This window comes from Neofelis nebulosa, chromosome 12, assembly GCF_028018385.1.
Source record: "Neofelis nebulosa isolate mNeoNeb1 chromosome 12, mNeoNeb1.pri, whole genome shotgun sequence".
NCBI lineage: Eukaryota > Metazoa > Chordata > Mammalia > Carnivora > Felidae > Neofelis > Neofelis nebulosa.
The window spans coordinates 68496177-68784534 of NC_080793.1; the positions used below are offsets into that span (position 1 = coordinate 68496177).

General features: G+C 41.5%; 2 protein-coding genes, 2 long non-coding RNA genes and 2 pseudogenes across 7 annotated transcripts; 3 read left to right on the top strand and 3 right to left on the bottom strand.

Moving 5' to 3' along the window:
* The first annotated feature begins 14144 nt into the window (after positions 1-14144).
* LOC131491990 (uncharacterized) lies at positions 14145-66173 on the top strand. Its single transcript, XR_009251762.1, has 3 exons — positions 14145-14264; positions 21210-21353; positions 66041-66173. It is a non-coding gene; the product is annotated as an uncharacterized LOC131491990 (long non-coding RNA).
* LOC131491989 (uncharacterized) lies at positions 64254-69113 on the bottom strand. Its single transcript, XR_009251761.1, has 2 exons — positions 68920-69113; positions 64254-67987 (listed from the first exon to the last, which is right to left on the bottom strand). It is a non-coding gene; the product is annotated as an uncharacterized LOC131491989 (long non-coding RNA).
* Positions 69114-69248: 135 nt separating this feature from the next.
* Positions 69249-126398, top strand: GOLM1 (golgi membrane protein 1). Of its 2 annotated transcripts, none has more exons than XM_058695557.1 (10): positions 69249-69267; positions 81101-81249; positions 83059-83238; positions 99193-99247; positions 102564-102666; positions 110052-110181; positions 114556-114715; positions 115406-115678; positions 117191-117304; positions 124167-126398. In XM_058695557.1, exons 2-10 carry the CDS (start codon positions 81121-81123, stop codon positions 124241-124243), a joined length of 1221 nt encoding a protein of 406 aa, XP_058551540.1. In that variant the 5' UTR covers positions 69249-69267; positions 81101-81120; the 3' UTR covers positions 124244-126398. The 2 variants fall into 2 exon arrangements, with proteins under 2 accessions (XP_058551540.1, XP_058551539.1); XM_058695556.1 differs by lacking the exon at positions 69249-69267 and adding an exon at positions 69663-69800.
* Positions 78776-78849, top strand: LOC131492305 (U4 spliceosomal RNA; annotated as a pseudogene).
* A 1258-nt stretch (positions 126399-127656) lies between the features above and the next one.
* NAA35 (N-alpha-acetyltransferase 35, NatC auxiliary subunit) lies at positions 127657-223830 on the bottom strand. 3 transcript variants are annotated; one of them, XM_058695553.1, is made up of 23 exons: positions 223704-223830; positions 222723-222851; positions 211753-211786; positions 207283-207397; positions 206159-206233; positions 205407-205574; positions 186469-186535; positions 186346-186389; positions 185059-185109; positions 184099-184182; positions 183024-183138; positions 157765-157943; positions 153634-153693; positions 148970-149076; positions 140684-140750; positions 138717-138815; positions 137719-137897; positions 134628-134764; positions 133696-133763; positions 132617-132757; positions 132104-132226; positions 128719-128799; positions 127657-127991 (listed from the first exon to the last, which is right to left on the bottom strand). In XM_058695553.1, the coding sequence occupies exons 2-23, from the start codon at positions 222844-222846 to the stop codon at positions 127932-127934; spliced, it is 2178 nt and encodes a 725-aa protein (XP_058551536.1). In that variant the 5' UTR covers positions 222847-222851; positions 223704-223830; the 3' UTR covers positions 127657-127931. The 3 variants fall into 3 exon arrangements, with proteins under 3 accessions (XP_058551536.1, XP_058551537.1, XP_058551538.1); XM_058695554.1 differs by having other exon boundaries at positions 223573-223802; XM_058695555.1 differs by lacking the exon at positions 223704-223830 and adding an exon at positions 223255-223355.
* On the bottom strand, positions 163707-174761 carry LOC131491988 (mitochondrial intermembrane space import and assembly protein 40-like; annotated as a pseudogene).
* Positions 223831-288358: the final 64528 nt, after the last annotated feature.

Genomic DNA, 288358 nt, shown 5'->3' on the forward strand with positions numbered 1-288358 from the left:
AGAAGGCAGCTGACTGCAACCTAGTGGGAGACCCTGAGCCAGGGGCACCCAGTTAAGCCAGGCCCAGATTCCAGATTTATTTTGTGTTTCAAAAATGAATGTTTACTTATTTTTGAGATAGAGGAAGAGAGAGGGGGACAGAGGACTCAACGCGGGCTCTGTGCTGACAGCAGAGAGCCCAACTTGGGGTTTGAACTCACAACCCAGGAGATCATGACCTGTGACGACACCAGACACTCAATCTACCGAACCACCCAGGTGCCCCAGTGACATGTTTGTTTTAAGCTGCTACATTTTGAGGTAATCTGTTGTTAGCAATAAGTAACTACTAGAGTGATCTTTGCCTGGATTATTTTCACGAAGGTTTATTGATTGATAATTTTCTAATTCCGTTGTTAATTCTACATTTATTAATCAGAAATAATTTGTAAAGAAGACCTTTCCCTCATCAAGTCGGGCTATTTGAGTTACACTGAAGTACAGTCTGTACAAGAAAGGAAGTTTCCCTCGTTAGTGTCCAATTTTCCAACCTTAAGGTGTTATTCTTTTAGTTACTTCCAAAGGCCACCAACAAAGTGTTTCTCTCTCTCTCTTTTTGAATAACATTGTGGACTCATTGGTGTTTGTTTTGTTTTTAATAAGCTTTTTAAAACTTATAGTGTCATACACAAAACCACAAGTTTGGTGAATTACAGCAAACTGAAAATGTCCACAGAACCACCGCAGGTCATGAGCTAGAACACTGCCCACAAGCCCCTCGCCTGTCCTCCCCTAATCATTACTCCATCCCTCCCCTCCGAGGGTGACCAGCATGTACCTTAGATTCGTTTTGTCTATTTTTGCACTGTTTTATACAAATGTAAACATACATTTGTACATGTATACAATGGATTCTCTTGTACCTGGCTTCTTTCAGCATTATGTTTGTAAGATTCATCTATGTTCTGTATGTAGGAGTAGTCATTTTCATTGCTGTTCAGTATTCAACTGTATGAATGTAGCCTCACTTATTTATCCAGTCTGCTGTTGATGAACATTTGGGTCATTTATTACAAATAATGCTATTGAGATACCAGTGGCAGTTAAGCAAGGTTTGATTGCTAGAAAAGACTCACAGGACCCAAAGTCTGAATGCTTGTAAGTCTCCAAGTTATTATACTAAAAATATTTATGATGGCAAAGCATTAAAATAAGGATATGCATCACAGATAACAGCAGGGGGTCCAGAGGGACCAGACCCAGGCTCTAGTTGTCTTCCCTCTATAAGGACCATACTCTTTTTCTCCAATCAGGAATCAATGTGTGCATGGAACATTTTCGAATCAGAGAGCATGAATTAGAGTCTCAATTACTTTTCACATTTTGTTGGCCAAGTAGGCATTTGCCTGTTCCATAACCAGCCTCTGATAATCTCATCAAACCAGGTGAGAATCATCCATTTCATCAATAAACAATGTCGAAAAGTATACAAACCATCCCAAAGCTTCTTAGACCTATAGTTACAAAGCAACACTGTGTATGAATCAGTAAGCTTCTTGCTTGGCCAAAGGACATTGCAATGCACCTGTAGCAGAACGGCTCAGGCTAATTCCAGGCCTGCTGGAATTAACCCTATAGCACTGTTGTTATGCAGTCATGTTCCTGTCTTTTGATACATGTGCACACACTCCTCTTGGGTGGAATTGTAGGTTACAGGGTCTGAAGTTATGTAACTCTAGTAGATAATGCAAAACATTTTTCCAAAGTTGATTGGAGTTTAGAGTTCTACCAGCAGAGTATATGGATTCTCGGTACTCTCTAAGACTATATTGTTGTTCCTTTAAGTTTTAGTCATTCTGGTAGGTGTAGTGATATTTCATTGTATTTTTATTAGAATATCCCTGCTTACTTGTGAGACGATCTCCCTTTTCATGTGTTTACCAGCCAAGTAGAACTACTCTTGTGCAATATGCTATTCCGATTTCATTCCTATTTTGCTATTGTGTTGCCCTTATTTTCCTAACTGATTTGTCAAAAATCCTTATTCTGATATGAATTCTTTGGTATATGTATTTCAAATACCTTCTCTGGTTCCGCACATTGTCTTTTAATTTTCTTAATGGTGTCCTTTGATAAACAAATTCTTAATTCTAATGTAGTATAATTTATCAGTCTTTTCCTTTGTGGCTAAAGCTCTGAGTGTTCTGTTTAGGAATTCTTCACTGAGAATTCTTTACTGAGCCTGGGTGGCTCAGTCAGTGAGGCGTTCGACTTCGGCTCAGGTCAGGATCTCATGGTTGGTGGGTTTGAGACCCGCACTGGGCTCGGTGCTGACAGCTCAGAGCCTAGAGCCTGCTTTGGATTCTGTCTCTTTCTCTCTCTCAAAAATAAATAAAAACCTTAAAAAAATTAAAGAATTCTTTACTTTGGGGCGCCTGGGTGGCTCAGTTGGTTGAGTGTCTGGCCCTTGGTTTCAGCTCAGGTTGTGATCTCACGGTTGATGAGATCACCTTTTCCAAAGTAAAAACTTCAGAATCAATCCCTGAATAATCTGTAGGCTTCCCTATTGAAAAATGAAAGCCATGAAGTCACTCCTATTCAGGCAGGAAATAGATGAGTTTTCTTGGCACTGGATCTTAAAGATAAAATCATCTCTCTCACTAAGATCTCAGTTATATATTGCCATTGCTGTCATTTGAACTTTTCCCACTTGTAATAAATTGCCTCCAGATTTAATGCATCATACAATTGAGGACCTGTTGTGTGCCAATTTTGTTTCTGATCTCCCTGTAATTTGTATCTGTTTCTAAATGGTAATAAAATCAACCTAAATCATATTTTAAAAAATAGGATTAGGGCCTGCAGAAATATATGGTGTTTCGTTAAAAGAGCATGTAATATAATCAGGATTCTGAAATAATTAAAATATAATCAGGATTCTGAAATAATTAAAATATAATCATCTGCAGAATTACTGTGGGAAAATTAATGCTTGAATGATACAATCATATGATGAAAATGAGCACAATAATTCTGAATTCATGTAGCTCTCTATTAAGAAATTATTAACGGGAAATGGACCAATTAAAAAGGAACTGTTCTTACCAGGTCCAGAAACAGAATAATTGAATGACTGTCAAGTCTGAAAATAGAAATAGACATTGTGATATTAAGAAAGGGAATTATTATTTTTTAAGTGTTTATTCTGAGAGAAAGAGAGAGGGAGGGAGAGAGGCAGAGAGAGAGAGAGAGAGGGAGAGAGGCAAAGAGAGAGAGAGAGAGAGAGAGGGAGGCAAAGAGAGAGAGAGAGAGAGAGAGAGAGAGAGAGAATCCCAAGCAGGATCAATTTCCTGAACCGTGAGATCATGACCTGAGCCAAAATCAAGAGTCAACACTCAACCGACTGAGATACCCAGGTGCCCCGGAAGGGAATTATTTTTCATGTCGCCAGAGGCATAGGGTGATAATAAACCAGATCCTTCGGCGACACTAATCAAAGCATTTGGGATATGCATGAATAGAAGGAAGAAAGGAAAATAAGCAAAACCTATCGTGCTGAGCTAAGCCTCAAATCGAGACAGAGCCACCCTGTACCTTCAGGTTTAGATTTAGGATATAATGTTTATTTAGATGCCCCCTTCTTGCCCAAATAATACCTAGGCACTTACTTACTGATTGACTGATTGATAGACTTTGTTTTTAAGAAATTTCTATACCCAACCTGGGGCTTGAACTCACAACCCCAAAATCGAGGGTTGTGTGCTCCACCGACTGAACCAGCCGGACGCCCCTGCCTAGACACTTAATTTAGCCCCAGTTGACAGCATGCCCTTTTCTGATGCACTTTTGTGGTCTCTGAGCTATAGAGAGGATGATGATTATTTGTTCAGAGTTCTACCATTTATAAAGCATAATCTCAATTTCCTCTCCCACCTAAGGGTAATTCAGACAGCATTACTGTTTATTCAAACAAATACACTAAGGGATGAACATAATATGTTAGTCACTTATATTTTCCACTCACCACCTAGTGACTCTGCTCAGAGCAAAAAAAAAAAAGAAAAGAAAAAGAAAAAACGTACTTCAAGTTGAATTTTTGACTTCAATAAGCAGAGAAACATCTGATAGATGGTTTCACCTTACAAAGAAAGGAAGAAATTTAATTCTACAATACCAAATATTCCATGAAATTCAAAAAGTCTATTTTCTTTTTTGTTGCTTTTAAAAATGCTTTATTTTTGAGAGAGAGAGAGAAAGAGAGAGAATCTGAAGCAGGCTCTAGGCTCTGAGCTGTCAGCACAGATGTGGGGCTCGAACCCACAAACTGTGAGATCATGCTCTGAGCCAAAGTCAGATGCTTAACCGACTGAGCCACCCAGGTGCCCCTCATTTTTTTTTTTTTAATATTATATGGTCGAAAGCACTAGAAGTGGAAGCATAACTTAACAGCTTTCTGGAGGCCAAGTTTGCAACAAGTGTGGAAGTCTGTCAGAATGCACATACTCGGAAGATGTCTCTCCAGCAGTATGAAAATACGCGTGTAAGCACAAGAGATTGGTTCAATACTCACACACACATTACGTGGAGAAGTACACAGCTACAAAAAAGAATGGGGAAGATCTCTATGTACTGATATGTCGTGATTTCTCGGAGATACTGTTAACGGAGAAAAGCAAAGTGCAAAAGAGCATATGTGGAAAGCTACATTCTGCTTGAGGAAAAATAAGAAAACATACGCATATCTGCTTATTTCGAAAAAGGAAACATAGGGGATCAACCTGGAAACAATGAAGTTGATTGCCAACAAGGGGTGAGGAGGTACAGGATTAAAGGGAGAGGGGAGAGAATGGCATTTTCCATATAAAAGGGCATTTAGTTCTGGCTTTTGGAAACATGTAAGTAATCACGTGAGCAAAAATGGGCAAAATGCTGAGTCATTATTTTACCACTCCCCCTTGCCCCTCCCCACTCCTCTCCCCGCCCCTCCTTGCTCCCAACTCCCCCAGGGCTGAGCACAGGATCTGGCTGGAATGTTTGACAGTTGAATAGAATAGGAATCAGACCTCCTGACATCCACCTTGCTGTCCGGACTCTTCAGAACTGGAAAGAACCATACAGATGTGGCCCAATCCTCGTCTCTTAACAGATGAGAAACCCAAACCCAGCAGGGTAAGCAAAGTCAAGGGTCAAAACTGGTACTTCTGCATCCAAGGTCCAACACTTTTTTTTTTCCCCTGCAACTATGCTGCCTCTAACTTGAGTTGAACAAAATGTGCTTTGTGTACCTCAGTAAATGTTTACTGATTATTATTTTCAATCTCTTATTAAACAATAACTGATGAACATTCTTGTTCTTTCCTTCTCTTTTCTTTTCCTCCTTTCTTTTTCTCTTTCATCCTTATGATCACTTTGACCCCAAAAGGATTTTAGACCGAAACACTACTACCACAAGAGAGGCATTCTAATGGATGCTGGGATGCAAAGTGCAGGTCCCCTGCCCTCAGCGGGGGACAGCTGGACACAAACAGGTGCAGGGCAGTGTAAATGCAGTCATTGAACTGGAGCCAGTATAAATGCCTTCCCTGAAGTCCTCTTGGTTTGGACGGATCATGAGCAGCTTCCCAGAGGCAGAGATGTTTAAGTCTCATCTCAAAAAAGTAAATGGGAGCTTTTCAAGTTATTTGGAGCCCCAGGAAGGAGGGTGTCCCCAGCAGAGGCAGAGCAGATGTGACATAGCAGAGGCAGTAAGCTTTAGTCCTTGCTATGCTCTTTAGACTTTAAAAAAAAGTTGGGGGGGTGGCTCAGTCGGTTCCTGGGTTTGAGCTTCCACGTTGGGCTCTCTCTCTCCCCCTTTCTCTGACTCTCCCCCCCCCAAAATAAGTAACTTAAAAAACTTACAAAAAACCCTCTGACTTAATCAGTTCGTCAGTTGTAATACCACATCTCGCATTCTGCCGTTCTGCTAACTGCTGATGCTTTTTACTGATGCCCTTTCAAAAAGGAGTAATTGATTTGGCCCCTCCTACGTTGAATCCGCTCCATTTCACAAGTTGGCTACAAGGTTTTAAGTACTCAGTACACTGCCCGTGGGAACCCTCATCCCCCGCCCCCCCCTCCCCCCCCCCCCCCCCCCCACTCCACAAAGCTGTGTCGATTATCACGCGCTGAGGCCTGAGCTAGGTGCTGCTGCAGAATCACAGGTGAGAACAGGGATGGCAGGGGGCTGGCCTGGGGAAGAGAGGAGGTATCATTGCTCATCCACTGGGAAAAGTCCCTCCGTAGACTAATTTCAGCTGTCGTTGTATTGGTTTAAAACAATTTTTTAAATGTTTATTTTTGAGAGGGGGGGAGGGGCACAGTGAGAGGGAGATACAGAATATGAAGCAGGCTTCAGGCTCTGAGCTGTCAGCACCGAGCCCGACGTGAGGCTTGAACCCACGAACCGCGTATTGTACTGGTTTAACTACTGCCCCTTCCTTGAAAGCAGGAACCATGCCTGAAAGTGCCTGGAGGTCACTCCTGACTCTCCTCCTCACACATCCTCCATATCTATCACCGAGTCCTGTCCATTTTACCTCATATGTGTGTTTCAAATCCATCCATTTCTCTCCATCTTTAACACCACCTCCATATTTTGAGCCACCATTATCCCTCCTGTGGATTACCACAATTGGTCTCCTTGCATCATTGCCAATCCTTCTGTAATCCTCTCTGATGTATTGTCCACACCTCAGCCAGCATAATCTTTGAGAAATGCAAGCCTAATCCTGTTCAACTCTCACACAGGCTCGAAATCACTCAGTGACTTCCAACTCTTCTTGGTATAAAGATGTGATCTAATTGCACCCCCAATGGGAGCAGAGACCCCAAGTCAAGCCTTGAGGGCCCTGTGTCTCCATTCTCAGCAGCAAGGTGGGTAAGGACAACCCATGTCATCTGATGCCTCATGGTCCTTAGTCTGCCACAAATGAACGCTTCACATATCATTCATTCACTTAGCATCTAGAGATCTTTCTGTATTGGCAAATAGAGAGTTATTTCTTTTTTCTAATGACCACACGGCACTTCATTGGGCTGATGTTTTCTAATTTATTTAACTAGTCTCAACCCCACTTAAGATTTGTCCAAGGCTGTAGGCACACATTCTTGTACGTATATCTCCAGTGACTATTCTTTTTCAAAATTATTTTTAGCTCTTCCTAAAACATTCTTCCTCTTCCTGTATCTTCCACATAAACTGTCGATTCAAAAAGCTCCCTAAAAAATTCTCTTGAAATTTTGCTCAAGTAATTGCAAAGAATTGCAAAAAAGTACATAGGGTGTATGTAAAGAATGAACAATGAGGATATGAAATATGATTCTCCGTAGTCTGGCACAAGCTATTCTATGGGAGCAATAATTTTGTGCAAGAAGCCAAAAAAGAAAGAGCAAATTGGAAGCATAATTCAAGAAAGAAAAGAAAATGTCGTTTTGTTGAATTGGGAGCTCATTCAACTAGTGATTAGAAGAAGACTAGTGATTAGAGTCCCATAATCAGGCAAATAGACAATGTCTCTATATTCCAGTAAACATATAAACATGCACATAATGCACATATGCAAAGGTCCCGGATGGCGAGGGGGCACTAGGTGAAGGAATAAACACAAGAGATGGGAACTGGGTGACCAGGGAAGCTCACCCTGAGAAGACACATTCAAACTGAGCTCTGAGGGACAAGGGTCCAGAGCTGCAAAACCCCAAGGGGAGAGCATTTTGGGCAGAGGAAACACCCAGGGCAAAAGGCCCAGGGCAGGCGTGAGATGGGCAGGCTGGAGGAGCCAAGAGATTGTGGGCGGTTGCCGAGGGGAAGCACGGTGACTGGGAGACAGACCAGCTGAGTGAAATATGTCCGAGACTGACAAATACCACACCCTCTCACGTATACCTGGAACCGAGAAACAGACAAGCAAAAAACAACAAACACCAGGGTGCCCAGGTGGCTCAGTTGGTTAAGTGTCAGATTCTTGACGTTGGCTCAGGTCATAACCTCACAGTTCAAGAGATTGAGCCCTGCATCGGGCTCTGTGCTGACAGTGTGGATTCTCTCTCTCCCTCTCTCAGCTCCTCTCTCTCTCTCTCTGGGTCTCTCAATAAGCAAACATTTAAACCCAGCTCAGATACAAAGAAGAGATTGGTAGTCACCAGAGGTGGGGGTAGGGGTGGGGGAAATAGGTGCAGAGAGTCAAAAGGTACAAACTTCCAGTTATAAAAAAAAAGGGAAGTTTCGGGGGTGTAACATACAGCATGGTGACTGTGGCTGATAATACTGTATTGCGGGGGCGCCTGGCTGGCTCAGTCGGTAGAGCATGTGACTCTTGATCTCAAGGTCATGAACTCAAGCCCCACGTTGGGTGTGGCACCTACTTAAAAAAAATATACTGTATTGCATATTTGGAGTAGATCTTAAAATTTCTCAACAGAAGGAAAAAACATGTAACTCTGTAAGGTGATGGATGTTAACTAAGCTTATTATGATCATATATATATATATATATATATATATACATACATATATGCACCAAATCATGTTGTACACCCTAAACTTATACAGCATTACATGCCAATTATATCTCAATAAAACTTGGGAGAGAGTGAGAGCCCCGCAGATAATGATCTTCTTCAGCAGGGCCAGAGACTAGCAAACCTGGCCTTCTACGTCTAACTCTCTGGGAAGGACCACAGGTGCCCTGTCAGTACAGAGGTGTGTCCCAATGTCGTCATCGGTCACCTTCTTCCTAAGGGTCCCGATTACCCAGGGCCTTTCTCCCCAGTTCACCTTTGCAACATTCAGGTTGAAGAAAAAAACAAAAGACAGCCTAGTAGGAGCTCAACCAAAAAACTCCTTTGAGGATTCTGCAGGGAAGGACTAAGAAGGTCTCAGCTAGAAAAGAGCAGGGGACCGGTTTCCTTTCACACCTGGATCCCAGAAAGTCAGTAACTGACGTCTGAGAGAACCTCTAATGGCTCTAGCCTGAGCCAGGCTGATTATGAAATGGAGTTTTCACTCTCACTCCCTGGCTAGCTCCTATGTATCCTTCAAAACCCTGCTCCAGTATCACCTCCCTACATGGTGTGGGTTATTGTTCCCATTTTCCATCTCTTTCCCCAGGCTAACACTAATGCACCTGCCCCCTTTGCATATGACTTTGCACCTCCTCCCACTAGTGGGGAGAGCATATTTCTCTGCCTCCTGGCTTCGCCATGTTGAGCTGTTCTGGCCAATGCCACATGGGTGGAAGCTGTGCTGTGACAGTTCTAAGCCAAGACCTCAGAGACGTTGCATGTTTCCACTTGTCCTCTTGCATTCCTGCCATTTGCCATGAGACTATGTCCTGGGGTGGCCGCTGGTCCAAAGTGGATGAGACACCCGTGGAGCAGACCTGACCCCCTTCTGCCTACCAACTTGCAGACTGTAAGTGAAATAAACAAGTATTTGTTATGATAAGCCCTGGAGTTTGGGGGAGGGTTATTATGCAACATTATTGCCTCTGTGAACCCTTCTTGACCCCACACCCATGCACACACATTAACACTCCCTCCTCTGAGCCACTTTCTCACCTCCCACACTGGTTAAAGTGCACACACTTAGACATCGGATGTAGCAAGCGTGTATCTGTCTGCTCTGCCAAGTCAAGCACCTTACTTCCCAGCAGCAGCACAATTCACCGAGTAGCTTCGTAAACTTTTCTTGCACTAAAATGAATCCAAAAAAAAGCTCCTTGAACTTTGCATTACATTACATCATTCTCTTCAGACCTCTCTGCCCTCTCCCTTTCTGTCCAAAAGCAGGGCATAAGATTTCCCTTTCCCTTTGTGTCCCCCCTGCATCTTCTGTACCAGCAAGGGGAGATGATTCTTACCAGTGGAGACAGCACCCACTTGAGTCCACATATCAAATCTTGCTAAATGTCCTTTCTCTTCCATTAATTTTCCCTGTATATTTACCCTCGTACAGTTAGAAGCCAAAACTTTTTTGTCTTGTCACTTCTGCCCAATGTATTGCCCTTTTTAAAAATGGCACAAAGCCCCCAGGCTTAACCACCTTTGGGGGTGGGGAGTCACATGGCTCCCCATGTGCATATGAAGTAAACTTTTTCAAAGCATCTGGATAGCTCAGTCAGTTAAGCCTCTGACTCTTGATACTGGCTCAGGTCATGATCTCTCCATTCATGGAATCCAGCCCCACATGCTGGCAGTGTGGAGCCTGCTTGGGATTCTCTTTCTCCCTCTCTCTCTGCCCCTCCCGTGCTCGCGTCCCCTCTCTCTCAAAATTTAAAAAAAAAAATTTTTTTTAAAGAAATAAACTTTTTCTCCTGTTAATCCATCTTTGGTCGGTATAATTTGCAGGGCTCGGTCATTACATCTGAGAGGGTAGAAGAAAAGGTTCTTTCCTTCCCATACAGAATCCAATGCACCTTTAAGGAAAATCTTCCAAAAGTCACTGCTGGATCAATACAACAACAGATACAATTTGGTGACTATCATTAATTTCACACCACTGTTTTATAATTTCTCTAGCCAGTAATTCACAAGTGTATAAACTGTCATAAAGTGTGTGATAAAGTAAAGCTTGAGAGTTTATTAGCACCAGGCAAATTCTGACTGAATAATGACTAAAAGAAAAAAAAAATGTTAAGTTCCTTGAGGCTTTGTCTTTAGCCTTATATCTAGGTAGCAAGTGCTTTGCTGTTTAGAGGGCGTCTTCTGTTCTTGAAGAAGAAAACCTCATATTTGTGTATGGAGGGGAGTCCACATAAAAGAAGGGCTTATATTCTTTCCCTTCCCAGGTGTAATCATCTGAGAAGGGTAGAAAGCAAGCAGTGGGGCCAGAGAGAGGACATCCAAACGCCGCCCCTCCCCCACACGTATGCAGACCTTGCAGGTCAAGATAAAGAAATGCTATTTTTTCTTAAAATTTTTTAACATTTATTTATTTTTGAGACAGAGAGAGACAGAGCATGAACAGGGGAGGGTCAGAGAGAGAGGGAGACACAGAATCTGAAACAGGATCCAGGCTCTGAGCGGTCAGCACAGAGCCCGATGCGGGGCTCGAACTCACGGACCGCGAGATCATGACCTGAGCCGAAGTCAGCCGCTTAACCAACTGAGCCACCCAGGTGCCCCAAGAAATGCTATTTTTATTCAAACCAGTGGTAAATGTAAAGCAAATGTTCTCAAACATCAGAGTGCATCAGGGTCCACCTGGAGGACTTCTTTAAAAAATTCGCTGGCCCATCCCCGGCATTTCTGATCTAGTGGGTCTGGGGTGAGGTCTGAGTATTTGCATTTCTAAATAGTTTCTGGTGGTGGTTCTGCTGCAGCAGGTGCTGGCCCCCATTGAGGGGCCACACTTTGAGAACTGCTGGTATAGAAGAAAGGAATCCGGGGCGCCTGGGTGGCTCAGTCGGTTAAGCGTCTGACTTTGGCTCAGGTCATGATCTTGCAGTTTGTTGAGTTCAAGCGCCCCATCGGGCTCACTGCTGTCAGCACAGAGCCCTCTTAGGATTCTCTGCCCCTCCCTGCTGGTGCTATCTCAAAAATAAGTAAACATTAAAAAAAGAAGAAGAAAGGATTCTGTGAAGATTAAGTCACCTCCCCAGGGAATTTTGTGGCCAGGTCACTGACACCTCTTAGGAATCCTTCTGCTTCTCACAGAAGCACAGAAGGCTGTACTCTTTTTGGTCTATGGATGGTTGGTGTCCTGGGCAGGGTGCAGAAAGGAAAGCTACAAGACAAATGCTCAGAAGCAAGGACCACCCCTTGTGCTAGTTCAGGTTCCCCCGAAAGCAAAGGCTGAGGCAAAGACTTGGGAGCAGTGACTATCTGGAGGTGATCCCAGGACGCAGGAGTGAGGGCACCTCGAGAGAGACAGGAAGGGAGGGCACTCCAACATAAGGGCGCACTATTCAGGTCCCTCAGTTCTCCTGGGACCTCTGGGAAGCTGAATGCAAGAAGCAGACGCCAGAGGCTGCAGGCGCAGGTGTGTGTGAAAGCTGGGAGGACCCGGATGCAGGTAGGTACTGTGGGCTCTCCTTGTAAGCCCTTAAAAAGAGTTCTACTTGGGGTGCCCGGGTGGCTTGGCCCGTTAAGCCACCACCTTCGTCTCAGGTCGTGATCTCACAGTTCGTGAGATGGAGCCCCCCCACACCGGGCGCTGTGCTGACAGTAGGGAGGGAGTCTGCTTGGGATTCTCTCTCCCCACCGCTCTCCGCCCCTCCCCTGCTCGTGCTCGCTTTCTTTCTCAAAATAAATCAACCTAAAAAAAATCTTTAAAGAAATAAAATGAAAATAAGAAGAGCTCTAGTTGCACACCCAGGTTCATAGCAGGACTGTTACAATAGCCAAGAGTAGAAGCAAGCCCTCTTAAACACAGAGAAAAAGCTGGTGGTTGCCAGAGGGGAAAAAGCGGTAGAGGGATGGGTGAAGTACGTGAAGGGGATCCGGAGGTACAAACTTCCAGCTGTAAACTAATAAGTCATGGACATGAAAAGTACAAGGTAGGGAATATGGTGAGTAACGCTGTAATAACGTTGTACTGTGACTACCCTTGCTGTTCTGAGCATTGCACAACGTGGAGAATTAGCGAATCACTGGTGCACACCTGAAACCAATATAACCAATTGTAGGTGAATTAGTCTTCAATTAAAAAGACACTAAGGGGTGCCTGGCTGCCTCAGTCCGTAGAGCATGCATTCGTGGTCTGGAGGTTGTGAGTTCAAGCCCCACGTTGGGCACAGAGCTCACTTAAAAAAATAAAATTTAAAAATAATAAAAAAAACACTGAAAATTATGAATTTAGAATATCACATCATTGCTTATTCGTTTTATTTCCTATTACCCACAGAAAAGTCCCAGAATAGGCCAACTATAATTTCTGCAGTTTTCGTGTCATTTCTTTTTCTTCTTCTTCTTCTTTTTTTTTAATGTTTATTTTCATTTTTGAGAGAGAGAGAGAGACAGAGCACAAGCTGGGGAGGGGCAGAGAGAGGGAGATACAGAATCTGAAGCAGGCTCCAGGCTCTGAGCTGTCAGCACAGAGCCCGACGCAGGGCTCGAACCCACGAACCATGAGATCATGACCTGAGCTGAAGTCCGAAGCTCAACCGACTGAGTCACCCAGGCGCCCCTCGTGTAATTTCTTTAATCCCCTCTCCTTCAAGGTTCACTGTAGACCTTGCCAGACGCATGTGCGATGCACAAGTGTGGAAGAATAACGCCAACAGGGACCAGGGAGTGGAGAGCCAGGGACCCCTGCTTCTCTCCTCTCTGGCCGGGCTGTCCCCAACAGCCGTCCTGTGTGTGCCTCTCAGGAGCCAGTCCTGTAAGAAGGAGCCACCAGTCACGGTGAATTCCCTGAGCGGTTCTCCCTCCAGTCCTGCTGCCTCGCTCCACTGTTGTCTCCAGGGATAAATCTGGGGTATGTAAACCTTTGCCTCAGGCTCCACTTTCTGGGAAATCCAAGCTATCACTTTAGTCAAAGACGATGTGATTTCTAAAAAGTGGTTCCATTTTACACTGCCATTTACCCAGGAGCCCAAGTGTGACCAAACCATATCTCTGCCAATCAGATAAATGGAAATAATCCCATTAATTTAATCTGCATTTCTTTTGTGGTGAAAGAAATTGAATACATTTTCATATATGTTTGTTGGCTACGTTTATATCTTATCTTTTCTGAGGTTTTTGATGTGTTGTGGCCTGGGAGCCAATGGTCAAGAAAGCATTCTTAAGATGTTTTCAGTGGGGGCGCCTGGGTGGCTCAGTAGGTTGAGAGACTGACTTCGGCTCAGGTCACGATCTCATGGTTTGTGAGTTCGAGCCCCGTGTCGGGCTCTGTGCTGGCAGCTCAGAGCCTGGAGCCTGCTTCTGATTCTGCTCCTCCCTCACTCATGCTCTGTCTCTCTCTGTCTCAGAAATAAACATTGAAAAAGAAAAAATTTAAAAAAAAGTGCAAGTCTTGTAAAAAAAAAAAAAAGATGTTTTCGGTGCAAAAACGTGTTTTTATTAACGCTCATGGGCAGGAAGAGCTTCACTGGGATTGTGAGGAGCGGTTGATTGTATATTTTTAAGTTGGGGATGTAGAGATAAAGGAGGTTTCCGGAAGAATTTTGATATGTTAAAGAAGACTTACAGGATCCTGGAGGTCTGGCTCTTGTCAAGCTAAGGTTGCCTTGAAGGCAGTTGTGAGCTCCCTGAGAACTGTCATACTCAGCCTGTCTCAAATACTGGTCCGTGGGCGGCAAGTTGTAAGGAAATTTAACTTCTCTACATTTCTTTCGCCTTTCTTCTCCTTATCATTTTGCCCATTTTCCCTTGGGAGTATTTGTCTTTTCTCACCGATTTACGAACACTCTTTGTACTAAGGACATTAGGCTGTTGACAGTCATATGTGTTGCAAATATATTTTCTCAGCTTGCATTTTTTCCTCAGCCATGCAGAGAATTTCAATTTTCACTTATTTAAACCTATCAATTGGCTTATTTATTTGCCTCGTCCAACATTATAAATGTATTTTTCTGGGGCACCTGGCTGCCTCAGTTGCTATACTGTACGACACTTGATCTGGGGGTTGTGAGGTCAAGCCCCACATTGGGCATAGAGATTACCTAAAAATAAAATCTTTTTTATTTTTTGTTTTTTAGAGAGAGAGAGAGAGCACAGGTGGGGGAGGGGGCAGAGGGAGAGAGAGACAGAGAGAGGAAGAGAAACTTAAGCAGACTTGACCTTCAGCACAGAGCCCAACAAGGGACTCAATCCCACGACCCTGGGATCATGACCTGAGCCGAAATCAAGAGTTGGACGCTCAACCTACTGAGCTACACAGGTACCCCTAAAAATAACACCTTTTTAATAATAATAATAAATAGATAAATGTATTTTTTATGTTTACTTTTATTCCTTTTTTTGGTTTTAGTTTTTACCCTTGAATCATTGCTATATCTAGGTATTATTTTGCCATGAGGCATTCTATAATTTCATCTAATAAGAGGCCTAGAGTCCAAAATGTACTAAAGAAAAATCTGCCTCAAGAAAACAAACACATAGTTCTGGGTATAAGTGGATTTCTGGCCTATAGTAGCAGCAAAATTTTAAAAATCGGGGATCCTTTATGCAGAAATTAATTCTGAGGTAACATCTTTTTTAAAAAGTAAAAAGCTACATGCACAAACACTTTTATATGCATTTTATTTATAATATAAAAAGTTATACCATGTATAATAATTGTGTTATTTTAATTTGAAATGTTTTCTTTAAAATTATAATTGTCAAAACTATATAAAAACATGAAAATACATATATATTATTGTAAGGAAATACAATATCATATTTATGCAATGATTACAATATATAAAAAGTAACATGGAAAAATGAAAATTTTTTTCCATGAGAGTCTGAGTTTTTCTGATGGGGAAAAAATCTGAAGTAACCACAATGAGATCTTGGCCTAGGGAGAAAATGACAAAGATAGGTTATTTAAGGCAAACAAAGGCATGTTGATTTTTAAGAAAAACAGAGGAAAAATACAAAATATATTTCAAATCTTATAAATGTGAAAATATATTTCAAATGAAGTTGTTGCTTTTAATATTCAATGTGAAAAAAGAATGGCCCATAGCAATGGAGGAAGACTGTTGTGGGGTTTATGTTGTCCTTAACTGGGAACTTGGTAACCAAGGCTCTTGATGGCATTGAAAGATCATAGCTCTCTTTCTGCCCTGTGCAAGCCAACACATTCCCTTACAATTTCCAAAAGAAACTAAGCGAATGTTGGTTTGGTTTTTAATAGACTCTATTTTTTAAAGCAGTTTTACGTTTACAGAAAAATGGAGTGGAAAGTCCAGAGAGTTCCCATAATCTCCCCCTCCCCCAGTCATCTATAATTAGCATCTTGTAGAGTGTGGTACTGGATAGGGAAAGAGTTAACATTAGTCAGGAAGAGATAAGGGACCTTCAGGGAGGCCAGCTACAGCTGCAGGGGGGAGGCTGCAGCTGCAGGGGGGAGGCTGAGAAAGCTACAGCAGCAGCAGAGTTTAGGGAAAAAGAGGATGAGAGAAACGTGTTCCAGACCTGCCCGAGCTAGGTGCCATGCATGAAGTCTCACAAACTTTCTGATAAGGTTCCAATAAGAAGTCGGGGACAGAAATCCTCAGCGGTTACCCATTCGGGACTCCTCTCACTCTTGAGAACTTTATATTCTCCCTCAATAAACTCCATCTTTGCTCACTCTCTGCTGTTGGCGAGATTCATTCTTCCACTCCATGAGACAAGGGCCACCCTCCTGTACCAGTACATTTGTTACAACTGATGGTCATTATTAACTGAAATCCATAGTTTAGATTTTGGTTCACTGTTGCTGTTGTATATTCTGTGGGTTTTATGTAATGACATCTATCCACCATTAAAGTATCATACAGAAAGTTTTCACTGCCTTAAAAACCCTCCCTTCCTCCCTCCACCTTCCTGGCAACCACTGATCCTTTACTGTCTCTGCCGTTTCTTCTTTTCCAGAATGTCCTATGGTTAGAATCCTACAGTATGTGGCCTTTTAAATTTTTTTTAATTTATTTTTTTTTAATTTTTTTAAAGTTTATTTATTTATTTTGAGAAAGAGAGTGAGCAAGAGAGAGAGAGAGAGAGAGCACAAGTCGGGGAGGGGCAGAGAAAAGGAGAGACAGAATACCAAGCAGGCTCGATGCCATCAGCACAGAGCCAGATGTGAGGCTCGAACTGTGAATCTCGAACTGTGAAATTGAGAGTCTGACGCTTAACTGACTGGGCCACCCAGGTGCCCCGTGGCCTTTTCTGACTGGCTTCTTTCACTTAGCAATATGCATCTAAGTTTCCTCCAAGTCATTTCATGGATGGATAGCTTCTTTCTTTCTTTCTTTCTTTCTTTCTTTCTTTCTTTCTTTCTTTCTTTCTTTCTTTCTTTCTTCTTCTTCTTCTTCTTCTTCTTCTTCTTCTTCTTCTTCTTCTTCTTCTTTTCTTTCTTTCTTCCTTCCTTTTTTTCTTTCTTTCTTTCTTTCTCTCTTTCTATTTTATTTTATTTTATTTTATTTTATTTTATTTTATTTTAGAGAGAGAAAGTGTGCCCGAGAGGGGGAAAGGGGCAGACTGAAAGGGAGAAGAGCTCAAGCAGTTTCCATGCTCAGCAAGGAGCTTGACATAGGGCTCGATCCCATGCCCCTGGGATCGTGACCTGAGCCGAAATCCAGAGTTGGATGCTCAACCGACTGAGCTACCCAGGCGTCTCTATAGCTCATTTCTTTTTGAAAAATATTTTATTCCATATATCTAGCTGTACCACAGCTTATTTATCCGTTCACCCTAGGGAAGGAAGGTTTAGGTTTTTAATTACAAGTTCTGTTTTAATCAGCTTTAAGTGGCTAATGATAAACTTCCTGATATGCTCATTCATTGAAAATCTGGGCTGAGAGTAAAGGCAAGCAGCATCAAAATGGATGAAAGCAGCCTACTAACCCTGAAATTCATATTTTGGCTTTAAAAAAAAAAAAGAAACTTCTCATTCCCTTATTCATGCTTTATTATACTTTGAAAATAAGGGGCACCTGGATTAAGCATCCAACTCTTGGTTCTGGCTTGGGTCATGATCTCACAGTTTGTGGGTTCAAGCTCTGTGTTGGGCTTTGTGCTGGCGGCAAAGAGCTTGTTTGGGATTATCTCCCTGTGTCTGCTCCCCTCCCTGCTCACGAGAGTTCTCCCCTCTCTTTCTCTCTCTTAAAATAAATAAATAAGCATTAGAAAGAAAGAAAGAAAGAAAGAAAGAAAGAAAGAAAGAAAGAAAGAAAGAAAGAAAGAAAGAAAATGATCAAATACTGAAAAACGTTGATTATATTTCCTGTGTGAAGATGTGCTGAGTCCATTTTAATACCTACAATTCAAGTAATACATTATGAACAAACTAGAAAATGCAGGTTGGCAAAAATGAGAAAATGCCAATGACTCTAATTTCCATTCCTTACCCAGAGATAATCACCATTTGTATATCTGTGTATCATTGGCATGATCTTTCAGATTTTCCTATGCACTTGTAGACATTTATGCATGACATCAAACTTATTTAAGTGGGTATATTGGCTCTCATTATTCACAGGAGTCATGTTCTTTAAAGTCACCGCAAACCCCGAGTTAGAGAATATTTAACCATTGCTCCTAGAGAAAATACAGGGTTAGGTTCCTATGACCCTTTGATTGCAACATTTTCATCAGCTGATCAATACGTAATCTTATTTTATATAGATTTCTGTTTAAAGACCACTTAGTATATGTTGTCGATTCACTAACAACTCATGGCCGACTGCACCAGAGCTCTCCCTGAATGAAGCTTATCTAACACATGTATTTTCTCCATAAGACACATCACAGTCCTCTCACACCTAGGAGCTCTGGTCTACTTCAGTACTACACGCAGGGGCCATTTAAACCAGCAAAGAACACAAAAAATGTGAAAAACATAGCACCAAATAGACAGCAAAATGGACTTGTCAACAGCCTGAGCTGAAAAAAGAAGGCAGAGTATTGACTGTCTTAGCTCAACTGGGAAGATGTGCATCGAGCAACTCCTACTTTTGGCCTCTCTGGGCACGTCTGCAAATGACCATGAAAACACCATGAGGATTGATTTAGGGATTACAAATAAATTTTAGCAAGTAGGCAGATCCACAAACATGGAATCTACAAATAAGACAGTTGACTGTATATGTGCCGAGTCAATCATGTCATTCTATAGCTGGAACTTTCTTCTTAATATATGATTAACAGTCTTCCACATCATCTCCTGTACTTCTACAGGATCATCTGTAATGGGTTAGTGGGTATTTTATTGCATGAATACAAGAACATTGATTTAGAAAATCTGTTCGTTTCCTGTGGTTGTTCTAACAGATTACCACAAACTTGGTAGCTGAAAACAACTGAAATTTATTGTCTCATAGTTCTGGGGGCAGAAGTCCAAAATCAGCATCACTAGACTGAAACCAAGGTGTTGTCAGGGCCATTCTCCCTCCTGCCGTTCTAGGAGAGAATCCACTCCTTGTTTCTTCCAGCTTCTGGGGGCTGCGGGCATTCCTTGGCTTGTGGCCACATCATCCCAATCTTGAAAGCTGGGATCTTCAGATCTTTCCCTGCTACTTCTTGACATGCCCTTCTTCTCTGTGTGTCAAATCTCCTTCTTACCTTCCTCTAAGAGGGATACCAGTGATTGCCTCTAGGACCCACTCTGATAACTAAGACCTGAGCAGAGGAAAACTCAGGCACAGAGATAGTGTGCAAATCACATTTGCCTGCATCAGACCTAACGACAGCTTTTAGCAAGAAGGGCGCTCTGGGTGAGGGTGGCTTCTGGCATCTCCTTTTGGGAGATAAGCTCAAGGTGGCGGTTGCAAGGGTCAAAGGTCCGATCTCATGACAGCCAGATCACAACCTGAGCTGATATTAAGAGTCAGATGCTCAGCCAGCTGAGCCACCCAGGTGCCCCAAAAGGAGCATCCTTATCTCCAAGGATGAGGGAGGAGGAGAGGCATCTGAACAAACATTTTTCCAAAGAAGACATATGAATGGCCACGAGACCTGTAAAAAGATGCTCAACATCACTCATCATCAGGGAAAATGCAAATCAAAACCACAATGAGATATCACCCCATACGGGTCAGAATAGCTAGTATTAACGAGATAAGAAATAACAAGTGTTGGCAGGATGTGGAGAAAAGAGGACCCTCGTGCACTGTTGGTAGGAATGTAAATTGATGCGATCGTTCCGGAAAGCAGTATGGAGCTTCCTCAAAAACTTAAAACCAGAAATACTATATGATCCAGTAATTCCACTACTGGGTAATTATCTGAAGAAAAGGAAAATGCTAATTTGAAAAGACATCTGCACCCTTATGTTTACTCCAGCATTATTTATACACCCAAGCTATGGAAGCAGCCCAAGTGTCCCATGAAGATGTGGTACACATACGCAATGGAATATGACTTCGCCATAGAAAAGAATGAAATCTTGTCATCCGCAACAACCTAGAGAGTGTTATGCTAAGTGAACTAAGTCAGAGAAAGACGAATACCATATGATTTTACCTCTATGTGGGATCTAAAAAACAAAACAAATCAATAAACAAAACCAGACTCATAAATACAGAGAACAGAGGGAAGGTGGGCGGGACGATGGGCAAAATGGATTCAGAGGTAGAAGTGCCTAGTTCTGAAATAAGTAAGTCACAGAGATGAAATTGCAGCCCAGGGAGTATAATCAATAATCTTGCAATAACATTGGATGGTGATAGATGGGAACTACGGCTATAGAGGTGAGTGTTGCCTAACGTATGGAATTGTTGAATTACCAGGTTGTACATGTGGAACTAATATAACAGTATAATATAGCTCAATAATAAATTTTTAAAGATTTCCCTAATGGGGCGCCTGGGTGGCTCAAGTCAGTTAAGTGTCCGACTTTGGCTCAGGTCGTGATCTCACAGTTCATGAGTTCGAGACCCGCATCGGGCTCTGTGCTGACAGCTCAGAGCTTGGAACCTGCTTCAGATGTCTCCCTCTCCCACCCCTGCTCATGGTCTGTCTCTGTCTCTCTCAAAACTAAATAAACATTAAAAAAAATTTTTTTTAATTTACCTCATTTCTTTTTTTTTTTTTCCATAAAACCCTGAGTCAACCCTCTGTAATTAAGACACTAGATGGGTTTCTAACTAAATCTGTATACCCCCAATTATAATTCTTTGATCCCAAGTAAACACCTTGCCTCTTAAACAGGTTTCTTGTATGTATGTATGTATGTACATATGTATGTATATATTTTAAGATTTTCTTTCTGTGCAATCTCTACACCCAGCATGAAGGTTGAACCCTGAGATCAAGAGTCACATGTTCTACCAACGGAGCCAGCCAGGCACCCCAGGTTTCTTGTTTTGGGAATGACAATATTCATAGTAATATTAGATGAATACATAGTATATATGTCAATGTCCTGTATTGTTATATACATCTCATGTATGTTGTGTGTATCCACGTACATGTCACCTTCTAGTTACTTCATCAGTTCATGAAAGAATAACCTTTTAGTACCAAAATAGTACGAGGAAAATTATCTCAGAAAAAGCAAGTGTCCATTTGGTAACCATGAAAACTCAATACATGCTTTTATTTTTCCCATTGTGCAGCTGACAGGTAACTGATCTGTGGATGGGCTCAGAACCAGCACTGTTCTGTGGGAATCTCTGCCCTTCATTATGGAAAACATAGGATCCGATTTCACCATAGGTGTTGGCCACACAACAGGTAACAGAAAATAGATCACCAGAAAGGTCTGTATAATATAAAACCTTTTTTGGGCAAGTGGTGGAGAGAGAAATCTTCCTGCAGGTAACTCATTCATTCATCCATTTACTGAACAGTCATGAATGGAATATCTACGAGGGTCAGGAGCCATGCTCCTCGGTGCGGTCACAGGGAAGAAAAAGGGATATTTTTTGTCCTCAAGGAGCTCACATTCTCATGACTTACAATACAGTATGATGCATATGTGTACAGGTTTTAATATTGGATTTCACAGGGGCTGACCCAGCTTGGGGGATAGGAAGCTCTAATAGGAGGTGACACCTGAACTCTAAAGGTAGGTGGGCATGGTTGGGGGGGGGTGCCTGAGCAGCTCAGTCGGTCAAACCTCCGACTTTGGCTCAGGTTATGATCTCACAGTTCGTGAGTTCAAGCCCCAAATTGGGCTTTCTGCTGTCAGCATTGAGTCCACTTCAGATCCTCTGTCCCCAGTCTCTCTCTGACCCTCCCCAGCTCATGTTCTCTGTCTCTCTCAAAAATAAATAAATGTTAAATAAATAAGTAAATAAATGTAGGTAGGCAACATAGAGGTGATGGTGAGAAGCAGAGGAGCTATTGGGAGAGGTGCAGGCAGCCTGAAGGAACCAACACATGTCTCACAGGCAGGAATACTGAACCTACTGAGAATTCATAAAAACACTCTGACGGCTACACATGTTCATATTAGTGCGATTTTGAACAATTTGTTCATCACATAAAAGAAAAATGAAAGGGAGCTATGGGTTTTTTCCTAGCTGCTCTACATTCATATTTTTTTATTAAATTGCAAATGTCTAAGTAAAATAAGCTTTCTAAAAACTAGGCATTGTCTCCCACGATCAAGGCATCATGTGCAAAATGATTTGTCTTCAGCACAAAACCAATTTTCTCCCCAACACAAGACTTGCTAAACCAAATGAGCTCACACAGAAGGGTCTCAAGGAAGTGGGGAATATTTTCAGTGTTTGTTTCACAGATGGTGAAAACCACACATGTTAAATCCGTTTTTACAGAATCCTGTCCTGAGTCACGTAGTACATCTTCAAGTAAAGGTTTCTTCCTGAAGAAATCACGTGCAACAAAATTACATATTCATATTCAAGTGAGCCTTGCTGCACAGCAGGAAATTAGACAAACATTCATCTAAATAATTCATGGTTAGGACCTCCTACCAAAGACAGAAGACATCAGGATTTCAAGACAAACCTGAGCAGGAATCTGTAGCACCAATTTGTTTTTTACCCAGTAAATGCAGGGAAGTCCTTAAGTGAGCATTTGTTTTTTTGAAAGCTGTTAATTTTCAGGAAAGCTTGGAGAATATCCATTTGGACTCAGTCACATCTCTCCTGTGTGAATATGTTTACCATATTCACAAGTGCATTCCATGTCTGGGAAGATGCATGCCCTTGACTGCTTTTTTTTTTTTTTTTTTTTTTTTACCACACCAAAGCCTGACCTATAGCCTTGACCTCCCCAGGGGTAACATGAGGCCAGGTAATCTAGAATCAAGGCAGAAATAATGTGTTAATCAGGAATTGTTTGGGGACAAGTAGCAGAAACCCATTTGAACTAGCTCGGATACAGAGAGGATTTATGGAAAGAATTCACCATGCCGTCTCTCGGACATCTGAGGGGACAGACCAGAAAGGCTGGCCGCCCAGGAACAGGCGGCTATTCACATGGACCACATGTCGGTTTACTTCTTTCACCCAGGATCTGCTGCATTCTCCTGATGACTCTTTTTTTTTTCCAGTTTCTTTGCTTATTTTGAGGGGGGGGGGGGGCGGGGCGGGAAGGGCAGAATGAGAATCCCAAACAAGCTTCATACTGTCAGTGCCCTGACAAGGGGCTCGAACCCACAAACTGTGAGATCATGGCCTGAGCCAAAGTAGCACGCTTAATTGACTGAGCCACCCTAGACGCCCCTCTCCTTCTGACTTTTAAAAATAGCAGCTTTATTATACTTACTTCACATACTGTAGAATTCATTTAGAAGATACAATACCTTGGTTTATAGTATGTTCACAAAATTATGCAGCTACTCTCTGGTTTTAGAAGGCCTTATCACTCCAAAAATTACCCCTATCTGTTAGCGATGATTCCTCATCACCCCTCCTCCCCTAGCCCCTGACAACCGTGAATCTACTTTCTGAATGCCTCTGGATTTGCCTATTCTGGATGCTTCGTGTATTCTGCATACTTAGTGTATTCTGGATACACCATGTGTTTTTTTATGACTGGTGTATTTCACTTAGCATGTTTTCTTTATTTTTTTAAAAGATTTTATTTATTTTTTTTAATGTTTATTTATTATTGAGAGACAGAGAGACACAGAGCATGAGCAGGGGAGGGGTAGAGAGAGGGAGAGACACAGAATCTGAAGTAGGCTCCAGGCTCCGAGCTGTCAGCACAGAGCCTGATGCGGGGCTCAAACTCACAAACTGTGAGATCATGACCTGAGCCGAAGTCGGACGCTTAATCGACTGAGCCACCCAGGTGCCCCATATATTTTTAAAAGATTTTATTTTTTTTAAGTCATTTCTATGACCGATGTGGGGCTCAAACTCACAACCCCGAGACCAATAGTCGCATGCTCCACGAACTGAGCCAGCCAGACGCCCCTCATTTAGCATGTTTTCAAGGTTAATTCATGTTGTAGCAGGTATCAGTACTTTGTTTCTTTTTGTGGCTGAATAATATTCCATTGTATGGATATGCCATATTTTTTTTATCCATTCATCAGTGATGGGCATTTGAGTTGTTTCCACTTTCACCTATTATAGAGAAGACTGCTATGAACATTTATGTACAGGTTTCTGTGTAAATATGGCTTAATTTCTCTTGCATGTATACCCAGGAATGGAATTGCTAGATCATATGGTAACTCTATGTTTCACTTTTTGAGAAACTTCTAGACTGTTTTCCACAGGTGGCTGGGCCATGTGACCCTCCCACCAACAGTTTATGAGAGTTTTTATCTCTCTCTATTCTTGTCAACCCTTTGTTATTGTCTGTCCTTTTTATTTTAGCCATCCCATTGTGGTTTTGATTTGCATTTCCCTAGAGATTAGAGATTTTGATCATCTTTTCATGTGCTTATTAGTTATTTGTACATGTTTCTTGGAGAGCTATCTACTCAGGTCTTTTGTCCATTGTAATTGTGTAATTTGACTTTTGATTATTGAGTTGTAAAATTCCTTTATATATCCTAGAGACAAGTCCTTTATCATATGTATGATTTCTAAATATTTCTCCTATTCCATAGTTTGTGTTTATTTTCTTGATGATATCCTCTGAAGCACAAAATGATTTTTCAAATTTTTAGGAAATCAAATCTATTTTTTCATGTATCACGTGTACTTTCAGTTTCATATCTAAGAAACCATTGCGCATTCCCAGGTCATGAAGATTCATTCCTCTTTTCTTCTGTCTCGCAGTTTTAGCTCTTTCGTGTAATGTGTAATTCTATGATCCATTATGAGTTAATGTTTGTATATGCTGTAAGGTAGGAGTCTGACTTCATTCTTTCACATGTGGAGATCCAGTTGTCTCAGTACCGTTTGTTGAAAAAAACTATTTTTCCCATCGAATTGTCTTGACGCTCTTGTAGAAAATACACAGTAAGGGGCGCCTGGGTGGCTTGGTCGGTTAAGTGTCCGACTTCGGCTCAGGTCATGATCTCGCCGTCCGTGAGTTCGAGTCCCGCGTCGGGCTCTGTGCTGACAGCTCAGAGCCTGGAGCCTGTTTCAGATTCTGTGTCTCCCTCTCTCTCTGCCCCTCCCCTGTTCTGTCTCTCTCTGTCTCAAAAATAAATAAACGTTAAAAAAAAAAAAAATTAAAAAAAAAAAGAAAATACACAGTAAGCTTCTACTTTTTTTCTTTTAAGATGAGCTCTCTCTATCTCTCTGCCCCTTTATGATTTCAGCCCATGTTGCAAACCATGGGACCACCTTGGCCCTGAATCTGCCTGACCTTTCAGGCAGGGGGTCCATTATTCTCTAATTCCCTGTTTCTCTTCAATTCTAGAAAGAGAGAATCTGAATGACGTGGCCCATTCTACAAGTTGGCTTCTGTTTTGATCAGATGTCTGCTATTGTCCAGTCAGCTCTGCCTAGGGTGAGGGCTGGGGCCTGTAGCCCACATCTAGGGTGACCGACTCATCCTGGTTTGCCTAGAACTTTCCTGGTTTCAGCACTGAAAGTCTCACATCCCCCAAACCTTCTCAGTCCTGGGCAAACCACAATGGTTTTGGCCTCCCCCTCAGCAACACTGTGTGTATGTAGGGTTGGGTGGGTCATTTATAAAAGGGACGGCGTGCACATTCAGCACAATGTTGTCACTCTCAGAGCAAATCAAATTTGTAAGTTCATTACAAAAAAAAGTGCAGTCCTAGAAGTATTATCGATGCTTGTTGGTCAATGTGTGCTCAGGGCCATGATGTGAGACGATTTTTAGACACGGCCCTTGGGAAGACCCAACAAACAAAACAGAAAGAAAAGCTGTGTACACGAGATCTGAATCTAGGGATTAAAATCTGGTGGCCCACAGGCCAAACTCAGTCTTCCTTAGTCTGACTCAGTCTTACTCAGCCAACAAGGTGGTTTTATAAAATTTGCGTTTGAATGCCTCTCAGGCTCCCTGGCTCCTTCCTCCTTGTTAACCTCCACGCAAACATCCCCAGCCTGATCCTGGTGTTTGAGTTTGTAACCACCCCCACCCCCCACCCCCGACCTAAAGAGGACCATTTATCCTATTCCTTGTCTGGTGGTGAGAGACAGAAAAGGGTAAGTGTTCGGGGATTGAGAAATACTGCTGCCGGCTGCAAAAATGATCACTTGGGCATTGAAAACATTGGGTTCATTTAAGTGCATAACACGATTGATGAGCTAATAACACTTCTTGAAGGTCACTGACACTGAAAGGGGAATCCCCAGGAAAGGTTCGAATTGGCACAGGGGACACAACTAGAAAAGTCACAAATCTGTGAAGATTTGGGTGTCCTCGCAAGCAAACCCTGAGGTGAGGACCTGAGTGGGGGCAGTTCAACGGGAGGTGATCCCAGACAACCCTGTAGGGAGTGGGAAGCTGACTGGCCAGAAAGCCAATAAAAGGCATGTCAGTGGGGAATCAGGGAGAGCGAGTAGACCAGAGCCCCAGGGCTGTCCCTCAGGAGGAGTGAGGGGAACTGGCTGGGGTATTTTGCCAGCAAAGTCTGTCAGCCATTGCTTGGGGGCTGCTCCCTGCCCCAAAGAAAGCCCTGAAAGATGAAGCCGCTGGCGGTTGAAATTCAGGCCACATCTGCCCGCCTGGTGCTCGCTGAGGGCAGGGGACCAACACCCCCCACGGCGTGTCCAACACCCCCCCCCCCCGCCACTCTGCTGTCCAACACCCCCCCCGCCACTCTGCTGTCCAACACCCCCCCCCCCCCCCCCCCCCGCCACTCTGCTGTCACTGTAGTACCCACATCTGACGGGAACACCGCATGTCTGTCCTGAAACGCAGGTGGTTTGGAATATTCGATTTTGTCAGTCAGCATTCTTGGCTGCGGGCGCCAGAGTCACACTAGCTGAGAGAAGCAGAAAAGAAACCTATTACTCAGTGTGCTATGGCTCCCGGCATCTCTGGGAGGGCCACGGGGTGGGCCACCACACAGGATCTCCCAGTGAAGACTCCGCTGTCCCGCTGCCAGCCAGGGACTGCACCGCACAGAGCTGTCGCGGGGGAATGTCCCTTGCCTGCGTCCTGGGTGGGAATCCGTGAGGACCACCCAAAGGAGAACAGGCAGAGGCCATTTTTGCAGATTGAGCTGTAGCAAGGGAGTCTGCCACCATCGCTTGCATTTGGCGGAGGCTCCAGGGCAGGCAGGGGAGTGGGGCCGCTGGAGGGTGGGGAACAGGGACAGCTTCGGGTGCAGGGCATCCCATACACCTGGGCACGTGGATTTCTCGGGTTGGTCTCGAGTCGGAAGCGGAGGTAAAAATCAGGGAAGCGGGCGGTTATTGATCGCGTCCTGACTGTTTGGGGCTGAGTCGCTGCAGTTTGACTTCCTGGGCTCATGGCTGCAGAGGTGTGGATCCGAGTTCTGTTTTCACATGCGGTCTGACCATTGTCCAATCGTGTCTTCAGTCTGTCACCCACCAAATCACATGCCTCTGCTGCAGCCGTCTCCAGTCAGAATACACCTGGCACCTGCTTCCTCGCCCCGCCCCTTGCTTTGAATGAACCCCCTGCTGTTGAAAGTAGAGCCCAGATCAGAGGCCTGAGCTGCAGGGGGGTCGCCTAGCTCTTGGGGGGTGGGGTACCTGTGGGAGACCTTCATCCACAAGAGGAAGGGGTTCAAAGATGCTGGACAGCCACACAGTATGACCGCTGTCCACCGCATAAGTGCAGCCAGTGACCAAAGATCTGCAAAACTTTGGAGTTTGGATCCAGAATGTTACATGAATCAATAGACAAAAAGAGAAATGATTTCTGGGTGCATATTCCTCCAGGGGATGAAACTTAAGCCTATTCTTCCAGAGAAAGTGCAGAAAAATTTTAAAAAACACAAGGAAATCCTCATGCTTTCTCTACCAAAAAATAACTATGGTTACCATTTAGACACAGTGTATTTCTTTGGTCCTTTTAAATTTTTTTTTTAATGTTTATTTTTGAGAGACAGAGCACGAGCAGGGGAGGGGCAGAGAGAGAGAGAGAGAGAGAGAGAGACAGAATCTGAAGCAGGCTCCAGGCTCGGAGCTGTCAGCACAGAGCCTGACGTGGGGTTCAAACTCAGGAGCGGTGAGATCATGACCTGAGCCAAAGTCGGACACTCAACCAACAGCCACCCAGGCGCCTCTGGTCCTTTTAAAAAAAGTATTGAGATCACACTGTGTACACAATTTCATATTCTGCTTTTTGGTTTAACTCTGGATTACAAACATTTTACTACTTCCCCAAAACTCTTTGTAACAACATTTTATGACTTCATAGTATTCCACCGTGTGGCTGCATATGCATAATTTATGTAACTATTCCCAGAATGGGTTATTCAGATTGTCTCTCATTTTCATTGTTATTATGAGCATAAATCCTTGTCTTTGTTTCAAAGTGGGATAGTTTTAGAAGGGAATTTCTAAGCATAGAGTATGAATGCATTTGCCTTAGTTGACCCTTGGTCTACAGGATTATTTACAAAGACAGGAGGGAGAAATACCTTTAACAATCTTTGTATTATCTCCTCTTATTTTATTTTATTTTATTCATTTCATTTCATTTCATTTCATTTCATTATTTTATTTTATTATTTTTTGAGAGAGAGAGAGAGGCAGAGCCCTATGCAGGACTTGATCTCACAAACCATGAGATCACGACCTGAGCCGAAATCAAGAGTTGGGCGCTTAACTGCTTAACCGACTGAACCATCCAGGCGACCCTCCTCTCTATTTCTGTATGAACGACTTTCACCAGGAGAGAGGGACAGGGTAAGTGAGGATAATGTAAAGAAATAAACATTCAGGAAGGAGAGGCTTTCTGAAAAACTGTCCTGAGATGCCTCCTGGCTTGGATTATATTATGAAATGGTTTATCATCTGCTGAGGCACCCTGCAAGTGTACATGAGAAATTTTTGGCTAGCTTGTGGTTTGTACAGAGAGGAGAGAAACTCATCCTGATTCTGAATGAATAATGGGAACATTTTATGGTAAATGTAGTGGCAGGCAATACGTGATACTCTATTTTTTAAATTTATTTATTTATTTTGAGAGAGAGAGAGAGTATAAGCCTGAGTAGGGAAGGGGCAGAGAGAGAGAGAGAGAGAGAGAGAGAGAATCCCAAGCACTCAACCACCAAGGTACCCCGATACTCTAATTTTTAATTGGGGTGAAAAAATTGATGGGTTACTATCTTTTAAAAATGCACATCCTAGGGTGCCTGACTGGCTCAGTTGGTGGAACGTGCAACTCTTGATCTGTAGGTTGTAGGTTTGAGCCCCATGTTGGATGTAGAGATTACTTAATAAAAAATACATACAGATGTTCAACGTCGCTCCTTATCAGGGAAATACAAATCAAAACCACACTCAGATATCACCTCACGCCACTCAGAGTGGCCAAAATGAACAAATCAGGAGACTATAGATGCTGGAGAGGATGTGGAGAGACGGGAACCCTCTTGCACTGTTGGTGGGAATGCAAATTGGTGCAGCCGCTCTGGAAAGCAGTGTGGAGGTTCCTCAGAAAATTAAAAATAGACCTACCCTATGACCCAGCAATAGCACTGCTAGGAATTTATCCAAGGGATACAGGAGTACTGATGCATAGGGGCACTTGTACCCCAATGTTTATAGCAGCACTCTCCACAATAGCCAAATTATGGAAAGAGCCTAAATGTCCATCAACTGATGAATGGATAAAGAAATTGTGGTTTATATACACAATGGAGTACTACGTGGCAATGAGAAAGAATGAAATATGGCCTTTTGTAGCAACGTGGATGGAACTGGAGAGTGTGATGCTAAGTGAAATAAGCCATACAGAGAAAGACAGATACCATATGGTTTCACTCTTATGTGGATCCTGAGAGACTTAACAGAAACCCATGGGGGAGGGGAAGGAAAAAAAAAAAAAAGAGGTTAGAGTGGGAGAGAGCCAAAGCATAAGAGACTGTTAAAAACTGAGAACAAACTGAGGGTTGATGGGGGGTGGGAGGGAGGGGAGGGTGGGTGATGGGTATTGAGGAGGGCACCTTTTGGGATGAGCACTGGGTGTTGTATGGAAACCAATTTGACAATAAATTTCATATAATAAAAAAAATAAATAAAAATAAATAAAAAACAAAAAAAAAACAAAAAAAAAATAAATAAAAAAAATAAAAAATGCATACCCCAGAGAGAGAGGGGCAGAGCCCTATGAAGGACTTGATCTTACAAACCATGAGATCACGACTTTGGCTCAGGTCATACTCTCGTGGTTTGTGGGTTCGAGCCCTGCATCGGGCTCTGTTGCTGACAGCTCAGAGCCTGGAGCCTGCTTTGGATTCTGTGTCTCCTTCTCCCACTGCCCCTCTTCCCCGCTCATGTTCTGTCTCCATCTCTCTCTCAAAAATAAATAAACATTAAAAAAAATGCATGTCCTAAATATCAACACATAGGGCCAAGCTTCACAAACATTAGTGGCCCATCAAAGTCACATGAAGGGCTTGTGGAAGCACAGGATTCTGATTTGCTCATGCAGTTGGTCCTGGGGACCACACTGTGAGGCTTTATTAAACCCCATTTTTCAAACAGATTCTTTCCTTTTTTTTTTTTTTTTTTTTTTTTTTGGTGTTGAGTTGTATAAGCTCTTTATGTATTTTAGGTATTAATTCCTTATTGGATATATTATTTGCAAATATCTTCTTCCATTCTGCAGGTTGACATTCTGGAGGTGTTGTTGATGGTTTCCTTCACTGTGCAAAAGCTTGGTATTTTGGTATAGTTCCAATAGTTTATTTCTGCTTTTGTTTTCATTGCCTGGGAGACAATTTAGAAAAAAATTGATATGGCCAATGTCAAAGAAATTATTGCCTATGTTTTATTTTAGGAGTTGGTTTCAGGTCTCACATATAGGTCTTTAATCCATTTTGAGTTTATTTTTGTGTATGGTGTAAGAAGGTAATCCAATTTCATTCTTTGGCATGTAGCTGTCCAGTTTTCCTTCATTTATTGAAAACACTGTCTTTTCCCCATTATGCAATTCTTGCTTCCTTTGCTATAGATTAATTGACCATATAGGTGTGACTTTATTCCTGGCCTCTCTATCCTGCTCTATGGATGGATGTGTCTATTTTTGTACCAGTACCACACTGTTTTCATTACCATAGCTTTGTAGCACATCTTGAAATCTGGGATTCTGATAACACCAACTTCGTTCTTTCTCAAAATTGCTTTGACTATTCTAGGTCTTTTTTAGTTCCATACAATTTTAGGATTTTTTTGTTTCAGTTCTGTGAAAATGCATTGTATTTTGATAGGGATTGTATTAAATCTGTAGATCACTTTGGAGAGTAGGGACATTTTAACAATATTAATTCTTTCAACCCCTGAGGATGGTAACCTTTCCATTTATTTGTGACATCTTCGATCTGTTCCATCAGAGTAAAGGTCTTTCACCTCCTCGGTTGAATTTTTTCCTAGGTATATTATTCTTTTTGGTATAGTTGTTTATGAGATTGTTTTATTAAATTCTTTTTCTGCTACTTTGTTCTTAGAGTATAGAAACACAGCAAATTTCTGTGTCCTGTAAATTTACTGAATTCAGTTATTAGTTATAATAGCTTTTAAGCGGATTCCCTAGGGTCTTCTGTATATAGTATCGTGTCATCTGCAAACAGTGACAATTTTACTTCTTCCTTACCAATTTGGATATTTTATTTATTTTTCTTGCCCAAATGTTGCAGCTAGATTTCCAGTACTATGTCTAATAAAATTGGTGAGAGTGGACATCTTTGTCTTTTTCCTGATCTTAGAGGAATTATCTCAGTTTTACACCAATGAGTATGATGTTAACATGGGCTTTTCATATATGGCTTTTATCATGTTGACGTATGTTCTCTCTAAACCCACTTTGTTGAGACTTTTTATAATGAACAGGTGTTGCATTTTGTCAAATGTTTTTTTCTGCATCTACTGGGATGATAATACTGTTTTTGTCCTTCCTGTAGTTAATGTGATGACTGATTGATCATTAATTGATTTCAAGTGTTGAATCTTCCTAGCATCCCTGGAATAAATCCTAGTTGATCGTGTCGAATGGTCCTTTTAATGTATTGCTAAATGTGGTTTGCTAGTATTTTGCTGAGGAATTTTGCATCTGTGCTCATCAGGGATATTGGCCTGTAGCTTTCCCTTTTTGTAGTATCTTTGGTTTTGGTATCAGGGTAATACTGACCTTGTAGAATGAATCTGGAAGTTTTCCTTCCTCTTCTATTTTTTAGAACAGTTTGGTAAGAATAGGAATTAACTCTCTAATCTTATCTTGGGCTTTTGTTTGTTGGGAGTTCTTTTGATTATTGATGCAATTTCATTACTTGTCATAGGTCTGTTCAGATTTTCCATTACTTCCTGATTCAGTTTTGGAAGGTTGTATGTTCCTAGGAATTTATACATTTCTTCTAGGTTGTCCAGTTGGTTGGCATATAATTTTCCTTAGTATTCTCTTATAACTCTTGGTTTTTCTGTGATGTCACTTATTATCTCTCCACTGTCATTTCTGATTTCATTTACTTGGTCCTCTCTCTTTTTTCTTGATGAGTTTGGCTAATGGTTTATCAAAAACATAGATCTTAGTTTCATTGATCTTAGGAAGTTTTATTTTGTTTTGTTTTGTTAGTTCCTATTTCCTTTATTTCTGCTCTAACCTTTATTATTTCCTCTGTTCTACTAACTTTGGGCTTTGTTCATCTACTTCCTTTATATGTAAGATTAGATTGTTTATTTAAGATTTTTCTTATTTTTTAGGTATCACTATAAACTTCGCTGTTGGAACTGCTTTTGCTGTATCCCAATGATTTAGGACTCTTGTGTTTTCATTTTCATTGTCTTCATGTATTTTTTAATTTCCTCTTTGATTTCTTCAATAACCCATTGCTTGTTAGCAGCATGTTGTTTAGCCTTCATATATTTTGAGGGTTTTTTTTTCAGTTTTTTCTCATTGAAAAATGAGAATTGATTTGTAGTTTCATATCATCATGGTAAGAAAAGATGTTTGATATAATCTCAATCTTTTTAAAATTTATTGAGACTTGTTTTGTGGTCTAACATGTGATCTCTCCTGGAGAATGTTTCATGTGCCCTTGACAAGCATGTGTATTCTGCTGGTTTTGGGTGAAATGTTCTGTATGTATCTTTTAGGTCCATCTGGTCTAATGTGTTATTTAAAGGCATTATTTCCTTGTTGATTTTCTGTCTAATCTACCTGTTGATGCAAGAGGGGTATTAAAGTTCCCCTTTTTTTGTTGTATTGATATCCACTTCTCTCCTATATTTGTTAATATTTGTTTTATTTATTTAGGTACTCCTATGTTGGGTGCATAGATGTTTACAATAGTTATATCTTCTTGTGGGATTGATTCCTTTATCATTATGTAGTGCCCTTGTTTGTCTCTTGCTACAGTCTTTGTTGGTTTTGTTTTTGTTGTTGTTTGTTTCTTAGAGAGAGAGAGTGAGCATGAGAAGGGGGGAGGGAAGAAGGGGAGAGAGAGAGAATCTTAAGCAGGCTCCACACTCAGTGCAAAGCCTGACAAGGGGCTCAGTCCCATGACCTTGGGATCATGACCTGAGCCGAAATCAAGAATTCGACACTTAACCAGCTGAGCTACCCAGGCTCCCGGCTACAGTGTTTGTTTTAAAGTCTATTTTGTCAAATATAAGTATTGCTCCCCTGGCTTTTTCCTTCTTCTTCCCTTTGCATGGAGTATCTTTTGCAGTCCCTTCACTTTCAGTCTGTATTATATCTTTAGGTCTGAATTGAGTCTCTTGTAGGCAGCATATATATGGGTCTTGGTTTGTTATGAATGCAGTCATCCTATGTCTTTTGATTGGAGCATTTATACCATTTACATTTAAAATAATTATTGCTAGGTATATACTCATTGTCATTTTGTTAATCATTTCCTGCCTGTTTTTGTAGTTCTTGTCTGTTCCTTTCTTCTCTTTCTCTCTTCCGTTGTGATTTGGTGACTTTCTATCGTGTTGTGCTTAAATTTCTTTTTATTTTTTGTGTATCTTTTGTAGGGCTTTGATTTGTGGTCACCTTTGATTTAATACATAACATCCCATGTGCATGTATAGCAGTTTATATTAAGTTGATGGTCACTTTAGTTTGTTCACTGAAAGCACTAAATTCTAACAGCACTAAATTTTTACTCCCCACTCCCATGTTCATATATATGATGTCATATTTTACATTTTTAACATTTCGTTATCCCTGGACTAATTTTTGTACATATAATCAATTTTACTACTTTTGTGTTTTAACCTCCATGCAGGCTTTATAAGGAATTAATTTGCAACCTTTATTATGTTTGCTTTTACCTGCAAACATTTTTTCCTTACATACTTTTCTTACTTCTAGTGATGGCCTTTTCTTTCCACTTAAGTGGTTCCCTCTCACATGTCACATAAGGCCAGTTTAGTGGTGATGGACTCCTTTAACTTTTGCTTGGAAAACTCTTTATCTCTCCTTCAATTCTAAATGAGAGTCTTCCCGAGTAGAGCAACTGACTTGGCTGCAGGTTTTTTCCTTTCAACACTTGGAAGATACCATGCTGCTCCCTTCTGGCCTGCAAGGTGTCGGCTGAAAATTAAGCAGGTGGGTGTATGGGCTTTTCCCTGTATATAACTGTTTTCTTTTGCTGCTTTTCAAATTTCTCTTCAGCATTGCTTTTACCATTTTAATTATTGTGTGTCTTGATACATAATGTCAAGTTACAGGTTTATCTTGCTAGGGGCCGTCTGTGCTTCTTAAACCTGGATGTCTATTTCCTTCCCCAGTTTAGAGAAGTTTTCAGCTATTATTTATCCAAATAAGTTTTTCTGCCCCCTTTTCTCTATCTTCTCCTTCTGGGATCCCTATAATGTGATTATCATTATGCTTGATGATGTTGCAGATGGAGTTCCCTTAACCTATTCTCATTTTTTTATTATTCTTTTTTCTTTTTGCTATTTGGCTTGGTTGCTTCATTACCCTGCTTCCAGATCACTGATCTGTTGTCCTGTATTCTCTAGTCTGCTCCTGATTTCCTCTAGCATATTTCTCATTCCAGGTATTACATTCCTTAGCTCTGATTGGTTCTTTTTTGTATTTTCTGTCTCTTTGTTGAAGTTGTCACTGAGTCCATCCACTCTCTTCTCAAGTCTGGTGAGTATCTTTATGACCACTACATTTTTTATCTATTCCTGTCTCTTTTGATTGGAGCATTTAGGCCATTTACACTTATTTTTTTAAGTTTATTTATTTTTAGAGCACAAGTGGGGGAGGGGCAGAGAGAGAGAATCCCAAGTAGGCTCTGCACTATCCACACAGAGCCCGATGCGGGGCTCGAACTCATGAACTGTGAGATCATGCCCTGAGTCAAAGTCAGGTGCTTAACTAAGGCACCTCTCTCTGTCTCAAAACAAATAAAAAATAAACTTAAAACAAACTTAAAAAATAAAAATATAAAAGAATATAATAAAATAAAGGGGGAAAAAAGAAGAAGAGAAAAAAAGAGGAAAGAGAAAGAAAAGAAAACACCAAAAAGAACAAAACAAAACAAAACTAGGCAGCTTATTTTCTGTTCCCTGATGCCACAGGGGCTGGGGTGGGCTTGTAGACCATGGGCTCACGGGGACAACCAGACCTGCCACTTATGGTGTCCAGATCCTGCTTCTGTCTGGACTTTCAAGGTGCAGTGGAAACCTAAACTGTGTTATTTTCCAGTCCCTCTGACCTAGAGACCACTCCTGCAGCTCCTCTGACACATGGTACAATTCTAGCGTCATCTCTTCTATACGAGAGTTGCTCTTTTAAACTGTGGCTCTTTTCTGTGCCTAAGGACAGAGGAAGCTGTTCCTGGTCCCTCAGTACTATCCCACCCCACTGAGGTTCGTGGCATCAGGCGTTGGGCTTCCCTTTGCCACCATGTCTCTCTCTCACCGTTCTCTTGCTGTTCTCTCTACCTTTGGCTGTTCAGAAGCTGTTCAGTCGGCCCTCAGTTCTTCTTCACGAGGAATTGTTCTATAAACAGGTGTCATTTGGTGTGTTCTGTGGAGGAGGTGAGTTCAGGGTCTTCGCCACCTGAGACCAGAACCTGCCTTGACCTCTTTATCAGGCATACTGTCTATCTCCATTTCATTTAGCTTTTTATTTTTTTCTGTGATTTTTGTCTTGTGCATTCATTTGGGACCTATCTCTGTGTCCTCATGTTATAGAATTCTCTGTGCTTGTTTCTATGTGTTAGGTAGGTCAGCCATGTCTCCTGGCCTTAAAAGTAGTGGCCTTGCATGGAAGAGGTCCCATGGTGTTCTATGGTGCAACCCCCCTGGTCCCTAGAACCAGCTACTCCATGGGTGTCCCCTGTGTGGACCACATGTGCCCACCTGTTGTGGCTGAGCCACAGCTGCCGTGTGCACGTGGGTAGGTGGCGCTGGTCTTCAGCCCAGGCGGCTGCAGTGACCTGCTTCGGCTGCTGTCACGCACCCTGGGCAGGGTTTGCTCCCCGTGAGGTTGAGAGCCTCGGCTGCAGCTGCCACCGGGTTGCTGTTGGGTGAGGCTGGCACTCAGCCTAGAGGTTTGCAGTTAGCCTCTGCCACGGCTGCGGGCACACTGATGGGCAGGGCTTCTCCCTAGGTAGCCAGCTAAGACCCCTGACTGCACAAACTGTGGGCACGCTGGTGTTTGGGGCTATCTCCCCAACTCCCCAGGAGCCATGGCGGAGGGACACCTGCCAGGGCAGGTCTGCAGGGGAAAGTTGGGGCGGGACATGTGGTGCTAGCCTGCCCCCATAGGCGTCTGGCTGTCCAGGCTGGGGGAGGGCAAGAAAAATGGGGTAGCGATTTTGTTCCTGGAGAAACGTCTAGCAGATCCTTGCCCCTCTGGCACACATTCTAAGATTAGTCAGTAAATCTTCTTCCCATAAACCCTAGGCACTTTTCAAACTTGCTGCTTCTGTGCTGTGTCTCCGGCCAAGTTATGTAGCATGCTGGATCTTTAAGGGGGGCCTTGGTTTTGTCTCACCGTCTGGCTCTCCCAGAGGTAGGCCCCGCTAATTTTTAAAGCTCCTAGGGTCAAGCCTTGCTTATTTTTTTTTTAAAGTTTTATTTTATTCATTTTTCAGAGAGAGAGAGAGAGAGCAGGAGAAGGGTGGAGAGAGAGAGAATCCCAAGCAGGCTCCCTGCTGTCAGTGCAGAGCCCGAGGCAGGGCTCAATCTCATGACAGTGAGATCACGACCTGAGCCCAGATCAAGAGACAGATGCTTAGCCAACTGAGCCACCCAGGCGCCCAAAGCCCTGCTGATTTTCAAAGCCAGACATTATGAGGACTTGTCTTCCCAGTGGGGGTCCCCATGCCAGGGGGCCCTGTGACAGGGGAGGGGCTGATCCCCTCAGTCCTTTAAGCTTGGAACGTCCCTCCATTTGTACTTAGTTGAACCGAGGGGTTCATGTCTCCCAACAACCATGTCTCCCCCAGTTCCTACCCTTTCTGATGTGTCCTTCTCTCTACAACTCCATGTGGACAGTCTGTCCTGTCAGTCTTCAGGTCATTTTCAGAGTTAGTTGCACAGATGTAGCTATTACCTCTGTGTGACCAAGGTGAGCTCAGAATCCTCCTACTCCGCCCTCCTCCCCTGCTTACATATTTCTTCTTCATTGTTCTTAAGAACAGCGATTCTCAGGGTGGAAGGAAAGAGGTACAGCTGTAAAACAGAAGAGGTTAAGTAGTCTTAACCTCTGTAGTCTTAAATTTGACCTGGAAACACCAGTTGAAACTATGATATACTCTTCATAAAACAAAGTGAAATACTTTTCTTCTATGTCTTTCTACTGGAAAAGCTTTGGAACAAAAAAAAAAAAAAAAAAAAAGACAAGTTTTCATTGGTTTCAGCGAGCACCCTTAGCACATGAACTGTTCTCCAAATCATTTACCATTAAAAGGAACCAGAACTCCTTGAGGAAATCACTTATTCCAGGTTTGAGACTGGAAATGTACAAGATAAGACTGGATGTCCTATCATATTAGAGAACGAGGAAAAAAAGAGAAAGCAAGGAAGTTATCGAAGCTACTGGAGACATATCAAGAGAACCAGAAGCCAACTGAAGGGCTCCCATTGACCAAAGATAGATTAATTTGACCTCTAGGACGGGATCTGCTCGAGTCATAAACAGACCCTGAAAACTGAAGGGTATCTCAATCCCATTTCACCAAAAACCTCTACTCCTGTGCCATGTTGGATATGGTACTATTTGGGATACCAAGTTTGGATCTTCTTTAGGCTATATCTGGGGGAGGAGTGGCCAAAAAGTTTTCAGATTTCCCCAAACTTATTTGATTTTTCCACTCCCCACCTTCTCAACCTCACCCCCCCCACACCCCTACACACAGACACACCAACCACTCACCCCTTCCCTCATCGAAAAGGCCTCTCCATTCTTGATAGTGAGAACAGCTTTCACATGATAACCTCTCTGTTCCGTTTCAATGGCTACAGTCAAAATCAGTGATTTGAGTCAACCAAGTCTTGGCTCTTCCTATGTCAACAGATGGTTTTTGAGGTTTAGAAAGACATTTAATCTCTCCACCAAGCCTTTCAACAACCATTGATTGAATGGGTGGGAAGCCAGAGGGTAACCTAAGATTGAAGGGTCTGAGGAGAACACAAGGTTTATGTCTTGAAACCTGATATCCTTCATGTCCTGGGCCCGGTGGCCAATCTCCGTATCCCTAAAGGTGGAACAAAGAGACATTGTGTGTCCCTGAGGGGATGCGATATAACATGTTCATTACCGCCTATGAAACAGTTCTTACCTAAAATGTGGAGCCTGAATCTGAGAATCTAAATATAACTACCAACTGAGTGAAACCAAAGGTCAGAATAAAAGTTAAATCACACCATGAGAAAACAAACATAAATTATGGAACATTCTATGGGATGAAAGCACATGCGAAATAGGGAGAGATAGGTGCTGTAGAACAACAAATACAACACGTGGACCTTGCTTGACTCAGACCACCTTAATATAGAAGTACATTTTTTACACATCCCTGATTTTTTTTTATGCAATCAGAAAACTTTGACTATAGAACAAACATCTGAAATCAAGGAATCATTGTTTCCTTTGTTAGAGGTAATAACGAATGACATTGTGGTTTTTTTTTTTTTTTTAATGTTTATTTTTGAGAGAGACAGAGACAGAGAGACAGAGTGTGAGTTGGGGGAGGGGCAGAGAGAGAGAGAGAGAGAGAGAGAGACAGAATCCGAAGCAGGCTCCAGGCTCTGAGCTGTCAGCACAGAGCCCGATGTGGGGCTAGGACTCACAAGTGGTGAGATCGCTTCTTAAGAAAGCATATTTTATCGAATATTTGCTTTTAAGAAACAAGGAGAAGAAATGCTAAAATGTTAGCAACTGAATAATGCAAATACCAGTGTGGTCACGATCAGCTTTGGGCTTCAAATCCTAAATTTGAATCCCAGCTTTGTCACTACAGGTGAAAGCATTCATATATCTCAGAGGAAGCCTGTTGTGTGTGGCCAGAAAGGACTGTGATATCTAATAAAGCTAGCAGTTAAAGTGATAAGCCCCTGATTGTGGTTTATCACAGCGCAGATGGCACTCACCTTTGAGATAAGTGTCCCCGGGACCTCTGCTTGCCGTTTCTGCCTCGGTCAAAATGCTAGCCAGTGATGGTCTCCCTGCATCTGAAGCCGGTGCAGAGACAACGTGGCCACCTTGACAGATCATCTTGTGCCCACGTAGTGACACTGCTTGAAAAGACGCCCTTGAGGCTTCGGCATGAGCTGCTGTGACGCGCCCTTCTCTGAGCTGTTGGTTACTGCCTCTCTCCCATCCCCCTCCTCCCCCCTCTGCCCAACCGAGAGGGACATTTTCTGCTCAAGCCCTTGTTGCTGTGGGAAAGCACTTCTGGGCTCTGCAGTTTGCCCCAGTCTCTGAGATTCCAGCCCATTTTGCTCAGATGTTCCTTCCACAGTGTCCTACGCAATTCTTACTCACGCACCACCCATCTTATTGGATGGATCCCACCATCTGTCGGTCGTGGCTGTTTTCTTCTGCATCCAAACACAAAGCTGTTCACTTTGTCTCTTGGTCTTATTTCTCTTGGATTTTTGGTTTTCTCCCTATCTTTCCTGTTTGCAGTGCCCGCACAGCCCCCCAGTAACTGTAGGAGCGTGCTCTTACATCCATGTATTTGATGGCTAGAAATTGTAACGTACTAATATTTGTAAACACTGACTGATGGAGGCTGGCATTGATTTTGAGGGGAAAATTGCCATCAGTTCATGGAAGGATCACACTCCATGAGCCCATTTTTTGGCCATGCCCATGTAAGTAAGGTAAGTTCCTACCCCAAACAGATGCTTCTGACTGAGATATTAATCACTTAATGTAATTTATACTGCTTTTTAAACGCAGTCCTTGGGGTGCCTGGGTGGCTCAGTCAGTTAAGCATCTGACTTCGGCTCAGGTCATGATCTCACGGTTCGTGAGTTCGAGCCCCACATCTGGCTCTGTGCTGAGAGCTCTGAATCTGGAGCCTACTTGGGATTCCGTGTCTCCCTCTCTCTGACCCTTCCCCGCTCACGCTCTGTCTCTCTCAAAAATAAATAAACATTAAAAAATTTAAAGAAAAATAAAGGCAGTCCTTGTTAGGGCCAGAGTACGGCTCTGCAGAGGTTATAAGGATGTTAGTAATTTGGAGGGTGGCCCTGGAGGTAGGGGAAGGGAGGAGGGCTTCCTGGGAGGAAGGCAAGGAGCCCGCCCAGCACTGCGGCAGGGAAGGGGTAAGAGGGGCTGACCCCTGTAAGTGGCTTTCCAGAGCTGAGCTATCTACGATCAGATATGAAGTTTTGTTTTTCTGTATTTTTAGTTTGTGACTGGACTTGGTATGACAGACGATCTTGTCTTCTCGGTGCCTTGTGGAAAAAAGAGAAATAAAGGTCTGTGCCCATACTTTGGGAAGAAGCGAACTCACGGTATGAATAAGGATTAAATGTACTTGCGAGTGATAGAAATCTGAAAATGAGCAAGTTTAAGCAAGATAGAAATTGTTTCTCTCTCAAGGAAACACGATCCAGAGATACCTAGTTCAGGACTGGGAAGGCGGTGCCACGATCCATGGGAACCTGGGATCCTGTTGCCCTGTAGCTCCATGAACATGTGGCTTTGACCCGTGGTCTGAAGTGCCAGCCACCCTGTCCACATGCCGGCTGCCAGGGAGGGGGAAGGAGATAAAGAAAGGCACTCCTCTGGCCTCTAAAGACACCCGGTCAAGTTCCAGATGACACTTCTACTCGTCTAACTGACCCGAACATACTCATGACCTCACTGCAGGGAGGCTGGGAAACGTCACTTTTGCTTGGGTGCACACGGATTCAGCCAGAAATCACAAGTTCCACTAGAATAGAAGGAGGGAAGAGTGATATCAGCCATGTGGCAGTTAGAGTGGTGTCCTCCCCCCATCCCCAAGAAGTCCCTGTCCTAATCCCCAGAACCTGGGAATGTCACCTTACATGGCAGGAGGGACTTCGCAGATGTCATTAAGCTAGAGCTCTTGAGATCAGGAGATAATCTTGGATTATCTGGATGCAGCTGATAATCCAGATCACCCCTTGAATCCTTAAAAGCAGGAAATCTTTCCTGGCTGTGGTCAGAGGGAGGTGTGACTACAGAAGCAGGACCAGAGACAACGACATTGCTGGCTTTGAAGATGGAAGGGGCCGCGAGCTAAGGAATGTGGAGGATCTCTAGAAGCTGAGAAAGGCAAAGGAACAGAATTCCTATAGGGCCTCCAGAAGGAATGCAAGCCTGCGGACACTTTCTTTTAGCCAGAACAACTCACATCAGACTTCTGAGACCTACAGGAAATAAATCTGTGTTGTTTTAAGCCACTAAATTTGTGCTCATCTGTTAAGCAGCGTAGGAAACAAAGGTCTACAACCGAAAGTCTCTTCTGCACCCATGCAGACATCAAAGCGGTCCTCAGATGGGTAGCGGCGAGAGACCCGGGCAGGACGGAGCAAGCACCAAGCAAGGGATTTATACAAACTCACACACTCATCCAGGATCCTTAGCAGTAATCCCTGGAGAGGGGGCTGGACGTTCTGCCCACATGCAGGATGAGGACTGCGCTATTAGTAAAGGAGAGGGTGACTTTCCCTTCTTAGGTGATGCAGAGATGTTATATTATCCCCTCTTGACCCTCACAAATCTGCATTCCCGCAAAGAAAACCATGGCAGGGAATAGATTTTCATTATGTGGATGGAGGGGGTGGTGTGGTGGAAAGTTAAGATCAAGAGGCCCAGATTTCGTTCCTTTTTTTCATGCAACATACATTCATTGAGTATCTACAGGGTGTCCATGAAGTCTGCACACATAAATCATCATTTGTGCTTTCCAAATTGAAGAGGTCCTGGGTGACACTGTGTGCATTTGCCTGTATCCCCGGGCTTTGTGGACACTGGCTGTGCACCCCAGAAAGCAGTGAGCCAGACAGACGTGGGTCTGCTCCTGCGGAGCTTAGCATCCACCAGGAAGGCTAAGGACTCCACATGGGGCGGCGGGTGGGGGGGGGTGTGACTCTAGGTGGGGAGGGGTGTCGGGATGGGTCTGCTGTCACTGGCTCACATTGTGGTCCAGTCACTTACCAGGCTGTCCTTGAGCAGCTTCGCCTCTGTGTGCCTGGTTTGCAGAAAACAACATCTCGGTGGTTGCTAGGATTAACTGAGTTCACACACTTCCAAAGCATTTAGAACATAGTAAGTGCCCAATATGTATTAGCTGCTTCTGTAATTGTTGCTAGCTATGTGACTTGGAGCCTGGACCTCATTTTCCTGCCTTTTTTTTTTTTTTTTCACTTAGAGAGAGAGTGAGAGAGTGAGCTGGTGAGGGACAGAGAAAGGGAGAGAGAGAATCCCAAGCAGGCTCCACATTGCCAGCGTAGAGCCTGATGTGGGGCTTGAACCCATGAACTGTGAGATCATGACCTGACCCAAATTCCAGAGCTGGATGCTTAACTAACTGAGCCACCCAGTTGCCCCGATGGGGGGTCTCCCTGTCTTGATAACCTGGTACACCTCACAGGGTCCATGGGTTCAGACCAGGACAAGTGTAAAAGACATTTATGCGATTAAAACACATTACAAAGCGAATGGTGCTTTATGGGTTTACTGACTTGAGTCTGTTATGTACTGCCTGTCTCTCCTTCACTACGTGTAAACTCACAACGGCAAGGAATCTTGATCTCTTTTGTCACTGATAACGTCCCAAGCTCCAAGAACAGTGACTAGTACATAAAGCCCTCAATAAGGAATTGTCAACTTCCTTGAATGAATGAATGAACAAATAAATGATTGATTAAGTGATCCTGGGTGTAGTCTGCTTAGGCTGCCATTACAAAATACCACAGATTGGGTGCCTTAACAAACAAAAATTTATTTCTCACAGTGCTGGAGGCCAGAAAGCCCAAGATCGGGAGCTGGGTGATTTGGTTCCTAGTGAAAGCTCACTTCTGGGCCCGCAAACAACGGCCTTCTTGCTGTGTCCTTACAGGCAGAGAGAGAGAGGGAGAGAGAGAGAGAGAGAGAGAGAGAGAGAGAGAGAGAAGGAGAGGGAGAGGGAGAGAAAGAGAGGGAAGGGGAGAGGGAGAGAAAGAAAAAGAGAGAGGGAGGGTGGGCTCTCTGGTGTCTCTTCTTATAAGGACAGGAATCCTACTAGATCAGGGCCTCACCCTCTACTGCTAAGCTGCTCTCTTCCCTGAGTGTCTGGCTGAGCCGCTGAAGGTCACAAACGATTCAGCAGGTGCAAGTACTGTCCACAGACTCTAATAATTGATTTTGTGTTCATGGTGCACTTATTACAGGACATTGTTCATTATTAACTTGTTGCAATATGCACTTATGCTATGAATTTATAGATATCGTAAATAATGTGACAATTGTTCAAAGGCATATTGCTAAATCTTTTTTAAAAAATTTTTTTAATGTTTATTTTTGAGAGAGAGATAGAGGACAAACAGGGGAGGGGCAGAGAGAGAGGGAGACACAGAATCTGAAGCAGGATCCAGGCTCTGAGCTGTCAGCACAGAGCCCGACAAGGGGCTCGAACCCATGAACTGTGAGATCATGACCTGAGCTAAAGTCGGACGCCCAACCGACTGAGCCACCCAGGCACCCCTACATATTGCTAAACCTTATGTCCATACTGATCACCAGTGTGCAAATATGTCAGTTTTGTGTGAAGGGCAAACATTGTGCGTGGTTCATAATTCTCAGGGCCCTTATCTCTAAAGTACACACATGCCTGGAGATATCAAGTAAAACAAGACTCCAGATGCTAAGTAAATGGCCCCTGTTCTTGTGACAGCTACTTACTGGGTAACAAAACAAATAAACATGAAATCTAGACAACATATAAATCTTACAACCAAGAAAATACGTCGAAACCAAACACAGCACATTGCTCTAGGCTAGATCTCACAAACACACACAGCATCGATTTCACAACGATTTCAGAAGAGACTCAGAAAACCACTCCGCCTCACTCATAGGTTCAATTAGCTTTAGATTCCCAATTCCAGCGGAGCGCTGACCCAGGTCACACCTATTGCACAGTGCTGCAGGGACTCCAAGGGCCACAGGCATGGTGGCAGCCAGACCAAGAAACCAGGGGCCACTCCAGTATTTCAGCATAGTCAAGTTAACGGTGGTTGTTATGGAGACAGCTAGTGTTCTTCATGAATGAACAGCCGTTCCTTTGCTCTGCCCAAAGAAACACTGTCTGTGCCTGGGGACCCAGCTGGCTCCTTACAAAGGCACATGCCACCAAAGAGGGGGCTCGGAGGCAGAAGTGACCTAGCCTTCTTCGTACATGTTGATTGAGCTCTGCTATAGAGAACGCAACGCAAGCCTATTTTCTCCCCTCCCTACCTCTGGCCCAAACATGGCTGGATTGTGAAAAGGACCATGAACAACCACAACTGGCTTTTTGCCCTGTCGGTGACTGCACACACTGAGTCTTCCACAACTTTCAAAGCCTTTCCTAAAGGGAGTGGTGGGAAAATTCCAGAAGACAAACACTCGGTAAGTGAACCCCAATACAGAGGGGTGTTCTCACAGACCGTAGAGCAGCCTGTCAAGCCCAGAGAGTTTTTCCGGAGATGCCACCTTCTTGCTAATGGACAGTCTGCTTACTCTGGAAAGCTGAAGCTGGCTAGATGCAAACTTCACGCTGTGCTCTCTCTCTCTGTATCTGCTATGTGCAGAGCAGAATATGGAGGACAAATCGTTTAAATGCATAGCTTTAAAGCACCAACAACAGGGCTATGCAGCCATCAAAAAGAACAAGGCAGAGCCACATGTGCTAAGAGGGAATAACCCTGGGATCCACTGGACACCGACCAAAGTAAGGAGCATAACAGTGTGTGTGATGTGTTCCCCGTTGGTGGAGACAGGCAGTGGCCAGAGGGAGGAAGAGAATGTGAACACGCAGAGAAAGAACCCAGAAGCATTCCCAAGAAGCTGGTGTCAGATTTCCCTTTAAGGACACAAAGTAGGAAATTAGGAGTTGGAGTGGGGGTGGGGCGGGACTTACTTTTCACTACATGTTGAATTTGTTACAGTGTGGGTGTATTAGCTTCTATGATCTTTTGAATTTAATTTAAAATAACTTCTAAGGGGCGCCTGGGTGGTGCAGTCGGTTAAGCGTCCGACTTCAGCCAGGTCACGATCTCGCGGTCCGTGAGTTCGAGCCCTGCGTCAGGCTCTGGGCTGATGGCTCGGAGCCTGGAGCCTGTTTCCGATTCTGTGTCTCCCTCTCTCTCTCTGCCCCTCCCCCGTTCATGCTCTGTCTCTCTCTGTCCCAAGAATAAATAAAAAACGTTGAAAAAAAAATTTTTTTAAATAACTTCTAAGACACCTATACGTAGCATTCTTTAAAAAATTTTTGTTTAACGTTTATTTGTTTTTGAGAGACAGAGATAGCACAAGCAGGGGAGGAGCAGAGAGAGAGGGAGACACAGAATCTGAAGTAGGCTCCAGGCTCTGAGCTGTCAGCACAGAGCCCGACGCGGGGCTCGAACTCACGGACCGTGAGATCATGACCTGAGCCGAAGTCGGATGCTTAACCGACTGAGCCACCCAGGCGCCCCTGTTTTTATTTATTTTTGAGAGAGAGATACAGAGCATGAGTGGGGGAGGGGCAGAGAGAGGGAGACACAGAATCCAAGGCAGGCTCCAGGCTTCCAGCACAGAGCCCAATGTGGGGCTCCAATCTGCCAACATGGGATCATGACCTGAGCTGAAGTCAGACGCTTAACCGACAGAGCCACCCAGGCACCCCTCCACAATAGCATTCTTTATTTGGGGTAAAGAGAAGCAACATTATGTGTGTGTGTGTGTGTGTGTGTGTGTGTGTATTGAATGCAATCCCAATCCAAATCTCAGCATGCTTTTTTGTAGAAATGGACAAGCTGATTCTAAAATTCAAATGGAGGAGCGCCTGGGTGGCTCAGTCAGTTAAGCATCCTACTTTGGCTCAGGGCATGATCTCATGGTTCATGAGTTCGAGCTCCGCATGGTACTTTGTGCTGACAGCTCGGAGCCTGGCGCCTGCTTCAGATTCTGTGTCTCCCTCTCTCTCTCGCCCTCCCCCACGCACGTTCTGTCTCTCTCTCAAAAATAAACAAACATGAAAAAAAATTAAAAATAAAACAAAATAAAATTCAAATGGAAATGCAAAGACCCAGAAGAACCAAAACAAGTCTGGAAAAGAACAAAGTTGAAGACCTAACACTACTTGATTTCAAGAATTATTGTAAAGCTGTGCTGTTCAAAACACCATGGTATCGGCCAAAGAGTAGGCAAGAATTCAAGGAATGGAATAGAGGGCATGTACATAGCAAACTCTGGAAGGATATACAAGAAACTAATGGCAGTGATGATCTTCTTTCAGGTTGGGAGCTGGTTGGAGGCAGACCAGGAAGGGACACTTTTCACTGTGTCCGTATTTAACATGCGAATCATGTGAATGTATTAACTATTCAAACAGTGAAATTCAATAAGCATTTATGACACACCTTAAAGTGCAGTTTATGCTAACTTTCCAGTTGGGAGAAGAATTATCAGGAAGTATTATACACTTTCCATTTGGCAAGCCAAAAAAAAAAGAGAGAGAGAGAGAGAGAGAAATCAAATTGTCCATCAGAACAATTCAAGATAAGGTTTAGGTCCTGGGGCTCTTGGACTTTCCAAAGACAGTAAGTTCTGTCTGAGAAGATGAGGAGAGATCACATCTAAGAAAGGTGTTCAGCCTTTGTCAGTCCAGGGGGGTTCACATCCAGTCCCAAAGTAAAGAAACTTTGTCAAGAAAGGGGCTGGGTTTCTGATTCTCTCCCCTGTAAGAGGTCACAGTCCACAAGATGTTTTTTTTGTCTTCCTTTCTTTTTTTGAAGGTTTTTTTTTTGTTTTGTTTTCTTCTCCTTCTCCTTCTTCTAAATAATCTGTATGCCCAGCATGGGCCTCGAACTCATGACGCCAGGATCAACTCTCATGTTCTGCTGTCTAAGCCAGGCAAGCACCCCTGTCTTCCTTTCTTTTTAAAAGCAGCTTTATTGAGGATAAGGCAGCTTTAGTGGCAGATAATAAATTGTACACATTTAAAGTGTATAATTTGATATTGGACATATGTATTGAGAATTGCAACAAGTCTCAGCACTAAAGACTCCATCCAGCCCCCCAACACCACAAGACTCTACAACGGTGCCTAGTAGCCTAAGGTCTGGAATGACTGAGCCCCCACCTGGGAAAGCTCAAGCTGACAAAAGAATTCACTGTTTGTTCCAGCCAAGACGGATAAGCCCCCAACCTCCCTTGCCTTAGAGCATTTGCTTTAGAAAACCTGCAACTGTAAATCCTTTATCCTGTCTCTATAAGATATATACAGATTTTCGGGCACGTGGGTGGCTCAGTCCATTGAGTTTCTGACTTCAGTTCAGGTCATGATCTCACAGTTCATGAGTTCAAGCCCCACATCAGGCTCACTGCGGTCAGCACAGAGCCCACTTCGGATCCTCTGTCTCTCTCTCTTCCCCTCCCCTGCTCAGACTGTCTCTCAAAAAATAAATAAAGACATTTACAAAAAAGATATATACATGTTTCTACAACTCAGGAACATCTTTCTCAAGAATGTGGGAGCCTTTCCTTTGAAATGTGGTCATCAGTAAGGATGTGGCCCCCCATTTCCCAGTCTCAGGAACGGTAGGAGCCTAACTTGGAGAAGCACCAGGTAGCAGACACAGATGGTCTTTTCTTTTAACTTTTTTTTTTCCTTAGGGTCAGACAAAGAGAGGGAGAGAAAATCCCAAGCAGGCTGCACCATGAGTGCGGAGCCTGACGCGGGGCTCAAACTCATGACCACGAATCATGACCTGAGCCCAAATCAAGAGTCTGATGCTAAACCGACTGACCCACCCAGGCGCCCCTGGACACAGATGGTCTTAATCACATCCCTGAACATCCTTCAGTGGCCTTCCTTCAGCTCACCCCATTTATTAAAGGGCTTCCTGCCTTTTGCTTCTGGGGAGTTAAGCTTAGGTCATACTGAGTCTTTCCCCCACGGCAGTAGTACTGAATAACTCTTGTCCTATGGCCTGTAACTAGTGTGCTGCTTTGTTTCTCTTTGACCCTGTACACCAATGAGATGATCCTCCCGATCAAGGTAGAGAACATGCCCAACCCCTTCAGAAGTGCTCTTGGGCCCCAAGGTAGGGCCGCCCTCCTGACCCTCCCCACCTACTTCCCATCCTAGGTAACCACTGCTATGCTTTCTGTCCATGTAGATGTGTTTGCATTTTCTAGACTTTTATATATACACAATCATACAATATTTATTCTTTTCTCATCTGGCTTCCCCACTCAGAAGAATTATTTTGAAATTCATCCATATTGTTGGGTGTGTCAAGAGTTCTTTCCTTTTTATCACTGAGTAATATTCTGTATATGCATATATTACATTTTTTGAACCCATTTACCCATTGACAGAGGAAGCTTCCTGACTTTGGGTATTACAAATGAAGCTGCTGTGGGGGCACCTGGGTGGCTCAGTCAGTTGGGCATCTGACAAATGATTTTGGCTTAGGTCATGATCCCAGGGTCGTGGGATCAAGCCCGGTGTGAGACTCCGCGATGAGCATGGAGCCTGCTTAAGATTCTCTCTTTCCCTCTGCCCCTCCCCTACTCACGCTTTCTCTCTCTCTCTCAAAACAAACAAAAACAAATGAAGTTGCTATGAACATATTTGTACAAGTCTTTATATGGATGAATATTTCCTTTTGGTTAAGTATTTAGAGTAGAGGACACCAAGTGTGTGACTCTTGGTCTGGGCGTCATGAGTTTGAGCCCCATGTTGGGTATAGTGATTACATATACAATAAATACACTTAAAAAAGTATCTAGAAATGGAATGGCTGGATCATATGGTAGTTGTACGTTTAACCTTTTGAGAAATTGCCAAATTCTTGGTTCTCGTAGTTTTGTTGTGTTATTAGTTTTGGGCTTTTTTTGCAGATTCCATCAGATTTTCTGATACAGTGATCTGATTGATGCTGATGTGTGCAAAAAAAAAGATAAGTTTTCTGACCTGTTACGCCTTTTATTTCTCTTGCCCAGTTGCACCCTTGGTACGGCGTTAAAAGTGGTGGGAGCAAGCACTCATGCCTTATTCCTGACCTGAGGGGGAGAGTATTCAGCGTTTCACCACGAAGTTTGAAGTCAGACATAGGGTTTTTGTAGATGCCCTTTATCAGACTGAAGAAGTCCCCTTGTGTTATTAGTTTGTGGAAAGTTCTTAGCAGGAATAAATGTTGGATTCTGTCAAACACTTTTTCTCCATGTAAGGAGATAGCATACGGTTGGGTTCTTGGTTTTGGCCTTTCAGGTAATAAGGTAATACAGTGAATTACAATAAATGATTTTCGAATGTTAAACCACTCCGCATTCCCGGGATAAACCCCCTTGGCCATGTTGTTTTATCTTTTTAATATATTGTTGCATTCAGTTTGCCAAAATTTTGTTAAAATTTTTGTATCCACGCTCATGAAGGATATCGGGGTGTAGTGTCCTTTTCTTGTGATATCTTTGATTAGTGTCAGTATGAAGATGATGCTGCCCTTGTAAAATGAGTTGGGAACTCTTTTTCTTCTCCCCCTTCAATGTTTTGGGAAGAGTTTGTGTAGAATTGTTACTATTTCTTCTTTAAATGCTTTTAAAAATTCACCGGTAAAGCCACTGGGGCTTTGTCTCTGTGTCTTCAGGCTGCCAGAACTAAACAATATAGACTGGGTATGGCTTGTAAATACCAGAAATTTATTGCTCACAGTTTTGGAGGCTGGAAGTCTGAGATCAGGGAGCTTCCGTGCTCGAGTTCTGGTGAAAGCACTCTTCTGGGTTGCAGACTGCTGACTTCTCATTTTATCGTCACACAGTGGAAGGGACAAAGGAGCCCTCTTGGGCCACTTTTGTAAGGACACAAATCCCATCCATGAGGACTCCACCCTCCCAAATGTCCCACCTTCTAATACCACCACCTTGGGGGGTAGGTTTCGATATAGAAATTTTGGGGTGACACATTCAGGCCCTAGCAGCTTGAAGTTTTCTTTATGGGATTTAAAAAAAAATTTTTTTTTCAACGTTTACTTGTTTTTGAGCCAGAGAGAGACAGAGCATGAACAGGGGAGGGGCAGAGAGAGAGGGAGACACAGAATCTGAAACAGGCTGCAGGCTCTGAGCGGTCAGCACAGAGCCTGACGTGGGGCTCGAACTCACAGCCGTGAGATCATGACCTGAGCTGAAGTTGGACGCTCAACCGACCAAGCCACCCAGGCGCCCCTATGGGATTTTTTTTTTTTAATGTTCCTTTATTTTGAGAGAGAGAGCAGGGGAGGGGCAGAGAGAGGGGGAGAGAGAGAATCCCAAGCAGGCTCCGCACTACCAGCACAGAGCCTGATGCAGAGCTTGAACCCACAAACTGTGAGATCATGACCTGAGCCAAAATCAGGAGTCAGACACTTAACCAACTGAGCCGCCCAGGAGCCCTTATGGAATGGTTTTTAATTACAAATTCAATTTCTTTCATAAATATGGGGCTATTCTGACTATGTATGTTTTTCTTTGGTGAGCAAAGGTAGTTTATGTCTCTGAAGGGATTTGTCCATTTCATCTAAGGTGTTGAATTTATTGGCATGAAGTTGTTTGTAAAATTCTCTTACCTTGTTAATATCTATAGCCATTATTTATTCTTTCATTCCCGTTTCATTTATTGTTTGGTTGGGTTGTTTAAAAGTGTCTTATTTAGTCTCCAAAACTGTTTCCTGTTTCCCTGTCTTGGCTTACAGCAGAATCTGGGGCAAGGTTGCCCACTGGAGGCAGAGTCTTACAAGAGCTGAGAAGCTCAGTTTGGTGCTTAACCCCAGTCGTTATACCAAGACACAAGGATTTGAAATTGATAGGCATAGCTGATGTGCCCCCCACCCTTTCTTAAGTGCCTATTTATTTTTGAGAGAGAGGCAGAGCGTGAACGGGAGAGGGGCAGAGAGGGAGACACAGAACCCTGTGTCGAACTCACGAACTCTGATATCATGGCCTAAGCCAAAATTGACCGCTTAACTGACCCCGCCACCCAGCCACCCCATAATGTGCCCCTTCAAGACAGGTGCCAGTGCTCAGGTCAGTGACACAGGGGGGCGGAGGGGGAGGGGCAGTTCCCAAACAACTACCTCAAATTAACAGCTAAGAAAAAACAGCAGGCTTGTTGTGCAAACACGGGTCAAGACAAATGCTCAGTTGGGGATATCTGAATAAGGACAGTACAGATGATATTAGGAAAATTATTATTAATTTTGTTAGGTATCTGAATAATGGCTATGCAGAACAATGTGGGGTTTTTCCCCCATATGAATATTAAGGCATTTGGAGTGAATTTGGAACTGTAATATATTTTATTATTTTATTTTATTTTATTTTATTTTATTTTATTTTATTTTATTTTAAGTAGGCTCCATGCCCTACATGGGGCTTGAACTCACAACCCTTAGATCAAGAGTCGCATGCTCTCCCGACTAAGCCAGCCAAGTGCCCCTGCAATTTATTTTGAAATACTTAAGCAAAAGAAAAAGGGTTCTATCTCCTTCTCTGTTATCGAAACTGAGTTATGGTCTGCATCAACAGAGCCCATGACTCAGCACCACTGAAGCTTTGCAGCTGGATGGAGGATGGAGGAAAGAAAGCCCACACCCCTTCCTGGTAGGGACATGTTGCAGTGAAACCGCTTAAATACATAAAGTGAACAGAAATCAAAATGGCTGTGCTGATGCTTCAGAGAAGCTCGATTTTCAGGGAACCTTTATCCTTTCTTCTGCAAACCTTCTCTCCTCCCTTCTTAGCTTTTTGTATCCAGAACCCGGAACTCAGTACCACCCTGAAAACAGGAAGAAAGAGGCCAGCAGCATACATAATTCCTGTCGAAACTAGCTAGATCCTGTATTTCCCTACGAATCCCCACCCCCCAGCCCCTTCCTCCAAGAGGGCTCACGGTGTTTTGAAGACCACAGCCTGCTGAACCTACTTTGCCCAGCAAAGCAATTAAAGCTACTGTTCCTCTGTATCCCAAACTCTGTCTTCGAGCTGTATTTTGGCTCCAAAGCACGGAAGTTTTCAACACCACCAGGAATTACATACGGCACTTCTTCCGTCCCGCTGGCCAGAACTTAGCCACAGGGACAGACTTTCCTGCCAGAGAGGTGGGGAAATGGAGAATAGAGTCAAGGTGGTCCCATGCCCCATGGAAACTCGAGGTTCCTACTACTGCAAAGAAGAGAACAGATAACAGGGGACAGTGACTAGTGTCTGCCCCCTGTAAAAGTAACTACCAGAGCCAATTCTCAAAAGAATGTGCTGCTGTGGGGTTGAAGAGTTGATTCCAACAGGATACTGGAATCCAGCTGGGAATTCCAGGGAAAACAAGCCCTTATTTCCCACAGTTAGGTGTGAACAGAACATGTGCCCTTTTTATTCAGAACTCTTCAGACCTATATAACACAGCACTTCTCAAACTTTAACGTGCAGATTAATCACCAGGGCATCCTGTTGAAATGCATATTCTGATTCCGTAGTCAGGGGTAGACCCCAGGATTACGCATTTCTTTTTTCTTTTTCTTTTTTTTAATGTTTATGTAGTTTTGAGTGAGAGAGAGAGAGAGAGAGAGAGAGCGAGCATGAGTGGGAGAAGGGCAGAGACAGAGAGGGAGACACAGAATCCAAAGCAGGCTCCAGGCTCTGAGCTGTCAGCACAGAGCCCGACGCAGGACTTGAACCCATGAACCTTGAGATCATGACCTGAGCCGAAGTCGGACACTTAACCGAGTGAGCCACCCAGGCGCCCCAAGGATTATGCATTTCTAACAAGCTCCTGAGTGAGACCACGGCGGCTGGTCTGAGGATCATGCTTTGAGTACAGCACCCTGTAATAGGTTGAATTGTGTCCACCAAAAAGATGTGTTCAAGTCCCAAACCCTAGTACCTGTAAATACAACCTTATTAAGAAATAGGATATAATTAAGACACAAATTACGATGAGGTCTATACTGGATTAGTGTGAGCCCTAAATGCAACCACGGTGTCCTTATAAGAAGAAGAGAGGACCCACGGATTCACGCAGGGAAGGAGACAGAGGTTGGGGTGGTGTACTTATAAGCCAAGGAATGCCAAGATTGCCAGCATTAAGCAGAAGCTGAAAGAGGCCAGGAAGGACCCTCCCCTGGAGCCTTCAGAGGGATCATGGCCCCGCCTACATCTTGAATTCAGACCTCTAGCCTCCAGAACCGTGAGAGAATACGTTTATGTTTTCTTAAGCTACCCAGTTTGTGCTAATTTGTTATGGCACCCCTTGGAACCTAATACCCACCCTTGATTTGGTATGTGGATGAGCTGGAAGATTCTCTCTGGGTTCTGCATTATCAATGTTGTGCCACATTTCATTTCCTTTATTCCCAAGGCAGCATTCTCAAAGTGTAGAGCAATGACCTAGGATCTTCACTTAAAATCCAGATTTATGGGCACCACTCTATACATGGCATCAATATTCCTTTCTTTTTTTTTTTTTTTTTAATTAAAGAGAGAAAGAGGGAGAGGGAGGGGGAGGGGGAGAGAGAGGAGGGAAAGGGAGAGAGACAGAGAGAGAGAGACAGAGAGAGAGAGAGAGAGAGAGAGAGAGAGAGAGAGAGAGAATCTTAAGCAGCCTCTACGTCCAGCATGGAGCTCGATGCAGGGCTCGATCTCCCAACCCTGGGATCTGACCTGAGCCGAAATCAAGAGTCAGATGCTCAGCTCTCTGAGCCACTCAGGCGCCCCTACTCACGGACTCAATATTCTTCAACACTGGGCCCCACACTCACTTGATCAAGGTGACAGGCTCTGTAGCACTTTCCTTCATGTTCTACAGCATACTCAGGCTCCCTGTGAGCCATGGATTCAAGGCCAAGATGCCTGAAAGCTGCCTTTCCACCTACGGTCTGCCCTAAAATCCCACTGTCAAGACCTCAGTCCTTCAGCTAAAGGGATCAAGGATTGAAATGCAGGTGACCTGGGGCGTTTGGCTGGCTCAGCTGGTAGAGCATCGTGAGTCTTCATCTCAGGGTCGTGAGTTGGAACCCCACGCATTGGGTATAGAGATTACTGTAAAAAAAAAAAAACAAAACAAAAAAACTGATGCCACTACATTTGAGCCAGATGCTTTCGATCTCTTCCCAGAGAGCACATCACCCCCTTTATCTTAGATCACTTAATGCACATACAACTCAACGGGTCTCTGTCCTAAGAGATAGACAGCAGTATTTCTCTTGGACACTGGTCAGTGTTGGCACCCAGTGGTGAGACTGTCCAGGGAGCCATTATCAGTCATTTTGACTGTAGTCTGAAAAGCGCGGCTGCCGTGCTGCTCACTGGCCGTGGGTGCTTTAGCCATCTGAACCTCAGTTTCCTCTTCTGTAAAACGGGGACAGTAATACCTGCCCATCCTACCGGGCAGGGGCTATTGTGTCTGCCACAGAGCTACAGGGAGTAGAAGCTAGTCCTTAAGAAGGACGCAGGCAGGGAGGGTAGAATAGGAGCTCGCAGGTAGTCCTGGGTGAGGAGAAAACAGCCTGCTTCCCTGCAGAGAGCTCGCACTGTGGTGGCGTTTCGGAAACTGTGATTAATTAACTGTGGCTGACTTGGTTGGCTATTCTTTTTAATCAATTCCCCGGGGGTGACTCTTTAATGCTACGTAAAATTACTTTAAGAATTCAGAATAATCAGCCTCTATAGATCTTCCCCCCCACCCCCCACCCCAGCCAGATTTAAAAGTGCAATTTTCCTTTCCGATCTTTCTTCCTTCCTGCCCAGCCTCCACTGCGTTTTGAGGGAGCTTGAGACCAATGTGGCGAATGCCTTACAGGCCCCTGGGAAGCTTAAGTGCAAATAAGTCTTTAAGAAGACGACACAGCGGCGCCTGGGTGGCTTAGTCAGTTAAGTGTCCAACTCTTGGTGCCAGCTCAGGTCATGATCTCACGGTTCGTGAGATCGAGCCCCGTGTGGGGCTCTGTGCGGACAGCGCCGAACCTGCTTGGGATTCTCTCTCCTCCTCTCTCTGCCCCTCCCCCCTCGTGTGTGCACTCACTCGGGGTCTCACTCTCTCTCTCAAAAAATAAAAAATAATAGGGGCGCCTGGGTGGCGCAGTCGGTTAAGCGTCCGACTTCAGCCAGGTCACGATCTCGTGGTCCATGAGTTCGAGCCCCGCGTCAGGCTCTGGGCTGATGGCTCGGAGCCTGGAGCCTGTTTCCGATTCTGTGTCTCCCTCTCTCTCTGCCCCTCCCCCGTTCATGCTCTGTCTCTCTCTGTCCCAAAAATAAATAAAAAACGTTGAAAAAAAAAATTAAAAAAAAAATAAATAAAAAATAATAAAAATAATTTTTCCCGAGCAGGGGAAAAATTCAGAACTGTAGTGGCCTTTCTGGGTGGGCAAGGATTAAATTGGAAAGGACGCGTTAGAGATGCCCTGACAATAATATGCTGTATCTTGATAGGGTTTGTAGTTATGCAGGTAAATGCATTTATCAAAACCCAACCAGGGTCCAAATGTCCATGCATTTCATCGTATCTAGATGTTTTTTTCATGACCAGCATTAAAAAAAAAAAAATGTTTATTTGGGGGGGGGGAGAGGGTGAGTAGGGGAGGGGCAGAGAGAGAGGGAGACAGAAGATCCAAAGCAGGCTCTGCACTGACAGCATAGAGCCTAAAGCGGGGCTCGAACTCATGAACCGTGAGATCATGACCTGAGCCAAAGCTGGATGCTTAATCGAAGGAGCCACCCATGGGCCCCTCCTTGTATCTAAATATTAAGAGAAATTGGGGCACGCAGCTGGTTCAGTTGGAAGAGCATGCAACTCTTGATCTTGGGGTTGTGAGTTAGAGCCCCACAGTGGGGGAAGAGATGACTGAAAAATAAAATCATTAATTAATTAATTTGGTACAGCTGAGAAATTGACCGACCAAAAGGTGTCTTTTCTCCTTCACAGCCCGACACAGGGTTCGGTCGCACTAACTGTGAGATTCATGGCCTAAGCCGAGATCATGAGTCAGATGCTCAACTGACTGAACCACCCTGGTGCCCTTGTATCATTGTTTTTTCAGAACAGTTTCAGGTTTACAGCAAAACTGAGGGGAAGGTACAGGGATTTCCCATTATTTTTCCTCCCTCCCACACACATGAATAGGCTCTCCCATTAATATCCCTCATCAGTGTGATACATTTGTTACAATTGATGAACCTATACTGATACATCACTAAAAAATTCCATAGTTTACCTTAGGGTTCATTCTAGCTGTTGTATATGCTACAGGTTTGAAAAAAAAATGTATAATGACGTGTATCTATCATTACAGAGTATTTTCATGGCCCTGGAAAAACTCTGTGACCCGCCCATTCATCCTGCTCCCACCCCAACCCCTGGTAACCACTGGTCTTTTTAACCACTTTCTCCACAGTCCTGCCTTTTCCAGAATGTCATATTGTTGGAATCATACAGTATGTGGCCTTTTCAAATTGGTGTCTTTCACTTAGTAATACGTATTTAAAGTTCCTCCACATCTTTTCATGGCTTGGTAGCTCATTACTTCAAAAAAATTTTTTTTAATGTTTGTTTGTTTGTTTGAGAGAGACAGAACCCAAGCAGGGGAGGGGCTGAGGGAGAGAGAGACAGAGCATGAGCTGGGGAGGGGCAGAGAGAGAGGGAGACACAGAACCTGAAGCAGGCTCCAGACTCTGAGCTGTCAGCACAGAGCCCAATGTGGGGCTCGAACCCATGAACCGGGAAATCATGCCCTGAGCTGAAGTTGGATGCTTAACCGACTGAGCCATCGAGGTGCCCTGATAGCTCATTACTTTTTAGTCCTGAATAGTATCTCGTTGTCTGGATGGACCACAGTTTACTTATCCATTCATCTACTGAAGGACATCTCGGTTATTTCCAAGTTTTGGCAGTTATGAAGATAGTCTCTGTAAACATCCGTGTGCAAGTTTTTGTGTGAGCGAAAGTTTCCACTGTCTTTAAGTGAAAACCAAGAAGCACAATTGCTGGGTCATTTGGGAAGGGTATGTTTTATCAGAAACTGCCCAGCCGTTTTCCAAAGTTTCTGTGCCAGCATTTCCCACTGGCGATGAATGCGAGTTCTCATTGCTTCGCATGCTTGCCAGCATTTGGTCTTACCAGTGTGGTGAATAATTTTTCTTTCACCCTAGTCCTGAGAATCTTCGACAATTCAAAAGTGCATCTTTAGCAACCCCCTCTCCATGTTTCTCTCTTCTCCCTTCTTTGTTATAATATGTGCCTCCTTCTGTCCCCTTTCCAGCTACTGCTATGTGAACTGTGCTCTATTCTGGTACAGGAGAAGAAAAAAAAAATATATATATATATATATATTTAAAATTATCAAATGTTTTAGTGCCTTGATATATACATATATATTTCTATCTCTGGAGGGTCTGCTTAAATTTTTTTAACATTTTATTTATTTTTGAGACAGGGAGAGACAGAGCATGAATGGGGGAGGGGCAGAGAGAGAGGGAGACACAGAATCGGAAGCAGGCTCCAGGCTCTGAGCCATCAGCCCAGAGCCCGATGCGGGGCTTGAACTCACGGACCGCGAGATCGTGACCTGAGCCGAAGTCGGACGCTTAACCGACTGAGCCACCCAGGCACATGGAGGGTCTGCTTAAAAATGCACATATGTGTTAGGGAGAAGACCATGTAAGCAAACAAGGAGATAAAGTTCCCCTGGTACCTATCAGGCATCTGGAACAGTTAGGCTTTTTTTGTGGGGACCATTGGGGTTAGGACAAGCTATAGCCAAGCCTCCCGAATGTCCCCCTCTGCCACCCTCCCCTCCCCTGGGTTAGGCTGGCTTGGCTGCTGTATTTTTTTCTTCCACCATTAATTCAACTTCTCACGTCTCACTTCTCTGATTCTTTCCAGATTTCAAACTGTGGTCCTGATTTATCCTTTCTTTTATGAAGGTTGCTCTTCCCCGACAGGCTTGAAAAGCTTCCCTGGCTCATTACCATAGCAATAGGAGCACGCTGCAGAAATCAGCGCCAGAGAAGGGGGGTGGTGAGCTTTCACTCCCACACACAACACCAGATCTGGGGCCACAGCCCCTCCAGGCCCACCGAAGAAGCAGCCCTGTGTTTCTGAGCTCAGAGACATTAACAGTGGGGAAATATTCTCTCCTGGGCAAATTACCGCACGCTTCCAGACCTCCACTCTCTCTTGTTATCATAGGAGTTTTTCTCCAACCTAACGCAGAGGAAAATCTCCAGATGGTTCTGACCAATCCCACCCAACACAGGCGTGATCCGGTGTATAGGTCAGGGCCTCCTGTTCCACGGTGGACCTACCCCCAGAAGGGCCTAGGTCCACCTCATATCTAGGAAAGAGGCAGAAATGGGTTGTTTGGGACTGAGCACAACTGGGTAGCTGACACAAGCACAGGTCTCCTAGGCAGTGCATGGGGGCCTCTGGCTGCAGAGGAAGGCGACCCTTACCAGTGTCTGAGTGAACGGAGACAGGTCTATGGCCTAGGCAAATATAGCACCCACTCAGATGGAGAGCAGAGGGGCTGTAGGCCTGGAAGAGCCCCCACAGAGGCCTCCTGGGTGCCAAGACGGGGCTGAAGCCCTCTGGAGGTGAAACCTACCCTCCATTTCTCCCTAGCACTGGGGCTTTGGAAATTCAAACAACAATTAAACCTTTTTTGTCTTTCTGTTGTTCTTGTGCTAGTCACAGAGGGCCTAGATCAGGAGTCTCTGGACACTTTCTCAGAACAAAAACTTTAAATGCATAAAAATAAAATGGGGGCACCTGGGTGGCTCAGTTGGTTCAGATAAGTTCACGATCTCACAGTCCATGAGTTCGATCCCCGCATTATTGAGCTCTGTGCTTTCAGTGCAGAGCCTGCTTGGGATTTCTCTCTCTCTCTCTCTCTGCCCCTCCCAGACTTGTTCTCTCTCTCTCAAAATAATAATAATAATAATAAATACATAAAACATAAAAAAAAATAAAGAAACCAATCATATTGAAACATAGTTGGCGATATATTAAAAAATGTGTAGGGGCGCCTGGGTGGCTCAGTCGGTTGAGCGCCGACTTCGGCTCAGGTCACGATCTCGCGGTCCGTGAGTTCGAGCCCCGCATCGGGCCCCTGTGCTGACAGCTCAGAGCCCAGAGCCTGTTTCAATTCTGTGTCTCCCTCTCTCTGACCCTCCCCCATTCATGCTCTGTCTCTCTCTGTCTCAAAAATAAATGTTAAAAAAAAAATTTAAAAAAAAATGTGTAATATATGTGCTTGCTTAATATATTAATAAGGGGTGCCTGGGTGGCTCAGTCGGTTGAGCGTCCGACTTCAGCTCAGGTCACGATCTCACGGCCCGTGAGTTCGAGCCCCGTCTGGGCTGATGGCTCAGAGCCTGGAGCCTGCTTCTGATTCTGTGTCTCCCTTTCTCTCTGCCCCTCCCCCGTTCATGCTCTGTCTCTCTCTGTCCCAAAAATAAACAAACGTTAAAAAAAAAAATTTAATATATTAATAAGATCAAGTACCTTGATTTCAAAGTGTTGACTTGCATACATGTTATTTGATACAAATATGTGTTATGAAAACATCTGTGTTCTTATTGGTTACAAAGTCATAGGTACTGTGAATACGAAGAATGTTTTTAAGATTTCTCAATTTTAATGTCTAAAATATTCATAGTGAAACCCACATGATAAAAATAACTCTTTGGGGTCATCAATAATTTTTAAATGTGTTTACTTAAAAATTTTCAGTCCTAAAACCCAAAATTTGAGAACCTCTGGCTTTGCTGATCAAAGATGAGAGATGGCAGGTGATGAAGGAGCATAAGGCAGGCTGAGGGCAAAGTACAGACTAACAGCACCCACCCCCACAGGTGGGATGTGTATAACATTCCTCTGGCACTCCTGGCTGCCCAAGGACAAAGGAAAGGAAACAAATGGTTGACTGATAGAGATCACAGTCATGCAGGACAGGAGTCTCCTTCAGTTTACAGAGAACTTAGTAAACTGCAAGAAAAAGGCAATCTTATCCATAGTCTAATCTCCGGAAACCTATAGCCTCCATTTCCTGGAACCCTAATGTCATCCTCATCAAGACATAAGGGGGTTTAACTGCTTGCCATGGCAATGTGGGAAACAAAGGCAAATGAAAAATTAAATTCCCCTTACCGCCTAGAGCCCATTGACAAATCCTTGAAACGGGCAGAGTGACCTTCCTCTAGGAGCTCAGCTGCCTCAATCATGACACTTTGCTAGGGGCAAAGGAAATCTTAGCTTGACATTATCCCAACCTCTACGATCCTGTGAGTCTAGTTTAACATATAAAAATTCCTTTGGGGGGCGCCTGGGTGGCTCAGTCAGTTAAGCGGCCGACTTCGGCTCAGGTCATGATGGCTGACTTCGGCTCAGGTTGGGTTGTGAGTTCGAGCCCCGCGTCAGGCTCTGTGCTGACAGCTCAGCGCCTGGAGCCTGTTTCAGATTCTGTGTCTCCCTCTCTCTGACCCTCCCCTGTTCATGCTCTGTCTCTCCCTGTCTCAAAAATAAATAAAAACGTTAAAAAAAATTTAAAAAAAAAATTCCTTTGGAAACTTCGTTTATCTCTACCAGCCTCCCTCCCCCCCGACCCAAGATATATGTTGGTAATCATATTCCAGGCTTATGGCCCCCTGATACACATCTAAAGGGCCACATGACTGAGGTTTTACTAAACAGTAATAAATGGCATTTTCCTAACAACAGCTAGCCCCTCAAGGTCTTGGAAACCTTGCTTCCAAAATTCCTTACAGACTTATGCTGTCCCTAACCCCCTCCCAACCTAAAGGTATATAATTAGTCACTCTTCACAACCTCAGTGCAGCTCTTTCTGCCCTCAGGTCTTGTCTCAGGTCTTGTGGATTTGTGACTTTAATAAAGTCACCTTTTTTTTTTTTTTTTTGCACCAAAGACATCTTCAAAGAATTCTTTCTTGGCCACTGGCTCTAAACCCCCACCATCACCCCAAAGCACCATCAGCAGGGTAGGCAAGAGGCAGAAAGAAGTGCTGGAAATAATTTTTAAAAAGATATGTTAGATAAGAATAAAAAACATTTAAAAAGAGGATGTTGGACCCAATGATACCTGAGGTCCCAACATTAGGATTCTGTGACATGGGGGACAAAACTCTCCTCAAGCCTCAAGTCTAGGCCACTTTGTTGGAAGATGCAACAAATTACTGGCTGGACTAGCTTCCTAGTGAGCAGCCTAGTGAGTCCAAGGCTTAATTCTTCTCTCCACCAGACACTCGTAGAGAGAGCAGAGGAAAAGGAGGAAATCCAGAAGAGATTGAAATAGACATTAAGACATTAACTGGTGGGTTCCGGGCCTTCCCTCCCACCCCATGCCATTCCTGATGGGGGCTCGAACTCACAACCCAAGATCAAGAGTCACATGCTCTATTGACTGAGCCAGCCAGGCGCCCTCAGAAGGGATTCATTCTACACAAGAGAGCAGCTGTGCTCTCCTTTTTTATCCAAGTTACCACCATCCTGCCCTGTGACAGGGGTCTGGATGTCAGAGCAGATGGAGGAAATGGTGAGTTAAGGCTTCAAGTCTCCGGAAGTCCAGGGTCAATGTGACGTGATCATCAGGCAATGCCTTGGGGTGTATCTGGGCTTCTGACAGCAGAGACTGAGCCTCTGGGAGGCTGGGGTTGGGGGACAGAGAGAAAACTGAGGGCAGAGGAGCCCCAAAGTAGACACAGAAGTGGCGTTCCTCACAATTCTGTGTAGGATGACCACAGAAGACGGGAGTGTATACCATTTAGATTTGTGGATACTTTGTCTTTCCTGATTTCCAGTCCTGGCCCCTTGGCACACATAATACGTTCCCCCCCTTTTTTATTCACATCGTCTGCTTTTTTTCTGGAAGTATCGTGTGACAGACTAGTCCCACCAAAGTCGAGGGCTGAAGAAGATGCCGTTGTTGGGGAGGAACTGCTGTCTTTCGCAACATCCTCTCAGCCTGAAACCTCCATCTCTCCCCCTGGGCCCTCAGTCACTGTGTCCTTGATGCCTCTCCTGATGGATTTCCAGTTGCTGGCCTCAGAATGGTACTGGACTGGTCAATGCTAAAGTATCAATGCCCTGCTGGCTTTTGGTTATCCATTACTGCATAACAAGCCACCCCCAAATGTAGTGGCTTAAGACAACAAACATTTTATGGTTATCACTAAGGGTTGGCATGCTGACTGGGCTCAGCTGGCCACTTCTGCAGCCACATTCAGATGGAAAACTCGGGATGGGCACAGATTACCATGGGGGAATCATCTGGGGCTTTCTTCCTACACACGTCTGGCAGTCAATGGCAGATGTCAGCTGAGACCCTGGCTGGGGCTGGTGGGCAGGATACCCACATGTCACCTCTCCATGTGGCCTGGGCTCCCCCTGCCCCAAGCATGGTGGCTGGTTTCCAACAGTGAACATCCCAGAGACAGCCAGCTGGAAGCTGTGTCACCTTTTGTGACCTAGCCTCAGCATGCATTCTGTTGTATTCTTTCTGTTGGAGCAGTCAGAAGCCCCCACTTAGATTTCTGGGGAGGAGACACAGTCCCCAGCCTCCACAGATGAGCATCGAAGAATTTGGGGGCTAGAGCAAGCCAATGCTTTCCATTTCCCCTGAGTCAAGGCTGGACCACTGAAACCCAGCTTGACCAAATACTAGGGCTTCACCTGGCACTGATGCAGGCAATTGGCCCTCCTAGGAATGGCAAAGACTGCCAGCTGTCACCAAAGATCTCTTCTTCTTCCTTTCTTTTTTGGAAACAGTACCCATGGTTTCTATCTGGGCACATGGCAACCCAGAGTAGGAAGCTCTGTTTCCCAGATACCTTGCAGTTGGGTGTGGGCACGTGCCTAAGATCTAGCGAAGGAATGTAATTAGAAATGTCACATGCAACTTCTAAGAGGTCTCCTTAAATGGAGGGAGCAAGCCCTTCTTTTTCCCCTGTCATCTGGGTGGAACGTGGAAGTGACAGCTGCAGCTGCAATTCCCATCTTGGACCCTGTGAATGAGGGTCACAACTGGGCGCAGGGGAGCCTGAATCTCCGCCAAGACAGCCAAGACCGTCGGCTCAAAGACTTATCCTGTGAGAGATGAGACCTTTGTGAGCTTAAGCCACTATCATTTAGGCTTCTTGTCACCGGCAGCTGAGCCTCATCCTAAAATGATGTAAAAAGCAAGGCTCCCTTTCTCGGTTTGAATTTCACGTTCCATAAAGTGGAAGCCTACAGGGAAAAAAGCTCCAACTCCCAGGTCCTTCCACCTGGCGAGTGTCCTTGTACTGCCCCCTGGGTCATTAGATTCTCTGTTGAGACCGGTGTTTGTCAATTGCAGAGGGAGATAGGGAGCCACTGTTTGGCATTGGTGGGGGAGCATTTTTTCTTGTGCAGGATACTTACCTAAAGGTCAATAGTAGACCCCTCTCCCACCCTGTGAGTCATCGTGAAAAAACAGAAGTCTCTTATAGACCACAATATTGTATTACAGTCTTCGAACTTGCCAAGAGACTGGAACTTAATTATTCCAACCACTAAAAAAAGAAAAGATAATTTATGTGGCCTGACAGAGGTGCTGATTATCGCTACAATGGCAATCATATTACATCATATAAGTGTAATCGAACTCACATGTTGTACACCTTAAAACTACACGATGTTAAATGTCAGATACGTTTCAGTTTAAAACTCTTTTCCCATGACTAATACCTGGCATGACCCATCCAGTAACCATAAGGGTGTAACCTCACTCTGGGTAGACACAGTGGAACGACCCATCCAGTAACCATAAGGGTGTGACCTCTGGGTTACTCTGAGTGGACACAGTGGTTCTTCAGTCAGGTTGTTGGAAGATCTTGCTAGGTGTGGGGAACTTGCCAGACTGGGTAAGACAGTAAGTCAGTGGGCACATAAATCAAACTAGGAGAGGGAGCCAGGTACGTGTGCTCTATCCCACAGCACTTTAAGTACATACTTGTATGAAAAAAGAATACACATCAAAACAAAGCATGGAAACCACTGAAATACAATAGACCTTTCAAACTGTACTTTCAAGAAATAGCCTCTTTTTTTTTTTTTTTTTTTTTTCCAAACATCACTGGAAAGTCAGCTCTAATAGGAAAGCCATGAGCCAGGGAACTTAAGTTTGTACATTTTCAAGTATTCTTAATATTGCTGCAAAGTGAAACTGTGAATCTGTCATTCTGTATTCCTAAGTCTCAAGGTCAAAGAACCAACCCGCTTCAGAAGTCTTTTCTGAAGAGGCTGAGGGAACGTATTTTGAGAACAAAAGAGACGTAAAGCAGGAGATCCACCTTTTCTAGAACAACTTCATTTTGGCACAAAACACAGGACTTATCCTGGGCTATGGCATCACCTTGTATATGCAAAACATCACGTCTTCAGGTTGGTCCCCAGATTTCTGGATACCCTCAGCTTGGCCTTTTTCTTCTCTGCTCAAGGAAGCTGATAGGCATTGCACTGCCCACTCCCCTGCCTCCAGCTGGGTCCTTCATAATCCTTTGCTTCTGGACCATTCCGTAACATGTATGTCACACAGCCAGAAGCAACTGTGAACACAGCTCTGTAAGGGCATCAGTTTTAAAGGAAATTGTAGGTTTCACAACACACAAAGGCACCTTTTTACTGCTTTGGTCAGTGGTAGGAGACCTTTAAAAACTGAGTCTGTCTTTCTCAACTTCAAAACACATTAAGGTTCAAAACACCATGAGTGTATAATTACACTGTTTTACAACCCCGGTTAATACAGGACACTGAAGACAGTTATCTGTGTGTGTGTTTTTAAGTTTATTTATTTTGAGAGAGAGAGAGAGAGAGAGAGACAGAGCGCACGCATAGGGGAGGGGCAGAGAGAAAGGGAGAGAGAACCCTCGATTTTCCTGAGAATATCGAACTGTCAGTGCAGAGCCCAATGAGGCTCCAACTCACAAACCATGAGATCATGACCTGAGCCGAAATAAAGAGTTGGACGCTTAACTGACTGAGCCACCCAGGTGCCCCAAAGATAGTTATATGAATGTCTAAAATTAGAAGAAGCATCTACTTTAGAAAGATTATTCTTACCTTTTGTGCTATAACAACCTGGCTTTCCAAAAGTTTCCGATGATCAATAAAAAAACTTCTTCTGACACAGGATTGCCTTAGCAAAAGCCAAAAACTAAGCATCCAGGTTGCCCAGGTAACTTTGAACTGCAGATAAGTAACAAATAATGTTTTTTGTTTTTTTTTTTAGTTATCTGACCCATGCAATATTTGGAAATACTTATGCCAACTTGTTGAAGCTCACATGTAACTCAGAACCCTACACCAGTAACAAAAGGCCTATAAGTCAGAATTCTTTGGCTCTGCTTGCGACAGAAACCCAGTGCTAACTGGCTTAAGTCAAATGGGAAATTAATTGGCTGATATAACCGAAAATCCAGGATAGCCCTGGTTTCAGATACAGCTGGATCCAGAAGATCAAATGACATCAACACTAGGTGTCTATCTGTCTTTCTCAGAATATCAGGCTAATGTCTCCACACTGTGACCCTCGGCTCTAGGGTTATATTCTCCCAGGATGGGCTGCCTTAGTAGGAAACAGAGCTTCTCTTTCCCAGTGGGTGCGGTGAGTGCCAAATGGAGTCTCGCTGAGGTAGCTGGGTCATGTGCCTATCTGTGAACCCGCGGACTCCAGGATTGTGTTAGTTTTCCTGTGGTTGCCGTAACAAATCATCCAAACTGGGTGGCTTAAAACAGCACAAGTTTTATTGTCTCATGGCAGTGGGGATAGGGCTGGGCTCTGTCCAAAGCTGCTAGGAGACTATCTGTTTCTTGCCCCTTCCAGCTTCTGGTGACTCCCGGCCTTCCTTGGCTTGTCGGTGCATCACTCCAGTGGTCACACTGCCTCTGTGATCACATGGCTTCTTCCCCTCTCCGTCTAAGACCCTCTCTGCCCTTCTCTCCTATGGACATTTATGATTGTGTTTCCAACCCACCTGGATAATCCAGGACAAGTCCCTCAAGATCTTTAGTTTAATCACATCTTTTGCCCTCTAAAGGTCATGTTCACAGGTTCGGGGATTAGGCCATGGAAATAGCTTTTGGGAGGGGATGGTCACCATTCGGATCGCTATAGACATTTAGGACTAAAAGTCAGTGAGGAGTGATGAAAAAAATGGTGATGCTGGTAACTGGAGACAGGAAAAATGAATGCTGGAAAGCAAACTTGGCAAGATGTATGTGATAAGGACCTTCTATTCTATTTCATTCCATTGATCTCAGGTATTTAATATTTAGAGTGTCTCCACTGTGCTGGGCTCTGTATGTGTGTATATAATAGAATATTCTTTAGCCATAAAAATACCCCAGGAAATCCTGGGGTACCTGGGTGGCTCAGTCAGATAAGCTTCTGACTCTTGATTTCTACTCAGGTCATGATCTCATGGTTCATGGATCAAGCCCCATGTTGGGCTCTGTGCTGACAGTGGGGTTCTTGGGATTTTCTCTCTTTCTCTCTCTTTCTGCCCCTCCCCTGCTGTCTCTCTCAAAATAAAAATGAACTTAAAAAGAAAAAGACAGGAAATCCTCCCATTTATGACAACATGGGTGTGCCTCGAGGGCATTATGCTCAAAGGCAAATATTGTATGATTTCACTATATGTAGAATCTTAAAAAACCAGCCAACCAGGGGCACCTGGGTGGCTCAGTCGGTTGACTGGCCGACTTCGGCTCAGGTCATGATCTCGCGGTTTGTGGGTTCGAGCCCCGCGTCGGGCTCTGTGCTGACAGCTCGGAGCCTGGAGCCTGTTTCAGATTCTGTGTCTCCCTCCCTCTGCCCCTCCCCCGTTCATGCTCTGTCTCTGTCTCAAAAATAAATAAACATTAAAAAAATTAACAACAACAACAACAACAACAACAACAAAAAACCCAACCAACCCAACCACCAAACAAAAACCTCATAGAAAAAGAGATCAGACTTGTCACCAGAGCGGGTGGGGCCGGGAGTGGGGAATTAGAGGAAGGTGGCCACAAGGTACAAACTTCCAGTTATAAAATAATTGAGCACCAGGGATGTGATGTACAAGGTGACGGCCAGAGCTAACGCTGCTGTATGGTGTATGGGAAAGCGGTGAAGAAAGTGACTCGGAAGAATTCTCATCACAAGGAGAAATTTTTTCTTCCTTTTTAACAATTGCACCTATATGAGAAGATGGACGTTAGCTGAACCTCCTGTGGTAGTCATTTCACAATATATATAAATCAAACGATCATGCCGTACGCCTTAAACTTCAATGGTCAGATATGGCAATTATTTCTCAATAAAACTGTAAAAAAGTCACTAATTACTTGCTGATAAATGAAGGGCACAATGGAACCCTACTGAGAGGGAAATGAGATGAAGGTGTGGCCCACCAGCCTAAGAAGGCAAAATATAACGAGGGGAGCCAGAAGGAACAATTAAGGGAATTTATTCTACCTGTCCCCAAACCCTGATTGTGGTCACTTACAGTCACTGGAAGATTAGAAAGAAGTGACACAAGTCTTGGGAAAAGCCAGGGTTGACGTCCAACACACCCTCGGCTCTTGCAGTCTTGGTCCAGCAGGGCAATGGTTTAAAAAGCAGGTAACAAAACTACCATTTGGGGCTAGGGTAGAATATTACTCTAAATTCAGTTAAGAGGTTTTGCTTCATAAAGGATCCTTTTCCTGAATTTAAGGAGACCCTGCTCAGGTGGCAGTAAGGAATCTGGGTCACCTTTCTCAAGGTGAGTCTTTGTTTTGGTTGAAAACCATGTCCACCGTGAGCATTCCCTGTAGGAGTTTGTGTATTTACTTGTTTTTTGTTGTTGCTGGGATTTGGGAAGGGTGAGAGGAAGGCGTTCCTTTCCTAGAAACCAGAGCTACCTAGGCTAGAGAAAAAAGATAAATCTTAAACTTATTCTTAGTCCTGAGCACATGTTAGAATTATCTGGAAAGCTTGATAACAAACAAAAACACCTACGTTTGGGCTCAAGACTCTGGGGATGGGACCCTAGCACTGAAATATCCCAAAAGCTCTCAGATCATTAAAACACCTGGCCGAGGCTGTCAGGATCAGGAACCACTGTTAGAATTTTCTAGTCTGGATACCTTGCAGATCGTTAGTAGGTGATCCGGGAGGTGTGGCCTGACGGTGCTTCTGAAACTTCCAGGTGTTCACACTTCCACGCTTCACCCTTAGGGAGTCCCAGAAGGTCTCCCTTGCGCAGCGTCCAGGATTCTTCCTTTTAACCACTACAAAGTCTGGAGGGTCACAGCCCGAAAAATTAAAACTTGAGAAGGAACAGCCGTGGGGACGTCAGGAACAGGGTAGGGCTGGTGGATGCGAAAAGGCAAATTTGTGAGTCTAGACCCGCGAAGTTCCTGTTACTGGTCGGCCCCTTTCCTCTGCATAGTTTGGACCGGGACCACCGAGCAAGGAGACGCGAGTGTGGCAAGGTGGGTGGCGCGGTGTGCGGTGTCCTACATTCCGGAAACCCCCCCTGCGGCCCGGGGTCGGAGTGAGGGGTGAGGGGGGTCGTCTCTCCTCCAGGTCCCTTTGCTCCGCGCCGCCGCGTCCCACCTTCGCGCCTCCTCTGCGGAAGCGTCGCGCCCGCTCGATGGCCGCCCTCGGAGCCGCGTCCCGCAGGGGTCGCCGGGGGGCCGCGGCCGAGGCGGGGGCGCGACGCCGGCGTCGGGGCGCGGGCCTGGGGGCGGCGGCGGGCCGGGGCGCGCGCACCGTGGGGCCGGCGTTCGGGCGCGGCCCCGGCCTCGCCTCCCCGCGCTCGCGGCGCCGCCTCCTCCCCACGCCGCCGGCGCGGTCCGGGGGCGGGGACTCGCCGCTGCGGAGGCCGGAGACGCGGCGGCGCTGGGCGCGGCGCGGGGCGCACGGCGCGGGGCGGACGAGAGCGCTAGGCCGGCGGCGGGGGAGCGCCAGGCAGCCTGGGAGCCGGGCCCGCAGCGCCGATCGGCCGCCGGAGCCGCGGCAGGAGGTGAGTGCGCGGCGCGCGTGTCCCGGCTCCGGGGCCGCCCCGGCCGCCTTACCCCTCCCCGTCCCTCCCTGGCGCACCGCCCGCGTCCGGAGACGGTCCCCCGGCTCGCGCCCGGGCCGTAGCCCATCACCGGAGCCCGCTCGCGGCCCGAGCCTTCGCCGCGGGGCCGCCTCGGCCCCCGGACCCCGGCCGCCGCGAGGGGCCGTGCGAGCTCTCTGTCCCTGCGGAGGCCGGTCGGGACGCGCGGGGCCTTTCTTTTTTGTTCTCCGCTTTGTCACGCGCGTCGGCATCCGAAGTCAAAGGCGTGCAGCCCCGAAGTCGCACTAGTGCCGGTCCCGCGGGCGTGACTGGCGCCGGCGGAGGGAGGGGGGGGGCGCGGCGCGCCGCTCACCTCCGCGTCCTGGCACTCGGTCGCCGCGCGGGTGCCCACGTTGGCAGCGGTCGCGTCCTGGCAGGTGACCGGGAGCTGGGCGCCGAGTCCCCCCGGCCACGAGCGCCACAGCGCATCCGGAGCCCGTGTCGGGGACGCTCCGGGCGCCCTCCCTTACGTGTGTTTCTCACCTTTGGCTTGTGTGGAGCATCGATAGAACTTTTGCTCTGGTGTAAAGATAGTCTCCTGGGCTTATACATTAGTTTCTGTTTCACACCCTGTGTGCTATTTTAATGATTTTTTTTTTAAACACAATAAGAAAATAACCTAGTTTGATGAATGATCTTTTCAGAGGAATTTGAGAAGCCTTGTATTGGGAATGCCATGATGTTGGTCGTTTTCAGATAGCCCCTTTCCAAATTTGCGTGACCAAACTTGTGTGGCCTTCATGGGTCTGAGATTTCCTTTGTCTGGGTTGGGGTCTTGAAGGCCCTACGGCTCAAAATCCCGCAAATGGTGAGGGGCATTCCTAGGGATGGGTTATTAAGATGTCCCACAGCCTGATGAAATGTTTAACAACATTCTAGTGACTCTGTTTGGCTTATGGCCATCAGATTGACTCAAATTTAGGCAGCTTTAGTATTTCTGAAATTTTTGGAGCATGGGACCTGGGGAGGCGTGGAATCTCTTGGCAGTTTGGTCTTTGCGGGTCTCCTAGGGCATTCTAGCTCCTCCTGCTTGTGTTATAGAAGATTAAGGTAAGCTCATGTGATTGGGAAGAATGCAGAAACCATTAATTTGGTAAGGCTTGCTGTCCCTAGGCCAGAACTCAATTTTTAAGGCATCATTGGTCAAAAAGACGTTGAATTCTTAGGATGTTTAAAGAAAACAAGCTGTTCCAGACGTATCTTGTTCTCCTATGGAGAGGTTTTCATGTATGTGTGTGTGTGTGTGTGTGTGTGTGTGTGTGTGTGTGTGTGTGTATATTTATTTTAATTGGTTTAGTTCAAAAATGAAGGACTGTGAACGAGAGGACCGAGTGGTGGTAGGGAGTCTGGGGGGAGGGGGTGGGTTATCAGATATGGACGATGTTGCTTTTGGGAGCTAAGGATGTCATCTCCTTTCTAATTGCTGGCCATGGACCCACTTATTGATGGGGCATGACAAGACTTTGTATTTATATTATTTTTTGAGGGGTGGGGTAGAATGAGGTTGGTTGACTGTGTCAGCCCAGGGCTCTCTATCTTCCGTTGGCTTTTGTGGCCACCTTCCCCCAGCAGGGAGGAAACTGCTGACCTTATTGAAAATTCTCTGAATGTGCAGGCAGGCTTTCTGCATCTGAAGCACAAAGGGGAGAAGGGCAGAGCCTGGGGGAGCTGCCTCTCCAGGGAAGAGTGGGAGGCGTGGGGTGTCATTTCCAGAAGCCTGGGCTGAGCAGGTCTCATGGCTGAGCACCTTGGTGAAAGGGAGCTTGAAGGCCGCATGGCTCCCAGGAAGGGAGGGACGAGAGGCTCCATGCCCTGGTTTTAATTTAGTTGTATTATTTTTATTCCTTTTTTTTTTTTAATGACCTAATGTGAGAAATAACATCCATCATTTGGATAACGGAGGGGGTGGGGTGGGGGGAAGAACCTCTTATTTTTGTTGTTGTAGTTAATATATAAAAAAAGACTGTTTTACACTTCTTTTTTTTGCAGAAGTAGGAGGAATGGTCTTTATAATGCTTTTGTCTCACTTCAGAAGAGTGTTGAGTGGTATTTCCATTGCCTGCCCCCCCCCCCCCCGGAAGAAACATTTTTAGGTTGTGGTCATTTTCTTTTCTAGACTTTTCCAGTTACTGATGCCATTACATGAACAGTCTTGGCTTGAAGTTTAAGAGCTGCTTACTAAGTTCCCAGAGTCTACTTTGCCTCACACAGAAATTTCCTACACTTTTCAGAAAAAAAAGAAGAATAAAGATGCGTGCCTTCTCAGATTGTTACAATAGCTTGATCTTCTTTTTCTTAAAACCCTTCAGGGCTGTGTTAACAGAACTTCCCCTAGCTAAGATTTTGAAGGTTAATTAGTGCCTGACAGGAGATAAATATCTATAAAAGTACTATATGATTACAATGATACAGATTATAGTTTGCTGTGGTTTCCCAAATTTTTTGATTATTCTCATAATTAAATGAAACACTTAGGATTAATTCAGTGTTGTCTAGCAGTTATCTTAATAGAAAACCATTTTTTAGTTCATTATTTATAAATCGGGGGCACGTGCTGTTATTATGGTCTTCTACCTCAAGGCCCAGTGTGCAGTCGGGGCTGGATCCCTGCTTCCCCACAGTGGAGTTGGACCCCTGTTGCAAATACTCCTTGAATTTTGAGTATTTTTTGGTCTATTTCTTGTCAGGTCCGATTCTGTCATCATCGATTTTGCTTTGTGATGCGGCTCCTGCGGAGCTGACCAGGGATAAGAAGCCTGCACCTTCCGGGGGCTGGCTTGTGTTTGCTCATGCCTACGTTTATTGCAGTAACGTTAATTTGTGCCTTCTATATGAATCTGAAAGCTTCAGCGCCCCTGTAAGGTTTGGTTTAGTTACAATCTTTCAGTCTACCTCGCTCTGCCGGGTGCTAAAATCCAAGGAGTTCCTCAGGCAGCTCACAGGGTGGTGACTTTGACCTTCAACAGAGGGGTTGAGAATGCAGATTTAGTTTCTACCTCTCCTTGCACCCATTAGTATTTTATGGTTGTATAATTAGGATACATATAATATATACTTCTAAGTTATTTTTATGTAATTGTTGTGTTACTGAAACATAGTTGCTCTCACTTTTTGGATAAAAATAAAATGTAACTTTTAGGATTTTCTGCCCCAGCCCTGTGGAACATCTGCTATACCCTCTGGGATGCACGGTCCCTGCTGGTAGACTCAATTCTTACAGCCCAACAGCCATAGACCAGGCATACGTGAATGGGAGTGGTTGTGTCCCAATAAAACCTTATTTATGAACACCCACATTTTAGTTGCATGTGCCTTTCACATGTCATGAAATCTTATTCTTTTGATTTTTTTTCCAGCCATTAAAAACTATGAAAACTAGGCTTACGGGCAGTCTACAGAAACAGGTGGCTGGCAGGATTCAGCCTTTGGGCTGCAGTTTGCCAACTCTGGATCTGGAGGAAATATTTGGGAGTTCTTGCCAAGAGGTAGTCTTGGCATTCATGTAGGAGGCGACCTTTCTTCAGAAAATTCCAAGTGCTGGAAAAAAACACAGTGGAATTTGGTTGCTCTCATTCATTTCATTCATCCGTCTTGCTCTCTGATTATTTCCACTATGTAATATTATATATGCTTATTAACCTTTAAGGGTTTTTTTTAAAGGTTTTTTTGGAGGTATAATTGACATGTGATGTTATGCTAGTTTCAAGATGTACAGTGTAATAATTCAGTCTTTGTACCTATTGCAAAATGATCACCACAGTATGTTTGTCACCACAGTTACAAAATTGTTTTCCTAGTGGGGAGAACGTTTAAGATGTACTCTCAGCAAAGTCAAATATGCAGTACAGTGTTACTAACTGTAGTCTCCACGATGATGAAGCCTTTTCTTTATAAACCGTCAGCTTCCAGACTTGGGGAAAACATGGTGTTTATAATTGGGGGTTGAGGAAGTGAGAGGAGGAGATTCTCTGCCCTTCCTGGTAAGTTTTTAGAGCAATTTAAGAAGAGTGCAATGGACCTGGTCACTCAGTCCTAATGGTTTAGAGCAGGAGTTGACAGACTTCTCTTAGGGGCCAGATAATAAGTATTTTAACCAGTTTAGTCCTCGTAGTAACCCTGTGAGTAGATGTGGATGAGCTCTTCAACTCTGCCTTGTGGCCACAAAACCACTGTGCGCGATAAAAGGAACAGGCCTGGCTGTATTTACAGAGCAGGCCTACTACAAGGGGCTGGTATGCTGACCCCTGGCTTGGAGACCTTCTTGGGGCATCTTAGAATAGCTTTAAACCCTCAAAAAAATGTTGGTGACTGACAGCACCGAGCTGGGGCATTCTCAGGTCTGTTTGCTCACTGCGGGACATCTGAACTTCTTGCTGAGCACCTCTCTGGCTGTCCAAGATCATGCGAGGCCATTTCCTTTGAGAAGGAATAAAGGTGGGGCTCTCTCACTGTTTGGAGAAGCCATCTTATTTCTACCGTGGTGATGTTGGTCTAGCAAGCTGTTCTGATCTGATTGCTCTTAGGTACAGCTTTTGCCTATAGGATTAAAAACCCCTATGTGGAGGGCTGCCTGGCTCGGTCAGTAGAGCAGGCAACCCTTGATCTTGGGGTTGTTGGTTTGAGCCCCACGTTGGGTGTAGAGATTGCTTAAAAAGAAAATCTTTATTTATTTATTTAAAAAAATTTTTTTTAAGTTTATTTATTTTTGAGACAGAGAGAGACAGAGCATGAACGGGGGAGGGGCAGAGAGAGAGAGGGAGACACAGAATCGGAAGCAGGCTCCAGGCTCTGAGCCATCGGCCCAGAGCCCGACGCGGGGCTCGAACTCACGGACCGCGAGATCGTGACCTGAGCTGAAGTCGGACGCTTAACCGACCGAGCCACCCAGGTGCCCCAAAAAGAAAATCTTTAAAAAAACACAACCCTATGTAGAAGTAAGAACATGAGAAAAAAATAAAAGTATTTAACCAGTAGGTTCAAGGGGCCAGTGCATTTAGCAGATTGCTCATTTTCAGGTGTTTTTTCTTTTCTTTAAAAAAGTAATTAGTGGTTTTTGTCTTCTATGAAAATTTTTGTCTTCTAGGCAAACAGTAATTTTAACCAGTAGGTTGAATTTTTTTTTTTTAAGTTTATTTATTCATTTGAAGAGGGAGAGTGTGTGAGTGAGCAGGTATGCACGAGCAGGGCAGGGGCAGGGAGAGATGGAGAGGGAGAATATAGGGCTTGATCCCACGAACCATGAGGTCATGACCTGAGCCAAAATCGAGAGCCGCTTAGCTGACTGAGCCACCCAGGTGCCCCTCAGTAGGTTGAATTTTAAAAATTAAGCCGGGTTTGCGGGGCACCTGGGTGGCTCAGTTGGTTGAACATTAGGCTCAGGTCATGATCTGGCAGTTTGTGGGTTCCAGCCCAACATTGGGCTGTCTGCTGTTGGCACAGAGCCTGCTTCAGATCCTCTGTCCCCCCCCCCGCCCCTCCCAACCCCTGCCCCTTTCACACGTGCACATGCTCTCTCTTTCTCAATCAAAAATAAACATTTAAAAAAATAAAATCAAGCCAGTAGAAAGAATTGGTGGTTTTTCATGACTTCTCCAATTTACCAAGAGACTTTCCGTGCAAAAAACACACCGCTTTCTCTTTCTGCAGGAAACCTGGGCTTTCACAGAGTTCAGCTAATTTAGGTTAATCATTTTCCAGTATGTCAGATACTTGTAATCCAGTATGAGACAAAGCATTGTGAAGCCTCAGTTGCAGCCAATGTTAACACGCCTGATGTGTCTCCTAATGCTGCTGCCACCCCCCAGGTCCACAGCACTTCCAAGGTCAAGGGAGGAGAGTGTTTGGTGTGCCTGCCACCTGTAAACCGTGGCTCTGTGTGACCGTCTCAGTGTTCCTCAGGCTCCGGCATTTCCTACCTGGAAGTGCCCTTCTGTTGCAGTCCCGGAAGTCGGCGCTGAAGCACCTTACCGGCCAGGGGTTCGGTGCTGGCCTCCCTTCCGCATCTCACCCTCTTACCTGGGCGGCCCTGTGTCCATTGGGAGCCCAGGGCTTTCCTAACCGTGCCTTCTGGGCAGCCGCACCCCTTCCTGGCCAGCCAAGCACTGGGTCATAGTGAGGGGCTTCCTCGAACCTCTCTTTTTCATAACGTGGTTCTGGTTGGGGGTGCTCCTGCTGCAGCGGCAGCCAGGAGCCAGCACCGGTGATGGGGGTTACTGTGCTTCGGGACAGCAGAGTCTATAGGATGAGCACGTCAGGCTGGTTCCTTATAAAGCAGCATGGTGGTGGAAGGAAGACATCCGTCACCTTTTTGTTATAAGATGACAAGACTCGCTGTAGAAATGGTTTCTTAATCCTCTTTCCATCTCTAATAATAATAGCATTTATTGAGCAGGTACTATGTGCCAGATGTGGTTCTAAGCCCTTCTCCTATCTCAACTCATGCGGTCCTTACAGTAACCTTGTGAGGAGGAGAGTGATGCTCAGATAGGTCCTGTGGCTCCTGACAGGTGGAACCAGGGCCCCACACTGGCCAGCAGGTTCCAGAGTTTGTTCTGTTAACACTGCCCTGAGCTGCTTGCTGCTAGCACAGCACCTGTCTCCTGGTGGTTGCTCAGTATCTTTTCAGTTGGCTGGCTCAAGAAAGGAGAATATTGAATGATCATCAGAACACTTCCCCTGAAGTGAGAATTGAGTCTATATTTATAGTTTTCAGACTTGTAGTCTACCCATCCATTGACTTCTATCTGCTGGGATAACAAAAGGTCATCCAAGGATCCCATCTAGAAATACAGTCTTAGGGAATTAAGTATATGATAAAGATAGGCTTTCAAAGCCCAAGGTAAAAACAGATTTTTCAGTAAAGGGTGCTGACAGAACTGACTAGCCATTACAAAACAAAGAAACAAACAAACAAAACCACCAAAAAAAACCCACAACCTGTATTTTTTGCATTTTTTTTTTTTTACCTCTTACATCAAAAGGGAATTCCAAGTGGATGAAAGATTTAAATAAATATATGAGACCATAGGTATGTTGAGAGGAGATATGGGTAAATGTATTTCTAAACTTAGAGTAGAAAATGTCTAAGTATAAACAAAATCCAGATTCAATAAGAGACTGACACGATTAGGTTACTTTAAAACACCACCCACAACTAAAAACTATGGGCAAAAGATTTCAAAAAGAAAGTCAAGGAACAAATGAAAAATTGAGAAAAAAAAGATATTCCCATGAAAGACAAAAGGTTTGTTTAACAAAGAGCTCTTACGGATCAACAAGATGAACACCGAAGTTTAAATATGGACAGAAAATATGAAAAGGCATTTTACCAAAATGAACATACAGATCACCAGTAAATGAAAAGATGTTCATTTATGCTTATAACTAAAGAAATGTTTTGTTTTGTTTTTTTTACTATTTATTTTGAGAGAGCGAGCGAGCCAGGATGTGGAGGAGGGAGGAGGAGAGGGAGAGGAGAGAAAGAGTCTCAAGGAGGCTCTGCACTGTCAGCACAGAACCCTGGATGGGGCTTGATCCCATGAACTGTGAGATCGTGACCTGAACTGAAATCAAGAGTTTGGACGCTTAACTGACTGAGCCACCCAGGCGCCCCAAGGAATGTATTTCTTCTTAAGTAGATAGACTCCATGCCCATTCATGGGGCTTGACCTCACAACCCTGAGGTTAAAAGTCATGTCCTCTACCCGCTGAGCCAGCAACGTGCCCCAAGAAATGTATTTTAAAATATCATTGCTGATGAGATTGCCAAATGTTAAAATGTTTTATTTTGTGTGTTATTGTGTGAGAGAACAGACATTTCTCATACTAGTGGGAGAGTAAATTGTTGGAACTGCTTTGGAAGCCAATATAGTAAGAGCTATCAAACATTTTTTTTAGAGAATTTGGATTTATAAGAGAGTTGCAAAAACAGTACAGAAGGTTCCCATGTATTCTTCACCCAGCAGTCCCCTTAATTAGTTGTCATGTCTCTATGACAGTCTGTCAGTCTTTCCCTTGCTTTTCATGATCTTGACACTTTGAAGAGTGCTAGTCAGGTGTTTCGTAGAAGGTCCCTCAATTTAAGTTCCCCTGAACTTTTTCACACATATTAGGCATTACGTGACGTCAGCGTGGCTCAATGGTGACGTTTACCTTGATCACCTGGCTAAAGTGATATCTGCCAGGGTTCTCCACTGTGTGCCCGTTGTAGTTTGCTAAATATTTAGGAGGCAATAAGATTTATAAGTTTTTTTTTAATGTTTGTTTATTTTCGAGAGAGCGAGAGTGCGCATGTGCACAGGCAAGTAGGGGAGGGGCAGAGAAAGAGGGGGACAGGATCCAAAGAGGGCTCTGTGATGCAGGGCTTGAACTCACAAACCATGAGATCATAATCTGAACTGAAGCTGGACGCTTAGCCAAATGAGCCACTTGGGTGTCCCAAGGGCCATCAGTTTTAAAGGTCTATGACCCCGCAGTACCACTTACTGAAATTTATCTCCACCTGTCTGTGATTTATTTCATCACCTGCAAAATGGGGGTGACCAGTGCCCCTGTCAGAGCTGATGGGAAGATTCAGTGAGCGCTGTATTTGAAACACTTGATCAGTGCCTCACGCACAGTAAGCTCCTTGCTGGTTCAGCATCCTTTCCCAGAGCCCCTGGAAGCCAACTGTGTTTGGAATTCAGAATTCAGAGGATAATAAGATGTGCTTATATATTACATGACAGCCCCAGCAGGGTCATAACCAGACACTAATGCTTCTGTAGCAAAACCTATGAATATTCACATGAAGGGAGAAAGATAAAGACTCTAAGTAGCTTCAGGTGAGTTCTGATCAGACCTTGATCTGAGTTCAGGTCAGGTTTTGTTGCGGGGTAAGTCTTTTAAAATCCCTTTGGAGCTTTGCGCAGTGGCAGTATCGTAGCCAATGAGGTTTATCCGAGGCGCGATTATTGCTAATTAAAATCCCTTTGGGCTTTTAGAGCCTTTTGGATTTCAGGATTGTGGGTGAGGGATGGCACCCCTGGATAGGAGTTTGCAGACACAAACGTGGATGTGAAAGGTGTTCGTGGCAGCATGGTTGGAAATAAGCCTAGAAAACCCCGAATGGTTCTCTATAGGAGAGTGGTTAAATAAATCCTGGCACACAGTGGTGCCCCATTCAGACCTTTAAAGAGAAAAAGGCACACCGTAATCTGCCTCTAGGAAAAGTATGATAAGATATATTACTAAATAGTTGACATTTACAGAACAGTGTGAATGATCTTGTTTGCACTTAAAAATATGTCACTGCTCGTTTATGCATTAAGAAACATCTAGAGTGACCTCTAGAAGAGTTTCTGTGTATTAGAATCCCCTGGGAAGATTGAAAAATACCAATACCTGGGTCCTCCTCTGAAGCTATTGAATTGGAGGGGCGCCTGGGTGGCTCAGTCAGTTAAGCATCAGACTTTTGCTCAGATCATGATCTCACCGTTTGTGAGTTCAAGCCCCACTCTGTCAACCCAGAGCCTGCTTTGGATCCTCTGTGCCCCTCTCTGTCTGCCTCTCTCTCTCAAAAATAAACACTAAAAACAAACAAACCCTTTAAAGCCACCCAGTTGGAAGTGGAGGAGTGGGGCCCATGCTTGGGTCCCAGGCAGTGCTGGTGTCCTGCAAGGGTTGACATCACCTGGAATACAAGGGGTGATGACATCAGGTGGGAGGAGGGAGTCTTTGCACTGTGTTTTTCTCCCCACTTGTACTTGTAGTTATATATTTATTTTTTTTTTTTTAAGTTTAAAAAGTATAAAAAGACTTTTGGATGGAAATCAGATATAAGGCAGTGAAAAAACACATTTTCAGCAGATACATAGAATTTTCCAGAAGTTCAGGATTTCTGAGCATTACTCTCCTTTCATAGGTACATGCTTGCTGATTGCAACTGATAATCGATTTTTAAAAAAATCCTTTTCCTCTTTCATCCTGAGAGAGAAGAAGCTGGTGAGGAAGGCACCAGCAGAGGCTGAGGTCAGTTCTGTGCTTCAGCATTCTGGGGGTGCTTTATTTTAGGTGAGTCGCCGAGATTGTGCATGTCTCCATTTAGACTCCCACACTAGTACTAATTATTCAGAAGGAAGAGTTCTCCCGGTGACATACGTAGAAATACTTTAGGGCTAGAGCCAGCCCTGTCAGCTCTTCTCTGTGCTTACTCACATGAACTTAAGCTGGAGGTTGAGTCCCACATGGTCTTTGATTGCCCCTCCTCTCCCCCCTTGCCCTTCGCACCTCCCTCCTGCCTCCATTGTGGCCTACACCTGGCATAAAAAGGTCCCTGTTCTCAGAGATGCCTTTTGTTGTGCGTGCCACCCTCCCTCTGATAAGGTCTCATTTTATCTGGCTCAGCAAAGCCATCTGGAAAGGTCGGCTTTCCTTGTGTGTTGTGCCCAGTGCTGGTGTCTAGGCAGACCTGGTCTTGGGTGGAAGCCCACGGACAAAGCTGATGGCTCCCTTCTTGTAGAGACCATGTCTGGGCCTCTCTGGAGAAGGGGATCGCTCCGTGCAGTTCTCCTGCTTAACGTGGACATGCACCCAGAGAGAGAAGCAGGCATTCAGAGCAAGACTGGGCCAGTGCCTCACTCCTGCTGGCAGAGCCCTACGGGGGGCGGGCGGTCCACTTACTCTGTGGGCATCCACAGTCCTGGGCGCTTGCCCGGCTTTGCTCACCAAATGGTTTAATTGGGTGTCATTAGTAATTCTGTCCAGCGTGAAAAACCATCTCTTATTAGGCCTCAAATAAAAAAGCCCTCTTTGGGGAATAAATCAGAAATGGATTTTTTTTTCCCCCTAAAGTGACGTGGAAGCATTTCATATTTGCTACTGCTGTTCACAGAGATGAATAATTCTCAACCTGTACTGGAAAGGCAGGTACTACTCTTATCCCCATTTTACAGAGGAGGAAACAGGTGCATAAGAAGTTGTTATGTGCCCCAGGTCTCGAGCCAGCAGGTGATGGGTCTCCAGGACGATGCTCACTCCCACGAGCCTGTCCTGGGGAGGCTGGCCCACCCCCTGGGGGCGCACACCAGCGTGGGCTCGGGGTGCACTGCCCACGTGGTCTTCTCCTTGGATGGCTTCTCGTCTTGAGGCGAAAACGCCTTCGCGTTGGCTGTGAGGGTGGATGTGGCCTGCTTCGGGTCCGGCGCTGCTGGCATGGAGGCTTATTTGCTTGTTTTATTTGGCAGATTCTCGCGCAGCCTTTGAGATGATGGGCCTGGGAAACGGACGCCGGAGCATGAAGTCGCCGCCCCTGGTGCTGGCCGCCCTGGTGGCCTGCATCATCGTCCTGGGCTTCAACTACTGGATCGCCAGCTCCCGCAGCGTGGATCTCCAGGTGTCTTGCTGGTTTGTTTGCATGGGTGTCTGAGAGTATTTAAAGTTGCCAAGTGGTGGGGTCGACGGGTGTGCCGTTCACTACCCCCTAAAGCACTACACTCAGTGGCTTGAACGCTCCCTACCCTGAATTGGGGCCTCCACATATCCCTGCCCCCTGCCCGGGGCCGGACTTTGCACACCAGCTGTGCCCTGGGGTGGGAGAGGACCTCTTTGCTGCCAGAGCAGCCCTCTCTGCTTTTCCTGTGAGCGGACGATTTTCAGTCGAGCCGCTGGGGCTGGCTCTGGGAAGGCCGCTTACTTAATTACACTGACCGCAGCCCATCCGGTACCCCAGTCCTCTCTAGGTCTCAGCGGTGTTGGGAATGTATGTGCATAATGCGTGTGAGAAATGTGTATGTAGAGGTGCCACTTGTTACTGGCTACTGCCAGTAACAAATCATATCAATCATATCATCTGTATCAATTAAGGATATGCATTTTAGTTTTCCATTTTGTTGTTGGTCATCGTGGGTCAGGCAGGTGCTACACAATGACAGAGAGTCTCGTTGACCAGACTCCCGTCAGGTGCCTCTGACCCCTCTTCCCCACGAGGCCTCCGTCTTGGCCTCCCTCCACCCCTCCTGTCTTCAGCCGGCCCAGCCCACTTAGCAAAGAATCCTGCTAAGTCATCCCTACCTCCCAGTATCTGATCAGGCACCCGCTCCCTCTTCCTTGAAGTCTGACCCCTTGGCCTGCCTTTAGCAAGAAATCCGCCTGCCCTCCGTGTCTCCTCCTAATACTGCCCCACCACGGACCCCTCACTCTGTTGACTCTAAACCCTTAACTGTCCTGGCTGTGTTCACAGTGGAGCCGGTCCTCTCCCCTGCTGCGTAGACATGACCCCTGTTGCAGGAGTCTTGAAGGAAGTTTTCCTTGCCATGTTAATGGTGTCAGAATACTTTTTAACAGCGCTTACATACACTGTCTTCTTTTGTACACGAACTCTAAGTGTGGGACTTTATTTTCCCCATTTCCCCGGGGGGGATGCAGACCGAGGCACAAGAGTAGCTGGGATTCCATCCCAGTCTTTCCAGTGGCAGAGCTTGGGCTCGCAGCCATGAAACCCCATCCCATCTGAGCGTCCCCATGCCTGCCTGCCCTGGGTGGGCGGGGTGCTTTCATCTGATCTTCCACTGGAGCCGTTCTCTGGGCAGACGTGGGCTTGGTGTCCAGGGTTCAGGAACTGAATTTGTCTTCAGAGGATTTGTCTGCCAAAGAGTTAAGTGCTCTGTCAGCAGGGGAGGGAAACGGAACTAAATATTTGAGCACCTGGTAAAGCGTGAGGCCCTTTATGTACTTACCTCATTCCAGCCTCCCCGAGTCCCTGGGAGGGGTGCGGTGGTACTTCCTTGGAGGTCACAGTGGCCGCAAGGAAGCCCAGAGAAGTGAATGCCTCTACTTATAACACTTGTCTGTCTCAAAACCCTGTCGTAGCTTCTGCACAATTCACTTCCAGTATTGTTCTTAACAGACAGAACCCCTTAAAGCACATTTTTGAGAGGAAGTGGTTTATTCTCCGGGAACAGAATTTGCAGAAATTCCATGTGGGCTGTGCAGAACATGCAGAGAAGGTCTGGGGCACGAGGCCTCTGCCCAGTTAGGAGTGGGGAGTGTCTGGCTGGGGAAGGGGACTCGGGAGGAAAGGTCCAGCAGGACTGCCCGTGGGGCCCTGGAGCACCTGTGTGCCGCGTGTCGCCGGCTTCTGGGAGGGAGAAGGCCTCCAGGGACGGCGTGGGGTTCTCCCTCACACGCTGTGGGGTCCCTGTAGACGCGGATCCTGGAGCTGGAGGGCAGGGTCCGCAGGGCGGCCGCGGAGAGAGGTGCCGTGGAGCTGAAGAAGAACGAGTTCCAGGGAGAGCTGGAGAAGCAGCGGGAGCAGCTTGACCGGATCCAGTCCAGCCACGACTCGCAGCTGGAGAGCGTCAACAAGATATACCAGGATGAAAAGGCAAGACCCGCTTTGCTTTCCCCTCAGTTCTGTTCCAGATGCCAGTTGAGACAGCGTCGGGTTCGTCTCAGTGGGAGAACGAACGACCGTGTGGGGACTTTTGTGATGACGTGGCATGGGCCTCTTGACCGTGCTGTGACACGCTGACTTTTCCCAGTGACGTATGTGGTGTCCCTGTCTTCTTTATTTTGTGCATGAAAGTTGTGTCTCTTCATCCCCTTCCCCAGTTTCACCCATCCCTCACCCTTTCCCTCTGGAAACCGCCAGATGGTTCTCTGTGAGTCTTTTTGCTTATTTTTAGATTCCATAGGTAAGTGAAATCCTATGACCTATTTGCCTTTCTCCGGTTTATTTCATTTAGTATAATAGCGCCTAGGTCCACCTGTGTTGTTACAAACGGCGAGATTTCGTTCTCTTTTTATGACCGAGAAATATTTCGTTGTACGTTTGTACCACGTCGTCTTCGTCCATTTATCTATCGATGGACACTTGGGCTGCGTCCATACCTCAGCTATCGTGAATAATGCTGCGGTGAACATGGAGTGTCTTTCCAAATTAGTATTTTTGTCCAGGTAAATACCCACAAGTGGAATTGCTGGATCATATGGTATTTCTGTTTTTAATTTTTTGAGGAACCTCCATATTGCTTTCCACAGTGGCTGCACCAGTTTACATTCCCACCAGCAGTGCAGGAAGGTTCTTTTTCTCCACATCCTCACCAACACTTGTTGTTTCTTGTCTCTTCGACTTTAGCCGTCTGATGGTTGTGAGGGGATATCTCACTGTGGTTTTGGTTTAGAGAAGTACTCTTCATTTACGACATTCGCAAATGTGTATTTCTCCTCTGGAAATTGTTCCAGTTTCAATGTTGTTAGAGTAAATTGCTTCCGAATTTTTCTTCATTTATCTTGTAAGTGGGTGGCACTATTTATGCTCCTTAAATCCCCTGGAACTGATTAGAATAGGACCCAGACATCACTCACAGTGTGTATGCAGAACCCCTTAAGGCAGATTTTGGGGAGAAAGGAGAGTTCATTCTGCAGGAATAGAGTTGGCAGAAACTCCATGTGGGTTTTGCAGGATGTGAAGAGAAGGTCTCTGGCCTCCAGGCCTCTGGCAGGTTGGGAAGGAAGAGTGTGGTGGGAAGTGGGGAGTGTGGGGCTGGGAGGGGACCCGGGAGGGACCAGCAGGACTGGGCGGAGATGGGCTCCTTCTCCGGCCAGGGCCAGCTGGGGTCTAGAACCAGTTGTTCTCCTGTGCAGGGAGGGAGGAAAAATAAGGGGGGTGTTTCAGATGTCTGTCTTCCTGCTTCGGCATTCCTGTGTGTGTACATGTGTCATTACCTTAAAACTGAACTCTCCTCCTTAGGAAGAGTGGCCTTTTACTCTGAGCCTCTGGCCTTCCTATGTTTTTATTTTTAGGGTTTTTCTTTTTGAAACGGTAGTGATGGGAGATAGGGTGGGTGTGTGTCCATGTGTGGTGTTTGGTTGTTGCTTTTAGGTATCCTTGTTTTCATTTATTTATTTTTCATGTTTATTCATTTTTTTTGGGGGGGGGGACAGAGTGCGAGTGGGGGAGGGGCAGAGAGAGAGAGGGAGACACAGAATCCCAAGCAGGCTCCAGGCTCTGAGCTGTCAGCACAGAGCCCGATGCAGGGCTTGACCCACGAACGGTGAGATCATGACGTGAGCTGAATGAAGTTAGATGCTTAACTGACTGAGCCACCCAGGCCCCGCCCCCCCTTTTTTTAACGTAAATATCTTTGTTTTCTTAACTCCATCAGTCTACCAAGTGCTTTTGAAATTTTACCGTCCTGTGAAATCCAAAATTCTGGGCGTGATAATCTCCCACTCTGTTCAGTCTCCTCCAAACTTCTGAACATTTCATGTATATTGCATGAAAGTGTGAGTGCACGTTTTGGGTGGGGAGAAGGAAAAGAGGTTGTGGGTTAATTTCTGCTCGTGGGCATTCTGCTTGGGTATGGGTACAAGCTGGTTTGGCTCCAGACCCCTGTAAGGGCGGCAAACAACCAGGTTTCCCATATAGGGTGGGCAGACTTCTCAGAGAATGTGCTGCATAAAATCGTTTGTTCCAGAGAATTCTCGATAATGCAGTCAGTGAAGCATCATCCCACAGGTGAGTCCTCGAGATAGAAATGCTGGTTCATTTAAGTATAAGTCGATGTGGAGATAAGATGACAAGCTTGGAATTCTTTGAAATGTGACTGAGCAGCTGTTTCCTGGAAATGTCTCCCTATATAAGAAGAAATGAGAGGGAACATCTTCCAGCCAGAAACCAGGTGACTCTTTCACCTTGGTTCTTTTTTTTTTTTTTTTACCCTTAAATGTTTGTTTATTTTTGAGAGAGCACAAGCAAGGGAGGGGCAGAGAAAGAGAGAGTGAGAGACAGAGGATCCGAAGTGGGCTCTGTCCTGACAGCAGGACACCCGGGAATCACGAGATGATGACCTGAGCCAAAGTCAGATGCTTAACCTATGAGCCACCCTCACCTTAGTTCCTAATGCTTCAGTTTTATGACTTCTTTTTAAAAGGGGGCATAATGCAAGGTCTTAGCTGTCTTGCCACATGCCCAATAAGAATTGTTTGGGGGTTCAAGGTGGGGGGAGGCTCTTGTAGTTGCAATAAACAACTCACGGTAGATACTGAAAATCGAGGAGTCCCAGTAAAGAGGGTGAAACACACATTTGAAAGACAGACACTGGGGAAGAATAAGAGTCTCTTTTCATTTGGAGTTTTGAACTTTTAGAATAGGTGATAGAAAGTTGGTTTAATTTTGGGCGTGGGGGGCTAGTTTCTTAGCTCTAGGAGGATCTAAGCTGTAACTTGGTGTAGTGGTGAAAGGCATGGGGTGTCCAGTCAGGCAGACCTGGGTTCAAATCCTGTTTTCCGTAGCTCCATGATATTGGGCAAATCACTTAAATTCTCTGGGCCTGTGTTTTCAGCTCTCGAGTGAGAATAACAGCAGAATCCCTGTTACGCTTTGTGAGGTTTCAGTGAGATAATATTTATGAAAGGCTTAACACAATGCTTGACACGGACTAGCAGCTCAAAACCCAGTAGCTGGTGTTACTACAACTAACCTTAGTGATCATAGTTAACGATAACAGCACAGACACAGGGGTAGTAGTAAACCACAGCATCAGTGGTAGTAATGCTGTTCTTTTTGGTAAGGACCTTTTCCCCCCCAGTTAAAACCGTGAAACAAAACTGTCCTACCTTTAAGAAAGGATTAAAAAGATGCTAGGGTGTCCATGAGAACCAAGAGCGAATACTGCAGCTGGGCCACAGAAAGAGTGTCCTAGTGACAGTCACCACCCCAGCGACGAGAGCTCACGTTCACGGAGTCTCTGCTTAGCCAGGCACCAAGGTAAGCATGTCACAGGGATTGTTCCCTGAATTTCTCTCAACAGCCTCATGAGAACACCAGTCAGGCTCAGAGAATTCGTAGCCATCCCCCAGGACGAGGCCTAGACCCTGGACAGCCCCCCGATGGGCCTCCCTCGGCTCTGCAGACACAGGGCCATGGTGAGGGGGCGCTCTCCAGAGCTCTCCATCCTCTAAATAACACGGGGGGGGGGGGGGGGGACGGGAGGGGGCTGCAGGAAACCAGTCTGGCCCAAGTCCAAAGTTGTTGAAGCTTGGGTAATGGGATCCTGTGTGTATCTCTATGCTTCAAAAGACCACAGTATTCCAGCTAGCTCTCCTCTGGCCCTAATTCCAAATTCTCTGGCAAAAACACCTGATTCTTTCAATATGGCCAGGAAGTTCGCAGAGAAGTGTGGCTGGTCTGTCACCCCTGTATGTTATTCCCCGCCCCCCACCATATGTATGTATATGTACATAATGTATATGTATATTTATGTTAGGAGGGTAGCACCTGTAGTTTGAGTTGGAATGAGGCTCTTTCTCGGAATGATCAAGAGTCACCTGGTGGTCTAATAGATCCCCTGGCTATGTATGGCTGTTGACCACCTAAAATGTGGTTAGCGGGCCTGAGGAACTGAGTTTTGAATTTTATTTAGTTCTAACTACATTTAAATAGCCATATATAGGACAGCACAGGTGTGAATGATAGAGGCAGAACTCTGGTAATAAAAAGGCTGGGTTTGGCTGCTGATTAATAGTCTTGTTCAGTGGGAGAGCAGTTGGGCCAAGGCTTGGTCTTCTTAGCTTCTCTGGTGTCTTTTCCCTTTTGCTGTTTGCTTCAGAATTGGGCCTTGGGAGGTGAGGTCACCTTGTGATCGGGCGACCTGTCTCCCTGTGAATGCATCTGTCACTCGGATGTTGGGTCTCAGAGACTATTGAATTTTTCTCAAAAGATGATGCACACACATGTGCAGTTGTTTCTAAGCGCTCAGATCCTTGCCATGCAGGTAGCTCATCTGGTGACGGAGACGCTGGGCGTTTTGCAGTATTGCATTTTTAAAAATAAAATTGCCTTACCAGGGTTTTTATTTTCATTTCTTTGACCCTCAAATCTGATTCCTCAATGAAATGATTTTAAGTAGAGGGCAGTAAGTTATGGGCATTATGATTAAAAGATAGAATTCTTTTTTTTTTTTTTTTAAGTTTATTTTGAGGGAGAGAGTGAGCGGGGGAGGGGCAGAGACAGAGGGGAGAAAGAGAGAGGCTCCATGCTGAAGTGCTGAGCCCAACGCGGGGCTCGATCTCATGAAGTGTGAGATCACGACCTGAGCCGAGATCAAGAGTTGGACGCTCAACCGTCTGAGCCACCCAGGCGCCCCGAGAGATATCATTCTTTAAAAATAATCTAGCAGTGTTGTTACAAGTTAATTGATGTTAATACTTTTTTTTTTCCCTAAGGTATTTCTTACATCTTTACCCACGTTTACTGGAATCCTGGAAATTTTTTAGGAAGTGCGCCAAGTTGGAAACTTATTGCTCACCACTTTTTCCCCCGAGGTTGCCAGCTCCTCCAGAGTGGGAATATGGGTGTGTGTGCAGTGCCTCAGCTCCGAGGCCAGCTTGCTCGGGCACCCCTTCCCATGTCGCCCGGAACGGGTGGGCCCCAGTGTGAAACCTCACGTGAGCTCCGGATAGCTGTGCCGTGGGTCTGTAACAAGACCTAGAACAGTGTTATTTTGCAAGCAGGAACTGCGGAGAAGTCACAAGAATAATAAGCTCGTGCCTATGTGCTCCTCCCCCAGAAAGGATTTAAAACAAAAAATATTATAAAGTTGAGGTCCACTGTATTCTCCTTCTCTGTTCTTTCCCTCTTTCCTTCCTGCCCAAAGATAGTCACTGTCACTAACTTTTATTTAAGAGTTTTAATTCCATCATAGTTAACATACGGTGTTGTGTTAGTTTCAGGTGGACAGTGTAGAGATTCACCACTTCCTTACATCGCCCAGTGCTCATCACAATAAGTGCTCTCCTTAGTCCCCAATCACCTGTTCACCCATTCACCCCACTATTAAGAATTTCAGAGGTAATAGTTTGTTACATGTGTCGACCGGCCAGAGCATTGATCAGTCAGATTCTATCTTGGTAATTTAAATTCACCCACTGACTTTTTTTCATGTTTATTTATTTTGAGAGTGGGAGAGAGCACGAGCAGGGGAGGGGCAGAGAGAGAGAGCGAGAGAGAATCCCAAGCGGGCTCCACTGTCAGCAGAGTCCAATGTGGAGCTTGATCTCACAAACCGTGAGAGCATGACCTAAACCAAAATCAAGAGTCGGACCCTTAACTGAGCTACCCAGGCTCCCTTCACTGATTTTTTAAAAATTTGAACTGAAGTTTCTGATTTTTTTTTTTAATTTTAATGTTTGTTTAATTTTGAGAGAGAGAGAGAACATTAGCAGGGGAGGGGCAGAAAGAGGGAGACACAGGTCCAAAGCAGGTTCCAGGCTCTGAGGTGTCAGCACAGAGCCCGATGCGGGGCTTGAACTCCCGAACCATGAGATCATGACCTGAGCCCAAGTCGGATGTTCAACTGACTGAGCCACCCAGGCGCCCTGAGTTTTGTTTTTTTATTGTAATCACTTCAACTGAGACTTCAGCTGATTCTTGAAGATGGACCTGTTGTTTTCATTTCCCTTTTTTTCTGCTTCCTCGTCTATGGCAGAAATAGGTATGGTGAAGATGATTTGACTACATAAATGCAATTATGTAGGCTAACATACACTTCTGTAACTTGGCAGAAACACCGGTGTAGTCGCTTCGTGAGTTGTATATGAGAAGGGATATTCAGTTTTTTGAAATAAACAACAAAATGATTGTGTAAGGCAGCCTTAAATAACTTTCAGAAAAATTGCCTTTTAAATTACCAAGGGGTCCCGGGGTGGCTCAGTCCGTTGAGTGTCTGACTCTTGATTTTGGCTTCTGTCACGGTCTCAAGGTTCACGGGATCGAGCCCTGTGTCAGGCTCTGCATGGACGGTGTGGAGCCTGCTTGGGATTCTCTTTCTGCCCCTTCCCTGCTCGCTCGTGCATGCTTGCACGCTCTCTCTCTCCCCCTCCCCCCAAATAAATAAATAAACATTAAATGACTGAAATACTATTATTCTTAGTTTTGAAAATGAAAAACAAATTTTAAATCCCCCGTGCTTCCATCACTCAGAGACAATGCTCTTTTTAAAACATACAGGTTGACATCTAAACTTTTAAACATCATTGTTATATTCAAGTTTTTGTAAATGTAAGTAAGCTGTGAAAATAAGCAGCGGTGGGGGGATTAAATGAGAAACACACTTGAACACGTCTGGTTTTTGCACATCATTAAACACCCAGAAACTCTTGGCCTTTTATGCATTATTCTCTTAGCAGCGTTGAGGTGACCACCCCTTCCAGACGAGAATATTCTTCATAAATGTTTGCTGAAGGGAACTTTTGTAGGCTCCCTTCATATCTAATTGGTATAGGTGACTATGTTTTGAATAGGAAGATGCACAGGTCACGTTCTGGTAATCCATCGTTGCCTCGGAAATTACCGCAAAACTTAGAGGTTTAAAACCTTGACAGCGTTTATTTTGCTCATCTGGGAGGGCTCAGCAGAAGATTGTCTCTGTTCCACGTTTCTCTGGGTGCCCAAAGGCTCAAGGCAGAATCGCCTGAAGGTTCCCTCATTCGTATGTCTGGTGCTCAGTGACACAAGACCTCTGTGGGGTCAAGGCCACAATGCTTGCTTTTCCCACACGGCCGCTCCGCTTCCTTGAAGCCTGGAGGCTGGGTTCCCAGGGTGCCGTCCTGACAGTGAGGGAGGGGGTGGGCCTGGAGGAGGCCGTCACCTTCCGTGTTGGTTTCCGGGGGGGCTGCCGCATAACAAGTTCACCCAAACCAGGCGTAGAGCAGTACAAACGTATCGTTTCCCGGCTCTGGAGGCTGGAAGCTCCACGTCAAGGTGTTAGCAGGGCTGTGCCCCTTGAAGGCTCTAGGGGCCTTCCTTAACCGCTTCTGGCCTCTGCCGTCTGTCGTCCCCAGGCTCTGCCTCCGTCCTCACCTGGCCATCTTCCCTTTGTGTCTCTGGAACTTTTGCCTCTTATCTTGAGTCCTGCTAACTTGGGTGCCATCCTCAGGACTTCGTTTTATCCTGACTGTATCTGCGTGGACCCCGTTTCTAAATAAGGTGATTCTTGGATTCTGGGTAGACATGAATTTGGGGGGTACACTGGCCAACCCGCTGCCCCTTGTATTGGCTGCTTCAGAAGTCAGGAGGGTCAATGGCCTTCCTAGAGGCATGTCGCTAGGGCCGGCCCATGTTGAAAAGGGCCGGAACTAGGCTCCACCTGTGGAACAGTGTCAAAGACCTTGGGGTCACGTTTTTAAGCCACCACAGTTTTGGTGAAATACTTTTATTTTTTTTACGGGTGAATATATTTTTACGTATCAAACGGGGTTTGTTTTTTTTTAATGTTTATTTGTTTGTTTTGAGAGAGAGAGGGAGAGGGAGGATCCCAAGCAGGCTCTGCACTGTCAGTGTCAGTGTAGAGCCTGATGCGTGGCTTGAACTCACAAACTGTGAGATTGACCTGAGTTGAAATCAAAAGTCGGATGCTTAACCAACTGAGCCACCCAGATGCCCCGCAAACAGGTTAGGTGGTTTTTTTTAATGCTTATTTATTTTTGAGAGAGAGAGAGAGACAGAGTATGAGTGGGAGAGGGGCAGAGAGAGAGGGAGACACAGAATCCGAAGCAGGCTCCGGGCTCCGAGGTGTCAGCACAGAGCCCGACGCGGGGCTTGAACCCACAAACTGCGAGACCATGACCTGAGCCGAAGTCGGATGCTTATCCACCTGAGCCACCCAGGCGCCCCTAAGAGTGACTTTCTAAAGAACAAGTGACTAATGTTAAGTCTGGTCATTTGTCCTGCTTCAGAGTTTTCAGAGTGCTTTCACACACTGAGTACTTGTCATTGCTGGAAGTGCCCGTCCTTAGCTCTGAGCTGCAGGTGCAGCCTGGGCCCTGGAGAGGTCATGCACTGGCTCTCGGGTCTGCAGAGTGGCCTGGGGGGCTGGGCCCCGGCTGCTGGTGCTTTCCATCACCTGGGCTTTACCCTGCTGAATTTTCTTACAGCCTTCAGAGTGTTCCAGATTCTTCTCTCTGGGCCAGCTTTTCTTGTGCCCCTGAAAGCATGGTGATGTTCTTCCAGAGAGGTGGTTTTCTTGGGGGACCAGAGTGGACTTGTCTTCGATTTTTATCCCCTTTTATTACTGTGATTGATGGAAGAATCAAGTGTTCTAGAACAGCTTTCCTGTTTTTAATCGCCGCTGATTTTCCATGTCTGTCTGTGCTCTGCCAGGCGCTGGGCTTGTGCCCCTTGGTGGAATAGTCTGCGTCTGCTGTCTGCCTGTTGGGTGATGGAAAAAGATGAGTAAGTGGGTCTATGAGGCCAGTTGCAGACAGAGAAACCATTCTAGCGATGTTAAGCAGAGAGGGTTTAGTGCGGGGAAGTAGGTGCCTGCAGAAAAGTGGGAAGGGTCTGGAGGAGCATCTCATCCCGGGGTGGCCTCCCGGATGGCTGGACAAGGGGGCTGCCACTGCGGCCTTAGCCCAGAGCTGGGGGCACCCCGCTTCTTGCTCCATTCTGTACCTGCAGCCCCCCAACTGCACAGCATTTCAGTGTCAAGTGAGTGCATCCGACTGGAATCTAAATCCCATAGGGAATGAGTCTGGAAAATGTACTTCAGCGTTAGAGCCTCTGCTGTTCAGGAAGGCACACTAAAAGTTGTGTGCCGGAGACACGGAGGAGCCGTTCCGCCGCCTCCTCCAGGCAGGCAGGGCACGGTGTCCACGTTCTGCACTGCATGAGCCGGGGAAGAGTCCCCTCCTATCTCACCTGGCAGTGCCCTGTGACTGTGTCCCTCCCAGGGTGTGGGGAGGTGGGGGCAGCCCCTGGTGGCTGAGCATGGGAGGTGGGCAGCGTTGGGCAGATAGAGCAGAGACACCCCTTGAAGAAGGATCTTTTAACCACTCAGGAGCTTGGACTTGAGTTTGAGGATGGGAACCATCACACGGGTTAAGCTGTCGGTGGAACAAAGCTGCCAGCTCTCTGGGGGGTTTGAAAGGCAGGTCCGGGGCCTGGGGGGGCCTGCTTGGAGCAGGGAGCAGGGCAGGGAGGAGGCAGAATGGAGGTGAGCAGCAGGGAGAGGCATCGACGGGCCTCGTGACAGGTGGGATGTGGAAAGGCCTGTGCAGGAGCAGTGGGAACACCCAGGAAGGGAGTCCGTCACTAATCTGTCTCCCTGGAGAAAGGGTCTATTTAGACTGTAAATTCTGTGGTTTGCTGGCTAGATGTGGCCTTCAGACAGCTTTGTAATTAAACTCGAGTAACTCATCTCCCACGTTAAAAAAGTGTGTGTTACGGGAAACCGCAGAATATGTGACCCTCCCACAGACTCCCTTTTCTGCACTGTCCCTGCATTGCAGCGGGTGTCCCCTCCCTCCCTCCCTCCTGCCCCCGTGGGAAGGGGCCTGGTATTGATTCCAGCAGAAGGTGCGATGCGGAGTTGCGGGGGAGGACTGACAGGTGCGTTTTCTGTGCATCGCTCTCCTGTGTCTGTGGAGGTGCCAGCTCGGGACTTGGCTTCTTACCAGAAGGAGCATCTCCGTCCTCCTTGCTGTGGCAGGTGTGGGGGGTGGTGGGCTTTCATCTGGCTGGAGACGTGGCATTGCTGGACCCCATGTTTGCCTCCGAACTTCTTAACGCCGCATTGCAGGACGGTGAAATACATAAAGAACATCTGACCTACCTGTCTCTTTATGTATTTCTCTTTGGCTTGACAAGTGGGGGTCTGGGAGTGGGTTCTGTGACCCCTTACGCATCCTTTTTTATTTTCTCTCTAGTCCCCGAGTATCTGTGTGCACCTGTTTGCAAAAAGTCTGAATTTGCTAAGTTGTGGCCTTTCCCACAGATGAGGGTGGAGAAGTTGTTCAGATTCCCATTTGGGAACAAAGAACTAATGCCCGCAGAAAGGGCTCAGCCCAGGGCTTCTGCCCCGCAGGGCCAGCGGGGGCGTTTCCTTGGCTGGTTAAGGAGCAGGGGGAATGCTCCACATCCCTGGTGCTGTCTGTGCTGCCTCGAGTGTTTGTCCTCCTCTGAACACAGAGATGTTGATCTCAGGCCCTGCCCTCCACCCGCACGCCCCTGTGGTATGCTCTTCTACCCAGGCAGGACTTCCCGGCTGCTGTCGGGAAAGGAGCGGGAAGAGCTGAGGGCTGGGTATGAGGAATGCAAGATGAAAGGGAGCAGCTCTAGGGGGAAGGGACCCAGAGTCTCTGGCAGCAGGCAGTTGCTGACAGAAGGATGCAGGTTTGTGGACTTAGCCTCAGTCAATTGCTAGAGAAACATCAAGGAACCTTCTGGAGTTCCCAGGGCGTGTCCTGTTCAGGTCCTCCTGGGAGTTCTCTTTGACCCTGATTAAGTAGGTCCCTGCGTGGGTTTGACCTAAAAGACAGTTGTGGCAGGTGCTACGGGGGGGCGGGGGGGGGGCAGTCTCCTCCATTGGCCCCATCCCTTCCTCCTCCCCTCCTCCCCTCCTCCCCTCCTCCCCTCCTCCCTCTCTGCAGCAGTGTGCCCCTTCCTGGGGGGGGGCGTGGGCCAGAGTCTGTCCAAAGCCCCCCCCCCCCCCACTGCACGTTGTGCTTGTCACCACAGTGGAAAGTGGGCCTTTCTCTGCAGAGCCGGGGACACCTGGTGACCTGCCTGCGTTATCCTAGGCTCAGCCCTGTCCCCCCAGCCAGCTGGGGTGGGGGATGTTCTTTCTTCACGACCGAGGACAGAAGACAGATGGCCATTCTGGGTGTAGACGGCAGCCGTGCCCTGTGCATAACTGGGTGTTTTCCCTGATGGGTGTGTTTCTTTTTTCCAAGCTTCACATAGAGTTTTGCTTAATCCCCCCACGACCTTCTCTCACAACTCCGTGGCTTGAGCCCATTCTCCTGCCCACCCACCTTCTGCCTTCCCGGCGGCCCCCGCTGACCGGGTCCTCCTGCTCGCTCTGCTGACTCTGACCCCCGGAGCACACGCGCTCACCCCTGGTCTCCTGTTCACCCCCTGCCCACTCCTGCTCTCTGGCATCCACGCCCTTGCACGCTCGTTCCCTGCCTCATGCTCTTTCTGGGGTTTTGCTATTGTTTTTTATTGTGCTAAAATGTGCATGATATAAAATGACCATTTTAACCGTACTTAAATGCACAGTGCAGTGGCGTTAATTACGCTCACATTGCCGTGCACCCGTGACACCAGCCGCCTCCAGAGCGCCCTCATCTTCCCCGGTGAAGCTCTGTCCCCATTAGACACTAACACCCATCCCCCCACCCGACCGAGTCCTGGCAGTGGTGGTTTTACCTCCTGTCTCGGAGTCTGACTGCCCTGCACATCTCATAAGTGGGATCGTGTGGTGTTTGTCCTTTTGTGTCGGCTTCATTTCCCTCAGCGGAACGTCTGATACTCTCTGTCTCGGTCTGTTCCCATCTCCGCACCCACGCACGGACGCTCACTCCTGTGCCCCTGCCGTCTGCTGGACCTTGAATAAGGTCCAGCTGCAGGTTCCTATACTTTCTGGTGTCCTGGGTCTATGCTTAGACCTAGCCTTTCTGAGGACCGTCTTTTTTTTCACTGGGACTTAGCCCCTCTCTTCTGTGTCACATGTGCCTCCATCCCCTTCCCTCTGACTTATGCAGAAGGCCTGTCTGGGGAGCCGGGTGGCAGTGTGGAAGGCCCACCTTCGTGCCTCCGGGCCCACGCTCGTGCTGGACACCTGCTGCACACACCGGGCAGGTGTGCTGAATTCTGGAATTCTTCACGTGGCCCCTGGGCCGGAGGACAGCGTGCCTCCCAGAGGACTGCCTCCCCCAGTATGTGGCCCACAGGGGCCGTGATGTGAGGTGGTTGGGGTTGCTGGTGATGTGAGTGGTGCTGCTGTGAGTGTGTAATCTTAGCCGAGCACCATAAATAAGTAATTGGTGCTTCTTTGCCATTGGACTCACTCTCTGCCCTCCCTCCTTTCTTTCTTTTTAAAAATTTTTATTATTTTTAATAAGAATAAGAAATTTTATTCGAGAGAGAGAGAGAGAGAGCAAGGGAGGGGCAGAGGGAGGAAGAGAGAGAGAATCCCAAGCAGGGCTTCATGCCCAGCCCAGTGCGGGGCTCAAACCCAAGACCCTGGGGCCATGACCTGAGCCCAAATCAAGGGTCGGTGGCTCAACTGACTGAGCCACCCAGGTGCTGCTCAAAGCAGATTATTTTTATGAGCCAAACAAATGCAGCAGAGGTCACCTTTTCTCATTTATTACATGATCCGCATCATACTTGCGTGAGCTTTCCCAAAGTTATGATTTTTAAAAGTTATTTATGTCTTTCGGAGCTTTTAGAGTAATAGAATTTATTGTCAAATTACTACTTTGAAAATTTACTATGAAATGTTGAGCTTTTTTTTTAGGAATCTAATGTAGAAATAATTTAATCACGTGTACTCATTTCCCAGAATAGAATGGTTATGATTAATTTGTACGTGGGTGATTCATCTGAAGGCCTTCCGAGTTCAGTTTCCAGTTACACTCTGGTGGCACTTCCTGCCTCCTCGCCTGCTGCTGAGTGTCCCAGGGGACAGTCCACACACACACACACACACACACACACACACACACTCACTCTCTCTCTCTCTCTCTCTCTCTCTCTCTCTCTCTCTCTCTCTCTGCAGGAAGCCAGTCAGTACCAAAATGGGAAAAACAGTTGGATTGTTTGGAGTAGCATATGTAATTCATTTAAAAATAATATTGTTTAATGCAGATTTTTTTCTTCATGTTGAATTTCCAGAAAGCTAGAAGCATTTTCATGGTTTCCTGAAAATGATTTAAGGAGATTTTCAATAAATATAAAACTGCACATAAAATATCTTGATGGTGTTTTATGGCTCTTTGCTCATTTACTTCAGCAGAGACTGTACTTTTCCATGCATCACTAAGCAGGCGGGGGAAGAGAACTAAAATGTATTTTCTTTGGAAGAGTGGAGTCACATGAGACGCAGAGATCTCAGGTACTTTGACCACAGCAGTTCCTAAAATTTCCTCACCCTTCAGGTAGTTGTAGACTCCACTGTGGATTTCTTGGAGTGGGTCCAAGGAGAGCGAGTGGAGAAGGAGTGAGTGAAAATGCCATAATTTTTATAGAAATGGTTTAGCCAGGAGAAATCTGCTTTTGAAGATCATCAGAGTGCAGTCTCTTAAGTGCCCCTTTTCTTTCTCTGTTTTTTTTTTTTAATGTTTATTTTTGAGAGAGAGCAAGACAGCAAGCGAGCAGGGAGGGTCAGAGAGAGAGGGAGACACAGAATCCGAAGCAGGCTCCAGGCTCTGAGCTGTCAGCACAGAGCTCGACGTGGGGCTCTAATTCACGAACCGTGAGATCATGACCTGAGCTGAAGTCGAATGCTCAATCGACTGAGCCACCCAAGCGCTCCTCTTTCTTTGTTTTGTGTCAGCCCTGCTGTTGGGAGTGAAGGTGGTTTCCATGCATGTGCCAGGGGTGATGTTCAAGTGTACATTTCCACTGTTGTGCAGCTGAACTCTCACCCTCACCTTGCAGCACAGGGACTCTGGACCCATTAATTGCTAATGCCCCTCCCCTCTGCCAGCCCCAGGGAGACCATCTTTCTTCTTTCTGTTTCTGTTACCGCCCTGGACACAGCACATGAATGGAATGCAACCATATATGTCCTTTGGCGGCTGGCTGATTTTGCTTTGCATGATGTCCTCCAGGTTCTCCCATGTTGCGACAGCATATGACAGTCCTTTTTTTTTTTTCAAGGCTGCATGATATTCCCTTGGATGTAGATGCCACATTTTCTGTATCCAGTCGTCTGTTGAGGGTGGCTTGCTTCTAGCTCTTAGCGGTTATAAATAGCGCTGCCGTGAACACGGGGGTGGAGATAACTCTTCAAGATTCTGCTTTAAGTTCTTTTGGCTGTAGATTTAGAAGTGGGACTGCAGCAGCGATCCTGTGGTCATCGTTCATGTCTGCAGCTGAACTTGGGAAAGCCTTAACTGAGCTGTGCAAATCTGACTCCCTGCTGTGAGAGCCACCCCCTCCCCCCCCCCCCCCCCCACCTTCTCTGCCAGCCAACTTGCCACTCAGGGCTCTTTTCTCTCCCCCACCCGCCAGAATATCTACAAACACCTCTCTGGATGATCTCTCCCAGAGAGATTAATTGTCCGGATACCATCACTGTGACTTCCTTCCTGTTGTGCCAGGAAATGTTCTGTGGCCTCAGAGCTCCCAAAATAAACACGATTCATTTGGCCACATTTCGTTTCTGGGAGCACACCCCTGTATTCCAGAAAGCCCTGTACAAGCCAAAGGAAGAGTAGGGGCTGGACAGAGGTCCGGGAGGAAGCTAGAAGCAGCGGGTGGCCTGGTTGTCATTGTCCACCAGTGAGAGGGAACGGGGCAGACACGCGTCTCTCCAGCCTGTCCAGTGTGCGTGTGGGAGTTTGCAGACTTCGTTGATTGTAACGAGGCAGGAAATGTTCACATGACTGTCTGATGCACAGCTCTGTGTGTGTGCAAAACAACACCTACCTGTGTAAGGTGCTCTACCATTTAATATTTTAGTCCCCTCTTCTTCAGGTTTTCGGTTGCTTTTAGCACTGGGCACAGCCCACAAGCCTGGTATCCTGCTGGGGGTTTAGATCCCAATTTGGCAAGTAGTGACCACCAGCTTGCTTTCTGGATCAGGCCTGCCGGGGCTCAGGGTTAGGCTTTGCATGTTTGCTGTGAAAAGAGCCTTGAGGCTCTTAAGCAGTCTGTGCCTCAGTTTCCTGTCCTTTAAAACGGGATACTCTGCTGGCTACCTCTTGAACCTGGCATGGAGAGCAAGCGAGTGAGCAGACGGGGAGAGCTCAGGAGGGCGGCTGGTGAAAGCAGTCAGCCGCTCTCAGTCACGGGCTGCTTGTTATGTTATACTCCACACTCCTTCCCTCACTTTTTCCTTGGTTTTCACTGTTCTCCTGAGTCCTGTGTTGTTTCTTCCTCCTCTGTTTTCAGCCTCCCCAGTTTGGTGTAAGCCCTGTGAACCCTCTGTCCCGCCCACCCCCCACCTCGGGTGTAGGGAGCCCTTCCTCTCCTCTGCCGACTGTGGTCTGACTTGTGTCTGCACCTGGGCTCCCACAGAGAGAGTCCGAAGTTCATGGAGGGGAGCACGTTGTGGGGCCCAAGTGTAGCTGGAGGATCCGTTTACCCCTTGCTCTGGTTACAGGCTGTTGTTCAGAAAGCAAACCTCCCAACGTGTGAGCTCCTTTTCTGGCTGCAGCACTGTCCGAGTGCCTAGCCAGAGGGCTGTGCCAGATCCCTCCCAACAGCTGCTGGGAGGTGGGGGATGCGGGGGGCACTGCCCCCTTTTGTCCAGTAGGAACATCTTATCAAGGCTCTTCTAAGTTGTTAGGTTGTGGGTGTTTCATATTGTGTTTATCTTCCTTGCAGGCGGTTTTAGTGAATAATATCACCACAGGTGAGAAGCTCATCAGAACCCTGCAAGGTGAGTTCTAATCCCCTTCTTTATACCAGACATTAGATCTTTTAGGAAAAGCCCATCTTTCCTCTTGTCCCTTTGTGGCGACTCCCATTCTAATCTAATGGGTAGGATCACAAGTGATCAAGTAATCTGTTTTTTTGTTGTTGTTGTTTGTTTATTTAAATGTTTATTTTTGAGAGGGGGGCAGGGGGGAGGGGCGGAATGAGAGGGAGGACAGAGGATCCAAAGCAGGCTCTGAGCTGACAGCAGAGAGCCCAGTGCAGGGTTCAAACTCATGGACTGTAAGATCATGACCTGAGCCAAAGTCAGATGCTTAACTGACTGAGCCACCCCAGTGCCCCAAATTGAGTAATCTTTGGTATATTCTTTTTGCTAAACTACAGTTCCTTAAAGAGCTTTTCTTTTTAAAAACATTGTTGAACGCATTACAAGGTGTTATTGTTGTAAGAATTTTTTTTACCTCAATACCCAGGGTTCTTTGTCTCCCTACTTCGAAGAATGAGGAGGTGGACACAAAATGAGCAGTGGGAAAAGTTTGTTAAAGTGTAAGATCAGAAAGGAAGAATAGTATGAAAGCTCTCTTTACAGAGAGAGGACATTCGAAAGTGAATGCTTGAGGACTGTAGGCGAGGGTCCTTGTTTGATAAGGTCCTGTTCACACCACCCCATCCCTTCCCCGTTATTCCTTCTCAGGTCCTACCCTTACTGACCGGGTAGCTCTCGGTGCTGGGTTGTCCATTCCTGATTGGCTCATTTCCATCGTGTTGGGCGGCGGGGGGGGGGGGGGGCATCTGTGGCCGTCCATTCCCGATTGGCTCATTCTCACCGTGAGGACTGTTCCTTGTGGGTCATACGATTTAAGGTCTACTTGTTTTCAGTTAGGTCTTTCGTCAATTCCTGAGGGAACCTGAGGGGGAGTAGGTGGTGTCTGTTGTCTGTTACATTCTTAAGGGGAACCTGACGCCCAAGGGGCTTTGCTGTGGTCAGACCCTCCCAGCATTATTCCAAACTATGTGTTTTTCCCCACCCAGGGGCCTCACATCCTAACTTTTTCCTTTCTGCCTACTGAATCCTGTCTATTCCTATCATGTTATGTACACAAGAATTCAGATTCTCACCTTTTGATAGGTTAAGAAGTATATAGAACAGATCACCTTTCATACATATGTGATATATATGGCATGTGATATGTATAATATGTATGGTATATATAGGATTTCTTTTAGTGGGGCCACCTCCAATTCAGAGTTTCTTTATGACAATTGTAAAAATGATGCAGCCCGATTCCATTTCTTTGCTGCCCTGATTCAGCTTGGCAGTCAAGGCCGGTGTTCTGTCAGGCCCTAGGAAGCAGCGGTGTGGGTAGTAGTGGGGTGAGCCCCTCTGTGCTTGGCTCCCCCTTCCGCTGGGACTGGGGGCCCACAGCCCACATGGCCACAAGACAAGCCTGGGGAAAATCACAGAGCACTGGGTCCCGCGAGGGTCGGCCTTTGCCGTGGGTAGGAAACTACTCCCAGCCGCCCGAGCCTCAGTTCCGCCTCTGCACGGGAACGTTCATCTGGAGCCGCAGTATCCAGAGTGGTGGCCACGAGCTGTGTGGCCAATGAACACCTGAAATGTGGCTCATGGGAAGGGACAGAAGTTTACATTTTTGTTTAATTTTCAGTAATTTAAGTTTAAAACTGAAACTTGACTCTGTTATTGGGAACGTTAAATGTTTGGGGGGCAGCTTGGGTATATATCAGTCTACTTTTCAAGGGTAGATTCTGTGAAAGCTCACTTCAGATCATGAATTCCCAGTGCACATTTAACGTCTGCATGGGGACGTGCTGTAATTGTCCACACCAGATTTCAAAGACAGCGTGAAGGAGAGAATATAAAATATTCATAATTTTTTATATTCATTCTGTGTTGGCATGATAATGTTGCATCGCTGTTGGGTTAGATCAGGTGGTTTATTAAAGTTAATGCTACATCTGGTTTAGTTCTTAAAACTGTGGTTTACTGACGTGGCTTGCATCGTAGTTCTGTTGGACAGGGCTGGTCTAGAATTCTAGTTCCGGCTCTGCTTCTAAGGATCTGAGTAGGAGAGACGCAAGGTCACGTGGAGTTGAGTGGGTTACTTGACTGCCGGGGCCTTTGCAGAGTTTCCTTGTCTTGTCTGGCCTTTTGAGATTCATCCATGCTATGGATGTCAATATTTTTATTCCTTTTTTTGCCAAGCAGTGTTCCCTTGCCCCATACTTGGTTTGATTATGGGAATTTTTTTTCTTAAGTGAGGTTTCCTGAGGTGTGATTTACTCAATAAAGTGTACCCTTTTGTAGGGTTCTTTGCGTCCCCTGGACCACTACAGTTGAGACCAGGCCCTGTCCCTCCAGGAGGTGCCCCCCTAACCCTTTGTGGTCAATCCCCTGTCTCAGCCATCTGCTGGGTGGTTCTACAAACCCTGCAGTTTGAACTCTTGGAAGATGTCCTAGCAATGCTTGTGAGATGGATTGTTGTTGCTGTGTGTTTCGGCATTTCGTGGAATCCTTCGCTTTTATTTAATTTTATTTCCGCCCCCCGGAGAGCCCTGTAGATACGGGGTTATGAGGACAGACTTCCAGGATGCGGGTATGTGTCCAGGGCCGTGTCCCGGACCCTGGTGGCGGCCATCTGGCCACTCTGCTGTCACCTTCGTGGCAGCTTCTCTTTCCTGCTCAGCCTGGCCCTTTGTCAGCTGCTGCTTTTTCTGCAAGGCTTTTAGGAGCCCAAGGTCAGGGCAGCAGGGATGGGCTGGTGCATTTCCTCAAGGAAAGCTGCTGTTTCCCAGACGAGGTTTGGGTGGTTAAAGGAACACAGGCCTCAGGAAATTGCTGGTGTGGGTGAGTCGCAGGAGTGGCCGCTGGCAGGGAGCCTGGTGGCTGAGGTTGGGGTCCTCCGTGAGGGACTGCTTCTCTGAGCAGATGTCCAAATCAGTGTTTCACAGGCTGGATGAGTCTGCTGCAGGCCAGGGGACACAGTGGCATGTGTCACCTTGTGGGACAGCTCATAGGATGTCTAAAAAAGAAACAAGTGAATAGAACCCCCTGACGCTTTTGAAGGGCCAGAGGTCAGGAAGGAGATTTAAGTGAGAGGTTTGGAAAAGAACCTAGGTGCAGATTTGGGTCGGGTTGCTGATTTCCAGGGCTCCTCCATGGTTCTGGAATGTTCTGAACCCTCTCTCCTTCCCTCCTTACTCTCCTGTGTGCCACCGCCCACTGCGTTCTGATGTGTCTGCTGTTGTCACGATGGCTGTGCCTGTGACCTGCGCGATTCTGGGTCCTCCTCTTGGCTCAGACCAGTTAAAGGCCCTGCAGAAGAATTATGGCAGGCTGCAGCAGGGTGTTCTCCAGTTTCAGAGGAACCAGACCAACCTGGAGAGGAAGTTCTCCTACGACCTGTAAGTGTGTCTCTACATCTAGTGTGTACCCCTCGGGGGCTGATGTGTTCTGAGCAAGGGGGCGGGCGCTGGGCATAAGCTGGGCTCCCCCTTCCCGTCATGGAGCACACAGGCTCTGCGGGAGGTCCAGTCCTTCCAGGGGAGTCCTTTAGAACAATGTGCTTTATTACTTAAGCGTGAGCAGTGCCTCAGAAAGCTGTGGAAAAGCCGGTGGCTCATAATACAAAGTAAACAAGAGGGCAGTGCTCCTTAGAAAGATATGACTTTGTCAACACACTTTTTTTTTATAACATATTTTTTTTAATGTTTATTTATTTAAAAAAATTTTTTTAACATTTATTTAGTTTTGGGAAACAGAGAGAGAGCATGAGCAGGAGAGGGGCAGAGAGAGGGGGACTCAGAACCTGAACCAGGCTCCAGGCTCCGAGCTGTCAGCACAGAGCCCAACGCGGGGTTCTAACTCACAAACTGCAAGATCCTGACCTGAACTGGAGTCAGACGCTCAACTGACTGAGCCACCCAGGCGCCCTGAATGTTTGTTTATTTTGGGGGAGAGAGAGAGAAAGAAATCATGGGTGGGGGAGGGGCAGAGAGAGAGGGAGAGAGAGAATCCTGAGGAGGCCCGGGGAGTGAACCCACAAACTGTGAGCTCATGACCTGAGCGGAAACCAGGAGTTGGCTTAACCGACTGAGCCACCCAGGTACCCCCTTATCAACATACTTTGTAAAGTTACATTAAGTTTTAAAGTGCAGGCGTACTGGTGGTTAAGTTAATAATCGAAAGCCTTTAAAAACATTTTCCTGAAGTGCTCAGATGTGTCCCAAGTCCATCTCCTAGACTGAATGGCACTTTGGCATAATATCAGTGATTTGTTTCTGGGTGTCAGCATTGTGGACGTTCTGTTTCTGTGAGATTTTAGTGTCTTTCTGAATTTCTGCAGTGACAATGGAGTACTTTTATTTTTCAGCTTTACTGAAGTATGATTGACGATCATTATGTGAATGTAAGGACTAAAGTGTGATATTTTGACATGCCTGTACCTTGTGAAATGATGTCCCAAATCAAGCTAGTTAACGATTCCTAATCCTTCCGTGTGTGTGTGTGTGTGTGTGTGTGTGTGTGTGTGGTGAGAACACTTACAGTCTTCACTCTCGGCAAGTTCCAGGCATACAGTATGGTATTAGTCACCACAGCCCCCATGCTGTCTGTCCCGTCTCCAGTTACAACAGTCTGTTTTAAGCAGATGACTTCCATTGCGTACAAAAACCCTACACTTTTACTTCTCAGAGTATTTTTATGATCACAACAAAATGATGAACTTCTAGAAAGTTAGCTAGACCCCATAGTAGGATAGTATAAACCAACTTAGAGACTGGAGAGTAAGTTGTAGTCTGTGTATTTTTTTCCCCATAAAGGCAGAATAATTCCAGTACAGGGGGTCTGGGATTCACAGGCAACCAGTCACTTAGGAGCCTGATCCTCTCTTCCATTTGCTGACTTCTCCCTAGTCCGTGTTCAAGGTCATACAAATTTTTCACGTAATTGTAGTCACCAGTAGCATTTTAAAATCATTTTTCCACTTACTTGCATTAGGTATAAATAAAAGTCTGTACTGCTTCAAAATGTTGTATCGTTAAAAATGGCTGGTTAATATTCTACGATGTGGGGGCACCAAATTTAATTCACGATTTGCCTGTTTGGATATTTAGGTTACTTCTAAGTTTTGGTTGTTATAACAAGCTTGACATCAATACGTATAACTTTAAAAAATTATTATTTTGGATTATTTCCTTCTAAAAAGGACTCACCTGTAGGTTTAGTGTTTTGTAAATTGCCAAGTTGCCTTCTGAATGAGGTTCCTCACACCGCTGCCCTCGTTAGGATTCTGAAGTCCTTCCAAAAGATTGTCCCCCCCCAAAGCAATTTTTTCCTGATCGCTTTAAAACCAAATACAACTAAAACTAGGAAGCCCCAACTACGTAAATATTCAGAGGACCTGCACCAACAGTCAATACAAAGGAAACATAATTCGAAAATATGCATATGGGTTGCCTGGGTGTCTCAGTCAGTTAAGCATCCGACTCTCGATTTCAGCTCAGGTCACAATCTCATGGTTCATGGGATTGAGCCCTGAATTGGGCTCTGTGCTGACGGTGCAAAGCCTGCTTGAGATTCTCTCTCTCTCTCTCTCTCTCTCTCTCTCTCTTTCTCCCTCTCTGAAAATAAATACACATTAAAAAATACACATATGAAAACTTAGCTAGGCCAGTGGTTCTTAATTTTGGATGGCAATTCTGCTCCCAGGAGACCTTTGGCAATGTCCAAGGACCTGATGCTGAGCATCCTATGATGCACAGGGTGGGCCCCACAACAGCATCTTTTTTCTGGCCCTAAACACTAGTAGTGCTCAGCAGAGAAACCCTGAGTTAGGCTAGTAATCAACAAGATGCATTCAGACAGAAGTGAAGACTGCCCCAGTCTTATTATTCATCCTTAAAAGATACCCTAATGCACATTTTCCATCCATTGATTGAAATAGGATAAGCCATTAATGGCCTCACTTGATAAATGTTGACCCAGATGAGGTTGGCCCAGCCGGAAATCAGAAATCAGCCAGGCCCGGGGAACGGGGAGGGCAGCTCTGCTCCCCATGGAGGAGCAGACAGTGAGCACAATGGCTGTGCGTGCTGGCCTCACTCTTTTTCTCTTAGGAGGTCGGAAGCTAGATCGCAGCTCTTTCTAGCTGACCTCGTATATTGCAGTGGTTGTGCCCAGAGGCTTGTCCCAGATACAGCAGGTTTCGTGGGGATGACGTTTGTGGAATGCTGGAAGCTAGAATGAGTTATTCTTAATTTCTTTGAAATACAGATCCGTTCTGAGAATCTGATAAAAAGTTACGGGCACCTTGTGAGCCATATATTCAAAGTTGTGCATTCACTTTGTGGGACACCTGAAGCATACTTTCACCCCCTGTGAAGACACCCTGTCTGGCCTAAACCTTTTACAGAAGGCAGTCCTGGCAGTGAAAAAGCCGACAGCAAGGCCAGGGTTCCTGATGCACAAGTTAATATTCTTTCTTTAGGATCAGAGGCGGCCCGCATCCCCACTTCTCACGCCTGCACCTGTGGCAGACATCACTAAGCGATCACTGTATTGATCCACACACTGCTTTGCAGGCTCTCTCCCCATAGCACTTAGGGTTGCTTTCTCACATGAACTGCTTGTCGTCTCATCTCCACGCCATGAGGAAATAGTTTGCAAAAGCTACAGCTGGAATGCAACAGCACCAGTCAGATGATCAGTGCCCTGGATGATCGGGAGACCCACCTTGATAGATCCCTGTACCGTGTACATTCCATTTACAGCGACTCCACCCGTTACAATAATCACTGGTGGTCGAGTCCTGTGTGTCTCTCCTTTTAGCTCTAGTTAATGACTGAACGTTTACCACATGCGTGGAAGAGCAAGCTTACCTGAGGCCTTCAGGAAGTAACACTGTCACAGTCCACATGACCTGCGACTTAGAAAGGGAGCTTCATTCTGAGGTTGTTCCCGTAATGCTGTTGAGCTGGAATGTGGAAAGCTGACCTTCATCCACAAGGCTGGGAGAGAGAGGCTCTTTGTACTTGATTTTGGCAGGGCTGAGAGCAGGTGAAAACAGTACATTGTTTCCCATTGGTAGGTTTTTAAAGGCTCAGGAATGGCTGTGCACCTGTTCACTTGCTTCTGGGATATCGTCTGATAACAGTGAATTGGAATAGTTAGTACTTTGAGGACAGAGATATCTCTTTTTGTTCTCTGTGTTGAAGCTACTGGTCTACCACCGGGGACTCGTGTGTTTGTAAGAATTTTATTTAAATGAATTTTTCAACAAGCCTTCTCTTGTTCTGTAAGCTGTCCAAGGTCAGGAAGTCTGGCTTTCATTGATGCCCTTCTCTCCCTGTGGGTCATTGAGAGCCACTCAGTCCTTTGAACTGAAGGGCACATTACAGGAGTTCCAGGCTAAGTGCACCCATACCTGGCTCTGAAAGGCCTGTGATTCAGAAGAAGTGGCCGTGTCACAGAGGTCTGGCACAGAGCCAGGAAACCCCAGGTCCCTTCTGGGTTCAGTCTTGTCACTTTCTGTCCTCTGGCTCTGGTCAGTGTCAGACTTTCAGATCACCTCCCAGCTTCCTTATTTGTACAAGTCGGTAATTCTCCCATCACTTTTCAACCCTGACACACAAGATACTCTGAAAATAAATCCTATGCAGAAAGCTAACTGTGATGCTTCAGAATATCTTAGCTAAATAGGGGCTCAGTCTGAATTAGATTATATGTTCCAACAACAACTCTCTGACACCAGCTAGGTGGGTGTCCTCCAGCTCAGTTCATTTTTATTTTTATTTTTTAAAAATAAATCTTCAGTTTTGGAATAGTTTTAGGCTTACATCGTTGCCACAGAGATTTCCTGTAACCCGCAGAGCCATTTTCCGTATTGTTAACACTCCTACATGGATGTGGTGTACTTGTCACAATTAATTAGCCAGTGTGGATACATTATTATTAACTAAGGTTCATACTTCATCCGCGTTTCCTCAGTTTATCCCTGATGTCCTTTTTCTTTTCCAGGATCCCCCATTAACATTTATTCACCATGTTTCCTTAGAGTCCTCTTGCCTATGACAGTTTCTCAGACTTACTTTTTATAATATTGATAGGAATACTGGTCAGGTATTTTGTAGAACAATTTCCAGTTGGGCTTTATCTGGTGTTTTTCTCATGGTTAAACTGGGGCAACACATTTCCAGGGGAAGGCCACCGAAGTAAAGTGCTGCTTCCATCAGCCTGGTATCAAGGGGACTTACTGTCCATAGGGCTTGTCACTCTTGTTAATCTTTACCGAGGTGGGGTCTATCAGGCTTCTTCACTGTAAACTTACTGTTCCTTCGCCCTCTGTGCTGCCGTCTTAGGAAGTCAGTGTGCGTAGCCTACACTTGAAGATTGGGGTGTTACGCTCCATTTCCCCTAAGGGCAGGATGTCTACATAAGCTATTTGAAATTTTCCTGCACAGGAGATCTGGCCCTTCTTCTTACATATCTAATTATTTATATCAGCGTGGATTTAGGAATATCTATTTTATACCTTGGGTTATAATCCACTACTATTTTATTTATTTTTTGCTCACATTGTTCCAGTTTTGATCATACTCGCAGCAGTGTGCCCCGCCCCCTTTTTGAGCACTCCGTGACATTCTGGCACCAGAAGACGCTCCAGACTCATCTTCTGTGTATCCTAGAATCACCCGATCAACCATTTCTCTGAGGAGCTCCTGGTTGCTTTTTAGTTGGAGAGTGGTGCTAAGAAGCCAAGATCTGGGGACTGGGTGTGTTTGTTGCTGCTGGGGTGGTGGTGTTTCTGGGCCCTATCAGCTACAGAGTAGAGAGACCTGTGTGTGTGTGTACTAACCTGGGTTATATGCAGACATTGATAAATGTTTCTGTATGTTTCCAGCTGTATTCATATTAAACCAAGCATGAATTCATGCCGGTGTCTCCAATTCTAACCCTTTTAAGTTAATATAATAGTATATAATTGAATATGTTCTCAACTTGGGACTGTATGCAATCATTAATATTTTGTGGCTCAAAATATTTTTGAAACTGCCTATGGAAAAGACTGGCCATTGCTTCTCTAAATCTGTTATTTTTTATCCCCCAATGTAATTCTGCATTCCTAACCCTCCTTTCAGTTAAGTATGGCCCAGTGACTACATTCTGGCCAGTGGGGAAAGGTAGTGGTAGCGTGGGACTGTAGGAAGGCTTCTGAAGATGAGGACAGTCCACCACACCCTCCTCTCCTTTCCCTTTCCTCTTCGTTTCTTCCTGCTGCCTGGGACTCACACAAGAAGGCTTGGACTCTTCACGGACACCCTCTGACATCACCCCGTGGGGAGAGGATGCGTTCCTGTCAGGTGTGGGTGGAAACACGGGCTTCCCACGTGCTCTCCAGTGACACCACCATGGTGTTCTGTGGATCCGAGGTCCCTGGCCAGTCTGCCTTCTTCTCTCTACTGTTCAGTCCTCTTATGTTTGTTTTAAATACAATGCCCAGGGTTTTTAGTTGTGCTTAATGGGAGGACTAGGGAAAAATACATCTATTCCATCTTTCCGGAAGCGGAAGTCCAGTTGGATTTTGACACTGTCCAGAGTTAGCACAAACCCCGCAGGTTACAACAGGCTTTGGTCCGAAGACTCTCCCCTCTTCACATGACACCCACAAGTTCTGGGTGTCCCCAGGCCACCTGAACTCTGCTTCCTGTACTGCTCAGGGTTGATAATTCTCTAGAATGATTCACAGAACTCCTCAAGCACGTGCTGTACGTACAACTGCAGTTTTATTATAAAGGATGTAACTCAGGAACAAGTTATATGGTAGAGACTTGGTTTTAGGGCATTTGTGGGGGAGACAGCTCCTTTCCTAATGGAATTCGGTGCTACCTTTCTAGTACATTGGTGTGTTCACCAGCTGGGAAGCTTGCCAAGCCTCATCACCCGGAGATTTTATTGGAGGTTTTATTACACAGGCACAATTGACTAAATCATTGGTCGCATGGTTGAACTCCATCTCCACTTTCCCCATTCCCTGGAGGATGGGGGTGGGGCTGAAAGTCCAACCCTATGATCATGGGATTGTTTCCTCTGGCCACCAGCCCCCATCCTAAGGCTTCATGAGCCGGCGAATTAGCATAATCTGAGGTCTGGTCCAGAGAGACTCCCTTTGACTAACAGAAGACTCCCCTATTACTCAGGAAATTAAGGACTTTTAGGTGCTCTGAGCTAATAGCTGGGGACAAGACCAAATGTATGTATTTCTTACTATATCTCAAGTTATATATATATTTTTAATTTTAACTTATTTTAGAGAAGCATGAGTCAGGGAGAGGGGCAGAGAGAGAGAGAGAGAGAGAATGAGAATATCCCAAGTAGGCCCCACACTCAACATGGAGCCCAATGTAGGACTTGATTCCACAACCCTGGGATCATGACCTGAACTGAAATCAAGAGTCAGACACTCAACCAGCTGAGCCACCCAGGCACCACAACACAGATTGCATTTTTTAAAATACTTTTTTTTCTAACCAATAAAATTCACTTGTTTTAGAACAGTGTGACAAATTTTTAGTGAGTTTCAGTCAACTAGTTTTCTTGCCACTTAAGTGAAACACACATGTTGCCCTGCCTTACGTATGCTCTTGAGATACAGAGCTGGAAGCAGGAAAACGATGAGCTTTGTCTCTTACTGACACAGTGGATTCCATGGTCGTGGCAGGAAACACTTGGTGTATAGACACATCCCTAAATATTTGTCTTTTTTTTTTTTTTTTGCTTTCTTTCACCAAAGGAGCCAGTGCATCAATCAGATGAAAGAGGTGAAGGAGCAGTGTGAGGAGCGAATAGAAGAAGTCACCAGAAAGGGAAATGAAGCTGTCGCTTCCAGGGACCTGAATGAAAAAAAGGACCAAGGCCAGCAGGTAATCCTCGTTTTGTTCTGTCCAGAATTTCCAGAAGGCTTTCCTCCCCTCAGTTCAGACATTCACTTCCCTTATCTGCTGTCTGATTTGCTCTTACCTCTGCCGTCCCTGGTAGGTTTGGTTCCCTGAGACATACCAGCCTTGTCTCTGGACGCTGGGACTCTGACCGGGTATGCCGGGCTCTGACCCGACCCCGTGCTCAGGGCTTTACCAGGGTGACTCCACAGCCACCCTGGGAGAGAGTTGCTGTTGTTCTGTTTTGAAGGCCCTGAGGCTCATGGAGATGGTTAAATACTGTGGCCCCTGCACCAGCTGGTCAGTAGGGGGGCCGGGAGCCCATGTTGGCAGGGTGTGTGAAGTTTGGCCCACGAAGCTGCTGCTTGAAGCCTTCAGGAAATCTTCGCTTGTTAGTTTTAACTATAACCGTTTTATTGAGAGGTAATTTTCATTCCATACATTCACCCATGTAACAGTCACAATTCATTGGTTTTTAGTATATTCAAAAGTTGTGCAACCATTATAGTAAATTTTAGAACATTTTCATTACCCCCAAATAAACCCATAATTGTTAGCTCTCCCATCTCATCCCTAGAAAACGATTAATCTACTTTCTGTTTCTATAGATTTGCTTTATCTGGACATTTCATGTCAGTAGAATCGTATAATATGTGGCCATTTGTGTCTACATCCTTTCACTTAGCATAATGCTTTCAAGGTTCGTCCATGTGTTTGTATGTATGAATACTCCATTCCTGTTTATGGCTGAATAATATCGTGTGTGTGCACCACACTTTGTTGATTCATTTGTCAATTGATGGGGATTTGGGTTATTTCTAGTTTTTGGCTTATTATGAATAATGCTGCTGTGAACATTCATGTAGACATTTTTGTGTGGACCTAAGTTTTCATTTCTCTTAGGTATATACCCAGGAGTGGAATTGCTGGGTCATATGGTAACTCAGTGTTTAATGAGAAACTGCCAGACTGTTTTCAAAAAACAATCACACTCTTTTACATTTTCACCAGCAATTTGAGGGTTCCGATTTCTCCACATCCTTGCCAACTCTGGTTATTATCTGTTGTTGTCATTATAGGCATCCCTGCGGGTGTGGAGTCCTATCTCATTGTGGTTTGTATTTGCATTTACATAATAACTAACATTGAACATCTTTTCTTGTGTTTTATTGGCCATTTGTATATCTTTCTTGGAGAAATGTCTATTCAGATCCTTTGCCCATTTTTTGAGTTTTTTAATGTTTTATTATTATTATTATTATTATTATTATTATTATTATTATTAAGAGACAGACACACACCAAGCAGGAGAGAGGCAGGGAGAGAGGGGAACAGAGGATCTGAAGTGGGCTCTGTGCTGATAGCAGCTAGCCCAATGTGGGACTCGAACTCACAAACCGTGAGATCATGACATGAGCTGAAGTTGGATGCTCAACTGACTGAGCCATCCAGATGCCTCTGATTGAGTTATTTTATAATTGAGTTGTAGGAGTTCTTTATGTATGTATATACATACACACATGTATGCATATATATACATATATATATGCACACACACACACATATATATGTATATATAGAGAGATATCAGCTATATGACTTGCAAATATTTTTTCCTGTTATAGGAGTTATTTTTTCACTTTCTTCATGATGTTCATTGAAATATAAAATTTTTTAGTTTTGACAAAGTCCAGTTTGTTATTCTGTTGCTTCCTATCCCAAGGTCATGAAGATTTATAATTTCTTCTGAGTTTTATAGTTCTTAGCTCCTACATTTAGTCCTGTGATCCATTTTGAGTTAATTTTATGTATATGGTGTGATGTAGGGGTCCAAATTTATTCTTTTGCGTGTCAATATCCAGTTGTCTCTTGGCACCTTTTTTGAAAAAACAATTCTTTCTTCCACCGAATTGCCATGGCACCTTTGTTGAGAATCAATTTACTGTAAATATGAGGGTTAATTTGTGGACTGTCAGTTCTGTTCCATTGGTCTGTTTGTCCCCTATGTCAATACCATACCACCATGATTATTGTAGCTTTGTAGTAAGCTTTGAAGTCAGGAAGTGATGAATCATCCAACATTGTTCTTTTTAAAGACTATTTTGACTCCTCTTTGTTGGTTGACTTTCCATATGAATTTTAGGATCTGCTTGTCAATTTCTTCAACAAAGTTGGATGAGATTTTGACTGAGATTACAGTGACTCTGTAGATCAGCTTGGAAGTATTGCCATCTTAACAACATAGGACATCTTTTCTATGAATGTGGGATGTCTTTCCATTTAATTAAGTCCTTTAAAAATCTCTTTCAAACATTGCTTCTCAACCTTTTGGCTAAGATCAAGTGTAAAAATCTCTTTTCAAACAATGTTTTGTAGTTTACAGAAGTCTTGCACTTTTTTTTGTTCAGTTTATTTGTATCTTTTATGCTATCATAAATAGAATCGTTTAAATTTTATTGTCTTACTCATTGCTAGTGTATAGGAATACAATTCACTGTTCTATATTGATATGTATATATCGTATCTCAGCCTTGCTGAACTTCTTTATTCTAATATTATTTGTTGGTGTGTGATTCCTTTGGATTTTCTGTGTACAATATTATGTCACCAAAAAAGAGAGAGAGTTGTACATTTTCCTTCCCAGTCTGGATGCCTTTTATTTCTTTTTATTGCCTAGTTGCCCTGGCTAGGGCAGTGCTAAACAGAGGTGGAAGGGCAGACATCCCTGTTCTTGATCATGGAGAGAAAGCATTTGTTTTTTATCATTAAGTCTGATGTTAGCTGTGTGTTTTCATAGATGGACTTTATCAAGCTGAATAAGTTCCCTTCTGTTCTTAATTTGTTGAGCGTTTTTATCCAGAAGAGGCATTGGATTTTTGTCAGTTTTTTTTTTTTGCATCTATTAAGATGATCTTGTGTTCTTTTGTCCTTTATGTTGATATATTACACTGAATGATTTTTGTATGTTTTTGTATGTAAACATTCATGGGATTTATCCCACTTGGTCATGGTATATAATCCTTTTATATGTTGCTAGATTTGATTTTGCCAGTATTTTGTTAAGGATTTTGGTGTCTGTATTCTTAAGAGATATTGGTCTGTAGCTTTCTTGTCTTTGGTTTTGGTATCGGGTAATATTTGTTTCATAGAATGAGTTGGGGAGTATTCCTTTCTCTTATTTTTTGGAGGAGTTTGTGAAGAGCTGGTATTGATACTTTAAATGTTTGCTAGAATTCACTAGTGAAGTCATCTGGGCTTGGGTTTTTCTTTGGAGGACATTTTAAAATTACTAATTCAATGTCTTGTTGTAAGTCCACTCACATTTCCTACTTCTTGAGTCAGTTTCGGTAGTTTGTATTGTTCTAGGAACTTGTCTGATGTCATCTAAGTCCTCAAAGTTGACATGCAGTTGTTCACAGTATTCCTTTCTAATATTTTTGTGTAAGGTCTAATATTTTATTTGCATTTATTTTATTTTTGATTTTAGTAATTTGAGTTTTCTCTTTTTCTTGTTTAATCTAGCTAAAGGCTTGTCAATTTTGTTCTTTTCAAAGAATTAAGTTTGATTTCATGCATGTTTTCTGTTGTTTTTCTATTCTATATTTCTTAATTCCTGCTCTGACCTTTATTATGTCCTTCCTTGTTTTAGGTTTAGTTTGCTCTTCTTTTTCCAGTATTTTAAGGTAGAAGATTAGATTACTGTTTTGAGATCTTTCTATTTTTTTTCCTTAATATAGGCCTGTAAATTTCCCTCCAAGCACTGCTTTAGCAGCGTCCCTTAAGTGTGGTATGTTATGTATTTGTTTTCATTTTTCTCTCTTATTTGCATTTATTGTTTTTTCTTTGATCCACTGGTTATTCAGGAGTGTGTTGTCTCATTTCTACATATTTGTGAATTTCCCTAATTTTATTGTCGTTGATAATTGCATTCCATTGTGATTGACATCATACAAAGCATGTTCTCCGATCATTTCAAATTTGTTGAGGATTGTTTCGTTGCCTAAGTATGTTTCTCCCTGAGAATGTTCCACGTGCATTTGAAGAATGTGATTTGCTCTTGTCAGGCCAGTGTTCTATAGAAGTCAGCCTGGTGTGGTTGGTTTATAGTGTTCGGGTCTTCCTTGTCCTTGTTGATCTTCTGCCTACTTGTTAATACAGTATTGAAAATACTTTCTGGGAGGTCTTAACCTCAGAGCTTGGATTTATGCCAGCTGGTAGAGCAGAGCACGATCGGTGTATATCATAGCATTTCTCAAGGTTTCAGTGTGTTGACTGTCAGAAGGACATCCACTCCTTGCTTGGGATTGTTGTGAGGTTAAGGTCACGGAGCCCCCTGGCCGTCCTGTGCTCCTGTTTCAGCTCCGAGCCCCCAACGAGCCTCAGCCCAGGCCACAGGAAGTCGACCTGCCCCAGGCAGAGGTGCCACCAGTGAAAGGAAACGTGCCCAGTGATGGCGAGCCCCAGACACCAGCCCCCAGTTCTGAGGTGGCTTTGGATTTGAGGAGACGAGGTGAGAAAGGTGAATGAAGCTTGGTAATTATACACGGAAGCCCTCTGCAAAGCCATGTGATGACAGCTTGTGTCCAATATTTGTGCACGGGGCCTCAGGACAGAGTGTCCATGCTGGAGGCAGTTGGTGAGCTGGGTTTGGGCTGCAGGAGGAAGGTGACGGTCTCTGTGGGCACCTGGAATTGGCCCCTCCCTCTCTTACCTCTTGTCCCTGTAAACCAAGTGCCTTGTTCTTTGGCAGCTGTGTAAAGAGAGGCCCAGGCTGTGCTTTATTGAGGACATCAGCGGGACTGTGGGATTACAGGGAGATGGCTGAGTTCTGGGCAGCTGTCACTGGGAACCAGGGGCTGCTGTGTCCCTGTGGAATGACTCCGTGGTGGCCGGCACAGCCCACTCCCAAGTACTTGTCTCCGTTATTGCCATCAGATAACCTCAGCTTGTTGGTTGTCCCTGTAATCAGGATAACTGAGTCCAGATTTTTTTCCCTGAAGCACTTCTCTCTTCCTCATGGGTCTGAAGGTGAGCTGCAGGTTGAGTGGCACCTGGAGTCTTTACGGAGTCACAGAGTAAATTACCCAGTTGCTCCCCTAGCCACAGCCCCTGGGAAGGCTCCAGAAACTGAGTGCTATGAGGGGTTGTGTTTTTGTTCCAATGAAAGTAAATGCTGGTGAGGTTGCAGTGAATGGTGTTCTGTGCACAGAGGAGACCAACGAGATTCAGGCCGTCGGTGAGGAGGCTCTTTGGAGGGACGGGCCGGGGCTGCCGCCGGCACCGCCGGGCCCAGAGCAGGCGGCCGATGAAGACAGGCCTGCGGGTGGAAGAGGCACTGGGGAAGCGGAGGCGGTGGGCCACACCCCGCGGGCGCCAGCAGCCTTGCTGGAGAGCCCAGAGAACCAGGACACCGAGGACCTAGAGCGGGACCAGCTGGTCGTCCCCGACGGGCAGGAGGAGGAGCAGGACGCTGACGAGGAAGGTGCGTGAGCTGCTCTGTGGGCGTCCGCAGACTCCTTTCCTCCAGCCATCCCCTGACACTGGAGGGGCCCCTAGGAAGCTTCCCGAACAGCAGTTTGCCATCTGCTGGGCTCATTCCTTGGGTGTCTTACTGAGTGGGAGGCGGGAGGGAAGAGCTGTGTGCTCGCACCAGTTGCAGGTTCACAGGGAGTCGTTGGGGGGGCGGGGGGCGTCTCAGTGGAAGGCCTGACGTGGGTGCTAGGTGTCTTGTGAACGTAGCCCACGCTGGACCACACGCCTGGCCTGCGTCTTCCGCAGCCTCGTGTGGTGTGGTGTTGCCACCGGTGCCCTGGGAATGGAGGGAGGGATGACTGGGTAGAGGGGGTTTTGTGCCAATGTGAGCATTGCAGCAAAGTGACACGTGACTCCTCCCTCTCTGGTTTGATTGACTTTTCTTTAAAGGCTCACGAAAGTGTGGGGAATGGAGATCAGCACAGTATCCTGGGGTGTACTTGGGTCCCTAAAAGGTGTGGAAGACTTCACTCCTGGCCGAGCCAGGAACACTTAGGAAGAGAAGATACCTGTCAGTGGGATGACCCACTAACAGGAGTGGGGAACGTGCTTGTTTGTGAAAATTACCTTGATGTTCTATCGATCTAATTTGTATTCAAGTTTCTCTTTCTGAGGAATGTGCTCTCACGAGGGTGCAGTTGAAGAATTAAAAGGAAAGTCAGGGAGCCGACCCAGTGGCACTCAGGTTTCAGACTGGCCGTGGAGCGTAACAGCTGAAGATTGGTTCGAGGTCCCGCAGGGCCTGCAGGATACACGTCATCCTGGGGCATTTGTAGTGACCTGATTGTACAAGAAAGTGGCAAGGGCCAAAGGCATGTGCTTCACTTCCATGTCAGGCAGTGAGCACAGGGAAACATACCAGAGTGAAGTCTACCAATATGTGTGTATGAGACATTCACGTGAAACCCTATGAACGTGTCTCTTGAACACATTTCGTCCTGATCTTTTCTGGTTGTTCTCTGCGGGGCTGACTTTAGTGATGAATAGTTGAATTGTGTAGGCAGGATGGAAAAAGCCATCCTTCGACTCCCAGTAGCTGCTCTATTTCCTTCTGTCAGAGTCACCAGCCCTTCTGTGGAGGTGCCGTCATTAACTAGAAACCTGTTGTTTCCAGCAACAGTGGTGCCTTCCTTTAACTTTGAGTGGATTGTCTCTTCAGAAAACTGGAATATGGGTTTAATTCATTAGGTTCCTCAGTTCCAGCCCTGAGTATTGTCCTGTGTTGAGGGCTATGGTTTATATGGACTCAGAGTTTAATTAGACAGAACATAAGTAGAGACTTCACACCTGCTGTTTGTTCGGGCAGCAGGCACACAAGTCCCCCCTGCCTCCTGAGAGGTCACAGAAAGACCGGATCATTAAGCTGTGACCTGGAAAACCCCAGTCCTGGGCTCGGGTGCCCCTGTGGCCTCGAGAGAGAAATGATGTGGGTTGTGTGCTCTGTGCCTGTGCTTGTTTGCAGGGAGAAACCAGCAGAAGCTGGGAGGAGAGGAGGACTACAACATGGACGAAAATGAGGCAGAATCGGAAACAGACAAGCAGGCAGCCCTTGCAGGGAATGACAGAAATCTGAATGGTAAGAAGTGTAGTGGAGGCGGGGATGGGGAGGTTCGCCTTGCATTTCCCCTTGTGGTCCTTCACTTTGGCAGTGACTAAACAATGCGTCCCAACATTACTGTTGTAAGTAATCCATCATTTGAAGGAGACTTTCTTTTCTTCAGAAGCCTTTAAACATCGTGCAGTGGAGGGAGGGGATGGCAGAGAAGCCCAAGATGAAGACCTTTCAGAAAATCTGCTTGTTCAGGGGGCTGAAGCCCTTGGGTATCAGCTGGAGCATTTGTCTTCGTGACTTCTAGGGGTTTCCTGACAGAATGGCTAGGTCACCACTTGATCACTGTGTAGCAACAGTCAAAAGGCCTCACTGTCTGCACAGTACTTCCAAGCAGCTTTTTATAGTGGCACTTTGTGTTATTATTTTGAATTTTTAAAGGATGCAGGGCAGTGGGCTGTATCAGATTCTGGATTTGTCCATTGGCTTGTGATTGGATTCCGGTTGGACATCTTGTAGCTGTATGTGCCCTTCTTGTTTCACACCGGGAGGCACATACTGGTTTGGTGACAGCACTGCCTGCCAGGTCTCGACATCGCGAAGGTCCATCTTCCCTTTCTCACTCGAGGGGGATGCTTTGAAATGGTGTGGCTTTAGCATCCATTGGACACCCTGTCTACTGGTGGCTTTCCTGACCCTGTCACCCTTCACATCTATTACCTCCTGTTCTTGAAGGATCCCTCCGACCACATACTCTTGTTTTAGTATCCTGTGCTTCCTTGGTTCCCTTTTTTAAAATTCATTTTTCTGTCAGATTCTTGGTGTTTCCTTTCTTAGTTTTTAAGAGTTCTTTTATATGCTAGGGAGATTGCCCTTTATCTGTGATGTCAGTTGCAAATACTTACTCCCAGTTTGATTTTTGGTTTTATATAGTGTCTTTCTGCCATATGACTTTTAAAATCTTTTATGTCCTCCCCTCCCCCTTCTCCCCATTCTCTAGACTTATCCCCTATCCTGATCTTTCTAGTCGTCGCAGACTTTGAGTCTGGAGTTCTCTCTTGTCCCACAAGAGAGTGGATGCAGAATTGAATACAAGAGAGGCTAATGTCCGGGAGGAAATAAGAACCCCGAGAAAGGGTCCTTGCTCTGTTTTTGTTAGGATCAGAAGGCTTACAAACATGATGTACGTGCAGAAAGAGACAATGAAATAGTGATCATTAACTCGGGTGTGAGATATGTGGTGTTAGGGGTTTGGGTCAATACAAAACAAAATCCCAGTGCTGAGCAGATGGCTGTTTATGGCAGGCACCAGGTGCTATGTCTGTTTATCTTAGCTTTTCTAGGGACTAAGACAGAGCATGCTACCTCAGGGCCAACAAGGCATTTTTCTCACTAATTAGCTCTGGGCATTTTCACCCTGTGGCTTTTGCGCCCTATGCTTTTACTTAATGACTAACCCTGGGCACTTTCGCCCTGCTGCCGTGGCTTTCCGCCTCTACCTGTTTTCGAACAGACACTTTCTTTCTGTGGAAGTGGCTTTCCGCTCTGTGCTTTGTTCTACGATGAGCACTTTCGTCCTGTGGCGGCTTTCCGCCCTAAGCCTTGTTAACCCATTGGTGCAAACTCAGAGAATTCTTAAACTTATTCCCCACATCTAGTAAGCGTTTTCTTGCGTTGCTTTATGGGTTTATTGCTCAAGTGGGTCTCCCTGAACACCGTAATTTAGTTTTTCCCATTTTCTTAGAATTGATACATCTTTAAGTCTCTCTCAGTCTACAGCTTGCCCTTCCATTCCTTTCCTCCATTTGCCCTGGAGTTTTCCACAGTCTATACAGTGCTGGTTATATATTCATAGTAGAACTTAGTATGTTCTTATTTCTGCTCTGTTTCCTGTAAATCGGCAGCTGATATCCAGAGGCTTGATAAGACTCTGTTTGAGTTCAAGCCTGTGGTAACATGGTAGGCGGTGGTATGTTCTTTCATCAGGAGGCAAGTAATGTCTTTGTTTTTGTGATGGAAGGATCAGTTGATGTTCAGTGCCTTCCTTAATTCTTTGGTGGTGGTGTTCTAATTGAACCATTTCTATTTCATTGGTTGATTAGGATATTTTTATAAATAGGCAAGTCAGTGGTTTTAGTCATAGAACGTAGGATAAATGCTTCTTTCTATTTATCAATTTTCACAATAACGAATTATTTTTCCTGTTATCCTTTGAAGGCGATGATTTTAAATATACAAACTTAATGGATTTAAACCTATTTTGATGGGTTTCATTCAGTTGTATTTATTCTTTTTGAAGTTCAAGTTGTCCCATCTTCTTTGACTAGTGGGACCTTCCCCACTTTTATCTGCTTTTCAGGTCCCTTGTCCCTGCTCAGCCTCTGCTCTCCTTCACACTCAGCTGAGTTTTCTTTTTTTTTTTTTTTTTGCTCGTGGGGCTCTATGTGGGAAGGAGCCCCAGCAGATGAGTTTCAGAAGTTCGTGGGGCTCAGCCTCCCCCAGCCCCCTCGTCTTTGCCATGGCCACTTTGTGGTCACCTGCTGTGGGGGTGGCAGAAACCCTCTTGCTTCAAGCAGCAGTTTGTACATTGGCCCAGTACTTTCTGGTGTAAATGTGTTGCCTGTTTGGGGTTCTTTTCTCCTCTTCTCAGGTCCATCAGGTGCTCCATTGCTCCCATTTTTTTTCTAGACACTATCTGCTGCTGTTTGTCTCTGCCTGTGTTTTGGGGTCTGCAGGATTCCTTGTGATCTACTCTTGCTGTGAATGTCTGTGGTTTTTGAGTTTTTTAATGTAGTGGCTTCATGTGGGGACCCAGAGATTCAAAAACTGTGCCACTGTTGTCACTGTCTTTCCAGGATCATCTGGTTTTATATTTTACATTTAGATCTCCGATTCATTTGATTAACATCAAATGTATTCAAGTATGTGGCACAAGTTTGGGTCCAATTTTCTTTGTCCGAAGAGCCGTTCATTTGGCCCAACACCATCTCAAGGCTAGTGATTTGAGGCACTACCTTTACCAAATAGATTTCCATTTGTACTCAGATCTACTTTTTGGTCTTTTTGTTCCATTGGTTTCTCTGCTTACTCACACTGTACCACCATGTTCTAAGTGTAACAGCTAGTCCTTCTGGAAAATCTCAGTCAAGATCTCTTTGAATAATTCTTCTTCCCATTCTCCTTCTTTAACTCAGATCAGAAAATGTTAGATCCTGAGGCAACTGGGTGGCTCAGTTAGTTAAGTGTCCAGCTCTTGGATTTTGGCTCAGGTCATGATCTCAAAGATCACGAGATTGAACCCTGTGTCAGGCTTGGTGCTGATAGTGTGAACCTGCTTGGGATTTTCTTTCTGTCCCTCTGCCCCTCCCCTGCCCTCTCTCAAAATAAATAAACTTAAAAAAAATCTATCATATTAAAAAAAAAAAAAAAAGACCTTACCATTCTTTTCCTGTCTCTTACCCCCTTTTTCATATTACCCATTTCTTTTTCTTTAAATTTATTTAATGTTTGTTTATTTTTGAGAGAGTAAGAGAGCGTGAGTAGGGGAGGGACAGAGAGAGGAGACACAGAATGTGAAGCAGGCTTCAGGCTCTGAGCTGTCAGCACAGAGCCTGATGCAGGTTCAAACTCATGAACGGTGAGATCATGACCTCAGCTGAAGTCAGACACTTAACTGACTGAGCCACCCAGGCGCCCCTCTAATTACCCATTTCTGCCTCTCTACCCTGCATTCAGAATGATTTCCTCAGACATAGCTTCTAGTTCACCAATTTTTCCTTCAGCTATGCCTTCTCTGTTCTGTAATTCATGCTTTGCTTTCATTTCTAAGTATTCTTATTCCTTGCTCCTATTTTCAAACATCTTTCATTTCTTTAAATATATCTGAGTTTTGGGGCACCTGGGTGGCTCAGTCAGTTAAGCATTCAACTTCAGCTCAGGTCATGATCTTGCAGTTCATGAGTTCAAGCCCTGTGTCAGGCTCTGTGCTGACAGCTTAGAGCCTGCTTCAGATTTCTGTGTCTCCTCTTCTGCCCCTCCCCACTCATGCTATCTCTCTCAAAAATAAACAAACATTAAAAAATATATATAAATATAATCTCCAAGTTTTCTATACCATGTTTTCCAATTGCAGTGTCTGAAAACCTTGTGGGTATTTCTTTTGTTTCTGCAGATTGTCCTCATGATAGCTTGTTTCCTTGTGTTTTGTGCTTTTTAACTGTGAGCTAGTTTCCTGGGAACTTTATCTGTAGGAAGTCTCAGGGGACTGAGTTTAGAGTAGTATTGCACTAGAGATCATTCACCTCTATTAGTCTCAAGGAGGGTTACAGACTCACTACCACTTCAGTAAATTCTCTTCGGATTTTTTTGTTTCGCATAGGAAAATTGAGTTCAAATTATACACTTGCATGGTTGTCTCGATTAAAAGTCCCACATTCTAACCACTTAGGTTTTCTTGTTGCCCATTTTCACTGCACCACATTTCCATTACCTTTAAACCAAGGACATGAGCATTTGGAGTTTCAGTTTTATATACGGGTCTGCTTCTGGACTTGCTGCCTTGAGTGCAGTCCTCATCTTTATGTTTTGTTCCTCTGCATCTTTTGATGCTATGAAGGGAGAAGCCCTGAGTCTTCAGGCTTCAGAAGTCCTCAGGGCAGGTGTAGCTTTGATGCTTATTACCTTTAGGAGTTCTAACTTTTACTTCATTTTTGGCCTCGTAGATTCCTTCTTCTTTTTTTAACGTTTATTTATGTTGAGAGAGAGTGAGAGAGGGGCACAGAGAGGGAGAATCCCAAATAGGCTCCACACTCAGCATGGAGTCCTAGGCGGAGCTCCATCTCATGACCATGAGATCACAACAACCTGAGCTGAAATCGAGTTGAATGCTTAACTGACTGAGCCACCCAGGTGCCCCAGATTCCCTTTTATTTATTCCTTTTTTTTATTATAGACGATGCATTTTAGTATCTTAAAATTTAACTTTTTAATTTAAAAATAAAATAATATATACCCTTCACCCAGGTTTCCCAAATGTTAACATCTTATAATGAAGACATTAATACTGACACAATGCTATTATACTGATGTAGTGAAATGTCCAACTAATACCACTTTTCTGGTCCAAGATCTAAATCCATGATTAAACACTGCATTTATTGTCATACCTCCTTGGCTCCTTTAACCCCAAACCATTTGTCTTCATCATTTACGACGTTGATAGTTTTTGAAGTGTTGTAGCGAGATATTTGGTAGAAAGTCCCCCAATTTGGGTTTGATTCAACAGTGCTTCTTTAAAATATCTTTTCATATTTCATCCAGCATGCCAGTGGCTATAGTTGGTAGAGTTGAGGGTTCTAGAAATGGGAATCCTAACTTGATTTTTAAGTTATTTTCAGACCGTGTAGGCAATTTAATGCAGAACATGAACATATTAGCAATTCAGAATTTTAAGCAAATACAAAGCCAGTTTTTCTGTTCCTTATCATTGGTTGCACCTCAGTGCTTGGAGGATTGCACACCTTTTCTGGTGTGGTTACTGCCTTACACCTCTTTCACCATCCTTTTAAGTCAGTAGTGTCCTAAATGTCTGGCTTTGCAGTGAAGCTTTGGGCTCTTTCATCCCCTACACTCAGGTGCCCCAACAAAGCGAGGACAGAGGCAGAGAAAAATGCTCTGTCAGCTCTTTTAAGTTGAAGAATTATCACCATCGTATCATTAAAATAGTTTTCAGACCCTGCTGACTCCAGGGAGGTTAGAAAAAGGCATTCCTTCCAGCTTTAATAGAGAACTTTTTGATTTTTAAAAAATTGTTTAAATGTTTTATTTTTGAGAGAGAGAACGGAGGAGGGGCAGAGAGAGACACACACAGACACAGAATCCGAAACAGGCTCCAGGCTCCGAGCTGTCAGCATAGAGCCCGACGTGGGGCTTGAACTCAGGAACTGTGAGATCATGACCTGAGCTGAAGTCAGATGCTGACCTGAGCTGAAGTCAGATGCTTAACTGAGCCACACAGGCACTCTGAATAGAGAACTTTAAAAGACAGTTATTAATTTAAGGCAGCCATTTAAAAAAAAATTTTTTTAACGTTTATTTATTTTTGAGACAGACAGAGACAGAGCGTGAACGGGGGAGGGTCAGAGAGAGGGAGACACAGAATCTGAAACAGGCTCCAGGCTCTGAGCCATCAGCCCAGAGCCCGACGCGGGGCTCAAACTCACATACCGCGAGATCGTGACCTGAGCCGAAGTCGGATGCTTAACCGACTGAGCCACCCAGGCGCCCCAATTTAAAGCAGCCATTTAATTCATTTAAGCAAATCACCATTTAATATGTAGTAGTTTTAAGTCAGCATGGTGGTTTTAGATTTTGTGAGGTCTTTTCTTGTCCTTTGTGTGTCAGGGGCTAGAGCAAGGACGGTGGAGGTACAGGGAGGCTTTGGGCTTCGGCTCCGTAAAGGGAAGACTTGGCAGTAGAGCTGACGGGGGTGGGGGGCGGCAGTAGATGCACCGCAGTGCCTGCGTCGGGCTCCCTGTCAGAGTTTCACAAACAGGGATGCGAGCAACACACAAGGGTTGTGATGTTATCAAAAAATGTTAGTACGTTTTGTATTGTCCATTTTAGAGGGCAATGGGGCATTATTTCACTATTTTAAATAGCGAGTTTTTATTTGATGGCTTTATTTCATGGCACCTTTGTGGCCAGACCTGTAGCCTCTTTGCTCTGCTGTTCTTGATTGGGAATGCAGTGCCCCATGATATTGCCGTGGGAGATGCTGTCCTCTTGATGAGGCAATTTCTGGACACTTGGGTCAAATGCAGCCTGTCTGGCTGGTTTTCCTAAATGTTTTGATATCAGAATATTATGTGTTTTTTTTTTTCTTTTTTAGTTCTTAATGCTGAAAATCAGAAAGGAGACATGATAAATTTACTTGATCAGCGTGAAAAGAGGAATCACACACTCTGAATCGATTGGAATCCTGTACTTGATGTCAGGATTGAACAGAGATCACTACAAAATATGAGGGGTTGAATACTGTGAAATGTACTAAGTAAAATACACATCTAAAGATGATTGTTGTGGAGTTTTAATATGTATTTTATGTAGGAAAATGATGGTCTGTTAGGTGGTTTTTGGGGGTATTTTTGAAGTGTGTACCATGGTGTCAATTTGTCAGCTGATAGGTAAGAGATCAACACCAAAAACAGAACCCAAGGTCTCCTGCAAGTATGGTGACAGTGGCACTTCTTCTGGAATGTAACTTTGCTGAAAACAATCAGAGCCTGTAGGAAGAGTCTGTCTTCTGACACCAAGAAGACCCACCACACCTGGGCATTCTTCTCTGGTCCCTCTGGTGTCCCCATCACATGCTGTGCTGAGCAGCAGGTACCAGCCTGGTATTTCTGTTCTCCCCGATCAGCAATGAATGATTACTGGTTTACGCTATCATGCGCTCACTTCTGGTTCATTCTGTGGCCTAGAGCGCAAAAGTGTTAATGCAAACATCACTACCAACAGTTTTAAACAAGTCTGTAGACAGACATTTTGTGAGAAATTTTTAAAAGACCACTTGTATAACCTTTGTCATTAATGTACCAAAATGCTTCTAAGTGACTTGTAATTTGAACATTTGTGCTTACTTTGCTTAGTTATGTGTGGGCAAAGCAAAATTGTTTCTAAGAAGTCCGTATCACCAAGAGCCACAAATGGATTGACTTTTGCCACTACAAGGGGCAGCAGCAGAGCTGATCCTGGGGCTGTGGCAGAGCATGGAGGGCAGCAAGGCACATGGTGGCGTGTTTGCTGTGGACAGACTGCCCGTTCACTACAGGAGGACAGGAAGCTGACGCTTAAGGGTATATACAGTTGTTACACAGATGGAAAGTTTAGAAAGGCTGGAGAAACACAAGTTGTTTTTGGCAGTCTATATGTTTGGCTCGTAGTAGATGACTGTTTTAAAAAGTGATTTTTTAAAAAATCAATGTTAATTTGAAAAGGACTAATCCTAATTCACATTGAGCTGCTTCTCAGTATTTCTGGTAAATAGGCTCTTGCCACTTATGAGTAACTGGCAGTCACACTTGTGTGACTCTCAGGCCCTCTAAAGGGCAAGTGGGTGGTGATGCTTATTAGAGAGGAAATGGGGGCCCAGAGAAGTTAGAGCCCTGCAGGCCAGACAGCTGGCAAGCTGGACACCGGCCCCTCAGCTGGTCTGGACTCCCCATACCCCCGGCAGGCCCTGAAGGCAGGACCTGGTTTGCATTCAGGTTAAGATCTCCAATGTGAATGTTACTCATGTAGGATATTTTGTTAATCACTAAGATTAAACTCTTCCACCTGGAAAAGGCAAAGAAGGGTGTTAAACAGCTTTGTAAGGTTTTATCTAAGTCCTTGTCCAGCTTCCCTTTGTGTCTTAGCCTTAGGGCTGATAGTTTTTTTTCAATAATTAATAAAGTCTCTTCATTTCACACTTTAATCAGTGTGCATAGTTCTGAGAAATAAAGGACTGTTAGTCCAATTGCTTTGTTTTCCCTTCATGCCCTACTGGGTCCCTGAAGAATCAGCTTGCAAACTGGATTAAGGGTGGTGATTTGCCTTATTAAACCTTTTGTGGACTGAGCTGGGATGTGAATATAAATAAAAAAAAAAATAACCACACTGATTCCATCTTCATGTGCTGAGGCTCCAAAGGCCATTCATTCAGGAGGGGTGTCCTGTGAGCTGTTTCTCCAGACAGTCGTGCTTTATTACCCCTGGCTTACCTTGAGATCACGCAGGCACCTATTGCAAGGCAACGATTCATAGATGTGTTGTGGTTTTTATTTTAAACAAAAACCTGTGTAATAAGCAAGTAGATCTCAAATCCCCTACACTTCGGTTTTTTGGTTTCAGCCAAAATTAAATCAGCTATTCCCATTTTTAATAGGTGCGAACTTTTAAATTCACACCTTCCTCTATACTCAAAATGGCGTGTAGACAGGAGTGTGAGGATTCATCTTTTTTCTACAGATGGGACTGCAGATTCCCTACACAAGACTCAATCAGATTTCCTGAAGTGTAAGCACTGCACATAATGTACTTTCATGTGATGGAATTTGAGAAATAAACCAATCCCTGTTAAGTCTGTGTGTGGTCATTCTATAACTAGACCAATAACTAGCAGGATTGTTTGGTAGTATCTGGTTATCCATTCACAGTGGAACCTGAGGTACGAATTCAAGGTTCTTTAAAGTCCAAGGGATCAGTCTACTCCCACTAAGAGATTATTAATTACAAATAATCGATAGTTTATAGGACACTCAACTTCTAATGCTGATCTCTGAAGTGAATTTTAGAAAAAACACAAGAAGATTCCATTAACTGGGTTATATATTTTTTCATATTGTCAGCGTAGGCTTTGAAAATGTTCATTAGTGTCTGAGTTGGGGAAATGGCTTAATTGTGTAAATAATGGTATGTGTTATTTCTCAGAGAGCAGTACAAAGTGTACTAAGCTACTGTCCCTTAGAAAATGGCTTATAAAATTCTGATAATGTATATATTGAAGGCTTACTCAAAGTTGGTATTCTCACATGCACTTAAAAAGCTAAAGTAAAATGCTTCATCGTTGGTGTGCCTGTGAAACACATCTCTGGGAAAGTTAAAGGACTTGACATCTTTAAATTATGTATAAATTTCATACAATGAGCTTTGTAAACCAAGGCCCTCACTAGTTGAGACAAATTACACCATCTAAAGTAGAATAAAAATCCCTGATAGCATGAGAAAGGAAGAGGGATGTGCAGCGAAGGAAGGGTGGGGTCTCTAGCGATGGGTCTGCAGGTACAGGTGGACTGAAGTCTGTTTTCCAAGCCAGCAGATCCTGGAAAGATCCCCACTTGAAAATATTTCACAGGTTAAACTGAGTATTTAGTAGTAACCAAAAAGGAGTATGCCACATTTAAACCTAACCCTACACATAATCTATACATTCCTACCTTTTGAAAATGTCACTAGCCAACATTACGCATAATGTTTTAAAAGTGCCAAAAGGACAGTTAAAGGATGTTTTTAAAAACCTCTATATTCTTACAGGTATATAATTTAAGACATCATGACACACAAAATCACAATCCCCATGTAATTTGGTCTCCCTATATAGTCTAGAGCCCCCCCCCCCCCACCCGCCATTCCCTTTAAATGTATTTTGCCAAAACCCCATACAAGTGTTTGCTAAATCCCTTGTTTTGAAACTTCTGAATAATCTGTTTGAATGACTTTAAGTGTAAACACCTTCAATTCTTAACATGCATCAACAAAGTGCTGTTGTTTCTAATTTCCAGTGGTGCATTTTTTTTGTCAAGAAATTTATTAACCTTTACAAACACTATTTCCACTCATTCATAAAAAATGATTTATGATTAAATCTGTAATAAAACCATAGAACGTTCATCGATGCATTCAGTAAGACCAGTTTCATCCATGGAACATAACAAACCACTTTAAAACAGCAGTTTTCATTCACGTCGTATAAGGCTGTCAAATTAAAAGTATTTCTTATAATAGGTTGTTATCTAAGAAATCCATTTCACTTCACGTTACGTGGTAAGACTGACGGATGGATCCTCTTAGAATCTGAAAGTAGATTCTACCCCTTTATGACCCTTTCAGTCTCTCAAACAAGTTTCACAACAGGAAAATATTTGTGCGCAGAGAAATCAAATTCAGGAGGAACCTGTAAAGAAAGGCGGAAAGTAAACTAATGTATTTACAAATATTCAGACAGTACAGTTTTTTAGAGTTTCTCCAGATTTTAGAGGTAAGACAGCACAAGAGATACAAAACTGGTTTAATGACAAGTTAGAAACTAAACTGGAAGGAAAACTAGCTTAACTCTGGGTTTATGAAAGAACACTTAACAAAGGAAAATGGACTTAAATTACAGGAAAGAGTCATAGCGCGTTTTTTAGTTCCTGGGTCAACAGAGTACCAAGCAATGAGATGTATCTAGTAAAGCAAGGCAGAAGATAAGCCAGACAGGAAGAAGCTCGGGGAATAAACAGGTACATGTAATGGGCAAATGGTCAGCAGCACACCACATGTTGATACGGCACTGATGGTGTAACACCACCAGCAAGAGAAGTTTAAAGAATTTACCATCTCTTAAGCCATTCAACAAAGTCTGTACCTTTTTTCCATAAATTTGTTTTCACACATTTTGTTTTACTCCAAGTCATTTGGTAATTTACACAGGGAGGGAGGGGAATGGAAGGGCAGATTTTAGAAACCAAGTCCATAAAATCTCTCCATTTCAAAGCAAAATGGTACACTCAAGTTATTTTCTGCCGATGAACCTCTTTTTTGAATGTTTTAATTCTTTTTGTAATAATATTTATGCATCTTACTTAAAAAAGGTTTTACAATAATTTAACACCCATTTATTTTCCCCACAATGTACTTACCTTAGATTCCTTTTTGTGTCCTCCTGCCAATAACTTCATGACCACAAAGTTGGGTTTGGCAACCTTTAAAATTCTATTGACCTAAACAATGAGCAACATTAAGCTATCAAAATATAAAATTCATTTATGTCTTTACATTTTAGATTTTTTTAAATTTTTATTATTTTTGTTTTATTAAACAAAGGCAATTGAGCAACATGGACAGACATACTTTTCCACAGGGCTCTAGTTTGGTCAGCCCGGACAGCCTAGAAGGGCCCCTAGGTCTCCCTCTCATTGAACCTGAAGAATGTCAGGCTGCAGAGGTGGCAGCAGGGCACCTGGTGTGGCCCAGACTGTGCAGTTTGTCTGCTATAAATCCCACCTCTGCCAGGTACTAGTTATGAAATCTTTGAGTTCTCTAGCCTCTTTGTTCCTCAGTTTCTTCATCTATAAACATGGGGCAATAATGTGACTCATCCTGCAGACATGCTGGGAGGGTTACTAAATGAGCTGATACGTATCGTGAGCTGGGAACCACACCTGGCAGGGAGGCAGTGTCCTGTGTTTACAGTCACTCCTGACTACTACTCGCTCAAGAGCCTTCACCTAGACATGAACAGCAGAGGACAGGAATGCTGTATTCCTCTCAAAAGGGAGTAGCGTGCAGTTTGAGGAAAAATGTTCCCACTGTTCCTTGCTGACCTCTCTCCAGAAACACCCCTCATTGCAGGTCTGGAATGGCTTCTCCTCAGCCTCATCACACATCCACCTGTCCAGATGACAGCTCCGTCTGGCCATTTAACGGGCACCTCCCAACCTGAGCTCCTGACTTCCCAGCCCTGGCTCCCACCTGTTCTGCTCTACCCGCAGCCCTCCCCACTGGCTCCATCCATGCAGGGGCTCAGGCCCAAACCCTGATGTCCTCCTTAACTCTTCTTTTCCTCACCCACATCCGATCCATCTTGACCTTGGCATACTCAGAGAATGCAGTCACTTCTGATGACCTCCACCGTCCCCACCACCTCTCACCAGATTATTGCTGGGGCCTGCCAACTGGCTCCTCTGCTTCCACCTCTGCCCCTACCGCAGTCTATTTTCAGCACCAGGGCCAGAGTGATCCTTCAGAACAAAAATCCGCTCTGGTCACTGCTCTGCTCAAAACTCTCCAGCAGCGCCCCCCTTGTTCACCCCGTTCCAGCAGTGGCCTAGGGACCTGTACACATGCAGATCCCACTGCCCACAGGGCTCCATTCCTGCAGCCCTGTGACTTGCTTTCTCACCTCCCTTTGAGATTTGCTCACAGGCCATCTTAATTAAAAAATGCCTAATCCCGGGGCGCCTGGGTGGCGCAGTCGGTTAAGCGTCCGACTTCAGCCAGGTCACGATCTCACGGTCCGTGAGTTCGAGCCCCGCGTCGGGCTCTGGGCTGATGGCTCGGAGCCTGGAGCCTGTTTCCGATTCTGTGTCTCCCTCTCTCTCTGCCCCTCCCCCGTTCATGCTCTGTCTCTCTCTGTCCCAAAAATAAATAAAAAATGTTGAAAAAAAAAAAAATTTAAAAAAATGCCTAATCCCCCTCCCACCTCCCTACTTCTATTTGCTATCCCCATTCCTAGCTTGATTTTTCTTCATAGTACTTAATATCTTCTAGTACACTCTATTATTTATTTGGTGTCTGCCACACACTAGCCTCCACTGCCCTCAGGAGGGCTGGGATTTGTCTATTTTTTTTTCACTATTAAAAAAAATTTTTTTTAAGTTTATTTGAGAGAGAGAGACAGCACGTGCAGGGGAGGGCAGAGAGGGGGGGAGAGAGAATCCCAAGCAGGCTCTGCACTGTCAGCACAGAGCCTGATGTGGGGCTTGAACACAAGAACCACGAGATCATGACCTGAGTTGAAACCAAGAGTTGGACGCTTAACCAGCTGAGCCACCCAGGGCCCCCCACTAGTTTTTTACCACAGGGCTGAGGACATAGTAGGCAAGTATTTGTTGAGTAAATGAATGAAGTCCACTGAAAAAAATCTATGCTATCTATTATAGGTACCTTCCTCTCCCCTTGTATTTTCTTTTACTGCATGGTTATACACGACAAAAAGTCATCTCTCTCCTCTCCTTGTTTCCCAAGGCACTCAGTTCCCCTCCCAAGAAGCAAACACTGTTATCAACTCCTATGTATCTTTCTGGAGATATATTATATTCCCATAATCCTTGCACACATACACACAGACTTGGTGGCAGCATACTATACACAGTTTATTACTTTGCTTTTTTTAAACTTCTTGTATCTTGAAGAACATCCCATTACAGTACATAAAGATCTTCTGTTGTCCTTTTATTGCAATATATGATGTATCGTAATTCATTTAACAGTCCCGACTGAGGGACAGTGAAATTTCCTTTCTTTGCCATCAGAATCCTGCTGCAATGAATACTCTTGTGTATTAAGCACTCACTTCCCACACGTGCTCATGCAGAAAAAATAAACCCCAAGAAGCAGAACTGCTTGGCCTAAGCATCTCTGTTTTTAAATAGAGAACTGCTATTAACTTCTCTTTCATGGAAGTTGTACCAAGATACACTCCCCAAAACAGTCTATTACAGGCAATGCATTCTCATTTACGGAATACATGCATTTCAATGTGATTAGGTACACGGCAAACTGTGAAAATAACAAGACTGCACAACTTTAGTATTCTACAAGTTCTAAGGTCTGTACGATGATATCTCAAAGCGTTCGAACTAGCATTTTAAATGGTCAAGTGGAATAGGGTTTTTACTTCCTGTGATAAATGACTAGATCATTTTTCATATTTAAAAAAAATTTTTTTTTAAAGTGTATTTATTGTGAGAGTGAGAGAGCATGAGTGGGGGAGGGGCAGAGAGAGAGGTGGGTACAGAGGATACGAAGCGGGCTCCATGCTAACAGCAGAGAGCCCGACATGGGGCTCAAACTTACGAACTGTGAGATCACCTAAACCAAAGTCAGATGGCCACCGATTGAGCCACCCAGGCGCCCCTCATTCTTAATATTTTTAAGATTTATATAATTATATTTCAATATAGTAAACTACACATTAAAATAAATATTTTATATGTTAACATTTCTGAACTGTGGATCATTCTGGATCTTATTTGTGTTCTTCCTACTCATTTTACGGTTCTATGTCTTAATTTCTCCTTGCACTGATTTCTAAATTTGCACAAAAGAGCATTTACTTTCATCACATAAATTTTAAGTCTTAAAAGGCTAGGGTAAGCAAAGCCATTTAAAATCCTTGGCAAGAACACGACAGGCTTCACTATTAATACTGTTAAGGTTCATTTTTATAAACTGTCATCCAGTAGTAAGATACATATTTCCTGCCAAGCTTTTCCTCTAGAATTACTATGACTGCAGTCTTACCTCATGGTCTGGGTTTGGGATATTTTCCAGTATCATTTTTGCCTGCTGAAAGTGCTTACTAGCTGCAACATACAGTTCTGGAGACTGAGGAGGAGGGCTGTATTTATTGAGGTCAGACATTTCCTAAAAAGGGGGAAATGCTATATTATTCAAAACATGTTTAATACGAAAAACTCTAAAATACCTTTTTTAATTAAAGAATTCTTTACTGACTCATGATTTATATAGAGACACTAACGCAAATACTTGGTATATGTCCCTATTTTTCCTGTGTAATATTCAATTCTCAATCTCCATATGATCCTCATATGATCCTCATACTTAAAGTAACTCTCAATTTGATGAGTGCATCCAAAAAAAGCCAAGTAATTTTCACACTAATTAAAACTGCTCTTTTATCACCTTGTCACTGGCCCAATAATGGCTGGATTGGACCATTTTAACACAATGGCTAAGTACAAGACCTAAGGTCTAAGACGGAATGCTTTACAGTTGCTTCATGAGCCAAATCACCTTGAACTGCAGATAGTGCACCGGCGGTGGTGTCATCACACTGTTGAACGGAGCAAATCTGTGCTCATATCGAACTTGTTCACTATCAAGCTCAAACTTGGGTTTTCGAACCTTGCCATCCATGTCAAATGCTACCATGGTCTAAAGGGAAAAGAAAATGAGAAAAAAGATTATATCAACATGACAAAGTGAACATCCTTATTAATACAGAATAGAAAACAAGAAACAGCTATTTACACAGGGCTAAAACAACTTTAAGGATCAGAAATCAGAAATAGGAAGAGAAAAACTGGCTTCAGTATTCATTATGTAATATGCCATCATTATATAAAAAATTGTCAAGTTCCAATGTTTAATATATTACTACCTTTCCAAGTGAAACTGTACCACATGCACATTATTTTTCTAGGACTTCCGCTTTCACAGTAGCTTTGAAACCTTCAAATAAAAGCTTCTAAAGAAAAAAAGGAGGATATAATACGAAAAGCGCAGGTCCTATTTTTCAAACACAAGTCCGTGCTCTGTTTTATGTATCTGAATATAAATTGCAGCAAATAATCTCTCGAATTGCCAAGCACAACTTACGAGTTAGTATGTACTACCTCCTAAAAGTGCTTTGCTTAAGCTGTGGAGCTCACCCTCTTCCTAATATGCTCCTAAAGAAATACAAACCTCTCTCTTCCAAGAAACCTCTTCTGATCATGAACCAGAAATAAACTCTTCCTTCTCTTATTACTTGTGTCACACATGTCACCTGACCCATCATTACCTAGACACTTGAGACAAGGATCACCTCTGATTAGACTCGGTATCCTTAAATGTACTCAGTAGAAGATATGTGACACACAGCAAGGGTGTTAAATTAACATCCGTTAATCAAATGAATTGATAATCAAACACTTGATAAACACTTGATAAACAAATTAATGAAAACTAGACTTGGGCAAAAGGTAATTTTCAAGCAGATGGTTAATAAACACAAAGGTGAAATCAGAATCTGGAAAGAATCACAAAAGAAAGCCCGTTTTAATTAAACTATGTGTTGAAAAGCAAAAAGAACTTCATTTGCGACAACTTACTTTAAACATTCCAGCGCACATATTCTGATATGCCTGGCTCATTGTGATCTCTCGGCTCAATGGGCGAACTGTAATTAAAAAGAAAATCACCCAGTCTTTTCCCCCTCCTCTCGCATTATTGTAGGAGAAAATCTAATTCAAAAAAAATCTTCCACCTTGTTTACTAAAATTAAAAATTCACAGTTTGTTCCTACAGGTTAAATTTAGTTTTATGAACAAAATCTACAAATAATAAAATATAACCGGAAGGTTAAAAAGTCATATTCCCTAAAATAAGTAATACCATAAAATTCTGGTATGAAGTAATTTGGGTTTCTTTTGAATTCACCATTACAGAGACTTAACTTCTGAAATAGGAAACCCATGGCTATAGTCATTTAATAACCCACCCAAGCTGTTGAAACCCTCATGAAATACAAAGTAATATTTTATTAACATTTGGAGCAGTATCTGCACCCTTCTCTAGTGACCCCGAGGGCAGTGCCCTGGAAACATTTCTTCTTCTTCAGTTGCCCACCGCGCTCTATGGTCATCTTTCTGTGCCACTGGACCAGCACAGCTCGGGACCCACTTCCCTCCTGAGCTGTCAGCCTTCTGTCAAAAGATCAAGGATCTCCTGCTGCCTTGTGCCTTAATTTATCTTGCCTGCACACTCCATGTGTCTACTTCATCTTGTCCTAAGGCCCTCCAACACATGGAATAGCAAAGAAGTAAAAGAAAAGCAAGGGAAGGCTCCAAGGAGGCTTATGTCACTAACAGTGGGACTCAGTGTCTATCTTATACTTGGCTCAAGAGAAGATGGGTGAGAATTGAGGTGTAATGACTAATTCAACCATAACAAGGTACAGGTAGCTCTCCATCTATTTATGTGTAGAAATTAAAGTGCACTCCATTGTTAGTTACTTCTTGAATTTAAAAAGAGCCCACAGTACCTTTCTTCTTTTTCTTTGTTTTTTTACTGCTCCGGCCTTTCTGCTGCTCTTCCATTATCCTTTCCTCTGCCATTTGGGAGCCATCAGCACGACTTAACGTGGACATCAACCATGCATAAAGGAATTCAGAGAGATACCTTAAAGGGTACCAAATGTGAGTTAATGGAAGATGTCTACATGAGACAGCTTTATCACATGTATCTCTTAATAGAGATATTTTTAATACTGCTTTAAAAATCTTAAAAAACAAACAAACCCTGGATTATCCAATTGGATAACTGACAGATTTTACAAGAAATTACCATTACAGATGGTTAACTTTTCCTTTCTTGTAGACTTATATGTTGCTGGACAATGCTTAAAAATGTTTAATTCCCTACAGTGATACGCATTTTACGAACTTCTTGATAATGATGTATGTAAATCAAATGAATGCCCATTAAGCTGTTTTTTCCTTTTTACTAACTATATCAGAACACTCTTCACACCTTCAACCTATTAAGTAAATATTTTTTTTTCCCATTAATTGTGAAAGAAAGCAATTAATACTGAAAAAATTTTGAATTGTAGGCATTATATACCAAAGCATTCTAAAAAATTAAGAACATTCAGGCTTATAATTTACTTGAGCTTAATCAATAAATGAAATGTGAAACAGTTAACAGTACACCCAATACTAACTTTTCAGAAGTTTAACCAACATTACATTCTCCTATGCCAGAAAAGCAGTTCAAATCTAGGATATGAATATTTATGATTATAACATAATCATAATAAACATTAAGGACTACTACATTAAGCTAAAATCAAAGATTTAGAAGAAATTTTATTATGATCAAGGATGAGCATTTAATTCGTATTTCCAAAATTCCCCCAAAAGTTGTAAGGCAGGTTACAATATTAAATCATTTACAAAAAAAAAAAATATTTTAAAGCAAAACGAAAACTAGTCAGAAGACACACCTTAGGATAAACAACATTCCTTTTTGTTGTAGCCAAACAAAACCCACACATTCGATAAATCAAAACAGCATGAACTGGCAAAAAAACCAAAAAAACCCCAAACACCTGGAATGATTTAGGTACTGTAAGTTAAACTGAATGCTATGCTTCCTGGTAGCAATGGCAAACTGGCAAACATATTTTCGTTTGGTTAAAAAAAAAAAGCGCATATAATTTCATATGAAAATAATTGCTGACAGTGAATTTAAGAAAGGCATTTAGAGTATCCTTTTACAGGATACAAATGAATTCCACCCCCCCTGCAAATACATGGGATACAAATGAATCCCCCCCCCCCCCCATACACTACAAAACCTGAGGGTATCTTAACTCAATGAGAGGATTTCTATAGAGAACGAATGCTGCCTTCTACCTTCCAAATATTGAACCCGAGGGGCATATGAGTGAAGGAGATAATATGGCACATGTCATGCTTTTCTTGTCAAATATCAGACATCTCAGTGAGCTTTTAAGTGCATTATCAAAATTAATACACAATCATACCTATGGAGAGTCAAAGTACCGATACTCTAGACCAGTGGTTCTCAAATTGTGATCACCGGACCAGCAGCAGTATCGCCAGAACTAGTGAGAAATGCAAATGATGGAGGCCTATCCCAGACCTGCTAAACCAGGAACTCGATGGACTGAGAAGTGACTATGATGCACTCTAGAGTTTAAGAATCAATGTTTTCCACTGCTGATTTTTAAAGGGCCCACATGCTTTAGGGATGATATTCATGAACAATGTAACACGTTTATCTTGTGAAAATGCTGGAGCCCAATGTATAATTTTGAAACTAAAAGTAGTTAAAACTAACATGAATGTAGACCACAAGGGTATTTATAGGCATAACTAAAATTTTTTTCGTTAACAAGAAATGAATCTGCTCAAATATGCAGATACGTTTCTAATGGAGTGTTTATCTGATTATCATTTATTTGCTAATTAAGAGCCCAATTCCTTGTGCCAAAAAGCATATATATATAAATTTTATTCTGAGAAATCAAGAGCACAAGTTTCCCAAAAGCTGACTCAAACCTCAGAGAAGGAACTTGAGCATGTTCCCCCACAAAATGTCTGGTTTGGATACTTTGTCTACTGTGAGTTAGTAACAAAACATATGCCAAGTAGCTATATTAACACCTGTTGGTAAGAGTTAGTTGTTACCTACATAAATGTCAGGGGGTAGAGCAATTAATATTATTCTCGTATTACTTTAGTTCAATGTTCAAATTCAAGTTTCATAACCAAGTTAGGAGCCCTGGCAGCCATGATAACAAAACCATGTCAGCTTGGAAAATTACTTTCCTTCCTTCATAGTGATGACTCCAAGGAATACACAGTGTCTTAATTACTGTTAAATAATTCGAATAGGAGTTAAAAAGATGAACCTTATTAAGATATACTGAACTTAGCTGTTTGTGATAAGCAACACTGGTTATTTACCACCATACATGGCCAGACTGAAAAAAAGATCCATTAGCTCCCAATTTATTTTCTTTCTACGGCAGCTTTCCAGTGCCTGAAGTATTTCCAAGCATCCTCTGACTAGGTTTCTCTATTTCATCTTCAAGTGAAAGCAAAGAGCTATTGGCTGAGGAGGACAGCTCTTATGAACTCCTTTAAAACTGCTCAGAGAAACCCCCAGGGTGGCAGTGTGCAACAGTTATGGCTCCCAATGATAATCTTCACTTCTTCTCAGAGGAAAGATCTGGTTCAAATTTTGAACTTTAATTCAGTTAAGTACATTCCACAGCTAGCACCTACTGTCACTGAAGTGAGAGCTAAATGTGTGTGATTTTTCTCCCTAGAAACAGAAAAAAGCTCTTCAATTAATCCATTTACTTTGGAATCACTTTTATTAATTTGGAAACCAACATTCAGTGGCTGGAAAAAACATTTGTATGGTGTTACAGCACTTGAAGATGTTCAAGATGATCTGGCTCTAATTTCTAACAGATGTTTTTCAACTGTCCCACATTAAATGAAAAAGTACCCTGAAATTATATTCTGTTCTACAGATGCTCTCTCAGGTCTTCTCTACTTGCTCCCCACTACCGATTTTAATTCAAATTGTTCTCTTACCAATATATGTAGTAGTACTCGTGCATGCTGTAGAGTTCCAATTCAAAGCCGCTCAGAAGATACTGGATCATAATTCGCAGGTTATGATAAAGGACCCAGGTACCTAAACAGGCCAAATGTTGCCTTTGGGGTTCCTGTTTCAACAGCATAGTGTGAAGGGCTGCATCAACCTTCTCTGCCTATCAGAATAAAATGTCATAACACGGACTTTCGTTTCAAGGTAATGAAAGAATGAAAAAAAAAAACCACAAACAGCTAAAAATAGCATTTAGACAGAAAATATAAAACTTGTCACTAAAGAATTTATACTTTCAAAACATTTTTTGGTTCCATTCACATTTAAACTTCCCATTTCACAATGGATAACGTTTACCTAAATGCTCCTTAAAACTAAAAAGACATTTTATAAAACAAAAATATAAAATATTGAGTTTAGGCTTTTAATTATGTTATCAATTAATATTGCTGCTGATAGGAATATTAAGGTTTTCTTTTCCACAGCTACATAATAAATCAATTTATTATTTTTTTTAATTTTAGTAATATAATTTAGTGATTCATCACTTACATATAACACCCAGTGCTCATCCCAACAAGTGTCCTCCTTAATGCCCATCACCCATTTAACCCAACCCCCTACCCACCTCCCCTCCAGCAACCCTTATTTTGTTCTCTGTATTTAAGAGTCTCTTATGGTTTGTCTTAAGATTTTTGTTAGAATGTGAACTTGCTATAAAACTATAGTTCTACACATATTTTATAATTTATCCTGATTATCAAAGAAATAATTTAAGAGGTTTCTCAGTGTGGATTATTGTTCTCTTTTTGTAAACTCTTTCTTTGATATATGGAAATGTTACATTTTAAGTTAAAAGTAAATTAATCATGCTAAAAACTTAAATAGTTAAAACGTTGTTCCAAAGAACTGTTTTTAAAAATCTGATCAAGGTAAATGAACTGCTTAATTTTAGAAGGGAGGGCAACTTGTTGGCTCTTACCTCATCCTGCAAGGTAGCAAATTCCTCAAGAATATGACCAAGCTTATCTCTCTGTCGAGCCCGATTATGTCCATGGATCTGAATAAGACTACAGAATGGCTGCAAATACATACGATTTGTTAACTGCCAATGTGAAATTTCTTGACACTAAATAAAATTAACATTCTAAGTTTTCAAAATCTAGTTTAAGGGGAAAAAAATACTGTGGAGGTAAGAATCAGGACTATGCGTATTTCTTACATAGGTATTTCTTTTTAAGGAAACTTAACACAAGATTTTATCAAGAGCCAGAAGAAAGTGGCTATTAATGAAACCTGTTTTCATATGGCAAAAATGTTACTTCAATCTTTAGATATGTTCCCACAATTCCAAGAGAATAGTTTCCTCTTCTGAGGATCTCAAGCCATAAGCCAATGTTTAAGAGTAACATTTCTGTGCTACTTTAAATATACCAGAATAGTTGTAAGGCTTAAGTAATGGCTGATACAGCTGAACTCTGAACAACACATGGGTTAGGGACACTTATATCTTGCAGAGTTGAAAATCCACATATAACTTTTGACTCCCCCAAAACTTAACTACTACTAATAGCCAACTGTTGACTGGAAGCCTTACTGATAACATCAACAGTCAGTTAACTCCTATTTTGTATGTTATACGCATTATATGCTGTATTCTCACAATGAAGTAAGCTAAAGAAAAGGAATTGTTATAAAGAAAATCTTAAGAAAGTACATTTATATTTATACTACCGTATTGAAGAAAATCTACACATGAGTGCACCTGCAAAGTTGAAACCCGCGTTGTTCAAGGGTCAACTGTTCTCTATAAACCCTAAGGTTCTTCAATTCCTAATCTATATCCTAAAATATTGTTAACACTTCACTAATCAGACAATATGCACGAATGGTAAGATGCTCTGATTTAAGAAATGAGAATCAGAAGATCCTTCAAATAGAATTGTTTTAAATTTGTACAGTTTGATAGATATTATCTCACTTGATCAATAACTAGCCTATGTATGAGGTACAGGGGCAGTATTAATACCTCACTTCTTAAAGACGGGGGAATTTATAGAAAAGTGAAGTGATCTTCCTGACAATGATAAAATGTTAATGATACAGACGAGATCTGGCCTTTTAGTTCTCCTTTCACCCTCCCAAGGTGCCTTGCTATATTTTAGTAACTGGAATTAGGCCTCCCACACTGTTTCAGTTCTCCAAAAGAAATGTTTATATAATTAAATTAGAATGATTTATGATTAATTTAATCCACTACAAGATTTATATTTTTTCCTCATTACCCTATATTTGAAAAAAATTTGTGCTCCCATCTCAAGTAGTAATTTTAATTTTACTATAATCCTGTTCATTAAGGTAGCACAAAGATAAGTATCTGGGGCTGGTACAAACATTCCTTGTTCATATGGTCAAAAATAGTTTTTGTGCACATTTACAAAAAACTTTAACAACTTCTGTTTTCCCAGATGGGGGTCATAACTTAATTCTGCTTGTGTGGTCCCTGGGGTGTTACAGTGAGAGGACATCAAAGGTGCCTCAGTATTTAACGACCTGCCAGGAAGACTCCACATTAGAAAGCTATCTACTCAAGTGCAAGAACAGACAGAAATTTTTCATTTTTTCGGGGAAAATGACTAAGAACTGTTGGATGAAAAAAGTAACACAAATTAATGTGACTGAAGGAATTACACCCCACAATTTTTATTTTTATTTTATTTTTTAAAATTTTATTTGAGAGTGCCTGTGTGTGAGCGGGAAAGGGGCAGAAAGAGGGAGAGAGGGAATCTCAAGCAGGCATCTTGATATAGGGCTTGATCTCATAAACCATGAGATCACGACCTGAGTCAAAACCAACAACCAGACACTTAACCGACTGAGCCACCCAGGCGCCCCACTCCCCACAATTTGTAAAGTATCCATCACAACGATCCAAACTGCAGTTCTTACCCGAACACAGTGAGTAACAAAGGAGTCAATACAGTCCTTAGCCTGGTGATTATTATATAGGCAGCACCTGTAAGATAATGCTCATTAAAATCAAACTATTTGGCCTACAAAAAGCAGCAGGGATACCAACAGACCAAAATTGTGGAAAAAACAGAAAATGGAACCAAATACCTTACTAAATTAAACACTGTTAGCATTAGATTAAGAAATATTTCACTATTATTGTGTTACTCGCACAACAAATGCACATTTCCAATTCTTCCAGTTCTATACTTGGACTGAGTTGGATCCAACAAGATCAAATTAACAAGGAGAGAAGAAAAATTCCAAAGTTCTACTTTTTCATGGCCCTACTACAATGTTATTTATTTTTCTACAACTAACACCCTCATAGATTATACCCATAATAATAATTACAAAGAAAATGCTATACAGAATCCTAATTTTTTAAAGATGTATCCACATTTCCAACCACTGGCCCAAATCCTCACTTATACATTTCTGGCAGCTCATCCTCTATCCTCATCAAGTGATTTCCTTTCTGGTGCTCCTTGTCTCAGTTATTAAAGTGACTAAAGCCTTCCTGAGCAGTCTGGGAGGGTCTGCTACCTGCCTGGCTCTAGAGGAGCCAATTCAGCCAATTCAGGGGCTGAACAGATGGGAAGATTATTTTTGTTTCTATCCCTGAGGTCAGTGGCCTTTGCACTTAAGAACATGGGAAAAAAGCAAAGACTTTTCCCTGGCACACAGACAGGAGCAGACAACTCACTACTTCTAAGTATCTGCCATAACTGAACAATCTGACCAGAGCCTCAAAGATCAACAGAGCCACAACCATGCAATGGAAATGACAGTGCACGCAGAAGCCATGAGAAAGAGGAGGCAGAACACCAGGAATAGGTGGTGGCAAAAGAGAAGTGCTAGAAGGTCTGCTAGATCTTTAACTCCAAAGTAAGAAAGTTACTCAAGGTGATTAAAATAAAGCTCTTAAAGGAGGGGGGGGAAAAAAAAAAAAAAAGACGACTTTCTGGATCCCAAAATTAGGATTTTCAAATTTAAAAATTCAACAGATGAAAAGATGCTCACTTGTAGTCTTGAAGGTCAAGGAAGAACTTTCTCACATCACAGCAAAAATGACAAGAGATAAATAAAGGAAAATTACTGATCGGAAGACTTGAGGCTTTAAGGACTGAGTTCCCGACAGGTGTAGCTGAAAATCAGACACGTACATTCTGGTAAAACTCTTAAATTCCAGAAAAACCAACCAACCAACCAACCAAACCAAACAAAACCCAGAAACTTTACAATCTTCCAGAAGAAAGTGTCCAATCACTTAACAAAGGAAAAAAAGAATTAGATCGGGATCACATTTCTTATCTCTAACACTGGAATTCTAAAACAGTGGAGTAACATTTACATATTACCATGCAATGAACTCTGTCATATATACAGTCAATTCCCGGTACTCATGATAGTTCTATTCTTTAAAGCTGCTGCAGACACTGGATTAGAGAATACGGCAACATTGCCGCTAGGGTAAAATACTGGGTTAGGTTCCTGCCAGCCACTGGTGACACCATCTGCATCAACTGATCACTACATGACCTTGCATTATGTGTTTAAAGATGCTTTATGTGATGTATATTGCCAATTCATTACCAAACTCATGGCTGAGTGAAGCTTATCTAACATACATATTCTCTCTGAAAGGCATGCCACAGCCTTCTTGTGCTAAGGGACACTAGACAGCGTATCATTACAGATGGAGGTCATTTGAAACTATGAAATCACCAACAAAAAGCACAAAAATGTGAAGAACATGGCACCTAATGGAGCTGTTCACGGTATAAGAACTGAAAAAAAAGGTAGAGAGTTTCCTTATTCAGTACCGGGAGACTCTAATTTTTTTTTTTTTTTTTTTTTGCTGCTCTGCCCATGTCCATGAATTCAGCGAGAGCAGAGCAATGATTTGAAGGTTACAAATATATCTTAGCAAGTAAGCAAGATCTGCAAATATGGAATCTTCAAACAATGAAGGTTGAACTGTAACTAACCCTAAATAAGTAATAATAAAGGTGCTAAAGGAGACTGTTAAATAGAAAAGGGAAAGATGCAAATCAGACACAGACACTATTTCACACATATCAGATTGTCAAAAACTGAAGAGTCTGATTATGACAAAGCACAAAGTCTAAGAAAACTGGAATTCTTATACCCTGTTGTCTGGAATACAAATTGGTTAAATTATTTTGTAAAGCAATTTGGCAAAACTAGTGAGGTTGAAGATGCACATACCCTACGATCAGCAATTAATTCCAGTTCTAAGTATAGACAGCCTATGTGCACAAGGAGACATATTCAAAGAAGTTCACTACAGCACTGTTTTCAATAGTAATAAATTAGAAAGAACTTAAATGTCCATTTATAGAGAAACAGCAAAACAAACTGCAACATATTCAAAGGGTGGATTTCAATGAACGAAGTATCAAACCTGTTGATTTCAAAACCCTAATGTTGAATGAAAAAATCATGTTGCAAAAGGATGTATACAGTGTGACAACATTTATGTGAAGTCTAAAAACATATAAAATAAATGGATGTATTATTTCTGGACACATATTTGGGTGAAGTGTATAAGCATTCATAAGAGACACAAGCTGTAGTGCACAGTGGACACCTCTAGGACCAGAGTGGGAGGAAAGGACTGGGTGGAGTGTTGGGGAGGGGGGGTGCGGGGAGTTGGATTTGAAATGGCAGCCAGCAGCTCCCAGAATGTGGCCCAGGTTCCCCCGGTGGGGGTGGTGACTTTAGGATGCTTTCTAGGGGACAAGGTCAAAACCATTCTCACAACAGCATTAGGATGTTATTCGCCTTTGGTATTCCTTCTCTCACAAGTGTACGTACGGTAGGTGTTTCCAGAGTCTACATGGCATGCGTTAACAGACTGAAAGCAGAAGCAGGTCAAAATGATTCAGCTATCTTCTATTAGGACAGACAGAAAACAGATCTACAAAAATGTAAAACTGCCACTTTTTATCACTAATTTTTCTTAAAAACATGGTTGTCTTCCACAAAAATGTTTCGATTAATGTAATGGGTTTCCTATTTAAAAAATTAATAAATATTTTTAAAGTATTGTTTTAATTTCTAAAACAGTAGGTAGCAATACACATGACCCATATAAACAAAAGCTATCTGGGTCTTTAATAACTTTTAAGAATGTAAAGGGGTCCCAAGACAAAAAAGCTTAAGAATTGCTGATCTAGATGTATTTCTAATAATTTAATTCGTGAAAATTAGCTACTCCTTGATACTCAAGCTCAGCTCTACTCTAGGACATGATGTTGCTGTCGGAAGCCCGACCCTGATTCTGCACAGCTCACTCCCTCAGTTCACTCACATTTCACCACGTGCTTTCTATAACTATGGCCTAAGAGAACTATCTATCCCCTTTATCTTTCTACAAACTCACATTATGTATTTGTCTACTGTTCAGTCTCTCCCACTGGATGCGAGGTGCCTTGTTAGCAGGTGTGTTCTTCCCTTCCCTAGAACCCAAAAAGGTTCTGGCCTGGCAACAGCAAGTACTAATTTATTATATTTATTACATAAGGGAACTGATAAAATTTATAAATTCATATAAATATGCATTAAGTATTTATCAAATTTTATCAATTCTCCAAAAGGTGAATATATAAAAACCAAAGAAAAATATTGTTTAAATGGATGGTAGTGTATGTCACTTACAAATCTGAATACTGGATGTATTTAATTACAAATTTTAAAATAATTTTTAAGTGTCTGTTTGCAGACGACATATTATGTAGAAAACCTAAAAATTCCATCAAAAAACTGTTGGACTACTTAACTGAGTAAAGTTGCAGGGTATAAAAAATCAATATACAAAAATCTGCTGTATTTCTATACACTGACAATAAACTATCAGAGAAATTAAGAAAGTAATCCCATGTATAAGCACCAAAAACAATAAAGTACTTAGGAACACATTTAACCAAGGAGGGGAAAGATCAGTACACTTTTGAAAACTGTAAGACACTCATGAAAGAAACTGAAGACACAAATAAATAGAAAAATATTCTGTGCTTTTGGACTGGAAGAATATTGTTAGAGTCGATCCTTACTGAAATTCAAATAGCATGTTTCACAGATATAGAGAAAACAACCCCAGAATTTATATGGGACCCCAAACACTCTGAAAACAAAGCAATCTTGAGAAAGAACAAAAAAGCTGGAGGCATCACACTCCCAGATTTCAAACTATACTACCAAAGTGACAGTATTCAAAACAGAATATTATTGGCATAAAAACACATAGATCAATAAAACAGAATAGAGAGCCTAGGGGGGAAAAAAAGCATGCACATATGGTCAATTAACTTTTGACAAAGAAGCCAAGAATATACAATGGGGAAACGACAGACTCTTCAATAAGTAAAACTGGGAAAACTGGACAGCCACATGTAAAAGAAATGACATTGGACCCTTACACCATACACAAGAATCAAATAAAAATGGATTAAAGACTCACTTTTGTATGTAAGATCTGAAGTTTCTGGTATATTAGAAGAAAACATAGGGGATCAAGATTTTTTGGTTTTGCACCAAAAGCAAAGGCAACAAAAGCAAAAATAAGCAGCGGGATTACGTCAAACTGAAAAGCTTCTGCTCAGCAAACAATCAACAAAATGAAAAAGCAACCTACATAATGGGAGAAAATATTTGCAAACCACACGCCCAATAAAGGGTTAACCAGGGAAGGGCCAAGAAAATCCTGAAAAAGAATGTAGCCAGAGGACATGTCTTAACAAGATATTAAAACTTAAGACAAAGCCACAATAATAAGAATCATCAAAAACAAAACAAAAAGAAAACACTATCATTGGAACTGGAAAAAAATTTCAATACATAAAGGATTTCCAAGTAAAATAAAGGTGGTCTTCTTTTAGTCCAGTGGGAAATGATGGTTTATATTGTAAGTGATGCTCACCCAACAGACTACCTAGAAGGAAAATCAGGTTGAACTTCTATCTTCACACCACTTAATCTTAAATGCACAAGAATAAAAATCTTTGGACAAAACCTTGAACAAAAATCTTTGGAAGTGACTAAAGGTACAACCTATGTGCTGGGGAGATTTACCTCCAACGAGAAACCTAAAATATTGGATAAAATTTAGTAGCAGAAACTACCACACAGAAGGCAAAAATTGTGATGCAAAAGAAAACTTAAGGAAAAAAAATCTGCAATGCCTATCACAAATGAAGGAGTTGAAAGATAATTTAGTCAGGACTTGTATACTATGAGGAGCTATATACTGTATGATAGATACTATTGTTTAACAATGTATATTAGATACCCATAATGTACAAACAGCTCATATGAATTTTCCAAAAAAGTAAACCACTTAAAAGTTAATGGGCAAAGGATATAAACAATTCATAGAAAAGTATTTCTAAATGTTCAATAAATATTGTATTAAATCCTCAAATTAAAGTAACAATGAGGTATTGTTTCCTGCTAAACACACTGGAAAAAATTAAAAGGAGTTAGGGAATGTGCACTCTCATATACTGCTAACAGAAATACAAATTGTTACAATCTTTTAGAATGCAATCTGGTAATATCTATTATAAGTACACATGCCCCCATCCAGTAAACCCCAATGCACAGAATACATTCACATTATGATATATTTGGCAACCATTATAAAGAATTAATTGGATCTACATCAGATCATTTGAAACACAAATTCATGATGTACCTTTGAGTGAGGGGAAAAAAAGAATTTTAAAAACAAAAATTTTAAGAAAGCAATCCACAAAAAGTAATTAAAAGTTCATGATAAAAACAGCTTGTTTAACATGATCCCATTTACATAAAGTCAAATGTGTATCATACATCTATGTAGCACAGATCTAAGGGATCTGAGAGATCTATAGTGATGGTCATTGAAATGTTACCTCAAGGCTAAGACTTCAGGGGATTTTTATTATTTTTCACATTTTATGCACTGTCTAAACTTCAAACACGACCATATATTTATATAATAATATAAACATAATATTATATAATAATATAAACAACCAGCTTCTGGTTTCTTTTTTTTTTTTAAAGCAACTTATTTACCTTCTTATTCCTTTCCTTCCCCTGCTGAATCAGTTGTCAAGTCCTATTAATTTTCCCTCTGAAATGTTCCTCAGGTCTGTCTTCTTTATAATCCCACAGTTTAATCCTTTATCATTTCTTGCCTGTAGTACCGAATTAGCCTACCTCGACACTTTGCCTCCTTTATCACTACCAGTTTGTTTCCTATTAAAAACTACGCACCATAAAAAAAATACATACTATCCTATGCTAATTTCCTCCTAAAAACCTGAGCACTTCCTCACTGACCATAAAGACCAAATTTTACCAAAGCATTCAAAACTCGTAAGTCCCAAACTATCTTAACCATCCAACTGCCATTTATTTATTCACTCATTCAACAAAGATTCATCATGTGCTGTGTGCTAGACAGTGTTCTTGCACCTGTGATACATTAGCGAACAAACAGCCAAAACGACCTGCCCTGACCTCGTAGAGTTCATATTCTAACGGGAGTGGGGGGAGGACGAGAGGGAAATAAAAAATGAATACAATGAAGAATTATGTAGTGTATATATACAGCACGTAAGCACAGTGAAGGAGCAAATTATACAGCAGGTAAGAAGATCGTTGTTACAGGAGAGAGAACTATATACAGCCTAGTGCTGGCTGAGGCAGGGGAGAGGTTGTACTTCTTAAACAGTCTGATCAAAGCAGTCCTGACTGAGATGAAGTTAAACAGACTTGAAGGCGGTGAGGCAGTCAGTCTTGGGGATTTCTGAGTAAAATGTCCTCCACCTCAGACTCTGTGTAAAGGTTGTAGGGTGAGAGTGAGCCTGTATGTTCCTGGAATAGCAAGGAGGGCAGTGTGGCTGATGGGGGGAGTGGGGTAAGAGATGAGGCCAGAGAGGCAGGAGTCTAGACCAGAGTGTATGGGACCTCCTAGGCTCAATCATAAGGACTGTGGCTTTTACTGTGAATGAAACAGGGAATATAAGCAACACTGAGGCTGCCTGGGAATTTATCTCCTCCCAGGGTCAGTCCTTAATGGACTCGTACGTGGGTAAATTCTCAGACTCCTTTGTTTTATCCCTAACAACTCTGAGGTGCTACCCACACTATCTCCAGAGCTCCCCACCAGGACATAACCAGAGTTACTTTCCCTGAAGTATACCTCTGCACGGTTTTTTTTCCTTTGCATGTCCCACTTGCCAACAACACTGCTGGTTTCTCCTGGGAACAGTTTCTTTTTTTTTTTTTTTTCTTTTAAAGTTCATTTATTTATAAAGAGAGAGAAAGAAAGAGAGACAGAGAGGGAGGGAGGGAGGGAGGGGCAGAGAGAGAGAGAAAGAGGGAGAATCTCAAGCAGGCTCCACACTGCCAGTGCAGAGCTCAATGAGGGGCTTGATCTCATGAAGTGTAAGATCATGACCTGAGCTGAGGTCAAGAGCTGGACGCTTAACTGACTGAGCCACCAGGCGCTGCTCCTGGGAACACTTTCTAAGTCTCAGGATCTGCTTCTGAGAAACCCAAGTTAAGAGAGGAGAAAGTTTTATGTGAGATGTGGCATAATTTATTCAACAAATTGAATGCTGAACCACTAACTGTTCCTAAAATACACAATTCATATGCTCATGTCTTTAGACATGCTGGTTTCTTTGCTAAGAAATAACAACACCTTTCTTCCGTCCCCTTTGGAAAAGCTTTATTCCTTTTCTAAAATGCCAACACAAATGATGATTTCTTGCTGTATGAAATCCTTTCCAGCCTCTTATTAAAGCAACATGTTTCTATCAGAACATAATTTAAGAAATAATTATCTGCATTTTCTATTTTTATCTAGACTCAGATCATTAAGAGACCTTATCTGATTTTTTATAATTACTCCCAAAGTGCTTACCTAACACAGTGCTTTGCACACAGTAAGAATCAATGCAACTTACTGTATTTGATAATTCCTTGTAAGGTTTTCTTCTCATATTGAGCCTAATGTCAACCTCACAAAAACTTTAGTTTAAATCTAAATAATATGCAGCAGAAATCAATTAATTTTACTATGAGTTTTTTATTTTCTGCATGAAGATGTGATTCCAACAGTTTTTATGCCTTGGCTGTGAACGAGCACAGAGACCTGGGGCTTTTAAGAAATGTACACGCTATGAAAAGTCTCACAGTACTTACTTTGGGGAGAGCACCGGAGGACTGACAAAAGACCGAAGTGCATCTTTCACCATGTCTTGCATGAGATGGGTTCCAAAGACCTTTTTGTTATCCACCAGGAAAGTAGTCTTAAAACAAATGTTATGTATTAGTAATGCTGTCAAAATCTTGACATATTGTACATATAACTGTCATTACTGTGACATGAACACAACAGAAGAGATTAAAGCATAAAAACCTGGTGGAAATCAATGAATCACTACCTCCACAATGGGTTATTACTTGTTAATCTATATTTAAGATGTATTCTGATGAAGGTGTATAAAGAAAAAATACCTCTCAAGCCAAAGGCAATAATAGTGAACTAGTCAAAATGAGCTGACCAGGGACACCTGGGTGGCTCAGCTGGCTCTTGTTTCAACTCAGGACATGATTTCACAGGTTCATAATTGTGCCTGTGTCCAGCCCTGTGTGGACAGTGAGGAGTCTGCTTGGAATTCTCTCTCTCCCTCTCTCTCAAAAATAAAGAAACTTAAAAAAACAAACCCCAAAATGAAATGACTAGTCTGAATACGTCAAATAAGCTAATATATAAGAAAGAGGGCTTCATAAGTTATTAAACAGCAAATGGCTATAAATATTTAGTTGACAAACTTTGTCTCTAATGAACATTTTGGAATACACACTTCCTGAAATTGGAAAAATTATTTAATGATTAAATTTAAAATAAATTATTTAACAATAGTTTGCATTTCATTTTCTCCCCTTACTGACCTCAGCATATTTTAATATTTCCTATACTATCCCTTCTTTGATTTCCTAACCCATTTGGGTTGTTTCCAGTTTTGGGTGATCATGAAACAAATAGCTATAAACATTCGCATACAGGTTTCCAGGAGAAAACTGGGTTTCACTTTTCTTAGGTAAACATTAAGCAGGAGTGGGATTTGTACATTTAATTTAATAAGAATCTGCCAAATTGTTTTACAAGTGGTTGTAGCACTTCATGGAATTATCAGTAAATGCATCCTCACCAGCACTTGGTATTATCAGTTTTTCTTTCTTCTTTTATTTAAAAGATATTAGAAAAGAAAGACAGTGGTATTTCATTGTGGTTTTAATCTGCATATCCCTAGTACCAATTATGTTGAATATCTTTAAAAAACTAGGTTGTCTGTTTTCTGTTAGGTTTATAAATTTCTTTGTATGATACAAGTCCTATGCTACACATGATTTGCAAATATTTTCTCCCATTCTGTAGTCTCTTTTCATTTTAACAGTATCTTCCACAGACTTATAAAGTTGATCAACTGACCATTTTTTAAGAATTGTGTTTTTGGTGTCATACCTAAGAATACTCTGCCTTCTAAAGTCAAAGATTTCTCCTGTCTTTTCTTGTAAAAGTTGTATAGTCTTACATTTTAGATTTATGATGCATTCTAAGTCAATTTTTTTTGCATATGTCTGTCCAATTGTTCTTGCAACACTGTAAAAAATCCTGCTATGATTTTATTGAGACTGCTTTGAATCTATAGAACAATTTTGGGAAGAACATCTTAAAAATATTAATTCTTCCAATCCACAAACAAGGTATATACCTTTCCATTTATTTAGGTCTTTGACTTCTTTCACCAATACTTCTAGTTTTTCAGCATTGTCTACAAACAGGTATTAGATTTATACTTAAGTATTTTGTGTTTTTTTTGAGATTATTGTAAATAGTACTATTAAATTTTTGACTTCTCATTGTTCCCTGAAAGTATATAAGAATACAATTGTTTTTTGTATATTGACCTCATATCCTGTGCTCTTGTTAAACTCACCCATCTGGTCTAGGAACTTCTCTAAAAATTCTGGTGCTCTACACAGAAAATAATGTCTATAAAACGCTGATGATTTCTTCCCTGTTCAGCTGTATGCCTTTTGTTTCCTTTTCCTGCCTTTTTTCACTGGCTAAAATTTCCAATACAGATCTCCATCAATTTATAATGGGGTTACATCCCAAAACCCATTTTAAGTTGAATAAGCTGCAATGCATTTAATACATCTGAATACATACCGAACACCATAGCTTATAGCCTAGACTACTCTGAATGTGCTCAGAACACTTACATTAGCCTACTGTGGGGCAAAATCATCTAACACAAAGCCTATTTGATAATAAAGTGTTGAATACCTCCAGTAATTTATTGACTGCGATACCGAAAGTGAAAAACAGAATGGTTAAACAGGCTGTTTACCCTTGTGATTGTGTAGCTGAGTGGGAGCTGCAACTTGCTGTTCAAACCCAGGATCAGGAGAGAGTGTTATAATACACATTGCTATTGTTTTAAATAAACATTTTGTAATGTTTATTTAAAAACATTGATCTAGAAAAAGATCAAAATTCAAAATGCAAAGTATGGTTTCTATTGAATGGACATCACTTTCAGACTGTTACAAAGTCGATAAATCATAAATTGAACCATCTTAAGTCGTGGGCCATCTGTAGTATGTTGAATAAGAGAGGAGTGAGAGAGCTGACATCCTCACTTTACTCCCAATCTTTGCAGGAAAGGATTTAATCTTTCACCATTAAGTATGACGTTAGCTACAAGTTTTTTGTATATACCCTATATCAGGTTAAGGGAAGTTTTCTTCTATTCCTAGTTTTGACGAGAGTTTTTGTCATGAATGGATGCTGACTTTTGTCAAATGCTTTTCCTGAATGTACTGAGACTTTATTTTTTTTTAAATTTTTCTGATGTTTATTATTTTTAAGAGAGAGAGAGAGAGAGAGAGAGAGAGACACACACAAAGTGTGAGTGGGGGAGGGGCAGAGAGAGCTGGAGACACAGAATCCAAAGCAGGCTCCAGGCTCTAACTCATGAACCGTGAGATCATGACGTGAGCCAAAGTTGGAGGCTTAACTGACTGAGCCACCCAGGCGCCCCATGAGACTTTGATCGTATGGTGGATTACACTTTTTTTTTAATGTTTATTTAAAAAACAAATTTAAAAAATAAATTTAAATTTAAAAATTTAAATAAAAAATGTTTATTGAAAGATAGAGTGAGCGCAAGCAGGGGAGGGGCAGAGACAGACTCCCAACCAGGCTCCATACTCCTTGCAGAGCCCAAAGTAGGGCTCAATCTCATGACCAGGAGATCAGGACTGGAGCCGAAAACAAGAGCCGGATGCTTAACTGACTGAGCCACCCAGGTGCCCCTACATGGACTGATTTTCAAAGGTTGAACCAGGCTTGCATTTTTGGGATAAAGCCCATTTGGTCATGATGTATTATCTTTTTTTTATATATTGCTGAATTTGATATCATAATACTTTAAGGTGGTTCTATCTATCCTCATAAGGGATACTGGCCTATAATTTTCCATGCTTTTAATGTCTTTGTTTGGTTTTGCTACTGAGATAATGCTGGCTTTATTATGTATATTGTTGCCTCTTCTATTTTTTGGAACAGACTGTACAGAATTGACCTGGAATTTTCTCTGTTGGAAGGTATTAAACTAGGAATTCAATTTAACAGATGTAGGATCATTCAAGTTCTCTGTTTCTTCATGAGTTTTGATAGTGTCCTTCAAGAAATTGGTCCATTTCATCTATGATTTTGAATTTATGGACACAGAGTTGTTTATAATATTTCCCATATATCCTTTTACAGACCCTTTTGGAGTCTGCAGTGGTCCTTTCTTTTTTCATTTGTGGTATTATTAATCTGTACTATACCTTCTTTTTTTTCTTGTTCTGCCTGGTTAGAGGTTCTTCAATTTTACTGATATGTTCAAAAGAATCAGGATTTTAGTTACATTAATTTTCTTTACTGTTTACCTGTTTCCTATTTTACTGATATCTGCTTTTATCTGTAGTATTTCTTTTCTTCTGCCTGCTTTGAGTTTCATTTGCTCTTTTTTTTTTAAAGCAGAAGCTTAAATTTTCAGAGCTTTCTTTTTAAAAAAATTTAATTGAAGTATAGTTGACATACAGTATTATATTAGTTTCAGATGTAGAACACAGTGATTCGACAATTCTATATACCAGGAAATGCTCACCATGGCAAGTGCAGTTACCATCTGTCACCAAAGTTATTATGATACTATTGACTATATTCCACATCCTGTACTTTTCACCCCTGTGACCTATTTATTTTATAACTGGAAGTTTGTATCTCTTAATCCCCTTCACTTATTTCACTCATTCCCCTATCTCCAATCCCTCTGGCAACCATTTTCTTTTTTTTCTCATATAAACATTTAATCCTATAAATTTTCCTCTAAGCACTGCTTCAGTTATATCCCACAGAATCTGTATGTTATATTTTCATTTTCATTCAGTTCAAAATATTTTCAAATTATCCTCAAGACTTCTTCTTTGGCTCAAGGGTTGTTTAGAAGTGTGTTAGTTTCCAAATATTTGGAAAATATTTATGGATTACTAGTTTCATTGAAAAATAGAGAGCATACTTTGTATGATTTCAACTGATTTTAAATTATTAAGGTTTGTTTTATAGTCCAGCGTATGGTCTTGGTGAATGTCTAATATTCCAATATTTCTCTCACAAAAATATAACACTAACTGTTGAACATCCTTTAAAAGCATCTACTTTTGTTCCAGCAATCAATAAAACAATGTCAACACACAAATAATTTGATGTTTAAAGAAGTATTTCAATACTATGTAGAACTTACTTGTAATAGAGATCTTGAAAGAACACAAGGAGATTGTTCACTAAATTCACAGAAAAAATCCTGATACACACAGAAAAAGTAATGTCATTAATAGATTAATAAAAGCCAGAAATGTTTTATTTAGCATGCAATTTTTATCAGACCTTCTGCAAATTAAATACTAGTAGAATTAAAATATGACAAAGAGCTAAGAATCATTTCTATAGGAATTGTCTAATTGTATCAATAGGACGATGAAGGATTTTGGAGCCTAATTTTTTTTTAACTGAACAACAGTCAATTGTGTATACAAATATTATGTATGCACACCATGAAAATAATAGTAGCAATAATAATTTCCTAACTAATGGTAGAAGTTTACTTCCTACTTCACAGAAATAAATACCAAGTAACCAGGCCAACTGGATTCATATAACTGTTCCTGAAAGATATGCTTAGAAAACTATATATGGTTTTATACATAGATAAAAGAAAAAAGCTCAGAAAATACACTAAAATGTTAACTTCTGTAGATTATATAGGGTAGTAGTTACCTATCATTTTCATATTTTTCTGTATTTTCCAGACTCATGATCCTCAATTTAAAGGGGTGCTCTGCCAAATCCTACCAAGTTTCTCTAGTCAATTCACTTTTTTAACAAATAACTTTTATACCTTGCTCACACTTTTCAAAGTGAATGTTCTCCACACAGATGTCCTCCCATTTAACATTACAAAGAAAATTAAGTCATCTATCCAGCAGGCAATCCTCTGCTTCAGCCTCTGAATGTTATCACTGAGCCCACATTTGTACCCAGATCCTACCTTGCCCACTTTAACAACGGAGGCCCCCCAACTTGTACTACACTGCATTCCTTCCGGTCTTATCAGAACATTACACATGGTCAATAATCCATCCTTGTTTTTCCCTGATATTTAAGTTCTCCCTTTCTGCCATATCCTCCCCATTTACATTTAAGTAAAATTTTCTCCTGTCACATGCTCCCACATTTCACTCTCAACCACTGCCTTCTCGGCCAAACTTTCTAAAGGAGTTGGCTGCATCATCTCTCCTTATTCAAAGGCCCCCCCTCATCAACACAAGCTAGCCTGGCTCTTCACTCTAGTCACCACTGTTGTCTGACATCAAATCCAATCAACATCTGTTTTGGACTTTATTCACCTCTTTCATCTGACCTCTCAGCAGTATGTGACAGGACTTCCTGTTTGAAAAACCTTTTAACTGACTTCCATGAGTTTCTTTCTCTGTGGTCACTTCTCAGTCTGCTCTGTAGGTTCAAAGTTTAGTTCCAGACTATTTTTCTTTTCTCAAGCTATATACTTTTTCCCTCACAATCTTCTCCGTATTCATGCTTCCTTTGATTACTACTTGTAATAGTTCCAAAATTATATATTGAACAGACTTCTAAGTTCTATCCATATAATCAATACCTAATTCAATATCTCTACATAAATATTTCAAAGGTACCTCAAAATCGGCCTTATTAAGACCCTCAGTTGACTAAGGGTCTTTGAGAGTTTCCCCATTTCGGTAAGCAGCACCAGTGTGTATCAAGGTTTGCACGTCAGAAACCCTGGGCCTTCCTGAAAGCTCTCTCATGTCCCATATTTTAATTCATCACCAATATGCTATCAATATTAGTTCATACATAGCTCTAACTCTGACAACCTCATGTCACCTCCCTGCCATCCTTCTATTCTCTCTTCCTTGAACTGCAGTAACGGTCTCTTAATTTATTATCCCCCTGTGTTTACCCTGTTCCTTTCCAATCTTTTCTCTACAGTCAACCACATCTCCCAAACTGTTAACCCATTTATTTAACTGCCCCACCCATATTCACCCATGTGAAAATGCAGAAACATGAAGACCATAAACTACAGTCATAACTGACATCTTGATATTTGTTATTCCAGTATTTGAAAAACTGAACTTCGCTGTGTCTGACCATCACTTCTGTGTGACAATGTATAAAATGGGTCAAGTATTTCTGAAACATGACTTGACATTCACAAACATTTCCTTATGTCAATCATGCTTTTTAACGGCACTGTGGCATATATTCTACACATACCCACAGGATGGATAGTGGTATCACCAATGTTTCTAGTTTTTCAAGATTACAAATGATGACGCACCAAATACCTCTTTAGTTCATCTTCGCAACATATCTTAAATGATTTTCTTATGCTAAATCTCTAGAATGGGAGTTGCTGGGTCAGGATATACACTATTTTTAAGACTTCTGAGAGAGACAGCCACAGGAGTATAGGAGAGCTACTATTTCCCTCCATCAACATTAAATATTGCTATACTTTTCAATCTAGTTGTTATAAACTGCATTTCTTCAATTACTAGTAAGGTTATACCTTTTTCACATTTACTTCCTTTTCAGTGTGTATGCTCATGTCCTTTCCCAATTTTCCACTGAGATGTACTCTTTATCTGAACAGTGACTGGTTTCTTAGGCAGAACTACCAGACTGTTTGGTTCCTTCTCCCTCTAACTTTAATCTCTTCCTCTATTCTTAGCCTCAACTACTCCCTACCTCCCCTCATCCCCACAACACGTATTCCTGTCCCAAGTGCTCCAGGGAGCCAGATTCTTCTCCTTCTATGCCCTCTTCATGTCCAGTGCTGGAAGTGCAGGCCTGACTCCCCCAGCTATGGTGTGTCATTCAGCATTCAACTTTCCGACAAGGCAATCCATAACTTTCTGCCAGAACGTCAAATTCCAACTGTTGCATTATTCTTATTCCAACTCACATTGATCAATTTCTTTTCAAAAATCTTACAATTAATCTGAATACAAATATACATTTACATAATTAAGAATCAAAAAAGGAGATATAGCAGAAGAATAAGAAAGTCTCTAACTCCTGATATGCCACTATTTTGGTTACAAGCCCTCTAAGCCTTAACTTTGTTTACCTATACGATGAACTGTTCAAAATGAACTGGGTTATGTCTATGATCTTTTCAACCTTTAAGATTCCATGATTCTTATGACAGAATAAGGACAAAACTACAAAAAAAAAAAAAAAAAAAAAAAAAAAAAAAAAAAGCAAACAAATGAGGTAACAAAGACACAAACGGGAAGTTTCACTAAGCAATGAAGACTCATACTGGTGTTAATGACAAAGAATTAGAAGGGAAAACAAAGTTATTATAAGAAAAAGCATAAACAAAAGCACAAATCTTTGCTGACCATGAAAAAATATATTCCAGAGGCTGCTGCTCAATTCCAGGAATGTAAATGAGATAATAATCATCTCCAGGAATACAGGAACAGAAGCAGCCTAGAACCAACAAGGAAGACCTCACAGGGAAAATGACACGGGCTAGGAATTACGTATCTCTTTGCAGAGTTGTGCAAAATAAATTAGTGTGCTTGTGTCTAAATAACAACAGTATTATTCTGCATATTTTCTACCTTCCTAACATTGCTTTTCTATATTTTAACCCATAAAGAAGATTAATCCAAAATATGTAAAAATGTATATACTCTTCAACCCAGCAGCTTCATGGTTTAGGATTATAACTTAAGGAAGAAGGAAGCAGATGATACAAAGGTTTACCTACAAAAATGTTCACATTAGTATCGTTTATAACATTAAAACGCTGAAAAGGGCCTCAATATAATATGAATGAACTGGAAAAAATTGTGATCTATGTTTACAATGGAATACCATGTAGCCAATTGAATAATACATAAATATGTTTATTTGTTGACATGAAAAGAAAGATGTTCATGATATAGAGATTAATGATAAAAGAAAGCAGGTTAACAAGCACCACGATCTAAGTTTTATATGAAAATATACATGTATACATGCATGTACATATGTATGTGTGTACACACAAAAGTTTTGAAGACAGAATCCAGGGTTTAAATTCCCATTCTTCAAACTTGGGTGAATTATCTAGACTTCAGTCTTTTAATCTCTAAGATGGATAGTATATAATCCTTGCGAAGATTAAATAGAAAAATACAGACAATACACATACAACACTTAATCCTCCAGCTATCAAAGAAAGCAAACAATATTATTTATCCATGGGACAGTCTAAAAAGTGATAAACTATTCTGTTGTTCAATCAAAATCATAATCCAAAACAGAGATTTGTACTTACCAGAATACAATGTAAATTTGTTAAATTGACCACCTCACAAACAGTTTTTATTCTATCTATTAATCTTGCAAAATAGTTGACCATTTCTTCCCTTTTAATTATTTTTGCATATCGAGGGAAGGTAGGTGGAAGTAGCCTCTGGTTAACAAGGGGTTCAAAACCCATCATAATTGGATGATCTAAAAAGAAAAAAAGTTAAGATTTTTCAATGTTTTGCTGAACTTTAATCCTCAAATACTAGTAAATATGAAAAGAGGCCAATTTCAAAAGCATCTCCAAATTCTTGTGACAGTATTTTCTAAATGAATTTTATAATTTACACATACCTACACATGTGCATTTTTAAAAATGAGATAAGCAAATTTAATAACCTGAAAATTGTACTTCCCATCTACAAGTAATCGGTAGTAGTGATGGAAAGGGGTTGCTACCTCAAAATTAACTACAAGCCATGAATAAGATAAAATAGGGTGAATATATTCCCTCAAAAAAAAAAAAAGGCAATGCTGTATTAACTATGAGATTGTGAAAAAAGGTAAAATGGGAACATAAATTTTGGCTGTCTTCCCTTCAATTACTGAACAGTAGAATCAACTCAAACTTAGCTACATAATAATGCAAACTTAGCTCCCACCCCTATGAATCTGGAATGCATTTGATACTGACGTTAATTATGGAAATTCACAGTGCTTTAAAGAAAATAACCCATTACTAAAGACCTAAGGGTGATTTCCTCTTTCCCATTTTCTGTCCACTGGTGACACCACTTTTCACACTAGCGCAAGGCTCCAAACTAAGTCTCTGTCAACTTGAAATCTAAAATGAGGAAGTATATAAAGTGAGAATTAAGAATTTGGGATTCAGGGGCGCCTGGGTGGCTCAGTCAGTTAAGCATCTGACTTCGGCTCAGGTCATGATCTCGCAGTCTGTGAGTTTGAGCCCCACATCGGGCTCTTTGCTGACAGATCTGGAGACTGCTTCAGATTCTGTGTCTCCCTCTCTCTGCCCCTCTCCCACTCATGCTCTGTCTCTTTCTCTCAAAAATAAATAAACTTAAAAAAAAAAAAAAGAATTTGGGTTTCAAAGTTCTCTTGCTGTACTACAAATAGGCTATAAACTAGGAAAAATAAAATAGCTTCAGATGTTAATGAAAGATAAAATTAAGCTAAGCAAGCATCATTATTAAAATTAAAAGCAAGACTGATACTTAACCAAATTATAATAACGCTCTGTGACATACATAATTATTCCCGAGTATCAAGCAAATAAAGATGTTCCCCAGGGTTTCTGGCCTTCTTCCTCTCCTCCATACTTAAGTCCTCCCGGGTTGAAGGTATTTATTGTTATATAAATTTCAGTTTAACTAACATCTTCCAGGCTAAAATCGTTAGCCCACAATCTTTCTTCTGAGCTCCAAATCGGATTTCTAACTGTATAATGGACATTTCTACCTTGGTTCCCCACCTCATGTCAAAAGGCCTATGTCCAAAAACTGCCATGATCTTGCCCCAAACACTGCATCTCTTTATATTCCTTGTAGTCCCTTTCTCAGTAAAATGACCCACTGCCCTTACAATTGCTTAGGCCAGAAACCTCCTTGTCTGCTTTATTTAATCAGTGAGTAAGTCTTAAAGTAGTCTACATCCTAACATCCACTGACCATCCCCCCTCTTCACTCTTTTTTTTTTTAAGTTTACTTATTTATTTTGAGAGAGACAAAGACAGTGTGAGTGGGGGAGGGGCAGAGAGAGACAGAATCCCAAGCAGGCTCCATGCTGTCAGTGTGTGAGAAGTGAAGGAGATGATTCATTTTCAGAAATACCAAATACAAGCTGTGCTGTCTAGTTAACGGTAGGTTTACAGACTATTGGAAATATGTATGAACCCCCCTCCCCCAGCCCCCACCCCAACAATAGAGTCCCAAACCCTTAGACATTTCACTTCTGGTTCTTCCCCTCTCCATTTTGTGGGCTTATTTTTGCTCATGAGCATGAGCCATAGAACAAAGGGAGGGGGGACTGAAAGTCTCTGCATCACCTCAGGGAATAAATTTGTTCTAATCAGACTACTTTTTGCCTTACATGGGCAAAGGCCATGTCTGAGTAAGTCTGTAGCCTCTGTAGTGCTCAGCCAATAAGGAACCAAGGGAGGGGCTTACATGCTAGGAGATAAAATGTCTGCTGTGACTGCCCCAAGTGTGCCTGTCCATCAGACACCAGTTCTTGCAGGAACCTTGATTAAAGCCCCACTTCACTGTGCTCCCAGTCTCTGCATCCCTCCTTTATTGGATTAGTGGGCTTATTTCTCACAAGTGTGGTTCTGACACGGGATTTGAACTCAGAAAACCATGAGATCATAACCTAAGCTGAAGCCAAGAGTCGCCAAGACACTTGACTGAGCCAACCAGACGCCCCTCCCCACTCTTCACTTTTACTACCACTGTAAAAGCCTAACTCATTCCCCTACACTGAATGTTCCCTCATTAATTAATCCTATATGCTGCCACCTCAATTGTTTTATCTAAAATTACAACCTGATTTCATTCCCCTAATCCAAAAATTCTGTTGACTCCCTGTTATATACAGTACAAAGTGTCTGACAGGGCATTGGAAGGTACTTTACAATTTCCTGTCACTCCTGTAGGGAAAAAAAATTGTATTCCAATGGAAAACTATGCATTGTCAGATCAATTCAAGGCAGCTATTTTACAAATCTACAAATGGTAGGTAACTGACAGGAGACATGCAAAGACTCACCTGACTTCCTCCCAACTCTACAGAAGAGTTCTGCCTCCAGTTATAATTTATTTCAACATTCTGATGCTTCATATAAATTTGAAAGTTTTAAAACTTTTCTATCTAGTTATTTCACTGAATGAGTTTAATAAAATCCTAAACACATGTTCACTGTTGTATCTGTCAGTCACAGTTCTTTTTACTTTTTTCTGAAAATCATCTTTTAACACACTCTATTCCCTAAGCACCATAAACTATAATCAAGCACAATGACTTGGAAGTATCATGCTCTTTATGGCTCTTTACTTAGACACTAACTATTCTTTCTGCCTATAAAGTCTACCCCTTATTCTTAGCCTGAGAGATCTGCGATAGCTTCAGTTCCCTCTCTTGCTAAGTCCTCCCCCAAGTATTGTGTACATAGGCTGCTAAGTGTAATCCATGTGGGATTACATCATTTCTCCCTGGTTCTTTTGAAAGCAATAACTGGCTTGTGTCCCAAACACCAAAATACCTGGCTCATTATAGGCAATGGATACATGCTTTCTGAATGACAAGATTTGCATACTCAAAATAAAATGAAAGACTGTTACCACTATAAAGAACAGTTGGAATTTTTCATTTACAACATTTCATTTAAAACCAAGGTAAATGTAGTAATGAGGATGCTGCAAGAAGCTTTGTTACCATACCAATACATTTTGGGATTTAATAATAAATGCACAGAATCTAAATACCTAATAAATAGTACATTATCCTTATTATCCTTATTTTCCCTGAAAGCATGCTAATTTTCATCTGAAATTATTACCCAGAAATATTCTTAAGGTTTATTTACTTTCATTACTATTTTTTTAAGTTTACTTATTTATTTTGAGAGACAGAGAACACATGTGAGTGCAAAGAGGGGAGGGGCAGAGACAGAATCTCAAGCAGGATCCACACTATCAGCCAAGAGCCTGACGTGGGGCTTGAACTCACGAACACTGAGATCATAACATGAGCCGAAATCAAGATGCTTAACTGACTGAGCCACCCAGGTGCCCCTATTTATTTACTTCTGAGACAGAAAGAGCATGCATGCAAGTGCATGAGCAGGGGAGGGGGACGGACGGACACACACACACACACACACACACACACACACACACACAGAGGGAGGGCAGGAGAGAATCCCAAGCAGGCTCTGTGCTCAGCGTGGAGCCCCATGCATGGCTTGAGCCCACGACCATGAGATGGCGATGTGAGCCCAAATCAAGAGTTGGACACTTAATCGACTGAGCCACCCAGGTGCCCCAATATTCTTATTCTTAATACACATATTTTAAGGTTTTAAACCACACTTAGAAGATATAGCCACTCATGAAAATCTACACTACCATGAAAAGAAGGAAATATTAATGGGAAATGGATACCACATACAGTATATTTTTCATTACATTTTTATACAAATTTAAAAATGCAACATACAGCATCCCTGACCTCTACCCACTAGATGCTAGTAGAATCCCCACAATTGGGAAGACCAAAAATGGGTCCGGACATTGCCAAATGTCCTAGGAAGCCCCAGTTGAGAAACACGGGTCTAGACAAATACAATAAGCAAATTTAATTCAGTGTGGATAAGCTCAGGATGTAAGAAGAGCATCTAATCCATGGCAAAATTAGACGAAAGACTGACAAGAGTAAAATCTAAGACTCAAATGATATTAGTAAAATATTAGTCAGAAAAAAGTATTCCAAGCATATCAAAAGCCTAGAAGGACAGAGAATATAGCTCCTGTTCTTTTTTCCATAAGGCACTGTAACTTTCCAAGTTGTAATTTCTCCAATCTCAGGGAGTAAAAATATATGCATCTGAACAGAAAGGGGACAAAGTCCCTATGCATAAAGCTAGAAGTTACCTGTATGCTTCTCTCCATTTTCCACATATATTTAAACTCTTCTCCCCACCCACCATTTCTCTGGACCTAGTCCTCGTTAATGGTTAAAATGATTCCTAGTAACTATTTTTATGTCTCAGCTGTTGCCGAATCTCATGCATAAGAACTCTGTGACTGTCCTGTAGACATGGTAACCCATCTGAATAGAGAAGAACAGAAGTGCTGAGGTAGAAAAGACTGAAGAAGCTGCTCAGAACAGAGAGCAGTTGAGCAGGAGAGGGACTAAGAGTAAGGTGGGAGTTTGCACCTGGTTTCATGTCAACCTAACCTGTGAAGTGTTACAAGAAGTTTTACCACATCCAAACCTTTCCTGGAATAAAATGCTCTAACATTTTCTCACTATACGTCATGTATCTTCTCTACCACAATTTACCTCACACTGTCTTCTGTTAAAATAACCTGAAGAGCCTTTACTAAATGAGTCTGAAAAAAAGGTAATTCACATTACTTTCCACCCAGTGTGGGCTATGCTTAATCAAGTTTTCCTGAATTGAACTGGACAAACCAAACAAAATACTTCTAGTCTCTTTTCTGATGTTCCAAGTCTGCAGATGTACAAAAAATTATCTTGGTTTTCCACTTAAAATATTTTATACATAAAATGCTTCCTAGTACAAGAATGCCAAATAAGAGGATTTTCCCCTCCCACTAGGACTCTTTTAAAAACAAAGTAATAAAGTCTAATTGCTACTTTCAAAACATACAGCACACTGGATTAGAGTGTTTTAGATTACTAAAATTCTTGTTTGATAACCGGTCATTATCAATAGCAGAAAAGTACTACAAATAGTACAAGGTTCTTAGGTCAAAGATTTATAGTAACAATATACTTTAACAAATTAAGTTATCCTAAAATTAATTAGATGCCATAATTAAAGATCCAGAAATATATTAGTCAAGAGATAGAGATAATATATCATTTTTCAGACATCTCTCCCCAAGTTACATAGACAATGTAGACTTCCTGAAACAAGCTTTGGATGCTCTGAAGTTGGAAGGAATTCTAGAAAACAATGCAGAAGCTGCTAAGGATTTGTTAAGTGATGCTGCACTTCTTGGCTACATGATTTCCTTTTATAAAATGATTAACATTATGTTATGTGAAACAAGGCAGACAAAAAGGACAAATCTTGTATGACCCCACTTACATACAACAAAAAGCAAGTCTCCAGAGCAGAAATAAATGGAGACCCCATTCCCATAACAGAAAATATCAATGAAATTAAGAGCTGGTTTTTTAAAAGATACACAAAACCAAGAAACATTTAACTATACAGTCTTTATCTTTTTATTGGAGATTTTAGTCCATTTACATTTAAAGTAACTACTGACAGTTATAGACTTACCATTTGTTATTTTGTTAATTGTGTTCTATTTTGTAATTCCTATGTTCCTTTTTTTCCTTGTTCTCTCCCATTGGTATTTGGTGATTTTCTATAATGATATGCTCTGATTTCCTTTCTCTTTACACTTTGTATTTCTACTATAGGTTTTTGCTTTGTGGTCACCACAAGGTTTGCAAAAAACATATCTGTAACAGTCTATTTTAAGTTGATAATAACTTCAAACACATAACAAAACTTCCGCCCCCATTTCGTTTTTGATGTCACAATCGGCATCTTTTCACAATGTGTATCCATTAAATTACTGTAGGTACAGATATTTTTTAATGCTTTCAACCTTCATACTACAGTTACAAGTGATTTACTCATCACCATTGCAGAGCTGGAGTATTCTGAATATAACTACGTATTTACTTTTACCAGTGAGTATTATACTTTTATTTACCTTTTTTTCCCTCTCAGTTGATAATTTCATTTTATGTCTGTTTTAAAAGAATTAATGATATTTTTCTTTAGCCCTGGTTGCTTAAATGCAACTGTGGCCATATTTAAGGGATCTCTAAAAGGTTATCCGGGTTTTATTGATTTATGTGGTCCCAACAATAAACTCAAAAGTTTATGACAAATAGAGGTTCTGATGACCTGTGTTTAAGTACTTTAGGTGCAGTTATACTGAAAGTCGAATTTGTTTGAAATCCTTAAAAGGTTCCTCTGAATTTTCAAATGGTGCTTGTTATAGCTAACATTGTTACACGCATGCATTGAATACCTGTTATCCAAGCATATATGTTCTACTTTTTTACCACTGCTTTTTATACTTTTCCTTTTTTAAAATTTTTAATTATTTTTTTAATTTACATCCAAGTTAGTTAACATATAGTGCAACAATGATTTCAGAAGTAGATTCCTTAATGCCCCTTACCCATTTAGCCCCTCCCCCTACCCACAACCCCTCCAGTAACCCTGTTTGTTCTCTGTATTTAAGAGTCTCTTACACTTTGTCCCCCTCCCTGTTTTTATATTATTTTTGCTTTCCTTCCCTTATGTTCATCTGTTTTGTATCTTAAAGTCCACATATGAGTGAAGTCATATATTTGTCTTTCTCTAATTTCACTTAGCATAATATCCTCTAGTTCCATCCATGCAGTTGCAAATGGCAAGATTTAATTGTTTTGATTGCCGAGTAATACTCCATTGTGTGTGTGTGTGTGTGTGTGTGTGTATCACATCTTCTTTATCCATTCATCCACTGATGGACATTTGGGCTCTTTCCATACTTTGGCTATTGTTGATAGTGCTGCTATAAACATCGGGGTGCAGTACCCCTTTGAACAGCATACCTGTTTTTGGTGTCTTCTTCAATTTCTTTCATAAGCTTTCTATAGTTTTCAGTGTATAGATTTTTCAACTCTTTGGTTAGATTTATTCTTAGGTATTTATTGCTTCTGGTGCAATTGTAAATGGGATCGATTCCTTGATTTCTCTTTCCGTTGCTTCATTGTTGTTGTATAGAAATACAACCAATTTCTGTGCACTGATTTTATATCCTGCCACTTTGCTGAATTCATGGATCAGTTGTAGCAGTTTTTTGGTGGAATCTTTTGGGTTTTCCATATAGAGTATCACGTCATCTGCAAAGAGTGAAAGTCTGACCTCCTCCTGGCCAATTTGGATGCCTTTTATTTCTTTGTGTTGTCTGATTGCTGAAGCTAAGGTTAAGACTTCCAATTGTACGTTAAGTAACAGTGGTGAGAGTGGACATCCCTGTCTTCTTCCTGACCTTAGAGAGAAAGCTCTCAGTTCTTCCTCATTGAAGATTATATTAACGTTGGGTCTTTCATACATGGGTTTTATGATCTTGACATATGATCCTTCTATCCCTACTTTCTAAAGGGTTTTTATCAAGAAAGGATGCTGTATTTTGTTGAATGCTTTCTCTGCATCTATTGAGAGGATCATGTGGTTCTTGTCCTTTCTTTTATTGATGTGATAAATCACACTGATTGTTTTGCAGATATTAAACCAGCCCTGCATCCCAGCTATAAATACCACTTGGTCATGGTGAATAATTTTTTTAATGTATTGCTGGATCCGGTTGGCTAGTATCTTGCTGAGGATTTTTGCACCCATGTTCATCAGGGAGATTGGTCTACAGTTCTCCTTTTTAGTGGGGTCTTTGTCTGGTTTTGGAATCAAGGTAATGCTGGCTTCGAGCAGGAAAATACTCTTTTCCTGCTACTAACTGGCATTCTTTCCTTTCATCTTGAAAGATTCCTTTAAACATTTCTTGTGAGGTGGGTCTGGTGATGATGAACTCTCTCAGCTTCTGCTTATCTGGAAAACTCTATCTCTTCTTCAATACTGAATGGTAACTTTGCTGGGTAAAGTATAATCAGTTGGCAGTTTTTTTGTCCATCACTTTGAATATATGATCCTTCTCCCTTTTGGCCTGCAAGGTTTCTGCTGAAAAATCTGCTGAGTCTTATGGGGCAGGGGGCTGAGAGGGGTTCCCTTTTACATAACAAGCTGCTTTTCTTTGGCTGCTTTCAATAGTCTATACTTGTCTTTTAACTTTTTTTTTTTTTAATTCAACACCGAAAATTTTAATGGACTCAAACTGGCTTACCAGTATCTTCAAGGAGAAATTTCAATGAACTTTTCATATTTATATTTCCTTATATCAAAAACATTTTTAGTTCACACATTCAATACCAGGTCAAAGTCTTATTTTCCTTTTAAGTGACTACTTAATTCACACCGTTTCTTCTCTTGACTGCTACTTTGGTAACAATTAGGTCCCCACCTCTCAAGAACACTATATCGAACAGGCTGACACAGAGCCAGTGTGAACACAGGCCCCAAACCAGGGCTTGCAGAAGAACAACAGCAAAACCAGCCTTTCTCTTCACTTAGAAAGGGACTGTGAATCAGAGGGTCCACAGTTCCAATTTCCAAACATGGAAAACCTGGAGCTCAAAGTGAAAATGGAAACCAAAATGCATCAGAAATGAACTACAGTACCTCCTCACATACTCAAGGTCAAGATGGTTCATGAGAAATACGTATCTGATCATTTGGCCTTTTACTGGGAATGGCCCCACTCCAGCATTTTTAAAGGAAGATGGTTTTGTTTCTATTTCATTTCCCACAGGGATATAAAATCTACAAGGGAATATAATCAATCAGAATAAATCAGCTCACTCACAAGATACTCCCAGATAACAATTTCTAGTTGCTGAGCATAATCAGGACATTATTTCAAAGAGGCAAAATTCAGGATAATCTGAAAATTCAAAAGTGACAGCTACATTTGCCGGTAGGTTTATGGGAGACACACATACATTTTTTCCAGTGTGTATGTCAAAGAACCAAGACCCCTGATCATCAAAATAAGTTATTTTGAACATTACAGTGCACAGAACAACAGAGGGAAAAACACGTTCCGGGAGAATGACCAAAAGGCATCTTACAAAAGATTCATATCACTCTGGAGAAGGAATGGAGCCCAGTGCCTTATGGCCTTCATTAGCTTGACCCTTCCTCTTCTTTGATTACAGCAGCCTCAGTGGAAGCAGTCTCTTCTAAACGTTCTGCTGGCTTCTTCTCCTCCTACTCCTCGTCCTCCTGGGGATAGAGGTCGGGGTATTTCTGCATGTCCCGGAACTGGTCTACACAGTCTGACCTCTTGACATCCTCTGTGCTATAGTGGAGGCAGGAAAAGGCTGACTTGAACTGTTCCCCACAGGGGCCACTGGCCATTTCCCCAAGGCATGGGCAGTTCCAGTTAACGTTTCCATCTAGCAGGATCAATCCGTGCTCCTCATATGGATCGTTGGGGTCATCAGCCACCAGCTCTGCATTGCTTGGGGTTTCATGGTCTTCTTTGGTCACGAATATGATTCGATCCTTCCCTTCCTGCTGGCAGTAGGCCATGGCTGCAGCCCCGGCACTCAGACCCCGCGGCGATAGCGGCGGCAGAGGCCTAGGCGGCAGCAGGCTCCCGCTGTGACCTCTCCTCAGGCTGGGCGGGAGGCTTGAGGCCCACGCAGATACGGACCCGCCTCCTCCAGGCCTGCCCGCCACGTGCCTATACTTGTCTTTAACTTTTGACAATTTAATCATAATATGTCTTGGTGTGGGTCTCTGGATTTATCTTTCTTGGTCTTCCTAGCCCTCCTAGATCTGGATGTCTCTTTCTTTCTCCAGTTTAAGAAAGTTTTCAGCTTTTTCTGTAAGCTTTCTGCTCCTTTCTCTCTCCTCCTTCTGGGACTACTATAATGCATATGTTGGTTTGTTTTGATGGTGGTGTCCCATAAATCCCCTCAGTTGTTTTTTTTTTTTCTTTTTTTCCTCCTCTGTAGGAATTCCTCTGTAGGAATTCCACTGCCCCATCAAGTTTGCGGATCTCTTCTTCCACTTGATCTAGTCTGCTTTAAAACCCTCTACTTAATTTTTCAGTTCAGTTATTATATTCTTCAGCTCTGTGATTTCTGTTTGGTCCTTTATATATTTTCTATGTCCTGTAGAAATTCTCACTTTAGTCATACATTGCTTCCTGACCTTGGAGAGAATCTTCATGACTTATTTTGAACTCTCAGGTAAATCATCTATCTCTGCTTCATTAATTTGTTTCTGAATATTTCTCTTGTTCTTTTGTTTAGAACATATTCCTTTGTTTCTTCATTTTCTTTGACTGGTTTCTGAGTATTAGACAAAATGCTACCTTTCCTAGTCTTGACAGAGTAGTATCATGTAGATAAACTCTGCAGATCAGCCAAGCCCAAGCTCCTAGCTGTCCCTCAAACTTTGGACTATCCAAGCCTCTTCCTCTGTTCTTAGCAGCTACCAGTAGTTGAGGGTGTCTAAGCCTTTCCTACCTGTTTTAATGTAGGTATTTTCTCATCTGTCTGACGTGTAGGACTTACTCAGCTAGTTTTTGGATCTCATTCAGAAAGAAGTGTTCCATGTGCAGTTGTGCATTTAGTAGTGTGCCCATGGGAGGAAGGGACCTTCCTATGTCACCATCTTGATCAGCTCCCACCCCTAGTTCATTTTAGTGGACAATGGTCTTGGGAAGCAAGAACTGGATGTTAGGCATTTTCACTTTTAGGGTGTCACTGTTCCCAGGTTCTCTAGATCACAGAGCCAGAAGATGTATGTACATAAGGACATACATACATCTGTGTTTACATATACACATATACGTATCCGTACACATACACACTTATGTCTACATTTCTATATCAATCTATATATTAAAAACCAGGAATTGGGGTGTCTGAGTGGCTCAGTCAGTTGAGCGTCCAATTCTTGATTTCAGCTCAGGTCATGAGCCCAGGGTCGTGGGATCAGCGTGAAGCCTAGTTAAGACTCTCTCTCTCAGCTCTGCCCCTCTCCCCCACTTGCACTCTCTAAAATAAACAAAACCATGAATTTATTCCCATATCTTTAATTTCAGTGCAACACTACAGAGTTCAATCTACTTTCCTCCCTTTCTAGAAATTAGCATAACTCAACTCCCCAACTGAGAAATGGGGCATACCATGATTCTCAATACATTTTTATATCTGATCAATTTCACTATACATAGTTTATCTTTGTATTAGTTTCCAAGGCTGTTGTAACAAATTACCACAAAGTGGGTGAAAACATTTATTCTCTCAGTTCTGAAAGCCCGAAGTTTAATATCCATTTCATGGGCTGAAATCAAGGTGTCGGCAGGGCAGCACTCCATCCAAAGGCTCTAAGAGCAAGTCTGTTCCTTGCTTTTTCCAGCTTCTGTGGCTATTAGAATTCCTTGGTCTACAGCTGCTCACATCAATCTCTGCCTCTATCTTTACATCACTTTTTTTTTTTTAATTTTTTTTCATGTTTATTTGTGTGTGTGTGTGTGAGAGAGAGAGACAGAGAGAGAGAGAGAGAGAGAGAGACAGAGAGAGAGAGACAGACAGACAAAGTGCAAGTGGGGGATGTGCAGAGAGAGAAGGACACAAAGAATCCAAAGCTGGCTCCAGGCTCCAAGTTGTCAGCACAGAGCCTGACGCAGAGCTTGAACTCTTGGACCGCGAGATCATGACCTGAGCCGAAGTCAGACACCTAACCGACTGAGCCACCCAGGTGCCCCAATCGTCTTCTCCTTTTGTGTGTGTGTCCAATCTCCCTCTGCCTCTCTTTTAAGAAAGACACCTAGGCAGTATTTAGGGCCCAACCAGATAATCTAAGGACAAGTGCAAGATAATCAAAACATCTTTACTTAATCACAAATAAGGTCGTGAGAATTAGGACTCTGATGCTTAGGGCTATCACTTAGCCCATTACAATCTCCTATCAATGACACTCACCTCCCCTACACAGATGTGCTCCCATCTTACTTAGGTTCTGACATGCCAAACCATCACAATACCCACACCGTTTGGGCTCTTGTACCTCAAGCCAGGTCATTCTTCCACAGAGATGATTCCTTACCCCATTTAAGCTCTGAAACTCCATGCCAGGCCACTTCTATGTACAGATACCCTTCTTAAGCCTGCTTCAGCTACAACTCCCTTCACAGAGCCATCTTTCCATTCTGACACCCTCTTCTTTCTGCTTAGGCTCTGATATTCAATGCCGGGCTATCCTCCTGTATAGATGCTCTTTTCACTCTGCTTCTGATCTGACAGCCTGTACTTCTGTTGCACAGAAACCGCTTCTTCAACATGCATAGGCTCTGAGACCCCACAGCAGGCCAGCTCCGTACACAGATGCCCTTCTTCCCTTGCATGGTCTCCAACAACCAGGCACCTAGCTGCCTCTGTGAATCTGCCTCAGGTTTTAACACTCCAGGCCAGGCTACACTCACATGCCCTCCTCACCCTGTCTGGGCTCCCACATTCCTTTTAGGCTATAAAATCCTGCACTAGGCTGCTTCCCACCCCTCCCCCTTGCCCCCACTCTCCTTACCCTATTTAGGCTTTTGACACACTGAACCAAATTGTTCCCATGTAGTCACCCTCCTGATGTTGCCTAGGCTCTGACATCTCAAGGTCAGTTGCCCTATGTGCAGATACCCTTTCTCACCTCATTCGAGAAACAGTGAATCTAACCAGGCAGCCCGTTCATGTTGTCTTCTCTCAAGCCACTTTACCTCCAAAATCTTGTTCTAGGACCACCTCTTTATGCCTGCTTCACTCCACTACCATTCTGACACAGACATATCCTCACCCCACACAGGCTTTGATGGCCCTGAGGAATATCCTGCTATGATCGCATCCTTCCTAACCACATGGTTGCAACACACGGTTCCCTTTGCTGACACCATCCTAATCCTGGGTCAGCCTCCAACATCCTGCTCCAGTACCAAGTCCCTGCTTGCTCAGGCCAACTTCAAGACTTCAGGACTGAGTTTTTTTGAGAGCAGAAGGAAAAAACAGCAAGAAACCATTCTTGGTTTTGTTCCCATGTCACAGGAAATATATGCTGTCCTTTGCACTGCTTTTAATTTTTTCTTTCACTACCATTTACTTTGGCATATTTTCTTTCTGATAATTGAGAAGTTTTCTTAAATTTAATAACTAAGTTTCTGAATATCTCTAACGTTCTATATCTTCAGACAGGTATCTATTAAACTCCTCACCCATGAAAATCAATGATTTTCACCTCCCTTTACCCACCAAAGTAGAATTATCTCCATCACAGTTACCTTTATATATTTAAATCTAACTGTATTTCTGTGGTCAATTTGTTGACTGTTAACTAGTGTCTTTGGACAAAAACAATATAAAAAGAAAAGAAAAAGTCTTCTTTCCTCCTTTACCTCTTGACTTTTAAGTGATTACTTTTATACTGTCAAGGTTCATGGCACTTTAGTTATATTTAGTAAAACCAATTTCCTACAATGAAATGGATTTACTACTTACTGCTCATCCTTTATGCCACAGCTTTTCCAGTTATGCCTTAGTAAGTTGAATTTCATTCTTTATTCCAATCTTTTTCCCCCAGGAAAGTCAAAGAAAAAACATTTCCAGAGTCCTTGCAAGTTTTAATAATATTTGAGTGGCACTTAAGAGATATGATATTCTTAGATCACATTTCTTTAACCAAGAACTTTTAGATTCTGTTCTACTTTCTGTGTTGAATGCTGATGTGAAGGACTCTGAAGTCAGGCTGCACATTTAACTGTTGCTTTATATCTGAAGTAATTAATACTTATCAATGTTGCCTAGGACATTATGTCATTATACAGGCTTCCAATTAAGCCTGTAAATTTAATTGTATTTGCTTCTTTCTAGAAATGTTTAAGATTTTCTTTCCTGTTCCATAATTTGGTTACTCTCTTAAGGGACATCAATTATGAATATATTGAATCTTCTTTGGCTATTTTTATTCACTTTCCTTTTGCTTAGTTATTTCCTCAGTCCTGATCTCCATGTCCTTTGCAGCTTTTCAGCAATGGGTAGCATACTTTTTACTTTTTTTTTTTTTTTTAAGTTTATTTATTTGAAAGAGACAGCATGAACCAGCAGGGGAGGGGCACAGAGACAGAGAGGGAGAGAGACAGAATCCCAAGCAGGTTCTGTGCCCTTACTGCAGAGCCTGATGTAAGGCTTGACCTCATGAACCAGGAGATCATGATCTGAGCTGAAATCCAGAGTTGGACACTTAACTGACTGAGCCACCCAGGCAGTCCAATTTTTACTGTTTTCACTTTCAGGACTTTTCTCCTTCTTAGCTGGACTCTGCCTGCTCACTTGTACTATGTTATTATTTTTTACTTTATTTCTAGTATTCCTGCTTTGCAGTCTTGTTTTATAGTTAATTTTTTAATAAACTCTTTGAAGTTGTGCAGAAAAATGTCTCTGGTCTGTTTTTCATCTGCCTTTTGTGTTTCTTTGTTCATTAAATTTCTGGAATATTTGTGTATAAATATCATGCAATTGCTTTTTTAATATCACATCACTGAATGAATGCTTCTTGAGGCAATTATTTGGCTGAGATGTTAAGAATAGTACTCTAGACTAACAGGAAGCCTCACTGACCTGCAGTTAAGCCCCATATGATGTGCCTATGTAACCATGCAAAGGAAATTATCTATCTCCTTTATTGAACAAAAATGACCAGTTGTTAGCTTGCTAATTAGCATCCTCTTCATCTTGCAGGAATAACATCTTCAGTGCATTTGCATGGCCCTACTTCCTTTGTATCCCCAGGATATTAATCAGACAGGTACCCACAGCCAACTTAATACCCAACTCTTACATTATTCCAAAAGCGTCCCTGGTTTTGTCTTTCAGATTACACCAACTACTTTGGAAAACATGTGCTTTGCTGGTCCACTTATGTTTACACCAAGAAATCTTGGAATCCATTCTTAATGTTCTCCCTCATCTGGGTTCTATTGCTAATGTGTTTGGCAGCCCTTCACCTTTTTTTTTTAAGCCCTTCTATTTTTATTTGTATTATAAGGGTTTCCTATTTTTTAAGAAGTTGGGAGGATTCTGTTTCTCATGTTCTTTATAGTTTTCAGTTGGTTGTGTAGAGAAGCTGCAGACATCTTTAACATCCAAAACCAGAAGTCTTCTGGATTATACACAAACACCCACATGAGTGGGACTGTGTGTGCATGGATTTTTTATTAACAACAAAAATGTTTTAATTAAGAGTAATATAAATGTTGAAACATTATGGTATATAACTGGAACTAATGTTATGTATCAGCTGTATCTCAACTGAAAAAAAAGTAAACAACTCAAGTTTCTCACACAAGTACATCACAGCACAGGCCTAACAGGTTGTGATTTTTAAAAAAGTCAGCTCTCATCTCTCTTGTACACTGCCAGCTGGTAAATAAAATCAACAAGACTAAGGAAGCAAAGTTTCTGTTTCAGCACCAAGCTCAGTCCTCAGGAGGTTAGAGGTGCCATATTATGAAATGAAGCCATCTCTTCCATTTCCTCTTAGGTATTTTTTTTGGAATTTACCCAAAATATATCACCAAATAACAGGCTTATAATGCTACTCCATGTTTTTTCAGTTTTACACATTATCTCTTACTCCTTCATCCTCAAGAAGTCGGATATATGTATGTATACTATAAACATGTATAAATTATATACATATATACACTGCTGCCCCCTCATCTCTAATATGGTTAAATCACAATTTTATCATGATCAATATTCAGGCATGTACACCATTATGTAAATGATATTCATATCTAGGCCACAGAAAACTTTGCAAACATGGAAATAACTAACTTTTAGGCTTATTTTGCACTTAATCATTGTCTTACTTTATGTTTGCCTTCTTTCTACATAGTTAACATTTCAACCCCAAATCGTTTGCTAATTGTCTAAAACTCTTATTACATTAAACACAACAGCTATTGTATTAATTTCACTGGTGACGAAAGGTTTTATATTTGAGACATCGCCCCTAGAGCCTTGTGACTGTCTCCAAGCTAAACTTTTTCACCATGTATACACTGTTGAGTTACTATCTGGTGATCTCACTGCATAATTACCCTCAGGATTTTCTTGATTATTCTCTTATGCTGGATTCTCATATTCCCAAAATTCCATGTTTTCCCATTTCTTGATTTACTCCAGTTATGTTCTTAAATTCCAGTAAAATTAACATACAGTATTAAGTTTCAGACGCACTATATAGTGTTCTGCAATTTTATGTTACTCAGTGCTTATCACGGTAATTGTATTCTTAATCTCCTTCACCTATTTAACCCATCCTCCCTCCCCAACCTCCCCCATGGTATCTACAGGTTTGTTCTCTATATTTAAGAGTCTGATTTTTGTTCGTCTCTTTTTTCCTTTGTTGTTTTGTTTCTTAATTTCCATATATGAGTGAAATATGGTATATCTGCCTATCCTGACTGACTTCACTTAACCATTATACCCTCTAGATCCATCCATGTTGTTGCAAATGGCAAGGACCATTCTTTTTTACAGGTAGTATTCTATTGTTTGTGTGTGTATCATATCTTCTTTTTTTTTTTTTTAATTTTTTTTTTTTTTAACATTTATTTATTTTTGAGACAAAGAGAGACAGAGCATGAACGGGGGAGGGTCAGAGAGAGAGGGAGACACAGAATCTGAAACAGGCTCCAGGCTCTGAGCAGTCAGCACAGAGCCCGACACGGGGCTCGAACTCACATACCGCGAGATCGTGACCTGAGCCGAAGTCAGACACTTAACCGACTGAGCCACCCAGGCGCCCCTCTTATCTTCTTTATTCACCTATTAATGGACGTTTGTCCATAGTTTGACTATTATAAATAATGCTACAATAAACACAGGGGTACATATACCTTTTTGAAATAGTGTTTTCCTTTTCTTTAGGTAAGTACACAGTAGTGAAGTTACTAGATTATATGATAATTCTATTTTTAATTTCTTGAGGAACTCCACAGTGCTTTCCACACTGGCCGTACTGGTTCACATTCCTACCAATAGTGCACAGAGGTTCATTTTTTTCTATATCCTTGCCAACACCGTTGTGTCTTGTGTTCATTTTAGCCATTCTCACAGGTATGAGGTGATACCTCATTGTAGTTTTGATTTGTTTCCCTGATGATGAGTGATGTTGAGCATCTTTTCAAGTGTCTATTAGTCATCTGTATGCCTTCTTTGGAGAAATGTCTGTTCCTGACTTCTGCCTGCTTTAAAATTGGATTTGAGTTTTTTCATGTTGAGCTGTAGTTTTTAATATATTTTGAATACTAGTTCCTTATCAGATATGTCATTTGTAAATATCTTCTCCCATTCAGAAAGTTGTTTTGTTTCCCTTGCTGGGTAGAATCTTTTAATTTTAGTGTAGTTCCAATAGTTTATTTTTGCTTTTGTTTCCCTTGCCTCAGGGGACCTATCTAAAAAAATGTTGCTAATGGCTGATGTCAGAGAAATTACTGCCTCAACTCTCAAGGACTTTTACAGTTTATTTTGTATGTATGATGTAACAAAGTGGCCCAGATTAATTCTTTTACGTGTAGCTGTCCACTTTTTCCAACACTATTTGTTGAAGAGACTTGTCTTTTTCCCATTGCAGTCTTGTCTCCTTTGTCAAATGAGTTTATTTTTGAGCTCTCTATTGTTTCATTGATCTATGTGACTATATTTGTGCCAATACCATACTGCTTTGATTACTACAGCTTTGTAATATAGCTTGAAATCTGGGATTCACATACTTCCAGTTCTGTTCTTTTTCAAGACTGCTTTGGCTATTCAGGGTCTTTTATAGTTCCAACCAAATTTTAGGATGACCAGTTCTAGTTCTGTGAAAAATGCTGTTGGTATTTTCACAGGGATTATGTTAAATGTGTAGATTCCTTTGGGTATTGTGGACATTTTAACAATATTTGTTCTCCTAACCCATGAGCATAGAGTATCTGTTTTTGCCATCTTCAATTTCTTTCATCAACATTTTATATAGTTTTCAGAGTCTATCACCTCCTTGGTTAAGTTTATCCCTAGGTATTATTTTTGATGCAATTGTAAATGGGACAGTTTTCTTCTCTTTCTGCTACTTTATTAGTGTACAGAAATGCAACAGATGTCTGTTTATTGATTTTGTACTCTGCAACCTTACTGAATTCATTTATCACTTCTACTAGTTTTTCTTGTGGCATCTTTAGGGTTTTCATGTACATACAGTATCATATCATCTGCAAATAAGCCTTACTTCTTCCATATCAATTTGCTCGCCTTTTATTTTTTCTTTGACTGCTTGCGGCTATGACTTTCAGTACTATGTTGAGTAAAAGTAGTGAGAGTAGACAGCATTGTCTTGTTTTTGACCCTAGGGGAAAAACTTATTATTTAGCACTGAGTATGTTGGCTGTGCATTTTTCATATATGACCTTTACTATATTCAGATATACCTACTTTTTTGGTTTTGTTTTTAATCATGAATGGATGTTGTACTTTGTTAAATGCTTTTTCTGCATCTATTGAAATTATCCCAGTTTTTAACCTTTTTCATTGATGTGATGCATCATGTTGATTGATTTGCAAATGTATTGAACCATCCTTGCATCCCAGGAATAAATTCCACTTGATCATGTTGAATAATTTCTTTAATGTATTGTTGAATGTGGTTTGCTAGTATTTTGCTGAGAATTTCTGCACCTATATTCATCAATAATATTGTCCTATAGTTCTCTTTTTTTGTAGTTTCTTTATCTGGTTTTGTATCAGGGTAATGCTGACCTTATAAAATGAATTTAGTTTTCCTTCTTCTATTTTAGAATAGTTTGAGAAGAAGTATTAACTCTTCTTTAAATATCTGGTAGAATTCACTTGTGAAGCCATCTGGTCCTGGACTTTTGTTTGTTGGGAGCTTTTTGATTTTTGATTCAATTTCATTCCTGGTAATTGGTCTGTTCAAATTTTCTAATTCTTCCTGCTTCAGTTTTGGTAGTTTATGTTTCTAGGAATGTATCCATTTCTTCCAGATTGTCTCAATCTGTTGACATAGGATTTTATATAACATTTTCCTATATCTTTTGTATTTCTGTGGTGTTGGTTGTTATTTGACCTCTTTCATTTTTTAAGTCCTCTCTCTCTCTCTCTCTCTCTCCTTTTTGGGGAGTCTGGCTAATGGTTTATCAGTTTTGTTGATCTTTTCAAAGACCCAGCTCCTGGTTTAATTAATCTATCATTTTTTTTAAGTTCCCATTTCATTCATTTCTGCTCTAATCTTTATCATTTCCTTTCCTTCTTTTGGGGTTTTGTTCTTTTTCTATTTTTGAAATGTATTTATTGATTCTGAGAGGGGACAAAGGGGCAGAGAGAGAGAATTCCAAGTAGGCTCCACACTCTCAGCACAGAGCCAAACATGGGCTTGATCTCACAAACCATGAGATCATGACCTGAGCCTAGATCAAGACTTGGATGCTTAACTGACTGAGCCACCCAGGCAACCTTGTTCTTTTTCTAGCTCCTTTAGGTGTAAGGTTAGGTTGTTTGAGATTTTTCTTGCTTTTTCTCTCCTGTATCTCTATCAACTTCCTTCTTAGAACAGCTTTTGCTGTACCCCAAAGATTCTGAGCCACTGTTTTCATTTTCATTTGTCTCCATTTATTTTTTTATTTCCTCTTTGATTTCTTGGTTGACCCATTCACTGTTCAGTAGTATGTTATTAACCTCCATGTATCTGTGTTCTTTCCAGATTTTTTTGTGGTCAATTTCTAGTTTCCATTGTGGTTGGAAAAGATTCATGCTATGACTTTAATCTTCCTGAATTTGTTGAGACTTGTTTTGTGGCCTAACGTGATCTATTCAGGAGAATGTTCCATGTGCACCTGAAAAGAATGTGCATTCTACTGATTTAGGGTGCAGTGTTCCCAATGTATTAGATCCATCTGGTCCAATGTGTCACTCAAACCCACTGTTTCTTTGTTGATTTTGTTTGGATGTTCTATCCATTGAGGTAAGTAGGGTGTTAAAATCCCCTACTATCATTGTATTACTATCAGTTATTTCCTTTATGTTTGTTAATAACTGCTCCATGTATTTGGGTGCTTCCATTTGGGGTGCATAAATATTTACAACTGTCGTATCTTCTTGTTGGATTATTGCCTTTATGATTATGTAGTATCCTTTATCTCATTACAGTCTTTGTTATGAAATCTATTTTGTCCAATTTAAGTATTACTATACCTGGCTTTCTTCTCACTTCCATTTGCATGATATATGCTTTTCCATCCCTTCACTTTCAGTTTGCATGTGTTTTTAGGTCTGAAATGAGTCTCCTGTAGGCAGCATATAGATGAATCTTGCTTTTTAATCCATTCCACCACCCTATGTCTTTTGATTGGTGCATTTAGTCCATTTACATTCAAAGTAACTATTAACAGTTATGTACTTATTATTTTATGGTCGGATTTGTAGTTCTTCTCTTGCTTTCTTCTCTCATGGTCTGTTGGCTTTCTTAAGTGAAGCTTTCCTTCCTCTATTATTTCTTGAAATAGCATGATATACTTGGATTTCTTTCTCTTTATTTTATGTATATCTATTACCAGTTTTTAATTTGTGGTTACTATTATGTTTTTATAACAAGTTACCTATACAGCAATCTATATTAATTTGATGGTCAGTTGAGTGTGAACCCATTCTAATATATATATATATATATATTCAGTTTATTTATTTTGAGAGAGAGAGAGAGAGAGAGAGAGCGCACGCACGTGAGCTGGGGAGGGGCAGAGAGAGAGAGAAGATCCAAAGCAGGCCCCACATTGTCAGTACAGAGCCAGATGTGGGGCTCAAACTCACGAACTGTGAGATCATGACCTGAGCTAAAACCAAGAGTCAGACGCCCAAGTGACTGAGTCACCCAGGTGCCCCAAGTTTGAACCCATTCTAAAAGCACTAAATTTTTACTCTTCTCTCCCCCATGTTTTAGGTGTACAGTGTCATACTTTCCATCCTTTTGTGAATCCCTTGACTGATGTCTAACTGTACTTACTTTACAACTTTTGTGCTTCCTACTTGTCTTAATCCTGTTTATGGTCTTTCCTTTCCACTCAGAGTACCCTTTAACATTTCTTATTAAAAAAAAAAAAAAAAACAACAACAAAAAACATTTCTTACAGAGCTGGCTTAGCGGTGAAGAATTCCTTCAACTTTCGTCTGGGAAACTCTTAGCTCTCCTATTCTGAATGACAGCCTCGCTAGATAGACTTGGTTGCAGGGTTTTTTCTGTTGTCACTTTGAATATATTATGCTACTCCCTCTGGGCTGCAAAGTTTCTGCTGAAAAATCAGCTGATAGCCTTATCAGGTTTCTCTTGTATAGAACTGTTTTTTCGTCTGGCTGCTTTTAAAATCCTCTTTATCCCTAGTTTTTGCCATTTTAATTACTGTGTATCTTAGTATTGACCTCCTTGGGTTGATTTTGTTGGGGACTCTCTGTACTTCCCGGATCTGGATTTGTTTTCTTCCCTAGATTCAAGAAGTTTTCCACTATTATTCCTCCAAGTAAATTTTCTGCCCTCTTTTCTCCTTCTGAGATCCCTAAAATGTGAATGTTACACTTGACAATATTAATCTACTTAATCTACTTCTCATTTTTTAAAATATTCTTTTTTTTTTTTGGTCCTGTTTGGCTTGACTGCTTTCCATTATTCTCCAGGTCACTTATCTGTTCTTCTGCTTATTCTAGTCTACCATCTATGCCCTCTATTTTTTTTTTAATTTTTCAAATTTTTATTTTTGACAGAGAGTGAGCACACAAGTGGGGGAGGGGCAGAGAGAGAGAGAGAGAGGAGGACAGAGGATCCAAAGAGGGCTCTGCATGGGCAGCAGGGAGCCCAACATGGGGCTCAAACTTGTGAACCTGAGATCATGACCTGAGGAGTTGGAAGCTTAACCAACTGAGCCACCTGGGCACCCGCCCTAGTGTATTTTTAATTTCGGTTATTGAGTGCTTCACGTCTGATGGGTTCTCTTCTGTTTTCTATCTCCACGTTGAGGATCTCGCTGAGATTTCCACTCTCTTCTCAAGTCTGGTAAGTATCTTTATAACCATTATTCTGAATGGCATAAAAGGCCTATTACCTCAGTTTCACTTAGGTCTCTTTCTGTGTTCTTCCATTTGGGACCTGTTCCTCTATCCTCATTTTTTCTAACTCTCTGTGTGGCTGCTTCTATGTTTAGGAAATTCAGCTACGTCTCCTGCTCTTGACACTAGCGGTCTTATGAAGAAGAGGTCCTGTGGTACCATAGTACAATGTCCTCTGTACACCAGAACCTGGTGCTTCAGAGTGTCTATATGTGTTGTGTGCACCCTACTGTTGTTACTGAGGTGTGTTTGCTTTCAGTGCAGTCATCTGCAATGACTCTCTTTGCCTGTTGTGAGCAGGGTTTGGTGCCTGTGTTGTTCATGAACCAGTCTGCCACTGCCTTGGGTTTGAGGTGGGTCAGACCAGGTGTTTGCCAGAGCCGTGGTCACAGAGTACTGCAGGCCACTTTCCCTGTGTTTTCCCCTGAGTAGCTTTTGTTGGTGGGCAGGGCCTACAGTCAGACCAATGTGTGTATGTGTGTGGTTATCCTTCCCTCTCCCAGGGTAGGAGTCACTTTGAGAGGTGCCGATCCCTGTTGGGGATGCTTGCGCGCTGTCATGCTTGAGGCACCACTCTGGATGGACTCCTGCTGAGGAAGTGTTAGAGGGGGCGGGTCTGCTGGTGAATGCAAGGAGGGGCATACAGTGTTAGCAAGGTTTGTGCTGGTCTGTTGTGATAGGGTAATAGAGTGGCTTTGGAAAACTCCTGCTGTGGGTGGCAGAAGACCACAGAGGTGGGATGTGCTGTTAGCAAGCTAGGTGGAGAGTGTGCATCCTGCACTGGTTCCCGTGACCGTTTATCTAAGCTGGGCAGACGGAAAGGGAAATGGCACCCGCCAGCTCTTTTGTTCTTCGAGAAGTCTCCTAAAGATCTGTTCTCCTGCAGCATACTTCAGAGACCAGCAAATAAATCTTGTTCCTGTATACCTCAGATGTTTTTCAAACTGCTGCTTCTATGCAATATCTCAGCAGGGCTGTTGTGCTGTCTCCTGAAGGGCAGTGTCTCAATTTCCTGTTGCCTTCTGGCTCAGAGCTGAGCTTGTTGATTTTTAAAGTTCCAGGTGTTAAGCCCCACTGATTGTATGAACACAAGAAGTTAAACCCCTCTGGTTTTCAAAGCCAAATGTTATGGGGATTTATCTTCCCAGCGTAGGTCCCCTTTGCCTGATGTGGGGTCTGCCGCTCTCCCCGCTCCGCATCCTCAGTGTTACTCATTCCCACAGACAGCCCTGATGATCCATGTAACTCCTGACCACGTCTCCATCCTTCCTACCCTCTTCCATGTGGCCTCTTCTATCTGGCTATGGAGAGTTGTTCTGACAGGCTTCCAGTGGTTTTCTGGGTAATTAACACTGATGTGGGTGTTATAAGGTATATCTGTGAAATGAGGGGATCTAAGGATCCTCCCACTCTGCCATCTTCCCCAGAATCCCCTTAGTCCTTTTTTTGGAGCACATACCCAGTGGTAACTTAAAAAGCTTTGGGGAGATTAATTTGGAGATTTTACTTACAATTATCTTCCTTCACAATTAAATGATACCTTGAAACTAGGATTCGAGATTAGAATACATCCTCTCACCCAAATTCTGAAAACACTACTCCATTTTTTTCCCTTCTTTCTTTCTTTTTTTTTAAAGCAGGCTTCATACCCAGTGTGCAGCCCAACACAGGGCTTGAACTCATCACCCTGAGATCAAGACCTGAGCTGAGATGGAGTCAGATGTTTAACCACTTGAGTCACCCAGGCGCCCCTGGCTCCATTTTTGTTTAATCACAAGTCTATGGAGATACAATTAACATACCATATAATTCATCTACCGAAAGTACAAAATTTAAGAGAATATAAGGGGCGCCTGGGTGGCTCAGTTGGTTAAGTGTCCAACTTTGGCTCAAGTCATGATCTTGTGGTCCATGAGTTCGAGCCCTGTGTCGGGCTCTGTGCTGACAGCTCAGAGCCTGGAGCCTGTTTCAGATTCTGTATCTCCCTCTCTCTCTGACCCTCCCCTGTTCATGCTGTGTCTCTGTCTCAAAAATAAAAAAACGTTAAAAAATTAAAAAAAAAAAAAAAAAAGAGAATATAAATATCATCTCGTTATAATGAGTTTGAAAAATCACTACTGCTACAAATTATCTAAAATGTTAATTCAGCTGCAACTTTTATAACAAAAAGGTACATTATTCCTTTCATTTTAAGACATATTTCATAAATATAACCTACTGTCAACAATGTGCCAAGCACTTCAGAGATACACAAATAAGACAGCTCCTGGCCTAAGATACTGTCATGGAAAGACAAACAGGCAAACAACTACAATGTGATATACTAAAAACATGTTGTAACACAGGCATGTATGAGTGCAATGAGGCCGCAGAGGGCATATCTAGGCCAAGTATTCAGGGAATACTATGTAATTGAGGTGATGATCTCTCAAAGGAGTAAAGGGGAGAGGTGATTAAAAAAAGAATATAATGCTGACATCATAGAATGATCACCAGACAGGGTAAATATTCAGAGCCCAAACAGTAAGATACAGGAGATGGCTAAGTTCTACAGTACATTTTATGTAAGTCTACAGAGTAAAACATCCCATGGTCCCAACAGGCTGACTTACACGAAATTTTAGAACAAACCAAACTGTATAATCTGGATGGGTAAGAAAGAAAAAGAGTAAAACAGACAATTACCTCCTTTTGTAGTATCATTCTGAGCCTGGATGCCATGATGCAATGAATTATGAATGGCAGAAAGAAGATCTGCTGCTTGAACCATCAATTTTTGAGCTTCTGCAACAGCACTGGTCTAGCAAATAAATCACCAAAAACATTCTTACATATTCTTTCACTGAAAGATATACATTAAATAGGAAAATCCTATAAACAATAATGAAATTAAATGTTGTAATGACATTGGTTTTCAGAAACTATTCACTTAATACAGGATACTCAGATCCTGTTAGGATAGAAATTAGTTTTTTACCCCTTCTTATATCTTGTAGGAGCCATTAAAAACTAACAGGAAACAATGCTGGCTTATTCTGTTCATCTTATATTTAAAAAAAAGAAAGGAAAAAAAATCGAGTTTCAGGCAACTGGAAAATTTCAACATTTCTACTATGCTATTCATTAAGTTGAAATTAAAAAAAAAAGAAAACAGGAAAACAACAGACTTAGATCAATGGTAAAGGTTGGCTCTCTACTCACCACTTCCTAACTATCTACATATTAGTTTGTAATTGACTTCAATTAATGCAAATACACACAAAGAAAAAGTATTCACCATCTAGGGCTTACTTCTGGTTCTACACAAATCCAACAGTTAATTATTTAACTGAATGAAACATGTCTACCTAAAATTCCCATTTTTGCTTTCTCCTTTTCAATTCACAAAACAAGACTACCCACAAGCAATTTCAGCTTCTGTTATTATATCCATTAACAAGTAATATAAAATATATTTATATACCAACAACAGACACGGATATGTTATGAAGCAGAATGTAAATTCATATGACTTTTTGAAAAAATTATCAGGGCTACTCTAATATTACATATATATGTAATATTATATATATATGTGATAATATACACACACACAAATATATATAAAATCACCAGATAAAAATATACCAAATGCTCAATTCTGTATATGTGTGGTTGGGGGTGCTTTGATGGAAAAGCCTCAGAATTACTTCAATAACGCACTCTATCCCCCCAAAGGGAAAAAAAAAATAACCCACTAAAATATAGTAAATGCCCTTACCTCTTTCTTAGTAAAGGCTATGAGCACTGTCAGTAACACTCGAGTGAATTTCACTCTGCTGAATACTGCTAAACATTGTTGGTGCTAAAAAATAAGGACTAGAAGTTAAAAGATGCAAAGTCTGGCAAATGAATTTCATTTTCAAATATAGTATTTTAAGTCCTAAATCTCAATGTTAATGACTTACTATATTACAAACACTTTCACTTACAGTCTTTTAAATGCCTGAAAATAAGCTGCAGAAAACATAAAACCTATTCTACTGAAATAGAGATATAAAGTAAAACTTTTTTATCAATGGGATGGATTTTTCCTTAAGTCAAAAGTTACATTAATATCTCAAAAACTGAATTAGCATTTAAAAAATTTTTTTAATATTTATTCTTGAGAAAGAGAGAGAGAGAGCGAGCGAGCATGAGCAGGAGAGGGACAGAGAGAGAAAGGGAAACACAGAATCCAAAGCAGGCTCCAGGCTCCTAGCTGGCAGCACAGAGCCCGACATGGGGCTCAAACTCACAAGCCGTGAGATCATGAACTGAGCTGAAGTCAGATGTTTAACCGACTGAGCCAACCAGGTGCCCCTGAATTAGCATTTTTAACAGGAATAATTAAAAGATGCTGTAAGCAGAGTCAGAAAATTAAGGATCTTGACAAAGGTTCAGCAACTTTTCATACTGTCCAAGTTCTTGAGTTTTGCCAAGTTTTGGTGTATCATCTGTAAAAAATCATTTTTCTTCCTACCTCACAGGAATACTGAAGAGCTTTGAAATCATGTATTTGAAAGAGCTGTACTATCATTCTATCAAAATAAATACAAGGGAAATAAAATCCCTTGCAATGTCCAACTTTTAAAGAAATACCTTAAAAAGGGCTTCCATAAATTATAACGCAGTTCATAAAACTACAACATTAAGAGGTAGACTTCTCTGATATTATCTACCAGAAAATAAGTTCAATTACTTCTAGTTCAACTTCTGGATCTCTTTCTTCTCCTTGTCGACTTCGAGTACTCTAAAATTTTAAAAAAGGTGAATTAAAATAAACACAAACTTGTAGAAATAGTAGTTTATAAATACCAAAATAAAGCACTAAATTAATTTATTGAGTATATGCAAGAATCTGATTTAAAAAAAAATATTTGGAAGAAAAAAAACGTATCTACTATTTATTTTCCTATTAATACTATATACAGAAAGTTCATTTTGATACCAATTATAAAGATCATGTGGAAGAGTAAGGTATTAAAAACAGCAAAAGCAAAACAATGAAATAAGTAAAAGCATGTGGCACACGGTACTTCTTTCTTTTTAAAACGATGTTTTAATTGAAAGTCTTGACACTCTCAAAACTAACCCTGTTAGAAAAAAATAGTAACCTTTATAAAAATCACATCATAAAAATAAAGTCACACTGTAAATACTGATTATTCTACACTAAAATGCAAAACCTCTCGTTTATACGTGACTGACACACGACTATTTTGACAACTGCAGGGCAGTACTATGGGAAGATCTGGCAGAAGATCAGGGTTCTAGCCCCGCACTTGCCACTTCCTAGTGGCATGCCCTATATTAATCTCAGACAGCTTACTTAACTCCTTTAAGCTGTGTTTTCCTCATCTAAAACTAGGGCATTGTATGCAACTTATTGCCTAATTCACTGCACAATTATAAATATCAACTAAGGCAATAATATATAATCACTGTGACAACCATACTGTGTTATACGAGTGTAGAAAAAAAGCAGAAATAGAACTTTTTTCCTTTTTTAAATCTCTGTGCAAACCAAATCGTCACATCATCTGGCTCAAGGATATTATTCACAGAAGGCTTTCACCAGATTTGGGGAGCCACCATTTACTGAGGTCTTCTACTGTGTTACACACATTGTATGAGCTATTGAAGATACAAAGTTGAAGACGATAGTCCTTACCTCTGAGGAACTTAACACTCTAGAATATTAATATTTAATATTTAATTTAATATTCTTAAAACAGCAGAGTATAATTCTAAAACACTGGCAAAAAAGTGAAACATCTTAAAGGTTACATTTTCAATACTTGAAAGGAACATTAATTCACCAGAAACTCCTCCTGTGAAGTTGTCTTCAAATTCATTGCCAAAAAGACACAGCATATATCAAGGAAGAGGGTGGTCCTCCCTTCACTAGCTGTAATCGGCTAAAGGTAACCTCACACTTAGAAGAGTTCAAAGATCCTATAGCAAAGCAACGAGAGATGGAAAATACCTTTACTCTTCTTTGCATGTCATCCTCCACATCTTTTAGCATGCCTAGAAAGAGAGACCATGAGTTTAAACGGGAAACAAATCCAAACACAAAACTTGTGAATCATCGTATAAACTGTTTTACCTGTCACTCGAAGGTCTGTCACACTGTTAGCCATTTTAAATCCATAAGTCATTGATTGAAAATCTTCCTGTACAGGAAAGCAATAATTAGGCCTTTGAGTACTAGCAAAACCTTTTATTAGATTTCTCTTACAAAATCACAATTTGCTAATATGAACACAGTAATGAAATGTCATCAGCTTATCTATATACATCCACGTTTTCCCTATAATGTATCCTTAAAACATCATATTCTAATGCTGTCTCCATCTAATTGTTTGTCTTTAGGCAATTTAAATACACTTGCATTTAGTATGTTCATTTGCAAAATAAGGTTAATGCTTATGACAATATCAGAAAATAGTAATTCACACTTACGGAGTATTCTCACATTCACAATTGAACAGTAAATACACAGAAATTACTGCTTGATAAGATTGAAAGATTTAAACAAGACTTTTAATTCAAAAATTATCAAATGCTTGTTTATACACTGTTCGGCTACAAAGGTTAAGCCTTCTCAAATAAAATTACTCAAAGTGATAGCAAAAGCACATTTCCACTCAGCCCCACTATAAAGAAAAAGTTATTCATACATGGATTCCTACCTGCAAAGTCATTTAAAACACTGCTAAGACATTAACAAATTAAGTAGTTTGCTAGACTCACTTTGAAGACTAGAAATTTAATATCATTTGGCTGATTCTATTAAGTCACAAGCTCTATTAAAGGAATGTTTCTGTCATGTTAGAATTCTTAACACATATATAGAAGCCTAATACAATGGAATAACAGGCGTTTACAGCAGGGGCCAGAACTGTAACAGAATTTTTGGATTCTTAAAAGTATCAGTGTAATCTATATGTAATCTATATCACTATATATTGTACTATAGGTTACAAACAGAAAAACAAACAAACAAACATCAATGTCCCTGGGTTCAAAGAACTGTTAGTGTTATTACAGGACTCACAGGATTGGGACTTTTAAAAATCTCAGGTTGTGTTACAAAGCTGTGAGCTTATCCTCTAGGTAAAGTTTATGCTCTACCCCTACTTGGCCACCAAATAGGGTTCTCGTGCTTTACACGTCTAAAAAGGATCTCTCCCAGTGTTTACCACATTGCTAAATGGCACCTCTATCCACCCATAGTTACTCTGGCTGAAAACCTTCACTTCGATTCCTCTCATTTTCCCACGTTCTGTATCAGATCATCAGAACAGATGACAGACTCAAACTTCCAATTTCTCATCTAAGCGCAGCTCCCGGCTTTCACAGCTGTCTCTAGTGAAGGCACCACCGCCTCTCACTTCCACAACTGCCTCCACACAGGGCCCCCCCCCTTCCATGCTTATCCCTGCTACAATTTATTCACCACCAGAAGCCGAAAGGGTTGTTTTAAAATAAGTCATTTCACATCACCTCCTACTGAAAACCTTTCAACTGTTTCCCTCCTCACAGGAAAATCAAAAATCCTACATAGACTGAGGCCCTCCATCAATCACCATGTGGCCCAGCTTCCCTCTCCAACCTCATTTCCTTCTACCTACCATTCTTCTCCACGATCCCTGCACTGCAGCCACACAGGCCTTATTATCCTTCAGACACATCAAACACGTTCTCTTCTCAAGACCTCTGTACATGCTGACCCCTCCCTACAAGGAGTTTCTTCCTAAGATCTCCAAAGCCCCTTCACTCACTGTATTCTAGCCTCTGTTCCCATGTCAAACCTCAAAACAGAGCTTTGCACTGTGCATTCTCTTTGAAACAGCATCCCCCGCCATTCTACATGCCCTGTGCCTGCTTTACTCTTCTACATAGAACTTACCAACACCTGACGAGATGTATTTGTTTAGTGACACACTGTCTGTCTCAAGGAATGCATGATCAATGACATCAAGGCTTTGTTGTATTCACTGCTTTATCTCCAGGGCTTAGAACTGTACTTGGCACAAAGTACTGTTCAAAATATATTTGTCAACTGAATGATGACCTACTGTAGGACAGGGGCTGTTTTCCTGGTCATCTTCCTAAGTAGATCAAGTCGGCTCGGGATACTTGTGGGACTGGTGGACACCGTGGCAAACTGGAGAAGACATGCTTCATCTGAAGGAAGCCAGCCACTACTTATCTTACTGAGTAATGAAGGCACAACTAGTGTTTTTCAGAACAAAAACTTAATTTAACATAAAATCCTCCAACTTTTGAATGTTACTCATTTTTAAAAAATTAAGTAGGCCAACACCGTGAAGATGAAACAAAACACACCAGTAAGCCCCATCGATGCAACGTTTTCCAAGAGGAATCACTGCATCTAAGGAAAAGCATTCACATGATAGAATACCGCAGGTCTATGTAAATAAATACTAGCCTTGGTAACAGAACTTCATCTAAGTCACTGGAGGACTGAAGCAGACCGAGTTACATAAGCAGATGCTACCATTGAAAGATCATTCCTGAAACCTTGTAGATTTAACAAGCGCAAAAATCAAAGTGAAACCAGGGAGACAGACCAGTTACTGGACACTACCCAACAGTACAAGCAGGAGCTGACGACAATTTGGATTGAGATTATAACTGGAGGTGGAGAGGTTGTTGAAATCAGGATATATTGAAAAGGTAAAGCCTACACAATGTGCCAAAGACGCGAATGTGGAGTAGGAGGTAAACTTCACAATCAAGGATCATTTTCAGGGGTTTCGTCTGAGCAACTGGTATATGATAGCACAATTTACTGAGAGGGGGCAGACTTTCAGAGGAGTAGGTTTAAAGGCAGAAATGGAGTACAATTTTGATTAAGTTTATAATTTCTTTAGTTATCCAAGTGAAGATTTCAGGAAGGCACTTGCGTGAGTCTGGAAGTCAGGGGAGGAATCAGGACTAGAGACATAAATTTGGGCTTCATCAGCACAGAGTTGGTATAATATGGCGCAGAACCAGAGGACATCAACTGAAGCAGAAGGGACACAGGAGCCCAGGTGCGTTCCAGCATCCAGAGGAACAAACACGAGATATGTGCTAACCAATGAGGAAGAAAGAAATCCAAGAGACAGCTGTATCAGGAAGATGAGAAGGAAGTATTTCAAAGAGAGGTCAACTGTGTCAAATGAAGTCAAAAGCTGCAGAGTATAAACAATGGAGTTAGCAAAATGGAGATCATTAAGGGCCTTGTTAAGACCAGTTTCTGTGCAGTGGTAGAAAAAAATGTACGAGAGGGTGAGAAGAGACAAGGAGAAAGTAAAATAAGTAAACATTAACAGCTCACTCAAGGAGTTTTTTGCACAGGGTAGCAGAGAAATGACAGTGTAGATATAAGGAGTCATGGGATCAAAGGAACTGTGGTATTTTGTTTTAAACTGATTGATATTTAAAGCATGTTTATATGCCATAAGAATAATCTAGTAGGGAAAGAGACACTAACAATGCAATACAGAGACGGGTTAATGATTGCAGCAGGCAAGAGGGAACAGAATGGAGAACACAAGTGGAGGCTGAGCTTATATTGTCAGGGATACTTGTATTTTCACAAGATAATAGGTAGATGATGTGGGTTCCAATACAGGCTAGCATGTGTGGTTGTGAGAAGATGAGGTACTCCTACCTACGTCTGATTCCATCAAATATTTCATTAAGGTACAAAGTAAGCTGGCACTGGCAACGGAGGTCTTGAGAGATAAAAGATGTGGAGAAGTCCCTGAGAGGCTATGAAACCAAGTTTACCACAGAAGTGTTGAAAGATAGGACTGTCTCTAGTGCTGAGTGCCCATCTGAGATTTGCAGTCCTAAAATTAAAGTGAGAATAGACACACAGATGTGGGTTTTCTCGAGCAGCCTTCTGCTGTTTGGGTGCAAGCAGCAAGTAGACAGATGGTTGGGGTTTTGCCATGTAAGTGACACATTATGATGAGATGAGAAGGGCAAGGGAGTTAAGGGTGTCTGAAAACGAATGATTTCACCAGCGGACCATGGAAATGAGGCCACAAGAGAGAAAGGAGCAGCATCTGGGAATCTGGGAGGTCTCTGTGGAACTGAAGGATAGCAGGAGCAGGGGAAGCCAGAAAGTAAGTGGTAGCGATCAAAGGGTAGTATTTTTGAATTCAACATCTTGAAAGTGTAGATTAGTAAGGAAAGTTTTGCCTTCCTTATCCATTTCTGAACCATTTTCTGAGGACACAATGGTGGCTGGTATGGACTAGATAACCAGGGATACAATGGCGAAACACAACCATAGCCATTATAGAGTCTGTTATCCAGTGAGACAATTAAGACATCTTGACAGGTACAAAGTCCCATGTTCTTTACTGTACTTTACAATACTGCCAAGATACAGTTGCAGAAAGTTATCACGGATATTCAGGGTTCTATAAAACACAGTATTTAAAACAATGCAGCACCACAAGAAAATTTAGAATGATAAAATATTTATAATCATAACTGCAGAACACCCAATACCAGTACTTAATGCGATTCCAACTAAACCAGTAATCTTGACTGTGCTAATAATATAATAGTCTAACCAAGTAAAAATGTTTTCAATCGCTTCTAAAACAATTGCAATATATCAGTTACAATTTAATATTGCTTTAAAAAATCATTTCAGAGGCTCCTGAAATGATTTGATTCATTCAACCAAATCTGAGTACCTTCTACAGACCAGATACTGAGTAACACATTAGGGCTACAAGGAAGGGTAAAACATGGTCACAGATGATTCACATCAAGACTTCAAACAATCTAAATGTCCATTAGGAAGTGCCTTGTAATTTACTGTATATACAATGGAATACTAATAAATAACAACATGATTATGTACTTACTATATGCCAGGCACTCTTCTAAAAATTTTATTGTATTAACTTTACTAACCCTCACAACACTCTGAGGTGGGGACTATTACAAACTACATTTTATAAATGAGGACACTGAGGCATAGAAGCACCACACAGTGTATAGGTGACAGAGGAAGAACACAAACTTAGGTGGCGTCAATCCCTGCAGGCTGTACTTTCTAAACTTTTATTTTGAAAAAATTTCAGAATACAAAGTCCCATAATCCTTTCCGATATTCTTCAAATGATAACATTTTACCATATTTGCATTATGATTCTCTAGATTGTTTTCTTAAACATTTGAGACTAAGTCCTACCCTGTGATGCCATTTTACCTCTAAATCCTTCAGTAAGGGGCCGCCTAGGTGGCTCAGTTAGTTAAGCGGCAGACTTCGCTCAGGTCATGATCTCACGGTTCACGTGTTTGAGCCTCCCAGTGGAAACTGCTTGGGATTCTCTCTCTCCCTCTCTCTCTGCCCTCCCCTGCTCGTGCCCATGCTCTCTCTCAAGATAAACTTAAAATAAATAAATACTTGTGTGATTTTTCCAAAACAAATAATCACTCTCTCACATAATCACACTACAATGATCAAATTAGGAAATTCATGTCTCTTTAATGTGGAGCATTTCCTCCATCCTTATCTTTCCTGCCTGACATTTTGGAATAGTACAGGCCAAAGTTATTCTGTGCACATCCTTCAATATGGGTTTGCCTATGTTTCCCCAAGATTAAATCCAATTTATGTCATATTGGATAGGAATACCACAGAAGTTATGCTGTGTTCTTCATGGAGCATTGTATCTGGAGGTACATGTTGACCTGTCCTATTGTTGGTGATATTAAGTCTGGCCACTTAGCTAAGATGGTTATCTGCCACGTTTCTTCACTGTAAACTACTCACTTCCCTTTGTAATTAATATATATCTTGCCAGAAGATACTTGGAGGCTAGGTACAAATCCTGTGCTCATTATACTTTTGTTCACTAGTTTTAGCATCCTTTAATGATTCATGCCACAGATAATTATTCAAAACCTGTACTCTTAACATGATGTTATGCAGCTAATAAAAAACAATGAGGTAGCTCTCCACCTACATGTGTTGGTAGGTATAGAAATCTATTTTCTATTGTCTGTGGGAAAAAGTTGCAGTTTATATAATTTCATCATGTTAAATAAAATACACATGTATACATATTATTAGGAAGTATGTGAAGAAATATACACCAAATGGGTAATAGCATTTACTCTTTACCAGGCAAACCAGAACTTTAAAAAAAAATTGTTTTTAATATTTATTTTTGAGAGAAAGAGAGAGAGAGAGAGAGAGAGAGAGAGAGAGAGACAGAGCTTGAGCAGGGGAGGAACAGACAGAGAGGGGGACATAGAATCAGAAGCAGGCTCCAGGCTCCAAGCTGTCAGCACAGAGCCCAACATGGGGCTCGAACCCACAAACCGTGAGATCATAACCTGAGCCAAAGTCAGATGCTTAACCAACTGAGCCACCCAGGCGCCCCAAACCAACTTTTATAGTTTCTTTTTGTATTAGAAATATGTTTGGCTGCAAATAAGACAAAAATCCAACTACAGTGACTTAAGTGATACACACTTCTAGCATGCCAAATAACAGGAATTCCAGAAGTAATCTTTCAGCTCCATCATCCTAAGCTGAGACCATCTCAGATTTTCAAGTTTACAAAATGAAGCAGGAGTTACCTTCAAACATTACATCCATAATCAAAGAAAATGACAGAAGGAGTGGGCCATACATGCATTCATTATTCAAACTGGCACACTATTGAGAGTAAAAAGGGATGCTATTAATAACCATACAGGATAAAAGGTGCCAAGTAAGACTGTTCCATGCAAGCCAGTACGCAGACACCAGCTGTAATAGAAGAATGTGCTAAGAAGAGCAGAGAAGAAAACTGAAATCTGTATGGGCAAGTCAGGAGAGTGGGATCCAAGCCTAAAGATAAATAGGACTTTTCCCTAAATAGGTAAGGAGAAAAGACGTAAGAGCCAGAAGGAGCATACTGTGCACAGGCATGGGATAATGAGAGAATAGCGTACTCAGGAGCAGCTGAACAACAATATGCCACAGGGAGAAGGAAGAGGAGTAATGAATACCACAATGAAATGACAATGTAAGAATGATCATCAAGAAGGCAAGAGATGACAAGTGTCGGTGAGGATGTGGAGAAAGAGAATCCTTGTGCACTGTTGGTGGGATTGTAAACTAGTTCAGCCACTATGGAGAACAGTATGGAGGTTCCTCAAAAAATTAAAATAGAACTACCCTAAAAAAAAAAAAAAAAAAGACCTACCCTATGATCCAACAATCCCAATTCTAGGTATAGATCAAAAAGAAATGAAAGCAGATAACGAAGAGACCTACATGGCTCCCATGTTACTGCAGTACTATTCACAACAGCCAAGACACAAAAACAACCTAAGTGTCCACCAATGCATGAATGGATAAAGATGTGGTATGTATGTATGTATGTATAGAAAATGGAATTCTACTCAGCCATAGAAAAAAGGAAATCCTGCCATTTGCAACAACATAGACCTGGAGAATACCATACCACATGAGTAAGTCAGAGACAGAAAAACAAACACTATATGTTACCTCTTACGGTGGAATCTAAGAAAACCAAAATTATAAAAGCTAGTAAAATGGTGAGTAAAAGAATAAAATGGCGGTTGCCAGGAACTGGAGGGTGAGGAAATGGGAGAGGTGTTCAGGGTACATATTTACAACTAGGCGGTAAGTCCTGGACCTAACACAAGCACAGATTATAAACAACAAAACTCTATTATAAACACTAAATGTGCTAAGAGACTAGATTTTAACCGTTCCCAGCACTAACAGAAATGATCATTATGTGATGCAACAGGTGTGAGCTATGGCAATTATACAGCAATATAAATGCATCATATCAATGTGCACTACACCTTAAACGTCCACAACACTGTATGTCAAATATAACTCAATAAAACAACAAAAAAGATGAGTAATAAAGTTAGGCCTGGCTCATGGACAGCGTTACTCTAAGAGGTTTTTGACTTTTATCATGTAGGCAGCAGAAAGGGTGAACTTCTGGTTAAATGCTGACTTCTACTATACCTCTTAAAATCATACTAACAATGACACTATAGGAATTACAAGTTTGAATCCCAAAGGACAAAGAGAATGGAGGACAAGAGACAAAATGCATAAGACAATTTTTGGAAGATGCAAAGTAATGGACAAAAAGTAACTGACTTATGTGAGTGAAAAAAGCTAAACCAATGCCACTCGGAAGTAAAGACAAAGAAAACTTTCAAGAATTCAGAGTTCCTGGATGGCTCAGTTGGTTGAGTGACTTTGGCTCAGCCCATGACCTCACAGTTTGAGTTCAAATCCTACATTAGGATTGCTGTTGTCAGTGCAGAGCTTGCTTGGGATCCTCTGTCTCCCTCTGCCCCTCCCTGCTTGCATGGGGGCTCTATTTTTCTATCTCAAAAAAACATTAAAAAAAAAAAAAAGAATTAGAGGTATCAGACACCTTTGTAGACTGAGGTATGGCATCAGAAGAAGCTGATGTTTAAGGAAGGAGCTCTTAGTCTCCCTCCACCCTCACCCTACATAAGCAAAGCAATATATGCCTGTCATTAAGGTGCGTTAACACCCAGCAGCACCTGGCACATGCTAACAAATAGATAGTATCAAAGACAGGCAAACTATTTCTTACAGAGCCAGATAATATATATTTTATCCATTGCAGGCCAAGTGGTAAAGTGGAGAATATTATGTAGGTACTTATATAACTCTTTAAAACGCAGAAACCGTTCTTAGCTCAAGAGCCATAAAAAACAAAGGTAACAGGGTAGGTTGGTCTGCAGGCTGTAGTTTGACAGCCTTTGGTTCACAGGACTTCCTGAGGGTTTATCTGTGGGGAATGAGAGAAAGAGAAGAATCAAGGATGACTGCAGGATTTTTGTTCTACACGAGAAGAACGGAGCTCCATTTGCTGAGATTGAGAAGACTACAGAAAGAAGAAGTTAGGAGGCAAGGGGGAAATCAGCGACTCCATTTTGGAAACGTGATCTCTGAGACAGACATCTAAATGGAGAATGCAGAACAGGCAGTAAGCACATAGAAGTCTGAGATTTAGGGAAGTCTGAAGTCTAGGCTGAGGATACAAACTTAGGCTTCATTAGTAGAGACAGAATTTAAGACTATGAAACTGCACGAGGTCATCAGGGAAGTGAGTACAGACAGAGGTGTAAAGATGGAGCCTGAGCCACACCAATATTTAGACTGTGCTGTCCAATATGGCCATCACACAACCAGTCAAGTAGTGAGTGCTTCAAATGTGGATGGTTCAAACTGAGATGTGCTGTGAGTGTAACATACATACCACACTTGGAATACTTGGTACCAAAAAATGCAATTTTATGTTTCATTAATGTTTTTTAAATAATTATATACTGGAATATTATTTTAGATATATTGGACTAATAAAACGTTCCAAAATTAATTCCACCGATAAGCTACTAGAACATTTTAAATGATATAAATGGCTTGTATTCTGTTATCTATTGGACAGTGCTGGCCTAAAGAATGAGATGACAAACCGGGGCACCTGAGTGGCTCAGTTGGTTAAACGTCTGACTTTGGCTCAGGTCATGATCTCATGGTTCGTGGGTTCAAGCCCCATGTCAGGCTCTGTGCTGACAGCTTGGAGCCTGTAGCCTGCTTTGGATTCTGTGTCTCCCTCTCTCTCTGCCTCTCCCTCATTTGTGCTGTCGACCTCTCAAAAATAAACATTAAAAAAAATTTAGGGGCTCCTGGGTGGCTCAGTTGGTTGGGCGGCTGACTTCGGCTCAGGTCATGATCTAGCAGTCCATGAGTTCGAGCCCTGTGTCAGGCTCTGTGCTGACAGCTCCGAGCTTGGAGCCTGCTTCGGATTCTGTCTCCCTCTCTTTCTAGCCCTCCCCCATTTGCACTCTGTCTCTGTCTTTCAAAAATGAATAAATGTTAAAAAAAAATTTTTTTTAATTTTTTTAAAAAAGAGTGAGATGACAAACAAGAACAATCAGTGAGGCAGGAAACCAGGGAAAAAGAGCCAAGAAAATAATTTGTTTCAAGGATGGACTCCATGTCAAAAATCTGATGACCAATCAAGTTTAAGACCAAACATTAACCAACGGGTTTAGCAACACTGAGGTCTTGGGTGACCATGACAATGAAGCTTTAGTGGAATACCATTCAAAGCCTGACTGGAGTGAATTCAAGAAGTCTGGCTGAAAAGAACTGAGATATGGGGCAGAAGCTGAAGTATGCCAAAAAATGGCATTTTTTTAAGACTGAGGAAGATAAGGCATGTTTGCATGCTGACAGGAATGATCCGGTACAGGGGCAAATTCATTATGCAAGGGACAGAGAGAATTACTAGAGCAATATTTTTGAATATAAGACAGGGTATGGGATCTAATACATAAGCAGAAGGGATCAACCTTAGACAGGAGAGAAGGTTCATCTGGATGGAAGGGCCAAAGAACACAGGGCACATGTGGAGGTAGGTGAGAAGATTACTTCCATTATTTAGTGCAGCAGGAAGGTAGTTTGCTTCAAGTGAGTAAATTGGAAGCCTGAGGAGAGGGAGGGTGAACAAACCAGGGAAATGTAAGACTGCTAAGGAGCACTCATGGCCCACTTGAAGTTAGTGGTGATGAACTGAAAGTAGGAAATCAGTGTGAATGTATTTTTCTCCAGTTACACTGTGATGTGCTAGTGTAAAGGCACAGGAGATGGAGGGTTGGATTTAACTAGAATTGAGGTCCAATAAGGCAAGAGAGGAAGAGAGCTGCAAGTGTAGGCAAGGGAGTTATTGCAAGGAAGGAAGATGGTATTTAAAATCAGAAAGTAGGACCAAACGGGTAATGACAGTAAAAAAACAATATGACATATGCAATGGAGTATTACTCAGCAATCAAAAAGAATGAAATCTTGCCATTTGCAACTACGTGGATGGAACTAGAGGGTATTATGCTAAGCGAAATTAGTCAGAGAAAGACAAATATCATATGACTTCACTCATACAAGGACTTTAAGATACAAAACAGATGAACATATGGGAAGCAAAAATAATAAAAACAGGGAGGGGGACAAAACAGAAGAGACTTTTTTTAATTTAAAACAAATGTTTTAATATTTATTTTTGAGACAGAGACAGAGCATGAATGGGGGAGGGGCAGAAAGAGAGGGAGACACAGAATCTGAAGCAGGCTCCAGGCTCTGAGCTGTCAGCACAGAGCCCAACACAGGGCTCGAACCCACGGACCATGAGATCATGACCTGAGCTGAAGTCGGACACTCAACCGACTGAGCCACCCAGGCGCCCCAAGAGACTCTTAAATATGGAGAACAGAGGGTTACTGGAGGTGTTGCGGGAGGGGGGATGGGCTAAATGGGTAAGGGGCATTAAGGAATCTACTCCTGCAATCACTGTTGCACTGTATGCTAACTAACTTGGAGATAAATTAAAATAAATAAATACAATGCAAAAAAACGAACAAACAAAAAAAACAATATGATAAACTGGAGCCCAAGTAGAGATGAACCATAGGAGTCAGAATACAAGCAACCCAGAAACAGAGGTGGGAGTCTGAGAATAGGATCCTTCAAACTGAGATCAGTAAAGGGTTGGAATGACCAAGTTTAAGGTATAGTCATTAGAAAGAAAACTCCTAAAAGCTTCCAAAGAGAAAACATGGGTATAAAAAATCAGGATGGCAACACTGAAATTAAGAGTCAGTAGAGGGGGCGCCTGGGTGGCTCAGTCAGTTAAGTGGCCGACTTCGGCTCAGGTCATGATCTCGCGATCCGTGAGTTCGAGCCCCGCATCAGGCTCTGTGCTGACAGCTCAGAGCCTGGAGCCTGTTTCAGATTCTGTGTCTCCCTCTCGCTGACCCTCCCCTGTTCATGCTCTGTCTCAAAAATAAATAAAATGTAAAAAAAAAAAAAAAAAAAAAAGAGTCCGTAGAATAAGGCCTTCAAAATTCAGAGGAAAATTATTTTCCAACCTAGAAATCTATTACAACCAAACTTTCAATCGAGTGTGAGGGTAGGGGAGACATCTGCAAACATGTAAGTTCTCAAAGAACAATTCCCTCTCCGTCTCCCCATGGAACTGGAAATACTGCACCAACCAAAGTAATAAAGAATAATAATAAAGGCATAAAATCCAGGTAACCAGAAATCTAACAAAGAGAGGGAAATGAAATTCTCAGGAGAAGGGCGAAGAGAAAACTGGAATCCCAGCTATACAGTGGACCTAGAAGGGCACTGATCCAGCCTGAACCTAGAGAACAAAGGAGCTAAAAAGGATAATTTCAAAAAATACATAAACCGGTAAGACGATCTGATGTGTTTCCTAATGATGGGAGAGGGAGAACCAAGTACACAGAAAACTAAGCAAACCAAAAAACAAGAGGCAGTTATCATTTCAAGAAAAACAAAAATTTGTATGAGAACGGAAATGTACGTTTACACCACTCTGGCTCATCTGTCATTAGTACTTATACAATCACAATAATGTCAACACTGATTAATGATTTAACAAAAAACTGAATTACTATTTGGATACAGGACAGGATAATATGTGAATGCTAGTTATATGCTAAAAATGTGCTGACATACCAGCTAAAAATTGCTAATATCGAGGGGCATCTAGGTGGCTCAGTCAGTCAAGCTTCCAACTTCAGCTCAGGCCATGACTTCAGGGTTTGTGAGTTTGAGCCCCGCATCAAGCTCTCTGCTGTCAGCTCAGAGCCCGCTTTGGATCCTCTGTCCCCACTCTCTACCCTTCCCCTGCTCACATGTGTGTTCTCTCACTCTGTCAAAAATAAGCACTTCAAATTGTTTTTATCCAGAAATTAGAATACACGCCTATTATCCAGAAATACGGAATTAACTACTGGCAAAAAGCTAAAAAAAATTTAATATTATTATGGAATGAGGAAAAAAACAGAGAACTATAATTTCTCATTATGCATATTGTGGGGTACTTGATTTTGCATAGTATGTACAAGTACTTTTTAAACATTATTTTTTTTTTTTTTAATTTTTTTTTCAACGTTTTTTATTTATTTTTGGGACAGAGAGAGACAGAGCATGAACGGGGGAGGGGCAGAGAGAGAGGGAGACACAGAATCGGAAACAGGCTCCAGGCTCCGAGCCATCGGCCCAGAGCCTGACGCGGGGCTCGAACTCACAGACCGCGAGATCGTGACCTGGCTGAAGTCGGACGCTTAACCGACTGCGCCACCCAGGCACCCCTAAACATTATTTCTAATGTTTGGTTTTTGAAAGAGAGAGACAGAGTGCAAGCAGAGGAGGAGCAGAGAGAGAGGGAGACACAGAACCCAAAGCAAACTCAAGGCTCTGAGTTGTCAGCACGGAACCCGATGCCAGCCTCGAACTTATGAACCATGAGATCATGACCTTGGCCGAAGTCGGATGCTCAACCAACCAAGCCACCCAGGTGCCCTTGTACAAGTACTTTTATTAAAATACACATAGTAGGAAAAAATTTCAAAGAGCAAAACCAGATATGACCAAATTACCTACTTTTAAGAAGGTAACTAGTGGTCAAGTGGAGAGTGGCCTAGAGGGAAAGAGTGGGCCAGAAGGAAGAGTACAGACACTCACAAGGAATCTAAACCTGAAGCTAAGAAAGGCTCAAAGTAAAGCAGGAACAATGAGAGAGAAGGAAAAGCAATGCCCAGATTCAAGACACTTGAAAGGTAAAAATAAAAGAATTCAATCAGATAACCCTGTAGATACCATTTTGCAAGAATGTAGAATGCAAGTGGACCAGCGGTGTGATGGGGGAACTATGGTTCCCATTTTGTATATGTACACAGGATATTAAGAAAGACACATCTTTAGACAAGTGAAATGTCTCCAGTTCAGAAGTAAAAACAAAGCAGAGACATATCTTTTTTTTTTTTAATTTTTTTTTTTTTTTAACGTTTATTTATTTTTGAGAGAGAGAGAGACAGAGCATGAACGGGGGAGGGTCAGAGAGAGGGAGACACAGAATCTGAAACAGGCTCCAGGCTCTGAGCTGTCAGCACAGAGCCCGACGCGGGGCTTGAACTCACGGACCGCGAGATCATGACCTGAGCCTAAGTCGGCAGCTTAACCGACTGAGCCACCCAGGCGCCCCCAAAGCAGAGACACATCTTGAGGGCAAAATATAACAGCACCTAGAACTTCAGAAGCAGCATTTCAAACAAAGAAATGACTGGTTTATTACAGTTCATTCTTACTTATTCATTACTAGTTCTCTTAAGAACTTTCACTAGGCAATCAATTCTTTTTCTAATTTAAAAACAAGATAAACCTATCTAGCAAATCTGAAAAGTTTATAGAAACAAAACATAGGGGCACTTGGGTGGCTCAGTCAGTTAAGCATTTGACTCTTAATTTCAGTTTAAGTCATGATCTCATGGTCATGAGATCCAGCCCTCCTCAGGCTCTGTGCTGAGTGTGGACCCTGCTTGGGATCTCTCTCTCTGCCCCTCCCCAGCACTCTCTCAAAATAAACAAACAAAAAAAAAAAAGAAGAAGAAACAACAATCTCTTCAGCCCAGGAGATTTTACTTCTATTTCTTCCTAGTGTTCTTTTAAATTTACACAGTTGCTTACACTATGTGCCACTTTCCTAACCGTTTAAAAGTATATACTCTCCTATGATTTTAAACATCATTTTCACTATCGCTATGTATAATAAATTATAAATTATTTACTTATAATTATCCATAATAAATTATCCATGGTAATAAATTATCCATAATTTACTTCAAGCATAACCTTAATGGTGGCATTTTGGTTGATGCCAACTTTCACTATTGAAAACTTATTAAAGTATTGGGCATGAAGTGTCCATGCTTCTAATCATTTAAGGCTGAGTTCTAGAGATGAATTAATTTCACCTGTGCTAATGCACACTCCCACTATAATAAAAACCAAAATGACAACTCACTGTATCCTTACCATACTGAATGGTCTCATTTATAAATATATTTAGGGGCGCCTGGGTGGCGCAGTCGGTTAAGCGTCCGACTTCAGCCAGGTCACGATCTCGCGGTCCGTGAGTTCGAGCCCCGCATCAGGCTCTGGGCTGATGGCTCGGAGCCTGGAGCCTGTTTCCGATTCTGTGTCTCCCTCTCTCTCTGCCCCTCCCCTGTTCATGCTCTGTCTCTCTCTGTCCCAAAAATAAATAAAAAACGTTGAAAAAAAAATAAAAAAAATAAAAATAAAAAAAAATATATATTTAGTAGATGAAAAATGATCTAATTACTTTTTATTTTAATTGTATTTCTTGGATTACATAAGGCTAAATTTTAAAAATGTGATGGCAATTTATTACCTTCCTCCAAGAGTAAGTTGTTTATTTTACTGCCCATTTATTCATCTGGGCTTTAGTGTTATGCTTTATTTGAATGAGAGCCTAATAAAGAAGTATTTGGTTATTTTTGTTATCCAGATTTTTCTAAAAATTTTTTTATCAGCTTTTTCCTATTAGTCTTTTCCTTTACAATTTCTCCCATTTGTAAGTCCTTCATCCAGAGGATATGCAGAATTTCAATTATAATTATTTATATTACAAAAAATTTATTTTCATTTATTTTAAAGTTTTCTATTTATTTTGAAAGAGAGAGAGCACAGGGAAGGGACAGAGAGAGGTAGAAAGAGAATCCCAAGCAGGCTCCACACCAGCAGCACAGAGCCCAATGTAGGGCTCAAACTCCCTAACTGTGAGATCATGACCTGAGCTAAAATCAAGAGTTGGACGCTTAACTGACTGAGCCACCCAGGTGCCCCATTTTCATTTATTTTAAAACAAATTTATCCAGGCACATAATAAAAATTCCAACAGCACAAAAAAGTATATATCCCAATCCTCAAGATTCCAGTTATCTTGGAGTGCCTGGGTGGCTCAGTCGGTTAAGTGTCCGACTTTGCCTCAGATCGTGATCTCAGAGTTCGTGGGTTTGAGCCCCACATTGGGTTCCATGCTAATAGCGCGGAGCCTACTTGGGATTCTGTCTCCATCCCTTCCTCACTTGCTTCCCTTCTCTCTCTCCCTCTCAAAATAAACTTAAATAAAATCTTCCAATTATCTTATTTATGAAGATAAATACCTCCCATTTAAAAAAAAGAAAATAAAATGGTAGTAACCTACTACATACTTTTCTACACCTGACTTACTTTATTTTGGAGACCTAATCTTACTTGTATACGTAAACCTACCTCCTTTGTAAAGGGGGCACAATACCCAACTGTATGAAGGTAGCATCATTTAATGAGTCTCCTGTTGATGGACATTAAGACAGTTTCTAGACCTTAGTTACTACAAACAAAACTACAATTAATGTCCTTGCATACAAGTCTTTGTGTACAGCACAGATCTATTTGTAGAATTCTTAAAAGTGAAACTGTGGAGATAAGTCATACACATTTTAACTTATATTAATATTACTAATTGTTCTTTAAAACAGTTGTGTGAATTTATGATACCATAAAAACATGAGTCTTGCTTACACTGGAAACCTGAGTCCTTACTAACAAATGTGGAGGGCATGCTAAACTTAGAAAATCATCATTTTACAGTGAAGATTAAACCAAGCAAGTATTGATGGATGCTAAATCTAGGGGATAGGTTTTAATGAGCAGGATATTTCCATGATCTTAAAGAGCTTCCCTACAGATTGCTTATTATATGCCAGGCTAAAAACTAACCATACAGTAATCAGAAAACACCTTGGAACAAAATAACATCACCACTGAGGAGGCCGATGGACACTGTATGCCTCAGCTGTGGCACCGGAAGGAAGACACAGTATTACTTTTGTTGTATTCCAGCCAGGATTGCTTAATCTAAATGTAATCATGAGGAAAAACACACAAATCCTACGTGAGGAACATTCCATGAAAAAAGGCAAACCAGGAGAGGCCTGTGTTCTCCAAAATTATCCATGGTATGGAGAAAAAAAAAAAAAGGCTGAGGAACTTCTGTGGATTAAAGAGACTAAAAAGATAGGCAACCAAATGCAGGACATGATCCTAGACTGGAACCCGTAGTATAGGGTAAAAATGCTAAGAAGGACAATGCTGGGTCACCTGACAGGAACAGAATACAGAGAATGGACTGTTATTACAGACTCACTGAAGTTGATAACTGTGCTGTAGCTGTGTATGAAAGTGCTTCTTTCTTAGGAGATGCACACTGAGAGATGTTTGGAGGGAGAACTTCAAAACGTATGCAACTTAGTCTCCAACGGTTCGGGGGGAAAAAAATACATAAACATGTGTATTCATACACAACAGAAACTGAAGAAGTAATTCAATTGGAACAATTCATTAATAGCAGCTGAATCAAGGTGAGAGATATATGGTGTTCTTTGTGTGGTTACTATAACTTCTGATAATTTGAAATTATTTCCAAATAAAAAGGTTTTCTTAAAAAGAGAGAAATGATGACTGTTCATCTCTCTCTCACACACACAGCACATGAGAGTACCTGTTTCTCACCCTCATCGACACAGTATAAGAAATTTCTAATCTTTGCCAATAATGGGTAAAAAAAGGCACCTCAGTTTTATTCTACATTTCTCTTATGTATCTTTTCTCATGTTTAAAGGCCATTTTATTTTCTGTAAACTATTTTCTGACTTTTAACAACTTTTTACACTTAAAATATTTCATTGATCTGCAATTATTTAGATGTTGTTATAGACTGAATGTTTGTGTCCCTCCAAAATTCCTGTTAAGTCCTAACACCCAATGTGATGGTATCTGGTGGTGGGGCACCTTCTGAGAGATGATCAGGCCATGAGAGTAGAGCCCTATGAATGGGACCAGTGCCCTTGTAAAAGAGATCCCAGAGATCTCCCTTACACTTTCTGCCATGTGAGGACACAGTGAAAAGATGGCCAACTATGAACCAGTAGTCAGGCCTTCACCAGACACTGGAGCCGCTGGTGCCTTGATTGTGGACTTCTTAGCCTCCAGAAATATGAGAAATAAACTTCTGTTGTTACAACAACCCAAAAGATTAAGGCAGATATAAAATGATGATAAGTTAATTCTCAAGGGTGCTAACCAACTGTCCGAGTACTATTTGCTAAATGAATCCTTTCTCTGCCCTAGGACTAGGATTTTTGATGTCCTTTTGGGCATACGTTGAGAATGTAAGTATTTAATAATTTGTGTATCTCTTCTCATTAACTTAATCTTTTTAAAATTTTCACTCAAATGGGTAAGATATTCCATAATGATACCCACAGCAATTAAAATAGGTAGTTAAGTAACAAATAAGTGTATAAAAGTAGGCAGTATTTCATAGACAACTCACAAGCCATATATTTAAATGTGATCATATTAGCTATATATTTAATTATTCTCACATATATAAATTTAGAAAAGCTATACATTGTATACACTGAACCACTGTAGGAGACTAAAATATTTATTTTGGATTAGTAACAGTGTTAAAAAGAAACAGAAGTTTCAACAAAAGGAAAAATTAAAAAAATAATTACTTATCAATAATTTTAAATACTATCACACTTCTCCATAAAATTTCTCATAAGGAGAAAATAAATCTTTCTATGTCTAAAACTTAAAACATTTCCTAAGGGCAAGGTACTTAGTATAAACTGGAAGAAAATATTTATATCCTGAAATATTTTTCATACCTTTGTTTTCCTTAGCTCCCTATTACCCAAAAACTGAAAGTACAACACTTCTGTGTTATAATTTTTAAGAGACTTGAGGCTGTGTCTTCATAGTCTTTGTGAATCCCCATAATATTCAGAGCAAAGTACTCTCTCAGCACATAATGGATACTCAATGAATGGTACCAACAGAACGAACATATACTAAGATGAAAGTTTTTTCTTAGAACTGGATTATTTCAGTCAATATATCTGTAAACAGCATAGCATCACTTTTAAAAACTGTTTTTAACTACATGTATCAATAAAAACATGTATCATATAATCATTTAAATACATCACAATAAATAAAGTGGTCAATGAGTTTCAGGAATTCTTATTATTACAAAATCTTACCTCTTCAAAAACAGCAGCTTTATTTACTTTTTCCCTTGCAATGTCACAGATTTTCAGAATTCCCAGAGCAAAAGCTTTCATGGCAGGATCTTCTATAAAGTCTGGATTATGAATGTAAAGGCACGTGAATACTGTCTGTGCCAAGGAATGGCCTTCTAGCCAGGTTATCTACAAAGAAGTAAAAGAATGTTTATGTTTAAGATGACACGGAGGGTCTGCAAAGTCTAAATAAATCCGACAGTCAAGGGCTAGAAAGCCACAGACCCAAATAAATATATAATTAACCACAGGATTTCAAAGATGATTAAAAGGAAGCTAAGAAAAGACAGAAGAATTACAATTCACTTTCATGGACTAAAGTCTTTCAAAAATCATACACCATAAATATGATTAGCTATCTAAGGGAAACATTCTTATATAGAATTCAGTGTGCAATATATTTGGAGACTAATGAAATTAGAATGCCACCTTACCATAGAATCTAAAAATAATCAATTCCACAGTGGAGTCAATAAAAATCCATTAAGTAGGGAAGTCACAATTTTAGAACTAACCAGGTGCTTAGCCACTCCTTTAACTCTCCTTTTTCATCCTCAATACTATTAACTTAGTCAAGAGCATCACACCTCTCCTAGATTACTGCAAGTAACTGCACAATGGTTTTCCTACCTCTCTTCTCTAATTCAATTCTCCCAACCAGAGGGAACTTTCTAGGAAGTCACAGTTTTTAGATTAACCAAGTGTACTCTTACCAAACAGCAAAAACAAGTATCCATTATTCCTATCAATTCAGGCAAGGTGAGGTCTTTAATTTTAATGGTGCCATCCTAAAAGAGGAGAAATAGGACATACGAGAAGTTTTTATAAAAGTTACAGTTTCTATGTCCAGTAGCATTTTGGCCTCCAAGAATTAAATACTTAAAAAATAATAATTCTAGAACTATATCATCATCTGATAAAAACTAAAATGCCAAATTAACTCTGTATTCTTGAGATATATCTTAAATAGATCTTCAATACAAAAAAATCAAAGCCTCTTAATTTGAAAAGAATAAAGGCCTTTATAAACAAAAAGTTAAACAAGTATTTAAAAACATAGTTCAAATTAGTTTTAAGCATTAATAAATACGAATCATTTTAATGGATCAAAAGTACTTAGAAAAGTAAACATTTTTAAAAACCCTTCCCTTGGGGTGCCTGGGTGGCTCAGTTGGTTGAGCATCCGACTTTAGCTCAGGTCATGGTCTCACGGTTCATGCGTTCAAGCCCCACATCGGGCTCTGTGCAGACAGCTCAGAGAGTGGAGCCTGCTTCGGATTATGTGTCTCCCTCTCTCTCTGCCCCTCCCCGACTTGTGCTCACTCTCTCTCTCAAAAATAAAAATAAAAAAATTTTTAAAAAACCCTTCCCTTAAGGTGATTAATTTTACTACTTGTAAATTTTATTTAAATATCCATTTATTTAGCAAATCTTTCTTCATAAAATATGCAAAATTAAACTCTGTGGCAACTGTGAATGAATTTCTAAGTCAATCCTCACAGAATGAATTTCAAATTCACAACCACAAGCATTCTGCTTAGTGTGTTAATATATAAAACTTAACCCCTTAACCAACTACCCTGGTATTTGAACATATACTGAAATGCTTTAAAAAATTAGTAAACACACACACAAATTTAGTGCCAGCTTGTAATGAAGACCTTTGAACAATTTACAGACTTCAAAAAAAAAGATAACTAAAGCTCGTAACTAAGTTTTGTTTATGTACCTGAGATGCTTGTAAAAAAATTGTATTTTAATATGCCAAGTTTGATGGGCACTGTTTTAACATGTGGAATAACAAATGATAAAACACAAAAAGCACAATGGTATTTACCTTGATAGCTTGTTCAAAATTGAGAACTTTTCGATTAACTTGGTTTCCAATCATGCCAGCATCCATCTTGGGATCCATCATTTCAATGGCAGACATGGCTTCAAAAAGACCAAATCTGCAAACAAAAAAATTGACCCCACAAATTCTTTTGAACCAGTAAGTATACCCAGATTCCCTCAATGATATAATAATTATAGTACTTTAAATATATAGTGTTCTGGGGCGCCTGGGTGGCGCAGTCGGTTAAGCGTCCGACTTCAGCCAGGTCACGATCTCGCGGTCCATGAGTTCGAGCCCCGCGTCAGGCTCTGGGCTGATGGCTCGGAGCCTGGAGCCTGTTTCCGATTCTGTGTCTCCCTCTCTCTCTGCCCCTCCCCCGTTCATGCTCTGTCTCTCTCTGTCCCAAAAATAAATTAAAAAACGTTGAAAATAAATAAATAAATAAATAAATAAATAAATAAATAGTGTTCTATATATTTAGTCTTCCCAATTTGCTAACACTTCTATTTCAATTAAATAATCTCCTCTGGGGCACCTGGGTGGCTCAGTCAGTTAAATGTCCAGCTCAGGTCATAATCTCAGGGTCGTGAGATTGAGCCCCACTGTCGGGCTCTACACTGGACATGGAGCCTGATTAGGATTCTCTCTCTACCTCTACCCATTTCTGGCTTATGCATGTATGTAACTCTCTCGCAAAAAAAAAAGAAAAAAAATTTTTTAAATTAAAAAAATTAAACAATCTTATTTTAACATAAAAATTCTATGTAGCGGTCAAATTATTTGCATACACTGTGCAGGTGAAAAAACAAAAGTTGTTTTTTGTGTTTCCTTTAAAAAGGTTGCACATTAGAAATTTTGGAAAAAAGATCAACTGATCTATAATGGATTTCACTTTGCCTTCTTTAAATGGTTTTCTCTACTTAATATTTAGAAAGTTGTATTGGAATAATCATTACCAAATGTAATTTTTGATTTATTTTCTTTATATCTTGAATAATAGGAATAATGCAGCACATTACCATCTACAATGCCCGAAGTTCTGGCAGTAACATAATGAAAAATAATCCAGGAGTCGTGTTAACTTGTATCTGGTATTTATGGCTTATTAGCCATATAAACAGATAGTTGTGGTGCACTGTGGACTGGTTAGTGAGTATATCATTAACAGATATGCCTTAAAAAATGGGACAGGAAAAAGAAAAGCTTAAAAGAAAGTCTGATAGGTGATCAAGCTACTGACTTCACATTTTGCTTAGTCTAAGCTATTAGACTACCAGGAAAATAAAGACATTACCTTGTTACAATACATCATTTCCTCTTAGAAAAGCAGCAAGACATTAAAACCAGCTTTAAGGAGACAAACTCTTCCCTGCAATCCCTCAAATCTCTCAATGCTTCAAGATAATCTGACAAGATGAGTATGTTATTATTGAAAACAACTCTAAACTATGCTAATCAAAACCCAAATAGTATTTTTCAAAGAGCTTGCCAAGCCAAAACAGAAAATATGCAAAAATGGAGAATTCTTTCAACAAAAACAGTATTCACCAAATATCAAAGATACTATAAGACATAATAATTACAAACATTCTAGAATACACAGATCAATAGAAAACAGTCTAAACCCACATTTCTGTAGGAATTCTATATGATAAAGACAGAATTTCAAAGTAATGAAAAATAGTGGATTAATCTATAAATACTGATGAAACAAGTGGCACACAATTTGATTCACACAATTTTAAAAAGTAAACCCAGGCAGATTTAAGTTCTATACCTAAAACAAGCAAACAAAAGATTTCAATAATTTTTGAATTTCTGAACAAAAAAAAGATTTTCAATAATTTCAAAAAACTATAAAAGGAGAAGCTGATGTATGCAATTGTGTAAATATTTTAAATTTATATGCAATGATAATAAACCATAGTTAAAACACCATAATTATCTAGGAAGGGTATTTTTAATATAGGTAATTTTTAAAAAGTTGTTATCCAGAATACAACTGACTCATACAACAAATAAGGCAACTAGTCCAAAGAAAAAGAGGCAAAGGACAGGGGCGCCTGGCTGGCTCAGTCAGTGGAGCATCCAACTTCGGCTCAGGTCATGATCTCACAGCTTTTGAGTTCAAGCCTCGCGTCGGGCTCTGTGCTGAGAGCTCAGAGCCTAGAGTCTGCTTCAGATTCCGTGTCTCCCTCTCTCTCTACTCCTAACCCACTCACATTCTGTCTCTCTCTCAAAAATAAACAGACATTTAAAAAAAAAATTTAAAAAAGAGGCAAAGGACATGAATGGACAATTCACAAAAGAAAAAAATGTATATTTATAATAAAAGTGAAAAGCTGCTCAAATTCAAATGTAATCAGGCAATGCAAAACAAAACAATGAGGAATTGCTTTGGCCACTCAGAAAGCTTAAAAAATATACCTAGTTTACTCTCATATACTGTTGGTGGGAGACTGATACAGACTTTTTTTTAGTAAAGTTTGGCTGAACCTATTAAAATCCAGTCATTTGATTTCTAGGCTTCCATCCTAAAATATATTTGCACATGCATACAAAGAGGTTTGTATAAATTACATGTCTTCAATTTTCCCATGTTACTAATCCCATGTTCCCATGTTGCAATCTAAATGTCCATCAATAGGGATACTGCAGAATAAATTATGGTATAGTCACTGTAAAATACAAAGCAACAGTTAAAATGAACGAGGTATAGCTTATATACTAACATGGAAAGATCTCCGAGATACACTGAATGGGAAAAGAATTTTCAAAATAATACATACTGTAGACAGGAATTTATAATCAACTATTTTTACAGATTTTATTCATATATGTATTTTATAGGTCCAAAACGACATGCAACAATCTCATAATAGTGATGATATCTGAGCAAAGAGTAAGCATGGGGGACGAGGGGCAGTACAATGGGAAATTTTTGCTTCATCTCTAATGTTTGAATTCGTTTAAAACAAAGTATACATTACTTACAAGAGAACAACTAAAAACAAGTTTGTTTGTTTTTTTTTAAATTTTTTTTTCAACTTTTTTTTTTTTTTTTTTTTTTTTTTGGGACAGAGAGAGACAGAGCATGAACAGGGGAGGGGCAGAGAGAGAGGGAGACACAGAATCGGAAACAGGCTCCAGGCTCCGAGCCATCAGCCCAGAGCCTGACGCGGGGCTCGAACTCACGGACCGCGAGATCATGACCTGGCTGAAGTCGGACGCTTAACCGACTGCGCCACCCAGGCGCCCCTAAAAACAAGTTTTTAATGGCACAATTAAAACCCTAGACCAGTGAAGTACTTGCCTAATTAGTAAACGCTCTACAGAAATTATAGCAGCATTAAATTAGGATTTCTCCATTCATTCAACAAATGCTGAGCACCTAATATATGCTAGACGCGGTTCTAGGTTCAAGTGCACAAAACAAATTTGCCTGCCGAGATTCCAGTGAAAAGGAAACAGACAGTAAAGATAAAAAGTTACATATACGTTAGAAAATTGTATAGTAGGGAGAAAATACAAGACAGCTAAGGGAGAGATAAATTACAAGAATATAACTTTAATAGGTGTTCAGGGGAGGCTGCTGACAATCATGTTTCCTGGGCTGAGCCTAAAACCTTGGGGAAATGAAGACCACTTGGTCCCTCTTCAGCTGTCTTCCCTCAAATCTTGTTCCAGAGTGAGGAGTCACACTCTTTCCTGCATTTGTTTGTGGTATGGTTTCGTTGTATCTTTCCTAGAACCGCCTGCAGCACCAAAAGGATGACCCAGAGTGGTTCTCAGTGTGGTCAATCCCTGGATCAGCACATCAACCTCACCTGGGAACTTGTTGGAACTTCAACTTCTGCGGGGTCCCACACCAGCCCTAAAGAAGGAATTCTGGGGGTTGGGCCCAGCAATGTGTGTTTTAAAAACCCCTTGATGTCTCTGATTCACATTAGTTTGAGAAAAAATTAAATTTCAGGATCTACTCCTGCTCCTCAAATGTCCCATCTTGGCCATTAACTGATTTAACATTTCACATTCCTAATTTTGAAATTGAGCCTGGCCATAGTAGTACGGGAACTGAGGTTATCTACGGGAGTACAAATAGAATCAAGCATCTCCCTTTTTTCGCCTTTCCCAGGATTCTCTCATCCAGCCATTAAATCATTCATTGTTGGTCATCAATCAGCCTATCACAGATAACACAAAATCTGTATCTTTTCCTCAAGAAATTCCATATCCTATACATCTAACTCTTAAAGAAAGGACCTTAAATCATAGTTTTACCAGGTACAACCATTTCATATCAAAACTAAGGTCAGCTGCCCCAAAACAGCTCACCAAGATTAAAAATAGATTTCTAATTCATTTTATTTTTACAGCTTTGAAATGTAGTATTACCCAGGCCTCAAGGAATACTATTGCACACACAAAAAAACCCCAGAAATATTAAACTATGCTATTTCAAATACTTACAGCTTATCATGAAGCAGTTCTCCCAACTTTAATTCTAAAAGAAACAAACAGAAAAATCCTTTGAATAACACCGTCTTTATATTTAAATTTTATATATATATAAATATATATATATTTAAATTTTTCTAAGAAAAAAAAAAGAAACAAAACAGTTTTGTTTGAAAATGGGCTTTCATTCCTTTAAACTTCATTTTCTAAGACATTATTTCTACTCCATTACTAACATAATGCCTTCTACACGATGAATATTTAATCCCTATAAATTGAACTTTTAATAATTAGCAAGCAACCCACCACAGGCCACAAAAATCCAATCAGAATTACCAACCTCATTTTAAAATATCACTAGTAAATTTCCCCCAACTATGCTTTTTCACAGAACTGACTGCTGTTTTTTAACTTTCTTAAACCACTTTTAAGTTGTTTCTTAAATCGCTTGGGGTCATAATCTAACCTTTTTTTGTCCCAGGAACAGTGTCAAAGCTACTTTTTAAAGTTACATTTTATTTAGGGGCACTTCAGTCGGTTGAGCGTCTGACTTCAGCTCACGTCATGATCTCACGTTCGTTAATTAAGCCCCACATCGGGCTCATGCTGTCAGCCTGTCAGTGCAGAGCCTGCTTCAGATCCTCTGTCCCTCTCTCTTTGTCCCTTCCCTGCTTGTGCTCTCCCAAATATAAATATAAATATAAAGAAAAAAGAAAAAAAGGAAATTCCATTTTATTTAAATGTAGAAAACACCTGAGTAAACAGCTAATCAAAACAGTATTCATCCTCTAGAAAGCAGTTCTCAACTTTGGCTTCATGTTGGTATCAACTCTGGAGCCTGTGAAAATCCCAACATCCAAGCAGCACCCTAAACCAATTAAATTCTAGGGGTGGCCCCTCTGCAATGGTTTTAAACCACTACAGGTAAAATCCCAATGTGCAGGGAAGGGGAGAACTACTACTGTAACATTTTAAGTAACTTAAATATTGATGGTCAAATCCGGTAAAAGATGCAAAGCCCCTGTTTTCCGAACTGTACCCTTCCTACTGATCTTAAGTTAAAGAACATTCATTTTTAACAATTCCAGGTAACAAAACAGATAAATCAATGAGAAGCATATCAAAAACTACGATATAGTATGACAGAACATAACAGCAGTTCTCACAGATGGTCTGGGAACGCAGGTGTCTGTAACATTAAAATTACTTTCACAGTAATATTACAACATTTTCTTTTTCATTGTATTGACATCTGCACTGATAATACAAGAGCAACAGCATAAAGGGAAAAATAAAAAAGCAACAAGGGCTATACTGCTTTAGCTTCACCACAAATTAAGACAGTGGCCCCCAAGCTAAATAGTGTATTTTTTTACCTCCAAGCACTTGCAGTTAAAAAGATAACATTTTTAAATGTCACTTAAGTCCTTAATGAAGCAGTAAAATCACTAATCTCAAGGCTGGGACCAGGGTGCAGCAAGTGAAGCATTTCCTGCGGGAAATTTAAGCATGAACTCACTTTCAGGTAGTGAGTTGTTTTTGTTTTTAAGTTTACTTATTTTGAGACGGAGAGAGGGAGAGCATGAACAGGAGACGGGCAGGGAGAGAGAGAATCCCAAGCAAGCTCCACATTGTCAACACAGGGCTGGATATGGGGCTCAAACTCACAAACCATGAGATGAAATCAAGAGATGGACTGACTGAACCACCCAGGTGCCCCTCAGGTAGTGAATTCTTAAGTTTTCCACCCTAGGTGCCTCACTTCATTCTAGCGCTGGTCCTGATTTACCTGATTAAGTCTCAATCTTTGAGTACATCTTTTAAATATTCTATTTGACAAAACAAGAAATATAAACAAACACGTCTGCTGCATATCAAAGTAAGCTGTTATTGTAAGGAAAAGCACTTGCACAATTACAATGGAACACCATTTTTACTTGAAAGAACAAATGACAAACTATACTTATTCAGACTTAAAAATATGCCATTTTCTTGGAAAGGAGTTTGTTGCTTTAAGAAAAACTGAAATTTTGTGTTGCCAATGATAAAATTCGAGCTTGTAAGCAAAACTTAGAATTTGGAGAAACATATCTACCACTGCGAACCTGATAGCTTCCCAATATCAAAAAAGACTTTTCTGATAATAGTGGTAATATTAACAAATGTGCTTTTCAGTATTATATATCAGCATTTAGAAGATATGCTTAAGTCAATGAACCAATATTTTCCAAATGGAGACACACGTTCCAAAATTAAGCATTCCAAGTTCAAGGCACACCAATGGATTTTAATGTAGCAGAGAGAATGGAAAGTCCACTGATAACAGATCTTCAGATTCCATATCACAACTGATCTTTAAGAAACTACCACCTGTCAAGTTTTGTTGTACTGTAATATCAAAGAAGTATATCCACAATTATCTGAAAAGGTTCCTGTTTTTCAACTATATATCTGGTGAGGCCAGATTTACCTCATATACTTCCAACAAATATAGACAGATTAGCAATTCAGATGCCCTCTATTACGCTGACATTAAAGAGATTTTCAAAAATATAAAACAACTCGGGGCGCCTGGGTGGCGCAGTCGGTTGAGCGTCCGACTTCAGCCAGGTCACGATCTCGCGGTCTGTGAGTTCGAGCCCCGCGTCGGGCTCTGGGCGATGGCTCGGAGCCTGGAGCCTGTTTCCGATTCTGTGTCTCCCTCTCTCTCTGCCCCTCCCCTGTTCATGCTCTGTCTCTCTCTGTCCCAAAAATAAATAAAAAAAAAAAAAAAAAAAAAAAATATATATAAAACAACTCTAGTCTTGGAAATTATTCTCTTTTGAAAAATAATTTATTTTTCATCAAAAAACATATTAACATGGAATGGGTTTATAATTGTTTTTAAATCAATTGGGAGGTATTTTTAAAATTTGTTTTAAGTTTTAATGAACATCTATATCCATATCCATATGGAAACACACAATTTTTGAGTGTAAAGGTATAATTTTTAAAAGTATAATGGGGTCCCAAAATCAAGAAATTTGAGAACTGCTGTAATAATTTATCAAATACTTATGGTAGATTTAGGGTACCAAATAGCTTCACCAAACTTAAAAAGAAAAACACTCCACAGACCTTGAACCAAGTCACTCTGTGCCTTGGTTTCCTTATCTGTAAAATGAACTGCTGAACTAGCCGACTCTCAGTATGGTCCCTTAGAACACCAGGAATCAGATCACAGTAAACTATAGGCAGGAAGCTTGAAAATTTGCTCAACTAAGCAGAGTGCAAGCACTTTTACTGCATGATCAACACCTGGACATGGAATCATGATCTTCTACAGCACTACAGACCTGAGTAGTCTGGGTCTTATCCAACTATGCAGCAGTTCTGAAAAGACTTAGCGAGAAGGATAATGTTTTACATTTATCATTAGCAGTCAGAACAATGACATCATAACATATGTAGTCTCTGGACTACTAATAAGAGAATGAGAGTCAAAAAGGCAAGTTAACATTTTAGTACTACTACAGAAATTGTTTTGATCTTGCATGCTGTGGGAAATGTTGTTGATGATCCTAGGGATTACAGACGCACCAAACCACTGAACTAAGTTAACGCAATGATTAAAAAGTAGTTACTTCTACTTTTAAGTTAAAGCCTTAAATAGGTACAGTAGTACATAGCTTAAACCACTCCAAGCAAAGGAAAAAATTAGATATGAGGAAAAATTGATGATTCAAATGTTTTGACTACCTTGACAATCATCTTTTTCTTTTATCCTCACTCTCATATAAAGTATGAATGGATCTGCTGTGAGAGAAAATTTAACTCAACTTTGTGGGTCACAGAATTTCCTAACATTTTATTGAGGACATCATTCATTTTGCCTTGGAAATGAACAATGAATCATAACTTGTGGTGGAGTTTGGGTATGCAGCAGTTGAAGCATATGCTCATTTGGATGAAACGTTATCTTGCAAAAGAAAAACATGCACCTATGTGACAACGCAAATACATATATGTTATCATCTTGTAAACGAGATCATGTGTAAACTGACGTTATAGATCTTTGATAAAATTTCTACCCATAACGTTGTAAATGATGGTTAAGTTCCCAGCTAGGATCCTTATGAATACCCTACTGAATCGAAATCCAATACCACTGTAATAGTAATATTTAAACAAAATGACGGAGGTTTACCACTGGGTAAGGGTGGCCAATTGAACACAGGCAACTACCTTTAATTCCCTCCAGAAATTTCATTAAAACAACCAAAGGAAGTATGTATGTGTGTGTTTGTGTTTTAAGAAAGGTATACACTCCAAAGAAGAGAAACAGGTACAGAAATAGTGTAATAGTACAACTTGGAAACAAAAAGACAAGTAGTTCCTTAGCAAACTCAAGAAAACCGAATCCTAAAAAGCAGGAGTGAAGAAAGCCCAAAACATGACCTACCATTTGCCTCTAAAAGTACAGATAAAGGGAGGCTAAAACATGGAACTGAGCAGACAGCGCAGAGCCCTGTCCTAATGTACAGAGCAGGACAACCGCCCTCCCTTCCCCACACGTAACACTGAAGACTTTCTGTGAAGAGGGGGAAAACGTCCCCAGGGACATAAGTTACCTGAAGGCCAGGGTAGAACACTGGAAAGAGGGGGCATTAAGTGAGTATGTGAAAACCCCAGATCTCTTCCCTCACTTATCTGTTAAATCACAGGCAGTCAAGTCAGAGCACCAGCACCAGTCAAGTCCACGTCAGTAAGTCCCACTCAAAAATACAGAGCTTCCCACTGGCTTTTGGTCTCCCACCCTCAGACAACAAAGAAATCTTAGGTATCTGAAGTAATCCTCAAATATGAAAGATATAAAGGAAACAAACTTGAAAAACAAAAAGGCAAGTTGGCAGAAAGACACTATGTAGAGGAAAATTCAAAAGAACTATTATCCTTAGAGAGATAAAACGGTGCAACCCTGAAACAAAACCAGGACATTTTACTTAAAAAAAGGGGAGGGGGGAATTGTTCTGAGAAAAGAAGTCTTAAAAACATTACAGTGGAAAAGAAAAAATCAGTAGGTTTGGAAGATGCGAGCGAGTCTTAGTCCATTCAGGCTATTGCAACAAAAAATACCATAAACTGGACAGCTATAAACAACAAACATTGATTTCTCACAGTTCTAGAGGCTGGAAGTCCAAGATTAAGGCACCAGCAAATATCTGGTGAGGTATCCTTTTGTAAGGAGAATATAAATAAATAAATAAATAAATAAATAGATAGATAGATAGATAGATAGATAGATAGATAGGAAATAGAGTAATTAAAGAAAGTTTCTTAGAACTGAAGGATCAGACAAGGTAAGAACACCCCAGAGTCATCAACCAGGCAAGCCACTATGAGAGGTCTGTATAAGAGGTCAAACAGAAGACTCTAAAAGGTTACATAGGAAAGCTCAGTTATCAGAATGTCATCAAACTACTTAATAGCAAAATCAGAGCAAAAACATCAATGGGTCATGCCCTCAAAATTCTTAAAGGTATCCAGACACACTATGTTATCAATAAAGTGGGAGGATAAAATAAAAATATTTTCAGACACCCAGAGCCTCAAAAAATTGTATCTCCCATGCATTTTACTCAAGAGGAGAAAAAAGATGTCTAACCTAGGGGCGCCTGGGTGGCTCAGTCGGTTGAGCGTCCGACTTCGGCTCAGGTCATGATCTCACGGTCTGTGGGTTCCAGCCCCACGTAGGGCTCTGTGCTGACAGCTCAGAGCCTGGAGCCTGCTTCTGATCCTGTGTCTCCCTCTCTCTGCCCCTCCCTCACTCTCACTTTGTCTTACTCTGTCTCTCAAAAATAAATGTAAAAAAAAATTAAAAAAAAAAAAAAAAGATGTCTAATCTATATTAAAGTAAGAAACCCCAGGCTGATGATCTCAGGATCACACTATGTACAAAGCTTCAGACTGGAGCAGTAAGTAAGAGGCTCGAGGAGAAATTTCTTCAAAGAGATGAAAAACAATACGATGTCTGAAGTATCTGAATGTCTTAAGGAGCTTAAGACAAATGAACAATCTAAGGTAGAACTAATGATAACTACAAAGATTCTGAATAAGAGTTTTTTGTATATAACAAAACTGTGCGGGAAGGAAAAATAACAGCTTTACTCTTTGACTCCACAATAGGTAATATTTGCTTATCCATAGTGTAGCTATAACTATATGGGTAGAGGTACATACGTGATTTCAAATTGGGAATGCGAGGAATCAAGAAATAACAATAGAAGCATGCTATCTATAATTATGAATACTGGAATAACCACCTCAAAGAGGGAAAGTGGTGAGTTCTGAGGACACCTCTTCTGTTAACCAAACCTCCCAACGTAAAGGAGGATATACAATACCCACCTGATTAAGAAGAAAATCTGATAAGATGCATTCAACAATGCAGAAGAGCCCTCAAAATGTATCAACGGTCCCACTCTCTTCCCACTGCTTGCTCTATGTTAATGCTAGTTGTTAGAGGTGTTAAGACATCCAGTATCCATATGTTCCTTTCCTGAAGAATCCAGGGTCAGAAAGGGTAAATGATAGTTGAACATTCTTGAAAGTTATCTAAACAGAGTGAACTATGCAGTACTATTGACATTTTGTGCAGAATAATTACTTCTTTGTGGGGGCTACCCTGTGCAGCATCCTTGCTGTGTACCCGCTAGACACCAGTAACAGCCCACACCCCCACTGTGACAACCAAAAACATTGCAAGACACTGGCAAGTGTTCCTTGAGGGGCAAAATCATCCCTGGTGGAGAACTGCTGATCTCAAGTGACCCACAATTACCAGCGCTGCCCAGTCCCCATGCCTTACAACTGAAAACACTCTTGATAGGATGGAACAAGGAAAACATAATTTTCATTTCCAAAATCAAAATCACTTAAAGAAAAAAAAGTATTTTACAGGGTGCCCAGATCTTTCACCAAGACAACTTCCATCCATCTTTTTTTTTTTTTTTTTATCTTTGAATAATGTGCTAACAAACAGCAAATTCCTAGAACAATGATTCTCAAATTGGGGTTTATGAATTCAGCAGGGGAGGAGTCTATATTTTTTTTACGATAATTGTTAAATGCTATATAATCAGTTCGATAATTTTTTAAAAAAAGATTACAGAAGCATACTGCAAACCAACTGGATAATAAGGTTTATAATCAAGTATTGCTACAATTTCAGTGCTCAATCTTATGTTCATAATGAAGCTAGTTTCAGGCAATCACCCCAAACGATACCATTTAATGTAATGCAGGGGTTCTAAAATTTCTGAAGTAGGAGATCCAGATACTCTGATTTGAAGAAACACAGCCTTAATATATTCATTCATTCTTAAAACAAATATATATTAGGCACCTACAAGTGTTCTGAATGAGAGAAGACAATATAGAAAGGAAGAGAAAGAAGTTTAAGAATCCTAGGTTTTGAAACAGGGAAGAGAAATCAATAAAAGAAGTCTTCTGAAGAAAAGCAATGGGCAAGGGTTGAAGAAAGAGGACGGGAGAAGAGGCCTTAAACAGTGGGGTCTCTGAGAAAGACAGACTAATGAGGAATGAGTGAAGCCATCAAAGACATAAGAAGATGGGATGACAGGAAGGGCCCATGTCTTTATAGACTAAAGCTCAAAAAGAATGAAGTAATGATAACGAACCTTGGATTACCTCTGGGTTCTAGACACCTGAAGGCATCATCATTCTAGGAGAGGCTGTTGGCTATCCACAGAGTGTGTGGAAGAAGGGAATCTGGTAGGTAGAAGGAGCAACGTACGTTTTATGATCTTCTGTGTTTAAGTGAAATTTCTAAATTGAGGGTTTGTTTGTATTCAGAAAGCACCTAACTTTAGACAACCAAATGAAATACGAAGATCAAAAGCTTTTTATAGGAAGCAGAGATGGTTTGAATTCGGCAAAGTTTCCTGGAGAAGCAAAGCTCAGAGGTGTTATTTAGATGAATATATTATATATCAGGCAAAGTAACAATAATGGCACCATATATTCAAAATAATTTCAGGGGGAAAAAAGCCAAGGGCCTTAATGTCAGATACAGGAAATGTCAAGGGAATGTGTGCCCTCTGCCTAACAGGAGATAAAGGAAGTGATGAAAGTTACAATTTGATCCAGAGGAGTTTGATGAGCCACTAAAAGAACAAGTAGAAATGTGCATGAAGAACACTGTGATCACTATGCAGATTGTTTTCTCAGTACCAAAATAAATAAATAAATCACCATAGTTTAGCCAAATGCCATCACAGTGTTACTGAAGAGACCACTACAACAGTTAAAAGGTATTAAGAATATTTGTTTTAAATTTGGTCTTCTGAAAGTTGCTAGAACAAAAGTCTAAACTAAATTGACGCCATGGGGCACCTGGCTGGCTCAGACAGATGAGTGTCCCACTTTTGATCCTGGGGTTGTGGGATCGAGCCCCCTCAGGCTGTGCACTAAGTGTGGAGTCTACTTGAGATTCTCTCCCTCTCTCCCCCTCTCCCCTGCTTCTCTCCCCCAACACACTCTATTAAAAAATAAACTGAGGGGCGCCTGGGTGGCTCAGTTGGTTGAGCATCCAACTTCAACTCAGGTCGTAATCTCAAAACTCATGGGTTTGAGCCCCGGGTGGGCTCTGTGCTGACAGCTTGGAGCCTTGAGCCTGCTTCTGATTCTCTCTCCCCTCTCTCTGCCCCTCCCCCACATGCACATGCTCACGTGAGCTCTCTTTCTCTCAAAAATAAATAAACATTAAATAAATACAAAAATAAATTGACATCATGAATCTGATTATTTCAGGAAAAGAAAACAAATTATTAATACCACAGGCTCAAGAACTGCCAACAGCCTTTAAGTCCTAAATCTACATTAACTTTTTAGTTTCAAGAATGCCTCACACCTGTGCCTCCTGAGACAAAGCAAGAGCTAATTATGGAAGATTTAACAGAATGGCTTGAGATTGGCAACAAAATGACATGCTACCCCCTCTCAATCCCCACTGAAACAGGTATTAAGCCATATTGCCTATTCAAGGTTTCTTCCATGAAGCAGCAAAATTATTTACTCTTCCTCAAACATCAAACTCTCACTGAACTCTGGCTGTAATGGTTCATCTGTCTAGAATAATTCCCTCCCATCCACTTATAGAAACTCGACCACTCCTTTAAAGCCCAACTCATGCCTTATGAACTTCATAAAACCTTTCCCATTTAGGTTCAGAATGACAGCCCTCTAATATAGATCATTTAAAAAAATTAGTGCAGGGGCGCCTGGATGGCTCAGTCAGTTGGGCATCCGACTTCAGCTCGGGTCATGATCTCATGGTTTGTGAGTTCAAGCCCTGCCTCGGGCTCTGTGCTGACGGCTCGGAGCCTGGAGGCTGCTTTGGATTCTGTATCTCCTCTCTCCCCCTCCCCCACTTGTGCTCTGCCTCTCTCTCTCAAAAATACATAAATGTAAATAAATAAATAATCAGTGCAAAATGATGGGTATGATCCACTTAATAGTTTAAGATCTCTAGGCACAACAATTACACTGTAACTTAGACTTCTTTCTCTCTCCCTTGGATACACAGATATGAGCAGTCCCCCAATTAGTCCCAGTGTAATGTTCTTTCCACTATCTCACTTACGCATACTTTCGCTGGACACCTATTTCGAAACAGTGGATGGGCAGGCACATGATTTATCATTTTGCTTATATTCAGCTGGCTCTCTTTCCACCTTCAGCTGCTCCAAGTCTCTACTCTTCCTCTCAAGAGCACTAAACACGCCTCCTCACCAGCATGAGAAACTTAACTCATTCAGTAAGGAAACAGAAGCCGTCCAGGTGTGCATCCCTCCACCATTCCTCACCATCCACTTAGAAATATGTTTCTTCACCAATCCTAACCTCAGTTCCTCCTGTCTCAGTATGTCCTTATTCTATACCCAAAAGTTAATTTCCCTTCTATGTTCTTGATCTCATCCTCTTCAAATTCACTCTACCATTTGTTTCTTTCACTTTTCAGTCTCTCCCTAAGGCTCCTTCCTCTCAGACAACAAGTATGCTCATTTCTCTAATCATTTATGCCTATGCATTTATTAAACTATTACAATGTGCCAGGAAATGTTCTGTATGCTAGGGCGACATCAAGATCTCTGCACTCACAGAGCTTACATTCCAGTGGGGGAGGTTGACAATAAACAAGAAATAACTGACAATGACGGTTTCTGACAGTAGGTTAAGTATTACGATAAAAATAAAACAAGTAATTCAACTGAGGTGGAGTTGTACAGAAGAGAATGGGGCTAACTCTGCTTAGACCGGTTGTTTTGAGAAATCCTCACTGGAGAGGTAACATTTAAGGAGCTGGCTACGTGAACACCTGGAAGCAAAGGAGTTTAAAACACAGAAAAGGAAATATACAGAGGTCTGAAGGGAAACTGCCTTGGTGTACTTAATGACATAAAAAGGACCTTGTGACTAACATAATGAGGCTAGTGGGGCAGTGGTACAAAAACGAAGTCAGTGGTAGGCAGGCACCAGACCATACAGGCCATGGGGACAGAATACGGATTTTATTCTACACAGAACAGGAAGCCACTGAAGGCTCTTAAACAGGGAATGATGTGATTCGATCATTTACAAACCTCAAACATACAATAATACTAACGTCTTTACTTCCATACAACTCATGTTTCCACAGTTTGAAATTACTGCCATGTACTCTCCACTCTGTTACTTAAAGCTAGACAAACTGAAGAAATTGCTTCAAGATCTGTATTTCATGCGATATCAAATACCGACTGGCTTTGAATGAAAGTTAAAATCAGAAGGTAGAGAATGAATACGTGTGGTTAACAAACTTGATAAAGCACACTTACCTGTTGATTTCCTTACATTTAATGAGTTAGTCCACAAATCACAATCAAGATTGTATTTTATCTTTTCCCAGATTTTGAGCTTCTAATCCAAAAATTCAAACTCACCTCGACAAGCTTCTTCAAAATCTTGGGTTATGTCCACCCAGCTTGTATTGCTTTTTTCCATCTTTTCTGGTATACTGAGCTCCCATCCTGAATCATCATCTTCTACAGAAGCTTTCATGACCATAATGCCTATAAAATTAACACTGGTGTAAAAGAGATTGTGGCTTTCAAGGCAAGGGTATTTTTGCAATCCTTGTGTGTTTGCCGAAGTAATCGATGGAAGTCTTACTAAACTGCCAGACCTCATCCGAGTTTGAAGATGGTACTGGAAAATACCTTAATGCAACTAAATCTTACACGGACACTATCGCTGTTCATTTACTAATAGTCCAGCACCTACCAGGGCTCTAAGAGTTTGCCTTCCCACTATCTAAGAAAAATCACAAGCCGCCCCACCACTGGCCCCAACAGAACCAACTCCAGAGCTTTCAACTTTCCACACTGGCCACAAATGGCCAAGACACTCTTCACAGTCCCCTCCTGCAGCCCGGGAGCCCATGAGGCAACTACTCAAGTCAGGGTGGTCCCTCACCTGGCCGGAACTCTCTGGGCCGACCTGGACCCCCGCATAGCCTCGCACGGTGGGCACGGAGTGCGGGAGCGCCTCGCGGGGTCCAACCCACCCGGGCCAGGGTGGCGGCGCACCTGAGGCGGGGACCCGCCCCACGTCCGCCCTACCCGGGTCAGCTCAGCCCGGCCCGGCCCCGGCCCCACAGGGCACGGAAGCAAGGGCAGAGCTGTCGACGCGCGGGAGGGCGGGCACGCCCGGTGCCGGGTCGTCGCCCCGGCAACACCCGGCAAGGCCCGGGCCTTGGCGGGCAGCGGACTCGGGGGAGCCTGCAGCTCCTACCTGAAGCGCGGCGGGAGGGCCGGGGCCCCAGGGTGACCTGGCGTCCCAGGGTCTGCCACACGCACGGGGGGCTGCGACTCTAGGACACTGGAGGGAGGGAGTTTCAATGGCTCTGCGCTGGCGGTCCCTACCTACTTCTCCCGTGGCCGCCCGCGCCGCCACGCACCGTCCAAACCGCGGAAATAACGACGCCGCCTCTGCCGCCGCCGCCCCCTCCCCTCAGCCCTGCCCGACCGGCCGCGTGCGCGCATGCGTACGCCGGGTGCGCGCGACCCCGCCCCCTCTCCCTCACTCCTGGGGACTTCGCATACCCCGGCCACACCCCCTCCCTCACCACCGCCGCCGACGGCAGCCGTCTTCTCTTCTCGCGGGATTAGAGCCAATCGCGAGACCGGAAGCTACCTTCCTTCTGCCTCAAGCTGAGTCCCGGGCAGTGGGCGGGTCCCGATGAGGGGTGGGGCCAGAGGGGGTGGTCTCAGAGCTGTCCCAGATGGGCTCCGTGGGATATTTTTAGAAAGGTACCGCTAAGGGGGGGAAAAAAGCAAGGACAATATTTGTAGACCTTAGCAGTTGTGGCCACGCAGGAAGAGCCTGGCTGTGAATTTCATCGAGCTAGTGCTGCCTGACACAGGATTTATGTTTCCTAGAGAGCCTGGAGGTTTCTTGGGGGAAAAGAGAAACGAAATATCTAGAGGCAAGCCATTTTCTTTGAGACTTGTAAATATTTTACGTTTTTCTTAAAATTAACAAAATGATCAGTTTTAAAGTGGGATTATGCAAGTAGACTTCCACGAGTAAGAAGCACATCTTTACCACTAATTTAATTCCCATTAAAACGGCCAAAATTTAAAAGACGACACCAAATGTTGACAAGGATTTGGAGCAACTGGACCTCTCCTGTTGCCGACGAGAAAGCAAAATGGTATAATCACTTTTAACAGTTTGTCTTTTACCAGAAAATTGATCATACACTTACCATTTGATCTAGCAATTCCACTCCCAGGTATTTTCTTAAGAATATGAAAATATGTGTCCACTTGTACCTTACATTTCATAGCTTCATTTTTAATAATCCAAAACTGGAAACCCATATGTTCATCTACTGGTGAATGGATAAACTTATCGCTCATCCATACAATGTAATGAATAATAATTGCCAACAAACAGGGGTGAACTACTTGACATGCAAAATCATGAATCGCAAAAAAATATTATGTTGAGCAAAGGCAATAAAAAGCATAAGCAAAAGAATATGATTCCATTTATATGAAACTTAAAAAAAAATTTTTTTAACGTTTATTCATGTTTGAGAGACAGAAACAGAGTATGAGCAGGGAAGGGGCAGAGAGAGAGGGAGACACAGAATCTGAAGCAGGCTCCAGGCTCTGAGCTGTCAACACAGAGCCCAACGCAGGGCTCGAACTCATGGAACTGTGAGGTCATGACCTGAGCCCAAGTCAGACGCTCAACTGACTGAGCCACCCTGGCGGCCCTATATGAAACTCTTAAAAATAAAAATCCAATTTATACTGACAAAACAGAGCATTGAGTGCCTAGATGTCAAGGAAGGATTAACTAGAATAGGGCTAGATGATTTGAGGTGATAGAAATGTTGTTTCTTGATTATAGTAGCCACTTATACAGCAGCCATTTTAAAAAAGTAAAAAGTAATCTTTGTGTCTCTTACAGAATAATAAGTTTTTTGTTTTTTTTTTTTTTAATTTATTTTTGGGACAGAGAGAGACAGAGCATGAACGGGGGAGGGGCAGAGAGAGAGGGAGACACAGAATCGGAAACAGGCTCCAGGCTCCGAGCCACCAGCCCAGAGCCTGACGCGGGGCTCGAACTCACGGACCGCGAGATCGTGACCTGGCTGAAGTCGGACGCTCAACCGACTGCGCCACCCAGGCGCCCCCAGAATAATAAGTTTTATAACAGCAGGAGCTTTGCCAGTTTTGAACAAAATTATATCCACCTCACTTAGGGTGGTGGTTGGCAGGTAGTAGGTTCTCACTAAAGGCACTAAGGATGAAAATATAGGGCAGAATTACAATAAAGAAAATCTATACTGTTTCTCCAAAACCATTTGCTGAACTTTGCAGAGGCCATAAGAAATCTAGAAAAGGATGAACTGACTGCATCTGAGTTATTCAGTATTATGTGTAGATTGTGACAAAAACTGATATAGCAAGAAAACAGAAAAACAAAAACTCCCACCAATGTTTGGAAATAAGACTGCTTCAGAACTCAAAAACAAAACAAAACAAAACAACAACAAAAAAATCACCAGAACAAGGCAGCCAAATGAAAAAGGATTTTCTTAATTTCTTTACTAAAATTGTAATTTACCTGAAATTCAAGTTAATTTTCACAAGCTCTAATTACCTCTCCTCTTTAAAAACCATTTTCCTGGGGCGCCTGGGTGGCTCAGTCGGTTAAGCGGCCGACTTGGGCTCAGGTCATGATCTCGTGGTCTGTGAGTTCGAGCCCCACACTGGGTTTCCTCCTGTAAGCCTGTCAGCATAAAGCCTGCTTCAGATCCTCTGTTCCTCTCTCTCTCTCTCTCTCTCTCTCTCTCTGCCCCTCCCCCATTGAGCTTTCCAAAAAATAAATTTTTTAAAAAAATAAATAAAAATAAAAATGATTTTCCCTGAGAGGCTTAATTTATGATGACATCCCATATGCCTCAGAGTCTTAAAAAAGGATGAATATTTTAGACATTAGATAAACTACATGATGAATAAATGAATGTAAAGTAATTGATCGACAAATAGTCTGTCTACCTAAACATGTCTACAAATATAGAGTAGATGGGCAATTTGCCCAGCTGGAAACAAATTCCTATGAAACTAAATCTTGACTCATAAAATCCTAAGTATTCCATGCTTAAACATTAATATTGAAAGGAAATTTAGCTTGATATGATTACTTTATATTGATACAAGGAACCAGTGTAGCATCAGTTTGATAAAAGCAGAGCTACCAAAGTGACCTTTATGTCTGAGTGTATCTAGTTTTATCACTACATAAAATAAATTAAGGATGTCCTAAAGCCTGTAGGCAGTTCAGAGAAATGCTTTCAAAAAAAGGAAACAGAGTAAAAATACCCTACTGTTCCATGTGACAGAAAGAAACATGGCATTATTTTTTTTATTAAGTATAGGTAAAATCAGTTTAGTTAGTTCTATTGTATTTAATTCTCCTTTTTAAAAGTCTTATACTTATGTATCTCAAGAATACACAGTATAGGGACACCTGGGTGGCTCAGTCAGTTAAGTGTCCGACTTCGGCTCAGGTCATGATCTTGTGGTTGGTGAGCTCGAGGCCTGCATCAGGCTCTGTGTTGACAGCATGGAGCCTGGAGCCTGCTTTGGATTCTGTGTCTCCCTCTCTCTCTGCCCCTCCCCCCGCTCACACTCTGTCTCTCTCTCTCTCAAAAATAAATAAACATTAAAACATTTTTTAAAAAAGAATACATAGTTATACAATAGCCAAGATATGAAAGCAGCCCAAGTATCCATCTATAGATGAATGAATAAAGAAGATGTGATACTCACACACACACACACACACACACACACACACACACACACACAATGGAATATTACCCAGCTATAATAATCATTTGTGACCACATAGATGGACCTAGAGGGTATTATGCTAAGGGAAATATGTCAGATGGAGAAAGACAAATACCATGTGATTTCACTTACATGTGGAATCTAAAAAACAAACCAATAAACAAATAGAAAGCAGAAACAGACCCATAAACACAGAGAACAAACTCTCAATTGCTAGAGGGGAGAGGGCAAGGGAATGGCCCAAATGGGTGAAGGGCAGTGGATACAGGCTTCCAGTTTGGAATGAATAATTCATGAGGATAAAAGGTACAGCATGTAGTCAATGATACCTTCAATGGCTTTGTATGAGGACACTACATTTGTGGTGAGCATAGCATAATGTACAGACTTGTTGAATCACAATGCTGTATACCTGAAATTGATGTAATATTGTGTATCAACTATACCTCTGCATAAAGAAAAAAAGTAAAAGGATACACAGAAATCCAATAAAAAGTTATTTAAAAAGTTAAAATAGGGGCGCCTGGGTGGCGCAGTCGGTTAAGCGTCCGACTTCAGCCAGGTCACGATCTCGCGGTCCGTGAGTTTGAGCCCCGCGTCAGGCTCTGGGCTGATGGCTCGGAGCCTGGAGCCTGTTTCCGATTCTGTGTCTCCCTCTCTCTGCACCTCCCCTGTTCATGCTCTGTCTCTCTCTGTCCCAAAAATAAATAAAAAACGTTGAAAAAATTAAAAAAAAAAAAAAAGTTAAAATAAACTTCTGTATTAGAGGATAATGTATAATTATCCTCTGTAAAATGCTTGTAATGTGTCATTATAAATGACATGTTTTCTCACACATTTTTAATTAGTTGTTTCCATCCATCGCTTATTGCCACTGTTAACTAGTCCTGTAGTTTTGCTTAAATAACAGCATTTAAGTAACAGAAAATTCAATACAGAATAGTTTCAAATAAACATCCAGTTTTCATAATTTAATATTAAAGTGATAACACATGTGTGTATACTGTATATGTCTTTTTTCCCGATATGGCTGTGTCCTGGATTGATAGTCTAAAAGTGGAGTCCCAGGGACACCTCAGTTGGAAAAGCATCTGACTCTTGATCTCGGGGTCATGAGTTTGAGTCCCACTTTGGATGTAGAGATCACTTCAAAATAAATAAATAAATAAATAATCCCCAACTTCACCGAGTGAATGTACCATAATTTATTCAACTAGCTCTCTGTTGATGGAGATTTAGGTTGTTTCCAGGCTTTACCATTATAGATGGCATTACCATGAGAAGCTCTGCGCCTATGTCTTTTCGCAATTTTGCCAGTGTATCCCATAAACAGAATTTGGGGTCTAAGTATACATGCATTTGTAATTTTATATTGCCAAATACCCCTCTATCAAATTTGTTCCTTTTTTTCTAACATTATTTTAAATTTTATTTTTTATTTTATAGACAGAGTGAGTGCAGGAGCAGGGGCGAGGAGCAGAGTGAAAGAGAGAGAATCTTAAGCAGACTCCATGCCCAGTGCAGAGCTCGACACGGGGTTCAATCCCATGACCACGAGACCATGACCTGGGCTGAAATCAAGAGTTGGACACTCAACCAACTGAGCTATCCAGGTGCCCCAAGTTTGTTCCTTTTTTAATGTCCACCAGCAACATGCAAGACCACTCATTTTCCCATAGCCTCATCAACACAGTATAGGGTCAAACTTTTAGAGTTTTGCCATATGGCTACATGATAAAAATGGTATCTCAGCGTAGTTTTAATATGCATTTTCTTATCACAAATGAGGTAGAAAGTCTCTTTATCTTTTTAAGTGAATTTTATATCGTTTTTGGTGATCCGTCTGTTTTTATCTCTAGCCTTTTTTTTCCTGTAGATTACTGGTTATTTTCTTCTCTACTTTTAAGAAGCTCTCACCATTAACTCTGTAAGGATTTACGTTGCAATTTTTTAAACCAGTGTGTCACATGTCTTTTTACTTTGCTTTTGGTTGTTCTTTTATACTTGCTACATGAAAGTAGTTTTTAGTCAAATTTATCAACAATGATGTCATTTAGTACCATGGGTATTATTGAGACACCATAAGAGGATGGTGTCAAGAGAGAAGTACAGCAAAACCTTGGATTGTGAGTAACTTGTTCTGTGAGTGGTCTGCAAGATGGGCGAACATTTCTAATAAATTTTAACTTGATAAACAAGCAATGTCTTGCAATACAAGTAGTACGTGAAGCTGAACATTACATGATCACAACTGAGCCAATGGTTCTTCTCTCTCTTGCTGTGGGATTGTGGGTGATCATCAATGCAATGGCACATTTCCGAGAAATCCTCAAAAGGAGGCAAAAGCAAGTGTCATTGGATAGGTTCCTTGTTAACGTTGCACAAAAAGAAGAAAGATTCCATTGAGCCAGTAGGTAACAGTGATACTGTTAGTCACAGTGAAAATCTTCCTACATAATAACCCTCCTCTCTCTCTTGTCTCCCTCACACCAGCCATGAAGGTTTTCAAAGGTAAGTGCAGGTTAATTTGTTTATTTTTCTTTTTATTTAGTATTTTCTTTATTATTTTGTATTATATTACAGTATTGTAATCATTTTTATATGAATATTTTTGGGTTGTGGAACAAATCATTGGAGTTTCCATTATCTCTTATGGGGAAATTCGCTTTGATATACAAGTGCTTTGGATTATAAGCATGTTTCCAGAATGAATTATGCTCACAAACCAAGGTTTTACTGTAGGATCAAAATGGAGTGCTGAGGAAGCCCAACATTTGAGAGCAGGTAGAGGAAGAGAACCTATGGAAGGGCTCTGAGAATAAAGACCAAAGCAAGAGAAAAATCAGGAGAGTGGTTCACTGAATCTGAGAGAGATGTCAACTCTCAATTATCCCTCTTTTTTAAAGTTTTTTTTTTAATTTTCATGAAGCCCAATTCATTCATTTTTTTCTTTTTTTTCAAATTTATTTATTTAAGTAATCTCTAAACCTAATGTGGGGCTCGAACTTACATCCCCCAGATCAAGAACCCATGCACTCTCTAAACCTAATGTGGGGCTCGAACTTACATCCCCCAGATCAAGAACCCATGCACTCCTCTGATTGAGCCAGCTGGGTGCCCCTCAATTATCCCTGTAATAAGACTTACATAACTTATTACAGTCTTTTCATTGTAAAAAATCTTTTCATAATTCCTTTTTATAAATGATTCTCAGCAGTTCCTTCAAACTTTATCATGTGAATTTTTTACTTAACAAAAGGATTAACTACATATGTAGACTTCTTATGAATTCCCTTAATGAATTGACTAATCCATTAGATCTTGAAACTCTAAAACTTCTGTCAAAAGGGAAGTGAGCAGAGCAGACACCAATAAATACTGGAAAAAAAACCTTTATGAATTAGATAAACTTTAGATCCTAATTGACATACACTGAGAAGAATTTGAAACTACTGAGCAAACTTAAACAGCGGCTGGATATTTGATATCCAGAAATTAATATTTTTACATGGTATAAAGACATTGTAGTAATCTTTAAAAAAAAAAAAACCTTTGGTTTTTAAGAGACCCATATTGAAATATCTATAAGTGAAAAGATATGATGCCTGGTATTTCCTTCAAAATCATCCTGTGGGTTGGGATAAACAGAGAGAGGAAATAAGATGTGTTGATAATTGTGGAAGATGGTTATGGATATAACCACTCACAGTATTATTCTCTCTACTTTTGTCTGGTTAATTTTCCCATAATAAAACTTTTCCTTAATAAAGAAATTAAGAACCACATGTTTGTCCCTAATGGCTTTAGCTCATTGAAGAATATTCTTTACTCTGCTGTGTTACTATAGTCCCGGTGTAGGAGTGCTGACAATACTGACGCCATCTTTGATGCTCCATCTTGTTCATGTTCGTCTCTCTTGGGGCTTCCAGGCCCCTTGGAGATTAATATACATACCTTAGAAATGCCTGCCAAGGTCAGGATAGGTAGAGGGGAGGACTGCTTTGGCTTCCCATGACTGTTAGAGATAACAGTCTTTTCCCTTCCTGGTGCACAGGAGATGCCACAAGGTCTAATTAAGGGTTACCTGTCAGGCACATGTGAACACTTTGATCTCACTACACAGCCATTCGGTGCGCCCCCTCCCTCTATAAAATCTGTGGACTAAGGTCTGCCCTTTTTGGAGAATAATGAAGCAGCTGCCATGGATCAACCTCCACCCGATACTCCCGGGTAGGAAGTTACACACTGAATAAAACTCGTGTAAACTGAATGGAGTTGCCTGCTTCGTTTTCCTGTCTCAAAGTGCCTCCTTGGTTCAGAGGATACTTTACCATCTCTCCCCCACTTTCTGACACCTAGCCATTTAAATAACATAAAACACTGCAAGTAAGTTGCTGTGAAATAAAACATGTTGGTGTGGACACTGCAAACTGGGAATTTAAAAATGTCTTCCCTTAAATGTTACACTAAACACTTACTATTCAGTGACCTAAATTTTTTTTTAATGTTTATTAAAAATGTCCTACAGTGACCACTAGGTAGATTTCTTATTATAAAACTAAAAAGTTTGGAACACCTGGGTAGCTTAGTAGGTTGAGCGTCCAACTTTGGCTTAGATAATGACCTCACTGTTCATGGGTTCAAACCCCACATCAGGCTCTGTGCTAACAGCTCGGAGTGTGGAGCCTGCTACAGATTCTGTGTCTCCTTTTCTCTCTGCCCCTCCCTCACTCATGTTCTCTCTCTCTCTCTCTCTGTCTCTCAAAAATAAACATTAAAAAAATTTTTTTTAATAAAACTAAAAAGCTATTCATGCATGTAAGCTGAAACATGAAAATCACCCATAATCCCAGGTAAGAGAAAACCTTTGTTCATACTATTTATTCATTTTGTCCATGCATATATAGGTTTTTATTTTGTCTATTAAAAGTGGGTTCTCACTGTGCATATTGTTTTGTATTCTATTTTTTTAACTTCAAGATTGATTCTGAATATCATTATTGTAGAACACTCAGACACACAAGTATTTTCCCACTCAGGAATCCTTTAAATCCCATTTATAGATGTGGTCATTTCTCCTCTGTGATATCTGATCTTGTCAATTTTTTCCTTATTGTGCTTGTAAGAAGTTTAACTCATACAATTTATCCCTTTTTTTCAAAAACCAGTTTTTAAATTTTGTCTTTTTTGTATTTTTTCTAATTTATTCCTATCTTATTCTTATTAATGTACTGAAATTTCATAATGACTTACTAAGGCATAACTCTTATTTTCATGTATTTTTCTGGGCATTAAATGAACCATTTGAATGTAAAAATACACATCTTTCAGGTCTAGCGAGTTACCTTAGTATTTTATTATGTCCTTCCCTTTTCCCTCTGTCCTCAACTTCTAGAAATATTCTTCAGATATCAGATTTCTTGAACTGGTCAATTTTTTCACCAAAAAAATTCTGTTTTGAGGCGCCTGGGTGGCTCAGTCCATTAAGCATCCAACTCTTGATTTCAGTGGATTATAAAATTACATAATGTAAATTTCCCCTACTTTTCTGATATTTTGGTTATTCAATACCACTTGTCTATATTGTCTAGAAGGCTATTTCATACTGAAAGTAAAGTTCTAGTACTTTGTCACACTCAGATTCATGGCTGCTTACTCCATTTTTAAACATCTTTGAGGAAAAGGATCTTTATTTTATATTCCCGTCTCTTCAAAATTCCATTTCAGTGACTTGAGTTTATAAAACTATTAAGGCACTCATGCTTCAGATTCTGTACTTCACAAGTACGCGGTATAGTTGAAAACAATAATTTCAGTTGCCTAAAGAACAGCTTTCAGGTGCTTGAAGGTTTATAGGAAACCTCTCATGATTATCAGCCCTGAGATAAAATGTAAAAACTACTTTTATTCTTTTTTTTTTTTAATTTTTTTTTCAACGTTTTTTATTTATTTTTGGGACAGAGAGAGACAGAGCATGAACGGGGGAGGGGCAGAGAGAGAGGGAGACACAGAATCGGAAACAGGCTCCAGGCTCCGAGCCATCAGCCCAGAGCCTGACGCGGGACTCGAACTCACGGACCGCGAGATCGTGACCTGGCTGAAGTCGGATGCTTAACCGACTGCGCCACCCAGGCGCCCCAAAACCACTTTTATTCTAACTAAATTGAACCAAAATATAGACACTTACATGAGACATGATCTTGTAAATTTCTCTTTATCTTCAAACATGATGTTTATTTTTTTATTTAAGAAAAAAAATTTTTTTAATGTTTTACTTTGAAAGACAGAGCGAGCTAGTGAGCGCAAGCAGGGTAGGGGCAGAGAGAGAGGGAGAGAGACAATCCCAAGCAGGCTTCATTCTCAGCACAGAGCCCGACACAGGGCTCCATCCCATGACTGAGATCATGACCTGAGCTGACATTTAACAGACTAAGCCACCCAGGGGCCCTTGAACAGGACTTGAAAAGCTACAAATGATCATGTTTATCTTTCAGAAAATATGAAATGCTACTTTAACCTGCACAGTCTCTTAGGATCTGGAGTCCTTGGAGAACTCTGCCAAAGTTAAAGTTTGGGCAACTCAAGTGTAGAAAATCATGAAGGAAACTTTGTTATTTATAGAATGGTATATTTCCATCTTTCTGCACCAGTTATTCTTAAAATATGCTTGAGGATAAAGGAGAATAACATTCATTGGTATTATTAAGTGAAAATATATAATGTGAAGTTAAGACTAAGATTTATTCAAAGCCAAATGCAGTAACTAAAGAATGCAAAATGAAATCTACTCTAACAAACTTCCTTACAAAATGATTACCAAAATAATTTGAAAATAATCCAGATAAAATATACTGGCAAGTGTGTAGGGGGGAAAAAAAAGTTCATCTGGTACAAACTATGATTCATAACATTTCCAGTATTGTTCTAGCCTTTTTCTCTTTGGAGACAGTCAAGAACTGGGATTTCTGCAGATATACCAATATATGAAATATAGAGTTCATGTTATAATATAATGCCAGCACATGAGTGTTGAAAAATCTAGAGTTATAGGGGCGCCTGGGTGGCTTGGTCGGTTAAGCGTCCGACTTCGGCTCAGGTCATGATCTGGCGGCCCGTGAGTTCGAGCCCCGCGTCGGGCTCTGTGCTGACTGCTCAGAGCCCGGAGCCTGTTTCAGATTCTGTGTCTCCCTCTCTCTCTGACCCTCCCCCATTCATGCTCTGTCTCTCTCTGTCTCAAAAATAAATAAACGTTAAAAAAAAAATTAAAAAAAAAAAAGAAAAATCTAGAGTTATAAAAAAGAATCTGAAGCAACATAACTTGCAGGTTCTAGGAGAGGCTAAGCTATGAGATCCATCCTTCCACACACACACATATTACAATGAAACAAACAATGTAAGAGAGATCTGCAAGGTGTTTGGAACACTATTCTTTCATTATTTGCTCATCTTTTCTGGAAATTAAAGTAGATGGGCAAGACATGAAATGACTTTCTCAGTTTTTTTTTGTACAGAACTTTCATTTCTGCATAAAATTTTTTCCTGCTAATGGCAGTGTGCATCCACATCGTGGAATCTTTCCACATAACATAGACATGTAAGAACTACAGGTTTCCTTGAATCTTCACGTGTTCATGGCCTCTCTTTATTCCACATAAGAAAAATATAAAGAAAAAATTGCTTTGTTATCAAGTCCTGCATTCCAAACTCCACTTTTCGGTTCTGAAACTTTTACTGATTACTTCCATAACTCAACAAATATCTACCAAGCGCCTTTTCTGTGTCAAGTACTCTTCTGTGCAGTGGTGACGTCGCAGGATACAAGACCAATAAGATCCTTGCTCTCACAGAAATTACAACTTAGGAAGGTAAGTTATTCTGGTGTTTTATTATTAAAAAATCTAATTAGAGGTAATTCAGAAGAAAGAAAATCAGGAAAAAGAAATTGTATGCCAACACAATTATTATTTTGCTCTCTTTGCTTCTAGTTATTTTCTCCCCCTCTGCCAGAGTTTTTGGCTGTTTTCCTTTATTGGGGGCGGGAGTGTGACGGGGTATTAACGTACCACATCCTAGGTTTTTCTCCTTGTAAGTGTGTGCCCATGTAACCGCATAATCTTCATGATTATCATTTTTAAAAATTTTTATTTATTTAATTTTAAGGGGAGGGGAGAGGGGCCGAGGGGGAGAGAGAGAGAGAATATTAAGCACACTCCATGCTCAGCATGGAGCCCAAGGCAGCGTTTGATACCATGATCCTGGGATCATGATTTCAGTCGAAATCAAGAGTCAGTTGCTCAACCAACTGAGCCACCCATGCACCCCAATCATCATTTTTATCGTTGATAATATTCAAGTGTTCACTGTTTCTTGAGACTGGTATTTGGATGGGATCCCAAACACCAGTTCACATATTCCATCCTTAGGGAAAACTAATCTCTACTGGGGTTTGTTGACAAATGCTACTTATATCCCAAATCCTTTTTTTTTTTTTTTTTAAACTTCAGGCTTGCTGATCAGGAGTGGCTAGGCTTGTAATGGGTTTATACAGACAGGCTACACGTGTTTATGCTGTTGTCCAATGGTGTTACATACTTTCCCACAGAAATAAAATGATTAATGATGCTTCAATTCCCAGGCCAGTCCAGATCATGAAGGGCTTTGTTGGTCTTGGATGTACTTAGGTGTACTCTTAGCATGAGGCGTCTTCAAAAATTCAAATGGCTTTCGGACCCAGAATTGTAAAGTGAACAACTGCTGTTGCGTTGGTGCTAGAAGAAAATATGTGTGACATTACCAACGACTACCATACAAGTGAATTTTTTGAATAGGGCTTATTTATAAACTTTTGACTGTTACAGCAATGCTATTTTTCCTTGTTAAAGGGAACAATTGTCAGTGGATAGTCAATTGTGTTCACCCATTTATTTTATCTAGATAAAAAGAGTCTGGTTGCCTTTACTTGGAAAGCAAAATCTCTGGCTTTAGAGATGTTGTTTGACATTCTTCAGATGATAGAACCTATAATTCAGACCTCAATTCCCAAAGATACTGTGCATATGTGCAGAGAACAATCTGGGTTCTGAGGGTATACTAAAAGATATGACCATCAATTGGCTTCTAATTTCAAGGGAGAGAGTTACAAGCTAACAACTACAACAGGAGCCACAATGAAGTAAAGTGCCACAATAGTGGTAGAAGCTTTGAAGAAAGTGAGAAGACAACCCAAAAAATGGAAGAAAATTTTTGTAACTCATTTATCTGACATAGGATTTGTAGATAGAGTATATGAAAGACTGTTACAACTCAATAATAAAAAGAAACAATTTAAAAATGGACAAAAGATCCAAGTACAATACACAAATGGCCAATAAGCACACAAAAAGATAATCATCATCTTTAGCTACCAGGAAAATGCAAATCAACTGAGATACCAATGAGATACCGCTTCATGCCAATAGAAGAGACCCATCATAAAAAAATGTTGGCGAGGATGTGGAGAAACTGGAACCCTCATACGTTGCTGATGGGAACTTAAAATGGTACGGCTGCTTTGGAAACAGTCTAGAAATCCCTCAAAAGGCTAAACATAGGGAGACCATTCTACTCCTAGAATGGCTTCTACCCAAAGAAATGAAAACATATATCCACACAAAAACAAGGACATGAATGCTCATAGCAGCCTTATCCATAATAGCCCCAAAATAGAAATAACCAAAATGCCCATCAACTGAAGAATGGATAAATAGAATGTAGTATACCCATACAAGGGAAGATTATAGAAACAGATGAGGTACTGATATGTGCTATAAGATGAATGGACCTTGAAAACATTAGGCAAAGTGAAATAAACCAATCACAAAAGATCACACACAATTCCATTTATGCAGAGCATCTAGAATAGGAAGACCTGTAGAGATAAGAAGCCGAAAATCCAGGGGCGATGGAGGGCTGTGGGTGATTGCTAAGGGGAACAGGGTTTCTTTCTGAGGTAATTAAAGTTTTGAAATTGATTCTAGTAATGACTGCACAACTCTGAATATGCTAAAAGCCATGGACTTATACACTTTAAATGGGTGAATTGTACGGTTTGTGGGTTACATCTCAATAAAGCAGTTTTATTTATTTTTTTGTTTTAGAGTGAGAAAGAGCATGCGTGCACATGAGGCGGGGAGAGGGGCAGAGGGAGAGAGGATCTCAAGCAGACTCCACTCAGCGTGGAGCCCAATGCAGGGCTTGATCCTATGACCTGGGTTCATGATCTGAGCTGAAATCAAGAGTCCAAAGCTCAACCGGCCGAGCCACCCAGGTGCCCCTCAATAAAGCTGTTTTAAAAAAGGATTGGGGGTAGCTGGGAGTGGGAATGAAGACTGCCTGCAAATGGTCATGATGAATCTTTTAGGGGTGGTGAAAACGTTTTATTATAATGATGGTTTCACAACTTTAAATTTATTAATAATCATTGAGGTATACCCTTAAAATGAATAAAATTTATGGTATATAAAAAGTATTGATATATAACTTAAGTAAACTCTCAGAGGGCTTAGGATTCCGGCTCAACGGCAAGAAACAGTCTTGGTAAGAACTCAAATTTCTGGAATAGTATGCTTCCTGAAGCAGAAGTTCTGTAAGGCAGCATAATTTGTCGCCAGCCTCAACACCCAGAGGCGTTGCTGCTAACAATAGTATTTCACAAATTCCAGGTGACTAGTCCCATGCTGGTTTTCCACTGGTTAGGTGGCCAAGAAAAGGCAACTTGTAAAGATGAGCACTTGGTCATGGCCCCACGTGAACCTTCAGATCACACAGCTATGTATAGTAGGCTTGCCAGCACAGCATGGCCATCCACGGTATCTTCTTACACTGCAGTGTAAGAAGATAACTTCTTGGGACACAAGTTATCTGAGCCCACTGGATTGGATTGCTTCCTGGCAGATGAAATGGTCTAAAACCCCCAGAGAATGCCAAAGTTCAAATAGATGGGGACCGGGGGGGAGGCGTTCATCTACAAAACTCCAGGAGAAGTCAGGAGTTCAGAATTTTTCTGCACAAAGTAGAGTCATACCCAGCTGGTGCCTCTGCTCTCTCCCATGCCTGGCAGGCCAGAACATACCCATATGGCTAGCCATCAATGCAGGCAGAACTGTATCCATGATCCAGACGGGATGTCTGACTTGGAATGGCAAGGAAAGAGCTTTTTGTCTGATTACCTGTTTTCTCTGCCAGTCAGGAGCATCAGGATTCCACTAAGACCATGGAGCAGGTAAAAACACATACCTAGTTTCTGGTCAAACGTGGAACCCTGATCACTCACTATAGCTTAGCTACCTACTGTGATATTCACAACTCCAGAGGCATCCCAAAAAACCCTTCAAGTAGCACATGAGTAAGATGTTGCCTTGGTCTTAGGCTGAGAGCTACCAACCACCAGGAACCAAGCTAATGTGGCCCACTACACAGTACCTTGTCCAAGATCAGTACCATACCTGGCAATTGAAAGCAAACAAACATTGATGGAGAAATTAAGTGAAAGGATGACATACTAGTACAGCCCATCTAATCTGTGTGGGTTGAAGTGCTCAGGCTGGGCTAGAGGCCCAGAGTCCTTAAGACAGTAGGATCTCCAGAGAGAAATCAGAAGAGCTGGAAATGTGGGTTTGGGGGTCATCTCAAAGGGTAAGTGGTAGTGAAGTGCATGAAGCGGGACTTGAGGTCTTTCTCAGGCACTTACCAGCTAAATATCTAAGTAGAAAATTTACTTTTCCTGGCCAAACCTCAAGTTCATCATCTGTAGAACTACCTGTCTTTAGGGTTGTCAAATATAAGAGAATTTTTTCTATACCCCTGAAGACACAGGAATAAGTGAGATATCTCTCCCACTCCCAGGATAGGTTCAGAATAAGACAGAAAGAGCAGGGGACGCCTGGGCGGCTCAGTTGATTGAGTGTCTGACTCTTGATTTTGATCTTGGAGCCCAGTTAAGATTCTCTCTCTCCCTCTCTCTCTGCCCTTCCCACATTCTCTCTCTCTCAAAATAAAAAAAATAAAAAAAATAAAAGGAGAAAGAGCAGAAAGACGTAATGATAACAAAAAGATAGCAAACATGTAAGGACTGATTTTATATTTGCTGATAATCAAGAACAAAGCAGGATAAAAATATAGGTTACCAAGATAGGGAAGGCAATTTCTGTTTAAATATAAAATGTGACATTTACATGACAGATTCTCAAGAAAGAAGTGGTCTGAAAAAACAGCAGCAATTGAATGATTGTTTTATAAATGTAGTATTTCAATTTTGAATATGCCTATTTAAGAAATTTCATTTAAGTTTCTTTAAATTGAGGTTTAGGTTACTAACTTGCCAATAACCCACTAATTCTAAGAATTGTCACATTTTACATTATCTATTATACGACTCCCAGTAAGAGGAGTTTAATAGGAGTTTAGAGTTTAGTGCAAAGTGAAAACAGTGATTTCTCAGGACACAGAGGAATATACTATTTGATAGGCAGATCAGGGGTAAACATGACTCTGAATTTGGATCCACCAACACCTGAGTTTTAATTTTGGCTTCACCATTTACTAGCTCTATGAACTTCAAGTCACAACATACCCAACCTTCAATTTTACCATCTTGGAAGTAGTCATAATACTACATATCTTTTAGGTTTGGGTTAAGAATTAAATGAGGCATAGGGGCGCCTGGGTGGCGCAGTCGGTTAAGCGTCCGACTTCAGCCAGGTCACGATCTCGCGGTCCGTGAGTTCGAGCCCCGCGTCAGGCTCTGGGCTGATGGCTCGGAGCCTGGAGCCTGTTTCCGATTCTGTGTCTCCTTCTCTCTGCCCCTCCCCCGTTCATGATCTGTCTCTCTCTGTCCCAAAAATAAATAAAAAACGTTGAAAAAAAAATAAATAAAAGAATTAAATGAGGCATCATCAAGATGTTTATAAACTTTATCCTACAAAACGGCATAGCATTTGGTCATGAAAAAGAATCAGTTGTTAAACATTTATTAGTTTTCTGAACCCAATATGTCAGGTGAGTGTATACACTATAATGAAAGAAACATTGGGACTCATAACTGTAATTTAGGTAATATTTGGTTTCTAGCAAAATTTGGAATCTTCTAGACTCGGAAGTTCAACCTTGGCTGCACACTGGAATCACCAAGAAGTCTTTAAATATTGATATCCAAGCCCCCATCAGAGACTCTGCTTTACTTGGTCTGCAGTATGGTTAGAGATTTCTAGATGTACAGCCAGGCTTGAGACCCACTGCTCTAGAGAAAATTGTCAAAAATACAAGCTGGGGAACCACACCATTGAATTCTAATGTAAATTTAGCTAATCTAGCCTGGGTGTAGCCTAAAGTACCTTGGATGAGCATGAATACACTGAAAATAAGGCTCAGCTTTCTGTTCCAAGACCAGTTCATTAACAGGAATCACTGGGCTCAAAACAAAACACCTTCTTGCTGGCCTCCTCACCAGGTGCCCTCAGAAAAGTTGATTATGGCCAGGCTGTCTTGTGCTTGTGATTGGTTTTCCAGAGAAACAGAACCAATAGAATGTAGGGTGTATACATGTATGCATATATTAATTATGAGAAAATGGCTGGTGCCATTCTGGAGGCTAACACTTCCAACATCTGCAATTGGCAAGCTGGAGACCCAGGAGAGCCCATGGTGTGGTTCAAGCAGGTTTGAGATTCAAGAATCACTATTTTAGTTAGAGCCTGAAGGCAGAGAAACCAATGGATATTCCAGCCAGAAGGCAATCAGGCAGGAAGAGTTTCCCCCTACTCACAGGAGAGTCAGCCTTTTTATTCTATTCCTTCAACTGATTGGATGCTGCCCATCCATATTTGAGAAGAGAATCTCCTTTATTAAGTCTACTGATTCACATGTTAATCATATCCACTGAAATCTTGCCATTTGCAACAATGTGGATGGAACTGGAGTGTATTTTGCTAGCTGAAATAAGTCAGAGGAAGAGAAAGATCACTCGTATGTGGAATTTAAGAAACAAAACAGATGAACATAGGGGAAGGGAAAGACAAATAAAATAAGATAAAAACAGAGAGGCAAACCATAAGAGACTCTTAAATACAGAGCACAAACTGAGGATTGCTGGGGGATGGGCTAAATGGGTGATGGGCATTAAAGAGGGCACTCATTGGGATGAGCACTGGGTATTGTATGTAAGTGATGAATCACTAAATTCTACTCCTGAAACAAATACTATGCTATATGTTAACTAACTTGAATTTAAAAAAAAATAATAAAAATAAATGACATTTAGTACCCAATTTCACAAAATGCTAATCTTCTCTAGATATACCCTCAGAGGGGCGCCTGGGTGGCTCAGTCGGTTGAGCGTCCGACTTCCGCTCAGGTGAGTTTGAGCCCTGTGTCGCGCTCTGTGCTGACAGCTCAGAGCCTAGAGCCTGCTTCAGATTCTGTGTCTGCCTCTCTCTCTCTGCCCCTCCCCCGCTCATGCGGTGTCTCTCTGTCAAAAATAAATAAACATTAAAAACAAATTTAGATATACCCTCAGAAACACACTAGAATAATGTTTGACCAAGTGTCTGGGCACCCTGTGGCCAACTTAAGTTGACATGTAAAATAAACCATCACAGTGGTATTTGATCTTAAGCCCTATCTGCAGCTCCTGCAGGAAACACAAAAAGGCACCCAGGAGCAGGAGTAAGGAGACTGGAGACAGCTGTCTGGTTCTCTGTAGCCTAGTTTCCTAGTTTCCTTTCCTGGTAACTGAGGGGAAAGAATGAGAAATTTACAGACTGCTATGTAACTGACTTCCCTATCTATAGGTTTCTAAAGCACTTAGTCATGGTGGCTTCCAGAACTGCTACAATCAATTGTGTTTCCCTCACCAGCACATGGGTCATCCAAAGGAGAAAGCATCAAGTCATAGGCAGAAGGTGAATGAATGTTTCCCTCTGGCCTAGAGAAGTCTCATTCATGTTTTTACTTTAATATTACTGAGATACCACAGTCTTAAATATTTTAGTTTACTAAAAGCATTAGGGCTACTAAAGAATCTTCACCACTACTGCACTCCATTCCTAGATAATTCTTTTTTATAAAATACTTTGCTTGGGTTCTTAAAGCTTTCCATTAGTTTTTTTCCTCCCTACATACTCCACTTGTGTCATTGGAACTTAACCTCTGTGACTCTACATGCTAAGGTTTAATTGTTAAATAGACGTTTCTCTCTGCACTCTTGACTTTTCTCAAACTCCTGCCATCTGGAAATGCAACCCAGCCTTTTAGAAGCTCAAAAAGCCCGTGTTGCATAATAATACCCAAACCTGGAAGAAAAGCAGTCACCCTAAATATCCCTAAGTTCATGCATTTCTCCTGTAGGAGGCGCTCTCCAGCCCCTCCGTGCAAACGCCTGTCTCTGTTATCTTTGTGTATCATCAGTGCTTCCCAGACCAGAGACCTCAGCCTCACCCGGGAACTTGTTAGAAACATAAATTCCCAGGCACCGCCCCAGACCTAGTCAACTGCAAACCCTGGGAACAGAGTTTAGCAATCTGTTGTAACAAGCCTTCCAGGTGAGGCCGATGCCTACCTATCTTTGTGAAGTTTTGTGCTAATGAGAGCGTACTCTGGGGCCTCAGAGCTATGCTGACACACCTCTACAAACGAATGTTCCTTTCTCTTCCAGCTCATTAGGTGGGAAAAACAGTTTCATAACGCCGTCTGTGGGCCGATGCTCTCAGTGTTGCACACAAAGGAGCAAAAACATCAACCGATTCCTACCTGGATTTCTGAACAGCACAGGCATGAAAAGGGAAGGGATGAAGAGGCACGGAGAAGAAGAAAGCCAAAGTTGTGAGGTGAACTAGCACCTCTTTTATTCTTTTTTAAAAATTGTTTTTAATGCTTTATTATTTTATCTTTAAGAAAGAGAGAGAGAGAGAGCATAAGTGGAGAGGGGCAGAGAGGGGGAGACAGAATCAGAAGTAGGCTCCAGGCTCTGAGCTGTCAGCACCGAGCCCGACACAGGGCTTGAACTCATTAACCTTGAGATCATGACCTGAGCCAAAGTTGGACACCCGGCTGAGCCACCCAGGCACCCACACCTCTTTTATTATTTTTGTTGTTTTTTTTTTAATGTGTTTAATGTTTTATTATTTTATCTTAGGGAGAGAGAGAGAGAGAGAGAGAGAGCAGGGGAAGGGGCAGAGAGAGAGGGAGACACAGAATCCCAAGCAGGCTCCAGGCTCTGAGCTGTCAGCGCAGAGCCCAACAAGGGGCTTGAACTCATGAGCAGTGAGATCACGACCTGAGCCAAAGTCAGACGCTCTACCAACTGAGCCACCCAGGTGCCTCAAACCTCTTTTATTCTAATAGAGAGACATTAACATGGCTTTTAGTAGGTTCCATTCTGAATATTTATTTTTAAGTGATTTTCACATTAGTCTACCAGAGTAGAAGCCACTGAAGCGGAGCTTTTCAAACCTGACAGTGTATCCGAACTCCCTGGAAGGTTGGGGGAGGGGGAGTTTGCTAGCACGAGCTTCTTCACCCTGAGATCCTGATTCAGTAGGTCTAGGATGAGGCCCGTGACTTCACTTCCCAGGTAATGCCTTGTTACTAGTCTTTCGACCACACTTTAACGCTGCACTAGAGGACAGAATCCATGCCTCAAGCATTTAATAAGTGCCCAGTGTGTTCCAAACCCTACATTAGCTACCTAGAAAAGAACACAATTGATTTTCAATAGGTTCCTAGTCTTATAGGAGCAAAAAGATACACAGTTTTTTGGTCAGCTTTAGATTTATTAAAGAGAAAGTTCCCATGACATGGGGATAATAACAGTACTCCGCAGCACCGTTGAGAAGATTTTTTAAAGATCATACGTGGGAAAGCACAGACTGTCAAGAATTTTTCAGCAATGGCTGGCACACAGCAGATGCCTAGAGCTTGGTTCTTGGAGGTGGTCGTATAGGAATAGGGGAAGGGAGAGGCCAGTCAATGGTGGGCTTCTGAAGAGTCAGTCAAGCAAAAGGGAGCAGGAGCCACTCACCTGAGGCTGTGGGTGTGCTCACTGATGGCCACAGCAGGCAGTTGATGAGAAAACAAAAGCCCCAGTGCAGATAGGGGTATAAATGTTTCTCCAAACCAAGTGGCAGGGAGCACATCTTGAAAATCCAGCAACAAAATTCAGTAGACGGAAGGAAACAGAAACAGTTGAAGGAAAGCAAAATATGTATTCTGGGAAACTCTCAGAAACACGGCTCAGTGCATCCTACCCTTCTGCACCAACCGCAACATGGAATGGGATTAGATTGCCTGCATTTAAAAGCCATGCACCAGATGACCCGAATAAATCCATGATCAGGAGGAAGTTGGTGGAAGTTATGTTGAATCACCCAAAGTAATTCTGTTTCCTCTTTCAAAGCCTTTGTTTCTATAGAGGCAGTGGTTCACAGAACCTTGATTGCACGTTGGAATCTCCTAGAGAGCTTGAAAAAATACTGATGTTTGGATCTCACCTGCAGAGACTCTCATTTATATGGTCGGGGTTTAGTCAGGGAATAGAGAATTCTCTAATGATTCCAATGTCCAGCCAAGACATATTTTGTCAGTCCAAAGGATGCCTAAGCAGATTGCGTGGGAGGTACAAATTTGCATGGTCCTGGAGGTTCAATCCCTCTACCCTTTCAGTAGATTAGCAAAGAGCTGGCTCACCAGGTCTGAGTTCACTCAGAGGAAAATAGGCTAATACAGACAGCTGATCTCAGAAGGCTTCATTTTTCTATTCTATATTTTAATTTATATCTTTCTTTTTTTATTTGCTAAAAGTAAAAGAAATGTCATGGGAATGCCTACATTTTCAAATAGAAGTAGGGAAAGTGACTTCCCACTGAATAAATTTAAGGGGAGAGTGGAAGTAAAGAAAGAGTAATTTCAGCAAAACGGCATATAAGGAGGTCCCAGCCCCCACCACCAGCCCTCCAAAGAGCTCCCACAAAATAATTTAACATGCATCACTACACTGTACACCTGAAACTAATATTATACTCTGTGTTAACTGTACTAGAATTTCAAAGGTTAACCAAAAAAATAATAATTTAACAACTATCCATGGATGAAAAGAGCACTGGGAATGCTCCAGATTATAATTAAGAAGCTATGGCAACCCAGAGGAGCACAAAAACCAAGAATGGCCACACAGAGAAGGTAGGAGCCATTTTACCTGCCCCCTTGCCTCCCAGCAGGCCAGCACAACTTAGTGCCAAGAGGAATCCCCTACACGATGTGTTCCTCTAAGGGGGATAAGGAGAGCAAAAGGATCCCAGAAGCTTTTAACACTAAGGACTCCAGCAGCCCACACTCCTTCCTTGGATCCCCACAGCCTTCACTGCCAAGGACCTAAACAATCTTAGCCAATGGAGACCTCAGCTGCTGGAGCCGCTGGGAGCCCAAGCCAGTGTACCCCCTCCCCCTGAATCAACCCTACTGTGGCCCACCTCCCTTTCACAGCCCTGTTACCACTGCATTCACACTCACCCACTCCATATCTGGAGATGCTACATACCCACCAGAGCCAGGGACACCATGGACTTGTTAGAACTCAGAATGTGTCCATAGAATGAGAATCACCACATGTCCCTAAATATTGCACCAGACCTAGCACTGCCACCCCCCCTCCAGCTGACACCCCTTTGTCCACCTACAATTGGAAGTCTCTCCCTCACCTAATCCTGAAAGTCTGGAAGAGGTGATTACTTCTTCAAGTGTACAGATAGAAACACAAGGCTACAAGGAACACAAAAATTCAGGCAAACATGACACCACCAAAAGAACACAACGAATTTCCAGTCACTGGCCCAAAAGAAATGGATACCTATGAAATACCTGACAAAGAAGTCTAAAATAATTGTTTTTTTTAAAATATTAAGTTTATTGTCAACTTGGTTTTCATATAACACCCGGTGCTCATCCCAACAGGTGCCCTCCTCAATGCCCCTTGTTTTAAAGAAGCTCAGTGGGCTCAGCTGAGCTCAGATAGACAACTCAACAAAATCAGGAAAGCAATACATAAACGAAACAAGAAGTTCAGCAAAGAGATGGAAATCATTGGAGAAGAAGTTCTGGAGCTGGAGAATATAATGAATGGAATACAAAAAATGCAGTCGAGAGTTTAGACAACAGACCCGATCAAACAGAAAAGAGAATCAGCAAACTCAATAAATCCTTTGAAATTATCCATTTGAAGGAGACAGAGGAAAAAAGAATGAAACAGAATGAAGGAAACCTGCAAGGTTTATAGGACACCTTGTTGGGAGTCTCAGAAGAAGAAAAAGAGGAGAAAGGGATCAGAGAGATTGGCTAAACAAACAATGACTGAAAACTTCCTGAAACTGGGGAAGGAGACATCCACATCCATGCAGCCCAAAGAATCCTAAATAGGCTGACTACAAAGAGGTCCATATGGAGACATATTCTAATTAAGTTGTCATAAGGCAAAGGCAGAGAGGGAATTTTGAAAACAGTGAGAGAAGAGTGACTCACCACACAGAAGGGATTCCCCAGTGAGGCTACCAGTGGATTTCTCCACAGAAACCTTGCAGGCCAGGAGAGACCGGGATGATATATTCAAAGAACTAAATGGAAGAAAAACTGTCAACCCAGAATACTACATCTGGCAAAAGAATTCTTTAGAGATGAAGGAGAGATAAATCTTTTTCAGACAAAAACTGATACAGTTCAACACCATTAGACCTGTGTTACAGTAAATGCATAAGAGAGTTCTTCAAATTGAAATGAAAACATGCTAAACAATATGAAAGCATAAATCTCAAAATAGGCATTAAAACTGGCTATAGAGACAAAGAAGTTTATTGTATGACAAAAGGGTTAATTCGACAAGAAGATATGACAATTATGAATATATTCACCCCCGAACATCAGAGCACCTAAATTTATAAAGCAAACATTGACAGATCTGAAGGGAGAAATTTATAGCAATACGATAATAGTGGAAGTCAATATCTCACTTTCAATAATGGATAGAACATCCAGGCAGAAAATCAATAAAGATACACCTGACTTGAAAAACACTAGATAAAAAGGACCTTAAAAAAGCTAAACTCAGATACAGAGTAGAATGGTGGTTACCAGGGGTTGGAGGGTGAGGGAAGTTGGGAAATGGGGAGTTGTTGGGCCCAGGGTACAAACTTCCACTTATAAAATGCTTATTTTCTGGGGATTTCATGTGACTACAGTTAATAATACAGTTGACCCTTGAATACTGACCCCTCCAGCAGTCAAAAATCCATGTGTAATTTTTGACTTTCCCAAAACTTAACTGCCAATAGTCTACTGTTGACCAGCAGTAACCCTACCAATGACATAAACAGCCAATTAAAACATATTTTGTATGTTATATATGTTGTATACTATATTCTTATAATAAAGTAAGCTAGCAGAAAACAAAAAAAAGCAAGCTGGAGAAAAGGAAATGTTATTAAGAAAATCATAGGAAGAGAAAAGACATTTACAGTACTGTACTGTCTTTATCAGAAAAAAATCCATGCAATTCAAAGCCTGTGTTGTTCAAGAGTCCACTGTACTGTATTGAATACTTGCAATCTGTGAAGAGAGTAGATCTTAAGTACTCTTGTCACACACACAAGAAAAAAAGGAAGAAAGAAAAAAGAAAATGGTAACTAGGTGAGGTACTGGATATGTTCACTAGCTGATCATATGTGGTGATCATTTCACAATATACACATATATCAAAACATCAAGTTGTACACTCTTTAAAGAAAAACTAAATCAGAGACTACAGTTTGAATATGCCCCTAGACCAAACATTAATAGTCACATAAACAAAATATGAAATTGTTCTGATTTCTCTGAAATGCTGACCCAAGGAAGCTGAAACAAAAAAAGAGAGAAAGGCAGGAAAGTGTTTTCTAACTACACTCCCTGAATCAAGTCAAGCTTGTTTAACATACTGGTTATATTACTTTCACCTATCAGATGGCAAAAGCTTAGAATATCTGATAACACCGAATATTGGTGAGAATGTAGGAAAATGGAACCCTCATACTCTATCAGGAGAGTCATTCAGTCACACCATTCTGGAGAGTAATCCAAGAGTACTTAGTCAATTGGGTATGTGTACTATATCCTCTGTGATAGAACAACCCCATATTGCATACACCCAGAGAATCATACACACAGGTCACAAAGTGCTCATGTACAAGGATGTTCGTTGCAACATTGTTTGGGAAAACCAGCAACTGTAGGGAATGGATAAATAAGAGTTTAGCTTCCAGGCTTTGTATAGAAGCCACTTAGGAAATATATAGTGCAAGGGATGTTGCATCAGGCAACTTACAGTATCCATCATTTAAGTCTGGTTTAAATCGAAATTCTTAAGATCACACTAGAATACCAAAAAACTTCATGGAACACCTGACTTCTGGAGGCCATGTCAGATCCAACCAGAAACTAGCAAGTTTCCATGTATTTCTCCAAACACAGTTTAGTAGCTCCAAGTAGAAGATCTGTGTTATGCCACAATTGTCCACCCCCCACTGCCCCCACCCATGATCAAAGGCATCTTCTCCAAAGATGTAATCTTTTATGCTTTGCCATAAAATCCCTTCCTGAGTCAATTCTTTCAACAACCCAAACTGGAAATTAGAGACAAAATTCCTTTACTAAAATATGAGTTGTGACTGCAGTATTGTTTGCAGTAATGAAAAAATTGAAAAAAATATGTGAGTATAATTCGCCAATGGAGTCTTTCTCATCTCTCAAAGATGTTTAAGACCCTTTGCTCCCTTGCAAAGTTAAACGTTAGCAATAGTAGTGGTTTCAATCCCTAGGTTTTGTTTGAAGTGTGTTTCTTTCTCACCAACTATTTTCAAACTTAATATCCATTTCCCCTGAGGGCTCCAATACTGAATATAGTGGCATAGTGTCCAGTTTTTCCAAAAAGTACTCATTTCCAGCCTTAAGTCATGGTATCTATTTCTTCTGCGTATTATGATGAAGCTGTAAAATAAAAAAATCTCTAAAGTAAGATTTTTCCTCATATTTAGGATGATTACATGATTTATCATTTAAACCAGGATATATCTGAGAATGGAAAAGCCTACAGACCCAATCAGCCTTACCCATGTAAGGCAAAAAGTAGTCTGATTGGAACAAATGTAACTTCCCTGAGGTGATGCAGAGACTTTCAGTCCCTTCTTCCTCTGTTCTTTGGTGCATGCTCATCACAAAGCTGGGAAAATGAGCCCCCGAAAAGGCAGAAGGGAAGAACCAGGAAGTGAAGTGTCTAAGGGTTTGGGACTCCACTGTGGGAGCGGGGTGGGGGGTGGGGGAGGGGGAGTGGGGGGGCAGGGGGGAGGGTCATACATATTTCCAATAGATTGTAAACCTACTGTTAACTGAACAGCACAGCTTTTATTTGGTATTTCTGAAAATGAATCATCTTTACTTCTCAGAGGAAGGGGCTCTAATAATAATTTGTGTGGAACCATAGATGAAAATTAGGGCTGTTTGAGATGAACTGATAAAATGGTCAGTGATTAACCAACTGAGAACCAACCAGAAATCATCTAGTGGGAGAACCAACTCTTGAGCCTATTGAGGGGCTACTGAATGCAGAGTTAGATTCTCCACTGTTTCCTACTTGGTTCTGAAATCATAATGGACTTAGGGACAACTGATTTATTCTGAGGACCACTGCCCAGCACCCACCAAGAGACAGAATGAAGTGGCCATTTTGTGACTTTATCTATCTATCTATCTATCTATCTATCTATTTATTTATTTATTTTGCTTTGTGATGTTAAAGTGGCAAATGTTGGTCTTCCATCAGTGAAGAGTTTTTTTCTAGATAATGCAAGTCTCAAAATTTCAGAAATAAAAATCAGGATATACCAATAACCAGTATACCCATACTAGTTTTTTAAAAAGCAGTGAAAGAAAAAGAGAGAGAGAGAGAGAGAGAACAAAAACACAAAGAAACTCCACCTTCCGCCCTGACATAAAAGTACCCGGTACTGATTTTTTAAAATTAAATAAAAGGTTCAGCTTTACTTAAATATTTTTACTTAAAAGCTTCATATGTATTAACTATTATATCTTGCCCTTTAATTTTCTTAAATAAGGAATATTCCACATTGAGTTAAATACACAAATCTGAAACTCATTGTGAGGTGATTGTGTTACCAGTAGGAGAGCCTGTGTTGTGTGAATGGAGGTTTCAGTTCTTGGATTTGCCAGGAAAGACTTAAGTGAGGATCCGAGCTCACATAAAGACAGCCAGAAGGAAGGTAGCAAGAACAAAGCAGTTTATTAAAGACAGTATACTCTGGTCAAGGCCAGAAGTGGTGACTGCTCTGAGGCTACAGGGGTCCTTTCTTTTTATGTGAGGTGGGGTGGACGTCTAGGGTCCTGGACCGGATGGTCTCTGAGGGAGGCTGCTTCCAATCCTTCGGGGGACTCCTCCCACAAGTTGTGAGGAGGAGTTTTTGACCCTACCCTGTTTATGCTGGAACCATCATGGCAGCCTTCCCCGCCATGGAGGGCACGGCTAAAACCACAATGCAAATGCAATATAATGAGTCTAGGGCTTACCCTGGGGCAGAGCTGGAAGAGGAGAGCACATGTCCTACACCTGTGGCTCTTAGTCTATTAGCCCCAGGGTCTTAAAAACCAGAAGGCCAGGATGTTGAGGGGCCTTGGAAGTCACAAGGTCAGGATGTTGTGCCCCCAGACTTCTAAATGTGTGATGTTGTGCCTCTGGGTTTCCAACACGTAACCTATTTATCACTGTCCTTGCCTACGGGTCATGTCTGTCTACTCCCTCATCCGACCGATGGATATACACATATGCCCTCTTGTGCAGCCCACACTGTATCAAGACTCGGGATATTTCCATCGCTTCGGGGGGTTTTCCTGTGTCCCTCTCAGTCAATTCCTACTCAGCCCCAGAGGTGAAAGATTTTGCTTTTCATCACAATAGATAACATTCGCTGCCTCTAGAACTTCATAGCAAAGAAACCATGTAGTGTGTACTTTTGCGTTTGTCTTCTTTGAAAGGGATCCATGTTGCTGCATGTAGCAGTTTAATCCTTTCTTATTGCTCACTAGCATTTCACTGTGTGTCTATACCACTAGCTCTTTATCCTCTCTCCTGTTAGTAGACGTCTGGGTTGTTTCCAGTTTTGTGAAGAAGGCTACTACACAAACGTTACAGCATATGTTTGTTTGTGGACATATATTTTCATTTCTCTTAAATGGCTAAGAAGGGGATTGGTGTGTTTATGAAAATATGATCTAGGAGTGGTTTTGGTGCAATTCTGGAAATCCAGTATCTTCCTCTTTACCTTTTTAATTGGAGTACCTAGGTTTTACATTCAATGTAAATAAGTACAATGTAATTATTGTGGGTGGTTTTTGATTTTTATTTGTTTTCTGTTTGGCCCGTGTTTTCTTTGTTCCTTTGTTTTTCTCCTACCTTCCTTTGGGTTAATCAAGTTTGGTTTTGTTGTTATTTGGTATTCCATTTTATCACCTCCATTTCCTTTATGTAGTTCTTTGAGTTATTTCTTCTTTTGTATGTTTGTTTATTTTTGAGAGAGACAGAGCGTGAGCTCCTGCACAAGCAGGAGAGGGGCGGGGGGAACAGAGGATCAGAAACAGGCTCCGTGCTAACAGCAGAGAGCCCAGTGCGAGGCTGGAATTCATGATGAGATCATGACCCCAGCCCATCAGGGGCTTAACCAATTTAAGATTGTCTTATCTTGTTATTATGTATTATAGTAAGGTGTTATAAATCCCACAGTATAATGATACATTGTTACTATTTTTGCTTTAAAAATAAATAACATTTTCTAGAAATTAACGAATGTGTGATACAAATAATTTTTTGTTTGTATACACATTTATTCTTTTTAAAAAAATTTATTTACATTACACATTTACTCTTTTTTTTTTAATGTTTATTCATTTTTGAGAGAAAGAGAGTGCGAGCAGGAGAAGAGTAGAGAGAGGAGACACAGAATCTGAAGCAGGCTCCAGGCTCTGAGTTGTCAGTGCAGAGCCTGATGCTGGGCTCAAACTCACAAAATATGAGATCATAACCTGAACTGAAATTGGAGGCTTAACCGACTGAGTCACCCAGACACCCCACACTTTACTCTTTCTGATACTGTTCGTTCCTTCCTACAGATTTGAGCTTCCCTCTAGTATCATTTCCCTTCACAGTTAAAGAACTTCTAGTATTTCTTTTTTTTGTTGTTTTTTTTTAAGTATTTTTTAAAGGGGTGCCTGGGTGGCTCAGTTGGTTAAGTGTCCGACTTTGTCTCCGTTCATCATCTCCTGGTTCATGGGTTCGAGCCGGGCTTTGGGCTCTGTGCTGACAGCTCAGCCAGAGCCTGGAGCCTGCTTTGGATGCTGTTTGTTTATTTTTGACAGAGAGAAAGAAAACAAGTGGGGAAGGGGCAGAGAGAGAGAGAGGGAGAGAGAGAATCCCAAGCAGGCTCCAGCACTGAAGGCACAGAGACCTATGTGGGGCTCACAAACCGTGAGATCATGACCTGAGCCAAAGTCTGACACTTAACACACTGAGCCACCGAGATGCCTGAAACTTCTAGTATTTCTTATAGTACTGGCTGAAGATAAATTCTTTAGCTTTTGCTTGTAGAGGTATTTATTTTACTGTTATTTTTGAAGGATATTTTTACTGAGATGGAATTCTAGGTTCACAGATTGTTTTTTTCTTTTAGCATTTTAAGGATGTTGTTTCATTGTCTTCTGGCTTCCATTCCTTCTGATTAGTCAGCAAAAACTCCCCCTATTGAAGATTCTGGATCTGTGAACTGCTCCCCAACCCCCACCAATCTGGGAAAAGCCTTGGGCATCACCTGTGCAAGTATTTATTCTGCCCCATTTTTTTTTTTTGATTTATTTTTTTTTTGATTTTTCTCTTGGATTTCAATTACATGTGCATCAGATGATTAGATTATAACCCCCGGTCTCAGAGGATTTGTTCAGTTTTTACACTTGTTTTCTTATTACATTTCAGTTTGGATAATTTGTAACATATTCACTGATCTTTCCTCTACTCTGTTAAGTCGGCTATGAAGCCCAACTAGTAAAATCTTTATTTCTAACATTGTCTTTTCCAGTCCTAGCATTTCCATTTGCATCTTTTCTATACTTTCCATTTCTGAGATGAAATTCCCTGCCTGCATGTTTCCCATCTTTATATGTCACTGTTATTTTAAATTCCTTGTCTGCTGAGTCTAACATTGTGTCCATCTGTGCACCCGCTTTTATTGGCCGCTGTCACTTTTATTTCCTTCTTTTTGTATTCATAAAAAATCTTTTATTTTTAGGGGCACCTGGAAGGCTCAGTTGGTTATGTGTCCAACTCTTGATTTTGGCTCAGGTCATGATCTCACGGTTCGTAGGGTCGAGCCCCACGTCGGGCTCTGTGCTAACAAACAGCTCAGAGCCTGGAGCCTGCTTCAGATTCTGTGTCTCCCTCTCTCTCTCTCCCCCTCCCCTGCTTGCACTCTGTCTCTCTCTCTCAAAAATAAGTAAACATTAAAAAAATTTTTTAAGTGTTTTATTTCTTAAATTTTTTAAATTAAGTTTTTATTTCAGTTCCAGTATAATTAACATACAGTGTTATATTAATTCCAGGTGACAATATAGTGATTCCACAATTCCATACATCACTGTGCTCATCATGACAAGTGCACTCTTCAATCCCCATCAATCTATTTAACCCATCCCCTACCCATCTCCCCTCTAGTAACCATCAGTTTGTTATTACTCTCTCTCTTTTTTTAATGTTTATGTATTTTTGAGAAGAGAGAGCAGGGGGAGGGGCAGAGAGAGAGAGAGAGAGAGAGATTGGGCAGAGGATCTGAAGAGGGCTTTGTGCTGACAGCAGAGAGCCTGATGACAGGTTCGAACTCACTAACTGCAAGATCGTGACCCGAGCTGAAGTCGGACATTAACCCCACTGAGTCACCCAAGTACCCATAGTTTGTTTTCTGTAGTTAAGAGTCTATTTCCTGGTTTGTCTCTCTCTCTCTCTTTTTCCTTTGCTTGTTTGTTTATTAAATTCCTCATATGAGGGGCGCCTGGGTGGCTCAGTCAGTTAAGCGTCCGACTTCGGCTCAGGTCACGATCTCGCGGTCCATGAGTTCGAGCCCCGCGTCGGGCTCTGGGCTGATGGCTCAGAGCCTGGAGCCTGCTTCTGATTCTGTGTCTCCCCCTCTCTCCCTGCCCCTCCCCCATTCATGCTCTGTCTCTCTCTGTCTCAAAAAAAAAAAAAAAAAAAAAAAAACCCCAAAAAAATGTTATAAATTCCTCATATGAGCGAAATCATATGGTATTTGCCTTTCTCTGACTGACTTATTTTGCTTAGCATTATACTTTCTAGCTCCATCCATGTTGTAAATGGCAAGATTTCATTCTTTTTTATGGTTGAGTAATATTTCTATATATATATATGCATATATATACATATATATATGACATCTTTATCCACTTGTGTATTGATTGACACTTGGGCTGCTTCTATAATTTAGCTATTATAAATAATGCTGCTATAAATATGTCCTGCTTTTTTATGTCTTATAACTATAGCAGCCCTAACAAACTAATATATAGACTATCCACTTCTCAATCGACTTGGAATGTTGGAGGGGGAAAGCATGTTATTTATTAAGTGCCCTCAAATTCCCCGATTATCTGTCAAGTAGAAGCATTCAATTAATACTTATAGAATGACAATTTTAACAACTTCTTAATAAAAGCAAATTGCTTTTCTGATGTTTGTTCTGAATTTGTTTGCTCAATAGTATAATATCCTTAGAGAAGTTTAGATTGGCATTAACATTATCTGTAGTTACCTCAGTGGTTGATAGTGATAGCTTTGGGACAGTGGTTTATGTCACATTGATAAGGGTAAACACAGGTTACAAAGCATTGCAATCTTGATTATTACTTATCTGGAAATTCTTTATGGCTTGTTGAATGTCTGCATTTTATACAAAGCAATAGGCCTGAATCAGGGTTGATTACACCTTACAAATACACGACATATTTACAGAATGTCTTCAACTACAGGCAGGATAGTCAATGAAGGGAGTAAAGATTAGGGGTTAAGAGCACAGGCTCTGGAGTCTGAAACTCTTAGTTCAAACTCCAACTCTGCCATTAAGGAGGTCTGTAGATATTTCTACATCTAAAAACTGCAGGTAGGGATGCCTGGGTTGCTCAGTCGGTTAAGCGTCCAACTCTTGATTTTGTGTGCACATTCCCTCTCTCTCTCTTTCCTCAAAATAAATAAACATTTAAAAAGTGCACATGACAACAACAGTACCTATCCTGTGTGGCACTTTTGAGGCTTAAATGGGTTAAAGCAAGCATGTGACTAGTGTTGTGTGTGTGTTAAACCAGAAGAAAACAAAAGCTGGCAAGGAAATTAACAATGCCGGAAGGAGTTGTATTTCTCCTCCCTCATATAAATCTACTAAAAGGAGATGCTTGCATTACAGACAGAAATATGGCACTTTCCTTAAATCAGTGCACAACTTCCTCTTCTGGGTCTGGGGGGGGACAGCCCATGATACCAGGGGGAACCATTGGGAGACAGGAAGAAGAAGTGGAATCAGTGGCTGTGTTGAGATTTATTAGGATGTTACATAGCATAAGAGATGTCAGCTAGTGCACTGCCCTCTTTACCCACCCCTTGATTACTTATGTGACAAATGTCTTAAGTTACTTAAAAAAAAATTTTTTTTTTAAACATTTATTTATTTTTTGAGAGACAGAGACAGAGCATGAGCAGGGGAGGGGCAGAGAGAGAGAGGGAGTCACAGAATCCGAAGCAGGCTCCAAGCTCTGAGTTGTTGGCACAGAGTCCGACGTGGGGCTCAAACTCATGAGCCGTGAGATCATGACCTGAGCTGAAGCTGGATGCTCAACCTACCGAGCCATCCAGGCGCCCCAGTTACTTTCTAACTGTTAAGAGGGAACCAAGGCTGCAGGTCCAGATGAGAACCTGGTTTATGGAGTGGGAGTCTTCGTAAGAAACATAGGTAGGTATTCGGTAATCAGGAATAACTGTACTAGAAAAAGTTCTCTACAATGGGAGAAGTTCGAATAGGGGGAATTTCATAGAAACTGTTAAAAAAAAAGTTCAGTTAGAAATTTATCCTGAAAGACAAAACTAAACAGTGTAAACATTTTCTCTTATGTTGAACAAAATTGAGATTATAATTTCAGCTAAGCCTTGAATAATGGAATGAAGTAGAAGAATCCTAGCTTTGACTTTTACAGGATAGTGGAGATGCCATCCTTTATAACCGACTTTCACAGCATGAGTGTTTTTGCAAAAATACTTCCGGGTGTTATCAAATTTCTCAAGAGCCCTTTCTGAATCCTTGGATGGTTAACTTATTCCATTTTGAAGCTCCTCTCATAACCTAATCATCCTCATTAATTTTTCCCCCTCATTTATTAACTGTCCTAGATATGTCAGGTTGCATGGCATCTCTTGTCTTTTATATGACTTTTGCTTTCCGTTACAACCTGGTAATTACAGGAGTTAAGTCATGAATTTTCAGAAAACAAAATCCTCTTAGAATAATTCCCATCTCTTGAGGAGGTGTAAATAATATCATGTTCAATATGAGCCATTTCCGACCGTTTGAACCATTATAAACATTCATGGGCTCGCTTCGGCAGCACATATACTAAACATGTATAAAAACATGTTATTCAACATTTATAAAATCATGTGATTTCCTGAAATTGCCTTAAAATTTTGTTTTAAAGTAATATTAGAGAAAGGTTTAGGGGCAGGACTGTGTCTTCGTATATACATTTTCATGAAAGGTTACCAACTGGCATATTTTGGACAACAGCCCCCTGCATTTCTGTGTTTGATCATATCTACCATCTCATAGTTACAGTGAGAACACATGGAAATATTTAAGAAAGATGTGTCTTGGACGTGTGAAAGTGACTGTCTACTTTTTTGTGTTGTTAAGTAACTTATATCCCAACCTGAAATCAAACAAGAAAGCAGCCATAGATACTCACATTTGCACTAAGAGCATTTCATGAGGCCCTACTAACTGAAACTGACCAGTAAAGCTGGAGATAGAAGTTAGCAAGTTACAGTTCTTCCTTTGGTCCTCAGCGACCCCCAGTCCAGACATCAGCATCTTAAGGTAGGTGCTAGATTTGTTCCTGTTTTGCTTAACAAATTATCATATACAGTTGTGAGCACTTTATTTAAATGTGAAACTTTTTCAACGAGACAAGTTTAAAAAAAATTCTTTTTTTAACGTTTATTTATTTTTGAGAAGAGAGAGACACAGCATGAGCAGGGGAGGAGAGAGAAAAAGGGAGACACAGAATCTGAAGCAGGCTCCAGGCTCTGAGCTGTCAGCACAGAGCCCGTTGCGGGGCTCTGACTCACGGACCGCGATATCATGACCTGAGCCAAAGTGGGTTGCTCAATCGACTGAGCCACCCAGGTGCCCCATCAATGAGACAAGTTTTTGAGTGCTTAGGCAGCCATAAGGAATAATCATTGTGCTACTCCTGCACTATTCCTTTCTATATATCATTCATATCGAAATGAATTAAGATTTTATGCAGGTGGATGCCTCTCCTGCATCATTGCTGTCTCAACTCAAAGATCACCTCTGCAAAGGCCATGTCTGACTAGCTCATGTCGTATTCCTATATCACTTTCTATCTTGCCATCCTGCCCCATTTTCTTATTACTATGTGAAATTATCTTGTTCATTCGTCTGCGTAGTTATTCCCTACTCCTCACCCCAAGAATGTAATCTCCTCAAGGACAAGGACTATACCCATCGTATTCACTATATCTCCAATGCCTAGAACAGTGGTTGTTTGGCACATATCAGATGTGTTGAACGAAGTAATGAATTATGAAGTTGCAAAGAGTTAGCTAAATTAATACACAGGAAGCTGAGTGAGTCTTAAAGTTTTATTGAAATATTTGCGTTAAAATATTGATATAAAAATTAACTTGCAATTATTTATGGAGCACAATGCAAGCATCAGATACATTTTCTTTTCTAAACCCACGCTTCCATTGTTCAAATATATTTTATCAGCTTCTGAGATCGCTTTCCTGCATTGGAGAGCTAAATTTGGAAAAAGTACCAGCATTTGTATGCAAATCTGGCACTCTCCCTGTCTATTGCTTGGAAATTTATATGCTCCCCAAAGGTAGAGCTAGACAGAAAATATGTGGCTTGAATGAGGTTTGCTTTAATTCAAGGCAATTTTTATTCTTAATCAACAGAAGTTACACACTCATCTTACTGTAGAAATGAAATTCTCTTCTTTTCAATACTCTTCTCTTTGAAAGAGCAATCCACATGACTGAGACAAATATACATGTCTAAGAACATTGAAATCATTCCTGGCAAAATCACTGTTTCATTTTCAGTGATTCATCTAATAATTCCTCTTTCTAGCATGCACTGTAAATTTTAGTATGTGTGACAAATTAGACTATCAAAAATATTTCCCTGACTGATTTTTAAATGTTTATTTACCCTTGAGAGAGAGAGATACAGAGCATGAGTGGGGGAGGGGCAGAGTGAGAGGGAGACACAGTATCTGAAGCAGGCTCCAGGCTCTGAGCTGTCAGCACAGAGCCCGACACGGGGCTTGAACCCACCAATCGTGAGTTCATGACCTGAGCCGGAGTCGAACGCTCAACCAACTGATCCCCTAGGAAAGGAGTCCATAGCCATGATTCCATTTCACTAAGAAGAACCTCAGATTTTGGGTGCTGCTATGAATCAAATGTCCCAGAGATCTTCTTCACCTCGATGCTGAGACCAGCACCCTCTGAGCTTTAGTTGGACCTCTTTTTTAACTTTTTGTAGGCCAGGAGACTTTTGTCTAGCTTGCCATTCTTTGCAATGGCCCCTGAAGTCTCTGAACAGTATCACCTACTTATTACATATGCTTTTGGGACCACTGGGGATTCTCCAAGATTTCAAAGATCCAGTACATTCCAACGTGGCATCTTCTTAGTAAAGTAATGCCCAGCAGTTTCAGTGCCTATAGACGGACGAGGGACTGGATTGTTGCACTAAAATAACCTAAACCTGTAGATTTGCATTTTACAGTTGACTCTCTTCCCTGTAAACAAATGGAAGTGAGATTTACTAGCACACTGAGATTGTTATGTCTAGTCTGATAAGTGGATCTAGCATGTCTGAATTTCAGCAAAATGTTCTAACAAAGCCTCTCGTGCTAACTTTGTAAACAAATTGGAGAAATGTGAGCTGGCTATTGATTTATACTTGTTATTGCTATCATTGATTTATATTTGTCATTAACGTTTAAATGCTCAGACCTTCAGCATGCTGACCAGTGGATCAAGGTCAACTTAGAGAAGGTTCTGCAGTGCCTGCTTTGAAGCACTGTCATCAAAAGTGCTCTATTCAATGTTTTGTTTTTCAGTACGTTTCTCAGTGAACAAAATGAAAACAGAAAAAACATGCTTTAGGATCATTTCCCAATGATACAAAATTGACGAACATGACAAAATGATGAACAGCGGCCGCAGAATCCAAAAATAATTTGACAGGCTGGGTCAAATCCAAAGAAAGCTGTTTTCATAAATAATATAAAAAGATGGCGAAGATCATGTAAAACATTGTTACAAAGGACCTGCGATAGGTAGAAGGAAAAAGGAGGTAGCCATATTCATCTATTTGGAGAACTATCACAGGGAATTAGAGACAGATATATTGTCTATGCCTCCATAAAGTAAAACTCGGATGAACTTTGTGGCTCAATAATGAAAGGACTTTAATATTGGAGGCAAAGGATCTGAATTTTGAAAAGAATGATCTGGATTAGGATGTAGTGACATAGTGAGATTCCTACAGTTTACAAATTCCAACCAAAGCTAAGTGGCTATATGCAGTTAGTTGAGTGATATAGATACGTTTGAGAAGAGGCACTTAGAACTATCTTCCTGGGGGGTTATTTTTTTAATTAGCTTGTGGTTTTTTGTGTTTGAATTGTGTTAGAGAGAAAGAAGCCGGAGGCACTGTAGGAATGTCCTGAGGAAAGGGACGGAACAGCACGAAACTGAAAGCAGTTTTATTCCCAGGACGGAAGGCCGCTGGGACTGCTCGTTCTCTCCAGAAGGACATCATATGGGCACCAGGCCTGGGGATAAGAATATTTTGTCTGGCGCCAGATGTACTCTTGACCCAGTATGGAATACACCGCAGGTACATGACCTGTCCAGATGCCAAATACTCTGTTGTATGTGCTTGCTGTTATCAGACAATTTGCAAAAATAAAAGAGGCTTGAGCCAGGAGACCGGTGCTTTGGCTCCTGGAGAGTCTTAGCCTCCTGCTTTCTAATTCTCTGGTCACCGCAGCTTTAGGACCTGTCTTTCTTTTTATTTTATCTTATTTTATTTTATTTTATTTTATTTTATTTTATTTTATTTTATTTTAATGTGTGTAGAAGATCAGAGATGCAGAAAGGAATGAGGAATAATAAAAATCATGGTATTAGTAAATCTAAATGTGTTTTTATGATATGCAACAAAATTAATAATGTCTTAGTTTCAAATATTTGTAGGGTTGAATATAAGACCACAATGGTGTATAATTTGGGAGGGAGGTATATGGATTTGTGCTGTTCCAGAAACCTCCAATTGTACTGGGAATGGGTAAAAGTGCCACTAATATTAAACTTTGGCAAGCTAAAAACTGCACGTTATAAAAATATTTTTTAGAAAACCCTGCATGTTGTAATATCTAAGGCAACCACAAAAGAAGAGTAAAATATGTAACTTCTTAGTGAATAGAGATTAAAAGTCAAATTAAAAAAAATCAATCAACACAAAAGAGGTCAAGATAGAGAGGAAAAAGGAACAGAGAGCAAACAGAGGAAATATAAATCATGTAGTAATCACAGATATATAATCATATAATCAGCCAACCAACTCAAGAATCACTACGAACCCTAAGCAGGATTGGAAAAAGAAAGCACACTTAGGCGCTTTGGAGTAAAATTGCAAAAACCCAAGAAAAGGAGAAAAATCTTCAAAGCAGCCAGAAAAAAAGGCAGATCGTCTTAAAAATGAGCAACTAAAACGATAAGTTTACTTTTCCATAGACAAAATGGAAGCTAGAAGACAATGAAATGGCACCTTCAATTTGCTGAAGAAATTAGATGCCATAGCTACTTGGTAAAATCGATAAATAGTGAAAATGCCCTTTAGAAATGATGTAGGAGTAAAGGCATTTTCAAGAAAAAAAAAACATTAAATGAGAGGTCATCACCAGCAAACTCATACTATAAGTATAAAAGGGTATACTTCAGCCAAAAAATCGGGACATAACTTCATAAACGATTATCCTTCAAAATTGGATAAACTGGTGTTATGTAAAGCTCACCACCTTGTTATTTTTCTCCTTTCATATGGATCAGTGAAAATTTGATTATCTGGAAGGAGGAATGTACAGACTAATATTTTGGAGCAATGGCTTCATATTTATTTTATTTTCTACAATGGCATTTAAAAGATATCATAAAATCTAAATAGAAAACTTATTATTGAATAAAATGCATGTAGGTATCCAATGAAAGTCTCTCTAAATTACCAATCTTATGCTAAATTAAGACAGATTCTCAAGTCATGTGTCAGCAGAGTCAAGCTTCCAATGGTCCTCTTCTGTGTTGGTAAAGAAATCTGACAAGTATTTATGATTTAAGAATACAGAGACATTCCTAAAAACAGTGGCCACATTGCATCTCCGAGTTAACATTATGCCCAGAGCTACGATTTATCAAGCATGAAGAGTAATAAATAAAACTGTCCTTGGGGCGCCTGGGTGGCGCAGTCGGTTAAGCGTCCGACTTCAGCCAGGTCACGATCTCGCGGTCCGTGAGTTCGAGCCCCGCGTCGGGCTCTGGGCTGACGGCTCGGAGCCTGGAGCCTGTTTCCGATTCTGTGTCTCCCTCTCTCTCTGCCCCTCCCCCGTTCATGCTCTGTCTCTCTCTGTCCCAAAAATAAATAAAAAACGTGGAAAAAAAAAAAATTTAAAAAAAAAAACAAAAAAAAAAAACTGTCCTTATCTGCAGATGACATGATTGTCTACATAGAAAATCCTAAAGGATATATAAAAATGCTCCTAAAACTTAAGTTCAGCAAGGTCACAGGATATAAGATAAACAGACAAAAATCAATTGTATTTCTATAGCCTAGCAGTAAACATGTAGGCAGCAAAATTTAAAATGTGGTATTATTTACGATTGCTCAAAAAAGGGAGAAATATGTAGGTGTCAATCCCACAAAAATGTATAGGACTTGTATGCTGAAAACAATGTAATACTAATGACAGAAATCAAAGAAGATCTTAATAAATTGAGAGACATACTTTGTCCACGGGTTGGAAGAGTCAACATAGTAAATGTGCTCATTCTTCGCAAATAGATATGTAGGTTTAATACAATTTCAATCAAGAGCCCAGCAAAAATTGTGGATATAGACAAATCATCCTAAAGTGTATATGGAAAGGTAAAGGAACTAGACCAGCTAAAAAAGTTTTGAAAAAAAAAAGGAATAAAATGGGGGGACCAATCTACTTGGTTTCACCACTTATTTTATCGGTACAGAAATAAAGACTGTGATCTCGGGAAGGAATAAACACATAGACCAGTGGAAAAGAACAGAGGACTCAGTAATAGACCCACAAAAATGGACCCTCAACTGATCTTTGACAAAAGTGCAAAGCAATTCAGTGGAGGAAGAGTAGCCTTTTTTGATACATGGTTCCAGAGCAACCGGAAACCCGCTGGCAAAAAAAAAATGAACCTTGATTCAGTCACGCCTTATACAAAAATGAACTTAGGTGGGTTACAGACTTAAATATAAAATGTAAAAGTATAAGGCTTTTAGAGAAAAAGCATGGCAGAAAATCTTTGGGATCTGTGGCTAGGCCAAGAGTTCTCAGACAACACCAAAAGCATGATCGAAAGAAGGAAAAATCCATAAACTGCACTTGACCAAAATTAAAACCTTTTGCTCTGTGGAAATCTCTGATAAGAGGATGAAAAAGCAAGCTACACACTGGGAGAAAACACGTGTGAGCCACATACCTGACAAAAGAACAGTATTAAGAATATATAAACAGGGGCGCCTGGGTGGCTCAGTCGGTTGAGCGTCCGACTTCAGCTCAGGTCAAGATCTCACGGTCCGTGAGTTCGAGCCCCGTGTCAGGCTCTGGGCTGATGGCTCAGAGCCTGGAGCCTACTTCCGATTCTGTGTCTCCCTCTCTCTCTGCCCCTGCCCCGTTCATGCTCTGTCTCTGTCTCAAAAATAAATACACGTTAAAAAAAAAATTAAAAAAAAAAGAATATATAAACAACTCTCAAAACTCGACAGTAAAAGAACAAAGAACAAACAGTCCAAATAAAATGTGGCAAAAGCCATCAAGAGACACGGCACTGAAGAAGACACATAGATGGCAAATAAGTACTTGAAGGGATGTTCAACATCATGGCTCATCAGGGAAATGAAAATTAAAACCAGGAGGAGATGTCACCACACACCTATGAGAATGGCTAACATAAAAGATGGTGACAACACCAAACGCTGTTGAGGATGCAGAGAAGCTGAATCATTCATATATTACTGGTGGGAATGTAATATGGTACAGCTGCTCTGGGAAGCTGGAAGTTTCTTAAAATGCAACATGCAACTTGCCTACAACTTAGCATTTGCACTCTTGGGCATTTGTTCCATAGAGATGAAATTTTGTGTTCACAGCATAACTTGTATGCCCTTCACCTTGAAGCAGGTGAATGGTTCAACAGACTGTGGTATGTCTACACCACAGGCTACTGCTCAGCAGTAAAAAGGAATGAAATATTGATATACATATTAACTTGGATGACCCGTCAGAGAATTGACCTGTATGAAAAAAGCCAATCTGAAAAGGTTACATGCTGTAATGACTCCATTGGTGTAACATCCTTGAAATGAAAAAATTACGGAAAGGGAGAACAGAGTAGTGGTTGCTTGGGGCTAAGGACAGAGTGGGGTTTGGGGGGGGAGTTGACCAAACAATGCTGCATGGTGATAGAACTGTCCGGTATCTTGACTGTATCAATGTCAATATCCTGGTCAATATCCAAAAATAATAAAATTTTTATTCAAACACACACAACACATAATTTATCTTCTCTGCCCTTCAAAATGTGAACTTCTTTAGAAAATTTCCTGGTGACATAAGATTCTTCATTAATTACCTCAATTTACCGATATTCCAAGGTCTCAAAGTCAGTTAGACTGTATAATCTAAGTTGACATTAAATCATTAAATCCCTGTTACTATTAAGAAGGCATCAGAAAAAGAAAACCTCCCAGGATAGTGTGATTGGAGAATGCCTGCAAGTCTTCAGTAATGTTAGAAATTTACAAGCCAATTATGTAACAATTGTTTTAAAAATTCAGTTTAATGCAATCCATTTCCTTGTATATATTATCAATTGATGGTGTAAGGAATAAGGATAACAAATTTAGGAGGTTACAGTTAATTAACCTTTCTTCCAAGAAACAAATTCAGATTTGGCACAAATGACAATGTCATATTTGCACTTAATTTTTCCACTGTGATATAAATCAGAGAGAAGACACTCAGCTGTCCTTTCATATCCAATTCATAAAATAAAGTTAATTTGTTTAAGGATTTTTTAGTATTAGAAGCATTAAGTGAACTTAGCTAATGCTTAAACCAGAATTCTTCAAATCAATTCTATGGTCTAGTACTAAAACCCTCTAAATCTTAGTAAAACATCTTAGTACAGAAGCGTTCCTTAAAGATTTCTTACAATTGCTAATTGTTGGCCCAATGCCGACAGTGCCAATGTGCATTTCTTAGGTCCTAATCTTGTAACTCAGATGCAAGGACCCTGAAGAATAATAAACCAAAGTTATATTTTCATTTGCTAAAGATACTTACCTTTAAGTAATGGTCTCATAACTCAGTTGAGTAATTGATTTTTACTTGGAATAGAAAAAGGATCTTCTCCAGGTAGAAAACCATTATAAGATTTAGTTCCCTAAAGACTGATCTCTTTAATGTATTTTAAAGTATTTGTGCAAGTTATAGAGTATATCATACTGCTTGGCAGTTCCATGAACTTCACACTTATTTCTTCCATCCTGGAAAGTTTTTCTCAAAGAACATAGAGCATAGCTCATATAGCATTAAAGGTTTCACTTCTTTTCTTTTACTTTCTCCCCCCGCCCCACCCCTGGAAATCTTTGACACTTCTTATTTTAGATTTAAGTACCTAGAAATAAATCAAAATAGAAGTGTGTCTGTTGTAGTGTCTAGAAATCAATCAAAATAGAAGCATCATTGAATTTGGGACTTTGTAATTTTATTTGCTAATTCCCTATGGAAGTGGGCCATCCTCTCTTGTTCAGAGATAGCTTTCAAGGGAAGCACATGTCTTTTACCGGAGGTGGCATAGTGATGCCAGCTTTGGAGGAACAGACCCCTTACCCAAATGGGGAAAAACCTTTACTCACAAAGTAGAAGCATCCTATCAAAATCTGACTTTAAGGAGGCCCTCCTGTGAGGTCTGAGTCCTTATCCCTAAGTCTGACAGAATGATTCTTGGACAGAGATCTGTGCAAGGTGATATTAAACATGTTTGATGATGGGGGCACCTGGGTGGCTCAGTCGGTTAAGCGTGTGACTTCGGCTTAGGTCATGATCATGCGGTTTGTGTGTTCAAGCCCCGTGTTGAAGTCTGTGCTGACAGCTCAGAGCCTGGAGCTTGCTTCGGATTCTGTGTCTCCCTCTCTCTGCCCCTCCCCTGCTCGCTTTCTCCCTCTCTCTCTCAAAAATTAACATTAAAAAGTAAAAAATAAAAAAAAATGTTTGTGAGTATGGCAGATGCCTGAACATTCAGATGGATGCCCAGACAGCGTATAACAGCTTGCACATCAGAGCCGATCCTTGTCCACTTAAAGATCTCTGACTCTGGGAATTCTTAATCCGTAGAAGTTGTTTCTTCCTATTTCATATACACTTGAAGAGAGAAAACAAATTTAACCAATTAGATTGCAAAAGAACCACGTCTTTTTTTTTTAATGTTTATTCATTTATTGAGAGAATGAGAGAGAGCGCATGCACACGCATGCATACACACACACACACACACACACACAAACACACACACACGTGGGGGAGGGGCAGAGAGAGGGAGACAGAATCCGAAGCAGGCTCCAGGCTCTGAGCTGTCAGCACAGAGCCCCACACGGGGCTTGAACCCACAAAACACGAGATCATGACCTGAGCCAAAGTCATATGCTTAACTGACTGAGCCACCAGTTAAGGAGGCCCTTAAAGTTCACAGATCTCTTGGGGTCCCAAGAGATCCAGGTCTTAATGCAAAGATTTCAAAACCCCACAGCAAAGCCTTGCTACTGGCACTCAGAGCTTTCCCCCACAGCTTGATTTGACTCATCTTTGTTTTGCTGTGATGTGTATCTATTTTTTCTGAGGGTGAAAAACACAGTTGCTCGGGTAGAGTTTAGGAAGGAAAAGACTTTGAGCCAACGTGCCATTACACCTGCAGATGAGACTTTAAGAAGCAAGAGAGAAGGCATTCACGTGGATGTTCTGAGCTTCCCATGAACGGGGTTTTCTCTCTTCCTCCAGGTGGCAGCAGCTCCTGTTACTGAAGACAGGTCAACTTGTCAGCTCTGGTTTTATATCTAAGTGCCTCTCTATGATACACACCCACAGTTCACTAAGACTGGAGGCAAACTACTCCTCCAGACTAAAATCTTTCAAAAAGAAAGACTAAATCATAACCCAAACCACTCCACAAACCTAGAAAATAACTTCCCAAATAGCAGTAATCACCCGTGGTTGTCTGACCGTATGTAGCAGGAATGGATCACTGTTAATGGCTCACAGATAATGTGTTTCCCCTTCCTAATGGCACAGTTAGACTCCATTTCCCAGCCCTTCTCTCAGTGAGATGTGATTATGTGGCTGAATTTAGATGATGGCTTATGGGTGGAAGTGACTTTAAAGAAATAAGCGCATGCCTTCTGTCCCCTTTTTCCTGTTCCATCATGTGGTTTCAGACAAGACCCTAAACTAGAGCCACAAGATGGAAGGAGTCTGGTTCCTGAGTCACCTCCTGGAGAGCAGACGCTGGACTCCCCCGATCAGGAGTGTTACCCAAGTAAGAAGTCTAGTTCTTTTGTGTTTGAGCCATTGCATTTCTTGGTTTCTCTGTTACAGCAATTTAGCCGACCCTAACACTATACCTGATAAAATATTACTCTGCAGATAATGCTAAAATTGGCATTTCTGAATTTTTTTCTCCATATATAAATGTAATCAATATGTATATCTACTGGATATTTCAAATCTTGAGTAAATTCAGACATTGACTTAAATCTCTCTCCTAAAGTAATACTTGCAAAAAAAAATAATCAATTAATACTTGTTTCCAAGTAATGTATAATATTTGTTTCAAAAAATTGTAAAACTTATGTTTTTGCATTGGTTGCTCTCAATTTCATAAGGGTGGCTCCCAAATGTTGTCAAAGAATATTCTAGAATGTAAGTTTTTATAGAAAGAAAAGAACATTCATACATTTATTGTAAGGCATAGTATAGGACCCTACCTCTCAGTTTGCTTATAATCTAACACCAAAGAGATAAGATATATGCACAAATAATTTTAGCACATGAATTGGTGATAGGTTCTAAAAATTGGTTTGGAAATTATTAAATGTGAAAACAGTCAATACCAAGAGAGTGTGTATGTTTCTGAGTGACTCATAATTGTCCCAGAAATGCAAAAGCTAATAACTACAATAAAGCATTTACTGTAGAACCGGGGTGAAATCATTTCTACTTTTAGTTTTGGGGATGGAAAGACCGAAATTAAAAAAAAAATGTACAGATGTTTCCAGTGCTCAAAGACTTCAAGTACTACCAACATGAATAGCTATTTTAAGACCCGTGCTGGGATGGGGGGAACAAGACAAAACCAACAGTCTTGAAAGTAATCAGGGGAATTTTAGAAAGACTGTGAGAGTATTATAAAAAAGTTGAAGCTAACATTGTTGTAGCAGAAGAATGCCCATTCCTCCTTTCGGTGGACTCAGTGTCTCAGAAGTCTGCATGTACTCTAAGGCTGATTAAAGCTGGTTTTGCTAACCATTCAAATTCAGATCTCTCTACCCAGGTTCTAGACTGTGCTCTAATAGGTGCAGCTGTTCAGTAACAATTGCAGGCTGAATAACATTTCCAAAAGCTCATGGGTGGACAGCATGAAATCCTAAAGGCAGAATAAAATTTCACTCTAGGGGCACCTGGGTGGCTCAGTCAGTTAAGCGTCTGACTTCGGTTCAGGTCATGACCTCACGGTCTGTGGGTTCAAGCCCCAGGTCAGGCTCTGTGCTGACAGCTCGGGGCCTGGAGCCTGTTTCAGATTCTGTGTCTCCCTCACTCTCTGTCCCTCCCCCACTCTCACTCTTTCTCTCTCTCAAAAATAAATAAATATTAAAAAATTAAAAAAAAATTCCACTCTTGACTTAGGTAAGGTTATTAAGTCATGAAATAAATGCATATTGCATCTTTTTATGAGAGACGTGATCATTATGGCAGGATTTCACTGCCAACAAAACAGGTTCCAAATGTTCACTGATCATTTCATACCTTATGTCTTCCCCCTCTGCTATGTGAAAGCATGTATACGTGTACAATATTACCGCTAACTAAGATCCCTTGAGGTCTTCTAGAGTCATGCCCAATGCATGCGATCTTAATTTCAGGGAATGGAAGAATGTTTTTTCTACCCAAGAGGACCTTTTCTTCTTTGTTGTAGATGCTAGATTTACTTACCAAATGAGTAACAGCTATCTGCTAATTGAACAAAACCAGAATAAATGATGAATAGATATTAATGAAATACGTTTTTAGCATTTTTATTTTTCTTTTCTTTTTTTTAATTTTTTTATTTTTTTATTTTTTAACGTTTATTTATTTTTGAGACAGAGAGAGACAGAGCATGAACGGGGGAGGGGCAGAGAGAGAGGGAGACACAGAATCAGAAGCAGGCTCCAGGCTCTGAGCCATCAGCCCAGAGCCCGACGCGGGGCTCGAACTCACGGAGGGGCTTGAACTCACGGAGCGTGAGATCGTGACCTGAGCTGAAGTCGGACGCCCAACCGACTGAGCCACCCAGGCGCCCCGCATTTTTATTTTTCTAATGCTATATAGTGGAGGTCTAGCATAGCTCATGATTTTAAATTGTATGAATTCAACTACATGTACTTGACAAAAACGAAAACTGATTATAAATATACATACGTACTATATTTTTTCGGTGTCTTAAGGGCTTTTAAAGAGAATTTTGACAATTTTTGTCTTTTGGATTAGAACCTAACTTCCAGGGTGCCTGGGTGGCTCAGTGGGTTAAGCGTCTAACTCTTTTTTTTTTTTATTTTAACGTTTATTTATTTTTGAGACAGAGAGAGACAGAGCATGAACGGGGGAGGGGCAGAGAGAGAGGGAGACACAGAATCGGAAGCAGGCTCCAGGCTCTGAGCCATCAGCCCAGAGCCCGACGCGGGGCTAGGAACTCACGGACCGCGAGATCGTGACCTGAGTTGAAGTCGGAAGCTTAACCGACTGAGCCACCCAGGCGCCCCTTAAGCGTCTAACTCTTGATTTTGACTCAGGTCATGATCTCATGGTTCATGGGATTGAGCTCTGCATCGGACTCTGTGCTGACAATATGGAGCCTGCTTAGAATTCTTTCTCTCTCTCTCTCTCTTTCTGCCCCTCTCTGGCTCATGCATTTTCTCTCTCTAAAAATAAATAAACATTAAGAAAAGAATCTAACTTCCCTGTATGAAATAATTCTACTGCATCTAATTTTTAAAAATACTATTACCAGGGTGCCTGGGTGGCTTAGTTGGTTAAGCCTCTGACTTTGGCTCATGTCATGATCTTGTGGTTTGTGTGTTTGAGTCTTGCGTCAGACTCTGTGCTGATAGCTCAGAACCTGGAGCCTGCTTCAGATTCTGTGTCTCCCTTTCTCTCTGTCCCTCCCCTGCTCATGCTCCATCTCTCTCTCTCTCTCCCTTTAAAAATAAATAAACATTAAAAAAATACCATTACCAAAAGAAAATGAATCTTGGCAGCTTTCTGTAAGGTATAAGCTAACTTCGATATTTTAAAAGTGTGCATGTGAAAACTATTATTAGCTTTACTGTCTTTACTTGTAATTTTATTTTATTAAAAAGTCTTTATTGAGATATAATTGAGACACAACATTATGTTAGTTTCAAGTGTACAACATAATGATTTGATATTTGTATATATTTTAAGTGATTACTATAATTCGAGTTAACACCTGTCACTGTACACGTATAATTATTTTTCTTTTGAGAATTTTTAAGATTTACTCTCTTAGAAACTTTAAAATATGGACTACAGTATTATTAACTATAGTTGCCATACTGTACATTACATTACCTTGACTTATTTATTTTATAACTGCAAGTTTGTACCTTTTGATGCCTTCCACACATTTCCCCCCCACCCCATCCCATTGGCAACCACCAGTCTGTCCTCTGTATCTATGATCTTGGGTGGTTTTTTTTTTTTCCAGTTTCCATGTAAGTGATATCAAATGGTATCAAATTGTCCCTCTTTTTCTGGCTTGTTTCACTTAGCATAATACCCTCAAGGTTCACCCATGTTGGGGTGCATGGGTGACTCAGTCATTTGAGCGTTCAACCCTTGATTTTGACTCAGGTCGTTTCCCAAGGTTGTGGGATCTCTGTGTCTGTAGGATGTCATTAGTCCAGGCATCTGATGGCCGTTAATTACCACAGACACAGCCCTGACCTTGTGGTTTGTGGTTGGGGGACAAGTCGTCCAGGCTGTGGTTGACTGTACATTGCTGAGTTCGTAACAGACAATAAACACTGAACAGAAGTAAAATGTAAAAGGTGCTGGGTATGGAGGCACAGATTCTTCAACAGTTACCTTATTAATTAAGAGTCCACTGATTTAGAATATGTGATAGTCCAGACAAGGTCTGGGAGGATGGTTATTTGTCTAAAAGATGCTCTAACTCACAACCAAAGTTCTTTCTAGTTTCAAGATAATCTATCCCTCCTCTTCTTTTAACATGTTTATTTTTGAGAGAGAGAGAAAGAGAGAGGGAGGGAGGGAGAGGGAGACATAGGATCTGAGGCAGGCTCTGTGCTGACAGCAGAGAGCCCGATGTGGGGCTCGAACTCACAAACTGTGAGATCATGACCTGAGCTGAAGTGGGACGCTTAACTGACTGAACCACCCAGGTGCCCCCATCCCTCTTTTAATGACCACTGACTTAGTGGCCAATATATGTCAGACTTTGGGCTACAAATTAGCACTGAAAAGAGTATAGTCCCTGCTTCAAGGGGATTGGGGGGGAGATATATAGCATCAGCCATGCATAAGGGAAATAATGGAAGCAGAGCTCAGGCACACAGGTTACCTTATTGTTGGTAGGGGAGAGAAGGGGCAAGCTTAGAATCCTAATAAAAGTATAAAGAATGTCAGGCATATATTAATAAACAAATTGCTTTCATACAGTTTTCAAATCCAGTTACATATTGTACTACCTTTGATCATTCTTATCTGTTAGTGAAAAGCGTTCTTTTATTAGTAAATGAGAACTTTATTAGTCAGTGCAAACTTGGCCATTAATTTCCTGACTCTACATGCATGAAGGTAGTAAAACTATTTCTAAAAATTATCTAATTCAGAGTTTTCCTTATTTGTGATAGATTTTTCCAAATGCATGAGATTTTATTGCCACGGCAATAAAATGACCTGGAGAATAAAAAAGACACAGAGGAAGCAATCAGATGCTGAAACATAGTGGATTCTCTTTCCTAAAGGAGTAAGGCTATCACTGAAATACTCGTGCTTTCTAGAATAAGAGTATCCATAAATATCCTTGCTACCTTAACTAAATATCATGCCATCCCATGATTCAGCAATCACACTACCAGATATTTACCTATTTGTGGTGTGTGCATGACATCATGTATTGGTCAAAACGTACACACAGATCCTTGCAACGCAAAGAGTGAATTGTAACGTATAGAAATTTAAAGATGTATTTGGGAGGTCAGGGGGTACCAGGAAAACATGCAGACTCTTGACAGGAGACTCCAACTGCACGACAAATGTATGAAACAACCTCACTGAAGGGACAAAGAAAAACGTGCTGACCTCAATAACTCTGGCAACGAATGGAGTCTGTGAGACTAAGGGCAAAATGAACCGCAGTAATACTTTACTCCATTTGATAACATTGTTTCCTTTAATGGGATAGGAAGGCTGATACCATACATGTATACTGGACTTGAACAGTTAAGTAAATTGAGGACAGATGTGGGAGCCAGGTTTCCCACTATTGAAGTAGGAGCTGACAGGATAGGAGGTTAGAATGGCCCATATGGTAACAATTTAGAGTTGGCGACATCAGGAAGAACTCAGGTTTAACATGAAATAGATACAGGTGATCATACAGAGAGATATTTATGTATGTGCATATACAAGGTGTTTTAGTTTGCTGTAGCTGCTGTAACAAATTACCATAACTGAACGGCTTGAAACAGGTCAAATCTATTCTTTCACAGTTCAGGAGGCTAGAGGTCCAAAGTCAATGTGTCAGCAGGGCTGTACCCTTTCTCGAGAGTCTAGGGGAGAGTCCATTCCTTGCCTCTTCCAGATTCTGGTGGCTTTGGGCATCCCCTGGTGTATTTCTGCATCGCTCTGATCTCTGCCTCTGTGGTGTCTCTTCACTTCCTCCTCTTTGTGTCTCTTTTATAAGGAGGCATTTGGTGGCATGTAGGGCCCACCCAGATGATCCAAGATTATCTCCTCATCTCAAGAGTCTTAAACACAATTGCAAAGACAATTTTTCCAAATGATTTACATTCACAGGCTCCAGGGATTTTGGAGAGGGAGGGGGCAGCGAGTTTTTGGCTTACTATACACAGATTAGTACACACACATGTGTTTCCCCTGACAGCTTAGAGGGCCTAAGAGAAACAACACCCTGGTAGCAACAGGTATATCCATTGTCCAGATGTTGGTTTCTAATACCATTATCCAGTAGAAGAAACCAGGGATCCTGAAGCAATGGCTGATTCTGTAACTGGGACAGGAAATACAGAAGATGAGCCTGGAACATTTTGTAGTGCAAGAAAGTAAGGAAGTGTTCAAAATGACAGCAAAAAACATTTATGGGAGTGCTTTATTTTTTTTATTTTCTATTTTTTAAATTATTTATTTATTTATTTCATTTTATTTATTTTAGAGAGAGAGAGAGAGAGAGAGAGAGAGAGCACACAAGTGCGGGTGGGGAGGGAGAAAGAGGCTCCATGCTTAGTGCAGAGGCTGGTGGGGGCTCGATCCCACAACCCTGGAATCATGACCTGAGCCAAAATTAAGAGTCGGACTCTAAGCCAGCTGAGCCACCCAGGAACCCCTATGGGAGTGTTTTAAAGGCAGACAGGAGTCAGCTGGAAGAGCTCTAAATGGCTAAAGTTGGAAAAATTTGAGTAAGAAAATAAAGTAGTATTGGATTATGACCCAAAATTTAAAATAAATATCCAAGAGGGGCGCCTGAGTGGCTCAGTTGGTTAAGTGGCTGACTTTGGCTCAGGTCATGATATCACAGTCCATGGGTTCAAGCCCCACGTTGGGCTCTGTGCTGACAGCTTGGAGCCTGGAGCCTGCTTCAGATTCTGTGTCTCCCTCTCTCTCTGCCCCTCCCCTGCTCACACTCTGTCTGTCTGTCTGTCTGTCTCTCTCTCAAAAATAAACATTTGAAACAATTAAAAGATAAAATAAATAGCCAAGGGTCCATAGTGATATAAATAAGTGATTGAGTAAATTCATAACCAGGGGAGAAGAGGCAAATCTCCTGTGAAGAATTCTAAATAGTTTGTAGGTACTGTGCCCTAAAAGGAGGAGAGCATGACTCCCCATCCTGTAAGTGTGGACTGTGCAGTGACTTCCCTCCAAACAGTATGGTATGGAAAGGGAGGAAGGGAATAACTTCGCCGTGGAGAATCCTGGCAAATACTACTTCAGCCACGTGACGAAGGTCAACGTCAACAGTTAGAAATCACATTGATAGTCTATACCTTTGATGTGATGGAAATGACACTTATGTGGTTTCCTCCCTCAAACCCATAATCCTATTTATCATGATAAAAATACCAAATTTGAACTGAGAGACATTTTATAAAAACTTCACCAGTACTCCTCAAAATGGCCAAGGTCATCAAAAACAAGGCAAGTCTGAGAAACTGTCACAACCAAGAGAACCCAGAGGAGGCATGACAACTGGGTGTCATGTGGTATCCTGGATGGGATCCTGGGATGAAACATGGACATAAGGGAAAAACTAAGGATATGTGAATGAAGTGTAGACTATAGTTAATAATACATCAATAATGAGCCAATATTGGCTCATTAATTGTAACAAACGTGACACACTCGTAAATGGGGCAAATCTGACTCAGTTGGTTGAGTGTCCGACTCTTGATTTTGGCTCAGGTTACAATCTCATGGTTTGTGAGTTTGAGCCCCACGTCAGACTCTGAACTGACAGCATGGAGCCTGCTTGGGATCCTCTCTCTCCCTCTTTCTCTCTCTCTGCACCTCCTCTGCTCACGCTCTCTCCCTCTCAAAATAAATAAACATTTTTTAAAATGGGGCAACTTTGTGCAGAGGTGGGGGCAGTATTTTGATACTGTCTATACTATTTGGTCAACATTTGGTAAATCTAGAACTGTCCAAAAACAGGTCTATTGATAAAATAGCATCTTCATTACTATGTCTTCACAGTCAGTTTTTTCTTCTTTAAAAAATTCTTTAAAATTTAAAGAGTGTAACTTTTTCTTCTTTAAAATTTAAAGAGTGTAACTTAGTAGCCAGCTCACTTGGATGAGCAGGCACGTCGTGGGGTCTAGGGCGAGCTGCAGAACCCACTTCCCTCGGGGATCTGTGTGGGCTTTGACAAGATTCTTAGCCTCTCTGCACATCAGTTGCCTTGTGGACAGAATAGCAACAAACCTCCTCTCCTAAATTTGTGAGATTTATTTTTTTAATTTAATTTTTTATGTTAGAAAGAGTGTGTGCAAGTCGGGGAGAGGGGCAGAGGGAGAGAGAGAGACAATCGTAAGCAGGCTCTATGCTTAGGGCGGAGCCCAATTCGGGGCTCTGAGGATCATGACCTGAGCCAAAATCAAGAGTCAGAGCCTCAACCGACAGAACCACCTAGGCACTCCTGTGAGATTTAAATAAGATAGTATCTTGGCAGTAAGTTCCATGAGGCAAGGAATCTTGTCTTTTATGACTTATCAGTGCACGCTTCACCCCTGGTCTGCCTGGAACAGGTCAGCAAACTTTTTCTATAAAAAGCCAAATAGAAAATATCTTAAGCCTTATGAACTACATGGGTTGTTACACCATTTCAATTCAGCTGCGGTAGCACACAGGCAGACTCAGACAAATATGTAAATGAATGGTCGTGGCAAGGTGACAATTAACCTTTATTGATGGATGCTGAAATTTAAATTGCATATGTAATTTTCATGTGCCATGAAATATTACTTTTCCTTTGATTTTATCCTCCGACCGCTTCGAATTTTTTTTTAACGTTTTATTTTATTTTATTTTTGAGACAGAGAGAGACAGAGCATGAACAGGGGAGGAGCAGAGAGAGAGGGAGACACAGAATCTGAAACAGGCTCCAGGCTCTGAGCTGTCAGCACAGAGCCCGATGCGGGGCTCGAACTCACGGACCGTGAGATCATGACCTGAGTGGAAGTCGGCCGCTCAACCGACCAAGCCACCCAGGCGCCCCTATCCTCCAACCGCTTCAAAATGTAAAACCGTTCTTAGGCAGGAACTAAAGCTCACTCTGGGCCCATGCATCAAAGTTAGCTGGCCAGAAAGTCAAGCTCTTTCAATTGTCAAAAGAAGAAATAAATGAGAAGATTAGGAAGAAACTGAAATAGAATGAGGATACGATTTTTTAAGATCTTAAATCCAGAAATGAGGATAGGAGTTTTTAAGATCCTAAATCCAGACAGTGGGCTGGAGTCAGCCTACAGACCATAATTTGCTGACCCCTGGTCTAAGTATTCACTAAATTCAAAAAGTATATAACAGTACATTAGTAGCATTAGTATTATCATCTATTTCTTTTATAACTGTAGCAGCTAGAAAGTGAATGTTTACAAGATGACGAGATTTGGATTTATAATTTCAATTGTATATTTGCAATGACCACCTTTAAAAACACCCAAACACCACCTTCTTATCCACAGACTGCAAGTTTTACAATCACAGACCTTTACACCCTTAACTTTCTAAAGGGTTGACAACACAGGAAAAAAATTAAAGTCATCTGCCTCTTCTTTACTTTCTTTCCTAAATACGAGAATTTAGAAATAAGATGCAAAGTATAAAAAACTATTCCTTCTGTTCATTTATTTTATGGATGCTTTGCAAAACTGTTTCAATCAGCTCTCGAGATTCTAGTTCAGAACCTCAGAGAGAAAAATTGCTGCTATGTGGAAATATTGCATAAGTCTCTCTGACAGCATAGCATGTTAGCTCGTTATCCCGAGGTTCTGTTCAGGAACAATCTGTGCTGGAGGGAGCTGCACCCTGCACAGAAATGTTGAAGAAGCAAGGGTCTGGTTTTACAGAATCATGGGCATGACCCTAGAGTCAGAAGGTAGTTTTTCCACAATTAATCTGAAGAGAAACAAAGGAGCAGAAGCTATTTGATTAATTTCCAAACTCTGGAACTCGGGCTCAAAGTCTTAAGGTCTGGTGAAGCTTCCTAGAAAAATACCAACTCGAGGTGAAATAGGACTGTTTTCAGTGAACAAAGATGCTTTGAGGTTGTTGAAATGGTTTTAAAAATCCGCTTGATTCCTAGCTTCTGGAGTCAAGGGCTGGGTGTTGCCTTCTGTTCTAGCCCCTACGGCACTTAGCAACCATTTTCCAAATCATATGCGCTGCGTTGTGGAAGCAAATGACAAATTCTTTTTCATTTAATTTAGCTGTTGGAGTGGAACCAAGAAAGAGTAGAGGAGCCTGGGCCAACAGTTGGAAAAAAATGTTAGTTAGCCTATGGTCCCACCTTTATTCTTCAAACAGGCCCTCTGATACACTTGCCCCTGTCTTTTTAATTTTAAGGAGGGGAATGTGCATCTTTAAAATCATACCTCACTTGAGATTAGGTCCATCAAGAGGTTTCATGGTACTTTTTCCTCTGGAAGCCCCTTATGTGACGCGATCATGAATCAATGAAGACTTGTGTAAACCATGATGTTCTAGACAAATGTAAGCCTTAACAAAATTGCTCTAATTCCCAAACAAAATAAGTTACTTAATAAAACTACTTCGTGAAGTGATTAAAATTAATAATACACTGGGAGGACAAACCACTACATTTAAAAAATAGGTTGCCTGTAGGAGAGAAAGAATGGAGGGGGCAGAAAAATATTCAAATGTATTTCTTCGGATGTATTTTGTTCGTGTTTGGGATTTTGGAACCATGTTTATGTTTCACATAATCATAACATAAAATCAGGTGTAAAATTAAAATACAATCAAATGAACTTAAAAGTGGATCCAGTTGATGGCATAAGTAGAGACAGAGGCATTATTCCAAGTATCTTTAAAATATAGTAATTTGATTGCATATACCTAGAGGTATATACCCAAAAGACTAAGAACTGTAGAAATAATCCTCAACTGTTTTCAGTAATCATATTGTCAGAGGTCCTGGTAGACATGGGTGGAGTCTGCCTAATTCTGCACCACCCCACCCTGACCTTTCTCATGTTTTATCCTAACTCTAACTCAGTGTCTCCTTCTAGAAAACCCAACCTGTGACAGAGGCAGTATTTTGCTACTATTCTGAGACCTTTATATGTGTGGCTTGAGGTAAAACAAATGAGTAATCATGTCCAGTTTGCTTAAAATCAGAATTTTTGGAGGAGAAAGAAGTCTCAGTGGAAGATCAAGGCTTACATAAAAACCTCTGCAGATATGGATTTTAACTCAAGGTTATTAAGTTATTAATGTGAACATGTGATATACTTTATCTTTAAAATTTGTATTTTTGTGTCAGTCAGCTTTTGCTGCTTAACAAACCATCCCAAAGTTGAATGGCTTCAAACAAGAAACATTTTCATTTCTCATGATTCTGTGAATGACTTGGGTGGGTCTTCTGTGAATGGTTTGGGATGGCTAGTTTGGGGAGGGATTGTGTAGGACAGCATAATTCACATGTCTGTGGGCTCAGCTGGATCAGGCAGGATGGTGGGTGCCTCTGTCCATGTGGTTTTTTATCCTCCAGGAAGTTAACTGAATCTTGTTCCTAGAAGTACAGTGAACAAGCCTGCATTGGCCACATGTTTTTGTTTTTTTTTTAATGTTTATTTTTTATTTACTTTGAGAGAGAGAGAGAGAGAGAGAGCAAGCACACCTGGGGGAGGGTCAGAGAGAGGAAAGATAGAATCCCAAACAGGCTCCACACTGACAGCACAGAGCTGTTCGAACCCATGAATTGCAAGATCATGACTTGAGCCAAAACCAAGAGTTGGGCGCTTAACTGACTGAGCCACCCAGGTGCCCCACACATGTGCTTTTTAAATCTCTGCTTTTGTCAACTTTACTGTGGTCTGTTAGCCAAGGCAAGCCACATAGCCAAGCCCAGATTTTTGGGTTAGAGAAATAGATTCCACTTTTTGATGTGAGTGTCAAAGTCACACTTTGAGACATATTGCATACAGGAAGAAGAGGGATTTATGCCCATTTTTACAATTTATCATGATTTCAGAGCAACCTCTGAAATTATTTTGAGAGAGAGAGAGAGAGAGAGAAAGTATGAGTGGGGGAGGGGCAGAGAGAGAGAGAAGGAGAGAGAGAATCCCAAGCAGGCTCCATGCTGTCCACACAGAGCCGGATTTGGGGCTCGAACTCATGAACCATGAAATCATGACCTGAGCTGAAATCAAGAGTCAGAAGTTTAACGGACTGAGCCACCCAGAGAGAGAGAGAGAGGGAAACCATGTTTCTAGATATTTTCAAATGAGTTGGAATAAGCACCAAAACTCTTTGGAGAAATGGTTGATTCCAGGTCTGGGCAAGCAAAGTAAAAGATAAGGCTGGAGTATCTTATAATGCCAAACAATAGAAAGCTATCAAGGCTAGTAGGGTTGTATCAAAGGGCCTTGGACTATGGAAACTACCTAAGTGTCCATTGCTGACAGATGAATGGATAAAGAAGATGTGAAATCTTTCTCTCTCTCTCTCTCTCTCTCTCTCTCTCTCTCTCTCTCTCTGTGTGTGTGTGTGTGTGTGTGTGTTATTCAGCCATAAAAAGAATGAAATCTTGCTATTTGCAAAAACATGGATGGACACCTTGAGGACATTATGCTAAGTGAAATAACTCAGAGAAAGACAAATATCCTATGATTTCACTCATGTGTGAAATCTAAACAACTAAACAACAAACAAGCTCATGGATGCAGAAAACAAATTGGTGGCTGCCAGAGGCAGGGAATGGGGAGTGTGCAAAATGGGTGAAGGCTGTTGAAAGGTACAAACTTCCAGTTATAAAATAGATAAGTCATGGAGATGTAATGTAAAGTATGGTGGTTATAGTTAATAAAATTGTGTTGCATGTTTGAAAGTTGCCACGAGAGTAAATCTTAAAACTTATCATGAGAAAAATAGTCTATAATTACATACAGTGATGGATATTAAATAGATTTACTTGGTGACTATTTTGCAAGATATACAAATATTGAATCATCATGTTTCACACCTGGAACTAATATAATGTATGTCAATTATACCTCAGTAAAAAATACTGCTTAATACATATGAGGATATATACTACGATTATGAAACACTGCACTTAGTAGAAAAGATGGGGAGGGGACTTGGAACCAACTTGCATAGACTTCAGTGGCCAAAGATGGAGAAATTTGAGCATCGATAAGGGAAAGATATTAAAATACTTCAAGTATGTTTAAAATCCATGATTTCATAATGACACTAAAGAAAAAATACCATTGATCATCTTTTGGAGGATGCTAATTCATTACTTTTTTTTTTGATGTGTATTTTTATTTTTGAGAGAGAGAGAAAGAGAGAGCGAGCGAGAGAGACAGAGGCAGAGAGAGAGGGAGACAGAGGATCTGAAGCAGGCTCTGTGTTAAGAGCAGAGACCCAGCTACCCAGGTGCCCCAGCTAACTCATTATTTTAAAAACTGGTAAAGGCCAAAGAATCAAGCATTTATTTTATCTTTCCTATATTACCACAAGGTAACCCAGTAATTGATGATGTAAAGCTTCTTTTTATAGATGCATTACAGCCCTCAAATGAAGAATAATGATAGAAGTAGGGTATCTCCATTTTTCAGTTTCTAGTAATCAATCTAGTCAACATCATCACCAGCGGCTAACACAAACACACATGCAAAGACAAGTAGCCAGCATAGGCTTTTTTTTTTTAATTTTTTTTTAATGTTTATTTATTTTTGAGACAGAGAGAGACACAGTATGAGCAGGGAAGGGGCAGAGAGAGAGGGAGACACAGAATGTGAAGCAGGCTCCAGGCTCTGAGCTGTCAGCACAGAGCCCGATGCAGGGCTTGAACTCACGAGCTGTGAGATCATGACCTGAGCCGACGTCGGACGCTTAACTGACTGAGCCACCCAGGCGCCCCCAGCATAGGCTTTTTGATGGAAGAATGTAACACCACCTGTGGAATTGTCTTGCCTGCCCCCCGCACTCTACCCCCAAATATCAAACTTGAATCTGGTCAACACTCTAAATTGAAGCATCAGTGTAGAGTTCAGAGCAATGTGTTAAATGAAATCCTAGGGACAAAATCTAACCTGTGGGAAGGAACTAGTCTTTTTTCTTTTCTTTCTTTCTTTTTTTTTTAATGTTTTTGATTTTTGAGAGAATGCAGGTGAGGGAGAGGCAGAGGGAGAGAAAGAAGGAGAGGGAGACAGAGGATCCTAAGCAGCCTCCATGCTGACAGCAGTGAGCCTGATGTGGGGCTTGAGCTCATGAACTGTGAGATCATGACCTGAGGCAAAGTTGGACGCTCACCCAACCGAGCCACCAGGTGCCCCTAACCTTTTTTTCTTTAATAAAAAGTTGCAAGACATTTTAAAAACATAGGAGAAACCTATAGATTGAGCTATAAGACATATTAAACAATTGCAATAAATAAACCGAATGTGCTTCCTCAAAATTCATATGTTGAACTCCAATCCCCAATATGTTGGTATTTGGAGAATAGGACCTTTAGGAAGTGATTAGGTCTTTGGGGATAGGGTGCTCAGGAATGGCATTAGTGCCCTTATAAAAAAGATCCCAGAGAAATCCTTTCCCCCTTCTTCCACGTGAGGACACAGAAAGAAGATGGCCACCTGTGAATCAGGAAGAGGATCCTCACCAGACACGGAATGTGTTTTGATCATGGACTTCCCAGTCTCCAGAACTGGGAGCGATATATGCTTGTTGTTTAGGCTCTCCAGTTTATGGTATTTTTGTTACATCAGCCCAAACAAACTAAGACATATCTTACTGGGATTCTGATTCAAAAAACAAAGTATAAAAAATTTTTATGAGACAATCAGGGAACTGTGAAAGCTTGATTGTGTATTTGTTGGTATTTAGATGCTAACTCAACATCTAAAAGTTAGCTTTTTAGGTGTGATAAGGATATTGGACTTATGTTTTAAAGAATTTTCATTCTTAGTGATACATACTGAACATGTGTGTATGATGCCTGAGAGTTGGCATTAAATAATCTGGGTAGGGGTAACGGTTGGGATTATAGAGGAAGAAAGATTGCCCATGAGTTTTTAATTATTGAAGCTGGGTGGTATGATGGTATATTATACAATGCTCTCTAGTTTTATGTATGCTTGGGAATTTCTGTAATAGTTAAAATTTGTATACATAAAGGCAATGTTCAGGAAGATGAGGGTAATATTAGGTTCAACTGGAAAAAATGAAGACAGATATACCTACTACAAGGAGAAAAAAACCATGAAAGTGAAGTGCAGCGGCATTGACACTTGATTTGAAGGTTTCTGTCATATTTGACTTCCTCCCTCTTTTCTTTGGTCTGTTTTCTTTACTATCTCAAGAATATCTTCTTTTGTACTTGTGGTAGTTGTTCTCCACTTGACTGCCCGTGATCCATTCTCTTGCCTTTCTTTGCCTTGTTCCCGGAGGCTACTCTAGGGATTCTGTCATCCAGCTCCCTTATAGACTGATCTCTGGTTAGTTTTTGCCAGGGTTATGGGGAAGAGACAGAGGTCCGGGTATTAATCCCACCATTCCTACCCCCTAGGGCTCTGTGGTTTCAATAGTGGCAGCTTCCTTCCATGGCTCCAGCTCTCCCAGGATGGTTCCTTCTGCCCAGCTCCGCTCTTCCTAAGCTCAGATGACAGTATTTCATTCCCTTGTTTCTTTAGCCCTAGCACAGCAGTGGATTCCCACTGCTGCAAGCTCTAGATGCCCCAACATCTCTTGCTTGGTTCTTGCATGAAGGGCCAATTGTCCCCTCATTAAATAGTCTATTCGTTAAAGCCTCCTCAGTTAAGACATCTGAGCCTGAGTTCCTGCCAGGACCTCCACTTTACTAACATTCTATTTTCAACATTAGAATTTTCTTCCTTTTGTATTTTACCCTGCTCAAAGGCAAAGGAGAATTAAGTCAACAAACATTCATCGAGCACCTATGTGCCGGGGAGTGTGCAAATATCTGCTTATACAATAGGCAATGAGACAGATAAGGTCTCTGCTGTCATGGGATACACAGTCTACGAGGCGGGTAAGTGAGGTAATATAACAAGACCCATTGATTTGCAAGTGATGGAAAAGCTGGACCCAAACTGGCTTGTGGAAAAAGGGGGAATTTTTTGGCTATTAAAAAATAAATCCAGAAATAGAGCTTGCTTCCTGTAAAGTTTTATCTAGCATCTCAGGCTAGGTCACCAAACGAGTTCTCTCAAGTGTGCTTCTGGTAATGCATTCTGTGGCTTGTCTCCTTGCTGAAACAACCTTGCCCCTAGCTGTGCCAAGGTGTTGCAGCAGTTTGGGGGAAGAGCAAGCCCCAGAATATATCTCGTTACTTCTCATTGGCTGATTGGGAACGCGATGCTCTGATTGGCCCACAGGAGCCTCCCGGCCATTATTAGAACCCAGACTGGAGTCTTCGTTTGAAGCTCCTGGATTGAGAACAGCGAAGGAGGCTTTCCCAGAGGGAAAAAAGCTCCCAAAACATTAGCTGTTTCATGAGCAAAGACCAACAACGATGCACCTTGATCAGTAAATTAAAGATGATCTACTCTCTCTGCCCCTCCCCTGCTTGGGCTCTGGTTCTCTCTCTCTCAAAAATAAACATTAAAAAAATATTTAACGATGATCTGTATTGTTATGCAAGATGATTGAAGGGCTGCCAGCTTTCGTGGAGAGCCTCTCTAGGTGTTAAACTCACCTTGACTTAAACTGCACCTCCAGGGTCAGTTCCCCTATGTGTGGACAAGCACCCCACCTCCAATTCTGCCTCAGAGCTTTCTTGGTAGCTTCGGCTACCAAGATTTTCCACATGCAGGGGTGCCTGGGTGGCTCAGTCGGTTAAATATCCCATTTGGGCTCAGGTCATGATCTAACCAATTGGGAGTTGGAGCCCCATGTTGGGCCAGCTTCAGATCCTCTGTCTCCCTCTTTCTCTGCCCCTCCCCAGCCCTGTCAAAAATAAACATAAAAAAAAAAAAAAAAAAAAGCAAAATTCCCTCCCTAAGTCCTTTTGTCAGTCCCTGCCCTGGAGATATCCCTCTGAAACCCAGTTGAGCCCAGAAGCCTGGAAAGGAGCTAGCCACCAAGAGAGAAGGAAGAAGACTGTGATTTTCAAAAAGTAGAGTAGAACTCTCCCATCAAGGAAGAAAAAAATAATTATGTCAATTTCAGGTCCCAGGGGAGAGCTCTGAAAGGTAAAGAGAAAAGTGCATTTAATGAAGATAAGACTGAATTGCGTCTACAGTTTATTAATAAGCATTCTTATAATTATCTGCATATTAATAAACATAATTTATAATGTTAATAAACGTAATGTGTATAGTTATTAAAGTCGATTAGCCTTGCTCCCCCTGTCCAATGCAGTGCAAATTTTTTAAAAGCAGAGAGTGTTCCAAACTGGTATCTCTAAATTAAATTAAACTCAGTAAATTTGCATTGAGTGGATAGTATATCCAAAGCACTTTGCAAAGTGCTGTAAAACAAATTTTATTTGCTCAAGAGGCCCTCAGAGTCTACTGGAGGCAACAGATATACCTAAATGGCTAGCTTAAGACCTACCAAGGGAACTTCAGGATTATCGGTATAATCCTAGTACCCTGCGGCCGCTTAGTAAAGGTCATATATTCATTCATCTTTTACTGAGCATATCCTTATGCCAGATCTGCATGAGGGACTTCTTATTTTTATCATTATTATTCAGGTGCAAAAAATATTCATGTGTCTCCAAAGGCCAACTCTTCTTACTTCTAACTTCTTACTTCTGCAAATTCTCTACCTCTGCTGTAAAACACCTTTCTTGCCTTTTTGAGCTTCCCCAAGGAAACCAATTTGTTTTTTTTCATGACTTCCCATGCATATTTCTCCAGGGGTTTGGAAGCTCTCCCTCTGGAAGATGCAAAGTCTACTCTCACATGTTCACAGAATGTTAGCTCTGAAAGGGATCTAATGTTTTCCAGCATTTTTCGTAGACATTGGGGTATATACACTGTACCCCAAGAAAAACAGATCTGGCGGTTTGTGGCTGGAAAAAGCAGACCCAGGGGTCTCTAGAGATGGTCCTCACACTGTTAACAACCTTCATTGCACAGCCATTGACCAATCAGAATACACGCTGGACACCAGCATGACCACTTGGGGGTCACCAGATGACTGTCAGCTTGCCCATAGAGCCGTTCCTGGCGCATTAGTATTACCTGGCACACACATTTGGAAATGCTACCTTAGAGATTGTATAGTCCAGCCCCTCAGTTTGTTAGTTTATTTTCCAGCCTCTCAGTTTTAGAAAAGAGAGAACCAAGGCCCAGAGAGGTGGTATGGCTTACCCGAGGGCATATACGGAATGGGGGTTTCTCCCAAGGGCTCCGTTTAGAGATGACTCCCTCTCGCCACTGTCAGGCCCTTTCACAGTGCCTGTAGTCCAGGGTCCCCAACTTCCTGTTGCTTTGTTTGTGTCTAGTGGAGGCAACAGATATATGCAAAAATACCACTCCATTTTTCCATTCCTATCCCTTCCCTCTTGATGAACTCCTATTCATCTTTCAAAACCCAGTTAGATTATTTACCTCCTTTGTCTAATCTTCCTTAGCCCCTCTGGGCGATTAGTCACTCCCTCTTCTTTTACTCATTCCCTCTTCTTTTTACCAGTGATTTATTTAAACAAACAAACAAACAAAAAAGCTTCGATACAATAAAACTTACACACAATGAAATGAGCCTATTTTTAGTATACAGTTCAATGAATTTTGAAAAATGAATACATCTGTGTATTCAGTCAGTATATATAACATTTCTGTCCCCTCCAAAAGTTCCCTCATGACCAAAAGTTAATCCTCCTGCACCCCATATCCCAGCCCTAGGGGGAATCTCTGATTTGTTTTCTGTCACTATAGATTTCTGTTTTCCAAAATTTTGTAAAAATGGAACTGAGCAATACATACTCTCCGGCCTCTGGCTTCTTTTGCTCAGGAAAATATTTTTGAGGCTTGTCTATGTTGTTGTCTGTATCAGTGGTTTTTTCCTTTCATGGACGAGTATCCATTGTACAGATAGACCAAAATTTGTTTAACTGTTTACCTATTGATGGACATTTGGGTTATTTCCAGTAAATGGGCTATTGTGAATAAAGCTGCTGTGTATCCCCACAGTATTTTACATTGATTCATGTTAGAGTACTTTTTATATTAATTGGAACTATAGATTAGGTAAACTGGAAAGGGCACTAAAGCCAGAATCAAACCCTAGGTTTCTGATTCTAAGATAATGTATATAAGTGGCTCAGCACAGTTTCGACATATAAATGCTTAATAAATAATAGCCATTATGGCTGCTGTTCTTTTTAGCTGTTTGGCCATGAGTAAGTTACTTAACCTCTCTGAGTCTCAGTTTCTTCTTATGTAAATGAGAAACTTCCAGGGTCTTGCCACAAGGCTGACCTGCACTGTGAGGAGTATCTAGCTATTATGTAGAGTATTGGTAGGGATGCTCTGGCTTGGAGGGTATAACTTGAGACTTGTTGGGGGGGCGGAGGGGGGGAGAGATAGGGCCAGCCAATTCAGGGAGAGGGGAGTGTATGGAGGATGCAAAAGACGGACTAGATTGTATCTCTGAAATGAGGAAACTCAGTAGAGAGGAAGTGGAAGCGGGGTGGGGGAGGAGTGAGCGTAGGGAGCATTAGTAAAGTTCATGGCAGGTTACATTCAGAAACACAGGATGTGGGACAGAGCATTTTTTTTTTTTTTGAGTTTCAGGGAGCATATCCAGGATGGGCTGAGGTGCTGAAGCAAGTGAATTATGATGCTTCTCCTAAAATAACTTTGCTTCAGAGCTAAGACTATCCAGCCAGGCTCAAGGTTGCCCAGACCTTTTCCCACAGCTCTTTGCTAATTGAATTAAACCCTTCTTGGCAATAAGGGAGACTCCCAAAGACTGACCGGAAGGATCAATTTTGCACATAGTATGATTCAGCTTTCCAGTTGCTTTCAGGCTGCACGCCTTGGCTCACATTCTTCTTTTAGCTACTGTTGACTTTCATTTTCCTGTAATGGTTAGAGGTACCCGATTGCATTCCATGCTGGCGGCCTTCCAGGTGTAATCTGTTGGCTAATACTCACGATTACTGCTGATTCCTAGAGGAAAGGGCTCTGCACGGGGCTGGTATGTCTTCACACACTTGTCAGTTTCGGCTGCAGTACCAAAGGAGATTAAAGCACTGCAGTAGATGTGTTTTGTTTTCCAGAATCATGTATGTGCCAGAATCAAAGCCAGCAAGAGAAACAAAGGAAAGTGACAGAATTAAACTCTGTCTTCTATTCCCTTGCATTTCATGACTGAGTTTATACTCACTTTCATAGCTCGCTGAGTCTTGCTCTGCCCAGAGCCTGCACACGGCATCCTTCCAAGCTCTGCATCTTGATCCCTTCCGTTCGTGATAATCTCTTTGGTTGCCTGTGTCCTTTTCATTAAATTCATAAATATATAAAAATTGTGTTTCTAACTGCTAAGGCCATCTCCCTCATAGGTTAAATATATCATAGCTATAAGTTCCTTTGGAGAAGTGTAATTGATGTGATATCAGTGACTCCTAGGCTAGGAATTTCAGGTAACTCAATGTGCCTGCAGTTGGAGATATGGATTTTGGAGTAGGCAATTATTTTGAACTTTCTTTCCTTCACAGCCACTAATGCTAGGTGACATTGCCTAGAAGATGAATAGAAAAGTTTTAGAATGTTTGTGATTCTGCGCAAGATGGTAATCTTACATGATTGTGCAAAAAGCGGAACCAGGAACTACTTTATCATGGGAAGCGGAACTGGCCATCCAGGTCCTCAGTACAAAACTAAAACACATGGATAAGACACAGTGAAAAGGGACTTACCCAATTATTTGTTTGGGTCCCATTCTCCCATGCCCATGTGAACACAGCATTTATTAAAGATTGCCCATCTCCCTTCCAGAAATAAACAGTAGCATGATTTATAAGGGAAGAAAAGGCCTGTATGGTATGAAATCATCACGAGGCCGAAGAGATGTCTACAATTTGCCAGAATCACTGCTGTCAATAAAGAATGTGACTTTCCGAATTTGGATGCTCTCTGCACAATGCTAGTAAGGATGAACGCATGACAAGTAGATTTACCTTTTTACCGTAAGCATCATCTAGAGATGGTTTGTAG

What these genes read in the sequence shown, in the direction of transcription:
- NAA35 (XM_058695553.1), bottom strand. Translation starts at nt 222,846, where the DNA reads ATGGTCATGAAAGCTTCTGTAGAAGATGATGATTCAGGATGGGAGCTC. An exon ending in ATTTTGAACAAGCTATCAAG is followed by an intron (nt 206,234 to 207,282) that starts GTAAATACCATT and finishes CTCCTCTTTTAG; the next exon opens with GATGGCACCATTAAAATTAA. An exon ending in TTGTTACTCACTGTGTTCGG is followed by an intron (nt 138,816 to 140,683) that starts GTAAGAACTGCA and finishes ATGTATTTGCAG; the next exon opens with CCATTCTGTAGTCTTATTCA.
- GOLM1 (XM_058695557.1), top strand. Translation starts at nt 81,121, where the DNA reads ATGATGGGCCTGGGAAACGGACGCCGGAGCATGAAGTCGCCGCCCCTG. An exon ending in CCCGCAGCGTGGATCTCCAG is followed by an intron (nt 81,250 to 83,058) that starts GTGTCTTGCTGG and finishes GGGTCCCTGTAG; the next exon opens with ACGCGGATCCTGGAGCTGGA. An exon ending in GAATGACAGAAATCTGAATG is followed by an intron (nt 117,305 to 124,166) that starts GTAAGAAGTGTA and finishes TTTCTTTTTTAG; the next exon opens with TTCTTAATGCTGAAAATCAG.